At 39.9% G+C, this 218,792-nt stretch overlaps 2 protein-coding genes across 12 annotated transcripts; one reads left to right on the top strand and one right to left on the bottom strand.

Annotated features, from left to right (window-relative positions):
- The first annotated feature begins 9,295 nt into the window (after positions 1-9,295).
- Positions 9,296-17,416, top strand: rgmd (RGM domain family, member D). The gene is made up of 3 exons (XM_017407387.3): positions 9,296-11,054; positions 13,935-14,446; positions 15,755-17,416. The coding sequence occupies exons 1-3, from the start codon at positions 10,790-10,792 to the stop codon at positions 16,454-16,456; spliced, it is 1,479 nt and encodes a 492-aa protein (XP_017262876.1). The 5' UTR covers positions 9,296-10,789; the 3' UTR covers positions 16,457-17,416.
- A 2,894-nt stretch (positions 17,417-20,310) lies between these two features.
- celf5a (cugbp, Elav-like family member 5a) lies at positions 20,311-210,416 on the bottom strand. 11 transcript variants are annotated; one of them, XM_017407253.3, is made up of 12 exons: positions 209,993-210,416; positions 195,273-195,355; positions 105,494-105,542; positions 60,147-60,275; positions 57,571-57,650; positions 49,398-49,544; positions 41,253-41,418; positions 33,871-34,086; positions 33,559-33,651; positions 32,502-32,645; positions 30,059-30,222; positions 20,311-21,766 (listed from the first exon to the last, which is right to left on the bottom strand). In XM_017407253.3, exons 1-11 carry the CDS (start codon positions 210,342-210,344, stop codon positions 30,095-30,097), a joined length of 1,587 nt encoding a protein of 528 aa, XP_017262742.1. In that variant the 5' UTR covers positions 210,345-210,416; the 3' UTR covers positions 20,311-21,766; positions 30,059-30,094. The 11 variants fall into 11 exon arrangements, with proteins under 11 accessions (XP_017262742.1, XP_017262741.1, XP_017262747.1 ...); XM_017407252.3 differs by lacking the exon at positions 20,311-21,766 and adding an exon at positions 24,445-28,404; XM_017407258.3 differs by lacking the exon at positions 20,311-21,766 and adding an exon at positions 24,445-28,404 and having other exon boundaries at positions 41,274-41,418.
- Positions 210,417-218,792: the final 8,376 nt, after the last annotated feature.

The following is a 218,792-nucleotide window of genomic DNA, read 5'->3' as shown; positions in this document are numbered from 1 at the left end:
GGTGGGTGAAGGGGGGAAGGGGGGGGCTTCTCTAAAGTCTGACAAATTGCTGAAAATTGCCTTCACACAGTCATTCCTGTTTGGACACACTTGGCACATCTGGTTGTGATCTGGCAACAAAAGTGCTGTGGCGGAGGGCTCAGCTCTCAGAGTGGTGCCACATATTACCCTGCACCCCCTCCTCCACCCTCTTCTCCACCTCTTCCTTCTTTTTTCCTGGTTTGGTCTGCAAACATACTGATGATCACCACCCCCACCCTCTCTCTCTCTCTCTCTCTCTCTCTCTCTCTCTCTCTCTCGCTCGCTCTCTCTGTGGGCCACGAGGAACTAACGGTGCTGTGTAGTGATACTTGGCGGTTGTCCCACAGAAAGCAGCATTCCTGAGCACCTCTCTGACTTTAAGGGTGTCGGTGGGATGTAATTGAGGCGTCTGCTAAAATAATTGCAACGCGGGCCTTCAAAGGGGGAAGCAACTTTCAACACGACAAAAACCATCCTCCGCGTTGTAATGAGTTGGGTTTTTTTTTTTCCCCTCAATACTGGTTATATTTTTCATCCAAAAACCTCTTGTAAAATCTCACCTTGTCGTGCAGATCTTTGTGCAACATCTGCTGCGATGACAACATTTTTTCCTTGTTAGAAAATCTCCACAGGGAACCACGGGATATCACTAAGACATATGCTTCTCTTTTGACTCAAAACACTAACATTAAGCATTCAAAAGTCTAGCATTCCTTGAAGGAATCCTTTTATGCTAAGATTATAGACCAAAATCATCTTGAGTAAAGAAATGAAAAAGTTCTAGCTATTTTGGTCAAACCTTAAAATAACATTATGCACAATCTTGCATGATATTGCAATATTCCGCGGCATCTGTTTGCAGTATGTGTTTTGAATCACTGTCAGCTACTACCACACCAAATTTTAGCTCAATATCTTGCCGTGGTGGCCATCTTGAATCAGGTTGAGTTGTAGATGTCAACCTAATGATTACCTTCTGAAAGTTTCCTAAACACCTGTTCGGTGATTTATGAGCTATTCTGCAAACGGTACAGACAAACGAACACACACACATACAAACATTGGCACACAGAAACAAGCAAAAACATTATTTCTCAGGCTTTCAGGAACATTTGACACATTTAGTCCCACTTTTATGCAAACACAAAGACATCAGCTGAAAAGAATTGATATAAAAGCTTGTGCAGATTCACAATTCTTACTATTTTTACCACTTCAGTCAACTGGACTGAGAAGTAGAGGAGAGGTCATGGGTAAAATACTTGTCAGCTGTGCAGCTGTGGAGCCGGACGAGGCAAAGCGAGTGCACAGCTGCAGAATTTAGGCCTCAGCTTCTCAAATTGCCTCTCCGCCGCAGTTTCCTGCTCTTTTCAGTCAAAACCAGGCCCCTCATTAGACCCACCCCCACCTTAATAATCTGTGATGTCATCTCAGCTTTTTTCTTTTCTTATACTTTTCTTATTTTTATTTCTTCTTCTTTTCATCCCTACTGCTAACCCTGCTCTTTCTGCCAGGAGAATATTACCAAGAGCTGGAAGAGAGGAGGAGAACGAAGAGAAGTGGAACCCTTTCTGTTGACTTTCCTCGGCTCTTACCCTCCTGTCTGTCTGTGTGTCCATCTCCTGCTGTCCCCACATCTGCTTCGGTTTTGACTTCCCCTGGTTTGTTTGTCCATCTGTATTTGTCTCCCTCCCGCCCCTCTCAGTTCCATCAGTGGAAGGAGATTGAGGAATGATCAGTCTGGCTTTGAAGCTCCTGGCCCCTGCCCTGACTTTTCACAGTACGTGAGCCCCAGCAATTACAAAAGCCCTCCGAGCTGCTCACTATTACTCTGTAATGCTCAAGGACAGGGAGAAGAGAGATGAGGAGCAGGGAGAAGACAAAGAAGGTGAGGTGGGAGCCAGGGGAGATGAGGGAAAAGAACAAGGAAGGCGAGAAGATGGTTCAGTTTGACGGTGGATGCACAAACCGTAATAATTAGTTTTATTCAAGAGTCCACTTGACAATATTTGCAGAATTGTAAAATTGTGACATTGTAACAGCTTTCTGACTGAAGTTCTTTGGAGATGTTTGGATGCTGCAACACACATGTGGCGACCACAGGGAGGGGAAGGAGACCGGGGCAGGAAAAACGACGGTCTCTTTATTTCCAGCAACCATTAGACAAAACTCGAAAGGAAGTCAGAAATCTCAATATCATATGGTCCATACTTCCCGTCTTCTGAGACTTTAAAACTATTCAGCCCACAGCTGGTTAAAGCTTTTCATTCAGTGTGCATAATGGTCCGTCTGTCTGTCTGTCTCTGAGCCGTCCATTAAAAATAAACTTCATCTTTTTGGCAAAGGGTCAATTCAGCTCTGAAATGACCAAATGGTAGTGTTTGCCAAGAAAAATACACAGAAGGGCAAACGAATAAAAGAATAAACAAGCAGGGTGTTGTATTTTTCCTTATTGTTTGTTTTTATATTCAAAGATGTATGAAATAAACCACCACAACCACAATTTTATTTTTTAAGCCCCTTTTACATTGGATGACAATCTCACTATGACTTAAAAAATCAGCCAGAATGAGTCTTTATTGGTTCTTGGTGATAGATTTGAACATGGTAAGGGAGATTTAATTATTTGACCAATGATGACATGATTGCCAACAAGGTTGCATTTAGCCGCCTAAGATGCATTTAAGTTGCCAGTGATTTAGTTCTTAAATCTTTTCACAAGGTGCTGCACACTCAAGTTCTTCACAACCATAACTACATCCAAAAGTAAATGGAGGACTTTCTATTGACAGAAGTCCATGTTAATTACTCTTTGTGTATCTGTGTGCCTAATTTTATTATATGTTTGGTTCAGATATCATGTTATTGTTCCAAAATTTACTTTACTGTGTAGCATCTGTGTGTATCTACAAAGGCTTTTCGTCACCTGCCACCATAAAAGGTGGGCAATGTTACTTGTGTGAGTTTGTGCGTCTGAGCGTCTATACATGTCTTCATTTGGATTTTAATGAAACTTGCAGAAAGTAATCTTTGGCTGCGCATCTTCAACTGATTAACTTTTAAAGTCCAACCAATTCAAGATGGGAACCACAGCTAATCAACCTTAGCAATCACCAAAACAGCAACCAAACAAAAAAATGGCAGTAACTCAGTCAGTTTTACACATACTGAGCTAAGATTTAGTGTTGCTGGACATTTGGTGTACAAGGCAGTGTGGCGTGTGTAGTTTTATTTAAAAAGTAAATAAAACTTTAAAAAGTTGTTCATTTTGGTTTTGTGTTTAGTTTAATACATCTAATTTTGTTGGAATCTCACATGTATTCACATATTTCTATGTATTGTGCATTCAACATAACTCTAATGTAGTTTTTGTGCAATAAAACGTGCAAAACTTAAATAATAAATGGCAATTAACATCACCGTTGTCAGGAATAAAGGGCTGTATACAGAAATATCATTGACCTAAAATAGAAATTTTCAAATGAAATCATTCTTATTCTACTGAAGTTTGAGGTTTATATTCTACTGAATATAAACCTGAATTTGCTCTTCTAATTCACCAAAACTTAAAACATTAAAACTAAATTAAATCTTTTAGAACAGGACAATAATTTGGCTAATCCTCAATAGAAGATTTCAGAAAAAAAAAAAGTTTTCTTATGTCACTTTTTGTCATAAATACTGCTCATTTGCATTTGATTTTAATGTCAGGCTTAGTTTGTGATCAAATGTCCTTTCTCCTCTCCCTAACTCTGCCGAAGATCAAACTAAAAGGAAAATTTGTGCAATATTTGATGATGAGCACGAGAACAAATGAGGAGTTATTATGTTTGGCAAAAGGTGTCACTCCATTTTATTTAATAAATGCCAACCAACAGAAACCTGATCCACCACACGTGCCAAATCTAATTAAATCATATTCCCAAAATGCCTCTTCGCTCACACTGTGTTAGAAGCCAAAGTGTGTGTGTGTGGCTTAATCCCGGAAAATTCTCCAAAGCAATTCCAAAAGTTCACTCTCATTTGAAACAATAGTAAATCTGTTCCAAGGACCGCGCAGCACCCGGGGCAGCTTTGTCCAGCTCCACCTCACACCTGCTGCATGCTGTAAGAGCAGGGAACAACTGGAGACATGGGCGGCGTGTGTATTGTGCATATGTTTGGAAGATGGAAGCGCAGCTAGGGCATGTGAGCCCTTGTATGAATGCCTGTCTTTACGTGTGCGTGGACATATAAGAATGCATCAGTGCTCGTGGCACAAAGCGTGGCCTCAGCTCGATTTAACCCCCCTGCCGAATGCCACAGAGACGCCAGTCAGACTCTGTGTGGCCGCATACCTCCACTGAAGAAGATATGGAAAAAATCTGTGGACCAGTAAGTCTTGGAGATTACATGGCTCCTCTTGGCCCTGGCCTCAATAATGCCTCGAATCCAACGTTGCCATGTCGCTGCAATTTGGGGATTTTGTTTGCCGGAAAAAAAAAAAAAGTGGATCTCTATTCTGTCTCACATCACTGGTCACTAAGATTCCTGATGAGGCTGTTTGTGAGCATGTGCCTGAGAATGAGCTGGCATGCGGAGAACGAGCGCACGAGAGAGGGGATTATGTGTCGGAATAGCAATGGATAAACTAAAACACAACATTGGCTTGATTTTTTTTAATTGCCTCTCGGCTACAATGAATAGCCATCGCAGCTGTCTGCGGGAACAGCTGCCAGCCTAAAACGTCTGGACAGAGCGGAGAGTCAGGAAACAACAACACAGGAAGAATCGCATGCACCCAATCAGGCGTTTGTGCAAATGTGCAACTGAGAAAAATGCATGCAGGATTAGGAATCACTTATTGGAAAATCACATCTGTTTCCATGGAGGTTTTCCCAGGAAAGTCACAAAGATGTATTCAGCATGGAGAGTTCAATAAAACTAAAGCAGATCATGTTTTTTTCTCTCTCTCTTTGTTTTTCTCTCAGCTGTGTTTATGTGAGATTTGTGTTTACTTGCAGCAATTTACAAAAAAACAGGGCACCTGAAAGGTTTGATAAAGCAGTCTGCGTGGGTTTCCTGCAGAAAAGTAGAAAAAAAATTGTCAGACTTGAATTAAGTGCTGTTGTTTTGCTCACCCCCCTGTCTGCTTCAGCCCGAGGCCTTGTGGCTGACTACTCCACATCTATAAATCACTGGGAACGCATCCACACATCCCCAAAGCGAGCACGCTAAGTCAAGTCTGGGAAATCACATTCGCTTCTACCTCGGCCTGTTCGCAGGAGCCAACTGATAACCAAACACACTTTACGGGGCATGATCTCTCTTGTTTGCAAATTCTGCTCGTATCGAATTTTAGCGGCGCCGCCACATGAAAGAGGAAACGCTGCGTCTGCTTTCTGTTTTGTTGATTCAAGCTTAATCTGCAATTTCTCAGGTGTTTGGAAAAACAAAGCCAAAAAACTCGAGTTAGATTAGTGTCGTGTAGATGCGACTGATTTTATAGCAGATAATCAAGCGAGTTTAAAACGTAGAGCCAACGTTTGACTCTAGTCTGTGTCTATGATAGACCTCGGAGGATACAGAATGCTTGTTCGAGACATTGATACAGGCCTATAAATATCTCTAAATATGGCATTTTTAACTGTAAATCAGAATGGGCGTGTTTGCATGGGAGTGCAACATGTGATCGCGCTCCAGTCTTTTTTCCACTCGCTGCTTTCGCTTCTTTCCTCTTCTCAGAAGTGCCCTGCCCAGATATGTAGGAATTAGGCCCCATCACTCACTACCATCTTTCTCTAATCAAAGTGCCGAATCGTGGACCAGACAGCTGTTGTCATGTGCCTCGATCCCAATGGCTATCTGCCCCTCGTGTTGCCCGAGTTCTTAGTTGGCCGGCTGAGGTTGTAGGGGGCAGTGAGGCATTGACAGTGTCTGTGCTCCAGTTTGCATCACAGAATTCACCACAAGCCTACCCGAGGTAAGTTCCTCGTTTGTTGTGTGTGTGTGTGTGTGTGCTCCTCTCTGGCATGACTCATGACATTCCCAGATCCTCTCCCACCTGAGGCTGTTAATTAAGATTTCAAGATAATTCTATGTGATAAAATGATGATAAAATGCTTTATGAATTTGAAAAGACCATCTGCAGCCATAAATCTAACTCCTTTTGGAGCCCAACGGAGCGCTGATAGACCCTTCATTAACATAGCAGGTGATCCTGGGTTGTGTCTTGAATTTGCATGATTCCATAACACAATATATCTACTTTGAACGTGGGAAACATCTGCTGCAATGCAAGAAGGAGAAGACGAATAATAATAATAAAAAAAAAAAACAGCTATACTGATGTCCCAAATTTAAGGGTGGGCAGTTCAGTTTTCTTTCTTTCTTTTTGTGCTTTGAATCAAGATAAGAAGGGGGAATAAAACAAACAACTACAAAAACCTCGGTAAACCAGGTGTGGAAAATGAAAAGGCAGTAATTTTGCAGTTGTTGTAGTCGTTCTGTCTGTAACTGGTTCAGGACAGTTGTCTGAGGGGGAAGGGCAGGAACAACAGGCAGCCAACTGTTGCCGACTAAGTGAGGGCTTTGACACAGATGCCGAGCAAGCTTCAGATACAAAACCCAAAGGGTCGGAAGCACACAAAAAGTACTCTTTAACCAGCTTTAAAAATGTGCCACATCAAGGAAAAAACGCTTTGACAAGGAAGTGTACAACCTGGGCAAACCATTTCTGATGTGACATAAAATGCACTCAAGCCCTTGACTGTAAATTTCACCAATGTCAAAGGCAATAAAAACATTGCGAAAGTCAGCGCTTGGCATCTCTGACTGACTGTCCTGTCTTTGCAAAACAACCAGAGAACATTTACAATGCAAGACATTGATTGAGGTGCGTTTATTTTATTTATTTATTTATTTTTTACACCTCCATCTGATCTGACAGTCGGAGCGCGAGCGCCGCGCTGACGTGTGCAGAGGCGTGCAAGCATATTTTTGATTCTCTGAACGTGAGGAAAGCTGACGGGGAAAAAAAAAAAAAAGACGAGGCGTGTTCCAACAAAGTTGTGCTATTGGAATAAGCCTCATGGGGCTTTGCAGCAAACCTACTTGTTCAAAAAGAAAAGAAAAAGCAGAAAAATACTGAAGAACTTAAGACTGGAGAGAGGTTTAACTCCACAAACACACACAATCATGTGTGCGGGGTGTGGGTCAGAGGCCAAACAGCCCTGAACTCTCCCGCTCTCCCTTTAGACCGAGGACATCAGAGGTTCCTCTGTGTGCTGCTCTCCATTTATTTTACTCATCATCCCTCATCAGGCTGGGATGACCCCGTGACCCCAGAGCTAGGGTTACCTGTCGGTTGACTGTCCATTCTCTGTGTCAATATTTGTCCTGTGAAAAACGAATAGAAGACCTGATTATCACGTGTGGAACTATATTAGGGCAGATACAATCAGATAAAAAGGTCTAATCAGTTAAAGAATCTATCATTTTCTTGATTTAACTGAACTGTTTTTTTTTTTAGTAGTAATATCCAGGCTAGTGCCTTCTCTCCACAGATGACAAGCATGTGTGATTACTCCTGTTTACTCAAAGACAAAAGATCCAAAGGAGCGCAGTAAACAGATGCCTGTGTGAATACTTAGTGAGAGGCACCCAGAAAAAAACACTCCCAAAGCCTCCCAGTTTGTTCTGTCAGCTATCAATCAGGGCGCCGTAAGTGGGATCCTTGAGAGGAGATGCTATCAGCTTCGCCTCATATACACTCACACCACAGTTTCCCTTATCTCCCTGGAGATAACAGCTCCCCCCCCCTCTAACAGCAAGCGGCCTGTACCACTTTATTTCTACATCTCTGTCTCATTCCGGGCCCCAGCTGGGCCACGAGGCACTTCATTTCAGACGGAGGCACTAAAAAAAAAAAAAAAAAAACGAAGCAAAAACAAAAACAGTCAATTTGCTCCAGGTTCCTGTGCAAAATTCAATAAGCGTGTCTCTCCCATCGCATCCGCGTGGCGTTAGCAGAGGCCACAGAGGGCGCGTGTTGCTTCTGATTCCAATCTCTGATGTTATCAGCCTCCAGAAGAAACATGAGAGGCGTCGCAGCTGACGGATCTAGATGGGCATGAAATTCAACAAAATTCAGTGGCGTGAACCCTCATCCCATTCTTGCCCCTTTATGTTATTTTTTAATTATTTTTTTTTGGAAACAGCCCACTTCCAAAAGTAACTCCTATTGTGTCCGCTGGCAACAAAAGTGCCTGGCTAGTTCGACATTGTGTAATTAATGGGGTAAAAGAGGAGTGTAAGGCACAGCATGCGACTGAGATCAATACTTCCGCTCACTTGATTGGATCTGTTTGATGACAGTAGGTCGTGGAGCTGCTTCGGTACCAGCCTTGTTTTTTGGGCTTCCACTAGACCACAGCACGTTGAGCCTAATAACAAAAACAAGCATCCTGGTGTGGAGCTGGTCCCACAGTGTGAGGACCTTAATGAGGAACATGTGGAGCTGCCCAGACACACTGTCAGAGGAAACCCAATCCCTCATTCCCTCTTTTTTTTCTCCCTTTTTCTCCTCCCTTCCCCCCCTTATTCTTCTAGTCTCTCTTCCTCACTCCCCCCTTTGCTTTGCTCTACATTCTTTAAGTCCTGCTTTTTTAACAATGCAGTGTTACTTTTTGCCCCCCCCCCTCCTCCTGCCTTTTTCACTTCAAACATCGCCCAATATTTACCCAAGACTTTAAGTTCTCCTCTTATTTCTGAAAGTTTTAAGACTTGCTACCTTTTGTTTTTTCTTGGTTGTACTAAATCGGGTTCCCAACTTTTTAGCAGGTCACTTGCTTTTGCTTTTTGTCCGATGCGCCTCCATTTTATTTGTCGTCTTCATTCCTTCCTACTTGTTTTAGCCTTAATGGCGTGTACATATGTGCAGGGCCATGCAATGCAATACGCTCAGAAGGAAAGACAAGAAGAAAGAGCTCTTTCTCCACCCATCAAGCCTGACAGGCGGTCTCTGAGCTTCTTTCATGTGCTGAATTCATCCTTACCATCCACCTGGATCAATTCACTGTTTGCCTCAGTGGCCATCGGCACTGTGGGTCATTTAGCAAACAGCAGCTTATTGAGTATAAAACAAGAGCTTTGACTTTGTTGCTTTTATATAACACACTTTTTTTATCATTCTTACTAATTTATATAAACAAAAAAGTCATGTGAACCTGTCATTACATTAGGTAAATGATGTGTTTTGTTTCCCAGGAAATGACATTTCTTGCTCTTGGAGACACACGTTGCAACAGGTGAGGACATTTGTTTGCATTTGCCGCCAGATAAGCCAGTCAGTCACTAACCGCTCCTCCAGATCTGCGCCGCTGGCTGCTCTGCCACGGAGGAAGAAAATGGCGCGCGAGCCGTTGCGCGGATCCAAAATGTGACTGCGAGCCTCCGAATTTAGCCGAGCAAACGGGGTAAGGTCGATCCCTACTGGGACGGTGGGCTCGCCACAGTGGGTCCAGTGTGACGGAGGGGCCCAAAGCTGTGCCACTCAGGCTGAGCCGTTTTCATCCGTCCCACATCACCACAGCCTATGGGTACGGCACCAGACAAACGCTTGGAGACGTGCATACTATGTGTCCAAGTTTGTGACCAGTGCTGCATGTGTGCACATATCAGCCCCCACACAAACAGGGTCCCCCCGGTGAAGATCTTTCACGAGACTGACAGGCCACCTGAATCACACAATTGTTCAGCTGGAGGAGCCCGCAGAAAAACCAGTGATCCAGTAACTGTCTGGGTTCACTTCTCTCTCATAAAACCAGGAGGGAGGCGCAGGGAGAGAGACCCATAGCTACGACAACCCAAATGTTCCAGCTGCACCCAAACCAAGCCCCAACTTTTAACTCAATCATGGGGATCACACAAAACCTTAACCGTCGATTTGCTTAATATCAACGTTTCAGGCGGTAATTGCCCAGATTCCTCACTTTGCCCGGCACAAATAAACGCCCCACAACGTGTCCCGGGCAAAAGGCAGAAATCTGGTGGGTCTGTGTTGCCTTGCAGATGGCCCGGCCTCACAGCAGCTGTGCAAATGAAAGACAGAGTGCTGTTGAAGGAGCGAGAGGGATGGAAAGTTGGCTACAAAGGGGAAGGAGTAACACACGAGCTGCTAACCAACCGAAAATGTAATGGAAAATGTAACGGTGCAAGAGATCACCGGGGTGGAGAACGCTTCTTTTTTTAATATGAGAAGAGATAGAAGCAAATAGTGGCCTAGCATGAGTTGAACTATTTTTAAGCAGCTTGCAAGCCCACCTCAGAGAGCTTTGCTCGGCATTTTGCACTCCCAATTGTCAGTCAGGCCCAATTATTTTAGCACCGGGTCCTGCGTGTGAGAACAACAGGTGACACAATCCTGCTTGATGCTGAAGACTCGCATTTGTTCTTGAGGGGTGGGGGAATGGGGGACTCAAAATAGGGTGTTTGAGCCTGTTGGTGAAAAAAAAACAAACAAAAAAACAGCTTTAAATCTGTGATTCATATGTTAGCATGGACTTAGTTTTCACCATCAGACTGACTCCTGATTTAATTCTGGGGAAATGATAATTTCACACCTCTCTCACTCCTTCCCCACCGCCCCTGTCCTCCAGTAATTACATGAAAAAAAAAAATCAAGTGGTTGGAGAATAATTAGTCTTTCATTGGCCAGCAGGCACCTCTGGGGCCCCGTCTCCGCTCTCAGACCCCTCCCTCCTGAAGACAAGGGGGCCCCTCTCTTTGAATGACAGCGCTCTGCTTGGGGAAGGAAGACGAAGTTTGGTCTGATTCTTTTTGGTTGTTGTTGTTGTTGTTGTTATTCCCCCCCTCCTCCTCCTCCTCCCCTTGCCCCTCCAGCAGCCGCAGCGTCGATGAGAAGCAGTCGAGGAACTCCATTCTAACTGGATGGATTGGTATGGGGAGAAGCGGACCTCAAATCACGGCTAAGCGGCAGCTCTGGGACTGTTTGTCGTGGACGATGGTTTTACTTTCCCTGCTCTTTCGACCAGGTAAGCGGAGCTCTTCTCTTACCTAACTCCGCTCCATACAAAGCTGTATCCCCCACAATGGAGGTGGAGATTGGAAACTGTTTTTTAAAAGTCGTGTTGCTCATATAAACACTTAATATATATCGTTGTCGAGAGGGGTAAAGATGAAAAGTTTCCCGTCCGCTCCCGGGAACAAAAAGTGTCCGCAGCACTTTCTTCTACGGCTGCTAACCGAGCAGCACGAGTTTGACGCACTTCTCGGACAACAGCATCAACATTTCCCATTTTTATTATTATTATTTTATTATTATTTAGCACCGCCGCACAACATGTCGCCAGCTGCCCCTATCAATCCCCACTTACTTCCCTTTGGGAGCAGTTCCTGTGTTTCTGAACCTTTTTTTAGGTTAGCTTCCAGTTAGCATAGCTTCGCTAGCAACAGGCGTCCAGCTCCGGCAGGCAGTCCGAAGCGAAAAGTTTTTTTTCTTCTCTTCTTCTGTTTTTTTTCTTCTCTTCTTCTGTTCTTTTTAAACCACAAAAGTACCGCTGTTCGGTCGAATATATCACATATAACCGAGATACAACTTCCCCAAGAGGTTTCTTATCTTTTACTTGCCGCTGCAGCCCAGAAAGCCGCTTTGTTTTCTGTTTATTTTTCATTTATTACGTGTTAGCCATCACGCATTTAGGGTTCAACTTTTTGGCCTCTGCTCGCTCCTCAAACTCAGCCTGGGCTCGTAAAAACCTCTGTACCGCACTCAGGTTTCCGCTTTGTTTGGATTTGTTTGATTTCTATCGCATGCAGCACAACTTTGGTGATAATGCACGCTGAGGTTTTTCATCAGGAATTGAAATCCCAGTCAGAGAGCTGATCCTAAACGGGCTTTATCGATATGCTGAAGCCACCTAACGTGCATTGAGAAGAATAACCCGATTATTGTGTGGGTTTGTTCAGATAGGAGCTAATCTTAAATGCATTTACTAAAACATCAAATAATTATAAAGCTGGTAAACTTTGAAAACTAGTTTGGAAAAGTAACCTTTTGTGTGCTGTTATGTTATAATCTGAGTATTTGCTTGGTGGCTGGCTCATACTTTTTGATTATTCTTGGATTATAATGGCTAATTAATTGATTATTATAAAAAAAAGAAACTGGTGATTGTAATTGGGGTGTAAAATGTCAGGGTTCTTCTTGTTTTTGGACTTTGTTGAAGCTGACTCAAGTGTTGAAATGTGCTTGAAATGTGAGAAGGTGGATAGGATGATGCAGCTCTGTAGGTAAAAGTAACAAAAACTGTGCTTCTTTCCTAACTGTTTCCTGTATATGTGTTTTAGATTTTTTTAAAAATCAAGTGTTAAACCCGTCCAGGTGTTCTTAGCCCTGCTTTGCTGTCCCTCCAGCAGGACATGTGCCTGAGAAGAGAGGCGATCGTGGTGTTTTTGCAAATGAATCGAGTCGTTTTGGGCAGATTGAGATCAGGCGGTTACCTCACAGCACTGCTGATTGTTTACATGATGGGGCAAATCGATAAAAAAACCTGCGGAGACATCAGCTGCACTGAGGCTTCTGCGGAGCTGTGGCGTTATTTACTTTCGTCATTGATAGTTTATTTATCGCTAATTAGATTATTAGAGCAAACAGAAACAGGCAAAAGTGTTTAAACTCTGATAGATAAAAGGAGATATTGGCGTATCACCCATCGCTGTCTCGTCTCAGACTAATTATAACTAAGGTTTCCTCTCTTCTTTATCTAACTCAGATCTATTAACTCTGTTCTGTTTTTGTGATTTTGTGCTTCTCCTGCAAGCTTGTCACACTTGGTGGGTCTTTAAGTGCTGGGGCATAAAGACCCTTCAGGGAAATGCACATTTGTTGGTGGCAGTGATTGTCCAAAAGTGTCAATCGTGGGCGGACTCGAGTGACCCCACAACAAGCCTGGGATTCAGCTCTAATTTGACCTCCGATGCATCAGAGCTTGTTTTTTTTTTTTTTTAAGTGCACCGACTGGGAGATTCATTAATCATCTTTGCCGCCCTGTCAGGGCAACAGACGTGTGAACGTGGGGGTAAAGGAAAAACAACAACAACAACTGTGCAACAATGTTTATGTGCACCGGTGTGAAATCTCCATGTTTGCTTTGTCGTCTTTGTCCAAGCTGTAGGGAGGATTAGTCGGCACTGTGGAGTAAACACCAGATTATTTTGTTGCGGTACCCGGAGAGCACTCTGTCGCAGCTGCTGCCCCGGTTTTTGCAGTAAAAGCGCCGGCGATTCTGCTCGAGCCTTATCCAGTGTTTCCACCTTACAGGCGCAGTTGCCATGCCAGCCATTACAGACATCTCCTTCAAAAGTAGCTCGAAAACTGGAAACAGTGATTAAGCTGCACACTTGTTTGTTTCTCAAAGTAGCAGTTGGTTTCTTTGGATTTTTTTTTTTTTTTGAGAGCAAATAACTTACTTGTGAGCCATTACCTAAAGTGAAGCACAAAATCTTGAGTTTGCACCACTTAAACATAACAACTCCCTGCTTTCAGTGCCTCCCAGCTTCCTGTTGGGACTTTAAGTTGTTTTGCAAGCGTTGAGATTAGCAGCCCCAATATCTTGAGCCTTTCAGTGCCTTGTAGTGAGGTTTAATACATTTCAGTTGCTTTTACAGATGGCCAAACCATCTCAACACCTTCGGACAAACTAACATAGGTTAGATTCCCCCAGCAGCGAACGTTTGGGTTTTAATGGCTCTCCTGATTCAGCTAAACTTGATAGTGGAAAAGTTTAGTCTTTGCTGTCTCGGGCAGGGCTGAAGCAACGCTCAGATTAGTAGATGGTGGTCTGAAAAATAGCTGAGCAAATATTTTTAATGAAACTGTATCACAGATAGTTGTTTTTGTTTTGTTATTTCAGCTCATTGCCAGCAGTGTCGAATCCAGCGCTGTAATGCGGAGTACGTGGCGTCTACCTCACCAGCCAGTGGCCTCCAGGAGGACGCGGCTCTGGACGTGGACTACTGCACCGCCCTGCGGGCCTATGCCCTGTGCACCCGGAGGCAGGCGCGCAGCTGCAGGGGCGACCTGGTTTACCACTCGGCGGTCTTCCGCATCAAGGAGTTATTCTCGCAGCACAACTGCTCCAGTGACGGACCCACGTCCTCCGCCAAGGTCTCCAGCACATCCCGGCCGGCCGTGCCGGAGCTCTGCAACTACGAGAGCCGGGCCCTGGCGTCAGGCTCGGCCGGCCTGCAGAAGAAGTACGCCCACTGTGGATTATTCGGCGACCCGCACCTGCGGACTTTTCGCGACGAGTTTCAGACTTGCAAGGTGGAAGGGGCGTGGCCTCTGATTGATAACCGCTTCCTGTCGGTGCAGGTGACCAACGTCCCTGTTGTCCTGGGGTCCAGCGCGACAGCAACCAGCAAGGTAACGCTGAACCTGGAGCGTTAAAGTCTTTCCTCTCTGCTTTCTGACACTTTAAAGAATCGTCCTCAGTGCATGCATTAAATACATCTGTTCGTATTCTCGTAAGAAAAAGTCAAACATAAAAGCAGACTTGAATAAAACAATCAGTTGTTATATATGCTCATTTAATGTGCAATAGGTGGAAACCCTCTTTAGCTGTAGCCACATGTGAGCAGAAGCAGCCACTCACTTGACAGCATGTTTGAAACGAGTGCCCTACGTAAACAGACAGCCTCTCCAATGCTAGCTCGCTAGCTCAAACACCGCCATTAGTGCCACGAAGAATCAAACATGTGAATCGTGTTTCCGTGGTGCCTCTCTGGTCTCCAGCATTCCTCGTGTCTTGCAGCTCCTTCAGATCTGTGGGGGGTGGGGGGTGTCCTTCGCTGGTGTTGAATCACAGACATGCATGAGTGCTCTACCTTTAACACATGGGTGGTCATATGGTAGTGATTAACGCTCGCTCCAACATTTTCCCCCACCGCCACGGACTGGAATGTTTTTTCACCCCTCTGGTCAAATAATTAACTCGGTGCTTTTTGTGTAAATATGGAATCATTTGGAAAAATAAAGAAATAATTGGCCAGCGGCGAGGACTTTCTTTTTTTTTTTAGATTTTTGTTATTAAATAAGTTTCAGGCCAGTATTTTTGAGTCACCTTTGTGCTGAAAGTTGTGTAGAGGAAAACATGCATCTAACGATGAGTTCATTTCGCTCCTTTTGTTGACTCTTATAAACACGCTGATTTAAATTTTCCACATAAAACAACAGCTTGTCTTCTTAAATATATATTCATTAGGGATTTTAGACAAGTGTTAAAACCTGATGTCCCACGGTGCTTTTTTAACTTCACGTAAGCATACATTTAACCAAAGGTACTATTTTGTCAAGATATTTGGAAGTTTCCTCAAATTTTTAAAAGCTTTGCTCAGTAAGGAGTTGCCGGGAGCCACAGAGCAACAGGCAGCTCATCCAGCAGACTTAATGTTTTAATTGTTTTAAAAAGAAAATGAGAGGCGACAGATTATAGCTTTAATTTAACAATAAATCAAAGTAAGGAGCACTCATTTATTGTTTAAAGAAAATGTAAACAATGTGATACACCAGGGCAGCTGTCCCATCAGGAGAGTTTTTAGTTTTCTGCTGCCACTTAGTGGCTGTTTGTTGTATTGCGTAATTAGGAAGCCTTTTAACACTTTCTTTTGTCTTTTTATGATGTTTGACATAGGAAAAGTGTTAAATTTTAATATTTTTCTTCTCCTGTTTCAGATTACAGTGATCTTCAAGTCATATCATGGTTGTACCGAGCAAAAGGTTTACCAGGCCACCACTGAAGATCTGCCGCTGGCCTTTCTGGATGGGACTCGGAGTGGCGGCGAGAGCGGCAGCCTGACCATCGCCGAGCGCGGCGGCTCCGGCGTGGGCCGGCACGTGAAGATACAGGCCCGTTACATTGGCACCTCCATCATCGTCAGACGTGTGGGCAGCTACCTGACCTTCGCCATCCGCATGCCGGAAGACACGCTGGACTCCTCCGAGGACAGCGGTGGCCTGCAGCTGTGCCTGCACGGCTGCCCGCGCAACGAGCTCATCAGAGAGCACACGCTGAGCCGTCAGAGCCAGCAGCCGCACCCGCAGGGCACAAACACCGAGCTGGGGCCCCTGCGGCCCCCCCACCAGATCTACACGGTGGAGAGGGCCACAGCGAAGTGCAGAGAGACTCTGCAGGTGGAGGACGTGTACTTTCAATCCTGCGTGTTTGACTTGTTGACTACAGGAGATCCAGAGTTTTCTATGGCAGCCTACGGCGCTCTGGAGGACTTGAAGGCGCTGCCGCCCAGTAAACTGAAACAGAATTCCCCAAGTACTCCTAAGGTTTTTAACCGAGGCGCAACACAGACGCTGGCTGCAGCAGGAGCCAACAGCTCCCTGCTCTCGCTCCTCCTCCTCCTCATTCTGCTGCTGTTGTAAAAAAAATGTAAATAAGAAATGATTTTGAAACAATAGGACATGGACATAAGACGTGGAAGCATTACCAGCTTGACGAAAGAGTGACGAGAGCACCAACATTTTTATAGTAATATTTTTACTTTTCCATGTGGGGGAGACAAGATGATGACCTTTTTTTTCTTGTTTGAAGGATTTTCAGTTTAAAAAGTTAGGGAAGGTAATATTTCCCTATGTGGAGTTTTCTTTTTTTTTTTTTGGTTGAGTCATGCCTGCATTTCATAATTTAAAGAAAAAAAATGTGTGAAATTCACATTGTTAAAAATCCAGAACAAAATACCGATTTCATGTGGAAACTGTTGTTTGACTTACGGAAAGCTCTGATGAAAATTACACCTGGAGTTGTCTGAACTAACCTTTCTATTTTATTTGAAAATGTGCAAAATCACCAAAAAAAACACTCCGCAGCGAATGTCGCCCAGCACAACAGTGTGTACGCTTTTTAAATTTAGAGTAAAACGGCTTCTAGGTCCTGTCTAATCTGACGGCATCAATAGCACTTAACAGTTTTAGCGGCGTGTGTTGTGTATATAATGATCGTTTAGGTGTCATTTCAGAAATTGGCAGACTGAATACACAGGATCCAACAACTGTATGTAAAAACTACCTAAGCGTAATGAATAATGTGTCATCAGTTCTCATTGTTTTGTATGTGAAACACTCCCTCTTCAAGCTGTTTGGCTTCCAGTTTTAAACATAAAAAAACAAACAAAAAAAAAACTTTGATATAATAATATATTGAAAGAGTGTATATACGTGTTTTATATTGTGTACATTTGCCTGTGTATAGATGTTTTAACTGTAATGTGTTGTGCATTTGGTATGTTTAGTAGGCTATTTTGAGTCGATGTAAGAAAAGTCAACTAATATTATGTGTTGTGCTGTACCTTTAATTTTCTGTATTAAAGTGGTGGACACTCCATACTACAATCTTGACTGTTTCTTTGTCGTTTGATCACTTTGTGAATAGAAAATCTATCCTCATGGTAAATGTTTGTACAGGAGCTCATCTGTCAAACCTTTAGAGAACAGTTTGTTTTATACCATTTAGAGAGAAATGCATTCATTAAAGCGTCGTGCAGTTTTTCCCTCCGCCTTGGCTTTGCCTGCACTGTTAATGTAACTAAACCATCAACTTGTCACTTGCTGTGGGAAGCATACATTTTGCAGGTCGAAGGACTCATCAGATCACCTGTAAAGTGGGAGGTTGTTTCCCCATTAGCATTATTTATTTATCTTTTTTTGCGACAAAAGTTCCTGCAGTGCCTCTCGCGTCCTGCTGGTGTCCTCAGTCTACAAGGCCTGACAGCTCGTAGCAGGAAGACAGTTTTGACAAGCTGGCTGTGTAGCTGTAGGGTTCCACAGTATGTTCTCGGTCCCCTGTGTAAATGTTACTTTTGAGTGCTGAGCTGGCTGCTGGCTTTGCTTTTGTCTGCCAGAGCGCTGCATGGCTCCAAATAGGATTTGGTCGGCGGTTAACACCAGGTTGGAGTCAACAACATCAGCACTCAGAGATGAGATTTGAACTGTATATGAATGAGTGAGTGCTAAGATTGGAGCGAGAGAGAGGGAGAGGGCTGTGATCAGTTTTAATTTCCATTAAAAATGCAATTAAGAAAGCCTGAGCACACTCCCTATGAAGACATTAAGAATTAATGCGCCATAACCAGCAGACGTGGATGTAATTTATATCTTGGATTGAGTTAAAGGTAACCTGATTCTGATCGTTCTCTTGATTGACAACATGTTTCATCACACATGCGGTTCAGCCCTCCTGGTCCCAGTCAAATAAAGGCAACGTGACGGGGATGGCCGATGAAAGGTGCCATTTTTTACTCTTTCACACGTGAAGCGCGCTCCAGATGGCCTATATAAGGCCTCCCCGTCTCCTGGGTGACTCCATCACTTCACGAGGAGGAAGTGGGATCACGGTGGAAGGGAAGTGGAAACTGTCACAGCTCTTGTCTTGGGGATCCAGTGGTGAAATTAAGTACATTTACTTGATGTAATTAGGCACAACGCTAATATTTTAAACTCTTCCCGCGCATTACTACATTTTGCTCCTCTGCATTTTAGAGTTAACTATTATAGTACATTATACTACTTTTTTTATATTTGACTTTATTTGCCTCATTGCATGTGTCAAATCTGGATGAGAGAACAACAATTTAACAATATTAGAGGCTTGTGACAGGGCTGATAATTGTTTTTATTTAGTCAATATTTAATTATTTAGTCTGATAAGTTCACTTGCCTATCAATAATGTTGATATATATATATATTTTTTTTTGTTTGTTTGTTTGTTTTTCTTATGCAAAATGCCTAAAACCCAAAAGACATTTAGTTTAATGTTCCTATCCATTAGGTTCCTCATCCAAATTATGAACAAGTAACTAAATAGTTGTTTATTCTCGTCTCTCTCTTCTTTATTCTGATTAATCTTGAAGCCACTTGTGCCAATCTAGTCACTGAGATACAACTACAGAGCTAAACTCTATAAATACTGTATATCCACAATAGACTAAAACTGCAAAATGCTATTTGTTAACTAATGCACTGGTAGGAACAATCATCCAAATGTTTTCAAACTTCCAGCATGCATCAACTTTCTTCTATAAAGAGTTAATTGCTGCTTTCTTTTGTTATAATCTAAGCAGACGAAATGACGATGTTTTGATGTATGAGATGTATACAATGTGTAACGAGATCCAAGGTTAAATAAAATGTTAAAGCTGCTGCCAGTGGGTCATTAGGGTTACCATAGTAACCACACGCCCGTGTCTCTCACTCCCTGATACCGAGTTTTGACGTGCGCTCTTTGCACCCTGGGAGGATTTGAGAGGAATCCACAAGCCCAGTAGCAGTCAGAGACACACTGGGTGTAAGAAAACAAAAAAAAAAGTCCTACATTTTGATGTATAAACTGTATAAGACATGTGCAATTTGTGGCAGTGAAAAGAGTTCGTTTGCGAGCGTTTCCGAAAAAATTAAGCAGCTCAGAAGTTACAGTGTGGCATTAAGTTGAATATCAAAATTTTTCCACAAGTCATAAAACTCGAACTGCGGGTTGCGTAAAAAAACGGTTAGAGATATTAAAATGTCAGTTCAGTCATATAAAGTCCAACTTTTCTGTGTCCTGTTTAACCTTTAACTGATATTTCTGTGCTTGAACTATAAGAGCTCCAAAGACAGATGGTCTTTTTTTATTTTTATGTTTTTGCAGATTATATCTGCTCTAAAAAGTCATACTCTTCCCGATCAAGCAGTTTCATGGATTTAACCAAAGCTATGGAATATGGGGCGCCGTTTGTAAAGGAGCTTGTGCTAAAAATTCATGCCTAAATTTTGTCACATTTAGCTTCTGCTAAAAATTCATGCCTAAATTTTGTCACATTTAGCTTCTGCTAAAAATTCATGCCTAAATTTTGTCACATTTAGCTTCTGCTAAAAATTCATGCCTAAATTTTGTCACATTTAGCTTCTGCTAAAAATTCATGCCTAAATTTTGTCACATTTAGCTTCTGCTAAAAATTCATGCCTAAATTTTGTCACATTTAGCTTCAAACACTGTTTAAAAATGTAGTGTTGATTTTCTGATGTCACTTTTTACAACATTTAGATTTAACATTTAACATTTAGATTTAACATTTAGCATTTAGATTTATATTTAGTATGTAGCTGTAACAATTACATGTAACTAGCTAAATGTTGTAAAAAGTGACATCAGAAAATCAACACTACATTTTTAAACAGTGTTTGAAGCTAAATGTGACAAAATTTAGGCATGAATTTTTAGCAGAAGCTAAATGTGACAAAATTTAGGCATGAATTTTTAGCACAAGCTCCTTTACAAACGGCGCCCCATAATGGAAGGAGTAACAAATCAAAAATTGTGAAAGAAACAAAAGATTAGAAAAAGAATGGATAGCTAGTAATAATGGTGGTTTAAGGCTCCTGCACTCTTAATTAACCCTGTTTACAGTGTTTATTAGAGACATTTGACTATGTTGTTGATGTAAGCGTACAACTTGTCCTTAAAAACAGGAATTTAAATTCTGGACTCTTTCCCGCAACCAATTTTAGCGTTGTATGGGAGTTTTTCATTACAAATACTCTTCCATCTGACAGACTAATCTGAGCACATCGGTTTCTCTCGGAGTTTTTAATTTCAGCCTCTCAACAGCTTAACTGTAATGATGACAGTTAAGCGTTCCTTTTTATCCCCCCATTGGCTCTATCACTTTAAACAAAACGAAAACGCGTCAAGTTCCCGCTCATGATTCATCTCATCTGTTGAGATGCAGCCGTCTGACAGGATTGTCAGGCGGCAACGCTCGCACAATAAACCCGCTTGGAGAGCTCCGTCGGTCTGATGAAAGGCGGCGAGCTGTCTAACAACTTGGGAACGTTTCAAATCAAGGATCTTAGCTCATTCTGACTGTGAAAATGTTGATTTAAAAAGAAAACAAAACAAAAAATTAAGATAAAATAATAAAAGGCAAGTCTTCCATTTTGAAAAGCCTTTAAAGGGGAATCGAGCGGATGTCGCTTCAGGTTTGCTCAGAACTTATTCAAGCCTTTAAAGATGTGGAGTCCACCTTCTTTGAGCCTTCCTGTCTTGACTTTCCCCGTAAACAAGGACAATTACCAAGCTAATGAGTTAAGGGAGAGGAAAAAAAGTGGTGAGTGATTGATACTCTCAATGGGGAAATTAATTTGATATTAATAAAGCACTTGGCAAGATAAATAGATAGTGGTGTGTTAGCTTGCGCCATGATTGATAATAGATGGATTGATGGCTGTCTTAATGAAAGCTGTTCCTTGGACAGAAATGAGGTAGCCTTGATGGTGATGGTGATCATGAGATAATCAAACATATAAAGCATAAGGTGGCTGGAGTTAGATGGAGGTTTTCTGAAAAAAACAACAACACACCTTTAATGACAGATAACGGATGAACACCGGAGGTGGCATGTGTGGAAAACATCCTCCATGTGGTGTGCTGCAGCGGTTTTGACACATGCTGGATTTATCGATGCTAAATGATGCATGGGATGTTGGTTTCGCCAACGTTCGTCCGCTCTTGTGAGATTGTGTTTGCTCCTGAAATGATCCACCTTGCATCATTCCACGCGCTCTGCGATGACTCGTAACCCCAACCTTCCTCGGTTGCCGAAGTGTTTTGCTTAATGATGCGCTCGTAGCCCGACCGTTGCACCTAGCAGAGCTCGTCCGGCACACACACACGTTGCACCCTGTTACGTGGGTCGCCGCTGTGGAACAAAGAGCGAGAAGTTACTCATTTCTTAGGAAAGTTTTTACTTGGGTGTGTGTGGCAGCAATCATACAGCTATCTTATATTGCAGGCTCTCTCATACTTGACCAAATCAATCTTTCTGTGTCTCCTCAATAATCAGAGTGACAGTGAGCAACCAGACATATCTCACCCACTGGCTCACTGCAGAACTGACCTACATATCAAATCATACACTCCTGGCTCGTGTGATAGAGATGGAAGAGGAATGGGAGGGAGGGGGGAGGCTATGATTATGATTGACAGTGCTACTTCAGTAAACACATTGCATCCCACGGGTTTCTGCTTCTTCTTATGTAGTCTCTGTTCTAGATGAAACGCCACGTACTCCAGCTCGTACAGAGTTACTGTAATTCCAGCAGCGTTTCCGCAGGTACTGTAACACCTGCTTGTCTGAGTGTGTATTTTTATTAACGAGCCCGAGTCACCAAACTTTTAACAAATGGCCCCCCGGCACCCCGACGCCCTGAAAAACCCAGCTCGGAAATTAAGCATCTGCATCATAAATCTTGGAAAGTTACAATAATTTGCAATTCACTCCCTCATCAAAGGCAATATTACCCTAATTTATTATCTCCCGGCTCAGGGTGGGGTGCGCAAAGGCCGTGGAGATAAGAGTTTATCAGGAGGGGGATTGATTTTCATTAACTGATTGTAATAAAGATGAACTGCCTGCCGCTCACACTGACCAAGAGCCACACTTTATTGTAATTGGGACAATTTATTTCATGAGCCAGTGGCTCTCTGTACGTTTCCTTTTTTTTCTTTTTCGGTACAGCATATTTTTAAGCTTCCCTTCAAAATATGACTCTTGTGTCTCAGCTGCTGCTTTTGTTGCTCCTCCTCGTGGAAACAAAACGGCGATGGCAAGACGTACGAGGAGCGGCAGTTCAACTGTCAACAGATGTTGCGTCAAATTTAGCTCGTGGCACCCAGGCAGCAGTTGACAAATACTCGCTTGTCCTCCTTAAGAAACTTATTGCGCCCTGCTTTTCGAAGAACGGCGACAATGTTCCCCTTTTGGTTGAATCTTGCGGAGTTTCTGGATGGTTTCATGCCTGTTTTGGGTTCTGTTAACATCATATATGCTCCTACAGATGATCCAGATGTTTCCCTGCAGCAGTTCTTTTCAGTAAAATCGTCAATCTACACAGAAAATCAAAAATCTACTCATATAATTCATGACTGAGGGTTCCTGAGCATTAAATTGCTGCATTTTTTCCCCCACACTAAAGCTTTTATGATGCCTCGAAACAGCCAACTCTGATGTGAAAGCTGCAGAACATCCCTTACGTTTTATGTTTCCATCAAAAATCATAAAAATATAAAGCACTGAAAGATGACGCAGTCCAGTTGTCGTTTAAAGCACTAGTACACAAAGATGACAGCTTCGTTATTTAACATGGAAAAGGGTGTCAGTGACATGCTCAGAGGCAGTAAGCTGAAAAAAAGAAAAAGGAAAAAGGCTGCAGCGTCATCCTGTGAACTTTCAAGGTCTTTGGGATGCAGAGTGAGAGCGTTTCCTTGTGCAACAACTCCCCCTCTCTTTGCACCGGGGTTCAGCGCTTCATTCTGTGCACGGGAGCGGTGACAAAAACAAAAAAAGCGACCAGTTTGATTTTTTATTGTAAAATTGGAAAAAAAGAGGAGAGAACAAGAGAAAAGTCCCAAGAACCATTTCTTTTTTTTGACACGTTTCTTTAGCTTACCATAACCATAAAATAAGGTAAAATAAATAAAGAATTTCATAAATAAATAAATAAATTAAATGCATAAATAAATAAACATCAAGTTACATTAGGTAATTAATTATAAAATTATTAAATCATCAGTCATTAATATGAAGTAATCTATGCAGCAAGTTTTAAGAAATTTCAACAGGGGAAAAAAATTTGGTTTCTCAGGCTAATACAGAATACATTTTTTTAAATTATTAATGTCATTAATATTTTTTTTTTATAAAAAACATACTGCTTTCCCTGTCAGTTAATCCATGCTGTACTGATGCGGCCACAAAAACAGGTGGCGCTCTCTTTAAAAAAAACAAGAAGAAAAAGGAAAAAGGAAAAACAGCTCTACCTGTAAACTGCATTTTTTTCCCCACCCCTTTCAGGTTTCAAGAATAGTTCTGAGATTCCTCTTTTTGCGCCCTGTATTTCAATAAAGTCTCCTCGGAGACTCCGTTATACTGCCGTTTGGATGTTTTTGTACGCTTTTTGTGCTGAGAAACCAGAAAGTTCGCATCTTTATAAAGCGAAACCCAGCCCCACCCGCCTCCCCTGCCCTCCCCATCCCACTTCAAACCCCTAAAACCTATACAAAGAAAGGTCCTGTGCTGATTTTTCATAATATACAAGATTTCATATTTATAATAAGCTACTATCCTTAGCATTCAAACAATAGGTAAAGAATCATATTGTTAATACGAGCAATACCAGATTCATAACCTTTAACCCTCCTGGCTCCCCTCCTCATTGAGCATGCTCAGAGACTAAAAGGGCACCATGGTAGCATGATAAATATTAAAAGGAAAAAAAAAAAGATAATTATGGATGCAAGAGTGAAAACTTCAGCTCAGTAACATGCAACTTAATTATAAGAATACAAAAAGTGTTTGTGCCAGTTCCCAGTTTTTTCCAGCCACTCACAGATGTTTAACAGCCTCTCCTTTTCCCTGAAGCTTCTTTTTTTTTTACTGTTTTAATTGCATTTGGTCAAAAAGTATCCTTTTTTTTATTTGTTTCTCGGTTTGTGTTTTTTGACTGGGTGCAGAAATGAAGTTACATATTTTAAACATTTCAGCTACAGCTGTTGCCTTTAATTTGCTTCACTCAAGCTGTTATGATGGCAAAAAAATGTAATTTGATTTTAATAATTAAAGGGGGGGGGGATGCTCCTAAAGTCCCATGAGAAAAGATATTTTGACAGGGTTTATAAGGCCCTGTATGGCCTGGAGGAAGGAGGGCATATATCACAGCTTCCTAAAGCTGCTTCGCCCTGACAGCAGCACGGAAACTCACATTTACTCGCCGAGGGAAAGAAGCTGTCTCCTGGCAAATATATAAGAAATCTAACCTTTTCACTGGAAATCTATACTGTATATCATTACAGCTAGAGCTGACACTTTTTCCTGCAATGTTTCACAAAATCAACTATTTCATTCTCGCTAAAGAATTCCTGAAAGTTAGCATATTTCTAAGACTATAGGTTTTTTAAGAAAATCTGGCACATGTTTTAAAGTCTGATGAGGAACTGCAGTGGATATGATTGCATAATTTGGCAATTCGTGATGAGAAAAGGCATGTCTAAAAAAAAAACAAAAAAAAAAACGTCTTCTTACAGCATTTAAATGCTGCTTCAGCAGAGCAACGTATCATGGATAACACCGAGACCCGGAGCCGACAGAGATTTCTGCTCCCTCTTTCTAACACTGATCCAGTGAGCCGGTAATCACACAAGCAGAAAGAGCAACAGAGCCAAAGTAAAAATCAAAATGCATGGGTACAGTCATTAGGATCGAAGAAGAGCCGTTCTACAGGAAACATGTTGTACCAAAGCACAGAGGCATCGTGCTTTTTTTAAAAAAAAAAACAAAACCTCTCTGCTTCAGTGCGTGGGACAGGCGTCTGAAGCGTCGAAGTGTCTAAAATTTAGGAGAGAACGTCGAAGTCTTGATGAATCCTGAGAGGCAAGAGGCTTCAGAGAGCAAACAAATTCAAAAGATGGCATTTTAAATTAGAAATATACACCAGATTAAAACCTAGCTACAGGAAGTTGGGGGAGAAAATAAAAACAAAAAAACTACAACAAAAAAAAACAACAAAAAAAAAAAAACAAAACAGGCAAATCTGTAAAAACAAGCAAGTCATGAGCAAGATTTCATCTCGGATGTTTGGAACGTGTGTCTCAGAGCAGAAACCATCCCACACTGGTTCGGTTAATTAATCACATACAGTATAGCATGATGTGCCTTCAACCACACTGCACAGGAGCCATGTGTGACCAGCGCTAGTGGTGCGCTGTCCCGTCCAAGCAGCAGCCACACTCACAGGCCTGCTGCTGTCTAATTGATGGATCATTTTGCTCCTAATTTGACCTCCTAGGGTTTGTAATGCCAGGCTGCCTATCAGTGTGTACAAGCTCTTAGTGTGCTATTATACCCTTCAAAAAAATTATTAAAAAATACAGCTGCTCTTCACTGAAGAACTTGGACAATCTACTCTAAACTCTATATACAGACCTTGTTGCAGCGTCAGACATTTTAAGTGCCTTTAAAGAGGACACGGTGCCACTGTCAGATTCAGGAAGTAAAACGGGAGAGGAAAAGACTCCTGTCAAACCGGCGAGAGAATGATCAACTCTGTCGCTCAATCAGTTCGTTCAAAACGCCAATGTGTAATTGATTGTGCATCTCTTGCCCTGCGGTGCTGCTTTCCATCTGATCAATACTGTCATTATCGCAATTATGTTTAGCTTTGGGGCCCCTCCTGAACTCTGAGAGTTATGCTGGCACTTGGAGGTGAAAAATAACAACAAAAAAAAAAGGGAGTGGGGGTTTTGGCAGTGGGGAAGGGGCACAACTGGGCAGGAAATATCGGAGAGTTCTAGCTTGTTTGTATATTTTACAAAGCAGATCCAGTTGTTTCTCTGCTGTGTTTCCAGATCACTCAGGTTGCTCTTTAACCGCAATGCTTTATGGTCAGATTATCTGCAGACAGAGGCTTTCAAGCAGTGGTGTCCAGTCCTAATCCTGGAGGGCCACTATCCTGCATAGTTGAATTGTTTCCCTGCTCTTCAGCAAGATCAACTCAGTAATTTAAATCAGGTTTGTCAAAACAGAGAAATGACTAAAACATGCAGGACAGTGGCCCTCCAGAACCAGGATTGGACACCCCTGCTTCAAAGCAGTGGAAAAGATGTTTTGATTTAAAGTTCTGCGGAAAGGTTATGAAAAGAACAACTTACGCCTGTGTAGACGCTTCTGTGAGCGGCCTCGGTTTGGAGAAACTGGGTTTGACCAGACTGAACAGCTAGCCTGAGCCGGGGCAAAGCCAAATCTTTACAACTCCCAGTAATTTCACATTATGTAAATATTTTTAGAAGATTTGTGGTTGTTTGCAGGCAAAAGTGTCACAGCTGTCTGTGACAGTCATATTTCTTCTAGAATAACCACTTAATACAAAATTAACAAAGTTGTAAAGGTTTGACACTGGTGTTGTTTTAGGACAGCAGTAATCCAGTTTGGTCTTCTTGACCACCCTCAACCTTGCAGCTAGCACGTCAAACCAGTCAGTTTGAAACTCTTTTTCTCCAAACTGGTTCAAGAAGTTGTCTACCTGTAATGTAATAATTGTTTGTAACCTTTCAGCAGAGCCCCACTTCAAAAAGATCTGAACCATCTCTTTAACACTAACGTGCAACGATTTCCATTGATGATCAGTTCTGGAGCAGCAGCATGCTGAGAGGAACAGAGGGCACCATTTGGTTTGTATTTCTTTGATTTTTCTTCTGTTTCTTTTTTTTTTAATGCTTTTGCATCTCTGTTGGCACTGCAGGACTCTTTTCTTCTCCCTGCGATGCAATAACACAGACAGATCACACTTCCGAGATGAAATGCTGGGATGAAGTGGCAAAAAAATTACATATCTGAACATGCCCAAAACTAACCCATATGTTCTACGCTGCTAAAACAGTACAGCTTTACTTTTTATACATTTTCTGTTTCGTTTTAATATTCTCAAACCCAGTAGCTATAAAGGTAAAAGGAAAACAAGTCAAAATAAAAAAAAAACCTTGCTGTTTTATTTTTTTTCAACCTGAAGCTAGTATTTCTTCTTAAGTTTAACTTGTAATATTATTAGTAGTAGTTTGTAGTATTAGTATCATTAATACTATATATATTACTGTTCAGAAGAATAAAAATGTTTGGTCCTTTGGTCCCTTAGGGGTGAAAGAATTGCAGTTCTACAGTTGCTAATGGAAACCTCAGTGACCTCCAAGAGTCATAGTTCTGCGCTTGCTGAGAGACGGTGAGAGAATAAGAGAAAGAGGGAAAGAGAAAGAAAGTCTGTCAGTGGATGTATAGAATAGCTTCTTTGCTCCACTGTTTGTTTTTTTTTTATCTTCAAGTTTTAACCCTCATTTGTCCAGTAAAAGCCACAAGCGCCTCTTTCCTTAAATATATATGTGTGTATATAATATGTATATAGAAATCTATTTGCTGTTGCTGCTTTTTTTTTTGTTTGTTAGTTTGTTGCTTACTTAACAATTCAAGTCTTAACAAGTAGAAGTTCTGTTGTTCAGTCTCATCCCATCTCTTTCCGTGTCTCCCCCCCCCTCCTCCTCCTCCTCCTCCTCTTCCTCCTCGTCGCCGTTCCTGTAGTTTGTCGCTGTTGTGTCCCCCTCCCCCCGCCGAAGCGCCTCCTCTGCCTCCTCTAACCTACGTCTTCGTGTGTAAATGTTGATATGTCTCCAAAAAATTCCTTGCGTGTTGATTTGTAATTTTTTTTAAACATATTTTGCTCTCAAAGAAAAAAGAAAAAAAAAAAAAAAGAAAAGTTGAACTCCTTCGAGATATCTTTACGTGTCCTCTAAAACCTGTAAAACAGAAGGAAGGGGGGAGGGGGGAGGGCAATTTCAAATTTCACTGCTCATTAAACTGTCAATCCAACAATCTACTTCTTTAAACTTTAGATTTTTCAGTATGGCTCCATTATATCAGTGTAATGGTCTGGAGAGTGCTAACCTCCATTGGCAGACCAATCAGTCTTTGTCAATCACAACGACAACAGATTTTCCCACAATTAGAAGCATGCCCAATTTGCTGCAATACAAAATCAACTCCATGCAATTTCTACAATACTGCAGATACATCGTTGTTGCACAACCCTTCTGATTTTGGCCTTAATGTGTTCAGGAGCAAAGAAAATCTTAAGCGCGCCTTTTCAAAACACATGTCACTGTGAGTAGCTCCGCTAGTTATTCTGATCTCCAAAAGGCCTAAAGTTGAGAAGTTGAGACGACACATTTCTTTAATGTTCAAAGAAAAACTACCTCGTCTTTTCTTACAGTTTAAAAAGAAAGAATAAAAAAGAAAAAAGAAAAGGAAATTAATTTGACGCTGCAATTTAATCAGCCTGCCTTGTCTGCATTTAGATACATTCCCCTCTGGCGAGCATCGCAGCTTTTAAAGACCTTTTTGTAGCCAGCTTTGTTTCCACTCATTTTTCCTGCAGAGGTCTCCCAGAGATTATTATTCTTTTTTTTTAATCTGTCTGCATATGAACAGATAAAAATCAGGTTGGAGGGTGTGAGAGCTTGCCCTCTTGCAGTCCAATAAAGTTTTCTTACTTGAGTCACACAAGATGTGATATTTAATTTGAGAATTTGCTGCTCCCAGAATCAGTCAAACGTTTTCCATGCCACTGCCTGTCACGTGAGCTCAAAGCATGACTGATCCATAGTTGTGCTTAAGAGTCAGAGACCTGAGCTCAGTGCATCCAATCTTCAGTCCGGGGGACTCGTTTCCAAAATGCGTCAGGCTCCTTTAGAGGTTCGGTTTTAAATTGTCTCTGATTCTTCTTTGCAAGACGAGGTTTTCAACGTACAGTTCTCCAAGAAAGATTTTTTTTTCTTCTTTTTTTCCTTTGGGCCGTTCCAGACCTCTGCCATTCCTTCTAAGTGCCATTTTTTATTTACACTACAAACTGAGAAAATGAATACCTGAAAAGACGGCTTTCTTCTTATAGCCTTCTCCTGCTTTGTGAGCATCCATTATTTACATGTTCAGAGAGCTACAGGCAGCTGCTTAGAGGAGCCTATGGCTGCTGATTGTTGGGACGAGGTCTGAAGGGTCAGAGAATTTATAAGCCTTTGAATTTTGCTCCACTTGGTTTCAAACTATAACTCGGCAGGATTGAAGTATGACACACTGACAGTATTTCAGAGTGCCAAAACATATACATGTTGCACCTTCCTTTTCTAAAACTTTGCAAAACTATTAAAAAAAATTAAAAAATGCTTTTATTTAAAACAAATTTTTAATCTCTGACTTTAGGCTTTCTGGAGATCAGTTCATCTTCCAAACATATATAGTAAGTAATCTTAATTTTTACGTTTTGACTGACTTATTAGGTTATGAGAAGTGTTTCAATTTTACCATAATCATGCAACATGATTTAAAATGTCAAACATTGAAATATTACAGAAACACTGATTCTGAGCCAGCACCTTGGCACTTTCCAGGCCTCACCTGTGCTGCTGCAGTGAATACTGAAGGTAGGCTGTGTCAGTAAGGGCGGCTGGCGTCCTTCGGTCTCTTTAGTTGGACTTTCAACCTCTTCATCCCAATCTGAAAGCCGTTCATGGCCTGAATAGCTGCCTGTGCACTAGCAGGGTTGTCGAAGCTTACAAAACCTGTGAGTAAAAAAAAAAGACAAGTTCATGAAACCAAAACGAGTACACAAAGATTAAGCACTGTGTCATGATGCTTGTGCCCTGACAACTTTTGGCAAAGGCTACATGCCATTAGGGTACAGAGCACTTTCAGTCTGCAGTGCAATATCTGCCGTTTCTTTAATGGTGGGACATTTGTGCAACATATTGAGGGCAGTTACATCACTCTCTACATTATTATTATTTTAATATAATTTTTCTCTGGAAGAGATGCAATATTAAGCTGCTTTTGTGGTCCTCGTCCTGAATTTTTTCAGTAAAAACAAATGGAACAGCTTATTTTAGAGGGTCCAGTTAAATAATGTAACAGGGCAGCAAATCGCTTATTCTCTTTAAGTTTATGTAGTTATAATCAAGAACTTTGGGGATGAGCATCTTTGACTGCTGCATTTACCAAACCTAATTGAAGACAGAAAATTGATCATAACACTAAAATAGGTTTTGGTACATCTCATCGCACAAATAAAAAAGTTTGAGCAAAACAAAATGCAAACCTCAGGAAACAAGTTTGCTGCAGAGGCAAATCCATCGGTGCATTTCCCCAAGATAATCCCCCTCTTCAAGCCTACGCCGAACATCCTGTTTTCATCATGTATAAAAAGTAAGCCTTGAGATTTCAGTGAGCAGAAACTGCAGCGGAGTGTGTCTCCGCTTGATGTTCTCCCCTGTGTCTGTGGAGCCATTAGGTACAGTTAATGACCCATGAAAAACAACAGGGGCCCCTCCACATCCACGGCCACCTGGGAGACAGTGTGCCTGGCCTTCCTGAGTCTGGTTTGACCCGTTGGGGCTCAGTGACGAGGAGGAGGTCTGCATGAAGTGACGTATGAAAGTATAGAGATAGAAAAAGGAGGTGACCTGATAACCCACCATCAACTCAATATGTTTAGGTTGAAGGGGAAGAGAGTAGACACAAAAATGGACTAATGTTATACTTCCATCACAGATTACAGACACTTTTTTTCTGTTTTAGCACCTCCTTTGTCTCAGTTTATCCCCCTTTTTTTAGACTAAATAAACATCTGTGGATCCTCCTTCCTCAGGACAAACATTATGCTGCAAATGCACAGAGTACAATCAATACTGCAACCATGAATTAAAAAAAGTGCATGTTACTTGCACACACAGAGGGACTCAGCAGCGAGGCACTGATCCACAACTGTCCTGTTTCTCGGCCTCCCATCAACCATCACTGCCAGGCTTTCCTGCACCTGTGAGGTTCGCTTGTGGAGCTAACTGGGGGGCATGAAGTGTTGAGGCGTATGGATCAGCCTCAGCAGTAGAAAGTATTGACAGAAAAGAGAGTAACAGAACGGCGATGAGAATGCTGATGCAGCACCTCAGGGTTTCTGGGTCAAACATCTGCCAAGCAGAAACAAGGACACTCTGCCTGATCGACGACGCTGTACGGCTAGTTTGGCAACAATGGGCTCGGTGGGTGTTTTTCACTGCGCTCGTGCCAAAACACAGCAAGACGTCTAGATGCAAATTCAGGTCAGTTTATCTTGGGTAAGATCATTCAATCCTCTGCACCATCACATCTTCAAATAAATTTAATAAATTTGTCATTCAGGAAAAAATGTTTTCTTTTTTTTATTACATGCCTCCCAAAAAGATCTGAATATTCAGCAAAACTTTAGGCATTTACATTGTTTTATGAAGAAGTACACTGATGGGCATATATGCTGGATATATATCTAAAGCAAAACCGGTAAACAGTTCCTCCTTCCCTTCAGATTATTTCTTATCTATTTTTTTGTTTGTTTTTAAGAGCTATCTAAACACTTCTGCATACTTTGAGCTACTTTAATCATTCGTATATCAAAACATTCAGCTCATTCAGGAAATGGGTGTAAAGAGTTTTGGTAGTAGCTTCTATACTTTTCAAAACAAAGTTTTTTCATAAATATTATATATATATATATAATATTATGTTACATATGAAGAAATATATTAAGATCTCTTTAGTTCCCTTAAAAGCATTGTTATCTTTGAAATCTTTTAATTTCTGGATAGTTTTTTGCTTACTTTTAGCTTTTAGCTAGTGTTTGGCTAATTTTTGGCTTTTAGCTTGTGTTCTGTTTCTTTTAGCTTTAACAACTTACTTTCAGCTTTTTCCGCAAATTTCAGCGAAGTCATTCACCTCTTAGCATTTCCAGTGTGTATCTAGTTATTATTATATAACTGCACACTTTTGGCTGTTGTACTCCTTGTGTAGTTTGCAAAAATGAGTAACTCACCAAAACACTTGCTCTGGTTGGTTGCCCGGTCCATGAAGACCTTAGAAGAGATGACTGTACCAAAGGGCAAAAACATCTGCATGAGTTCATTGTCTCCAAACTCTTGTGGCAGGTGGTAGATGAACAAGTTACAGCCCTCAGGACCTGAATATATATATATGTATATATAAAAGAGGAAACACTTGTCAAAGTGTTATTGTATTTATTTTTTTGCAGTCTTACTAAAATATATAAGACTAAAACATCACTGTTCTTCGACACAAAAACATCTAACTAGCTAAGCAGAACAAATGCAAACGTTAATCTGCTCCGTTCTCTAAGATGTTGCCGATAAAATGCCGACCCAAAGGCCTTTGAAGTAACTTGTGATGACTTACAGATGAATATTACTCTCAGAACATCTGCCTCTCAAGGTGCCTTGCTATTGCTCCATGATTCATTTAAAAAGTATTGCTCTGTCAAACTTGTGTTGGTGCAAAGATCAGTCCTGGCATGTGCATGATGTGCTATTCTCAGTGTTCAACTGTTTCAGGCAATGTCTTTAGTAACACCATCATTCGTTCTGTCTGACACAGATTTTTTTTTCCCCTTCTTTTTGGCATGTAGCAGGTGTGAACGAAAACCACAACAATCCACTTCATTTTTTTCTTAAGAGGATGCCCCAGTTTTCTTGCGACTATCATTTCCACGAGGTCAGAGCTGTTGTCCACTTTAGCTGCAGCACCACATTTCTTACAGCTTTATCATAAAGGTTTGTTTATTTATTAAAAAGACTATAACGGAGCCTGTATGGGGTTTTACAGGGTATTTTAAAACATTTAAATTATGCTCCATGGGTTTAGTGTAACTTTATGGCCAATATAATGTACGAGTTAGCTCAGAATCGGTGTGAACTAAACCCTTCCACTCTGTTTACTCATTCTGCAGAACGGATGTGTGTACAGTCAGTGTAAAAAAAAATAAAAGCAATATTGGTCTCTCATGCTCATCTCTGCTTTTATATCCATTACAGCGGATATGGGATATGTGAAGTGTAAAAGTAATAATGTTCTCTCACCCTCACCTTCTCTCTGCTGCTGCTGCTGGATGACCTGGGGTGGTTGGGGCAGTGTTTGGCCAATGGGAGTCAGCGTGGTGGCTGGGTAGATGGCTGCAGAACGGGTGGAGGAATGAGGGAGAGAGGAGTGTAAAAACAAGGATCCTGCAGAGATTGGTGTCAAGGATGCTTAAGGTCGATCATACAGGCGTAACGCGAGGAATCAAAGGCTCTCTGATGTTGTGTTCTTAGGCGCTGCCCTACCCTATCTGAATACACGCGACAGTAAACACCCCGCGGTAATTATCTTGTAGCCCTTGTAGCATCTCTCACCTGTGTATTGTTGTACCCCGGTGAAGGCTTGCTGGAGGGTGTCAGCAGCGGTGGGGCTCTGGGTGGAGTAGGGCGGCAGGCCGTTGGTGTACACGGTCTCCACGGCAGGGTGTCCGTTGGGCTGATGAGGGATGCCGGTGAAGCCGTTGACAATGGGCGTGACGATGCTGGGGACAGCGGAGGTGGTGATGTTGGCTGGTGGAGAACTGAGGCCTGCTGGAAAGAAGGTTCACCGTTATTGCATCAGGAGCACGCCATCTGCGTGGACTTGTGTGACACACGCATACGCGCGCACAAAATGGTTTTAATGCACTAATCCACATGCAAGCACACACCAAGCGACACACATTCCACACACAACAAGATATACTGCATCCGCTCTCTAATGCAAGGACACGGGTGCGACGCGAGTCTGTCACATATCCTCCGTTTGTCGTGACACATCCTGCAGAATAGCTTGGAAGTCAACCTGTGAAAAATGAGCCTGTCTGTTGTGTTTGTGCGATACCCTGCTGGCTCCTATTGCTCAAGATGATGAAACCACTATGCAACTTCAGAGGGAAAAAAATGGGGAAAATAAGAAGAAGAAAAAAAAAAAAAAACGAGAGAGAAAATGATCTGGTCTAGATAGAAGCAGATTACAGAGGGAGATTTGCTTGAATGAGCAGGTGTAGCTTGTACTCAAAGAAGCCTCTTACTTTTATATATTATAAAACAACAACAAGGCAAAACAACAACAGTTGGCAGTTTGACAAATGGGTGGGTCATAACATATATGGTACACCCCTGACAGGCTGCTGCAGAGAGGTTCATGAGTGGAATCAAAATTGGATGCATCCCGTTCTCTGTCATTCAATGCATTTTAAAACATCCCCCGGTTAGGAAGTGCTTCCAATTATGCCGGGAATGTCGAAGTGCCCATTCGGAGCAGAATCTCACTTTGTGATGGCCTCTCTAAAGGATCTTCTCTGTGGCAAAGCCTCCGAGCTAGTTGAAGTACGGCTCCCCAGAGGACCACTTCTCAATCTGGAAAGCCTCACCCTGATTGGACAGGCAACCCAGGTTGTCACGGAAACCCGTCAGCATGTCATATCCCCACAATCTGGTACCTCTGTAAGGACCCTGCTGTGAATGGCAGTTCAGAGAGGCTAAACAATCACTTCCAATACAGACAAAACATATGCTGGGATGGAACTGTAAATAAGCTGTACAAAAACACACTCAAAGCTTGCATCAGTCTAAAGACTGTGTGGGGTTACTGTTCTTATTCTTTACACATGATTCCACTTATTCCTTCCTTTTCTCTGCTGCTTATCTTTCTTTTTCAGCATATAAGCCAAGAGGAGGCTGACAGTTGCTCAAACAACTGAGGTGACCAGGGGAATTGCCCCAGTCCAGCGAGAGCTGTTGTGTCTTTTGTGTCTTTTGCACAGGTTTTCTTCTTTTTCTTTTCTTTCTTTTTTTCTTTTTTTTTTTTAAGAAGACTCCCTGCGATTACTTGTTTCCTGCAAAGCTGTGATGAATTAGACTGCAGCTTCAGCCCATTCTCCTACCAGGACCCAAGAGACTGCCGCTCCTACTTTGAGGGCTCGAGGCAGCTAGTCTGCTCGGGCCACACGCACTCTACTGTACCGCCAGATAATGCATCCTCTCCATCATCAAGCAAATTCATTTTCAAAAGCTTCCAAAGCTTAGCAGTGCTGTGGGAGTTCACGTCTACGAATGGACAGCAGTTGAAGTCATAGTATCGGTAGTAGCTGCACAGTGTGGGCCTCTCGCATGTGCAACTACAGTTTCCAGGGTCAGCAGTTGAACCGGATTTTGGTAGTAAAGGAGAATAGTCCAGTTTCATCATCTTGTAGGAATAGTCACAGTATAGAATGAAGAAATTTTAACTAGGGAAAAGACTGTAATACATTCAAAGCCTAGTATTCAAAATGAGGCCTATCATCCTTGAACTTTTGAATACGCTTATATTATGATATTAATTGATTGAGGTATATCCATTTTGGTCAAAATTTGAAAGTAATATGTGGAATCTCATGTGATATTGCGAGATCCTACTACAGCTATTACAACAACAGACACACACACACACACATACAGACATGGGCAAAAACATTATCGTCCTTTTGCCATCAGTAGCAAGTGATAAATATGATAGGATACAATATTATACGACATGAAACAGTACAATACAACATTAAACAATACAGTACAATACAACACACTACCGTAAACTTTATTGTGCTCTTGCGGGTAATTTGTTTTGGACACTCTGCTGCCCCATTAACTGCCTTCACAATAAAACTCTATAAAACATTTGTATGTAATGTCTAAAATTAACCAAATGATAAAAGTCATTAATATACAATCCAGAAGCTGAGCAATTTGTTTATTGAGACATGAAATGAAAGACAATAACATCTTGACAGTAACCAATAAGACATTAAAACAATGATTACACTGGGATGTCATTTATGTGGCCTAGCCGACATCTTCCTCCTCACTGTCACTCACGTTTGACATCCAACATGAGCGGAGCTGGAAAACTTCTCTCCTCAGCTGAAACCAGGAATTATTTCCTACTGTCTCGAACTCGACAAAAATGAGACATTTTCATTTTATACCTCGGCGGACTTATAGCTCTGCCATGGTGGAAAATTGTATTCATAGCTTGTTTACAATCCACATGCAAAAAATGGGGCCTATATGCACGCAGCTGTCAGCTTGAGCATTGAGTATCGGCCTGTAATAATGACATGTTGCTCTACACTTGAGCATGGTCGAATACAAAACTATGGGACAGAAGATTATATATTCTATACAGCCAGAGCCTAACTATCAATCCTTTCCTCGTTATTACTGCTCAAAAGGGGCCTGCACTGCTTATCCAGTATGTATACGTCTGTGTCACATGCATTTATTTATGTTGTGAAGGCAAAATTACATTTATGTTATTGCAGGTTCTTCCGAGAAGTGGGAACCGTTGATTTGCCCTCCGCAATGATTGCCTCACAAAACAAGTCTTGGTATGTGACAGAAGTATTTATTATGCTAATTATGCATTCAAATCATCGAGGGATGCCATGCCTATACTGGAGAGTGCAGTCATTACCAGCACAAGGACTGTCTTTGCTGGAGCAAGTAATAAGCACTCAAAACAGATGCTTTCATCTAACTGATTTAAAATGTGACGCATTTACAGTCAAGGAGAAAATGTCTGTCTGGTGTGAATAATAAATCTGGGAATTGGAAGAGCAGCCTTTTCGAAGGCCGGTTGGCATATCGAGACTAACTGTGCGACTTTGAACACTGCCCTTTAGATAAGACATATATACATTTTTAAGGCAAATCAATTCGAAATCTTATCTATTAAAATGATAACAGCACATTTTATTGTCCCGTTTGAACAAAGATCAGTGAAGTGCACTCCATCTGATGTCTATAACTTTGGGAATTGCTGATTGTAGCATAGATGCCTAAATTACGTTTTTTGCTATTTATCATCCAGCTGAAAGCATTTTTGTTTATTTATTTGTTTGCTTCAAATGACAGTGGAAGCTATAGGTCTAGCCTCCTCTACATGAGCTACAGTTCCAGGGTCAGCAGATAAATATAAAACTTTACAGTCTGAGGTGAACTCAAAGCTGACAGATCTTGTCTGCTGCTTCATTTGGTTTTGAATTGATGCCTCACTGCAGGATTGGAATTCACAGTCTCAAGCCTTTTGGTTGTTAGTTATTTTTTCTCATCAACAACTGTAACTATAACAATGAAACTCTCAGCAAGTAATCACTGGATATACAGCTAAAGCTAAATAAATTCTGGAGTCACCCCAACTCAGGATGGCTATCACAGTTAATCAACATGAGCCAATACAAAAATGGCTATAATTCAATAAAGTTTCTACAAATATTCAGCTAAAACTTGGTCTGGTAGTAGCTGAAAGTCATCCTCAACATATGCTCTGATCACTACACGCTGAATGACATCTTTGCTTAAAACTTTGTCTGTTTGTAAATTATCTCATGAACTATTGAACAGATTTTAATGAAACTCCAAGCATTAACACATCTGTGTGGCAGCTATCTTGAATTAAAACTCTGCCATGAAAGGCAGTGGGTGATACGGATTCCTTCAGGGAATCCTAGGCCTTTAATATATCCTCAGCAATTGCTTGTTTTAGAAGTCGTCCTTAAACAACTGTGTCTTTATACCACACGGCCAGCAGCCATGGAGGACAGGTAGTATTAAGAAAGATCACCATGTCGAACAGCTCATTAGTTTTCTGGTGTTTGTCACCATGGAAGTGTTCTGCATCAGTGGTGTAACCATGTTTGAATCCAGCAGGGATGTTGCGGCACATCCAGCATGACTGTTAGTGGGCCATCCCTGGCTGTGCAGCGTCTGCGGTACATTTTGTGTTAAACTCACTTGTGCCTGTTAGTCTTCATTGTAGAACAGCACCGTGCAACAGAACATTAGAGTGACTTTGATTACACTCCTCTCTCATCCAAACAAAGCATCCTTGACACCGCGTGTTCCCCACCACATATACCCAGCGGGATACGCATCTCTCTTCATTTCTCTCTGCGTCTCCTCCCTTCGCCCTCTCCACCCCCCACCCATCTCCAGCTTTTCTCCTCTCTCTCTCTCTCCGTTCTTTTGTCTAACTTTTAATTCTTCTGCAGCGCTCAGGGAGCGGCACCTGGTGAACATTATTTTCAAAAAGCATCATCATGCATCATTGTAAGGATACATACTCTAATCAGCTGAGCCATCTGGCAAACGGCGCATGCACCATCAAGCCTAAATGCTCTGCATCTGTTGATCAAGTGGATGTGTCATTGTTCCCAGAGTAGCACCCTTAACCTCTGAGCCTCGTTGTAGTCCAACCTGCTGTCAGACACGATTTTTTTCCTGTTGCAGAGGTTAACCTGATCATTAGACTAAACGACTAAAATCGTACATTTATCCCAAAATGTCTTTTAATAAAGAATCATCAGAGCCTTACTCGAGACAGGCTTTAGTTTAGCTATTTGTAGACAAGAGCTCTCATGTTAAAGCATGATGGGCATTATTACCTTTCTGTCTTTTATACTTGTGTACACAGAGTAAATATCAAAGATAAAGTTATTTCAAACTCTGCCTTGATTGATGAGACAATTTAATGCATAAATTAGGCCTCTGTCAAAGCTCTCCAAAATAAGACTGGGATATTACGATGAATTATTCCGCTAAATCATGGCAGGCATCCTACAGTCTCTCAGTAGTGTCAGAATCTCTTGGCCTACTTATACAGACAGCTTTGCCAGAAATGTTATGTATTCCTTCAATGAACTCTAAATATGTCATAGTTGCAAGTGTGAAAAAGGGGAGAGGGGAACTAACTGTGCAAACCAAAACCAGCAAGTTGAGTCGAGCTGCCATTGCTGCAGTCGCTGCCAGCCACAGCCAAAAAAGTGAATCTGTATAAGAGAAATAATAGATTTAATATCTAAACTTTAAATAATCCTTTTTCCAAGTTTATTAAATATGTTATGACCCAAAACAAGAGGTAAAGACCCAGGATTCCTTGAAGAAATGCATATTAGCCAGATGAAAATTTAGCACAATATCTGTAAAATTAACTGAGTGATAATGATTGTTGTGTTTTCTAAGTTTGATTAGCAGCCATTTTGAATCACGATGACTCCAAAGATTAATCAGTTGTAGATATACATTCAATGATTACATTCTCAAAATTAAACTAAAAACTTTGGTAGTTTATTGAATATTTTGAGAATGGCACAGACAAACAAACACACACACACAAACAGAGACAAAGGCACAATAATCAGCCAACAGATGATTGTATAAAAGGCTAAAGCTCTCTTCTTATGAATCGTCTTTATCAGAGACATCATTATCTCTTGTCTAAGCCAAGTTTGGGGTTGATTCATCGTATGAAACCAAATCTTCCTTGTTCACAAGTAGTTAATTTAACTTTTACAGATAACAAAAGCAAAATCAGCTGAGTTTTGTTTGCAGAGAGCCACTCGTTTTGTTTTCAATCGACCACAGCTCGAGAGATGCACAACCTGCACAAACAATTCAAGCTGACTGGAGGACAAAACCGTTCGCACAAACTCACTCACTCACGGACACACACACACCAAGCTCCTTGCATTACAGTTACACTATCTTCAATCAGCCCCATTGTGTTGCAGAGTACAGGTACGCGTGCTGAACACAAAGGTCTGAATTGCAAGACTGTCATTGCTTTACCCGTCAAAATAAGAGCTTCTCAGCAAGACTGAGCTCTGCTTTTAATCACTGTCTCAGATTGATTGTGCCCGCCCAAAAGTGCACACTTTGCACTGAAAACATCAATGTGAATATTTGACAAATGGGTCTCCTCTCTAGATATATTGCTCGATGTTGAAGATGATATTGCGAGCGCCTACGGAATGCGCACTATCTCACTTTACGTTCGTGTTTTTGTTTGGCCTTCGGTGGAGACGCACAAGATTGAAATGACTCCTGTAGGCTCACCTGGATCACATGCTCTAGTTTTCTTGAAAATGTTATTTTAACCAAAGGCTGAAACTGTGTGAAGAAAAAGCAGTGCATCAAGTCTGAATAAGCCGGATTGCTGTGATGAGTTTAAAGAACATTTAAAACCTTTTCTTTTCTTTTTTTTTTTCTTTGTACCGGTGAAGTATGTCTCTCACATGAGGCTTAAAGTTTCCAAAGACATCACCTTAAAACTGGAACACTGCTGAGATGACAAAGTATGAGAGCAGAGCACAACAAAGACTTTCAGATACTGTATAATTTATTTAGGCTTGTGCTTTTGTTGAGGGAAAAATCTAGAAGTTTCTTCCTTCTAAAGGAATTGAAACACTGCTGAATAAGCAAATCATATGCAGTGGGTAGGTGTTTCAAAGTCCTTTCCTTCCTTCTGTAATGTATCTGCACGGGGGCTGTTTGTTATGGAAAACAAACCAAGTGCATGCAGACCATGCGCCAGCGCTTCAAAGCACAAGGTCAAAATACTACGGGGAAATTAATGCCTTATCTGTAAACTTAGTAATTGATATTCCTTACTCTTCTGCTGCTACAGTAACCTCACATCTTTTCAGCATTCACAAACAACATAAACATGCAAATCTCATCTTACTTTCTCCTTTCTCTCTGGAGGAATAAATTTGGATTACCAGTAAACAGGCACTCTTTCTTTTGGCCTTGCTGCAGCTCTATTTGTTTTTTTTGTTTGTTTTTTTACTTTGCTTACACATACACACACAGCCAGCAAAGACTTTACACGAGCAGAGCTTGCTGCGCGTTACAGAAACACTAAACACACAGAAGGAAAGGGAATGAAACTGAGTGCTCACCCAGGGCTTGATGAAACTCACCCGACACCGGGGTCATGGGGGTGGGCGGGAGGCTGTTGATGTTGAGCGCCCCCATCTGGTGGATCTGTGTGGCGGGGAAGGCCACGCTAGGCGTGAGATAACCTCCGTGGGTTGCTGCCATGATGGCTGCCTGCTGCTGCATGAGCTAAAGAAGATGGACACGGAGAGATGGGTGGAGGAGAGGGTGGTGGTTGGAAGGGATTTGGGAGAGAGAGCAGGAGGGCGATGGGACAGGGGGACGGGGAGGTGAGGGGAGGACAGATGGTGATGAAAAATAGAGTAAGTTGCAAAAGAGTCAGGAAAAGACGGAGGAAGGGGAGAAAGAGTGAAACGTAGCGAGGGCAGAGCGGAGGGAGGGATGGATGTTGAGGTTGATGGATGGATAGTGCATGGAAGTACAGAGAAAGTAGAGCGGAATAAAAGAAAGAGAAGAAAAAAGAAGCCTGTCAACCTATGTTTAGTGAATCTGCCTATCCTCCCAGCAGGAAGCCTGTCACCAGCTGCAGAAACAATTTAATAGCTGTCTGTTGGGCTCATACAAATCAAGGCATTGACATGTGCACATTATCTCTGTGTTCAGGGGACAAGCAAAGTTTGCAGAGTTACAATGCCTTTTCCTTAGAATTGTCAAACTTCACAATACTTTGTTTGGCTGCATAGAAATGCCACAATCGCCTCCCACTCTCATCTGATTTTCCTCTCGCTCGTCTTTAATTTTTCTCATCTATTTGTGATGATTACTGCTCACAGTTTGACATTCATCCAGAGCCTAAAATCTGCTTTGTTTTACAATTTAGTCGGACAGCATGCAGCATTTTGCATACAGAGTACATTTTGGGTTAAAACATTGCTGAACAGCTACAGTTTTTGCAGTTGCCAAATTGAGTTTTGCTAGCAACTCACATTCAGGACTGTGTTCGTAATACAGCATGTTTAGTCAGTACATGTCTATTTCCTCCCGCTGGACAATCCCGCAAAGAGATAAAATCGATCGCTTTTCTCTGCGTTTCTGCTTATGGAAGGAAGAGCTGAAACTATTTTCCATCAAATGCAGCCCATGGAGTGTTTATTCATATGCATAGGCCATGCTCACATGCACCGCTGCCTTGAACTGCACTCACACAGAAAGACACACACACGCACACAACCGCATGCATGAAGAGTGATCGAGACTATTCGAGCTTCCGCACTCTGCTCAAATTCTCCTGGTGCAAAACCACACTCAGAATGCCTTATTCGGAGAAAAAAAAAAATCCATCATTGTACAATGGCTTTTGCAACTTGTGAACCAGTGGGTTTATCTAGGGAATCAATAATCTTTCGCAGGCTGTGGAGCTGCCAATCAAGCATGCAAACCTGTGTGGTATAGGAATACAAACACGGCAGCACCAACCTCTTGCCCCCGTTTTTGCATCTGTTTAATACTGCACGGCTTGTATGTGTCAGGGGAGCTGCTGATGGCCGTGGCCCGGGACTGTCTCATACAGGCAGAAATCAAACTGCTCTGCCACTTGCATTGATGCTAGCGACGATAATGTGAAAACAGTGGAGGTAAAGAATGCCACTCTGCTTCTATTTGCATGTGGACCCAGCAATGGAAAAGCCAATTATTTTCCCTAAGTGCCCCTGTCAGGTAACCAGAACACGGCTGTCCTGCTGTAGAATGTCCCAACGCAGGCACTTCATCCGTTAGCCTCAAGCCTGAAGACTGCTATCTGTTAACGGCCTTTGCATAATTTTTTATCAACTTGACAAATGTGGATCTCCCATTTCCTTTCCAAATAAGATGAATTGAGCCTTTAAGCATGTATAGACGGAAAAAGGCAGAAGCAGAGCAACAGATGTAACAAAAGCTGAGGCAAGGAAACAAACAAAGAGGTCTGAAAGGTTCTGTGCTGTGACTACCACTCTGCTAGGATAATAGTAGGTTTAGACTGTTCAGACCTTTTGAAAGTAGGTTTGGTGGAAAGGTCTTGAATAACATATATCTCACCTGTTCTGGATAGCTCTTTGAACAAGCTCAAGTTGACCAAAAATAAATAAATTTGAATTTAATTCGGACAGGATTGACAAGCTGACAGCTAGTCTGAGTGTGGCCAAGGTGAAGCTGGATTGTTGCTGTCTTAAAATAACTCCATTTTCAAAACTTTTAAAGCAGTTTATGTAAACTACAACAATTTTGGCTCTGTTTAGATTAGTTGTTATCTCAAAAATCTCTTTTTTTTTATCCCCAACTGGTGTTGTTCAAATATCTATCTATGACAGGTAAGATAATAATTATTCATAACCTTTCCACGGAACCTGAATTTAAAAAAGATCTGAACAAATACTTAAAGGTTGGAGACTCCGGCCTGGTATAAACACTGCCACAAGGCTGAATGTTTTTGTCTTTCCTTGCTGCTTTCTTTGAGAATCACAGGACTTCGGGACAAATATAAGCTTGCATTTATTTTGTTGTCAGCCTTGTAACCTTTTTCTAACTACGGGCATGGATGGAGTGGGAGTAAATACTAGCAATTCAAGAACACCATCCTTTTTTTGCAATTCATGTCTCAGATAATGCAGTCCATAATGCCATCTGTCAGATTGTCATGGATAAAAACTTGCTTTAATTGATGCATTCTTCCAAATTAAAATCCAGCAAATTGGAAACTCAAGCATGTAATTAGGTTGGAATGCACTAGTTAATGCAATCTGACTTCAACGACAACAAAAAAAAATTTAAATAAATAAACCAAGAAGCAGGAAGCGGAGAGCTTATGTTGACAGAGAAAAACAAAGTCGCTCCGTTTTACTTTTCTTATGCTTATTTCTTCTCTTTCAGAAATCCAAAGGCTTTATATTCAAAAGCCATTCCCTTTCCTTTATTTATGCACTACCCAGCAGATAGCATATGTCTTTGGTGGAGAATGAGCAAAACTGAGTCTTCATCATCACAGACACAAGCTTTTCTTGCTGCCTTTTCTTCCCTCTTGGAAGAGCAAAGAGAAAGGCAGACTGAGACAAGAGGACAAAAGACAAGTGCGCGAGATGAAAAGGAGCAAAGAAAGTTGCCTGGGCTCCAGTAGCATTCATTTAGTGTCAGACATCTGCTTTTTTATTGCAACCTGATGGCATTACTCTCCCCTGGTGCTAGCAGGCAATCACCTCTTTATCACATGGCAATTATCTCTGTAGTGCTGCTCTGTGACTCGCTGACTCTTAGCGCTGTCACATGTGACCCCTTACAGCCAAACCAGCCAATGACGGAGGGATGAAATGGGGGGGCGGAAACAAAGAGGGGCAAAGAGGGAGAGACAGAGAGGGTGAAAGAGGTTGAAAAAATGAGAGAGAGGGGGAAACAATGGGTCAATGTGGTGAACTAAAGGACTGAGGACAAAGGCTCGAGGGCCGCGTTCATTTCCACCAAATCTGGCAGGCTTCGTTTTTTACGAGCAGATCTTCATGGTTTTTTTTTTTTGTTGTTGTTTGTTTTTTTCAGATGCACTTCGCAATGAGTGCGCACATGTGCAAGCAGGGTCTGTCTGAAGCAGGACCTCGCAAGTATAACAGCAAAATCAGGTCGCGCTCACACATGCTGGGGTGTGTGAGCGTGTGGGCAGCTTACAGCGCAGCCAAATGATGCCGTAATTTGTTGCCATCATTTCTCCTGCGTGCTGTGTGGCAAGCGGCTCAGTTTGAACGCGGATCCCTCCGACAGGGGGAGATGTTTCCTAATGTGAGTTTACAGACATCATCCTCCCTCTCATCCACCCACGCACTGTCACTGTTAGCACCAAGTTAAACCATCCTATCTCCTCTCGTTTATCTATCATACACTCATCTCTAATGTTTTTTTTTTTTTTACAGGAAGTGCACTGCTGGAGGTGCCTCGAAAATCTGAAGCTCCTCACTTTTTGTCCTCTGACACACTGTGTGTAGCTCTCCAAATCTAAGAGGCCAAGCAGAGTTAAAATGGTTCATCTTCAGAAGATGAGAGGAAGACAAGTGACTTGAACAAAATCTAACTGTGTACAAATATGATGTTTGTGTCTCAAAGGGAGAACACAAAAAGGTAATAAAAGCTGGTTTTATTACTCGCATTCAGCGATTCATGGGAGAGCTATTATCATCGAACAGCAACACCGGACTGGAACACGGGATCCCACTTCTCTTTCTATCCTCGGCTTTGTTTTATGAAATCTCTCTCTTTTTTTTTCTTCTTGCAAATAGGATGTCTCCTGTCAGTGCATGCCAGAGTCTGTGTTTGTCATAAAAAATGGCACATTTCTCATTTTTGGCATGTGTCGTCAGTGTTGTACCCCTCCAATTTGTGTTCCGAGTCCCCCCCCCTCCTGGTTTGACTAAAATCCAATTTACTGGCTGTCAGCTCAACTCTATAATCCTATCCACTGCTGTAGTGGAGAGGTAGCTCTTTGAATTTACCATTTACTGTATTCACTGGGTATAGCTATATATACCATCTCTCTTCGTGTCTGTGTCCCATACAGACCCACATCGTCTTTTCTTGGCCAGTGTATATGGAGAGTAGGCGAACATGTTGTGTGTCTTTGGAGATAAAGTCCTTTTTTTCTGTCACTGCAGTATTTTATTTTTTTTCATCTTGGGGGAATATGCGTAGTTTATCTTGCAGCGAAAGGAACGTTCATCGTATCACTTCAGCACACTCTAGGTGGCTACAGGGGAATCTAGACTGCACAGCATGCAGCCAGCACCAATGTAAACACAACCAATGCACAAGCTGAGCATCCAAGCTGAAGAAAAGGAACGTTTCCCTCTTATTCCACATGTTATATAAACAGAAAACCAGCGTTTGGATTCATTAAATATGTTCTGAGTGAGATATGATAACACAGACTTTACTGATAATCCATTGCCGGCTCTTGCGCAGTCATTACTTTATCAAAAGCGGGGGTGAGTTTATCTCCAAGGCTGCCTTGCCTCAAAGTTTCTGCAGCAACTTTCTGCGTTTTGATGAGTTCATTATATTCATAATCACAACACAAGGAGAGTTTCACCTTCGCTAACATCATTCTTGCTTCATAATTATTGTGTCGACAAACCACATACTTGCAATTTCTCTTTTAGATTTAATAGTAAGTGATTCTCTCTAATGCTGAAGTATCTGCCGTGCCCTTGTTTCTTTTACTCAGAACTTCATTTCCTACCGTCATTCTGCTCTTTGTCATATTATATGCTTATGTGAACGAGCAGAAGGAGGAGGAAGGGGGGGGGGGGAGAAAGAGCACTCTCGCTGTCTACTGTGCTTGAGTGTGTGTACACTCTTGTGTGCGTCTCCGTGAGCCGACACGGGTCTCTGCCACAGTAAATAAAAGTCATGGCCAACCAGAGTGGAGCACAATGGCCTCCCCGCAGACCGCCGCGGCCTCCACCACCCCTTAAACATTTGCATTTCTCCACATTTCCCGGGAAAGAGCTGCATTTCATGAATGGTAATGAAGGTGGGAGTTTTACTGGAGAGTGCACAAGAGATGGCCTCGCAATTACTCTGGGATGGTCAATTTGCACATTTCACAGTGGCTCCCATGGCTGTGATATGAAAATGAAGGAAATGGATAAGCCCCTAAGACCTGGCTAACATCAACAATTAATAATGGCATTTTCAAAAAAATAAGATAAAACCCTGCAAAAATGTACAACTTTTTAATGCAAAAGAATGCAGGAAAAGATGAATTTGTCCTTCTCCCTTTCTGAAAATGTATTCTCCGCAGATATATATTATGTGTATTTATGCAGCGTGTTGTGACAGAAGCCCAGGGTTTTATCTCAGTGCAGATGGAAAGCTTTTACTAAATTCATTTTAGTTGCCTTCAAGTAGGCAGGTATGTGCTAGGGTGTATGGGTGTGTATATGTGCTTTGCCTCAGCAGGGAAGAAGAAAGTTTGTGAGCAGATTAGTTGCCTGTGGAATATTCTGAGTCAACTGTGGCCCCTGAAGCATCTCACANGTGGGGTGGGGGGGACAGAGGGAGGGAGCGGTGTGATAGAGGGTAGAGAGGGCTGCATAGGCTGTCTGAACTCATCAAAGTGCTGAGGGTCTGCTGTATGCGTATGGTGCCATGCCCTGAGGGGGTGGGTGGGCTGATGCAGGGGTTGGAGGGTGAAAGCTAAATAAATGCGCATGTGGCTACATGCTGAAAGTACTGAAAGCCTTGCTATAATGGAATGGAGAAGCTGGTAAAACGGAGAAGAGCCGAGACTGGGCCTAATGTTGATGATCGTAGCTTGACTAATTTTCCTTAAAGGCAAAATCTTCAATGCACAAAAAAACAACCAAAGGGGGAAAAAAAAAGTAAAAAAAAAAATTAAAAAAAATAAATAAATGAATGTAGAATTTCACTGAGCATGGGTTACAAAATACCTGCATTCATAAGCAAAATGCCAGCAAATTACTGCTTTTTATGCATTTCAGTGTTGCTATTTTGAAAGATATATATAACAAATTAAGTAGCATCACATTAATGTATGCATGCTGCTGTCTTGCATGTAAAAGTAAAAAGAAACAAAAAAACCCTCAAATGATCTGTTTATTCTTAGATTATGTGTTGAGAACTAAGCGACTACCACAATAAATTTTAACTCAATATCTGTCAAACTGATTGAGTTATTGCTATCTTTGTGTGCCATCTTGAATCGCGATGACTTCAAAAGTTCATCTGTTGAAGATGTACATCCGATGATTACGTCTGAAGCATTTTATTAAAATCTGTCCGAAGGTTCATGAGATGTTTTACCAGCAGCCAGAGAAATGAACATGCACACACAAACGCACACACACATTATCACTCGTATTTCATGGCGAAGGGCCATAAATAAAGCAGAGAAGTCTGAGTGGTTCATATATAGAAGGAGAAACGGTTTAGTAAGTTTGGATCAGACTTCTTCACTGTCTGGGCGGTGCATATTTGTGGGACTAAACTGGTCCATAAATTTGGGGCAGACACAGAACAAGCCCAATCACCTTTCTGCTTTAATCTGAACACAAAAAAAAAAAAGAAACTGTCTGGTTGACTGTAGTTCTCTTAGTAGCCTTTGGATGGTAAGAGAATCGATTAATTAAGGAGTGACTATTTAAAACTTTAACAGGAAGCAATAAAATCATAAAATCAATCCGGAAACAGAGAGGGAGCCAGAGAAAAGACAGCCAGACTGAAATTAGGTGTTCAAGATGAGCAGTTTTGCTCTGAACAGTTTGTAAATGAAGCAGAAACAACTGATCTAGACCAATATACAGAGCATTATAATCTAGCTCATAATTAATATAAGTGTGAATAACTTTCTATGGGTCTTTGACAGGGGAAAAAAGAAAACTGCTTCACTTTTATTTTGTATTTCTTTGTTTTTGTTAATATGGTACTCACCTCATAACCTATTAGTTTTTTGTATCTATGAGTTTGTCCTCATAGATTATAAATTTATAGATCACAGGTGGGTGAATAGTCTCTTTTTTCCTTAAATGTTTTGCGACTGAATGAAACAAATGATGCAAAAGTATCAAAAGTGACAGAAATGACGATAGCCTGTCAAATTAAAAGCTTGAAAAATGATTTCTTATCTCCTTCAGGTCAGGAAACACTCGATAATTGGAAATGAGAGGGAAGCACATAATGCAGCAACAATTACAGCTTTATTATTTGTCCATCTTGAATAAATCTTAGTTCTGAATCGATAAATATGAAGGAACAGGAGCAGGAGCATGGGTTAACCATTCTTGATAGTTTAACCTTTTTGCTTCCCTTTTATATCTAGCAGGTTTTAATATTTTGCAAATTTAACACTAACCTTTCACCAGGCTTTGAGAATTACCAAAATTAATCTTGCATAAATGACTGAATGTTAATTCCTTGTGGGCTTGTCATGCTGTGCAGCAACTGGTACACAAGTGGACACGGTAAAAATGTATTGCCGTATATTATCAGTTTTAGCTCACGTCCTTATAATTTCATTGTGTGAGAAGAAAAATGTCAAAAACCACTGAGTTTTACAGATGCTTTTAAATGTAGATAATAAACGTGTCCATTACATAACATGCAGCAATCCGTTATAATGTACTTCGATTCGTCACAAGCCTTAAATCTGCTCCTATCTGTCTCTCCCAACTCACCGCATGTGCGTACGAGCTGTAGGTGCTGAAGGGAAGAGCGATGGCTGGATTAAAGATGCCAAACTGCCCCACCATCTGCTGCATGCGTCTGATGGTGCGCTCCTTGTCTGTGTCTGCAAACTTGACCACCAAGCTCGAAGAGGCACCCTGATCGACAGAGGAAACAAATTTAAGAGAAGAAGACAAAAAAAAGACAGGGATTCTTAAACATTAGACAAACAGAGTCTGTTTACAGTGCATCCCCAAAAGGCTCTTAATATTTGTGTGATTGTCAGGATTAACTACATTTTTTATAGACAGCTGACAGCAAAAGCCCTAAAAAGTCACATGAAACACATTAGGAATGCTGTTGGTGATTATTTTTGATATCTTAGTCTGAGATGTTTATTAGCAGTGACAGGTAATGTTAATGTGTTGTAAGCTGCTCTAATTTCACAATTTTTCTTCTTTTCTGTCTGTGAAAGCAGCAGTCTAGTTGCTGCTTTCACTGAAATCATTTCTATTTTGTCTGTGATACACATAAGCGTTGTGTATCACATTGTGCAACCTCAGAGGTACTTCTCAAAGTTGAAGTCAAACAATCTGAAAAGAACTTGCTTTTTTTTTTTTACCCCCTTCTGTCTTCTATTTTTAGCCTTATCTTCCTTACTGTGCTGCTGGCTATGCATTCATTAGCAATCTTCATCCTTCATTAGGAATCTCCGAATGATTGAGCGCTGCCGTTGACCTTTTGTAAGCTCCGCCTATTTCCTGCCCTCTGCGCCCCGAACCGGCCAATTGATCCACATAAAAGGTTATAATATTACTCTGTTCTGACAGTTTAGAAAGGTTGTGTGTCAAACGTGATAAGAAGCTCCATGAAATTGATGCAAGTTTGTCAATACCAGCTGTGACTGGTGATATTGCGGGATTAGAGGGTGGGTGAGGGTGGAAGAGGATGCTTGGGGTCGGGTGAAAGACAGAGGAAGCGGTGATGGACCACAGATAGGCTGTTTTGAACTGTATTCATAATGACAGGCATTCCTATGACATAATTCATTAGTTTTTTAATTTTACTGTCCGTGCTTTCTTGCCTCGCTGTAGTCTCCTGCTAATAAAGACATCTGGAGACAGCAAAAGCTACTCAAAGACAGGCACTGGACCTTTCGACTGGAGCTTATAGATTTTATGCTCCTCTCTTCCTTTTCTCCCCACTTTGCTCAATACTCCCCTCCTTTCCCTCTCCTCTGGGCTAGCCCGGTCGAATCACAGGCTTGAAAGACCATAGGTGAACAGTCAGTTGGTTAGTTGCTTTTCTGACTAAATGACTGATTGACTAGTTAGCTAAAGGATTTACTGACTAGTATACAATCTTGCCATTTGCACTAGAAGACATCCCCTGAAACAATAATGAGTCACTTCAATGTTAATTTGGCACAAATGTAGTTTTAAGGTTTGTCTGTTTCGTTCCGCCTTGTGAATCATCAACAGTATTCTGACACGGCTCTGCAGGACTGCACCCTAAAATCTAGCATGTTGTTTTAATTTCAAAACACGAGCAAAAGGGCAAATGAACAAAAAACCTAAAACGTATCTTGTACTAACATTAAAATGCATTGTTTTGTAAAGTTCTGTGTTTGCGTTGCTGATTTGGATTTACTCATTACATGATCTCCTTTGTGAAGTTGGTTGAACTTGCAAATCAGTTTCAGCTGACTGAAAATGGTCAATTTGTGAAGCTGAATTGAAGCTGATAGTGGGATAAACTAACTAGGGGAATTGTTAAATCTGCATAACTATTTTAGCTCAGGTGAACATGCTGATTCATGTGAACAAAATTCATCGACTGAACTAAAACAATTAGATTTTGACCTTAGATGTCTATTTCAGCAAAAAATATTGAGTGAATACAGTAACTTTGACATGGTGCAAAACAAAAGTACAAATTTGTATAATAATTAACTAATTTGTGACTAATGTGTGATTGAAATAAAAAACTCTTAACTCCTTACAAAACAAAGTAAAAACTTTTGCCAATAAAGTGAAAGATGTCCTCGTAGAAGTGTTGGAAATAATATGGAAGTCAAGAACGGCCATATTTCTTAATGTAAATTTTTATGTGATTTTCTCAAGATCACAAGTTTACTTTTTGTTTTCTTGAACTAACCAAGCTAGTTTTATCTAGTATTCAAAAACAAAGCTAATTTTTTTCAAGATATTGCCATTTTTTTAATGTTATTATACTGCAAAACTGAGGGGTTGTTGAGTTACACCCAGTTTCATCATTCAGTGTCGCTCTTATAGAAGATGATCTATAACAGTAATGCACCAATCACTAATAGATGTTCTTTGATGTGACACTTTCAGCCTAACACTGTTGCTAGCATGACTACCCTGATTTCAGAAAAAAAAAATACTGGTCTTATTTAACTGTGAGTTTAAAATAACTGGTCCAAATAACTAAATAAATTAACTCATCTTGAAAAAAAAAAGCTTTGTTATCTCGGGATAATGAGTTAAATATAAGAGAGAAAACAAAGTTTTTCAACTTGAAATATTAAAATAACTCATTTCCAGATAATGTCATGAAATTGAATTTCCAAACGTTCTCCTTTGGCTTCCGTAGAGGAGGAAACAGAAGCGACAGAGCACAAAAAACAGCGATGACGCAAACATTTTTACTCTTCAAATTCAAGTTATGGAATATGAACTGAATTTCTTTTGTAGTTAGGACTTTTTTATAACAAACATTCTTTTTTATTTCAAGCTGACCAATCATTTGTCAAACTGACATAGAAGAATATGGCTGAAACAGCAAAGAGGCAAAACACGTTTTACAGTGAGACGTAAAGAGGAGTTGTACAAGCGTGTTTTAAATATTTCAACTAGCTCACATTTAAGGAGAAATGGGCTTTTAGGATCCGGTTATATAAGAACATTGTGTCATTCTCTGTCCTAATCTTCAAAGCTTTTCATGAGGAGCTCAGTACATGGAGACAATACGCCCCCCACCCCCCACTGGCTCTCTTTAGGACACCTGGATCTTATGGCTTGTTGGCTGAGCATCCATTGCCCCATTTGTTTATCTCCGAGGTTTTCCCATTTAAGCCTGTCAGGATATCAGTGAGCGGAATCTCCATTGCTATAAAGAGAGCAGGATGAAGTGTGAAGTGAAAGTCTCATTAAATTTTTAAGCTGCCGAGTGTGAGCAGAATCCCCCTGCCGGGCGGCTCCCAGCTGCCTTGAGAGCCACTGAGGGAAGGGGAGTTAAACAGGGAGAATAAAAAGACACTACAGAGAGTTTGAACCAAAAAGGAACGTCTGCCTCTTTATGGCTTCATCTAACTGCCAAAAATAAGTGTTTTTTTGGTGAGCGTCCAAGCTGCACTTTCTTATTAGAACTACAACGCATATTTCAATATCTATATATTTTTTTCATAACAACCAAACAAATAAGGAAAAATAAAAAGAATGGCTGAAGAAGTTCCTATGAATTCACTTTTTTCTCCCCATATTAGCCTGCTGAAATAATAAACCACACTTTCAAACAAATTTTGTTTATTGCACATACTTTAAAATCTTTCAAGATGATATTAAGACTCATTTGAAGTTATTCCTTGGTGGATTTACAAGTGTGCTGAAGACCATTAACCTGTTTAAAGGTTCATTTCCGGTTCAGTTTCAACTTTCAGACCGATCAGTCTTACCTCATCTTCAAACGTCTTTTGGTTCAACACTTAATTCTTAGTTGAATCAGCTGCTTCGTACCTGAAACAGCAAATCAAACCCCTACATTTCCAGCGCCGTGTGCGGCACATCTATGAGGTTCTCTTGAAAAGCTGACTTTAATTTCTTACAGTGGTCAAACAACTCTTCTTTAATCAAATTATCACAGCCCATTATGTAAAAAAATAAAAAATAAAGTCACATTTATAAGACAGTGTTTATGATGAATGCTAAAAATACACAAAGGGCAACAGTGGTGACCACTGGAGAATAATCAGAAGCATTAAACTGTGTGAACGCACATCAACCTCCCCTAAGAAGTTACAGCCAAGAAATGTGGCCTTTGTGGATTAGCTTCAGCGTAATTACATGACTATATTTAACAACAAAGCGTCAATGGAAGAATGGGGACTAAAATCAAAGAAAAACAAAGATTTCTCAAAAAGTCATCATTTTTAATGAAATATATATATTTAGCACAATAAAGTGATGCAGTAATTGGGATTTTTTTAATGATTTTCTGAGAAAAGGTTCTGAACAGTTCATATCTTACCTGTTGTAGACAGCTCTTTGAATGACCTCAGTTTAGAGAAATAGAGACTAATTTTGAACGGCTTGACAAACTAGTTAAAGTGAGGCAAAAAGCACTTGTATAAATGTGCTACCCATATGACAGTATTACCCTGTAGTGGTTGAACTAAGTCACAGAAGCGTAAATACACATTCTGTTTGCACGGCCTATTTAAATAACGGCAGATTATATTCTAACAACCCAAAAAGTGCAATGTAAATTGCAAAGGCAAAAATATTACAGAGACAAACAGACCTGAAAGACCCTAAACAATATATTAAATTAATGTATTTTTAATCACTGGCAACACAGAGAATTGTGATCCTTGTGAAACATTGATATTGACACCTTGCATCTCCAAACTCACAGTGTGACTGTTTCCCAACTCAGACCAGTATTTATATACAGTTCATCTGTGTTTTTTATAGTTTCAGCTTTTAAGGGATTTAAACACTGGACTTGACATTAAAACAACCTGTCTCACACAGCACCAAATCCCGGTACTCGTGACACATAGGCGTGTTTTCTGTCTCAAGTGATACAGAAGATTCACTTGGTTTTTGGTTTTTAACCCTCCTTTTCGTCCTCTTCTCTCCCAGCCACCCAGTCCTCTCTTCTAAACAAGCCTTACCTTATTTGCTTTCTTTTGTTGTGAGCTTATCCTTCCATCATCCTGCCAGTGTTTCTATCTCAGTGTCTGTGTCAGCTGAAACGGCCTTAAACTCAGCTGATGTGGAGTGGAAAGAAAAAAAAAATCTGCGCCGGCTCTATAGACCTGACCCCCCCCTTCCTCACACACACACACACACACACACCCACCACTTCCCATACTGTCTCTATGTAATTCTGTCCTGGGATCTGCTTCTTACACGGTCCAGCAGAATCCCAGCAATTTGCTCTACAGCGCCAGTGTTTAAAAGTTTAATTGAGCCACTTGTACCCTGAACGGAGGGTACTATTAAAGATGACCAGGGGGTGGTTTGGATAGAGTTTAAACACATTTGTGTTTGAAATATGGTTAAAACATAGGTTCAAGTTTTCGAAGTTGGGTTCTGTGGAGGAGTTATGGACAGTCAGCATCTCACCTGCAGTAGAGAGCTCTGAAAGACAGATTAGTTCTGAGTGAATAGTGGAGCCAATGGCTTGTTAGAGTGGGTCCTAAACCAAAGCAAATTAGCCATTTATGTGATTGTTTGTTTATAAACCTTTTTATCGCGGTCAGGTTCTCATTACACAGTTATTTACATAGAAGTGTGTGATTATGTACAATGAAACAGCGCTGGTCTGCTGCTCATTAACACAAACATTTCATGTGAAACAGCGAATCTTACCTGCACTGGAAAACAGATGGAAAATTAGGATAGCATAGAAATCACTTAACATGTTCCATTTAGCAATATCTGTGCTCTAAGGAAAGTATTAATAACATTCTGCAGATTGTTGAACAGTGTACAGTGCAAATAGACATGAAATTCAAGGGAAATAACCATCTAATGCAGAAGTAAAGGTAGTGTGAATGTAAAACTGATGAGCTGTGAGCCTGAATGTTCAGTCTGAATTCAAAGAGCTGTCTAATGCAGGTAAGACACTGACTCCTGAAAACAAACACACCGTAGTGTAGATTTAACAAAGGCTCTATGATTTGGTTATTGTTTATATTTATCATAAAGCTATTAAGATGAATACATGTGAATATACAGTTTTGAACTTTCACTTATATATATGTATTCACTCAAGTATTTGTACTGAACATATGCACTGATTTTCATTCACAAACACACTCCTTATATGTACACACATGCATTGCAGATTTGCTCCATTCCTTCCAATACAGGCATACACTGAAATAAGACAAAGCAGCTACTTCTCTCCAAATGAATACAAATGTATTCTCCTCAAGTCCTCAGAGCTAGAAAGTAAGATCTGTCAGGGAGTCTTTGACCCTGGTCTGAATACAAGCCTGTGACTGTGAGCAGAGAAATATAGACTGAGAATGCGTGCAGACGAATACTTCACTCGCTTTTTGTACATATTTATGTATTCAGATGCACTGATTCATGTGTTTGTGTGCATGCTTATACACTCTTCGAAGTTCACGTCTTTCGAGATTGGCAGTGGATCTATAAAACTGCCATGTTTGGTTGCAGTGTTAGCATGCGATGCACTTTTCACACCTTGGCCAGTGCTGGGGGTCGGCTGTAGTTTTATTTAGTGTTTGACTCTGGCCATCAGCCATGGCCTTGGTGTGGCACCAAATGCAGAATGCACTTTCACACCCATGCATCTGCTGGCTCAGGTTTTTTCTTATATCATTTTTATTAAGCCTGGAGAGGCAGGAATGGAAACAGGCAGGAAACATTTAATATTGTGACTGACAAAAGGAGCTCTTAAGAAAGATGTTTTAGGTATCAATGACCTTTATTCCTTAACTAACTAAACTCAGCTACAATTGTGTGCTCATGAAAACTTACTTATTCGGTCGTTTAATTGTTTGGTTGTACATGAGAACCTTTTATTGTTGCAGCTGTGACTCAGCAGCCACCCATGGAGCTACACTAAACACACAGGATGTATAGTCCCTGGTTTTTCTCAGGATCTCTGCTGCACCAATGGACTTTTTTGCTCTGAATAGCACTGTCCTGCTGAGGCCTAATAGACCACCGTTGGTCCGTTAATCTCAGCGAGGCAGGCACACTGTGCCCTCTCCTCCTGCATCCACAGGATATGAGATGCTGATCAGATTTCTATAATCAATTTAGCAGAGCAGGAGGTATAAATCCTGTCCATTCACTCATTCTCCTTCTGCTTCTCTCTCCCTCTCTCTCTCAACTCCTCCTCCCCTCCCTTCAGCACCCTGCTTATAGTTAGATGAATAATTCAGCAGCCAATGTGGTGAAAGGTGGAGTAAACAAGTCTATTCCCTAATATCCCGAGAGGCTGCCAAAGAGAGACGAGCGAGGGCAGAGAGCTAGCAGAGATAGGGGGAAAGCTCAACACAGAAGGAGGATATCTGCGAAGAATGGACATTTAGAGGCTTTCCTCATGACCTGCAGTCATTTGCACTTAGATTGAGTCAAAAGTCGCACCAAGATGGCACAGCTGGCTTCTAGTGGTTCTCTCTGCTCCCCTCTCTTGAGCTCCACATTGGCAACCATTAATAATGAAATCATGCAGTGAAACACAACACCTGTGACATGAGGGCGAATAAGTTCAGGGTCTTTACTTCTCTGAGATGAGAGGTACCGAAACAAAATCCAGGATAAAAAGAAAGAGTGCTGTACTTCAGGATACTGTAGAACACAAGACGTGACTTTCTGTCCTCTTTCTAAATGTCACAGAGAGCAACTCCATTCAGGTCTGGAGTGCAGTGTAAGTAGCATTTATTTTGACACCATCAGGTATACAGGGAGTACGCCTAAACGTGAGCCACACACAAATGAGAACTATAGCTTTTTGTGCTCACGGAAAATCAAATGCAGAGAGAATTCAGAGGACACCAAGCGCTTACATAACGAGCAAATGCAATCTCACACTGGATTTATATTCACCGATTATGAGAGCAGAACTGCTGATTGATGACTCATCCGAAATTCAATTATCACCCTAAACAGTTTTATCAGGAAATTAGATTAAAGTTTCATTTATTTTTTTATTTTTTATTTTAAGCACCTTGTCATGTAAAGAAACAAAGCAGCATTTCTGATCACACTTGTTTTCAAAACTGGATTATTTATGAGGACGGCTGCATTTTTCTCTGAGTCAGTTAAAACCTTGAAGGTGGAGGCGAGTCTGCAGCCTGAGTCTACACCTAATTATTGTGAGCAGCAGGCTCGGTGGGCTTGAGGTGAACACTGCGTGGCATCTGTGTGTCTGTGCTTCGTGGAGAGCTGTACTCACCGGCATGGTCTGGCTGCCGTGCAGGGCACCAATTGCAGACTGAGCTTCAGTGTGTGTGGAGAACTTAACGAAGGCGCAACCTGGAAGAGAGAACAGATGCATAACACAAGCACACAAGCAGATGCGCGCAGTATATGCGCTAAGAGAATATTTCAAGTAATATTAATTGCAATGAATTATATTTGACAGTGCAGAAATCACTGTTCAGTCAGAGGTTCTTATTGCGCAGCAAGCTGCCCCACTCCAGGCATTAGGCAGGCGGACAAGCAGGCAGAAGCTGCAGGCTAAAGATTGCACTGATGAAGCAGAAAAGCTTGCTATTTAGCACCACATGCCTGTCTGTCCATATTAACTACCAGACTCGACTCAAATAGAAAACCATTTAGGAACAATCTATCATTCTTCTAACTGGATGTTTTGATCAATATTTGTAGAGGTGAAGAAGACCTTCTAAAGGCCAGAAACCACAGAACCAGTGCTCTTTGCTGTAATGTCTTAAAGACTATTAAGAGGACCTTAAAGTGAAAGCAAGTACAGTAGCTTTTGTGGGTACTAAAAGAACTGTCTAACATAATATTCCATTAATGTGTCTCCATGTTCCATCAAAACATACATAAAGGTCTAATTCTAAATCAGAAATGGATCATTATTTGGGTTTTTGAGAGGCCAGGGACCACTAAAAAATCAATTTCAGTGACGTATGTGCATATATTACAGCTTCCTCTCGGCTCCTCATGCATGTCTCTGGTGTAAAGAGGGACTAAGAACCCAAAAATACCAAAAATAACTCTTACATTTTTACAGACAGAAGCAGTGAATATATATCTGTTGAAGTGAAACAGCAGTCACAGATCCACCATGTCCTCCTATAATTATACCTTATTTCACCTAATTTTATTTCATATAAAGTTCCTTTCCTTTTATTTAATCTTTCATGCTTTATTCTTCTTATCTCCTGTCCCGCTTGACCCAGTCACCCTGCCATTCTTCCCGTGTTAATGGGCTCGCCCCGGTGGACAGCACCCGATCAAGATGTCCATTCAGCTGCCAAACCACTGCCCCCTGTTGAGATACGAGTGGGACGGAGCTGGAGCTCCTGATGACCTGTACAAGGTCTTTTCTACAATAGTACCATGTACCTCTGTAATTAGGCTTTCACATCTTAATATATTCTGAAAGTCATGCATTGCCTTCGCCTTGCTGGGGCAACTGTAGCTCAAAAGCTGCAGCGGTCAATTTTCACTAGGATTTTGCTGTTTCAAACCCCCTACATCTTCACTTTGTGTGCTGAAAGAGTTCCAAGAGAAGGTATCGGACCCAATATTGCCTCCAGAAATGTACTCGCTAATTACATTATACAGTTGTCACAGCTGAGCTGACACTAAAACCATAAACAGTGAAACTGTGGACAGTTAATACCTTCAGTCCTTGTAGGATAAATACTTGAGCTGCCTATAATTGGGAAAAGAGGAACTCAAGGGGTATCCTTGAAAACTGTTACAATCAACAAAATAGGCCTCACAATCAAGCTATTGTCAAATTTCTTCTATTTAGGTCGTTTTATATCAGATTTCTGCAAAATGAATGTAAGAGGTACAAAACAAACAAAAAAAACATTTTTTATAGAAAACTGGAATTTTGCAGGCATTAAGTGAGCAAAAATTGTCCAAATTAGATTTAAACACACTTTGTACAAAAATACTTGAATTAGTTTAGCTGGAAGTAAAATAAAAAAAAACAAAACATCAATGAAAATAGTACCAAAAGAGAAAATTACTGTAATGTTCAGAGGGTTATAATTTCTGGTGAGAAAGCTGACTCAGATAAGTACAAATATTACAGAACAACAAAGGGAACCTGATTGGCTCTTTCCATCCTCACAGTGGGGACACTTGAATTGTTTTTTGACAATAATGTTTCTCTTCGGCACCAAACCACTGCTGAATTGGAGCACTTTGGCTTCAATCCTTCCGAAATGTCATTTCACAACAATTTCTATAAGCACTGACCAGAGAAAAGACACGTAAAACCACTAGTGCATTCGCCATTTGTTGCATGTCACAGGGATTTGAGTGCTGCAAAAGCCTAGGTAATCGTTTCAGAAGATTTAAGCTACTTTTTAAAAAAAAAAACAGCTGCAACAATTTGCAAGAGGCCGCATGTAAATGCAGAGACCTCATTTTTGGTTTGGCCTCTAGCGCCAATTATCTACCTCAAAACATGCTATACATGCCCTATAAGCATCCAATGCATCTAATAAAATTTTAAGAATTTAGTGTTACTAAAAAGTACAAAACACTATAATTAAAATCCAAAGGAGAGGCAAAACAAAAAACAAACTGGTTCTGCTGTGTTAAATGTAACCTAAAGTGACAACAATTAATTTCAAAAATGTTCAAATATTTGTAATTAAGTGAACATGTTACTTGACCTATATTTGCTGCATATGTCATGCGTAATTTGCATAGCGTTGCTGATGTAGGCACACACACACACACACACACTAAAACGCACACACAGAGTTGATTGTCTGTCAGTGACCTAAATAATGCTGACAGCTGTATCATGGTTTCTACCTTTGCTGTTGCCGTCAGGACCTCTTAGGACCGTGCACTCCTCGATTACTCCATAGGGTTCAAAGAGACGGTAAACATCCTCCTCAGTCTGTTGTTTGTTCAGCATCCCAACAAACAACTTCCTGTCTTCTGAAACAAAAAAGAGAGAGACAAAAGGTTACATTATAGCTGACCTCAATTATGAAAGCAATTAGAGAGCGGGCTGATAGCGTGCAACATTTTCATTACAGTGGCAACAGTTAAAAATAAATCTATTTCTCCATGAAACAAGTATATTAAGTATTGCAGGTAACCATCTAGTTTATTTACTGAAGGTCGGCCTCGAGTCACATTGTTTTAGTTTTTCTTTTCCCCCAGCCCTGATCAATCTCTGGTATAAGTGAGTTCAGTCCCATATGAGCACATGTGCTGTAGCTGCAAGGAGTAAGTGTGGGGTCAGAGTGTGGAAAGAAGAAAGAAAAGAAAGGAGGAAAAAAAAATAGAGGAATAATGAAGACATTTCTCACAAGCACATACACACAGACCCAAGACAATGAGCGAGTCTTTGGTCGTTTAAAAGCAAGAGGGGCTCCAGGCGGCTCCAACCTCCTACACACCAAACCTCACCAGCTGAAAACTCAAGTTCTCTCCTTCTTTTTTTACTCGTTGCTTCTCTTCCATCTTTCTCTTATTCATCTATCTCTTCCCTCTTTTTTTCATGCCTTCCACTTCTTTTTTTTCCTCTCGCTGATCCTACATTTTTGCCCCCCATTCTTTTTCAACTGCTGCCCTCCCTCTTTTCCTCTCTTTATCTCTTTCTTACTCTACTAATTGCTGCTGATCCAGTGTTTTTTTGTGTGTAGCCAGAGAAATATTTCAGTGCGCTCTTCGGTGAACAATGGCGTGTCTCTTCAGCGTGCACCCGAGGCCTGGGAGACATGCCATGAATAACGCTGACTTTTCAATAGATTGCCTGTATGCTATTGAGTCCTGTTAAATGCTGTGGGATCTGATCTTTACCTTGACCTGACACACTGTGTTTACTGATGTACTCTGGCACCATATGATTAATGCTACAGTGCTGTGTTTCTGCAGGCAGCAGAAGCACTAAAACCTTCTCTTTATACAGATTGTTTCTCCAACTCTGACCCATGTAGTCACAGTGGGGAGACCGAATGAGGGACAGAACTAACAGCCACAGCAAGTGGAGAGGGAAAGCATAAATCGCTGCCCACGTGTCAGGATCACCTGCATGTTCACAGTGTGTTGTGTTGTTGTTGTTCCTTGACCAAAACACGATTCCTGCAGAGAGTGTACGTGGGCATGGCATCCAGGGTTTCACCACTCAGCACCATCAGTGATACACCTTTAAAATAATCACCCGTGTCAGAGCATTGTCTAGGGAGGAGCGTCCCTGGTGCTGCCTTCTTATTGTAAGTGGCAGGATCAGAGGCTATGTATCAAAATGGAAGTGATGCAATGTGACATCTGTCAGGGTGGATTGGAGAGCATTTATCTGCAAAGAAAAAAAAAAAAAAAGAAAGAAAGAAAAAAAAAGAAAGGGAAAAAAAAGGGAAAAACTGCCCTGAACTGGAAAATGAAAGGCCAAGATGGTCCTTCCTTTTGCTGGAGGGGGAATATAAATTCTGAGGTTGGATCAGGGAGATGAGTCAAGGATTGTGGGGGTGGGGGCAGAGCTGAGCTACAAAAATCTTCCAGGAATAACACCAGACCACATCACATATCCAGTGTACAAACAGAGAAGCACATGTAACCACAACTGCCTTTTGAGGGGTTTTTTATTTTTATTTTATTTTCTCTTCTTCAGCCGTAATACCCCTTTTCGAGTGGGTGTGATGAGTCCTGAGTTATTGCTTGACCTTTATCAATTTCATATGAGGTGCACTCTGAAAATCAAAATGTTAACAGCTTCCATGTGACACGTCTTAAAATATAACACTGTGTCCATTCTCCAGCTTAAAGATAGCTAACTGGCGAGTCACCCCTCAGCCAAGTGGAATAATATTTATAGGACTCCAGGTTTAAAATGACCATTGTCACTGTATATCACTAACATGTGTAATCCTGCTTCACAAAAGACCTCAAACAGTGGAATCATGTTCAGCCCGCTTTCATGCTATTTCTGAGAGATACCAATCTGAGGCACACGCAGGGAAGTGCCTGCAACATACGAAAGAAGTGACATGATGCAGATTTTAGTTTTGCATTGTTTAGTCGGATATCTGTGGCGGAGAGAAAGGTGGCTCGCATGCTGCTGCGCCACGTAAATCGGCTTTGAAAACAAGCGAACGGCGCATGAAAACAGATAATCTGGGAGATCTGTTCCACCGTCTAGGATTGCGCTCGGGCTGCTCTCAACTAAAATGCTCCTTTGGGAATTCAGGTCTTTTGTTCATCGCCAATAGAAACATTAACTCATTTATCTACAGCACTGCAGCACGAGCAATGTGCAAACAGACACAGGGAGAGGGCCAAAACAGCCTAAACCCATATGTGACAAGGAAATCAAAAATGACTAAATGATTGACAAAAGGAGTGGGAAAAAAACAACATTACAAGCAAAACCTCAGACACCTTGATACAAAGGATTAGAGATAACAACCCTCTCACCATGACCACACACATATATACACACCAGTGCATGCCCTTGTGTTAACTATCTTGTAACTACATTGTATTGACTTTTTCTCAAACATCTTCAAAACCCATGAGAGCACAGCTGACTGTTATTATTGCCATTCACCAATCACAGCTACACAACAGCACCCACAGCTTATATCTGATTTCTTTTACATTGCTGTTAATTGCTAAATGGCAACTAGCTGCAGCTGTATTTTCTGCTAATCCCTAGTTTAGTCACTGCCAGATTACAACCTGCAACACATTAGGAATAATCCCTCTTCAGATATTTGCTTTTTCTCTGCAGTGCAATGAGGAATATCTTTTGCACAATATTTGTTTTAAAGTAAAGGGAAAAAGAGCATAAAATAATGTTTTTTGACATGTTTCTGTGAATGCAAATCTGACAGAAACTGTCGTTCAGAAACTGTAGACTTGCTGGGCCAAGGTCATGTGACTTTTGTATTTACAGAATATCTATCATGCTTTCTTAATCTTTTTAATTTTTAAAAAAATGACAAGGTGGAATCTCTGGTTTGCTGAAATTGTAGAGCTTTTTTTTTTTAAGCTCTAAAATTTGAATAATTTTAGTGCTTGGTAAAGACTAGGTAATATATTTTATGTCCCGATAAGTCAAACCTCTTTCCCCATGACTTGCTTCATCTTGAAATAATGTTCTGATGTTTCTGATGTCAGGAAAGGTGAAAACATCAATTGCAACAAATGCTGCTTGGTATGGCTTCAGAAACAGGTGTTCACCCTGAGTAAATGACTTCTGTTGCAGGGATAAATAGGACAATAATACGTCATGGGGTGATTTTGTATCTGCTCATATCATAACACTGCCTAGTCAGCATGAATGCTAGAGCGACTCGGCTCTGCAGTATTTAAGATGAATTATTATCACTTAAACAATTCAGGGGTCCAATAACAACCAGCACATTAACTGCAGAAACTGTACAGCATGCTGACATTAAAATGCATTTACAGCTCACTGTGGTAGAACACTGTACACAACATCACTGGGACACACTGAAATCCCCAAAACTCCACTACCCGTTATGTTTAATTTCCTACACAGATGCTTGTTGGAAATAAAAACATTGGAAGTTAAACTCCAGAGAAAAAAACAGGCAAAGTAAGCTGCCTTGTTTCACATATTGAGAATGTCTATCTATTTAAAGCCCTTCCAGTTAATATAATTTTTAATATCAGCAACATTTTATATCTTAAAGCTGACTGTTGCAGCACATGCGTGACAAACAATACCACTGGAATTCTTCTCATGCTCATGAGCTCAGGATCTCTGCACAGCTCCAGCCAAAAACATGTTTTTTTCCACTGAAAGCGTGAAGGATTTTGAGCTGATATAGCACACATATGCGCTGGACTACAGCACAGTCCAGTATCCTGGAGACTTATTACACTACATTCCATGATTATACTGGAGGCTGCCGAGGATTTTGACAGTCAGCTGAATAGCAGTGGGGGCAGAGAAGTAGTTTTTTTGGAACAAGAGAACAGAGAGAGACGGAAAAATCAGGGTAGGCAGAGCGAAAGAATGAGCAAGAGTGAGGGGAGGAGAGATGGAGGAGAGACTGAATGTGTGGGGAGAGTGAGAGCGATGTGCCCATACAGTAAGTTGCTGGGCACACAGTCCTGCAGTCCTTGATAAGCCAGGATGTATGAAAGAGCTACGCCGCTGGAGCGGGTGAATCATTGCCATTGGTGGGGAAGATGAGGGAAGGGGCAGAACACTGAGAAGGAAAAGCATGGGGCTCGGGAGGTGGCGCAGGTTTGAAGGAAAGCATATCAACTACTTTGGGTGCTCTCTGGTTTTCAAATTCCTCTTCAGTGCCTGTCTCTTTCTCAGTCGCTGCAACAGAAAGGGAGCAAGGATGGAAGGGGGAGAGAGGGATATTGTGACAGAGGGTGCTATAGAGGAAAAAGTACTTGTCAGATGGATGGGAGGTTGCTATGACAACTACTTATACAGCGGGCTGTCAGTCATGTTTCATTGCAGTTTAGAGAAGAGGAGATGAATGAAGGTGGTGGGGGCAGAGTTGGAGAAGGGGTCATTTTTTCATCTGTCTGCTAAGGTGGAGTGTAAATTTGACTGTCAGGCTTTCAGATAAGGACAAATTATGAACAATATTAGCTGGCCAATAAAAGGGAACAATAATGAATGGATAAATATATTAAAACCAAATGAGATAGCATCCAGGCAGAAACAGGGGCCCCGAGAAGCCATCCAGTTTTTTTCTTTTTCATTTGGGGAGAAAGATAAGAACTGTGAAGAAGCATGTGAAGGAGGGGCAGATCCACTGTATTAGTTCTAGCTACTGGAGCATACTTCCTTGTATCAAGAAAGAAAGAAAGCACCAAAATCAGTTTATATTGGGAAACATTGCAACTTCCTCTCCCTCCTTCAGGAGCCCATTATACTTCTCCAATGAGCAGGATGCCACACAATAACAGTGTCAGCATGTGTTCAAGCATAAAAAACATGGACAGAATGGACTAAAATTAATTAACCCTACGAGATCACAGTGCTTAGCCAGTGGAATTTAATCCAATTTATTACATATAGTGATCTAACTAGAGTTGTGTTTGCATTAATGAGATGGAGTGTATCAATGTGCATGTGCACATGAATGGCTCACAGGAGTATCTGCGTGTCCTGTTGTGCATAGGTGCACTAAGGACATCCTTTTTCGTCAGCAACCGGAGTGGCAGAGACCAGCAATGAAGGGACTTTGAGGTTTGGCGTGGCCTTGGGGTGGGAAAACAACCCCAGCCAAATTAACTTCTGAATAATGAGGCTTTTATGTGCTGCATTATCACCAGAGAGAGGACGGCCGCATATTTTGTCATGACGCTGGAGCCACTTCTGGACGAACCTGGATTCTAGGTTCCACCAGCACACAAAGTGGGCGGATAGAATAGTGTGTTTACCAATTTCTGAACTAAATTAATGCTCCTGTGTGCATGCATTGTATCTGCGGATGTCTTTTGAAGTTTGCATCCTAACCCACAGAGTTGACAGCCCAAACCGTAAAGGCCTACCATGCACACGCCCTAATGAGGTAGCTTATTAGTGCCGTTTCCTTCACAACTTCAGAGATGTTGCTTAGAAACAGCCAGGGACAAAGAAACAACACTGTAGTCTTTACTGAAAAGTCATCAAATCTAGTGCTCCCTGATGTGCAATTTCCACGCTTCTATTAAAACCTATATGAACGAATAATGCATGGAAACCTGACTTATTATACACAGACGTTAAACATATATTGTATTTTATGATGATGCTTGTCTACATTGCTCACAACATCAACAACTTTATCTATCAGCCAATAATTCAATCCTGACATGTCCTCTTACACTGCAGATCTGCTTCTTTAGCTCACACAGCACCTACAGTGACATTGGCTTGATTTCATGTCATAGTTTCATCATTCTGATGTCAAGGCTGCCCCATGCTAGCTCAGCTGTAACCCATATGAGTCACCAGTAAAAATGCCATCTAGCAGAGGATGCAAGGACTTGATAGCAGTCCTGCAGAGAGAGTGCATCCCTCACTAACCATTTCTCTAGATGATTTCTGGGTTGGTGCTTGTACTTGTTGGTGCATACACTTGAGTACGCACAAATGCAGCTTGCACACAGTTCATAAAATCATTTACACAGATATCTAATAAATACACAAATCAGTCAATCGTTACACGCTACTAAACTCAAGCTCGGAAATGAGGATCCCTTCTGCTATATTTTTCAGTTAGAAAATCAGACTAAGATAACGTTAGCACTCAATTTTGGTGATCATTTCACACTCATTTTTGATCCCTACTGGTAACAAAGATATCCAAGAGTCATAAGAGTATAGCTACATGATGGTGAGTATGTTGATGATGTTGTGATACTGTTGGCCTGGAGAGATCTTGTCAAGACTGTATTTGCATTTTTGATTTTTTAATTTTTAAATTTAGTTGTGTTTTTTGAATCAATACTTGTTGGTGGTCTATATTTGTGTGTACACATGTGAGACAGGAAACATGCTGAAGACAGCCAAAAATACTGATAAACATGGCAGCATATCTTTGTTAAAATGCAAAGTGTGTAAAAATGTTGACATTTTGTGCAAAAGACATCAATGAAATAAAAAGAACTTTGCAGACTAATGAACAAGCTAACGTTAGCTTGTAAGGCTTAAATGTATTTTTAATTGAGGACAACAGCAAAAAGAAGTAATATAGCTGCTTGTATACTTTAGAACTTTAACTCTTATTTTTTGCATATTTTTGTTTACGTCTCACCTTTTCACCAATATCACATCTTTCAGAATTGCCCACTGGCTTACTCATGTTTTATCTGGCACAGATTTTCAATTTATTCATAATAATTATTATTATTAGATTCAAATTTCAACCTTAATTTTTAAAATTATCAATATGGATAAAAATGGGTTAAAAAAAGGTGTCATAAATACATTAAATATCTGATATTGTTTTTTAACAGTGATTGCCAACATTTACTTGTGTTTCTTCACTCTCTATGTGTTAAATTAAAAAAAACTGTAAACCAAAATGATCTCGTACCTACCCATTTCTATTTGCAAATATTAGCAACTACTTATACATTAAGAATGGTTTTTGGTGCCATTTAGCAAGAGGAAAAAAACAACAACGTGCAAACAAACATCACAGCAAAGAGTGGGAGGCTCTGGATGGTAACTGTTGCATCACAAGCCTCATGGCATGTTAATCAGGCCAAAGAGCTTAAGATCAAACTGTAACGTATTAATGAACATCTGGCTCACAGGAAAAATAAAGAGCTCCAAACACATACATATGCCCTCCTTGCACACACACACTGAGTCGATTCCATCTCAGAGGGGATCCTGGAGACCAATGTTCACGAGTTCACTACCTCTTCAGACACAATGATTTATATCATATATGACACCTAAAAGACTTACCCCCAGGTCTCTAGGCACTTACTTACATACACACGTATTTGTACGTAGACATAAAAAAAAAAATGCACATGCAGCACAACACAACCTCCTGTATGTCACTCAATCGTCTCTTGAGAACGTAGAAGATTTTATGCATTAGTGTGATCTAATGGCTGCTCTGTTCAATGCTGCTGGCTGGGGTGGGCTGAGGGTGGGGAGGTGCTCAGCGTCGCCTCCCTCCCCTCCCCTCCCCCCACCGCAGCCCTGCTGGAAGCCTTAAACATACAATTACAGGCCTGTGACGTGGTCCTGCCTTCTCTTAGCTGTAAAACCTCTCAGGTGTGTAAGGGTGTAAGTGTCGCCTTGCTTTCTTTTACAGTTAAAAGTCAGCTCGCCATCCTTCTGACAGCTCGCCTCGAACAGGGGAGCCGAACGAGAGAGAAAGGAGGGTGAAATTGCTTAAAATATTTTATCTGCGCCGTATACGTCTCAGCAAATTTACTCTCGATATGATAACAAATGTGAAATATTACTCACAGCTTTGTGTTGACTTCAGTGCATTACGGCTGCGGTCATAAATCCAGAAACTGCTGTGCAACATGCATACGTAGCTACTGTACATAAACATTTACAATATGACAGTGTTATTTATATTGTCTCCCTCCATAATGCCATCTGAAGGGCATTTTGACATCCATTATGTTTTGGATTTTCTCCCCCCTATACATTCTCCTTTCTCCCATTTATTACCATTCTTCTTTCCCATCTAGACTGTGTTTTCTTACAGTAGAATGGGCCTTTTACCTTTGGCAGTATTTAACAAAGCACTCGCCTGTTTCTTAATTATTTTCTCCTCACTCCATTGACACTGATTCATGAGGGTAAGGTTGGACACACCCCCTTAGCCAGCCCCTTCAACCAACCCCTTCCTCCCATCCTCTGCACAGTTTTTCTCTCTTGCATTTTCTTGATTTTAGTAGAATTACTCAGCTTTTTAATTCTTTTGAACTTTTTCCTTTTTTCACTTTTGTCCCACATCTGCATCTCCAACTATCTTTGTTCTCTCTGTGATTATCTTTGTGACTACTCTCATTGCTAATAGGCTGCCTTCATTGTAAGTCATTAACCTTCACCCTTGTTCTCAGTTAATTACTTTTTTTTTGGTGGTAACAAAATGGGTGTTCAAAACTTCCTCATGCAATAAAACAAACTCAGTCTTATCTGATATTATTTGGCATTACATCATATATTTTATCATAATCTTCAGTTTTTGATGAGAATTAAATCAAAACAATAATTGCCACAATTATAAACCATTGACAGCAAAACATTTGAAAAACTATAAAGAGCTGAAAAAAATCCTTGTTAGTTTGCTTGTAATCTTTTCAAGTGATCTTGGTCAATATTTCTCCAGGTTTTCAGAAGGTTCTTCAAAGTTTTGCTTTGGACTTTGGCTTCTTTTTTATTCATTTGGTAGCCTTTCTTCTGATATTCTTAAGAAGGCCATAGCCTGGCACAATATGCATCTTCAAATAACCAGTAGAAAGGCTTTGTACCTAAAATACCAATAAAGTTATTTCACAAGAGCTTTGACTGCTGTGTGGATCAATTTATTGCTGTTTTTCCCCCTATTTTATTTTTATTTTCTTACAAATAGGACTTTCAGAAAATGAGTGAAAAAGCAGCCAAGGTCCTTTCAAAGATCACTTTAAAAGATTATAAGAAAGTCGAGCTCCTTGGAGGCAAAGTATAAAGAAATTAAGGATGATTTAAAATGTCTGTACTGTACTGCATCTCCTGCAAAAACAGGACCCGAGTGGGATATAGAGTAGAAAATGGAGTGGAGGAGGTTTAGTAGATACGAAGCGAGGGGCCATGCCCAGCTCCGGCTCAGAGAGAGTGAAGATGTGCCAGAATAGTGGCTATCTCTCTGAAGCTTTGTCTGCAGGAGCAACTGAGCTGGCAGATGACTCTGCTGCACATGGACAAAAGAGGCTTACAGGCCACCCTGCATGTCAGCTCCCCTCCAGCCAGAAGTGTGAAGAGCTGTAGGGGAATATAGAGTGCACTCGAGCGCTCACCTGACTCAACCTTGGTTAAAGTGGATTCAGATTTGCTCTGTATGTATATGACATCAGCAAGCAGCTTTGGTTTGCATAAACTCCAGCTCAGTGCAAAGCATTTCTTTACTCTTAAAAAAAAAGGAAAAAAAAACTGCAGTGATAACAGTTCTGAGATGAGGGGATGGTGTATGAGGTGAAGCTGCAAATGCAAAAATAAATACATAAGCCCTGAAGCATGTCAGGGATGTACTTGTATATTTATCCATTTCCATATTAGTAGGTGCAACTGATTTTTGTTAGGAGGCAGAATGCTAAACTTAGAGCTCCTCCACTTTTTCTGCTATGTGCTTTTTGTATGCATAGCCTCTGTAGTGCTGATGTGACTGCAGGGGGAGAGTCTAACCCTGTCAGTCACACTGACAGCCAAGCTGTCTAATCTGCTCTCTACTGGTGATGGTGCACTTTAATTAGGCTAGAAGGTCAATCAGCATCTTTCAGAGGATGTTATTGCGCTGAAAGCATTTCATAATCCAGGACAACTAGGTTTTTAGGGGTCTAAAGTCCTTTTTTTTCTCTCTTTCTAAATTTTTGTTTGCTTGAAAACCTCTCATTCAGTATATTGCTGGTGTTTTCTACCAAGGTCCAGACTAAACTATTCCTAAACTGCTGCAAGTTTTCACTACACATCTTTTCAGTGTTCACTTGTGAGGAAGAATATAGATGATGACCAGACATCTTATAAAGGGCCATTGCTGAGAAGATATGCTTTGACTGGCTTGCTGATGAAAATAATAGTGTTAATTAGGTCTCTCATTAGCAACACGACAGTTACACTTCCACCAGCAGCACCAACATTTACAAGGCTAAGATGTTCTGTGATCTTCATCACTGAATGAGGGCGCACCACTAGTGCTTGGTTCTTGATGATCTTTTATGGCCCATTTGTAACAATAATTCACAGCAGAGGAAAAATAACAGGCACCTTTTTGCAATATGCCTAACAACGTCTTTGCTTTCCTCTTCTTCTTTTTTTTTGTTTGCTCTGTCCGGGTTAGATAAATGTATTTCGGTTTTGTTGTGCAAACTGTAATGAGAAGCTCCACCGCCAGACCAAACCAAATTAGCATCCCTGGCGATTGCATGCCGTAGCGAAGCAGAGATGTGGGAAGGCTTGCTGACTTTTCACTTTTTTATTTTCTTTGGGGGATGAGAAGGGTTTGGTGTTTACGTCAGGGTGGTTGTACGGATGATTTAATTCAAATTGAAACACGCATGATATGACGATGTATCTATAACAAATACATGTTCACATGTACAGACAGACAGAAGAATGTGCATATATGTTTTAGCACAAATAACCCCCAGCATTTCTATATCTTACAAAACATGGCCAGCTTTTCATGTCTTTCCTTTCTTTTGACTTCCAATTTTTTGACAGATGATTTGTGTTTATTTCTCTGATATTTAAATTGATGTATAATGAGCAGATCGTGAAGAAGAATAGAGCTACTTATTAGGAGTCAGTTAAAGTTTTCCATGGCTATTTAACTTCCCAAATCATAGTGAATCATCCAGTCTTCATTATATGTTAATGAAAACTTTAAAATATCAAAGACTGCTTGAAGGAATGCATACCCCCTGTTGCCTTTCATGCCAGAGCTTTATAGTAAGATCATTTTATGATTTTTCTGTTTGCTAAGGTTAATTAGCTGTGGCAGCCATGTTGAATTGGGTTGACTCCTAAAGTTAATCAGTTGTAGGCGTACGTTCAATGATTACTTTCTGAAAATTTCATTACAAAAATGTCCAGTGGTTGATGAGATGTTCTGTTAACAGACAGACATGACTGACATCAACAGTTAATGCAAAGTTTTAGGCAAACACATCAGTAGTCAGAGCATAGGTTTAGGAGGATGTTCAGATACTACCACACAATTTTATTTTATCTCAGTATTTGTAAAATTGACTGAGTTTGAGCTATTTTTGTGTTTCCTAAGGTCAGTTGGCTGTGGTGGCCATCATGGATTGGACTGACTCCAGGTAATTCATTGTAAAGGTGCATCTACAGATTCATTAAAAAAATGCATTAAAAGTGGTAAGCAGGCAGACAAGTGCACCACACACAGAGACATAGGCAAAAACGCTATCATCAACCTTTCACCTTTCGGTAGCAAGCAATAATTATAATAAAAAAATCTCACTTCCTTATTTTGCATGCAGAATTTCTAAAAATCATCTACAATGTGAAATATGAATGACATGAGTTAGTGCAGAAATTTGAACCTGTCAGGCTGTTACCTAATGACATTAAAGTGTAAAAACACTAATTTTGTTCTTTCATCAGTTCAGACTAAATACCAGGGCAGATGGCCTTTTTTCCTTCTATCTCTTCATAGCTCACAATCTCTCTTCCTGACAAACCTAACAGTATGCATTTTAATTCCCACTGACCTTTACTGATCTCACCCAGGGATTTCTTTTTGTTGCTTAGGGCCAAAACAGAATGAAATCTGAATTACAGTTCAGAATAATTTAAGACGATACTTCCTATACGCTGAGTTTGAATTATTTTGCAGTTTGGATGCTGCCAACCGACTAAACGGGCCATAAGAGCTCTCTCTCTCTCTCTCTCTCTCCTTCCCTTTCTTGCTCGCCTGTGGGACTGTGGGATCACATTTAGTCTGTGTGAGGAGGGGAAGAGCATGGCGAGCATGGCATCCTCAATATTCACATGTGTGCACACATGAGCACATGGAGCACACAAACGTGCTCCAGCTCTAGTACACTGAGCACCAGAGGGCTTTGTGTTCAAGGCTGAGAAATGCCATGTCAGCACGCACCACATGGAAGTTTAGAGGGGAGGGAAACGCTAAATAACATAAAAAAGGGAGCGTGTGATGAAAAATGCATGGAGGGGAGAGGGTGACAGTGGCTCCCTGTACACAGCTGTCGACTAGGAAGCTACAGATTCGTACGCTCCTTATCCAGTTGCCCCGAGTGACAGCGCCGCTTCCCTGACTGACCACACAAACACATGACAGCAAAACCATCCATACAAACCACACACACACGCACCGATGCTTGAAAGTTGGTGAACCCTGCGGAATTTGTGCATTTCTGTGTAAAAAAAAAAGTCCTAAAAATATCAGGTTTCCTCTCAAATCACACAACTACCTAAAGGAAACTTAACTAAAGAATAAGACAAGAAAAATATAGTAATGGGTCATAAAACAGGACAATGATCCAAAACAGCCAAGGCTTTAAAAACAAAAAATATATTGTGGAGGGGGTGAGGGGTTTATGTGAAGAAATCTACAAACATCCTAAAGTTGAAGCTGTTGTGTAGGGAGGAATTTACTGATTGTTTCCAAAACTGATAATTTCTCAAGCTAATTGGAATAAATTGATAAAATGCTTTTAAAGCTTGGTTTCCACCTACAGCACTTATACTTATTAAGAAAACAATAATGAAGTTAATTTTGGTATAGGCAACCAGTAAATAGTAGAGTATGTGAATCTGTGTTCTGTATAATGTAGTACACAGTCCTGCCCCAAAACAAGCGTGGAAGGCAAAGTTGAAGTACAAACAAAACGGTTTTCACCAAACCACACAAACCTAAGCAACATGAAAGAAAATGTGGACATTGTAAAGATAGAAAATGTGCAAATTTTACATATGCAATACTCTCGACAAAAATAGTTTTGTTGTTCTAGAAATTTAGGCAGTCGTTGTGGTTAATTACCAACGTCACTATCTTGCCTTGTTGTTTTTCTTTTACTCATTCAGACTAAACATTTGATTTTCAACAACAAAAATCTATGAAATAAGAGCTACATTAAAGTAAGAGCACAAACTCTTCTAACCAACATTGTCCATGTATACTAATTGTGTGTGAAGAATAAATTAATCATTATCTCTGTTCATTTTTGCATCTCAAAAGTTTGACTTCATTGTCAGTTTTCAGACATTGATGGATCCACGTCAGGATGATTTAGTCCAAAGTTTTTTTCGTTTTTTTCTTTTTTGATGAAAACAGAGTGTCGTCCTCTTCACTCTACGACTGTCTGACAGTGTTAATCTGCAGGAGACAACCATGTTGACAGAACACATTAAGGAGCTTTAGACAGGGAAAGGTTAAGTACCAACACTGGAACAGAATTTCAAATGGTATCGTAAACCTCTTAGGAGAAACGGACTTGTATGAGCAAAAGCTTACAGGACTCAAACCTGCTCCGTTGAAATGCACACGTTACACAGCCGGTGCGCACATGCAGACTGTTAAACGCCTTGTGTCATTTACTGAATGTTGTTGAAATGAGACTTGCTTGTCAGACAGCTTATAAGCCACGTTGAGCTAGAATCTGATTTTAATCTTCTTAATGTTCCATTGGCACTTCATCAATGGCATCAGCTCGTCTGGTGCGTCCTGTTATTCGGTGAATTGACAGTCAGAAGTCAAAGATGGGGAGTGTCTGCCTTTCAGATATCAATGATGGATGACAGTGTGGCCCGGAATATTGAAGGATTATCCAGAATTAGTTGGTATAATTCGTCATGTTAAGGGCAGCTGCTCTGCCTCTGATTAGTTATTGTACACAGTTGTCAATTAAGGGTCCCTTAAGAGTTTGTCCCAGGAGGACTGGAGCCAACAACAGACACGCAGGCAGGAAGAATTGAAAAATAAAAGTTAGTAAGAAAACAAGAGTGTTAGACAGAGAAGGGCGAGTAGCAAATTAATAGATTTAAAAAAAAAAGATTCAGTTTTTCTCTGAAAGACCTGATACATTGTACTTAAAATCATTAAAATGTAGGAAGTACATGTTTTCAGTAGATACAGCTCCTCAATAAATAATAATAAAAAAAAGTTATGAAACATATATTTATATTTGTGTGATGTTTACAGATTTGCTGAATAGGCTAAATTAATATATGAAGCTTTGCACAAAGAAGCCAAGCGAAGGCCTCCATGTTGACCCTTGTTTCGATTCCTATAATTACTGTCATTATAGCACCGAGTTCAGTCCTGATTTACAGTTTAATAAGTTGTTGTGTGTTGGATTTTATTTTCTCTCATGTTTCTATAGTTTTGTTTTGGTTATGTGTGAGCTGTGTTTTGTCCTTCCTCTGTTGTGTAGTCTGGCCCCTGTTCTCTTTGTGTCCCTGTCATCATTCACCTGTCCTCAGCCAGTTTCTAGTTTGCCTGCCACGCCCATCTTCACCTGCCCCAAGTCAGTAATCACTCACCTGTGTCCACTTACGAATCATCCTGTCCATATAACCTGTTCCCCAGCCTCCACTAATCACTGGTTCATTTTTGCTGGTCTGGTTACCCTCGTGTCTCACTCCTTGTGTTCCCTGCTTTCTGCTCTATATGTTTTTTGTATTTTTGGTTTTGTTGCCACGTCAGTCTTGTTGTTTTCCTTTTTCTTTTAAAATATATATATTTTTAATTACTTCTAAAATGAGTCTGCAAACTGAGTTCATTTCACTCCATCCTGACATAAACTGAGAAATCCTAATCAAACGCCTGAGACAAACAATGGATAAATGCATTCCGTATTTTACCAGTTTGTATTCTGCTTCTATCTCTGATATTATCTATGTCAAACAGAACACAGGACTGAAAGTGGCTTTCATTGATTTATGTATCATAAAATAAGTGCTCTCCGTAATCATCAGAGAATCATTTCCCCAGCAGCTTGTTTCATAACTCTACAGTGAGTGAAAAATCGGACTCAAAGTGTGAAGAAACATTCTTTTTAGTTTATTCAGCACTGAACAAGCGTTTTTCTGATCCCCCATAATTAATTTAAAAAATGCTTTTCTTGTTAATTCAGCAGCCCGTGGGGGAAGTCTGAGAGACAATGTGCCAATTCTTTTCAAAGATACACTGCGAACACATTGTTAATGGACAAAAACAGATAAAATACATTAAACTCATTTAAAAAAGTTAAAAAAAAGATTTATTTTTTTAAATTTTCGTTCATAATATTTTCTGGCAAATGCAATTCAATAGGGATGGAATATTGCAATCATACCCCCCCCTATCTTTGGTTTGAAGAGTTTGGTTTTTGAAAAAAAATGATTTTATTATAAACTCTTGAAAGTCTCTCTGAACAGTTTGCTCTGTCCAGTTCTGTGTGCACCATAAAAGCATGCTACATGTTTGCTATCATTGATTCTGTTCTTAAATCTTAAGTGTTATAACAAGTTTGTTTGTTGTGGTGCAGAAAAAAATAAACTTTATTTTTCCCCCCTAAGGTGTAGCTACTAATTTATTTCTTTACAGCACAAACATTAAGATAACATAGAAAAAAACTCAATGTTTTTTCAAAGACTTTTTACATTGATAACAATTCTGGCATTGCTAAAATCAATTATTAATTTTGACCCCCAAAAATTACAGGTTTGCACCTTTCATAGGTTGTAAATTATTTTCTGTTAAAGAGAAAACTAACTAACTTAACTACATACTCTGCAAGAACTGAGAAAACTTCTCCCTACCATGGAAGCGAGAACAACTCTGGTTTGGGAGTTCTTCCAACTTTTTCTTGACACATCATCAGAACGGTTTTTCGCATGCGATGTCTGACAACTATTTTGTGATTAGTCCGAAATTTGAAGAGGGCACACCAATTTTTAGCTCAATATTTGTAAAACTGACTGTTATATCCCTTTTGTGTTTGCTAAAGCCGACTTTTAAAGGTAATCAGTTGTAGATGCACATCCAGTTATTAATTTTTGAGAGTTTCACTAAAGTTTGTCCACTGGTTCATGGTTTTTTTTGCTAACAGACAGACAAACTCACACTTGCAGACAGATTTTCATGCAATGGTTAAAAGAACCCATGTCAAGTCGACTACCTAAAGTACCTTCTCTCATCTTCGTATCGTTCTAATATTTCAGCTCTTCTGTTCCTGAGAGTAATTCAACAATATTTGATCCAGTGTTCTTCAAGCAAAAGCAGAGCTGACCTCATCTGCTCACAGGGAGGGCAGATAGCAGAGACACGGAAAGGAGGGATTTCATAAACGTAAACCAAAGTGGTCTGTAAACCACCAGGGTGAAGGTATCTTTATTCGTTTGAAGAAAGTGTTATTGGAGAAGCTGGAGTCAGAGCACTTATTTAACCGTCTTCACAATAACTGCCCTTTAGTTTTAGTGCTGACTTCTGAAAACACAAAGGGGAGCGAGAAAAAAAAAAAAACAAATGCCAGAAAATGACATAATACAGTGTTTCTACAATTTCCAATTCAATTTCCTCTCGCTGACCTGCAGCTACAGGAGAAATCAATGCAGCTGGAAGTAAAACCCTCTGAACTGAGGGATGGCAACAGCCTCCTGTTTTTTTTTTGTTTTTTTTTTAGCAAAAGCAAAGAGCATTGTTGTTTTGGAAGAACACTGAGTGAAAAATGAATTACTCAGGTGTAAATCACTGGCATTTTGGCTGTCTGCAGGAGTAGGCACTGACCCAGACATGCGCACCCCCCAAAGTTGAACAAGTCTTGCAGAAACGGCATTGCAGCTTTTAACCTCCACCTCTGCCCAGCAATGTCTCCAGTCTACGCCGATTTGAAACTGTTTCCATGAAAGAAAGACAAGAGAACACTTGGCATATAAATACATATCATTTCTTCAGAAAAAAGCCAAAAACAAATTAACCTCAAGTGCCTCAATAGAAGACGGTTGCGGCGGAGGGAATTTGTGCAAATGTCAATAACTAGAACAGACTGTAATTTCCTTCTTTTTCTTGTCACACCTCGTGTGGAAAAAGGAGCAAAGTGAGAGATCTCTGCTCCCCCCCTCTCCCGCCTGAGGCGAAACCCATCCATCACTGGCATTGTCAACACAACAATTTGGCCTGTAGGACTGTAGAGTGTGCACCCTTTCCAGGTCTAAATTAAATCCCTGATCAGAGGTGTTACCTGAGATTAATTCAGGTCTCTCCATTGAAAACAGGAGGCTTAGAAAAGAAACCGGACTCAGAATTACAGCCCTAACTTTGCTCTATAGACATCAAAGGAGCAGGGATAATAGAGAAACTAGACAGAGAGAATGAGAACTGCAGACTTGTTTCAGTCGGCGAAGGAGGACTCATCATTTGAGGACGACAGAGAATCAAGTTTACTGTTCAAAAAGAGATAGCAGTAATTCACACACCTTCCCAATAACATGCTAAAATTACAGAGCTTACAATGTCCAAACAGATTTGAGAGTATTTTTGTTCTCAGCATCACTTTATATAACTTGTTGCATGTTAATGTGATCAGATTTAATCTCTTATTTTATTTAATCGTTTCAAGGTTTATGCACATCTTTTGTTACATGCCTCTGTTGTTTTCTGAAATTCCTTTCCGTAAACACGGTAAACAAAAGTGATGTGAGTTATTGCCTCAAAATGAAGTCGAATTTAATGTTATGAATGCTCATATCTGAGAACTCAAATTTTATTTTATTCCATAATCACCAAAGTAAATCTGTTTCATTTTCTGCATAAATATCCATTACCCACACAGCAACTGTGCTAACATTCAGCTTGTAGACGTTCTGATCAGAAAATGTCTAAATATAAATTTAGGAGAAGCAATAAAATATTAAAGGCCTAGCATCACTTGAAGGAATGCATATCACCTGCCAGAGCCTTAAACTAAAATCAGAGATGAAGCTCAGCTACTACCGTGTTTGTGTTTTCTAAGGCCAACATCTAATAAACAGAGCTGGTTTCAATACTTAATGGCAACCATTTTAAACACAGATCTCATGCAGTTAGTTAACACTCAAACTACAAGTTGAGGATCAGTCTCAGTTACAACTACACCAAATTTTAGCCCAATATCTGTTAAACCGACTGAGTTATAACCTGTTTTTTTGTGTGCAAAGATTGCTTTGCTGTGGCAGCCAGCTTGATTTGGATTGACTCCAAATGGGAATTAGTTGTAGATGTTCATCCAATGATTACTTTTTGAAATGTTCATTAACATTTCTGAAGTGATTCACAAGATATTTTGCTGATGGTACAAACAAATGAACAGATGCACACAAAGACAAGATTAAACACAATATCGCTCTATCTTTGTCTTCAGCGGCTAGCAATACTAGGAGTAAATAAAAAAAACTATGTAACTCTGTTATAGGTTTAGTTTGTTGTCTTGAAAAGATAAAATTGAAATATGAGGTGATCTGAAATGGTACAATCCACATTTTATTCAGAACTTGTTAATTCTTAGAAAATAGAAATATCTCAAACAATTTTCATTTGTTCCAAACAGGCTCGTTGTGTCAAATAAACTCAGCTACAATTGGCTCTTCTTTGAACTTTTTCAGCTCTTGAAGACTTTTCTTAGATGCAGCCCTATAAAAAACATTATTTGCAGACAAATGTCCCTCTGTCAAATTAGCATCAGTGACTTTAAATGCAGCGAAAAGGTACATCTGACAGGAGAAAAATTTATTTTTTTGTGCTCACAAAACATTCAGGGTAAACATAATAAAATGGTATAAGAGTTGTATAAAATCTATGATCTGACTGTAATGTACTGTGTACATTTTTTTCTATTAGAGATATTATAATTTGCAGAAAATATGAAATTTTGTTCTCATAAACTTAAAGGTGACTGACTGGTCAAAAAAAAAGGGGGAGGGGAGGGGTGGGGGGGGGGCTGACAGGCAAATAACTGTTGAAGCGTGAAAGTCTGAAAATTTTCTTTACCTTTTTTTTTGGGAAGCAAAAGAAAGCTTTCAAGGTCCAAAGATTGTGAAATGCTATTTTTCGTTTCCCTTTTCTGAGTCATAAGGAAACTTGAAAAGCCGCGGTTACAGCAGTTTAGTAACCATCCTATTTCAGAATTGAGGTCTTTTCAGATGTTGTGTGCCATTCAGACCTCCTGGGATTCTCTTCAGTATGCTTCATGAGTCCTACCATGTCTATAGACGGAATTAAATTGTGGGAAGCTTTTCTTTTTTTTTTACAGTATGCCATCATGCTTTCGCTTCTTCTACAGCTATTTAGCCCGGAGCCATGCAGAGTGGGTATCTTGCTCTGCTTGACATCGTCAAGTCCTCCATTCCATCACTCTTCTTCTCCTTCTTTCATCGTATTTTTAGACTTCAAACTTCAGCTGTATGCTGATATTCTGGATGTTATTCCTCCATGATAATCTTGTCTCTGATTTGTATTTTTATACAGTAACTCTCTTAAACTATGTGCGTTATGCCGCTTTGGTTTCTCATCTCAGAAACTTTGCGTTTGGGCTGCTTGATGCCTTATCTGTCAAGGAGCAGCGGCAACAACAACAAAACTAGACTGTCATGCAGATCAGAGCCTTTAAAACAGCACCAACACAAAGTGAAACAGCTGTGAAGCGGCATGATGTTATAAAGCAGTCACTTAATTTGCTCCGCAACTGTTTATTCCATCATATTAGAGCTGTTAAAGTCGAGTTATGCACCGAGATGTTGTATCTCCCTTTAAGAAAATAACAAACTCATCTTCTCATTAAACTAGCCTCCCAAGACAATTGTCTTCACTCATCAGTGGAGGAGCAATAAACCTTTTGTGCTCTACACATCCTTGATAGCCATCTTAAATAAACGCCTCTGGGATTACACCTGCCAGCAAGTGTGTGAAGTTTACATTATGGTAATGCAACAATCATAAAAAGCTACATATTTCTTGATTTTTACTTAACCCCGCTTCTTTCCTCAGCCATCTTCAACTCCGAGAGACAATTTAGACTTGTCCTTGGGTCAAAGGCAGCACTACTTAAAATGCCTTTAGATTTGCTGCACACAAACACACATCAAAGCGACCAAGAACTTATTTTCAAGTATTTTGCACCCTGAGGCTACAGGAGCTACTTCAGAGGCTGCTGTATTCACAATAAATAGCTTGATTTCTGTTCCACAGATCCCACCAAAGCACCATCTACCAGGCAGACAGCTGTGGGCAAGGGTCTTCATGCTCTCCTATCACAGATGATTGAGAGAGAGGAGGGGTGGGGGAGCAGGAATCACTGTGTAAAATAGTTTTGCTGATTGCTTTCCTAAGGTGTTGATCAGTAATGCCCACAACAGCTCAACTCAATCCAAGTCTGCTGGGGCTAAGGCATCCAGACATCTTGCCTTTGAAAGATCAAACTTCCAGTTGTGTGTTTGATGGTGCTGCCCTGTGATTTGCCACAGGTTTCTGTCTCTTTCATCCTGTACTCAGCTTGTGTGGACATCAACAGGAAGATGGAGTGTGAGGGATGGTGCAAAACAAGGATTTTACCACCTGATGATCTAATGTTACAGTTAAACCAGAGGAAAGAAACCCTACTTATCTCTGTTATAGTTTAAAACTTCTGAATATGTTTAAAATCACACAGCAATAAACTTAAAGGGATTGTTCAGATCAGGATCTCAGATCTCCAGAAAGTATCTTACCTGTTCTAAATAGCTTTTTGAATATCAGTTTGGAGAAATGGAGTTTAATTCTCACCAGATTGACAAGATAACAACTAGGACTACCACAATATTTATGTCAAAATGTCCATGTACTCCAAAATTAAAGTGCAAAGGTTTGTAAGATTCACACAAACCACTATCTTGGTTTTTTTTTTTTTTTTAGACTGAAGTTTTGGGATAACAGCAACCCACTTTGGTCTCGTCTCAACTTGGAGTAGCTTGTCAATCCAATCAGAGTTAAACTCTGTTTCTCCAAATGCTGCAGTGCTTCAAAGACTGATCTACAACAGGTAAGATTAGTTGTCCATAATCTTTCCACAGAGCCCCTTTTCCAAAGATCTAAACTATTGCTTTAACATGTATTGTGTCTTTCTGTTTTGTTAAAGAATCTCAGTAATCTGGTGAGATTCAGCTCAGCAACTGTGAGCTGCAGCAGAGTGAGTATACTGACTGGAAAGAACAATAATACAAATAAAAACAAGGCAAGAACTGAATGTTAGAAACTCTTCCTCCCCTCTCTCTTTCAAGTATTATCAGTCAGGTATCATCTTTACTTTGTAGTAAAAATATGCTGTTAAAGACAGGCGTTCCTCTCTGCTGCGTATGTTTCTTTGTGTCAGATCATCCCTTCTTTAGAGATGGCCTTCTTCTCTGTAATGACTGCTGTCTCAGAGTGAGAGGCATCATTCATAAGAAGGACTCTTGCTGTGATTAGCCCAATGCCTTAAACCATATGTGGAAATTAATTTTAAATGTCCTTTAAAACATATAAAACATCCTTTTGACTTGGGGCTGCCAAGCTGCAGGGGGCTGCTAATCAGCTGCCTCTATGGTTCATTTAGCCTCTGTGCTATTACAGATAATACAAATAAAATAACAGTTAGCATGAAGGGACTTTGAATCCTTTCTCTAAGAAAATAGAAAGCGAAATCTGCTTTCCTTACCAACTATCAATAATTTGCGCTGGAGATCTTTTTTTATGTATTTATTTCTGAGTTTTGCATGCTTGCAGAGCATTTGTGCTGAACAAATTCCAGTTAATTACAAGGCAAATGGTACAAAATGCGATATGTGACCATTACAATCTTGTTCGCCATGCTCAGCAAGGATGCATCTCTTATCACACCCACACAAGGCTTACACACAGCCAAATGAAGAAGACATACTGTATATGTAAGTATATACACTGCACACTTCAGTGCAGCACAGTTTTTTATCTCTCCCGATTAGACACTAAATTAGCTTCACACAGATGCAAAATCTCCACACTTTGCTCTACCCTCTCTTGACTTTGACCAATATTGTGAAATAGTGGTATTCCAGCAATAGAACTTTAATGAAAGGTTTTGAAATGAGGCATAGACGCTTGGTTGATCTAATGAGATCCCTAACTGTTTCTGCCATCTGCCAGACCCAAGTCATGACATTAACTATGCAGCCATGCTAAGCTTCAAACCCCTCTTTTAGATGGAGAAGCTCATCTGCTCCTGAGCTGCAAAACAAACAAATGAATACCTCTCATATAGCTCTTAAGTCTTTAGGTAAAGTGGTCAGTGTTTTGCACCTAGCAAAGGAAAACACTTTTTTTCCCCCTCGTATTGATGTGTCTATGAGGCCTTGCTTTGAGTCAAACTCATCTGCAGTTTTTGTGAGTGCCATTGTTCGCCTGGCTGGGGAGAGGTCACTGCAAGGGAGGAGAATAAATGAGGAGTGATTGACTGGTCTCTGCTGGAGAAATGAGTTCTCCATTCATTCTCAGGCTTCCAGAGGTTAAACGTCCTTCAGAAAAGTAAACACAATTTGACAGAGCCCTACGCATAGACACAGCATGGCACAATCCATCAGGACGGCACTTCTCTCGGCACTCCTCTCCTTCATCAAGCCCGTCTCTACAATAATCCACAAGGCATTAGGTATCATCGAGGAATCTGCACGCTTATTAGAATGAACTTTGCATACATATGCAGCGTTCACAGTTAAGCCCATCTCTTCCTCCGAAATAAAAATGTGGAGCGTGAATCCAGAGCGATAATTCATCTAAAGATGCAGCTCTCTGTAGGCAACCAACCCAGGTCTGACCAGATCCCAGATCCCTCCTAGAAAGCAAATTAAAAACTGAAGTACTCATCAGAGACCAGATTAGACTGTTTCCCCCGCCATGCTTAAATTGCATTAATCTCAAATGCAGATCACATCTGCAACTAATTGATGGATTTGCAAGAAGATGTGAGACCGGTTTGGCTCGACTGTGAGCCCCTGTTTATTATTTTTTTAGAGTGCAAATGCCTTAACCCTTTCGTAGCCACTCGGAGAACCCTGAAGTGAGTAAAATAATGTCATCAGCTGTGACACAACTGTCCAAAGGCCAAGCCTAATATTCACCCACAAACATACCCTGCCTAATTAGAGAGAAAAATGTGCCTGAGTTTCTGTTGTGCATGAATAATTCAAGGCACCGTGTTGTTCTTCCTGCCCCCTCTTGCTATTCGTGGTACAGTAGAAACTCTGGGACTGTAAGGGAGCCTGCCATCCACTTACGAAAATATACTTACAGGCTGTGCGGTTAGCAGCTCATCACAGCATTGTCACACAGATTTGTGTACACCAGAGCCATGAAAGTCTAACTCAGTGCTACCAGCTTGTGAAGGCCAAAAATGTCAGTTGTCAGAACTCCTCTTTTGTTGCGTGCACCGACAAAGAAAAGTCTATTTTCTCCACAGATGGGCACACAGAGGAACTCAACGGGGCTTTTAAGAAATAAGATTACAACTAGCTTTTGCTTAGCATGTAAGAAAGACAAATATGTATCTACATGGATAGACAGAGACTGTAAACAGGTTTGCCTATGTAATGGTATTTCTGTACGTAATTGCTATAAAAGAACTCACACATGGGCATTGTATGTGTTTGGAGATGCACTGTGTGTTGTGATTGTGGCAAGCAGTGATCTATTCTTTCCCATTACCGTACTGCATACGTCTGGTTCATTTACATTCATGGTTATCCAGATAATGAAGCTTTCAATCCGGGGGATCCTGCGGTGAGAACAATGAACCCAATTACCTCCTGCCGCCTGTGAGATGGGATGGCAGACTCTGAGACAGATGGGAGAGGCTGCACTCGGCCGGCAATCCAATCACATTCATCTCGCTTGCTTCCCGTTTCCCCTGTTCATGTGCTCCGCAGCAACTTATCAACAGGCAGGGGCCAAAGAACCTGGGATCGGTACATCGCACACAACAATTCTGCAAACACACACAAGCACACTTGTGCACAAACTAATTCCCGGAAGTCCACTCAAACTCCTACAGTCTTCCCCCTCTTCTGTTCCCCACCGCTGTCAGGTTTCTCTCATCCTTCACACACAAAACGTCTCACAATGATCTTATGAGCTTGCCCACTTCACCTGCTGGAGGACGAGAAGGAGGTAAGGAAAAGGTTTCGTGGGCGAGGTAATATATCTACCTCAATCTCGATCTCCTTATCAGTGATTCAGGGTCTGAGCAGAAACCGTTCTGATGAATTATGCAAGATCCTCAAGTTTCTCTTTTCTAGCCTAATAACAGTTATAGGCTCTGACTGAGATTGTTCAATGATATGGCCAGGGAAGTTACGGTCTGCATTATCAGCCTCTATGGGCATGTGCTTCTTGAGGAAAGAGAGTTGTGGAGAAGTGAAGTTTTTAAAAGTTTGATACAAACCTATAATACTGAACCTATGAAGTTGGTTGTAGAGTAAGTTTATTCACTAGAGTTTATGTATATAACCTGAAATGGTTTTAAGCTTTTCCTAAAAAAAATAAATAAAAAAATAACATTGCTCAATGGCAAACTCAAAACACAACCCCCCCAAAAGAACTTCAAACTAAAAAGACACCTGAGCACAAAAGTTTCAAGACATAGTTCAGATCCTTAAAGTGAGGTTATGTGATTCAGACAGAATTTTGTCAACCTTTCCACAAAATCCAGTTTTCAAAGAACTGTCACTTTATTTTTGTCTCGTATGTCGTTTCTCCAGTTACAGTTTGTATTACTGCCTTTCCTCAGCCATCTGTGCAGCAACAGGACTAGATTTCTTTTAAATCTCCTGGAAGGTTTAAAAGTAAGAGAAAGTTTGCTTCTGCTTCTCTACAGGAATTGACTTTCAACATTAGCCCCATAGAATCTGTTTGGACTTAGACGGCGCTTGAGGGGAAAGTATGCAGCTAGATAATTAGCTGGTGATTGCGTGGAAGGTGATACTGATTTTGCATAATGCTCCAATAATTTTTTGCATGTTTCATGCAGAATATACCCTTATCTCATATCTTCACCCACCTTACAGCCTCTAACTTTGACACTGTGATCAATACTAATTGACTTAGTGATCGATGTATCTCTTGAAGTTTTCCATCTGTACTGCCACCAGTTAGGTCCATACTGCAGGGCAGTGTATATGTTGCTGGTGGGGATCTGCATGTTAAGGCTGCTAGCAGCTCCCCTGGGGGCCATATAGGTGTTTTTAATGCTAATGAATGTCACAAGAGAACTTCTTGTTGGTCATCCCTACACACAGGTGTGTACGTGTACAGACTTGTCCAGCCAAACAAGCTCACTCTTTCCCTCACACATTCACACTAATTCACACATGCAGACAGAGTCTGCACACCCACTCAACCCTTGGATGCATTATTGATAAGCTACTAATTACGCTTGTTGCAATTTCAGCTGACCTTTCCCGGGAACATCCTGGATCATTATAAGCTGAATTCTCCTTTCAAACTGCAAAGGTAATCTACAGTCCAGCATCTCTGTTCTGCTCCTAGCCAAAATTCTGCCATCCTGCCACATGTTATTCACTGGGGGAGAGGGAGTCTTCTGGCTTCTAAAGTAGCACGCAAAAATGATTAGAAAAATATATGCAAAAACTGAATGTAGGAAAAAAATGCAAAGAAATAAGATTACAACAAAGTTTTAATTAGATTTTTTTTTTTTTTTTACATTTTAGTAAACCATTTTGAGTCCTTGATTTGATCATTGTGGCATTATTTATGTGGTGGTTGAGTCATTAGCATAATTTAAAACCAATATTGGTATATAAAACATACTTAATGACATAGACTAAAAGAGAGGTAAAGAAACCACAGTGCTCAACAGTGTGTCAGATAACACGAAGTCTGGCTTTAATAATAAACTAAGAAACAAAGAGCACCAATCAAAACTGAAGAGTAGAGCTTCTAGCAGGGTGTTTTCTGATTCTGTCATTTAAAAAAGAAGAAAACGCACAACATATCTTTGATAATTTATCTGAAAAGTCTTTGAACTTCATAAAATATGAAATATGCAGGAGAATGTTAGCCTCTTTAATAGCTTAGCTTTTACAGAAAACTGAAAAGACCATGCCTGCATGTAAAAATCTATTTGTATGATATTTTCAACCAAATACAAAGATTTTAACAGCAGGCCTGTGCTCGCTGCTGTAGTTGAAGATCAATGAGGAGCATTTCAACGGACATAACTCCACCAAACTTCCTTCCAAAAGTGGGCGTGCAGTAAAATGTCAATATCAACTGAGTGAAACTTTCCTGATCTTTGCTCCAGGAGTTTAATCTTTTGAGTCTTTGAAATTTGTCTGTGGGAGGCTTTTTCACTTACTTCTATTATGAATTTTAACTTATTTGTCCTGGATCACAGGAATTGTAAAACTGGATTTTTCCCTGGCAAACTGTTTTCTCAAACCACTGAGCAGCTGAAAACTTCAGTGGCACTGAAGAAGTTGTTTGTAGTGTTTGATTTCCACTCAAAAAGAATTGAAGATTGTATGGAAAACATAATGATAGATCTCCGCTTAAGTTTCTTTCTTGCTTACTTTTTTTGGTTCATAAAAACTTTTTCTTTTCCCAAAATACTTATCCACACAGAAACATTTTTTTTTTTGCCAAAATCTGCAATTCTGCGTGTCTTTCTTTCTTTTTTCTTTTATTCTATTTTTTTACTTCAATAGTTATTTTACTCTCCTGCTGCAATGAGAGTTTGTTTGTGATGAGAGCTGAATCGGAACGAGAATAAATAGAGGGACTGGGGAAAAGGGCTGGGAACAGCAGTTTGGTGGCGACGCCGTGAACCAGGTGAGCCAGAGCAGGAAGGGACGACACCAGCCGAAGGATTAATGGTCTCAGGGGAAGCCAAGGTAAGCCCGCTGCTCCTGCTTGACATCTTTGTACTTGTAAGAGCACAAAAATTAGCCAGGCAGTGCGGTGAGTAATGGACAGGGTGCTTCCATCAGTCCCATTTAACAATGCATGCAAAGCCAACAGAGGAAAATGCAGGGAGAGAGGGGGGGGAGTAAGTGCTCTCTCTTGGGCACACAAGTGCAGAGTTCCATGGAGCAGATTATTACTTAAGGTCTATAGTGTGAATTAAACTGAAACATTACACACATTACACAGAATAGGCCTTAACGTCTGCTGGCTGCTGCTGCCAACAGCAGAATGTACACAGCAAAAATAAACAATTATGCAGCATCAGTTTTATTTAGTGATTAAAATAAAGATAGGCTCAACTTGTGACGCTGCGTTTACACATTAATGTACTATTTAGGAATGTTTTTTTTTTCTTTTTGAGCACTTTAAGCCCTCTCGCACTGGATGATGACACATTAAAACATTAGCTAAAATGTGGGTGGTTTTCAGGGTTTTATTAGGAATGCAGTGGATTCCCCTTTACACATGAGAGACCATGATAGGTCCATGGGGATCTTGAGAAACTTCCATAGCAAGGTTGTAGTGTTTTATCATTGTAGAGCGTGGAGGAGCATGAGACCAGTGTATCCTCTATGTGTGGCTTGGCTGTCAAGAATTTCAAGCAGAACTGGCTTTTTGCTTTGGGTACAATTGTGACATTATTGATCATCATACCGGGAGCATGATATGCTGCACCCTGACACAGTCCACAACTCATACCAGTGTGGGTGTGTAGAGCGTTGTGAGGATGAAAGAGATGCAGAAAATCGCAGCGAAAAACCTATATAGCAAGTACTAAGAGCGTAGCAGCATCATAACTGCTTTCATGCTGAAGGTGGTTTTCCAAATTTGCTGTGATCGAGCAAAATTCTAACAGGTTGTGAAGATTGTAGCAGGGTCATTATCCAGTGTGAAGGGGGCTTTATGAAGAAATTGTCTAGCCATTCATGTACTTTGGCCTCCAGTACCTTTTGGAGAAACCTTAGAGTCATTTTTGACTTTTAACAGACAAAAAGCAAATTTATAGGGCCTCCATTTTTCACCTGCACAGTATTTACAAAATAAGGAGCATCCTTTTTTGGAGTCATGCGGAAAAACTAGCACATGCATTCCTTCATTTTAGCTATTCTCTCCAAACTATTTACAATTTGAATAGTATTTTCTTCTTAAAAGTTGTTATTTTAAAAAAAGGCACTGCTCATTGGCATGCAAGTGGATCTTTCAAAGTGTGGTTTCTTTTATATTCAATGCCTATATTGTATTTATATGACCTCTTATAAATCTCTACAGTGCTCCTCATGCAGCCTACTTTCCACCTTATTCATAAGCAGTGATGAGGAACTATGTTTTATGCATGTTCTGTCAGAGGCAATAATAAAAAGCAGGCACAAAATATCATAAGCGCTGACAGCGGTTCAGGGCTACATGATGCCTGGGCCCGTCCAGATGTTCCAGTACTGTATCATAGCGACACAGGCATGCTCTCTCCACTCTGCTCAGCAGAGACTTATGCCTCGGCACACACCAAATGTCAGTGACTCATAAGTCAGATGGCACGGCAACATGCTCAGAACACACTAACACACACACATGATAGCTCAAAAATAAGATGCTAAATATACATATTTTCATCAGACTCTTTTATTTTTCTTGTATCTTCAGGACACATCATTGTATTCAGAGTTACTTGACAAAGAGGCCACTCAGAAGTGTGTGCGAAAACATGTTGGATGTAAAACATTTGCATGATTTTAAGAGTGCTTGCACCAATTCTTGTGAAGTTAAATTGTAACATATTTTTTGTGCAAAACAGAAAGAATGAGCCTCAGAATGCACATTGTTAATAAATTGTAAACTCTAGATAAAAATGAAGGAGTCGGTCACTACAAGACAGGAAGCTGTTAGGTGATAAGTACAATGGCACAAGCTCTTTTAACTACATAACTATAATATAATAATTGTCTATAAAATGAGTCTCGTTGCTCATTCCTCTCAATGTTGGGACTTTTATTTTCAATATATATGTCAACATTTTAACAGGATTCAACCCTGTTAATCTGCAATTTGACAGTTTACAAAAACTAATGCAGAAAATATATTTTTTTAATTATGTTGTTTTTTTTTTCTTTTGAACGCACATACCCTGCAAACTGTTTTTCTTTGGAGGTTTCAAGCTTGCAAGTTAAGTAAGTTTTTGTTAATCTTCAGTGCGAGCCTTCAAGGTTGTGAACACGTGATCCTTCCTGGCAGGAATGGGTGCACACATAGATGAAGGAATGAAGGGATAAGGGTTGATGGAGTTCTCCCAGCATGTTTAAGACTTATAGGTTTGCCCCGGCGCACTGGTTCTCACTAATGACCAGAGGCTCGAATACCCCCCACCTTTCTGAAGCTCCCCAGGGACAACAGCAGCTGCCATCCCGAGCTTCTCCACAGGCATTAAAGGGAACAGTAGTTGAGCTGGCGATGCTCCTGCCAAGCAGAGCAGCAACTCGGGATGGGGACAGGGAGGCTTGTTGTGCCAGCAGGGTGGCTAAGCCTGCTGAAACCCTGGCCAGCCAATTACTCCCTCCGAATGCCAAGCTAGCTATCTAATAGAGAAACCAGGGACCACACACTGTTAGGTCCCCTCACACGTTTACAGGTAGGCATTTTTCTGTCTATTCTGACAGTTGGGATAAATGGGGGGGAAAAAAGACTTCAGTTTGATTCTATCTGAACCAATTTGTTTAAAATGACAAATTTCTTCTAGAGCTCTTGTTTCTCACTTCTATCCACTCACACATAGCCCATGGTCAAGCTTACCCTTTAGACTGCTTGCAGAGAGAGAAACTGCTTTAAAGAAAAGTTGTGAAAATAGCCGAGCTAAGAGAAGGTGGACCCCTATAGTTAAGGTACCTAATCATTCTGTCCACGTTCCTACTGTTGAGATAAGCAGCACAGTGCCTCCAGTGAGCCTTCCCTCCATCGACGGCATACATACATTTTAACACAGCTAATTTGTGCAGATTGTGCAGCAGTTGCACACCATTTAGAGATACACTTTGAATTTCACTGGAGAATCAGTGGACCATATGGCAGGATGGAGGTCAAAATAAATAGAGCTGCTACAACCCAGGAGAAATGAACTTAAAATACATATTGTTTCAGAAAGCAATGTTCTTTGTCAAAGCTGTTGAAGTAGCAATCAACAGAGGCGATACTGCAAATGTTACGTGGCAGCTTACACTGTGAAATGAAAGTTGTCTCACTTTGCCACACAATCCCCAAAAGATTACATGTAATTAAGTCTTTTCATTTACGTTTTTAAAGAAATGCGTGGATTTGTAAAACATTTAGTCCAGATGACAAACTGCATCAGAAAGAATTATAGCTGAGAACATTTACTTTAGCACGTGTGACAGCTTCTTTTTGGCTCCTGTTTCCTTTGTGTTTACAAAACAATTTGTGAAGGTCCACCGAACCAACTTTGCTCTAACAATGTGTTATCAGACAGTGAAAAACAAGAGAGAATCAATAGGAGCTGTGCACATGTATAATTTGCAGGGCCAGCACCTGGCTGCTAACAAATAAAGATTTTTTTTCTTCCTTTCTTTCCTTTCTTCATGTTGCACTCGAGGATATTGGACAATTTTGTTGGAGGTAGGCAACTATTTTCACCAAATCCTGGCTTCAGGTCAGCCAAAATGATTGAATCAGAGTAAGCTCTGTGGGTGTACATCGTACTGTTCCTGTGTAAATGTGTGTGGGGGGGCGGGGGATCTGAATGTGTGCTTCACACTTTTTAGCGTGATGTGTTTATGTCTATGCTCAAGCACAGCTGGGGCACATGGACAAACTGCAACTTGCAGAAATCAGAACCAAACCACATTCGTGGTAAAAAAAAAAATCCTATTAATTGCAAACAGAGAGCTGTGTTTCTTGACACAAAGTGATTGCATTTGTGTGTGCGCATGTGTGTGTGTTTGTGTCAGGCTGGTTGGCAGCATGTGAGACTGCCTTGACTTGAGCTCTTCGCCATGAACCAGCTGGGCCCTCCTGCCTCCCCCCCAAAGCAGTCAGTACAGACCACATGGTCTCACCCCATTCTGAAAGGTGCCATTCAGCCTCACGCAGCTAGACACACTCTCACACACACACAAACACACACAGCCTAAGCCTTCACACAGCCATATTCCAAGGAATACCTTCTGCTGTTTACACAAAACAACCTAACCTGTTCGCTTTGGATATTAACTCACATATATTCAATGTAAATATGAGAAGTCAGCAAAAACATGAGCATGACAGCACATACAAGAGGAACTCTTAGTTATAAGCTACACATAATTGGTATTAAAAGTAAATTAGTTGTGCCATGTTCATTGAATATATCACTGCAAGGGAACAACTTACATTTAATTTGTTTCCCAATATTTAAAGCATCCTTCTGGTAAAAAGATAATCTTTGCTGATAATTATTATATAATTAAAAACCTTTTTTCATTTTTTTTTTTGAACATATCTTCTGTGGTTTTGACTTGACATTGGTAATTACTTTGTTCATGTCTCTCGTATTTTGGTGTCTATGAGAAGAAAATAGAGATCAGTAAAACTGAGGCTCTGCTTTAATCATTCAGCTTGGTTTTTAATTTGTAAAAAAAATGTCACTTTGAGCTAATGCGTTTTTTTCCTTTAGCTGCAGTCAGGTGGGCCAGGCTGGGTAGACAGAGATAGTTGGATGGGTGCTTAAAACACAAATGGAATGACATCGAGACAAGTGAGCTGAAGAGAGAATATTGTATTGAATCCTAATGTCAGACCAGAGCTGAGCTGAACACTGAGGAAATCTCTCTTGCCAGCAGTGTACAAATATGCATCTGTATCAAGGGTAAAATATTGTGATCTTTGATTATTCCCTCTTTCACCTTTCATTAATGTCATCCAGATAGAAGGAAAGGCAGCTTGACATGCCCACACGAGCGAAGAAAGAATTTCACAGACAACACTAGTGAGATAGCGCAGGATTTTGACAGAACCCTTTGTTTCCCCTGTCTCGTTGCTGTACATTGCCTCTCTGCTGTTGTAGGTCACATTCATTTCATACTGAGATGCAGCTCTCTGTTGTCTGTTTTCAGCTTTTTATGTTCTGATGGTGGGCCAATGTGATAAGAATGGAAATAGCCATAAAAATTGGATGGGCATTAGGAAGTAAACTACAAAAAAAAAAAAATAAAAAATAAGAAATCACTTGGTCTCTTAAACAGCAACATATGTGTAAAAGTTCAATACAAAAGTGTAACCTTGCATGTTTCTGTGTGCTCCTTTAAGTCTTCAATTTGACCAAGAAATTGTGCAGCTTAATGATAAATGGATAAAATTGCATTATTTGTACTGTAAGTCCATGTGTGGCAAATTCTTATCAGTAGGATCACTTTGTTTACTTTAATGAGACGAAAAGCTACAAATAAAGTCCTGTTTCTCAGTCATGCAGAGATCCCATTTCTCAAGATAAATAATTCAGATTGTACACGCTGGCAGGCCGAGAATAGATTCCTAAAATAACAAGAGAGAGGGGGGTAAGAGGGTAGTAGGAAAGTGTGAGGTAACTATCCGAAGGGGCCGACAGGCAGCAAGGCAGGGACTTCGGTATCCCAAAGCATCTCAACCTCCAATTTCTCCTTGTCCTTCTCTTGATGTTATTGCTGTACAATAGCCATTATTACTCCTGCTGTGCACCTTAAAGTTGATGCCCTCCAGTCTTACGTCTTGATTAAACACGTCTCTCCTGTCTTCCACTGATTCCCTCACTGTCGGATTTGAGCCGCCGTGAATGAAAAGACCATTTCACAATAAGATGCCACATCACCAGAAGCACATTTTCCTGCAGCAGTCAAAGTAAGACGGTTGCATCAGCGCTTCAGGGTTTCACTTTAACATTCAAGAATCAATCCCTGCTTCCAATCCAGCGTATTAGGTTGACGTGTGCCAGCAGTCCAGCCAGGCAGCTGTCCAGGGCTCTACCTTTCCCCGAAGCACACTGCGGCTACAACAGCTCCCTGATTCCCTGATAGCATTAATGCTAGGCAGATGTCCCTGAACTAGCCCAGACATTTTCTTAATATCAGAGTTGTGGACTGGCCACTTTTCTCAGCCCCTGTTGAATTTCTTGAAAATCCCCTGCGGCTTTTAAGAGCAACATAATATTGACCCACAATATCTTCCACATCAACAACCGCCAAGCCATTCCCGTCCCTAATGGTAGGAAAATCAATAGGTAACGAATGGGTTTATTTATATTTCAACCAACGGTGTGTCATGTTTTGGCTTTTTTGACAAGTTTATTGCTGTGGGGCATACGGCGCATGAGAGAAAGAAGATGTGAGATATAATAATAGAAAAACCACATATCTGTAGATTTCTATCAGTTGTTGCCATTCTACTACAAATAACATCTGTTCCAGATGGGGATCTCCTCCTTATCACACCAGTGCTCGACCTCTGTCATTAGTCTAAGTCAAAGTCAGAAGCTAATCTCACATGGAAAGATAGTTTGGCTCCTGGATCTAGTCAAATAATTCTCTCCATTATCAAAGTGATGTTTGAAGTTCATGTTCCCTAAGAAATGAGTGGTTCCAGTGTCAGGTCAAAGTGTCTACAGCCAAAGGTGCAGCTGTCACACACAAAGGCTTGTTCTTCTCTTTGCTTATTCTTCAATGCAACCTCAACTATTGATTCTTTAGGGGTTTTTCCTGAGTCTTTTATAAAGAGGCAATGGGATGGTCAGTTCTTGGATCTGGCCCCAAGCTCTGGAGACTTGAAATGTCTGGGCTTTTACTTAAGACGTTTTTTTGTACCAAGCCCCATTTGCCAGCCAACCTTGATAATGTCAATCTATCTGAAAGACTCATTAAAGTAAATAGTTTAGATCTTTTGAAATGAAGTTACTGTTATTATTTTACCTGCTGTAGATACCTCTTTGAACTACCTCAGTTTGAAGAAATATAGTTTAACTCTTGTTTCTGTGTGGCCAAGACCACAATGAACTGCTACCATTTTAACCCTCTGATGTTCAGGTCATAAACTTGGTAGAGCACATTGTGAGTCCCTATATCATACTGAAGCATGTACTAAATTATACTGAAAGGGCTGTTTGAATAAAAGAAATGAATAAAACTGGAAAAAAAGAAAGAAAAAACATTACTTGGTTTCTTAATGTTGACATTAAAAAAGGTAAAATTGAACTTCAATCTCAAATGTATAAATGGTTCTTGCAAATGTTTTTTAAAGCCTTTACATTATCTTCAGTTTCATATTACACAGTTATTCTGGCGGAAATATTATGATGTTCCTGCTGGAAGTGCCCCATAGAATACACTGGAAATGATGCAGCTCACTCCTGCTGCTACTTTTTGATTTGAAAAGAGTCAAAGAATTCTACTTAAGTAATAATGTAATGCAAAATTGATGAATATTTAGATAATATATTGTATGTAACCTTGCCATAAAAGCCCTCTTCAAAAGATCTTATCCTATGCTTTTCGGACTTGGGGGCCAGAGAATGATTCTGTTAGGATTTGGGTTTTTGTATTCAGTTGTTTCTTCGTGTTTCAGTTTAAGTTTATTGTTTAACTAAGTCAGTTATCTTGTTAGTTGGGTTTTTGTTCTGTGTGTCTTGTTCCCTGTTCTCCAGCCATCATTCACTTCTCCTCAGTCTCTCTTGTCTGTCTGCCACGCCCATCTACACCTGCCCCAAACCTTGATTATTCACTCACCTATGCCCACTTTCCATAATTACCCTCTGCCTTTAAAACCTGGTCATTTTCTCCACTTCCACGCTGGTTCATTGTCATACTTGTGCCTCCTAGATCTGCTGCCCTTTTTGTCGTTCATGTCTCGTCGTTCCCCATGCTATGTTTGGTTGTCATCTGGTCTCAGGTCAGTTCATGTTTTATTTAAGTTACTTAATGTTGTTGAGTTTAGGTTTTGTTTGCTGCTACGTCAGCTCTTTGTTTTTGTATTTTGATTTAGTTTTGTTAAGATGAGTCTGCGCTCAGGGCTCGCCTCCTTCTGCCCTGTTCATGACAGATTCAATAGAGTACAGAAGAAAAATTAGGAATAAAAAAGTTAAATAAAGCACCTAGTGGGAGATTATAAACTTAATAAAAATATCAACACCAAATCTAAAGGTTCTAGTTTCAAGTTGAGAAATAATGTAAGTAAAAATTCAGCGTTGTACATTGAGTTACCATGAGCAGTATTAAGGCCAGGCCGGTCAGAACAAGGCTTCACCAACATTCATACAGTAATTTGGCAGAAGAAATGTGATAATGAGGCAGTCAAAGGTATCGGTAATTGACAGTGTTAAACCTTCTTCCTTCATGCTCCAAAGCAAAGGTTACCTCAGTCATTGTCTCAGCTGCAGCAGTTTTACAACCCCAGAATGACTGCTCTTCTCTCCATTACGTTCACATTCGTTTGATTGGCAGATGGGAGGAAATAGGGCGGATGGAGAGTGGGCGGGTAGGTAATCATAGAACTGTGTGCCACAGTGTCTGTACATTTTTACCATTATTTGTAGTTTCATCAGGTGAGATTAAAAAAGGCAGGTGAGACGTGACCGGGAAACATCAAAGGCATTCCCTAATGGTGCATCACAACCACGTCATTCCTTGACTTGCCATATTTTCAGTTAACTTGTCTATTTTCAATTGTATAAAACTGCCAAAGCTTTGGTCAATGCAGACAGGAGAAGTGTTATAAACATGAGAAGCATTCACACAATTTTTTACTAAATACTTCATTTTTTATCTTGCAAGAGTGCTAATCTCTCTTTAATCCACTGCTTCCATATCTGTGCTTGAATCATTTGGCTGGAACAGGTGTCCTTTCCAGTCCACTGGTGCAGTGATTTAAGAGCAGTGACTGACAGTGAGAGAGACAGAGGGTGATATGAGAGGCTAATGGAGTTAATATACTGAGATAGAGAGATAAAGGAAAGGAGTGATTGGAAGGAAAGACATTGAGTGCCAGCTGAGTTACCGGAACTGTAATGAATAGAGATCTAATTTTACAGCTGATTGTTTTCTAAATAACCTTTTTGTTTGTTTGTTTTTGGTATGTTTTTTCTAACTTTCTGCTCCTGTGTGATGTTTGCACTTACAGAGCATAAATGTCCTCTAAAATATGTTACCGCCATTATATGTGCATCTAATGTGGAAAAAATTGTATTTTAAAATTCAAAAATGTTCAAATCTATGAGCTGACATAATCATTTAAATGGAAGTGACACTGTAATATTCAATTTTCCCAAGCAAAAATACCTCTGACATTTTTAGGAGAAAAGTTGTGATAGACCATTAGAGAATTGCAAATATTTTGAGTTTTGTTTTTTTTTAATGGAAAGATATTTTCTCTCCTATTAAATTCTTATGTGTGTTTTACTTGTGTATTTTTCTTTTATCATTTCATCATTATCTAAAATATTGTACCATTTTCTGTGATGCTCTTTAATGGCTTAAAATGATTGTCTTATAACAATAACCACTGAAATCATAACATGTTATATGTATATATAAAGTCAACACACTAAAAATGTGTTGAATAAGTTAACAATTCAGATGCAATTTTTTAACAACTATGACCTACAATATGGTTTGTTTTAATAATGGCACAGATAACTATACACTTTGTTGCTCATTCAAAAATTATTTTTTGTCTATTGTTTTACTCAAAAAAGTCAGTTTGAAGATGAGATGCCATTGTGTTACCCCTAGCCCTTCATTTTAAGCGCAACATTTGCCTTTAATTTTCTCAGAGGACGTTTTGAGTGGTAATGGTGAAAATATCAAGAGATGGGACAATCCTTCAAGAGGATGATAGGTCATCAACTGTTGCAGATAATCTTTTATGGAAAAAGGTGTGTTGTGTTTTAGTGACATTCCAATATGCTGTGTAACTAGTTATCTTCTGTTACAGACATGGGATATTATCTATTACAATAATGACATTTGACCAACTTGTTAAAGAAGGTCAACAACAATACCAGTAGTATTACATCAAACTAGGCATTACAATAGATGTAACAATGAAATGTTTTGTAATAAAGAATTTTTTTTAGATTCTTAATTAGCTCAGCACGTAATTTGTTTGAAGTGCGCCCCTGAAATCTTTCTGCTTGGACAATAGCCCCATGCTGTTGCTTTATGCCCTACAGTACAAAAATAACTGGGACACCTATACCCTTTGGTGTGATCATGCAACAAATAGTGATGGTGCAAAGTGTTAGTAAAAAGAGGTGAAATGGGATTCAACCTTAGCCTTTAGCTTTTTTTCAGCGAATAAACAGGACATTTTCTCTCCACATGGAGTGTAAGAAGCAAAGGTCTCACAAAATTGGGACACAAAATTCAGGACTGGGAGAATACCAGACAGTGAAGAATGGAGGGCATACTCTAAAATTTGGTTTTGTCCAATAGACGAACAAACCCTCTAGAGTATATCTCCTCTACTTTATATGTAACCAGTTGTTGCTCTGTTAACTTCTGTCTTTAAGTAGCTTTGTACAATATATTATTATGGAAAAGTATAACTCAAGCTGAAGTGGACATCAGCTCTTGCATTTATTAGTTATGAGTGTTACATTTATGTGAGTGTGTACACAATTTCCTGAGTCCATGTGTCTCCAGTCTGCCTTAATCTCTTCCCATCTGCTGGTGGACGTTCTTTCCCTGTTTGGAGGCCTGCAGAGCCCCGCCTGATCTGCCAAGCCTGACCTCAGTGTGTGAGTCGAAGAGTGTGCGTGCCTGTGTAGGGTTTGTGTGTGTGTGTGTGTGTGTGTGGGNGGGGGGTGCTTGATGAGCCTCGTTCCTCATGAAGTGGTGTCATTAAAGCAGAAAGAAGAAGCAAACGGGTGATTGCAGTGATTTGGCAAAGGTTGCGAAGAATTTGTCCTCCAATCAGAGCCTTTGCCTGGCCCTCTTCAGCTCCACTGCAATCACAGAGCACCAAGTCTGAGGAGAGTGTGCACACACTTACACACACACGCTCACGCACACGTACACAAACAAATCCATGCACAAGTTTAGTAGCCTCAGGTATGGGTTTGGCATTTTCTGCTATGCTAGAAGATTTCACATCACGTAAATTATTTTGTCAATTAAAATGATTCACACAAAAAAGTGCAATCATTATTGTAATAAACTGAACAATTCACAAACTGACTGAATCCTAAAATATAACACACACACGCAAACACACCCCCACACACATATATACACACTGAAGAATAATTGTTTGCTGTAAAACACACCATGCTCCCACTGAAATCGCATTTCTCCTAATGCACACAGGTTCTTTTAAGTGGGTGAAAATGAAACAGTCAATAAAATGAAATAGTTCCTAGAAGTAGGACTAAATAAATAAATACAGAAAACTTGAAAGTTTTCTGTTCACTGTATGTCTCAGCATTGAAGGTCTTGTTTCTCTTGCTTGCACTCTAAAGAAAACTACAGCAAAGTGTAATGAAAGAGAATCACTTTGTTTTTTTTATAGTCCAAATTTCAAAATGCATTTGCACTGTAGGGTATAAAGCAAAGAAATAATCACATTTAAACCCAACTTGCTAAACAATTACTGTACTTTTTTGTATCTAAAGAACATTTAATAACAGATTGCACTACAATCATTTAGGTCATGTTGCAGTAATTTGCAGTTTCCCTATTGTTTCATTCACAACAAAGAGAGAACATTACAGCTACTATGTACAATGGCTCAAATAATCATGGACAATAGACTATCATCATCTATTGTGTGAGCTTAGGTGAGTTCAAATAGAACTGAGAACAAGGAAGAGAAAAAAAAGAAAAGAAGTAAAAAGGATTATAAAGGGTAGAAAACTGAACACTAAAGTAAGCTGCAGTTAGTCTTTCCCCGAAGAGGTGGGGTCAGTGCAATGAGAGCGGCATCACAGATGCATACAAGGGCCACCTCTTCCCCGTCTCCATCCCTCTCTCAAAGAAGACAAGTTTGTTTCTCAAGGTGATTGTTGCAGTGATAAGAGAGAGGCTGTTATTAAGGGTGACAGCGAAGGGGCTGAGAGGCAGCGGCTGACTGGATAACCTTGTCCCCATCCCCGCCTCGCTTCCTTCTGCATGATCTCCACCACTGGCCTGCCCTGCCTGCTTGCTTGTCTGAACACAATCTGCTGGCTGGAATTACCTCGCAGCCCCAGGAAAACTAAACATGATTTCTGACCTTTCCTTTCTGTGTTCAACAATAACCTTTGCTGATCCGCCTACGCCACAAAACCACTGCAACGAGCAAGGGACGGGGCAGAGAAGATGTGTGTGTGTGTTTTTTTTTAAATTATATTGAGTGTTTAGCTGATGTATGTATGCATATAGGCAAGTATGGAGTCACAATATTGTAATCCTCTGTACAGTCAACACCCACAATAAGTACTGCATTTGAGAAAGATTTGAAGTTCAGTTTTTATCGGATTCAGAAGCTTTTGGTTTAATAAATAGTGATTGTTTCCCCTGACAGACATGTTCAAGATGTGCTTTATAAACTTTTATCAAACTTTGATTAAATTTATGTTTTACTTTCCTTTGTACTTTCTTCCCTAATTCACTATATATTTTGGTTTGTGCAACACAGCTACTAGGTTAACATAATGGATTCAAATTGAGCTCAGATGATGACAAATTTTAACTTTACATGCACTTCTTAACAGGAGCAAAGTTGCTCACAACCATATCCATCTGGTAACATTCTTATGAATGGTTTTATAGTTAGTTTAATTTAGTTTGTTTGCTGTGTGTAGTTCCAATTTCCACAATTGTGCAATAAAATACACTTTTCAGAAAATTTTCAACTTTTCAGAGCAGAAAAGCCTTATAACAACTTCCTTCATTTTATGAAAATCTGCACATTTGTACAATTTCCTGCCATGCATGACTATAATTTATCACAAAACTAAATTAAATGCTTAAAAGGAAACTAATGGACTAACCGGTACAAAATCTATTACAGTAGCTCCTGCCATGCTCTGAAGATAAAGCATTTTGTCTTTAATTTTTTTTATTAATATTGTTGCAATTCAAGACAATGAGGACTTTCACAACCTTTTAGTCATAATACATCATATCAAGCCCTTGTGACCACACACACACACAAGCAAAAGTTGCCATGTTGATTAAGTCTGTTGGGGGTTAGTGATTAGGATTAAAGTTTAGCCTTTGTCTTCTTTCTTCTGATATATATGCTGACTGCAGCACAGAAGTTGCCATAATATATTTGCTTGGAAAAAAAAAGAGTATGAAATGGTATGTTTGTTGAAATGCTTCATTTTCCAGTTAGCTAAACTCATTACATCATCACATTCCCATTTGTTGCCTTGTCAGCATGTTTGGCGTTATCATTAGTAGTTTCTTAGATAAGGTTAATTGATCTCCACCTACTCTGTGTATTAGTGAAATATTGCGATCTTCCACTGACGCTGCACAACTCCTACAGCCTCAGCAAATTTTGACCCTCAGGAGCAAAGCGCATCCCTAAAGAAATTATTTTATCATCTCTTACTGCTTGTCTTTCATCCATAGACCTCATTTGCCCTCCCCCACCCCATCTTAAAAAAAAAAACTAGCTCATGCTGATGCGAGAGTAAATGTACAAGCTTACAGGCAGAGTGACCTGAACATCCAGCTCAGTGGAATTAGGTGACTGAACTCTTGGTGAGCAAAGCATAGTTTGTGTAAGACTGCTACTCTGAGGGATTTGGACAAGAAGTAGGAGCTCTAAATGTAGGAGACCCAGAACTGGCCTCAGTATTGGATTAGTTCACCCTGATCCCCGTAACCTCTGAACATGCTCCCCACTATTTCAAGATCTCTCCATTTACGCCCAGCCCAGTGCATTGGGAACAGTAATCTATAGTTTTCTTCCATCCAACAAGAGAAGAAAACATTGCCGTCCCTTCCTCTTACTGGTTTATCCTCACTTTTCTCTGTTTATTTTGCACTTGCTCTTTCTTCCCCCATCTCCCCTCCATTTTTTAGTGCCTCACAACAAATTCCTTTCTCTCACCTCTCTACTCTTGCCATTTGTCTTCTCATTCCTCTCCCTCTAACTACCCCTCTCTCTCTCCTTCATTCCTCCTGACTTTTCTAAAGGGGATCAGTGGAGCTTAGAGGCCTTCCTGCCTGGTTCATTACTGAGCTGCTCTGACACAAGAAGCTTGTTTTTGTAGTTTAAAAAAGGGAAGAAGAAGAACACTACTGATGTTTAATGCATGGACCACTCTGTTGTCTTTTATACCAGATATGTTCATCATAAAACTAACTACATAACAGCAGCAGTGCGTGTAGCTCTGCTCTCTCAACCATTTATTTTCTTGTCCTCACAATCCATTTAACCTATTGTCTCTTTTTTTCATTGTTCTGTCACATCTCAGTGATCTAAAAGCAAACCTTTCCATTGTCCTTCAGCTGGTTAAACATACGAACACAACACAGCACTAAACACAGTTTAAAACTAGCCCAAGCCATTTAGGAATATCGTGTCTGCATGTGAATATGTGGACACATGGTTAAAAACTAGACGTGTTCCTTTATCATGTGCCTGCAACCTACCATTGGGTGTGTGTCAGCAAGAGAGAAAGCAAGTGTTTGTGTGTGTCAGAGCCAAATGTACTGTGTGTTTGTCTGTTTGTCCTCTCTGTGTGGGTGTGTGCGTGGGCGGCAGGCCTGCCTTGAAAATGCCAGAGCCTGTTTCTAATCCAGGCCTCCTCAGTGGGTTGCCGCTCTAGCTGTGCCAGGCAGGCCTGCTGCAACACCAACAGAGCCCCAGCTGACAGCTAGTCTGCTCCTGTTTCTGCTTTCTGAACAATCTCTGAGCTAAAAACCTTAACAACGGGTTAAGCTGGAAAATGAGAGGAGCCAAGGAACACGAACATGCAGCAATTGCACCAAATAAGCATTGAGTTTGTCAGCAGGATGTGTCTTGAACTAAGAGAAGATGACAGACCCTGAAAATTATACGCAATGACAGCTTATGAAAAAAAAAAGGAAACAAAAGAGACCAGGTAGTAATGGAGCAGCGCTAAGGGATGGATGTTTTTAGTAGCAGGTTTAGGATGAAATTAGAGTTCAATCTGATTCATCCTTTTTTTAAAGAAGCCAAGCTCTGAGGAGGCACTGAACAGGCCTTCAAAAATAAAATATCAGCAGCTGTCAGTGCCAGTCATCAGTGCCATGTGTGCTGGAAAATCAGTGTACATTATATCAGAGATCTGTGACAAGAAAATGAGAAAGGTAGGTGCCTGCTGTCTCCTTGCTGTGTCTCTTTACCCCCCGCCTCCCAAAAAAACAAACCAAAAAACCCCCAACAAACCCAGAAACATGCTCTGCGTCATCAGTGACGGAGACATTCACCGTGCTGGTGGCTCAATGTGTAACGGCTGCTGTTCTGCTAGATTAGGTAGGTGATTGGCCATTAATATTCATTTCACAGTGTGTCTTTGTTAGACAGCAGCGAGGGCTGACAGAGTGTTTGGATAGACTTACTCTACCGTGTATATTTCCTTTAATTTCTACAGGAAAGAAAATTGTTTCTTCCAAGATCCTATGAAGTTTTCCAGTGGTTGAATTGTTCTTACTGTCTAGATCTGTATGCTCAGTTTTGGTCACATGTCCAAAAGTCCTGTGATAGGTTTTACTGTCTTTCTGTTTGATGGCTGGATAGATTTGGGTTTTTACAGCAACAATAGCCAGTTATACACTGATCCCATCTGGCCCTGTCTGGTCTTAATAACAGCAGACAGCTCCTCCAGGAGAAGTGTAGGTCTAGCAGGCATAAAACCACAGTAACAGGTCTTTTCCTAATGGACAGCAGCCTGGCACAGGTGATCTGAACTGCCTGTGCCATAATGAGATTAAGGGACTAATTAGTCTGATCGTGTGTTGTGGTGTGACCGGATTCGCTCAGGAATAATCGCCCCCTATCGGACTAGCAGTGTGGCCCCTGAGAGACTGAGGATGTCTCTAATGCCCTTTCCTCCACTGCAATGAAAGACTAATTAATATATATTTTTCTTTTTTTAGCACTCACATTTCCAGCCTCTATACTCCGTGCTAAATTTTTAGTCTTGCAGGCAAATAAGTATCAGAAAAGCAAAAATTTAATCGAGGCAGTTTTGACAGTTAATTATCACAATGATTATTGGACAAAGAAGAATTACAGCAAATAAGCAGCTAAAGCTTGCAAAAAGTAGGCCATGGAGGAGCATCAGCATCACAGTCTATGTGCCAAAGACAGACGCAGATATGAGAAGCTAAATTATCTTACCCAGTGATTATGAACGCAGGAATTCAGTCTGGCAGATTAGAAGCAATATGAGAACAGGAGATTTGAAAATGACAATCAGATTCATCTACTTTTCGCACACTCCCTGCATCAACCTTTTACTTCTGCCTCCTAACCTGTTAAAGTCATGTTTGATTGCCCCTTAGTGGCATTCTGACCTGTTCATTTAAGATGATGTGCAACTCTCTGGTCTGTTCCAACACTCATTTGTTCCTCAGTGAGGTCCCAGCTGCTGGCCGGTGAGAGGACCCCACACTGACCATCGCGCCCTGGGAGCTTTAAAACCGGCCACTCACAGCCAAGTAAAGAGACAGCTGAGTGTCGTTGTTAATGTGGACACACCGCACCACAATGGCAAAATCAATGGAGCTATAGGGGGCATCAATCTTGACAGCGCAAGACCCTTTTTCCTTGTCTCGATGCTCCTCTAAAGCTCCAAATGAATGGCTGGAGGAACGAAAGGAATGAAAGAAGGAGTAGGAGCAAGAAAGAAAGAAAGAAAAAGAAAGGAAAAAGACAAACACGGGGCACTGACAGTGATCTTTTATTGGCCTTTCCTCCGTTCATCCCAGGGGGTTATGCTGTCCTTTGAAGATTGTGCATCTGACAGCCGGCCAAGTGGCCAGCCATCCTAATTCACCCAAAACAGGCAGAGGTTTTGAGGTAAAGCCTCTGAAGTGCTGCACGGCAGCTGTACGCATTTGGCATCATTTTTGCATTTTCCCTTCCTCTGTTTTCTACTTCCAGATTTGTAATTTGGCCTCTTTTAAATGACAAAAAAGCCTCTTGCTTTGTTACCGAGTGACACATGAAATGTGTACTGAAAAATAACAGTAAGGTTCATTGTCTCTGTTGCTGACTTGAAGGATGCCTTCTCAGTACATTAACATATATGCAGATAGGCTGCAAGTAAATGAAAGCCTCCAAAAACGGGAGAGATCAAAGACGACAGAATTAAGGCCAAGTAATGAGGATCTTGGCAAAAGCTCTGCAAATTTATTGATTGTTTGGCAGGCTTTACGTGCTGCTGCTCCATTTTCTCTGTGTCTATACAGTTTACTACAGATCAAGCAGTGTGGGCTTTAACAAGGCTGTAGTGTGGATATGATTGTAGGAGAAAGCCTAATCACTATCTAATTTACAATGAAATAATAATGTACTTGGAATAAGAAACAAGAGGAGAGAGATGGGCAGTCAGAAAGCCAATCACAGCCCTAGATCCCTTCAATAGCACATTCTTTAATCAATTACAGGCTTAAAAACACAGGCAGCCTGAGACTACAAGGGATTAATCTACAAACCACGAGGATTTGAACCAGTAACAAATGAAAAATGATGAAGATTACAGATAAGCACTTGAATCTAGATGCCATCAAATCTGCTTGCATTTGATGTCACATTTATTATACATACCAGACACAATTTGGCTTGTCTGTACCGATCAAGTTGCTTCCATTATACATATAATTGGAACAAAATAAGAGTTAAACTGAGAACCCCCCCCCNTTTCATAAACTAATATTTTAGTTGCAATGAAACGTAGTAAACAAATTTTGCAGCTAAGAAATTGTACCAGTTTTGGAGAAAAAAAAAAGATAATTTAAAGCCTTGGAACAGGTGAGCTCAAAGAGAAAGGCTCACTTGGTATAGGGTGGAAGACAGGAGGGACCTATAAAATGATGAAGAAAAGAAGACAACTACCTCCACGACTCTCGCTGTCAGCCGGTTTCACCTGAATGGGGCGAGTCATCTGGAGGAGACAAAAAAACAGAGCAACGAAGAGATTAGTGATGGCGATTTAAGCTGTAGTTGCAGCAACAAGAAGCCACAAACCAAATGCAGCAATGCCGTCTCACTCAAATAACAGTAGTTCTGCAATACTGATCAAAGCTTCTTTGCATGAAATAAAAAAAAGCACATTATGATGCAGAAATGCTGATTTGGTGCTGAAAGGTACAACATTTTAATGATGTAAAATTTCTGTGTGTGTGTGTGTGTAGTCTCTATATGTCTATTTTGGAGGTTTGCACAGCAGCTGAAAGAGAGGTAGCAGGGATACATACTATGTGTGTAAGTGAAAAAGGCCAAGACAGTCCTAATAAAAGTGAATCCAGCCACAGGAGAAGAGAGATCAATGCAGGCCTATTGATCCGGGCCCTTGGGCTGTGGAGAGTGTCTGGCTGGGGAAGAATTCTCTGGTTAGGAGGCTCACTCTAATCCACTGGACCCTGATAAGAATGGCATTGCCTGGATTAGATGCCTCTGTCATCACAGTCTTTGTGTCACGCTCTCCTCCTCCCCCAATATAACCTCCTTCTTTTTTCATTATTGTTGTTCAAGCTGAACTGTTTCACCATACTTGGGGCCCAATTTATTTCAGGGGAAAAGTTTGAGTCAGGAATTTGTTTTTGACAAGAGGCTGCTGCATCTTTTAAAATTATGCCTCCTACTTATAGTTTTTTTTTCTGTTTTTACACTTGAAAACATATGTGAGGTACTGTATGTGTGTGCACTGCAGCATAATATACAATATGATCACAGATCTGATGTATGCACTAAAGCTGTACATCACTAAATTCAAAACCAAGTGATTCAACAATAAAATTCAGCAAGATTTCAACAAAATGTGCCTGAAAGTGTCCCGAATTTTCAACACAGTTACTGAAATACAAGACAAACCCTTCACTTCACTCACTTCTTTTTGCCGTAAACCGTTTTAGAGGCTATTAAGATCAGTTTATTGCCTGAAACCTTCTGCCTTTTCTAAGCATCCCAGTCAAACCAGTAAAAGCTATCAGACGTGGTATTTTTGTACCCACATATGTATGTTTTGACCCTTCTTCCTGTCTTGTATCTTTTTTTCCTGTCCAATTCCAGAACAGGGATGAAAAGGTCAGATTTAAAGAGAGGGCAATCCAATAAAAGCATGACATGTTCAAGGAGAAACATTATAATGGGATTTTAAAATGTCTTAATAACATGGTGATGTATGGGAGAAAGGCCCAGGCCCAATTCATTAAGTGCTAAATGTATCAATTTTCACCTTGAGGAACTGAGTAACCTTCCTTAGCTGGAATTATTCCATAAATTTACCCACAGTAAATAATAACTAGCAGCAGCTAAGTCTTTGTGGGAAAAAGGATGATCCTCTTGTGAAGGTTGAGGTTTCAGCTTCTTGTTTCTTGAGTGGCTCCCTGTCTACAAGTGCTTTCTTTTAAATGCACAACGTGAGCTATGTAATTTTACAGTATGAAAATGCCAAGCCACAGGGCGCACCGCTCCGCTCAGCTTGTATGGCCAGATTACAGAATCCACTGTGATACGACTGCACAAGTGCTCAAAGCAGCCTGTAAGACTGAAACCTGTTCAAGTAGGAAGAAAAAAAAAGGATCCATGAGACAAGTTCACATTTAACTTTACAACCTTGTGTTCACTCACAGGAACACAGAATATTTCCTGTATACTGTATATTTCAAACAGACTAAAGAAGCTTCTACACTGCAAACTGATTTAAGTTCTGATGCATGATGGAGGAGTCCAAATCCATGGCTATGGCTCCTCCACCATCTCCGCCGTCTCCGCAGGGAGCTTGTGTGTGGGAGGAAACTCTCTCCAAAGCTAGTTACTGTTCAGCCTACAACATGCCAGCTTAATGGTCTATTTATTTGCCCGAGAGCAATGCATTATGGTCACGAACAGTCACAGCTGATGGCTCTCGGTTTGTTAAATTTCCCTTGAACACAGAATGAAAATTAAATGAATATTGTCCATTTACAGATGCATTCTTGCACATGCACAACCAAGGTGAATCTAAGTTGTATATTTTAAGAGCCTTTGCAAAGAAAAACATTCATTGACATGGATAATGTAGGGCTTATTTTTTTACAGGGTAGAGCTCCATCAAAGAACTGACTGAAACTACAAGTAATGCTCTTTTCCAAAATAACTAATGCTGATTGGAAGAGTTTTTCTTGTGGTAATTATGAAAAGGAGTGGCCATGTGAGGAGGTGGAATCAAATGAGAGAAAAAAATAAAAGAAAGGTTTGGTTAAAAAAATAAATAAATAAATAATAATAATACGAAAAGACAAAGAATAAGGTATAAACGTGCTTTAAACTCTTAGATTAGCTGGCTTCTGTGCGGAATGATGCCATAGTCCACTTTCATGCCTTTCACTTTTAAATACAGAGTGAAAAAGTGAAACACCTGCTCTCTACAAACACTGTATATTTACAGTACAAATGAACCACCTGCCTCCCTGCAGCACATTCTGCTAAAATGTACTGTTTGCATTTTGTGAGACATCAATTAAAAATTGGCCAAATGATGAAAATGTGCTCTGAACAAATATCAAGTAAATGACTTTTTATTTGATAGCCATAATATTCTGTAATATTCTGTTGCTGTAATATTCTGTTGCCCTGCCATGTACTGGTCTCCTGTGATTTCAGTGCCTAGATTTAAGCGAAAAGCATTTTTTAAAGGATGGTTTTCTTGCTTTTTATATAATTATGCTTTGATTTAATTTAGATTGTAAGTGCTTAGGGTTTTACAAAACCGCCCAAAAAACTGTCTTATCTTAATTATCATTTGTGTCTGAATGAGTTCAGTGGTTAAATATATGATGAAAACAAATATTGTGTAGCTAAAACAAACAAACAAACAAAAAAAACACGGTACTGTGACATTTGTCTTTCTGTGCAGGTTTCCTGAGATATTTTGACATTATTTAAATCTGTGAAACTATTTATTAATTTCCATGCATGTGAAACACTATGGGTGTAAAGTGGTACAAATTAAATGAAATAAACTCATAATATAAAAATATATTGTATAAAAAATATGCTATAATTAAAAAGCAACATTACTTGAAGCAATGCATAGCACGATGTGGAACACATGCCTTTAGAAAAAGGATGGGTTTTTTTTGCATGAACTGGAAATACTTCAGCACATAAAACTAGCTCTTTTGAATATTGGAGACCATAAATAGGTAAATGTTAAAGTGAGTTGATTTTGTTCGACTCATCTAAACAAACAGGTTCCTCTGAATTCACAACCTTCAAACTGATATATCTTAATCCTAAAAAATAAAATTTTTGTTTTCTTGGTATGCGTCTCCGTCTTTCTCCATTTCCCTCTCCACAAGCTGTTGCTGCTCGGAGGGCTTTGACAAATCTAGAGTTCCATATGCTTTTATTGAGCTGCCTCATTTGCCCTGTTAAGCCCCGAGTCAGTTGAATTAAAGCTCTTAGCACTACCATGCTGCTTTTTCATATGGAGGGTCAGATAGAAACCCTAAGGCCTACAGTACATAATGTAGTGTGCAATAGGCCTGGAATATCCAGCTGCTTTGTCTCTGTTCATTAATCTTTAAGATGTTGGCTGTTCTGTTACTTGAGCTACCCATGGTTGATTTGATACATCTAGATTGGATCAGTACTTGACTAGCATAGGAATATTAGACATGTTTAAGTTTTTTTAGAAATTAATTGCACGTTGGCATCCTAGTAGTGTCCCTGAAATTCACAGTTTAAAAGAATTTGTCAAAGTTCCAAGCTATACAATCTGAAAACCCCAATAAAGCTGGTAAGAAAGTAGCAATAGTGCTTTCAAAGCCTAAGTACTTTTCCATTCCAGGTCAAACTTCTCTGGTCTTCAATTTGATCTTTTGTATTATTTAAACAAGGCACCCAGTAGCTAGATTGAAATGCCATAAATCTTGTTCTGGTTCTTAAGAATCTTGTTACTTAGAAAAGGAAGTTCTTTAAAAACAGTTAGGCAACAGCACTTACTTACGGCGCTGCAACTAAATACCTCTAATAGCCATACAATATGTGTGATGTCTTCTGGCTTTCATTCAGGTTTAATATAGAGTAATGTTTGTCCTGGGATCATTAATACACATTAGTTGGCCATCAAAGCTCATATTGCTCCACGGCTCGGTAACAGGAGCATAAACACCCCCCCATCTGACTGGGCCATTTCAGCTGATATAATTAATATTTCCAATTATTGATCTGAGGGAGTGCTGAGTGGTGACTGTCCGGGGGCCCCGGCTCCATCTAATAAATCTACACTGTGTATACAGACAGAAGATGGCAGAGTAAAGAGAGCAAGAGCGACAGTGAGAGGGGGGAGAGCCTTAATGGTTCACAATTATGAGGAGCTTTGTCGGAATCAAAATAATAGCTCATTAACAATAAAATTACAAATGAACATCCCATTTACAATACTTCCTCAAAACTGGTTGTTGAGTATTTCTTAATACTCTAAATTAATTGGACAATCTCAGCACTTTCACACAAATATGTGACGGTATAATAGTTTGGTTTTACAATAAGTATCATCATGATTCGTTTGTTCAACTTGGCGACACACCTACAATAAATAGTCAGCATACCATAAATCAAACTAAAAGAGCTTTTCTCACTAAGATGTGATCAACCTATACTTTAGTTTTTACTCTGCTTACGAATAAATGCACAGAATATATGTGCTTGAATGTTCATCTTTGTGCTTGAACGCGTATGAGGGAATGTTTGTGCAGATGATTTATAATTTACCCATATGTGGAAATGTGCTGGCGGCAGCGGTGTGGTGGTCCTGATAAGAAGCATCAGTCAGTGCTTGGGAGATGGCAGCCACTATAAGCTTTGGGATTCCTATCAGAACCAACAGGATTTAGAGCTTGAGGCACTGACATGGACTAAAAGACACCTGCAGACCTCAGCTAGTCACTATCAGATAGGTGACTACACAAAGTTCCACTTTATAAAACATTACCAGAACTTTTGTTCTGATTTTTCTAAAGCACAGCATCAAACGTATAAAGGATGCACTCTGTAGAGGTTTTCTCAGTTACAGTACATGCTCTGCCTTAAAATGTGGCACTTTTATTTCTTTCTTTTGGACAAGTGTTACTTTTTCACAAAGGCTGAATAGGTCTTTTTTGGAACAAAACTGTTGACGTCCATCTGTTACACTAAATGTTTCTTGTAATACACCAATTACCAATGGTGCCACAGCTAGCTCATGAACATGTGCAATGTGTAGCACCACTACAACATCTCTGATTAAGACCATTAGACCTTCTGCTGTCTAATGCCGTCCAAGTTTCTGTTTATCTCTTCCCCCAAAGCACAAACTGCCTCCCAGAAACAGCCTGAAGTCCATCTACTGAATGGTTTCTAAAAGACTTTCCAACCCTCTCTATTATTATGGTTTTACTCATTGAAGTGGTTGGCCAGCTGTCTGACTGCCACAGACCTCATTATGGAAACAGAACTCAGCTCACATCAAGATTTCTTCAAGGTGAATGTCACACATCAAAACCAACTCATTTGTGGTGCCCCATGACTCAGCAGCGAGATTTAGGTAGCTTGAGTATATTGGTTCTCTTCAAACTCTTCATTTCTTATTTGTAGAGACTGATTAACTGAGAATATCATTTTAAAATCATGCTAATCTACTTTTGAGCTGACTTATCACTATCCAAAGTCTTTGCATGGACTTTGTCATTCTCTCACAGGGACGATCTCGTTGGTCTAGTTGATTATGTCTTCCAGTTTTTTGAATGTTAGCTCTCAAGTAATTGTAGAAGAGAATCTAAGTCCAACATGACTTGTGCAGTGGACTAGTGGGGGTGATAGAAACAGTGTGCAATCATCAGGAGGAAGATAGGGGGATTGAGCTCATGTCTAAATCCTGTCCAACTGAGCTTGTAGCGGGGTGTCTGAGAGATAAAGAGAAACAGAAGTGAAGAAGTTAGAGAGAGTGATGGAAAGAAAGGAAAAGGAAAGAGATAGAAGAGGGAAAACTTAAAAGGAGACGGTGGAGAAGATGTAGAGATTGTCAGAGAAACAAAAGGAAACATTTCACCATCTCAAACACCCACCCCCCCTTCCACTTTTTTCTTACTTACGAGCCACACTTTGGTTATCAGGAGAAGGACATCGCTCCCAGACATCTTTGGCATTGCTGCTTTTCAAGCCCAGAGAGCTATTGACATGGCGTGTTACTGTAATGCGTGAAGCAGTGGGAGACTCATTGTAAATCTGTGTCAACAAATGCTGGAGCAGCAGCGAGCTCAATCTCACTCCCCTCTCTGTGTGCCTCTCTCTTGCATTTACCGACCTATCTAATGAATCTTATCTGCACAGCACACTGGAGGCTTAAGCTTTTGGTGGGCTCACATCTCTCTCCCACACATGCATGCACACACACACAAACAGACACACTGTTTCTTTCTTATTCTGCTTGCTGTTTCATGTAGTTTACGCTCTTCGGTTCATTTTGAGGAACTGTCCTTAGAAAGATAAGACTGAGCCAATAGACCAAACCCAGTGGCTTCAGAAGGGCAACACCATGCCGTTTCCCAGCATGCGTGACCCACAGGGTTCGGATGGAGCAGGAAGTAACAAAATCGCAGAGGATATGTTCCATGACAGAATAACAGATCTAGACTTGTGGGCGACTTTAATACCTAAAGGTGCCTTCATGTACCCACACCAAGATTTCTATCTGGTTTTGATATTTGCTTTGAACACTGTGGCCTGTCTAACCATCAGAGAGTTGCATGGTGATGATGTCCAACACCACATTCACAAACAGGAGCTTGTACCCGAGGCAAGGTGATATGAGTTCATTTTCATATCACAAAAATTAGTTATTAATATTTGTAAGATTGTTATCTATTTATCTGCTCAAACAGGCAGTGCAGAAAAATACAAAACCCAGTATAGCCTTTGTAAGAGATCAGTAGTATGGAATCATAAGCATGTAGGTGAAGCATCTCCAATAATGCTCAAACAGAAATTTAAAAACACCAAAATCTCTAAAAACCTATATTATCCATGCAATATCTTCTCTATGTACAACATATCAAAATATATATATGTAAAAGTGGTTTACCATTCAATACCAGATAGACCAATATGCTTTTATGGGGCCAATTGGGTCAAGAGTATCTTTTAATATATATATATATATATATATATATATATATATATATATATATATATGTATATATGTATGTATATGTATATGTGTGTGTGTATATGTATATGTTGCCCTGTTAATTTTTGGGAGGGCAGATACTTGGAAAGCACTGAGTGCAAAACAAATTTCTCCAAAGGAACAATATAGTATGTTGTATTTTACTGTATGATATTGTATTGTGTCACATTGTTCTGTATCATATGATATTGTGACAACAAGTTACATGGTTGTGTTGCATCTCGGCTTTAGAAAACTACCAGTTTTTCTCTAAATATTGCAACTGTGTTCTGAGTCTGACAGCATTTTTTTCTGTCATGAGTCAGGTTGCCTCATGTTAAGTAGTGCCCACACTTATGATTTGGCATATTCATATATATATATATATATATATATTTGGTACAGCTCATATCTATTGGCACCACCATTTTCTCCAACATGCAAGTTTTTTTTTTCTTCTGTAATCAAGTTAAGCTGTGCATCAGTGATTAATAAAATATCTTAAAACTCCTGGGTTGTAACAGACTTTGTTTCCACACTTTTGATTACACCCACATAAATGATACAAGCAAAGTGATTAGCTGTTTGCATTTAGGATTAGAGTGATTCACTGTTGTACTTTCAGGCACATTAAAGAGATACTCTTCCTTTGACAACTTGCCTGATAGAATCTATTTATAAAACATACAAATATTAGAGAAAATAAGCAATTGAAGTTAATAAATGATAAAAAGTTTTGGACTTATTGTGTGAACCTAATTGTGCTCGGCTAAATATAAAGAAATTTATAGTACACATGGAAACACACACACATTTGGCTCCATGTTTTACCCTTTGTGTTGAGCCCAGAATGCTACTGCTGCTGTCACAGCAAGTCCAGGATTGTGACAGATTATGGCCCGCTGCCCTGACCAATAGGAGCCAAGAACAGTTTCCTGCCCACTGACTCATAATTCTTGGCATACCTTTGCCGAGTTGACATATCCTTAATAGTCCCTGGACCTCCAGAAGGAATCCTTGTCCTGTATGGTATGATTGCCTATTAGAATTTCACCGGCACTTGCATTTTTCCCTCCACTATGTATGCCACCGCTTGCGAAAGAAAGAGAAGCCCAGAGCAGGATAGAGATAGATGCAAAAGAGGAACAGACCCAAGCATGTTGGCTCTGGTTTGAAGGAAGATGGGGTGTCGGAAAAAAGACATAAAAAGAAGAAATAATAGAAACCTATGTTAGAAATGATAGAGTAGCTAAATTTTCTACAATAAAGTACAAAAATAATGTTCTTCCCTTACTTGTTTTTATCCTTTACAATTTTTTTTCATTGCTAAAATCCTACCATTTATTCTGGTGGTATGGAAAATGTCCTTTGTCCTAATAACCATTCTTATCAGTGTCAGAGATAGATCGAATGACAAATTTGTTATTAATGGCAGAATGATCAATGTTGTCTTTTATGATTAGATTCAAGTTGGGAAAATCTGGGTTTGACACAGTCACCTAGGATGTGTTTGTATTTGCCTATCAAAGGCAGGATTATGAGCCAGATCTCACAGGATCAACATGGAACCAGCTTGCTCTGGCCATCTGTTCCAAGCTCCATTCCCAGTATATCAATACCCCATGTTTCATACACAGCACACATACATCGTGTCCTCTGCAACTATTCCTGGATTCAGTACTCTCCTACTTCTGCAGCTCTCAGCTGGAAAGTTTCCTTGTCTTTCATCCTGATACTTTGAGAAAATCCAGCCTCTATTTGAGCACATTCAAATCCACAGAAAAAGGGACAGACCTGTCTTTTAGCCTGTCTTGTAAACACAAAATGCTTGCTGTGTCTGACTCAACCTTGAGCCGCACAGAACCTGAGGGCCAGACAAGCAGCACACTGGCCTGACCTCTGCCATTTTTCCAAATCTGCAGCAAACACACTCTGACGAAGTGAGAACAAGAAGCACTGGAGCGGAAAACCCATTGGAAGTGTCTCCGCCAACTCCCACTCCTCACTGCATCCTCAGGCCTTGTGTGGCTTATTCCATTGGTAAGGTTTGGAGAGGGTGAGTGAATGTGGTTTGGGGCAGTGTTGTGTGCTTGTGTCTAAAACCGGTCAACATTTTGAGCGCAGAGGGAATAACAGAAATTTTGTCGTGTACCGTATGTTTTTTCAGAGGGGGAAAAAATTGACCTGTTTGAGGAGAAGAAGATGCTGCAGGGTGCACTTACTCTGCAGTGAGCTATGGTTTGGGACATAATATGAGAGGGATTCTGTCTGCAGCACAGACGGCAAAATGTTCTGTAGAAACAGTGGGAAACGGTGATGTCAACGACATCCACAAGTACTGGTCATTTATGACAGCCAAAACTCACACAGTAAAAGCCAGGCATTAGTATGCTCAGGCCTGGCTGATGACAGTTAGTTATTAAAAAAAATTACAATAATAGTCAAAACAGTCAATTGGTCTAATTTTAATTTTAAGTCACAGAAAACACGACATGCAGTCACTGGGTTATATCAGCGTTAATAGTATTTTCAGAGCAGCATCTGTCTGTCAATGTTTGATGAGGTGTAGTAAAAAATACTACAAACTTGTCTACACCACCATTCTTACCACTAACATGGAGGTGTATCCTCCTCCATTTGTTTTTATCAGCGGCAATTTTGACAGTCCTGCAACCTCACTTGCTTCCCGTGCCTCCCACCTTCCAGAGACATTTGTATGCATGCATGTATTCATGAGCAGGTATTAAGTTTAAATATGTTTTTTATAGCGAAAAGTCACAGATACACAGCTAATGCAGACCAAGCAGAGAGGGAGGAAGAAAGGAGGAAGTGGGGGGGGGGCATTCAATGCACTCTGAATGAACTCTCGCTAAATCATACTCAGAGGCCTCCTACACTTGTTCTCCTCTACTTTTATAATATATTAATTCATACATTTCAATGATGTTCATCTGAGCACATTTGTCTGACAGTTTTGAAGATTTAGCATCATCCAGTATGCGACACTAAATCCTGCTGAAATTACATTTGGATTTTGCTCAATGCTCTTTCTTTCTTTTAACTCATCCCTGGAGTTGTGAGAAGGAAGTTGTTTTTGTCATGTAGTGAGGTGACGACAGGCAGCCTGAGAGCTTTAATGACTGCTTTATACACCCAGCTTTGCATTTTTTTCCCAAACTGTAAATACCAAGGGGCTGTGTCACTCAGAGTGCAACCTAAAGCTCTTATGAGTCTAACCTCAAATACTCATGCATGGACAGAAACATGCATATAAAGACACTAATACATAAAGCACACATACACACCAAGACTTTAATAACAAGACTCATGGGAGAGGGGGTCAAACAGCGGACACTTTATTTGCTCTCAGACTTTACCACCCACAAACCTCAGCCAATAAAGTGCAAAGTACTTATTCTAAATCAAAGACAGCAAAGAAAACAAGTGAAATAAGAGAGGAGTGTAAAGAAAATGAAAAGAGCCAAAGAAAGTGATTTTGCCTCATAGTTCATCTTCATCTGGGTGTCCTGTCCCAGCCCCCAGTTCATGAAATAAGTCCTGCTGAAAATCAATGGCAGTCGGAGCTGTGTAAAGGTCAGCCATTCAGCACAGCTGGCCTTGGTGGACCAGTCGTGCCCAGGCTTGTACTGTGAAGCTCAGCTAAGTAGAATTAATGGGGGGATCGATTATTCTGCACACAGCTTAAATTGAACTAAGCAGAGAATCATTTTAAGGCAGGAACCGTACCATGATGTAGAATGAGATGCATTTGCCACATAGCCAACCCCAGAACTCATTTAGCAGGCACAAAGCAAAAGGTTGGGAATAAAAAAAGAGAGAGATTTTTAAATAAAAGATTTCACACTCTCCCTTCGCCTACTCCCTGTGACTCCTGCTCTGCCCCCTTCTTTTTGAGTTCAGCCTCAGTACAGTAACCTCCTGATAAAACCCTGGAACCACCAGGGATTCAACTCATAGATTTGATCCTCAGAACCACTTTTCCTCTTTTCTCTCCCCTTATTCCCTTTTTTCTTTACTTCTTTTCTTTTTTTCTTTTTTTTCTTTCTATGTCACCTCCGGCACCTCATTCTTCTTGTGTTTTTCCCTTGTTTAAAACAAAATCAATATGGAACCGGAGGAGACAAATCAACGTATGGTGGCACTGCAGGAGGAGGCCCAGCGGGGCTCCCACCTCTCAGGTCACATGTTTAACACTCATGGTATATGTGGGGGAAGTGTGGAATCCGTAAAAAAATAAAATAAAATAAAAGGAAGGGCAGATGTGTGGAAGTAACGGTTTGACTTAGAGAGGGATGGGATGATAAGAGACCAAAGGGCTGAATGGAGGATGAAAGGGAGCTGAGGAGCGATGAAACAGTGCTCCAATGGGAGGGCACATGGAAGGAGAAATAAACGGATTGAGAAACAAGCGAAGACGGAGGAGAGGAGTGGGCAGCAGCAGGGGTGGCAATGGTGGGGGTGCGTATCATGGAAAATTCTGCTCCAGTGACTTGAGTGCAGAACGGGGAGCCCTCATCTATAATGAATATCATGGATCTGGGAGAGATTTTCATACATATAAAATGGAGCAGCACCAGGAAGTGTCTCACTGCCACTGTACGGACAAAAACCACCGTGGGGGCAATTTCAATGTTCTGTCCTGTTTGTACTTTCGCTCTGTTAATTTATATACATATCCCTGTGTTCTTCAGCAAAGCATTGCAATGTGGGAGGCAAAAAGGATTAAAAGACCTCATGAGTTTCTGTAAACACATTTTATTCAAGATTATTCTCACCACACATTTAAAGAAAACATACTCCGCTTGCAGCTAAAAACAGCACCAAAAAAGTTGAGACATAATTTTGAAATGCATTATAAAATTTAAGAATAATCTTTAGAGCTTATATATCTATCAGAAGCCCTCGTCTGTCCCTGTGGTGTTGCGTTTCTTTCTAAACAGTTTGGACAGCAAACACAGGCATCATGTGTGTATCTGGAAAAATGAAATAAATAAACATGACAAGTGGCCACTTAGCCACAGCCTGCCTCATTGAAACCTGATGAGGGCCGTGTCTCTGCTAACTTCAACAAACGCTAAGTGACATGCTTAAGTGGGTTCAGGTTGCGCATCCGGGGTAATTCAGTAAAAATACAAATGAGGCTGGCTGGGAAAACAGATCACCAGCCACTCATCGAAAATAGAAAGATAGAGCAAGCCACAAAAAAAAGAAAGACTTTCATTTCTTTTCTCTGTCCTTCAGAAGATTCTCTCAGCATCCACTGCCTTATACACACACACACACACACAGTAGCCCCTTGCCGAACCATAAACAGCATTATATAGACCCGTTGATTCCCCTTTTTGGGAATCAATAACAAATAACCTTACTTTTCAGTGCCCATTATGGTCAGTGCCTACCATACCCAGTGGTCTTTATCTGCACACCAATGTCATGCCTGACCTTGAGCTCCCAGGCCTCTCTGCTCTCTTCGCTCCTTAGGTAGATTTCAAGCAAAGGGTTCAGTTCTGGTTTTTAGAAAGGTTCAAATTGAGCCCTATGGGAGTGAAGAGTGGGGAGCAGCCATCTCCCATGACAGATCAATGGTAGGTCTCACCACAGGGCAGGGGGCCAGCGCCTCGTGCAACCTGCTAATAGAATCCCAATGTCACTGCTGACACTACATCATGGGACCTGCTAGAGGTTATCGTGAGCTAGGACAGCAGGACAGGTGATATAAAATGCATTTTAGGGCTCTGTGTTTTGCATTACTTGTGCATAAGTTTGTGTACATGTATATGAAAAAAAAATTGTTCATTTTGAGCATACTATGTCTAATTTTGCATAATAAAAGTAGTATATAATTAGAAAATTATTCATTTGTTAGAAATAGTCTGTGCAACTTTTCATTTTAACTTTATCTAACTTATGTTCAAGCTCTTTGCATCTTTACAATCTAGCTCTCCCTCTGAAACTTGATTAAAGCTAATGCTTTCCCTCTTTTTGCATTTTTAAAAATCTTCTTCTTCTCCCTTTTAGTTCAAAGATACAGTTGAAATTTAAAGCCTTCATTAAGATCACACACACCCCGGCACAGTGCATAGCAGTGAAGCCCATGACTCATTTCACAAATCATTCTATGTGCTCCACTTAAAGTACAGGCTGCAGCGTTTGTTAAGCTTCATACATTCACACACGTGTACATGCAGATGCACGAGTGAGCAGTGCGTGGAGGGGAACTCTTAGTCACCAGAGGCAATATGTCAGAGAGAGTCTTAAGAGCTCCTGATGAAAATGAAGCAAGTTCGTAGACCTTTGCATATGTTAGTTCTACTTTTTTTCTCTTGGTTAACTGTGTGCTGCACACATCCAGTGCAGGATTTCAGAGCTGTGCCTGCGACAAGTTCTTTCCTTGATTTTCTGTTAAAACCCAAACTAAAACATTCAGCTCCAGACTTAAACTTCAGAAACTTAGTGCTGGGGCTAAAACTCTAAATTTTACATCAATATCACATCTGTCATGCAGACATTCATTACAGGCCCTTGCCCACAGTGTGACAGGCAATACTGTCAGGCAAATAATATGAAAATGTACAAACTGTGTCAACAGTTAACATGCAGTTCATTTTTACTACCAACTTTAATTACTCATCGACCCACTGATGCTCAGCTTCTTTCCCCTGTCAGCGGGAGTCATGACATTTGCCATTTACTAGCATGTCCGCCTGCCGGGGGGCAGCCTGGAGACCTCCAGCAAACAGCTACTGTATGTTAATTAATTAATTACCATGAAATAGGATCTTTTCAAGTGACTGCCTCCATTACACTCTGCCCCTCATTTTTCCATGACCAAATCCATGAACTACTACAGTATCATGGTACAACAAGAACTAATGTGTTTACTGTCACTTGGGACAAAAGATGTGGGCAGTAATAGGCAGTTAAAGGGATAGTTTGGTTTTTGTTTCGTTTTTTTCAATGGGGTTTTGTGAAGACGTTTTTAGAAGTCAGTGTCTATCCTGCGGCACACAACAGTCATAGCAATATCGGTTTGGCTACTCAATGAGCAATGATCATGAAAGAATCAAACTAACAGCTAGTCAAAGGAATTTAGAAGCAAATTTCTTCCATCTAAAACAATTAAATCTTTGGGGCCTTGTCTGCAGCAATGAGGTTGTTGCACTGGTATATCATAGTGCAGAGGGAGCTGATCTGAAAGGCAAAATTCTGTCAAAGTTTCAACCTTCACCTATAGTCATGAGGCATGGATCATGACCAAAAATGACAGATATCAGATAGCAGCCATAGAGATAAGGTGAGGAGCTCTGTTATCCAGTAGGAGCTTGGAGTAAAGCTGCTGCTCCTCCATATTGAAAGGAGACAATCAAGGTGGCTCAGGCATTTAAAAAGGATGCTCCCTGGTCTTCTTCCTCTAGAGGTTTTCAATACACCCACTGGGAGTAGACCCTGGGGTCGATCCTGAACTCCTTGAAGGTATTATATGTCCTCTCTTTGATTGTGGTTTTACTTTTACTGATGATTTGCAAATTTTTAACTCTGTCAGCATAAAAATATCACAACTTTGTCATAGCTGTGTTTTTTGTGTTGAGTTTATTGTTTACTTAATTCTGTTATTTGGTTCATGTATTTTGCTTTGTCAGTTGGTTCTTTGCTCTCTGTGCTCTTGTCATACTCTCTTCTCCTCAGTCAATCGTTTGTTACCCTGCTACGCCCATCTACACCTGCCCTGAGTTTGTAATCACTCACCTGTGCCCACTTATCCTAATTTCCTGCAGCTTTTAAAACCTGATCATTTCCCCACTTGTCACTGGTTCATTGTGTTTCTCTCTTGAGCTTCCTGGTTTCTTGTCATGTCTCACCCATCATGGTTTTGGAATCCTGTTTTGTTATTTAGTTTAGTTGCTGCCTCATCAGCCCTTTGTTTTCCTTTTGTAAATAAATTTGTTTACGTTTGAGTTCCACCTTGTCTGTCTGCATTTTGGGTCCGATCGACTCTCCACGTATCGGGACAGGCTGCAGCAAAGCTCAGTGAACTGTGTGGTCCATTTTTAGACATTTGACATTGTATTTAACACAGCAAGTAACAAAATAAAGATTGTCAGGTGTTGAATGAAAATAAAACTTATACATCTCTAACAGGCACAAAGTCTTAGCAGCATCTATTAATAGTTACACAGTCAGCAAGTGCATGAGCTCCCCTCTGGAGTGATCCTGTGTAGACTAACATCCATCTTAATAAGTGATTTCAGATGGGTTTGGATGGGTGACTAATTTCAGTCCTCACTGATGTAAACAAATTTGAACATAAACTAAGGCACTCGCATGTATCCATCGACAAACTAACACAGTGACACTCGTTTCCAGAGCAGGCAAGCAGAGAGGAGTTGCTGGTGTTTCTGCCTGCATTAATACTGTTAATGATCACAGTGGGTCAGCCTGCCTGTGATCCCTGTCCTGCCATTGCACAAATAAAAACAACACTGATTACCAGGATGTTCATTGGATACATCAATCTCAAGTAATTAGAGAGAGGTGTCTTTACTCTTCCCCTTTCTTTTCCTCCTTTCTTTCTTTTCCCCTTGCTTATACCTAAGTCAGGCGGCAGCGGACTCCTTTTAATGAACTAATAAGGGCATGTGGTTGGTTAGCCAAGAATGAGACAAGGGAGAGACAAATAGGTAGAGAAAAAGGCTGCTTTACCAGCTAAATAATACTGCTACAGCACTAGCTTTGCTGCCTTCCCCTGGGAGGGTTCATCACTCTCTTTTTAAGAATTGAGGGAAATAGTGGTGCGTTCTGTGCAGAGATATTCAGTGTGTGACAGCGTGAGTGAGCTGCTGCCTGGAAAAGGACACAGCTGTCACATTAAGATCACGCAGGCCTGTAGCACTAATCTGTCATGTAAAACCTCGAGATCTAGAGTTCTGTGGTACTCGGACAAGTGTTCATGCATGTGTGGGAACATGTGAGCGGCTGCACGTGTAAGGAAGGAGTGAGATGAAGATGCTAATAGGACATATGGCTCGGAATTCACGTCCAGATGCTCACGCTAACTCATGGCATGGGAATGTGATGTGGGAAGAAAACACAAGTGAGCAAGAGAAGCTTGGACGAAGAACAAATTGAAAACCACTTTTTATTACCAAGAAACAGGTCAGAAAATAACAAATATAATAGAAGAAACAAAAAAAAAGTGGATAAAGGAGCAAGGCACAGGTGCAACATCTGACACAAGTCTGTGTTTTTAGCAGACTTGTTCCAGGAGCAGTGCTGCAATGTGTGATGTCGGATGGTAAAACTGAATGTGCAAAGTTTGTGTGCTGTAGTAACCTGTCTTTGTTGTTCTTCGTGTTGCTGCTTTGGCACACTGTGATATACTGGCTATGTTGTTTCTTTGCTGCACTGTCCTGGGTGGTGACAGCCTCAGCCACTGGCAGGTCCTTTAAATTCAACACTGCCAATTAGAGTCACTCCTGGTGGTGGGTTGTGGAAGAAGCAGGGGAAAGAGAGAGAAAAATAACTGCTGGGACGATGGTTGCAGGCCTGACAGGCCTGATGTGGAGATGGAAATGCGGTAATTTGGAGTAATTCGGCAACTCGCTGGCGCTTGCCTTGCCTGCCCGTCTGTCTGTCCGCTAAAATAAATGGGGTCAGCAGCGTGTGATCGGCAACTTTCATTTATATGTAAATGACCCCATCGTTGCTGCAGCAGCTGCGTGGAAGCTGCTGCTAAGTCTGTATGCACAGTCAAATGCTGGACGAAAGAGAGAGAGAGAACTCAGCAGCCTGACTGACTCCTGTCTCAGCTTCTGCCTTCTTTTAGCTCCACATATTCTTTTTTTTCTCTCACTCAGTCTTTGTTCCTTTCTTTTCCCGTCAATCTGCTCATGACACAGTCACAGTAACCAACACATATGCTAATGTAGGAATACTTTTTGAACTATCCTTTTCTCCCAACTTTGATGAACTAACATTAGTTTTCGCCACAGAAACTAGCTCAACAAACAAATCCCCCCTGCTGCAAGTATGTTAAGTTTTATAGTCTGAGCGCTTAATCACTTGTTGTGCATTATGGAGAGAAGCATTTATTGTAATTGGTCTTATTTGCTATGACAACATATAGATGACAAATGGATGCGGCGTGCCTTTCATGAGCTATTGGAGTAAAGAGAAGAACGGAGCAAAAGCTAGGCTGCAAACTGTGAAGCAGATCAGATAGTGTATTGTAAAGCCTGAGGTGTGTTCGCTTCATTACCTAGCAAGCCATTGTGCTGATGCAGAACCGGGGTCCTGTAAATTCCTGCCTGCTTGTGACACCATAGATAATTACACCTCCATAAATAATGGAGTGTGCCTTGCCCACTTCCTATGGAACTCTTCTAATGAGATTAATATACAGAGAGCTGCTGAAATGCACGCCAGATAAATATTAAATCTTTTCTTTTCTTTTGGTAAAAGAAATAATCAATCTTGGAAAAATAAATAAAAGAAAAGAAGCTGCCAAGCACCACTACTAGTGGTGTATTATAAATATGTGAGGTAATTCTAATGCAATCCTTTTATTTCCAGCTGGATTATGTAATGACATGACAAAGAGGCTAGGCTATTTGCATTGCTTCATAGTAAAACTTTAACAAGCAATGCACAGAGCTGGTAATAGACAACAATTTGAGTTTAAGTAGCTCAAGCATAAAGTTAATACGGCATCTATTGTAACCTAATCTCCCATGTTTCTCCTAAGGCATCTTCAGAGACATTCACCCGCATCCCACTTTATGTAGCATACTTCATTTATTCCTATGAAAAATTGACACTGGAGCACCATGCTGATAAGTGCTTCAACACAGTTACAGTTATAGGAAAAGTTTCCTTTTTGACATTAGTCAGAACGTTAGAGTTGAGGGTCAATCTAACTGTAAACTGAGACTGAGAAATTGGCACTTCAATCTGTATCACTGCAGCATCTGAACTGTGATGTGCCCATGTCTTACTGCGGGACATGGTATGTAAAGAAGGAGGTATTAACATTGGGCAACAATGTCCTTCTGCATGGTGCAAAAAAAAGGGTTGCTCTCACCATTTGCACCAGAAATCTCCTCAGATAGATTTCAATAAACATTTAAAACCAAATATCTAGAATGACTTTCTGAGGGTTACAAGGACTGTTACTCCCACTATGTACCAGTTAATATGGTATACATTTGCTGTTGCAGAAGAATAAGGAATAAGAGGAGCCAAGACTCGTACTACAAATCAGTCCACTTTGTTCTGCACACATTCGAAGAACAGCACGGCATAGTAGACAACAAGAACAGTTAAGTAGCTTCTACTTCAGCAACACAAATGTGGTTTTGATCGTGTGGGTGCTGGAAGAACATTCAATTTGCTCTGCCAATCAAGGTACATTTATTTACAAACCAATCACATCTTCTCATGTCACTTAGCAATCCATATTGAGCCAAGAAAGTGCCTACTCTGAAACATGAGCTAAAAAAGATCTGTTAAATGTAGCTATAGGACTATGAACAGCTACAGTACTGAGTGTGAAAAAAAAATAAAATTGAACGAACTGTGAAGTGGTTCCCTGTGGTTTGATACCACCTTATAGAAAAGTACAAAATCAGCGACATTGAGTTTGCTTTGAATGATTAGCTTAGAGGGAATAATCTAGGCTTCTCTGTGCTGTCAGAACTTTCAAACTCCAGAAAGGCCACCAAAAGATTCAAACCTGCAACCTTCTTGTTGTTAGGCAACATTGTGCTGTGCCACCATGCACCCTGGATTATATATGTTAAATAATAATACCAACAAAAATAACATGCAAGTACTATTTTTAACAATATCATGCCACTGTTAGGGATATCTATTTGTCAGCAACACAATATGATTACAAGTTGTTTTTTTGTTTTTTTTTCAGATAGTATTATTGATTGATTTCACTGTCATGATCAGTCTTTTTGTTTTAATGTAAAAAATACATACAAAAAAAGTTTCTTTGAACTAGATTTCACCAACCACACATACTGTATGTTGCCTCCCTCCTTCAAACCTCAAAATTTACTTATCTGTCTAACTAGCAGTCCAGGGCATGTAAAAGTGAGCATTTACATTTCTTCGCTGCTCTAATATTTCTTTAATGCCAGTGAGTCATGTTTATTTGTCATTAATCATTTATGAAAGAGAAGCTGTTGATGATGCACTGATTTCTTTATCAAAAATCTTTAAGTTAACTTTCATCTAGTTTGTGCATTTTTTTATTTACATCTAGTCTTGAACGCTATATGCAGAAAGATCTAATTTGGTTCTCTGGACTGTTATGAATTAAAGCTGGATAAATAATTCATGTGTTCAAATGGTTCCGTCTGAACTACATGTGGAATGTGGCAAGGATACAAGGGAGAGTCTTCCATTTCTGTTGTGAAAATGAAATACTCTTTTAATGAACTTCTTTCTTCCCGTGCCTTTCATGTTTGAGATCTTACCGAGATCCAAAGTCTGAACCAAGATCTGTTCAAGGTGTAAGGATAATCTCATAGAAGACATTAAAAAAAAAAAAAATCTTTATCTGTCTCTGCCAGATCTACGTTGCAACACCCATGAGAATGTGTGTGTGAGTGTGGAAACTTATTGATAAAGATGCTGTCATAACTTTGTGAGTCACAGAATGGGAATTGTACTGATGGTGTGCTCTCCTTCATTCCTACTCTGTTTACAATAAGTCTGTGATGTAAGTAAACAACACTCCTATTTTGACATTTAGTACTATCTCATAGAATATTCTAGCAGCTCAATTTTAAGTCCCATGAAAAGAAAAGGTACACGATAGCAGCTCACTCAAAGTAGTTTTACAATTGTTTGAGTAGATTAATCTAGAATATGTTTTACTTAAAAATGACAAATTATACTGAGACCTTTTAAATTACCATGAGATATTTAAAACAATTTTGAATAAATATGTTCCCATAAATCTATGTAATAAAAAGTCATTAGCCTAAATGTGTCAATGTCATCAGGAGTTTATGAATAATAGATCCATCTTCTTAACTCATTTTTTCCTGTTCAGAGTCACAGAGATTTGATGCCTATCTTAAGCTGTCTTTGGGCGAGAGGCAGGGGACAAACTGGACATCACATGGACACAAATTAGACAAATTAGAAAGATAACCATTCACACTCTTTTTTCACATTTAGGGACAATTTAGAGTTGCCTGTAAAACCAAAAGCATGTTTTTGGTCTGTAGGAGAAAACTGGGGTAAGAAAACCCACACACGCACGAGAACGTGCAAACTCCACGCAGACTAGCCCCAGCCAGGAGGTGAACCTGCGACTGAAGCTGTGAGGCAGCAACGCTAACCATCTGTTCTAAGCAAAAACACAAAATCCAAACCCACGTTTCAAAACATACATAACCTGGAAGAAAAAATCCATGAAAATGCTGCAGCAGTGGTCCAGATACTCTTGCCACTAAAAACATAAATAAACTAGAAGCACTTGGACCACATACCTCTTCCGAGGTCATAACTTTATAGTCCAGTCTGCATTGTGATCTGGATCACCACCGCAATTTATTCAATTGCTTCTTCTGACAACCCCAACATTTCCTGAAATTTTCATCAAAGTCTGTTCATTAGTTTTTAAGTAATCTTGCTTCCTAACACTACCAAAACCATAACCTTCTTAGTGGAGTTAATAAAAAAAATACTCTGTGATATACATCAGGCAGCAACTCAAACAAGGAAATGACAACTGCAAGTGCATCTATATGATTCACTGTGCTGTTAGATCCCTTTCCATTTGCCAGGGTTATAAAATTCATCACAGTGAAACAGTAACAAAAACAAAAAAGCTTAATTGTTTAACAAAATACACAACAACAGTATGAGATGTTAGCGTTTAAAAATGTGTAAATTTGATGTTCATTGTGAAAAACTTTGTGTGCTATTTCAATTTACAGTACAATTATCACTCACTTAAATAAAGTACCAATTGCACTCAAACATTATTACTAAAAACAGGATCATGGATAGAAAATAAAAAAGTAAAAAAAAAATAAAAAGTTCAAACAAATTAAATGCAAGTGTTTAAAGAAGTGATTCGTATTACATCATAAATTCTACAATATCTCAGACTTTCTTACAAAGTATGATGAATATTTTTTTGCACAGAAAAATATATAATTTAATTTCAGATTTTTAATTTTATTGTTCTGATAGGATTATTCTAGAAAAAAAAAGAAAAGAAATGCACCCTACAAACAAATTTAAAGGAGCTGTGGGGGAGGGGTTCTTAAATGAAAGAAAAAAATGTTTGTGAAAATATTTTTTAATGCCTTTTTCAGGGCACTTGATACCATTAGACTTGTACTTGAACGTCAAATTTCACTACACCTAAATATCCACTTTTAAACATATTCATTTTTAATATGTAAAGCTCCGTAAAGACACCACACAGTAAGACAATAAAGTCGAACTGATTCAGGGTGGGGGTTGGGTGGGTGTTATAATAAGCTGTGGGAGTAAGGGAGCTTCTTTTAAACTTCCAGCCACAGCTCCCCAGTATCACATTACGGGTTTGGTTTAAACTCAGGGACAAAATAGTTCCAGTGATCGTCTGGAACTATAATGTCTGGATGTCTGGATGTGGAACAGGGGGGTAAAGGGAGAGGGGCTAATTAAANTTCCCCCCCCCCCCACCCACCCACCCCAAAGTGTCCTCATGTTTGGATTGAGACACACTCACCTTGATTTCTTCATTTATTAACCTTGACAGAAGTGAATCTGCATCCTTGCTCACAGTGCCACAAAGCGTGGATAATTTGAAGAGCGTGCAAACATACAGTAAATGTGATGCCTCACACACACACATTTCTACACACACACACACGTACTGTAGACTTATTCATGCACCTGCACACATGCATATATACACACCCCGTGGGCCCAGACAAGGCCGTCCTTTAATGAACAGCTTAATGAGCAAAGGAAGATACAACAAAGCCGTCTGGGAGGACTGTTTGTAGTGAAGTGATCAAATACTCTCAGAAATGATATCCTTAGCTGAACACTTCTAATGATAGGCATGCAAGAATGTGAATTCAGGTTCATTTTCACAAAATTGAGGCATCATTTTGCCACCAGGGCACCTTTCAGTGACAGGCAGATCAAGTGCGAAACTCATTCTTCCTAATTTATCTGTTCTAAAACGCACAGTTGTTGCATTATTTTAGTGTCACTTAGCATTTAGATTACATTTTGTGCTTGATTGCCATTTTACAGCTTTTCTGTCTATACATAGCAAATGAGAGCTGAGACAACAAGAATTATGCAAAAAAGCATGAGTCTCTATATGTTCATGCGTGTACCAGCGAATGGTGTCTGTGGCGCTCCCCCAAGAGTTGCTAAATTGAGGGCCGCATCTCCATTTGGCCTGCCGGATGGTGACCTTGCCACCCTGTCTCTCTCTCTGTGTGCTCCGTGACTGCGTAATGAAGACTTCAGGGCCAGGCAAACAAATTGTAATAAATTGTTGTGCAGTGACTGAAAAGTAGGTGTTTTCGTCCCCCACACACCCATTCGCACACATGTCCAAACTACAAAAATACACACATAAAAGATATCTATTCATGCACACACAAAGGCATGCAGACACATTCATTGAATATTAGACAGTGCATTAATTCTTATCAGCTCGGGAGCGAAAGTGGTTGTGACAGTGTGTCCTGTGAATGCCTCCTGTTTCAGAGCTGCTTCCCTCTCACAGAACAAGCTCCTTTAATAAAAACATCAGAGTCGATATTCGATGTCCCCGAGTGAAACCTTTAAGAAAACACCCCCGCCCAAAGGCAAACATTTAGTCAATCTCGCATGAGAGAGAAAAAGGGAGAAAAAAGAAATCTTTAGAAAGATTGCAGAGGAAGGACAGACAACAAAAGAGTGTGAGGGTATAATGCTAGTTTGAGTTTGTAGCGGCGTGTTTGTTTTTCAGCACAGTGTGGGACTGAGTGTGTGTGTTTTGTCACCACAGAGATGTCTGACCTTCAACAGTGTTCTAAAGTTAGGTGAAGTTGTCTTTCTTCTTCACCTAAATTGTAGTGACATTTAATAGTCCCCACAGGTCGAAGAGGGTAACAAACACCAAATAAATGCTGTCAGATGCCTAAAAAAGGACAAATCTCACTCTGTATGCCTGATTGAATGAGTTTGGACACATATGTTGTAGTCACCCATTTAAATAATAGCTTTGACCTTGCTTGAATTTTCCAGACTCTGCCCTATCAGATCTGCTCTATCTTTTGTGGACCCTTAGACTGCTCCACTGCAACCTATTTTCTTCAAGGTCCATCTTAGCTATAGAGAGGTTGGAAGGTGGAGGGGTACGGCCAAGGACTGATGGCTCAAAGTGTGCCATGCACTCCAACACAGAAACCGCATCGCTATTGGCCATTGTAACAGATCCCTGTCTCTGGAGTTTTAAATGATTTAAACATTTGCCCTTCGCTGTTCCTGTGGTGGGCAGAGATGTTTCTGGTCTACCCACCCTGCCTCCCCTCCCCTTCCCTCCCTGCATGTCTTCTCCTCATTGTCACTTAGCTTCTTGAGTCCATTAGCTGTCACTGCCACACTTCTCAATTCAAGGAAGCCATAAACTCATGCAACTACAAACTCTGCCCAAGAAAGTCACTAGTATTATTTTTTTCTCTCATTCTGAGCTTTTGTATTTATCCTCCTAAGACTTGTGCTTTGGTTTTGTTTGTTCTTTGGACCAGAAGTATGCTGGTGTAGGTTCATCCAGGGCATGGTAATCCTAGCAAGTTAAATCAAAGGCAGCTGGACTTCTTTTTGATTCTTGAACTTGTTTTGCTTCTCATCCGGCAAGTTTTTGTGATTCTAAACAGAAAAGTGCAGGGTACCGACCTTGTAATTGTTTGATGCTCCTCACCTTTTTTTAAAGAATAAACAGAGATAGTTCTGGGGTCCTGATATGAAGAAGAAGGGTCAACATTTTTTTAAGATAATGCACTATTAATGATGTAACAATGTTTAACACAGATTAAGCTACTGTTTTAACATGACTTTGACAATATTAAATTATAAATAATGTAACTCATCACAAAAGCATTCATTTCTCCATTGGTCACATTAGGTCCAGGTAAAATCTAGACAGCTCCATCCCCAGCAACACTCTTTCAGCTCCTCCAAGAGGACCCCAAGGCTTACCCAGACTGAAACAGATATAAAGTCTCTCCTCTGAACTTTCGGTCCACCCCCGGGGACTCGCCCCTGAGAAAAGATTTTCTCAATTTTGCCTATACTTTTTGAACTGTGAACAAACTGTCACTTGTTGTGCAGATTTGTAAAGCAATGTACAATTGTACAAAAGCAATGTGTCAATTTGGGTGTGAGGCAAGTAAGGCATTAAATAGATGATCAAAAATTAAATGTTTTTTTTTTATTTTTTATTTAATAAAGAATGTTTGTGCAAACAGCAGTGGCTTTCATCAAACCTGTGTTGTAGAGCACGGAGAGCTTACTCTTGGCATTTATGAGACATATTTTCTTTCTAAAACTGAACTCAATAAGCATCAAACAAATATTTCACTTCAAACTTTTCAGTACATTTAGACAATGTCATATGGTATATGTCCTGGAAACCTATTATATCATAAAAAAATTAAAAATATGTAATACTTCATGAAATATTTATAATTATTACTGTATATAAATAATTTAATCTTAAATCTTACAGATGTGTTTCAGTATTTTTATTTACTAAAGTTGCAATGGCCTAAATTGCTACTTTTCGGTGAGCAGTGTACTGACTTGTAAATAAGAGTAAGTTTTCATCCTAAAACTTGATGAGGTTTCACCCAGAACCACTACTTTTGTCAATTTGGGGTAAACGATCGGTACTGTTTTTTTTTTTAAATGTCAGTGTATTGTGGTTTTGCTACCACTAGATGGTGCAGGAAAGTGTACACTAATGAGGACAATAGTTAATTAGGGTACTTAATTTACTAAAATAATATACACCATACTCAAAATATATTAGGGATGCTGGGTCCCAGGAGGTTATTTCTGTCTAAGATTTTCAGTATTGTTGCAAAAAGGTGAGGTGTGTTTAAATTATAGCAATAAACTTTATTAATCATGGCTTTCGTCCAGATTTTTAAAAAAAAGGGTTTTGTCAGGTTTTGTTTTCCTGCTTCTTTTTGTTTTTCTTTGTCTACAGAAATAATTAAACCCATGGCTCTTGTTTGTGTTGGAAGTTCATTCTAATATGCGTCCATCTTTCAGCACATGTATTTCTAATGCCATCATCGTGGACAAAAGCTTATTAAATGCTTAAGGCAACATGAATTGTACAAAGGGAATACTGGCTAGAGACAATGGGAGATCATAACAACAAAAACCTAATAAACATTGAATAATAAAAGCCCAAATCTCAACCACAAACCCGGAGCAAAGAGAGATGTGTTTGGATGCAGACAGACACTTTCCTCTGCACTTGGCAGGGTTAGTTGTAGAGTGTGCTGCGTTCGGCTGACAGTGCTCCAGAGAAAACCAAGCATCAGAGGTGAGCAGAAAAGGGGCAACCAATGAGGGGCAAACAGCAACACAAAAAAAGCAAAACAATCCCAAAGCCCTAATAACCAGGAGATGCTCGCAGTGAATACATTAATTACTCAAACCAAGGTCAAGCAAAGCTGAACTGAGGCTGAGCTGAGCCGAGCTAAGCCAGTTCGAGTTGCATCCTGCAAAACCGAGTTTAGGCTTCTGTTCAGGGCCAGTGGAGGATGCTGGGTCTCTGAAGAGCAGGCTTTTGCTATCCCCAGGCCTCATTAGAGATGCAGAGAGGTTCTGACTCCCATCACCTGTGAGCTTTTTATATCTAGCATAATCTCTTAGTAGATATTTCTTACATCCAATAATGAGCAAGTTATTACGCTGTGCAACAGAGAGTAGGAGCAGAGAAGGGTGCAGGGAGGAAATGGAGAAAATAGGAAAGGAAGCAAAGATGTAAAATGAGATTGTAAATCTTTTCAAATGGAAAAAAAAACAATAGATAATTTTTTTGGGGGGAGGGAGTTTACTACATTACTATCCACAGCTGCATAGATAGCTCTGACAATTTTGGCCTCTGAATAATGGAAGGGGTGGCAGTGCTGACAAATAAATACATACAGTAAATAAGTTCATAAATAAACACAGCCTCAGACTGACATGGCAGAGGCAGCACCTTAAGCACTAAAAAACAAGTTATACGTCTCTTCTCTCTTCTTCTTCTCTCTGCCGCCTGCACTGATTGATGTGAGAGAGGAGGATCAAACGCTGGTGAACGCTTGTACTCTGGAATATGAAGCGATAGATAGGGAAGGAGGGAAGAGATTGGAGGTGATGGAGGAATGGAGGTTGGAGGGGTAAAGTGTTAACAGATCAAGAAGTTCAGGCCCTCGCTGTCTGTCAGTCAGCTCCATGAAATGACCCTCTAACTACAGAGCTGAGTCAGACATCAGGGCCTCCAGAGTCAAAGAGGATTCACTCATTTTCATCCCCACCCTCTTCATCTCCTTTTCCATTCAGGTCTCTCCTGCAATCTTTTCTCCCACTCTGCCCCTTTATCTTTTCCCCTCCGTGTCTCATCCCGAAGAGGAGGAGAAGGGCCAAGCACCATTAATCTTCCATCTAATAACACTGGTAATGTTACACATTATTGGAAAGAGATGGGCAAAATGAACCAATAAGTTATCTGATATGGGTCTCCCCCACTCCATGCACACGCCAATCCCAAGGACATTTAGGCAAAGGAAAAGACACAGATGTGGTGACAGAACAAGACAGAGAGAGGAAGAGGTGGGAAAGAAGGAGAATTAGCAATGGAGGGGGAAAAAAAGGTGGACAATGTGAAATATTTCCTGTTATCGACTTCTTTGCCGGGGACATGCATAGATTTCTGTATGTGGAAGATAAGTGTCTTTGATAAAGTAGGTTAGCACTGATTAATCCATGAAATCTGGTGCTGTGGACTTGAACTTAATGAGTAAGGTTTTCTATTTTCTCGGCAATCTTTAACGACAAACATTTTTTGCAAGGCCAGGGGGACCCTATGCTCCTAGCCCCCCCTTTTTCTTCTTGAGTTTAGATGCCTGTTATTTTGGGCAAAGATGACAAATCAATAAAGTTGACATTTGTTACAATGAAGGATTCACAATGCAATCATGGAATAAGAGCTGTAAGTGCCTGCTAGGTGCATATAGAGAGGGTGAAAAGGTCACAGCTAATCTAGAGGGAACAGGAGTTATTTATCCATACACACCAGAATAAAAAGAAGATGAAAGACACAATCTATATATACAGCCCCTGTGGGGTTATGAAGGCATTGCACACACACACGTACACACACGCACAAACAAAGCATGCTACATCTGCTGCAAAAGTAATTTCCCTCCTATTCCAATTGGTAATAAATGCTGCGCGTCAAGTGACCCATCTTGCAGCCCATAACTGAGTTTTGTAGCAGCATTCACCAACTCAAGGATGAGAAAACTCGAACACGCCATTACACAGTCACCCCCGTGCGAGGTTAGGCTGGAGACGGCGCCGTTTCAAACGTCCACTCGCATCATTTGAGCGGCGTGCTCATGTGCCACATTTAATACGGTGTGACAGCCTTTTTGCATGCAGCTGCAGTGAAGGAAAGCAAAGCAAACAGCGTGCCGGCTGTACACATCAGTCACATTTAGAACAACCTTGAAACAAATAGCGCCGTGGATGCATCCTCAGGCACAGAGCGCTGGGAGAAAGAAATCAAGGGAAACAGACAGTCAGGCTCTGCAGGCGAGCAAACAGGCAGCTTTCTCTTTCTTTCTCTCTTACTGACTGTACATCAACACGTCTGTAGCGCACACACACACTCTTTCACATTCTGGTCTCTCCTTCCTCTCACTCACATTAATCCATCTCTCTCTCTCTGCTCTAAATCATCCCTCTCTTCCTCCACCTCAGCAGCAGCAGCTGTGCGGAGGAGGTAGAGTGGATGTCAAAATATTTGGCAGCCATCTCTAGTGCCAGTGTAGCATTTTAACCTCCGTGGTTATTACACATATACAGGTTTGTCTGACATCCCCCCAGGCATTAGCCTTGAAATCCCTCTCTCTATTCTCCCAACTCTTTCCCTCTCTCCATTCATCACATCATTATCCTTACAGCAAGGATACACAAACAACAGGCTCACCCCACCCTCGTTGCTCAGCGCTTTGTGAATGGCTGAAGCTTCACTCCGAATATGCCCCTAATCCACCCGAGTGAAAACCGGAGCAAAGATCACCTTTTCACCTTTTTTCTGCAACCGCTCAAGTGAAGATTGACATGCAGAAATGCACTGCACTGCATATATGTATGTACAAACACATGCACATAAATAAACATGCCTCTCTCACTCCCTCTCTCACTCAGACTCACACACACAGATGTTTTAGTAGCTAATTATCTAATATCTTCCCTCAGCATCGACTTGTGCATAAATCACGGGAGCTGAAAGAACTCTCTGCCCTGGGCTCTGTGTCCACCACGATAAGACGTACAGTACACAGTCAGTGCATTTTCACCCTCGTGTCTCCATTTTCTTTTCCTTTTTTTTTTCACAGGAGGTGCAGGTTATTCCAGGAAGAGGGGACAGTCCCATGGGGATCTTGACAGGCTGTGTAAATCAGATGTCATGGAAAGATCTAATTGTGCAGCGCGGACTTGATATACGATGTTGCTGCGCGCTGACAGATGCACAACTGTGTTCAAAAACACACAAATGTAGACACAAACACGCATTTTAGAGAAGCAGTATCTCTGTAGCCAGATGTTACTTCCTGAATTTGAAGGCAAGTGGCAGGATTTGTGTTGGCTGATCCACAAATGATTATCATTGGCTATCAATTTAAAATAATTTCAATTTTTTTTATGGCATTTTTAAAAATTACTTACATTTATACAAAGCCTAGAAAATGCTAAAAAAAAATAAATAAAACTTGGCATGAACATCCGTTAAGTTGCATATCTGTTGGCTATTCTTGATGCCCCAACTCACAGTAAAGACATATAGTCATTTAAGTATAGCTGATGGGACAGACTGGCACAAACATAAACAGTGTTTACACATAATTGCTTTAGCAGGGTCACTTTTTAAAGCTGGGTTTATTTTGTATAATTTTCTTATCTAACAAAAAAAAAGCAGTAAAACCAATAGGTCACTAGAATGCATTTTTTCTTACTGTTTCCTAAGTATTTGAAAACACATAAATCTAAAGAAAAGAGAGAAAGAACTAAAAATACTACCCCCACCCTTAAATCTGTGTTTTTGTTTTATTCTGGTGGATTAAAGAAGGTGCATGAAAACTGTTGCCATTGTTCTGGCTACAATACACACAAAAAAAAAAATCAAAACTCCTTTCTGCCCCATTAAAATCTGTTTCCCTCTGCTGTGGCCTGTTATCACAGATCCTTTCCTGTGTACCATCAAAGAATTTCCCCTGCAGTGCATAATACACTTAACTATCCACAGAAACTACTTGTTAGCATGCTTCTTAGGATGCTGTGACTTTACCACAACACACCAGCAATATAGTTGTTGCTCAGTTAAGAAATAAAAGGCTCATTTTGTTGCCTGACTTTGAAGTGGAGGAAAGTCCATAAATTAGTTTGGCTACATGTATGCATTTCTACACGAGCAGCCTAAAAGAATAACAACACAATTTTGTGTTGTTTTCTGTAGAATTACAGTAGCTACAGTAGCTTTATTATTGCCCGCCGCCAAAGGCAAAGACGATAATGGTTTTCCCTGTGTGTGTCTGTTACCAAAATATGTCACAAACCAGTGCACAGATTAAAAATAAATAAATAAGAAAGTAATCACACAATGCACATCTAAAACTGATTAACCGTTGGAGTCAACCTTATTCAAAATACCTGTCTCAGCTAACCAACTTTAAATAACACAAAACGCCTATATCTCTATATTTTCTTGAATAGTCAGCTAAAATTTGGTATGTTTGTAGTGGAGAGTTATCCCTAACATGTAATCTGAGCACTAACTGATTGTGTGAGATCATTATTTTAAACAACTGTGTTATTAACTATTTCAGTCAACTCTGCCTTGTTTTTAGCTAAATATGTTATGAACTACTGCATGGATATAAATGAAAGTTTCAGAAAGTAATTTTTGGATGTACACCTACAACTGATTTACATTTGGAGTCAATTCAATTCAAGGTAGCAATAACAGCTAATCAAGATTAGCCAACACAAAAAAGCTGCAATTTTACAGATATTGAACTCATCTAGTAATATTGCATAAGAATGAGCATAACAGTATTTTCAAGGTTTGACCAAAACACCCACAACTCTGTCATTTCTTAATGAGAATAAGATGGTCTTATTCTGAAACTCTTTCATAAAAGGCAGCATCCATTCAGGGAATGCGAGGCCAGTGTGATTTATCTTTCTTTTGACATCTTATTCAAACACATGAGAGGTACACATGATGATGAAAGGTAAATGACGGGCGTCTTCTATGACAATGATGATGACAGCTTAGGCTAAAGGTAGGCAGGATCTGTGAGATTCCTCAGATTTTTTTTTTTTTTAAGTTTAGGACTGCATGCCTGTAGCTGACTGAGTTAAATGTATAATTTCTCCATCTGCCTTATGCATACTTATGCACACCATGCTTCAGTCTGACAACTGATTTGACAGAGAAACCAAGCACAGAACATGATGTCCTGTAGGCTCACCACCCAGGGCATAAATATGTATAAGAAAGCCAGGAGGCCAAGGAGAGTCATTATAACCTTGTGTAGACCAAAGTACAGCATCCCTGAATCAGAAGCCTTATTTCTGTATGTCATCAGAATGTTTAAATAAAAAAAAGGAGCAAACAGAATGAAAGGAATTATTGTGTGGCATTAAAAAACAGAAGCAAAGGCTGAGAAAGAAGTACAAACTGAGCGGGGAGCTATGAATTGTTTGGGGCGAGGTGGGTGAGTATGGATGATAATGAAGAATGAGTCCATGGCTTTGGTCTGAGAGACAGAGCTGGATGCAGAAAGCAGCTTACTCACACTGGTGGTGAATCACTGCGCTCTGCCCGATAAGCTCTGACTCACAGAGAGAAGTGGAAAACAGAGGGGAACAGGCGTGGAGTGTAGGTGGAAGACAAGCTGAACGTGTGTATGCATGTATGTGCCCATGTGTCCACCGCATGGAATCTGGACTACCCTCTGCATGGAGTGCACATATGTGTGTATGTGCTACAGTGCTGACAGCGAAGGTCAGTAGCGTGGGTGTGTCCCAGGCCTGCTAGCTGTGGCCCAGGGCGACGGAGCCATCACTGTCACATCTCTTGTCTCGCTGCTGTGTGCTGCCAGCCCTGCAGAGTGGCGCCACACAGCACTGACTCACAATTACGCACACAGCCCTTTGGCTCAGACACACACGTACAAAAACACACTGGCAGACAGAACATATATAACTAACCTCAGGAGACAAAGCACATGGAGATTCATGAATACAGTGTGCAGAAATGCACGCAAAGCCACACACCACTAAAACAATTCCTCCAATAGAAAAGATACATCTTCATCTTTATTCTCTAATACCTAAACTGCATGACCTTGTCCACACTTATTCAATCACCAGTGGAAAAAAGCACAGTAATCCAGCAGTCTTTGCTGTATCATCTTAGCCCTCGCTGTGCTGTATTCAGCAAATATGTGCAAAGAGTCTTGTCTGAAGGTTTTGTGCTTTTATAAGCACAAAGCTGAGCACACTGAAGACTTTGAGGTGAACCTTCAACATAATTCCTCCATCTTCTGATTTGTGTCTTTGCTGCTTTTCATGTCAGGATAGTATATTTTTTCATTATTTTAAAAGCCAAACTGCAGTAGTTCAGATCTTTTAAAGTGAAGTTCTGTGGTTTTCAAGACTTGTGGTGGTTGAAGTAAACAAACGTTACTAAAAAGCCATTTAACAAAGACCTTTATCAACTGTTTCTGCAAATAATGCTGCATTATACATGACTGTTTCTCATCCATTTATGACCCCTGCTTTCTATTTTTTTAATGTTTTCTATTTTCATATTTTAAAATTTTTTTCTAAGTATGCTATCGTCAAAGATTTTCTGACATTAATCGGATTCCCGTTGACTTTCACAAGACATTTCATTTTGACATTTTGGCATTTCATGACTCATACTGAGGTCCTGACCCCAGCTTTGGAAACCACTGCTCTTTTTCAACTCTTACATTACTGTAAGTTTCAAATTACATTGTTATTTTGGCAGAAATATTACGGTATTCCTGTTGGAAGTGCTACCGCTAGCTGCTGCCACTTGTGCCTGCAAATAACCATAGAATTATACGTAAATACTTCTGTAATGCAAAATTCATGGCAATGCAAAGTTTTTAAATTAGTATTTGCATATACCAGTATGAAAGTTTTGAGACTGGAGTTGTTTCAAAATGGCATCAATCTACCTTGATCTTGGCCCTGAGTTGTTAGCCCATCAATCTGGTCCAAAAAACAGTTCTATTTTTCCAAACCTAACTTCTTTAAATAACTATCTACAACAAGTAAGATATTAATTGTTCATAACCTTTTCACAGATTCCCACATCTAAAGATCCAGTCTTCAGATTTGTCTGTGTCCACTGTATTGGTTAGAAATGTAATAACAGAAACAAAACAGCGCATTGACAATATCACTGAAACTAGACAGTAAATTAAACTCATATAGAAGTGGCAGTGAAAGGTCAGCAGCCATTTGGCATGACTGCCTCTTTTTATTAGCCCTGACACAAAAATAAAGCTCAGTCTTTTATACTCTTCTCCAAAAAAGAAATATGTGCAACCTCTGGCCATCCTGTAGCCATGAAATGGTTTGGTGCTAAAGCACATCTCTCGCGCCTCTCTCTCTCAGCCATCTTCACACTGGCCTCTTTATGGCCAAATGCATGGCACATAAAAAGGAGAGCACATTGCACAATTACAGCCTAATTAACTGGTTGATATTTTATGTGGTTGGTGAGTCTGCAGACAGACTGCAGATCATTTGCCAGTTTGTCGAGCATGTGTGTCTTACTGGACCATTCTCTGGCTGATGTACTGACCTCCACCACTAATTAATGTGTTTCTTTGTGTGTGTTTTTCTTGAATCAGAAGAAAGCACATATTGTAAGGTTTTGGAAGGAGGGGGTTATTTGTTTGATTCCTCTGAGTCATGGTTTATCTCGCACACGGCTCCCCATTCTCTTCCTCCTCCTCTTTTCCTCCCTCCGTCCCAGCCTCCCTCAGCCCTTAACAGCAGCAGGTTTGCATTGGGATTTGAGGTGTAATTAAATTCAATAAATAGGCGAAGGTGAAGAAATAAATCAAGCGGAAACTGATGAACAATAGGAGATTAAATGCCACTGAGCCGTGCAAACAAATATTTCAATAGAATTTTCAACAGAGGGCACTCAGGGGGGCCTCCTGCAAACCTGGAAAACTTTCTCAAACTGAAAGTTAGCTCGAAAGCTATTACTGGGTTTGACGCCATTGTCCTTTCTGACATCATAACACTGCATCTAATGAGGAAATAAATAACTATTCCAAGGATATAGATTGTGGGAGACGACAGGCCATGTTCCTCGCCCTCTGTCTCTCACATACCTCATTGTGCTTCTGCATCATCGCTTGTTCAGAGGGCAGTCAGCCCTTTATTAACGACTACTGAAGAAGCAATTAATGCTGCATTATACATGAACTACAGCTGTGCAAATCTGAATAAAGTCGTATTAGGTGCTAAAGAGGATAGGCGAAATGCCGCTGGTGAATATTAAGACTACCATTTTAGAGAGGGGAGGGGTCAATGGGGACGATCCTACTAAAATTAAAGGCCTGGTATTCCCTAAAGATGAATTTCACCCAACCAACGACTTTCAAGCCAGAGTTTTAAAATAGGATCATTTTATGTTTGGAAATGAAAGATTTTTAGCTGTGTTGGACAAACATTGTGGCATTATGTGTGATCTTGAGCAATATTGCAAAATCTTGTGTGACCTGTTAGTAACTGAAGCAGTGGTGCCCAAGAATGGTCCTGGAGGGCCACTACCCTGCATGTTTTAGGTGTTGCTCTGCTTTGAAACACCTGACTTGAATGAATGAGTGATAAACAGGCTTCTGCAGAACTTAAAGACCTGCTGAAGAGCAGGGAAACATCTAAAGCATACAGGAGAGTGGCTCTCAAGGACTAGGATGGGGCACCACTGACTTAGAGTATGTGTTGTGAGTGACTGTCAGCTACTACCACACAAAATCTAGCTCAATATCTGTAAAATGGACTGACTTATACCAATTTTTGTGTTTGTTAATATATATTTTGCAAACAGGTAAACAGATCAATTCTAATAGTTAATTCCAACATTTTAAGCAAAGATGTAGCACATTGTGTAGTATATAGAGTATGTGCTGGGAATGACTCTCAGCTATATTCATGCCAAGTTTTAGCTCAATATCTGTAAAACCGACTGAGTTAGAGTCATTTCTCTCTTGGCTCATGTTTATTAGCTGTGGTGGCCATACTAAATTTAGGTGACTCCAGAAGTTAATCAGTTGTAGATGTGCATCCAATGATTAATTTCTGAAAGTTTCATTAAAATCTGTTCATTGGTTCACAAGATATTTTGCTAACGGTACAGACAAATGAACACATGCATGCACACACACAGACAAAGGCAGAAACATTATCACTCAGCCTTTGCCTTTGGCAGCGGTAGATAATAAATCAGTTGTACACTAACAACTGATCTGAAAAGTCACCTAGCAAGTCAGTAGCAGAGATTATAGTAACTCAAAGTGAGGCCAGAGAAGCCATGCTCCTGTCCAGTTTTAAACAATGTGAGTCAAAGTGGCTCCACTCACCTATTTGCTTTCTTTACCTCTTTAGCTCCACACTGCCCTCCTGGGAATTAACAAGCCTAAGAGCTTAAAGTCCCCAAAATGGAAAAGAGGTCTTTTTTTTTCCTTTTTTTTTTTTTTTAAATCATCACTCAAGGCCACAACTGGTGCGCTGAAAGCAATCAGGTGCACTCTCTGTGAATTAACAATAGTTCCCAACAACAGGGAGTTGAGCCTCTGACCCTGCCAACTCACTCACAGAGCTCCAACAAACCTGTAAAACGTACAGTATCTGCCTCCATGTGGGGGCGCAGATTTAGCTTTGTGTGCATGGGGAGGCCAGCTGCTCATAATTTTGCCATTATCGAAACTAAAGTACGCTGTCTAACTCTAAAATAACATGACAAAAAAAGTAAATCTTTTGGAAATAGTCACTTGTGTCATTTTTCTCTCTCTCTCTTTCTGTTTTTGTTCATGTGCAACTCAAAAAATTGTTAATTCCTACAAATACACTCTTCAATTATCCTCCAATACCCCACTTATTCTCCTGCTCCTTCCTTCCTGTTTTGTCCTCCCCTCCTTGTCCTCTTTTGAACAGCTGCACAGTCTTTATTATGTTTGACTCTCTCTGTCTCTCTGCCTGTCTGGCCTTTTCCTCTAATCCTCCAATGGCCTTTCACATGCACAATATTTCCCCGCTGAGCCCCCATTCCTCTGACAGGCTTTCACACAGAGTATTAGATTAGGCTTAGCTACGATTATTTATTTATTTTAAAGTCAAGGCTATTGTCTGAAACTTTTTTTTCGCAACCTAATTGTCCCAGCATCTAAAGAAAAAAGGAGAAATAAAGAAGGAAAGGTGAGTGTTTGAGTTTTTAACTTTTCCAGCAGCAACATTTGATTGCATACCAGTCTGGCTCTGTTCTCCTGTTAGAGTCATTTTTCCTAGATTGTGCTTGGGCAGTGAACATGGCATCAGCAATATACTGATTTAGAACAGGGTGTCTAATGGAACCTTGCAGCATTTTGTGCTTTCATATTATATATTGGTAAAAGAAATTAAAAAAGAATACACATTGAAAATGGGATAAGCTTTCGCCCATTAAGCTGGCTACCAGCAACTCAGTCTAATTGTGGTAATGAAGTCCAGCCAGACCCTATAATGCAAGGGTAATGTTTCCTGTCTGTTTAATGCTTTTATAAACCTGACCTGAGTTCTGACCCTCTTTTTGATAGTCCACTGAAGCAAAATACAGCAGCACTGAAGAACAAAGGGCATGAGAAGAAAAAATGAACAAAAGTGAAGAATAGATAAAAAACTGAGGCAGTGATATGTAGGGCAAAGAAAAGACTATCTATAAAGAATTGTAATCATGAGTAATCTCCTTCCATAACAATGCAGAACTAACCGTAACCCTGTTTCTGAAAAGCTCTATGCTGGCCTGCCCCTTACCCTTCAGCCTTCCTTTTTTTTGGCAACCCTGCAGCCACACTTCCATCTATTTCCCCATCTCTCTAACCTCCCTAGTGAGCAAGGCCCAATCAGGAATCAATAGCCATGTCACAGGGAACCAATGCTGCTTTGACACCAGTGGATGTGACAAAAAAAAGTCTATTACACGGCAGTTTTCTCCATTACTGCTGAGCAACCAGGTACAGAGAAGACACAAAGCGGAGGATGGTAGGCAGACCCGAGCGGTAAGAACGATGGGTGTGACAGGCTGTGAAACTCTAAATTAGAGCAGCGTTTCTGATTAACCTGCATCTGTCCTTTGAGGTTTGATGTGTGTGTGACAGGCAGAAGGCCAAACGTAGAAACACACATACTTGTAAATTGATAAACACCATGGATAATATTCACCACCTGTAAATGCTTTGTGAAAATATAGCATCGTCTACTGTATACACAGTTTCTTGCCTTTCTCCTTACACACATTTAATTAAAAATAAATTTGTGTTGTTAGAGTAAATCGTACCCTCTTCCAGCCAGCATCCTGAAATCCAATCTAAAGGATGTTAATAATGTGCAAATCAAACTTTTGCAACCATAATAAAAACATAAATTCATTGGCAACAGGTAGAGATGCTGCACAGCCACTAGGGGTCACTTGTCAGAAAAAAATAAACACTGATCAGTGGTTGATGGTTTCAAAATGCACTGGAGCCCTGTAGACAAAAACAGAGAGGAGATCTATGAGACAGGAACCATAAAGTAGTGTGACACTGTTCATTTGCTTTCACCTTGCCCCCATACCCTTGATCAGTCAAGGCATCAGTCACTGTTTAATTGCTGAAATGTTATGTGCAGGATGTGAGTCCGATGAATTTGTATATTCCCAAGGAGGGATGGGGGTTTTACTCTGTGATTTCACCACAATGCCTTCAGCTTGCTTTATGGCACTCATTTGCCTGATTAGCTAAACAAATGCCACCTCACTCACTTCTACAATCACACATCCGTGGACCTTCCGTTTCTGTTCACTGCCCGTGGGCTCTAGGCTCACACACAAACACCGATTTAGTTTAAACAATTTCTCTGTGCGGCGCCTCACAATGGACAAAGTATATGCTGAGAATTATCAGCTGTAAAAGTGCTCATAAATCAGGGAAAGGTCTGAATCAGCAAACAGTGGCATAAATCACTGGCTTTTGCCGAGAAACTGTACAATTAATGCAATCTATTTATCTTCATTTAACATATGGGTGCTAAACATACAGTGCAAGCTCCATGTTTTATAATGTATTACAGTTTCAGAAGGAAACAAAAAGCATCTTGCGATGTCTTCTCCAGCATTTTGTGTGCACAGCCAGCATGCAAAGGGTATGCAAATGACCATTTAGACTGTCCCATTATTGAAGAATCAAGACATAACATTTATTTGAAACAAAATACTGCCTTTGATGAGCAGAGCTACGGCGGTAATGAAAGCAATAGTTCTCTGCGAGTGGAGATTGCCTTTCCAGAGCTTCATTTTACAGCCTTGTGTTGAATACACTCCTCTGGCAACTCCTCTTGAATGTTTCATCACAGACCAGATCCCTGGGGTTGATACAACCCCCTCATCACACATACACACTCACAACGAGAAACCTTCACATCATGCATGTGGTGGATATGAGAGTCAACTGGATGCCATTTCATCTGCTAGGGGAGCGATTTGATTGCATATTCAATGTGGTGGGATACAAACATGATAGAATGTCAAGACAGGCGGCGATGGTAGCTATAGTCACACTGGTGTGTCGAAAAAGCTTTTAGCGGTGTCAAATCATCCCTTATGGTGGGAAGCTTCAAACACAGTTTTCACTCAGCCACACATTCATGCCAATATAACAGTGTAACAGCAATTCCAGTCCTGGCTTAAAGGCTTTGGGTTCATTATCCTGTTTTTCCTCTTTGACTCGTAACTCATTTTGTTAGAATTCTTTCAGTGCATTGCAAGCAAGATAGCAAACTATAAACACAAGATAAGATCAAAAAGATTATGCATTTGCAACAGCCACTTATAAATTCCGTATTTTAGCCACAGCCGTGCCAGATGTCTAATTGAGGAATTGTGATTGACACATCTAAATACAAAAACAGGGATTTTTGTTCTCCCTGTAGTTCAGCTTCTTTTTTTTCAGACAGAAAAGACAGCAATAAAACAAACCTAGTGGAGCCTGGACTTTGAAGGATGCTGAGCTGTGTGTAGATGTAACCCAACTACAAGGGAGGGAAGCCTGTGTGTGTCTATGTATGTGTCTGTCCACATGCTTTGAAGCTTTTGAATTAGTGACTGTGTGTGAGCTGTTCTGATGCGTGTTTTGCATTAATTCCTTCTTAAAAGCATGCGTGCATAGATGTTGAGAATAGAGGATTTACTGTAGTGAGTTAGAAGCCTGCCTGCTGTTGCTTCTAAACAGGGAGCACTGAGCAACAACTGTGACTCAATAATGTGTGACTGGAACTTCTTTACTTACAAACACACATGCACAGGTACATACAGACACCCAGAAAGGAAAAGCTCTATGATTACATTAGTTATTTTAAAAAAAGGTCCTAATGAAGGCATGATAGGTGGTCTGAAGTGGTCTACTATCATTACAAAGATGTTAGTATGATTAAGATGTTAAAGCAATTTTAGACCTAGATATTACCTGTTGTAGACAGACCTTTGAGTAAATTCAGATCTGAGAAACAGGGTTTAATTCTGCCTGATTTGACGAGCTAATGGTTAGTTCAAATGGGACAAAAATTGAAAGGGGATTAATCTCCACTTCATAGCAATTCACGCAAACACTACTTTATAAACCTATACAGTTTCAATAATATTCTACAGTGATTTGCAAGCTCAAATAGCAGTAGCTAGCAGGTTTGGGACATTTCTTGCAGGAATCTCATACCATTATTTGTTAAAATAATTATGTAATGAAAAACTTGCACCAGAAAAAAATATCATTTGCATGAACTGCACAGAATTTTTTGAAATTGGAGTTGTTTTAAGATGGCAACAATTTGAGTTGGCCTTGGCCTGCTTGGACAAGCCTTTAGCTTGTCAATTCATTTAGAAATAAACAATTTTCTCAAACTGATGCAGTTAAAAGAGCAGATGAAATATAAATTGTTCCTAATCTTTCCAGGGAACACCACTTTAAAAGATCTGAACTATTGCTTTAATGCCTTATAACCCTCTGCTTTATAAAAACAAGTGTTTAACACATTGAAAAAATGTTTTATTGTATTTTATTTTTACAGAAACTATTTTTATACTATGTAGAACATTTTGATGTTTGCAGAATGTGAGGGAATGTTATGCCTGCACTGAGATCGTCTCCTAAAACACATGACACGTACACAAGATAAGAACAGACTCAGGTGTGTTGGTAGCATACACTGTATATACAGTAAAATATATGTAAATATGTTCAGACCTTATTAAATGAGAAGTAAAAGAATAAAGAAAGAAATGTCTGATGCTTCAAACACGAGCATACAATATGGTCCAGAGCATTCAGTTTTTAATTAACATTAGCCATATCAGCGTGGAGTAATTTGAAATTGTCTTTGGGACTTCAGAAAGAAAGAGTGAGAGACAGAGACTTTAAACCATTAAGCTCAGCTGATAAACCAGTCGCACCGGTGGAGTCTCTATCACTTGCTATAATTTGATCTCTTTCATTTTGTATTTTGCTTCTTTTTTTAGAAACACATGGTGCTTCCCTTCCTCCTCTCCTCTCTTCTTCCCCTCATCCCTTTGATCCAGCCTCCTTTTCTTTCCAGACTTCCATTCCTTCAAGTTCCATCTCCCCCCCCTTCATTCGCTTTTCCCCATGTTCTTTATTTCTTCTTGCTCTCAGCTTTCCTCTTGCTTTTATCTCCACTTCATACGGAATAGCTGTGCAGCTTGCTGGGTATAATGAGGCTGTTCCTCTACAACTTCAAACCTTCCCTTCACCCGTTTGCCAGGGTTCTAAAACAATGCCGGAACAAATATTTTGACATTCAGACACAGGGGAAGATGGGCGCAAAGATTTCATGAATTCTGATTCATCTTCTAAAAAATTGAAACAAAAAAAAAAAGTTAAAGTGAGAAAAACCTTGTTGAAATATTGTATTGTAAAAGCAAAAGGGGCTCATCAAAATTATAATTTCATTCATTTCATTATTTATTTCCTCTAGGTAATTTTTTTAGTTTTAGTAATCTCTTTGACCTAGATAATAGCTGTCCACTGTGAATTAGTTACTGGTATATTGGGGATTAGTTAGCATAAGAGCAATTAAAGTCAAGACCAGCTCTATATGTTATCCTGTAAACGATGGAGCAAGCCAGCAACGTGCCACCATCATGGATCACTCTAAATTGGCCAGAGCAGCTTATTGTGCAGATTCACACTCACTGCAGCGTGTTTATAACAGTAATTGCAATGAATGAAACACCCATGGTACCGCATAGCACGCCACTCACAATAAACTTTATTATTATGGTAATTGTATAAGTATAAAACATTTAACTTGAGTGCCTAGATCTATCATCACAATTGCTGTTAAGTGCATTTACAGGGCTGGGAATTGGGTCTCTGACTATTGAAAGGCCAAACTGCTGAGTTGATGGGAGTTTTGCTAAATTAGGCATCTGCCTATTGAAAAAAAGGTAGCTTTCTTAGATTTTTCATCATAATAACTAGTTTATATTTGCTATTGATTTAGCAGAGGATGTACTGATAGGTTTTTTTATCTCATAAGACCAGTGAGGAAAAGAAGTGGTTAAAGCAGGATGGAACGATAGCAACATGGTGGGGTAAGGGGGTGGAGAAGGAGGGTCAGTGATGAGTCTTGAGCCGCCCTGAGCAGTAATGAGGAAGCAGTAAAAATGAGATGGCATTGTGTTGTACTTTAAGGTAGTTCATCTTTAAAATGAATAGTCCCTGAAGGGGCAGGTAGTTAGTGCCATTTATTAATAGACAGACAGGACCAGCAGTTTGGCTGAGGCCCTCTGAGAGCCCTTAGTTAGGATGGAGAGAGAGAGACTCTGAGTGACTACAATAAAAAAGGAGGGGGGTGGAGTTGGGAGTTGAAACTGAGCAAATAAAGGACAGAAAAGATGGATAGGGACAATGCCAAGCTTGCCAGCTGATTGTAAGGATAAGCTACAGAGGAGTTTCAATGTTTTTCAGTGTCAGCGTAGAAAAATTGGACTAAATAGAAGACAGTATTTCAAATACAAGGATTTCTCTATTGCCAGCTAATCATGAATACGAATCTTCAGCTGTGTCTCATATTGCATAATTTGGTACAGTTGTTTTTTTTTTTGTCTGCACAGTTAGGTTTAAAATGGCTCAATAGGGCACTCGTGAAAGCTGAGCTTGGAATGCCATACAGTTTAGCCTCAATCACCGATGGGGCACCAATCAATGTTCAGCTAGAGGGAAGAGGATACATTGTCAGCATAGACACCAACACTAGCTCGCTAGCAAACATGACTAAAATAAATGTTTGAAATTTGTGTAATAAAATATAATTTTGACTGTCACACAAGATGCCTAATTAGATCAAGCTTGATGAGGCATAAGCCTCTTTCACACAACACTTTCAAGCCAGGATTGAGATGCCCTTTCCTGCATCGATGTCAAGTGTGAAATGACTGAGATGGAATGGGGTGTTGGAGCTGATTTACCACTGTGATGTTTCAGAGCTGGCAATGAATGTAGTCACAGGTTTGAGTTGGCAAGTAAGTGTGAAGTCAGGGACAGTGCATGCAGCACTTTGTACAAACCAAAGGTGCTGCATGCACTGTGATGGTTCCATAGTGCCAGACTAATGTTGCTTAACACACAAACTTGGATCAACAACGAGTGAACAACCAAAAATGGCTGAAAGAGGGTCTCATCTTCACAGCCATATCTTTGAACCATTTTGTGAAAGTGGCCATCAAATACTCATAAAATGTGGCAACTAGTTTACAACTGGCCAATGAACACAGCCAAGCCCTGGCAGGTCTACACAATACACAGTTTTCTACATTTACAATTTGCAATAACACTGCCTTGTCAAAGTTGTGCATCATGCAAGTATTTACTGTCTATGCTGTGTACTTCATTAAGTGTACTAATACAGGTCTTGATTCTTGACTTGTTTAGGAAAACATTCATTGAAAAAAAATGTCAGTGAGAAAATGTCAGGAGGTAACAGGTCACACAATGATTTTGACATACCACCTTTAACATGCAAAAAGAAATGCAGGAGTTGTATCGCACTATTCCCATTCCCATGATACATCTCTGATATGGGTTCATTGTAAAGAATAACAAGAGTGGTGCATCCGTCCATCAGCCCTGAAACAAGAAACGAAGAGCAGCCCAAGTCTGGTCCTGAGCCCACAGTGACCTGGCCTACTAATGAACAAACAGCCATTACCTCCCTGTTAGCCCGCTTTGCGCCCCACCATTTGTCATAAACTGGGGGGAGCTGTCACAGGAGTGCTGAGTGCTGCGGGGAGCCACACCACACATCAGGGGCGGCAGACCAGCAGCCCTGACTCTAGCACTGAGCTGTTTTCACCATGAACCAGAGCATCTTTTGTTCCCTCCCAGAACGCCACATAGTGACAGCTCTTGCCAAATAGCTTTCATTACATGGGAAGTATCAGTCTTGATAAAAGATCCAAACAAAGGAGAGGAGGTGGATTTATTGTGCTACTCCACCCAGGCTCTGATAATATTGTTGGTGTCTGGAGTAAAAGAAATATATATACTTCTGCCATTTGCACACATCTAAATCTATGACTGTAGAAGGCATTGGTGTGAGACTAGCTATGGGCCATATTAGTATTGATTGGTGGAATGATAAAACAATTTCTTACCTGATGTTGGAGATGCACCACAGGCAATGGCATAGGGGAGAGAAAGAGAGAATTTGATTAGTTGTGGCCTTGTACTGTATACAGTGCATGGTCAATATGGACGTACTAAGGGAGCAGAGTACACTCCATTATTACACCATTGCAATCAAAGTCTGCAAAGTCCTTTGTGGTTCTTCTATATTAAGGATTTAAACCACCTTGATTGCAAATTGGCACATTTATTATTAGATTCTAAAGAGGTATTTTACTTTTTCCAAATTAAGAGCACTTATTTTACATGCCACACTCTACATACTACTTACAACGGTGACTTCACAAGAAAAAAAAAGTGACTTTTGGTAACATTTGACAGTATTACCTAGATTTAAAAATCAAACAAACAAAAACTTCTTGTTATACGTCTGTCTTTTTTGTAAATATTTCCAAAATAAAAGGAACAGCCTGGTCCCATTCACATAATATATGTATTGTGCATTTGTGCTGAAGTTCCAGTGATAAAGATAAAAGCACTCTAAGCTATAAGCCAGATGAATAGGAATCCTCATCCTCCTTAAGCCAATGCCCTTTATAGCCCCCCTGATACTCACTTAGGCTCCGAGTCAAACTCTTGTTTTCAAATCCACGGGAGCCTCCCACCACAAATGTGCTTTAAACACATAAATATGTATTGGCTTTGCACATAAACCCCTACCCATACGCCAGCGAAAGTAGCCATCTGCATGAACAGGACTCAAGCTGTGAGCTCGGCTCCATCCACCAACCTTCTTCATATAGTTATCAGTGGGAGCTGAGGCAATGCCAAGTCCTAGCACCCAGTTCCATAGCAACCTACACTTGGCAGGTGAGATGGTGAAAAGTGCAGCTCGACTATTGATGGTGCAGCGGACTTGTGCCATATATAGATGCTCCACATGGTCTTAGCTTGCAGTGTTTGGTGGGCGAGTGTTACTTTTATGTTAGTTTTTCAAATGCCTCCACATAAAGATGTTTTGTAAGTGCAAAGTGGTTGTGTGCTTTTCCTATTGTTTGTGATACGAAAAAGACAAACCACCTCGCATTAAGTGTAACTTCCTTTGTTGAGTTGCTTTGCTTGCTTCACCTCATGCTGGATCAACAGAGGGGGCTCTGTGACTGCTCTCCTAATATATTGTTTACTGAAACAACTGAATCCTGTGTCAGAGTCAGCATTCTCAACACACCAGTAAACAGTGTGAGTATCAAAATGCAGTCGAGGACCAGTATCCCACTTCACACACACACAACAATGCTTGGAAATCATGCAGTTTTTCAAGTAAAACTGAGCAACAAAGAAACCTAACCTCAGATCTGCCTTAAGTAAGAATCATTCTCCTTTGTTTTTTGCCTTTGTCACTTGGAAAACATTCATCTAATAGAGTCCCCTTAAAGATAAAGCTTGTTGATCTACACATGCCACTGGAAAGCTGTCTTTTATCTGATATTTTACAATACAGCTAGTTTAAATAGACAAAGAGGCTCACACCCACAATATGATCACTATCTTGGCTCGTTTTTATTAAAGAATACGCCGATGTGCAATGAAGAGGTTAAATTTACTGAGCCCTGGCTTCGTGTTCCTCCGCACTGGTGGACTTTTGTGTGCAATTATTTAAAGGCCCTGTATTAGAGTCTGTGAGCTGAGAGAAAAGGGATGGGTGGATGGATGGATAGAAGGATGAGGCTCCTGCTGTGAGAGAGTAAAGCCTTTCAAGTTAGTCCTGTACAGAAAGCGGTGTTACCTTCATGTTGCCATGCTGTGAGGCGGCTATAGAGTCTGCAGCCAACAGCTGTCTTCAGGGATCAGCCATGGGCACGAACCAACTCCGTGTGAAATCAGAAATAGACCACTGCGCACGCATGCGTACACAAGCGCATATACATTTGTGCTAGTCAGGCTGCTGAATCTGATGCAACAACCTGGAGCAAGAATGCTCCAATGATGATAAACAAACAACATTTTGGATGGGGAGGGACAGACGGAGGGGCCGGATTGAATGAGGGAGGGAGAGAAAGTGTGGCAGGGCTGGGCAAATAGGACTCGAGAGGAGGGGGGGGGCTTTTTCTTTCCCATTTTTTTTCCCTAACATGAGATGATTTTGGTTCTTTTAAATGTATGTTTGAAGTTGGGGTTGAGCTGAACACAAGCTGTTTGAAAGTGCATGATGCAAGAGAGGAGCAGGAGATGAGAGAGGGGCCGAGAGAAAAAGAAAGAGATGGATGGTGGGGGAGAGAAAAGGATCCACGTGAAAAACATGCACAGTGAGATAAATAGATGGAAAGAACATGAGGTTTTATTGCAATACAAGAAAACAGATGCAAGAAAGAGACACGGAAAGGAGGCCTCCAGTGGGACAAAGTAGTTGTTGCCACAGAGATTTAAAACAATTCAAAGGAAATTAGATGAAAATTAATGAAGACACACAAGGCTAAATAGGAAAGTCTGAGTTGGTTTCTTCAAAGAGAGACATTATTACTATTATTATTATTATTATTTTAAAAAAGCCATCAAAGACAGAATGGAGAGAATATATTCCACTGAGATAGAATCTGATTCAGAAGACTTTGCCTTGATTTTACTCTTGTGAAGGAAGATTCTCAAGTGGGAAGGTCAAAAATAACAAAGATTTCTTTATTCTTTCTTCTAACATACCATTCAAAGACTTTCTGCTGTCCAGGACTTACACACATGCATGACAAAGACACACACAATCACACATTTCTGTGACACTTTAATCAGAGCGTGGCGTGCTCTCAGTCCAGACAAAGCCCAATCAGGGCGGTGATAATTTGGCCTCTACTTCAATCAGCAGCAACGTAATTGCATCAGTCACAATCTCCATTTCATCTTTCATCTCTGTGTCAGGGTGGTGGACAGGAGGCAGAAGAACACTCAGCAGCTCAGACCTATCATTAAAATAGACAAGCAGCAAATCCATGGAAACAGCTAAGGAGAACAATACAACAAATTCTTGTCATAAAAGAAAAATCTCTCACATACAGTACTCCTTAGCATAGATGCTGGTGGGTAATAATTTCGTTTCTTCTTCCTCTTTTGTCCATGTCAATAACATTTGTATCTGATTAATGTGTCTTGGGAAATACAATAAATACCTCAGAAATAACATTTTTTTAAAGATGTAAAAAGTAAATTAAAAAGTATTTACAAAAACTATCATGATGATATTCAAATAAACATAAAATACTTAATAGAACTTGAAGTGATAGTTTGAAATTAGAGTACTAAAACAAAATCAAATTTACAAACTTAGTGTGTTAAGCTAAAATATGATGAAAAAGAGTTATAGCCATTTTGGTCAAACCTTGCAAATGACGTTATGCAAAATATTGTGAGATCTTTCTAAATGTTTTAGTGCTCAAAGAATGTGTTGAGAAATACTTTCAGTTGCTACTACATCAAAGTTTAGCTCAATATCTATAGATCTGACTGAGTTAAAGCCATTTATATGTTTGCTAGGGTTGCTTTCTTGGCTGTGGTGGCTATTAATGTGGTTGACTCCATACATTAATCAGTTGGAGATGTGAATCCTACTTTCTGAGTTTCATTAAAATATGTCCCGTGATTCGTATATTTTTTTCCCCAACATGACAAAACAAATGAACACACACTCAGACATGGGCAAAAACATTATCTCCATTTTGCCTTTACTGGTGGATAGTAAAAATGAGAGTGAATTAAATATATGTAATAGTACAGAATGACATGACAGTGCTACTTTACCCAGCACTTCTTTACTTTCATTTTAAAAATAAGAATATAGCAGCATCAAAACACATTTAACTGAATAACTTGGTAATACATGTTTTTTTTAAATTATAATAAAATTAGATTTGGCAATAAAAAATTTGCATAAGACCAAAAGCAAACTGAATATGATTCTGATATACTATGTGAAGAGGAGGGTAGGAAGAAAATGGAAAGAAGAGCAAGTGATAGGTGACACTTTTTAAAACCTCTGCTATCTTTTATTTAAATTAGTCAAATATATGTTTTTAATGTACCATAATGCATGTGTCATGTAAGTGAAATTAGCCAGTGAATGATTAATGAGACCTTTGAAATTTTTATAGGGAACACGGGGCACAGAAAGAAGAATCAATTATCTGAATATTGAAGATCATGCCAGACCAGTGGATGAGCACTCACACAAACTCCTACATCTCTTACCACATAACATAAACATTCATTTATTGTGAATTAGCTAGAAATGCACTTTACACGTGGTAGTAAGTTAAAGGAAGTAAAACACCTTCCTGATAGGAGGATCTTGTATGGAGCAGAAAATCAAAGAATATAACCTTCACTGATCGATTGTTACTACCCTGGTTGTGTTCATGCCAAACACCTAAATACATCTGTTCTCTCATGTCCAAATGTAACCAAACCCTTGTAGGGCTTGTCTCTCACTCCAAACTAATGGGTCCGTGCTGGGTGGTGTAGATAGAAGAAGACAGAGAGATCAATTTAGATGATCTATGAAAGTTATTAGTAATGACATTTATGAATTTTTTATGGAAGGTAGGGAATGTCATCATAAATTTTTATATAGGAAAATGAGGCAGGAATATAAAACAAACAGCATTAAAGATTGAGCGTGNNCCCCCCCCCCCCCCCCCTTGTCAAAAGGATTGTGTCCAGAATAATAGGTAGGTTAACAAGATAAAGGAGGGAGAGTAAAAAAAAAACGACGACAGGTGGTTATCTTGGATTTTTCTGCTTCGCTGTATAGATAGAAAGGTCAAACCTGTGTGCCAAACGACCATTACAGAGCAGGCTATAGGGAGCGGCATGTTGGAATGCTGTCAGGGTATTCAGAGGTTCCTCAAAGATTAAGAGCAATCAACATTTATTTGCTTATTGATCGGATCTGTCTCCAACAGTTGTGTTGCTCCTCCTAATGTGCTGTGTTCAAAATAAAAGCCAGCACAATATTTTATGTTCAGTATGTCCTCTCTTGGCATTATCATTCATTTGCAAGAATTTTACAAGCCTGGCAGGAGAGAGGAGCCAGACGGGATGCTGCGTCTCAAACAGCTACCTCATAGAGGAAAAGGACACCTGATCTGCCACTTCAGGATACACCACACTGACTCTGCATATTATCGTCTTGTCAATCAGCTGCTGAATTGCATAATGTTTTACATAAATGCTCTATCAGTTGTGTTAGAAAAGTCTGTCATATTCTGCCTGGGGCGTTCCAGATTACTATTGTCTTATTCTTGTCTTGAGCTCACCTTTTTCCTCCAAATTTACACAATAGTGAGTGGACCAGTGTGTATTCTCCCTGTCATATTAGGTGAGGCATATAAAAAGGCTCCTGGAAAGCTAATCGCAGAAAGCAGAATAAATGTAGAAATAAAGAGATATTGCTCATTTTCCTTGGGATGGCACTCCGGCAAAGATGGCAAAATGCACCGTAAATACAGGTATAGGAGCTGACATTTTTACTCCAGACCATAGTCACCATATAGCAGTTGAGGTAGCACATACTGATGTCCTTGCCTCTGTTCGTGTATATCACTTTAAAGAGGCTATATTTTGCCATTTAAGGCTGACGCGAGCAGATTTTGTTGGGACAGGAGAGGCAAGGAACATCTGGACAGTATTTAGGCTGTTTATAAAGACAGGAAGTCCTCTCTGACCTGTTTTTCACACTTCATTTGATGCCATGGATTGATGTCAAAACCACACATGTGTCTGCAGGCTCATGTGCACACATTGCCATGAGTAGGAAGGGCTGCTGTGACATAATTCACACGTAAGCCCACATGTGCACACATCCCCAATGTGCATGTTTAACAAAAGCTCCATATTTTAACTACATTTGACATCCCACAACTTCCCGTCTCTGGGCAGCATAATTACTGTCCACATGCATGCGCCTGTGAAGGACTGTGCAGCTTTGGAGTCTCTTTCCTTCTGCCAGTGACAGTTGGGTTTGTCAGAGGCCAAGCAGAAGAATAGCGTGTGGCCAAGGGGAGGGGATTAGCATTCACATGGCACCTGTTGCCAGCCAGTGTGCCCATGCAGGCTAAAGATAATTACAGTGATTTTGTGGAGGAGTTGAGTGCAGGGGTAATTGTAGTTTTGGCGACGCAAAGGGAGAGGACAAAAAAAAGGAGAACAACGATTTCACTATCTCACAACCACAGAGCTGTTGACGCCTCCCGGTGTGCATGTGCAAGCCCATCTATAAAGACCCATACAATACTGACTGAAGCTGCCATCACACACACATATATATGAAAACCATAATCAAGACTTGTTTGCCATGGTACCATCTTGTTTGACAAATAATTTGAGCGATGGCAATTATTTAAAAGAACACTGAGTGGACTTGATGATACTGTTGTAAGATCTGCCAAGACTTTCATACGTAGATCTGCCATAACAAAACGGCAGATCTGCCATAAAGCAGTTCCCTCTGCTTACTCACTTAGCAGGCCTGTTGTGCCATCACTTCAGCCATTACAAATTATGTTATTTAGTAAACGTCTGCCTTGGCACCCGAGGGATAGCAGCGAGTGTGGGAGTTAGTGGGGTTGGGGGGGGATGAAAGGAACATATAATATTACATTGAGCGTTAGCACGGTGTACAGCTTCAATGATTGGTGTTAAGGTTTTCATTACACAAAATGAGTAATTGCTTGTCATTTGGAGCTGGCATATCCCACAATCATCCTCACTTCTGTGCCATCAATCAAGCGTTTAAGTGCTGATGACTCCGCTCACATTTAAAGCAGGGCAACCGAGCCACAATGCACTGGGGAAACTCATTGTTTGCTTCGTTACTCCTCAGAGCTCAGCTACTGTGTTTGTGTGTACATGTTCTTGTACTTGTGAGCGTGCCTTGTATCTGTGTGTGTAGTTAGGCATGCTAATGTGTGTAGGAGAGAAACAAAACTGGGGTGCAGTCTTGCTTCTCTAACTAGCACTTCATTCTTCAGTCCATGACATGTCAGGAAGTGCTGAGAGAAAGCTTTCTGCGCATCAATGTGGACAATTACAGCAAACTCTACTGTGAACTCACAGAGCAGCGTTGATATCGCTGCATGTATGAGCAGATTTGCTGTATGTGTGTAGTCTTTACTAAAATGAAAATATACATTTTTACAACAATAACTGTAATATATTTTTCAATAACATCCAGTCTAATAAAATTGGTCAATTTGTTAGTTTTTCTTAACAAGAATAAAGTAATTAGTGTCATACGCTGAAGTCTTTTGCAAGCTAGCTAGTTACGCAAGTGTATGTGAAAAAAACAATTGGTGACAATTTACGGGGTACTGGATTTTTGAAGGGGTATCCCATTTTGTAGTGGCGTACTTTAATCACTAATCAGAAACACCAAAATAAGCATCAAGAGGTAGGGGCAGGAGTAACACTAGAAACTCAAATTTGGCCTTAGTTGAACTAGCAATATGTATTTCAGGGGAAAGTACTGTTTGAATTTGCTAGGAATTACTCAAATGTTATTTTAATTTTAGATACCTTTTCTCCAACCATTCAGTTCCTCATAAAATACACATATAGAAAACAATAAAGTGCACGTTTTTAACATGTTTTTATTTTGCCCTTTTATTTATACAAAGCTAAGTAATTTAGATAAGAAGTGTTAGCGAAACAATTTGGTTCTTAAATTGCAAAAAAATATCTGATGTGACCTAAATGAACATGGAACGATTTCTTAGGATAGACTCAAGTTCACTTTAAGGTTTTTCTGGTTTGTGTGTGTGTGTACGTGTTAAAAAAGCACCTTTGTCGTGAAAATTATAGTGGTGGTTGACAACTTGGTTCAATACCATCACCTTGTGGTCATTCTGACAGAATGTTCCTACTTGTTCCAGAGGAAAAAAGAGATGATTATCAAAATGACACTTTCTGAATTTGTATAATTTTTTGACTGTTTAAATAGTTAGACATCATTACCATTCCTAATTCAAGCCTCTTCCACACACAAGCTGGGACATTCACAAACACACCTGGTTTAGAATGGAGATTGAGACTGGAAATTTGTCCTATACAGTCCAGTTGTAAAGAATGATCATAACCTATATTTCTGCTTTTGACCAGCAGGGCACTGGGTAAACAAACACTCATATCCTCAGCCACACACAGCCTCTTCTGTGGAAGAGAATGGCTGAGGGCAGAGTGGGACAGCAGATGAGGAAAAGGATGGTGACTGGAGAGATAGAGGCGCACCATGCCAGTCAACCAAATGATTTACTCAGTAAAGTAAAACTCAAGTGGAACAACAGCTAAGTCTCCAGTCGAGCCTGAGCCATCATCTCTATCTCTCCCCTCCCTTCTCATCTCTCTCCCTCATCCCCTCTTTGCTCCCGATTCCTACCAAATCTCAAGCTTGGTTTGACAGCAATAAAGTGTGTTGCTCAGGCAGGGAGAGCTAGTAATATACCTTTTTCATACAGATGATTTTTGCCAGAAGGCAGATGAAAAATATAGTGCACAAAACGATGGCAAGGAATGAGTCTCAAACTACAAATAAAGACAAAGATATATGGACACAACAACATGTTGAATATTTTAAAACGGCATTAGTAAAGGGTTAGAAGCTTGAATATTTGATTTAGTAGTCTGGACTTTTGGGGATAAATGATCATCATTCTGATCACATATTCTTGTTTTGTCAGAACTGTAGCTATTTTGCTGCAACCAGCTGTCAGCATCTTAGCTTTGTTGTGGTATGTGCAAGCTGCTTCTCTTTGTTTATCCACTGCGAGCTAACCCCATGTTGAGAAATGTGTGAAAAGTTATCCTTCCACTGTAAAAACCAACAAAGAGATGGGCAGACGGACAGCCAGCAAGAAACTGAGCCAGAGCCCAGAGCCAGGGCCAAAGTAAAGAGGTATTCATAGCTAACACAGGGCCAAAGCCGGCGTGGAGAGAGATCAATAGCTTAATGGAATTAGCCTGCCTTTGAAACATGGCTGCCAATCATATTTACTGAAGGCTGTTTATGTTTGCTGTGAAGCCTCACTCAATATTCAGAAGCTATGTGAAGAAATACAGACGACAACAAGATGAACAAAACCTCCACTGGTGCTTTCACACAGCAGTAGCTGTCTGCAGTTATACAGTCCTGTGGGAATAACTATACAACATGAGGCCACAGTAAGTCCACACACAGACTGTCTAATGCCTTCTTTTTAGTACCAACAAAGAGTTTTACATTAAATTACATTTAAACCTCTATGACACTGATGTTTTTATACCAGGATTTATCCATAATCATAAGAATGATGAAACATACCAGCCTATCTGTGCACTCATGTGTTTATAAGCAAATCTCTGTCAACAACCACACCATTCCTATTCTCTTCTCACTGCATTTATTTTTTTAGCATTGCTCTTCATTGAGCAATGTACTAATCCACATCTGCATGTTGAATATCACTTAAGAGCAAGCAAGCAAAACACTGACCCAAAATAAAACATTATTGTTTGTAGCTGTTAGTTGCTACCTACATGCTTAACGGGGATGGGTGAAACAAAAATGTTAGGTTGGTTGCAATCTGCAACAATATTAACATAAAGAACAGAAATTTCTCAGATAATAGCATCACAGGCCTCAAACCTTTGTGAATACACTTATTGTGTTTTATTTATATCTACTTCACACTATGGTATGTCCAGAGAGTAAATCCTTTTTACCCCTAACTGAGATCAGCAGAGAGGTAACAAACTAAGATACATACAGTTTTAAGGTATAAATACATCCTTCCACACTTGCACATTTAGCTACACAGAAAGAGCCAAGCTCACTGCAGGGATGGCGAGTGCAGCAAAAGATTAAGGGCATGGAACAGATGCCCACCTGCTCACCCTGAACCTGGCCATGCCTCAGCCATGCCGTGGTGCCCTGGGTTGCCCCTGGGTGCCTTAATACACCATTTCCATCTGTTGCGTGGAAAGTGAAGGGCAGAGATGACCAAGTGAATGGGTTGTTGCTTTTTTTGTCTGGCCTCCTCCTCCGAGCCTGCCATCCACGTTGCATCCACCTACCAATCTGCCATAATTGGAAAATAGTACATTATTGGAATAACACAATGTCTGACTCTTTCTTTCAAGCCCTAAAACCAACAAAGCAGAGTCTCCAGCTTTCAGCTGACAGACCAGCTCTGTACATTTAGCATAATGATGGCTGTGAGCGAAGAGATGAAGAATGCTGCCCAGCATGTCTCCTTTGATTTAGCTCAATCTCATCCACTTATCAAAGAAAGGCCTGTATTTGCACACAGAACAAAACAGCAGCAAGATGAAAAAAGGGTCAGCTCCTGTTGAGAGTGCAGTATGTTTGCAGATAGGACAAAACATTAATAAATACATAGAGCCGAACTGCCTGTCAGTCAAATAATACTGATTCTGGATTTTCTTTATTTTAATTTTCTTTGCTGCAGGATTAAATGATTATTATCAGAACAAAGCCTGCCTTTATTCTAATTACCTTGTAAATAAACTTGCTTGTCATTACTTTTCAAACCAATTACAGGCTGCCTAATGGAAGTGCTTAATTAGTAGACACTCTACCAGAAAAAGAGAAACAGGCAGAAGGAGAGAAAGTGAATGAATAGAAACAAAAGCAAAAATGCTGCTGGGGGAGGGACTGCATTCACTATGTAATTATATAGTCATCAGATGTTTTTCTTTTTTGTCCCCTTTGCTGTTTTGCAATGGCACCACAATAGAGATTGAACCTATCTCTCCCCTCTCTGTCGGTTAAGCGGGCAGCTGACAATGAAGAGCTCGGCAGGCGGTGACCCAGACCCCCTAATAGTGGTGTGGCAGCCGCGAACATCACAGCTGGAGGACAGGAAACGGCAGCGTACAGCATGATGGCAGGCCCACCCGTTCCCAACAAACACCCCGCACAACAGGCACCTACATAACACACCCACCTCGGCAACCCATCATCAGCCTTTTTCTCACTATGCAATCCACAGAACTAGAAACATCTTCTTCCTGCATTTGACTTTGTTTTACTATGACCCTATTTTTTATATATTTATCAATTAATCGCTTTAGGTTTGGGGTTTTACTTAAAGCATTTTCTCCTCAGAGAAACTTTAAGAACTGCTAAATAACACTGAAGTGTATCAAAATAAAGCCAGTTTGTTCTGGAACACTGATATTGCCATGTCTTGGATAATGGCAGGCCTCTCTATTGACTGTCAGGGTTAGTCACCATAACAATTAAAGCCCATTTTCCTTGACAGGGAGCTTTGGGAATGGGGAAATGCACCTTTGTCATTTGCAGAAAGTCTTCCAGCCCTAGTAAGTGCCACCAGAACCTGTTCAGCATTTCCTTTGTCTAATGAATATGGGAACAGGAGAATATTCAGTAAATATGGTGGATACAAAATGAAATATGGCACCACATTCCATTTTATTGGTGCATTAGGATATGGAAGACACAAAATCATGAGTGTGCCTGTTAACAGTGACATGTATTCCCCCATTACAAACATGCTCAGTGTAAGTGTGAAACACATTAGGGAAAAAAGACGAAAACAGCTGTAACCATCTCCAAGCTGACAGGAGTGCAGGCCTATTCCATAGAGAGGGAGTGAAAAAAAAAAGTTTTTCAGCGGTGATGCTATCAGCCACAGTTCATCTGACTTGGGTAGGAGGGAGGAGGAGAGGGTACAGCTGTGAGAGAAAAACAGGGAGGGGGCGGTGGTGAGGGGAGCGATTACAGCCATGTTAAGACTTGAGAGAGAGATCTGTACCCCCTGAGATTAGACACTCGTCATTCACAGTAAAGTAGGGATGGAAGGATCGAGGGGCGATGGGTGGAGGAGTTGCAGCGAAGGTGGCAGCAGTGTTATGCTGGTGTTCTGGGTTTAATATGAGAATTCTGCCAGGATAATTGCATTTCGGCCCTTATCCTCTGCTGCATCAGGCCTTGTTTGGCGACAGTTTCGGGTGCTTTATCTGCTGCCATTCTCTCCCTATCTGAACCCAATCAAATTTGCTGCGGCTAGCTAGGGACAGAGGAGGGAAAACAGCAATGATAAGGGTGGGGACTTGTATTTTTTATGTGTGGGAGGATTTTTTTTATAATTTGAAATGAACAGTTTGCTTGGCATGTTTATCTTGCTTTCATTAGTGGGCTGTCATACTGTGAAGGCAGCCACAGAGTAAGGCAGGAGTGAAACAAGCAGACAGGCTGTTAGAGTAGTAGGGAGTCATGCAGGTGAGAAAGGAAAAGGGGAAAGAGAGGCAGAGAAGAGGTACGAGCAGAAATGGAGATAGAACTACAGCCAAGATAATCCTGGACCAATAACACATGATGAACAAAAGCTTTTTAACAAGAAAATGTCAAGAACAGCTCACTAATTGAAGGGAACTAATGAAGGCTTAGATGGCTCTGCAGGAAAGTGACAGCAATGAACTTCTTTAAATATAAAATCCAATATGGGTCTTATTTTCATGACTTGGGCCATCACTTCCATTTTAATGATAACACTGAAAGTAACTTTTGAGATATGGAGACACACAGTGTTGCTCCAAGAGTCCATGAACACAAATAATTACTGTAGACCTCAGGAGAAGCATAAGTCAGCAATAAACTATTACTGAGAAGGAACACAATTACAGCGTTAAACCAGGGAGTCAATCAGAAAAGTGTGATTGCTACTTCTCAACAGACTGTTTGGGTAATTATTTTTGTGTTCACCTTCATTTTCTTTCCGTCAACCTTTCCTTACTTTGTGGTAACCCAGGAAATGGTCGAGAAGCTTGTTTCAGGAGAGAAAACTGGACTGTCAAACATGTTTATTGTTGTCACAGGGTGTGTACTAACTCAAACGAGAAGATTTTTCATTCATTATTTTATATTGACCTTAAGAGAGGGCATATTTGAATATATTTGAAGCTATTTGAATGACCTAACTTTGGAGAAACATCAATTATTTCTGACGGCATTGATGAGCTACTGGCTAGTTACAGCATAGCCAAGACCAAACCAGAATACAGCGATCTTAAAAGAATTCTAGTCTCAAAAATGTCATGTCATATTTCGTAAGCCTTTGCACTGCCATCAGTTTGGTATAACATGATTATTCTAGCAGAAATGTTATAAAATTCCTGCCGGAATTGCCCCAAGCTGCACCATAAATGTTATGGCAAGCTCCTTTGCCACTATTTGAGCTGGCAAATAACCAGAAAATTCTATGTAAATAACTGTGAAATGCAAAATTGACTGCAATGTTCAGGTTTATAAAATGATGTTTGCACAAACTGTGATAAATTCTTGGAGATTGGAGTCATTTTACGATGGGAGCAACTCACTTTGGTCTCCGCCTCGCTTGAACCGGCCGTTACTTTGTCTGTCTTGTCAGAATTAAACTCTTTTTCTTCAAACTGAGATTGTTCAAAGCGCTATCTACAACAGGTGAGATAAAAAGAGCTCATAACCTTTTCAAAGAATCACACTTCAAAAGATCTGAACTATCCTTTTAAATTATAACACAAATAGATTGGCAGATCAAATAGAAAGAATAAAAAAAGAAAAACGTAACAGAAACAAAATATGATTTTTTGTTTTTATCTGCACTTAAGTTTGGGTTTAATTTGTCTAGCAGACCTCTAAACTTAAAATGTTCATTTTGACAGCCAACACACCGATGTGGATCTTTGTCCTGCAGTTTAAAAAGTAAGACAAATCTGGTGCCCAGAGTGTTAAAGTGAACTCCAGCAGCTCCTGGCCAGCAGTCGGTATGTGACAGGTTGAAAGCGAGAGAGAATGTATTGCTTTCTTCACTCATTTTACATCCGTTGTGCTTATGTCACTCTTACTTACAGCACCCAGGACATACAATATCAGAAATAACATACATTTAGTAGAGTAGTTTCAGGAGGTTGAAGCTGTATTAAATCACAGTGATGCCTGTTGTCCATTAGCAGATATAATATGATGTATCAGCCACCTACTGTGGGCCTAGAGCAGCACATGCAGCCACAAAGCGCACATACACACAAGTACACATAACAGTGCTATTGTGTAGGAGGTCCGTGAACAGCCTGTGCAGTTTCCACTTGAAAATGTATTCCTCCTTGGACCATAAAAAATTGTCTCCTCCATGCTCAAAATATTCCTGCCATTTTCCTAGCATTAGTCACGGCACTGTCTAAAAGAAAGATGCGAGGAGACTGCATAGGGTGGCAATGTAAAGGCTGCATGCACGTACCGCACGACTACGCATGTTTACAAATATTCAAAGCGATATGCCCGACTCACTTATGTGCACGCATCTACATACATGTGCCACGTTGCTCGAGTACATATAAGTATTTCTGTGCTCAATGTTTGCTCAAATAATTATTTTTGAAAACGTGAAAGAAAAAAAAAGGTCTTGAGTTGGAAAATTAAATGAGCACACACTGATAAATTTTGAGGTTAGGGAGAAACCCTCAGGGCATAGAGATGGATTTGAATTTTAAGGTTAATTTGTGCAAAAGGAATATAAAAATGCAGAAACACTGGCCTTGAAGGAGCACTGTGCTCTGCAACACATGTCAACATAGCTCAGGAATAAAACTGGATCCCAACCGCTCTGCTGGTTTTAAATAAAACCTTCTATCTGCACCAAAAAGCTACTTTTGAATGAGTCTAACACAAAAGATATGCAGCACAGCCATACTATATTACACTATAGCACAGAGAACAACTCACATTTTAAAAAGACTGCATTACTTTTAATGTTACATGCAGAAACATTATTTGCATTCCACTTTATAGTGCCACATACAATACCGTGGATGTCTTTTTTTAAGGGTTGTCTATAGTTGCTGTAATTGTTAAAAGACTGTTTCATTTCAGTTCTCTAAGTGAAACTATGTGCAAGTTGATGCAAGATGTGTCACACAATTAAGCGAGCAAAAAAAAGAAATGTGCATGGCATGTTATCAAGAAAGTGTCAGAGGCCAAATGTAGTGTGGATTACGGAATGAATTAAAATGAGCAGAAGTGAGCATGAAGTACATTTTTGTTTGTAGCCTGCAGTTTGTCTATATTTGGGCACGAGAACATTTAATAATGCAATCACGTTACGCAGTTGCACTTCAAAGTATTTACTGAATCATCGCCTGGGGTTAGGATTTAAATTCTGAATAAATGTGTTTATGGATGAGGCAGGTAGCGACGGATTTAATCTGACAGATTGGAACAGAAGAGGCGAGTGTATGCTCAGTCCAGGTGAAGGTTAGCATCGCCCCGCAAAGCATCAATCTCCAAGACGGAACGCGACAGACAGATGGAAAGCAAGTGAGAGCCAGGACGAAGAGAGTAACTAAAGACAGACTGATGGGGAGGGGGGGAGTGAGAGCAAAGTGAGAGTGAAGGCGAATGTAAAAGGAGATGAGGGCTGGCTAGATCAATAGGAAAGTGTTGCTATGGCAACAGGTCATTGAGAGCCATCATTGTCATTTTTTTTTTATTCTTGGCAAACCCTCTTTAAAACATATTGTAAAAAAACAAACCATAAATGAGATGTGTCATTTCAAAAAAAGGGAAAATGGATGCTGTAATAAAGATACTTTGAATTTGTATGACCTGAACGGCTGAAGAAACATCACAAACCTCTATTTAGGTATGCCTGATTGAAGCACCAGAAACCGTTTTCTGGTAACAATTTGTTGAGGCTTAACGTGCAATTGCTGTTGGTAAATGAAAAGGTGGATGGATTAGGGTGAACAATGTCCAATCAGACTAAAGAGGCCTCGATCGCAGGTTTAAAGGGAAATTTGTATGCGGTAATCACAGCTCAGAGACAGACTGCCACATCACATATAAGCCTGTGTAAACATAAAACTGCATCGTCTTAAAAAAAAAGGAAAAAAGATCCAAAAATGCTTTCAAGACATTCTATTGCACTGTAAATAACTGTTTTGTTATTGGCCGTGGGTAAAAATTACCCACCAATAACTACTGTAGTTATTAACTGGTAGAATTCCTTCTGAGATTAGGTCCTTTACAGCGGATGCTCTAATCGCCCTGGATCTATGCAATCCATTTTTCAGCTAGAGAGAAGCTGCTGTCTTCCCTAAGCCCAGATGGTGTCATTACTCTGGTAAGGCTGAGTGATTATACTCTGCTCACACTGGGAGAAACAAGAGTTGAGAATTCTGTAGGCATCTCCCTTGACATACTCCTTTTTTTTTTACTTTTCTCACTGTTTTCTGTCTATTATTAGCTTTCTTATTCCATTTTTCAAACATTAAACTATGCAATCCGACAATTACTTCTGATGACTGGGGCTTATTTGTGTATTTTCGCATGTGCTTGCCCACACACACATGTCCACTCACAGCCCTATCTAAAGACTGTGGCAGTTTGCGATAGGGGCAGCTGAGTGGAAGTCAGCAGGGTGGCATGGTCACAGCGCATCAACGGGAGCTTTTGTTGCCAGGCAATCCTGTCAGTCCCGGCCGGTTGGCAGAGAGAACCGTGAGAGAAGTAATTTCTGAGACAAAGGTCGACAAGTTGAAAGAGTGATGGAGAGCCGTGACACACCTGTCACACCTCTGACAAACCAAGAGTCAATGTGGAGGGGATGAGAGGAAAAGAGGACGGCAGTGAAGGCTGTGAAGGAAAACATCGCCAAGTCTAGAATTCTCATTCCTTCAAATGAATAAATGTATAGAAATTGATCAATAAGAGTATATAAAAAGGGTATATGCTGCCATAGATTCTTAAGCCCTATCCACATGGGAATGATTTTTGTTAATACCTTAAAGTTCTTTGTTGTTTCAGCCTTGCATCCACGTGAAAAATGCAACATTTTGAAAATTAGAATGTCATAGACCCACTTTTGACCTGACCTAGTGTGACAGATGCAGCAGCAGTACCAATAATGGCAGATTACATGCTTGTGCTTGTCCTGCAGATGCTAGATTCTTAATACAGCAAAACTTTCATATCCTGTATAACTTCAATGAGCAGACAAGGCTGATGAACAATAACATTGCCTTGAATAGAGCAGAGCAAAACCCCCTTATTATGACAACAGAAAATCTAAGGCTAAAAAGCTTTATTTCACTTGACTGAACATTCTCTATTGGCAATACAAAAAAAAAAATATATATATATATATATATATATATATATATATATATATATATATATATATTCTGTACTGTATGAAAACTGTATATATATTGAAACAGAACAATAGATAAAGGAAAGCAATGGGAGTCAGTGGTTTGAAACACAAAGGAATGGAGTGAAGATTGAGCCAGAGTTGCATTCTTTTATCCGCTGAGAATTGAGGAGTGGGAAACGGAGGAGAGACGGAGGGGAGTCAGATTTTGTTATTTTTCTTTTTCACGGTCTATTTGGTTTGCGAGACCATGCTGCTTAAATACCCTCCTTCTTTCCCCTGAACGGCAGCATTGAAAATGTACTTTAGAGCTTGAAACACAAACACACATGAACGAAGTTTCAAATACATGCATACATGCATATAATATGCATGACAGCTTCAGATGAGGACATTTGCTGCTTTGGGGTATCACACAATATCTACATTATTAATATTACAAGAGTATATGTAGCACGTTGTGAGTGGTTTGGAATTTATTTTCACAAAAGGTTACACTAACATAATCAAACATACACACAGCAAATTGGAATGTGTGCAGATACATTCCCAGTATTCTCCATAAGCAGTGTAATCCCTAATCAACCCCCTCACTTTTATGGACTTTCTGTTGTAGTTCTAATAGTTTCTTTACTTGTTTTTGTCAGAGACGCAGTGCTCGCTCCTTTATACCATTTCTGGCTCCTTTGAAAGCCACACAGGAGCTTCTAGTTTGTCTCTCCAGACCACCTCCCACCCATTTATATTCCCTCTCTCAAGTTTTTTAAAAACGCATCTTCTCACAATATTTTTGTCTGTATTATTTTTTACAACTTGTTTATCTCCCTTCTCATTCTTGTCTCCTCTTTCTGGTGACAGAGAGCATTCCTTGTCTTGAGCTCAGTTCCCTAGCAGCAGCATCTGCTTATGTAACTCAGTTAGCTTGTGTATTTCAGAGGCTGGTTTGCTCCCAGTATCCCTCATTTCTCTCCTTTGTTGTTTCTTTGTGTCATATCTCCTGCTCTCAGTTGTTCTCGTCTGCTGTATGCTTGCATTTCTTTTGCACACATTCTCATTTAGGTGTCATTTTGTTTTATGTTCAACTGTCTTTGTCTCTTTCTGTCCACCTCGAGTCTCTTCTTCAATCCCTCACTATCCTCCCTCCACCCATTTACTGCCTGTGCTCATTTTCATTCTTTCTTGTTTGTTGCTCACCTCCTTGTCACTACCACCCCTTTTCTTTTCTTTTCTTTTCTTTTCATTTCTTTTCTTTTTCTTTTTCTTTCTGTCTTTCTCACCCCTCCATTTGCTCACATGTTATGCTCTCTCACACTTCTTTCGGCACATTGAGATGAGAATCCCAAAATGCCAGTGAAGAGGGGAAGGGGGGGAGGGGGTAGGAGTGCCATCTCTACATAGTATTCACACTTCCACACACTGGTGAGGATTGAGGATGTGCGAGTGCAATGTTTAGAGGGAAGAAAATATGTGGCAATATTTGACACATGTGTAGCCACACAACCGGAGGTTACTCGGTGCCACTGGTCGACGGTGATGCAACTCCTACACAATTTATGTGGATTGAATTCAAGTGAGCTCAGGATATTTGTAAACCTATTTACAGCCTAACAACCAAAGTTTCACTCACAAAGACACACTCTAAACGCTCGACAAAGCAACCAAAGCTGTAATTTGGTGCCATCCAGGACAAAGTACTGCTGAGAAGACAGTACCCGAATGTGGCAAAGTGCCTAGACTTCTCATAAGGATGTGAGTAGTGTGGAACAGTGTGGGGAGGTGGGGGTTGGAGAAAGAGGAGAGAGCGATAGAGAATTGGTAATGCTCTCCCCCAGCATACAGTGAGCCGCATGGAGGAGCCAGATAAGACACCCTGGCCCCTGCTCTGACTGCTGGAGTAAAGCCTCTCCACCAATGCGAGCGATGACTGCAAGGCTTTGGCCGACACTTCACTCCATCCATCTATAGCCCAGTGATGCCTCTATTACAATGGCTGCCCCACAGCTACGTGGGCCCACGCCAGCTGCACAGGATTATAATTAGAGGAACCATGAAGTGCCCTGGACACTGGCAATTGATCTGACTGACAGCCCAATATTTCCACCAGGGAAATAAACCTTGGTTTGCCACTGAGGCAAAAGTAGGAATGGGGGTTGAGAGTGGGAGGGTTATGGGTGCGGGGTGAACAGGAGAAAATAAAATGGGAAAGAACTCCAGGGGCTTCGGAGAGAAACTTTTCTCACTGTGGTGTATGCATTTCACATTCTTTTTAGATTTCAGGAGAAGCGTTGATTAATTTGAGCTTTCTTGTTTCTTTAACCACAGTGCCAATGTTGATGTGCAAACACACTTTATTGCTTTATGATTAGGACTCACTGCTCTCCATTTTAAATTCAACCAGCACCTCCCTTTCTCTTTATTTTTGTTTGTTGTAGCCAGTTATCCTTGCTTGTAATTACGTCTCATTGACAAGGGTCTTTGAGCAGATATGCGTGCAAGCACAGCTGCATCTGTGGAAGGAAACTACACTTAACAATGTCGAACCCATCTGCTCTCATATCTCTCAAAAAAGCTAATGTGTTATATAGTGACAGTTCTCGACGGTGAGACTGAGTGCCGTTTTAAGCAAATCCAGGTCAGCCTGACAAATACACAGGTTTGTGTCGACATTTGGGGGTTGATCTAATGTTTCCTTATGTTGTTTCCTCTGAAGCTCAGGGGAGGCTTTCAGTTTGACAGCATCACTACAGTTCCCACAAGTCTGCAGCTAGGTCACATGCCCAGAGAGAGAGAGAGACAGAGAAAGACAGCTGGAGAGGGAAATCAGAGTGAAAAGAGCAGCAAGTCGGAACAAAAATGGAGGGTGATAATAACTTGTTATGGGAACACATAACACACACTTGCTTTATTTGTGTAGAACTCCTCTTTCTATTTCTATTTTAGTATGCCCCCACAGAGGCATCTGGTCCCTCAGAGTTCACACATCCCTTTTTACATATTTGACATTTTACTTCTGTCAGTCCAAATTTTATTGTGAGAGGTAAAATATAACAAAAAGAAACCTCTTGTATTAGAAAACACTGAGGTCTGGATTATTTTCGGTTGTGAACTAAGCTATTGCATGTTTAATTCTCAATGCTCTCGTAAAGAGAGAAGTGTGCCTCAAATTGCACTGCTAACCTATTTAAATGTAAGCAGTTTGCCCACATTTATATGATGTTTAATGCATGCATTTAGAGCACCTGTATATTCAAAGATGTGGCTGTGTTTGTGACCCACACTTAGCGTGAAAGTTTTACTGTTTCCTGAAAGCTTGTGCTGTCTGCTGCCCTGCTGGCTTCACAAAAAGTGGGCAGGCATGTCAGGAAATATAGAATTCATCATTTGCTCCAGTGATGAGTGTGGGATGTTACAAATAAATTATCAAAAAAAGCATAAAAATGTTATTATTTTAATTCAGAACACAAAATATTATAAATATAGAACTTTTCAGCAGATAGTGCTTCACATCCAGAGGTTAACAAGCAAACCAAAGTAATTATTTCACAGGATAATTATCACAGGATCCCTTTGTGCCCTCAAACTGAAGTCAAGGGGGGATCCAGCCCTCCATGCAGAGAGAGAGGGAACAGTGAGCAACACCTGGTTTGGGATAGAAACCACAAACCTATTTTTTTTAATTTTCTAAATGAAAATAAGAGGTTGCAAAGATGAAGTAAGCACAAGATGTTGCCTATTGATTTAGAATTGTGATTCCTTCTTGATTCAGTGAGAATCATGCTGTTCATGCAGTATCAAGGACTGACTCTGTAGTTTATCCATGAAGACTTGACTCTGTCACTTTTGTGTTAGATTTAGATTGTGTAGTGATTACAGCTGTGATCCAATGCAAACCAGTGCAAACTGTTCACACCTGCTTAACTTGATGGGGAGTGATTGTGCTACCACACAAGGACTACTAGCTGCTCCATGCTGAGTAGGAGTTCATTGTATTGGTCAAATGATGAGCAAAAATTGTACCTTCATGGCTTGATGTTTAATGAGAAGTAATTTACAGGTAGCAGTTAAAAAAATAATAATAATTCTGACAAATTGCCTAAGACCTGAAAAGGACATAACAGATCTACCGTTACTGCCCGTAATTATGAGCCTCGTTTGGTTTCTATCACTCTTCCAGATTTAAGACTGAAGCAAAATTCATATTTCTAAACTGATTTTTTTTTTCATTAACTCCCTGTAGGAACCTTTGGATCATACTTAACAGATTAGGAGCATTGTAAATTTCCATACATCTATTTCATGGTTTTCTACATTAACTGCTACATTGTTATCCTTTTCTTATTAGTGATTCGTCTTTGCTCCTTAAAAGGTCATTTAATAAAACCTAATTCCTCCTTTTTACCATCTAAACTAGCCTCCTCCTTCTCTCCTTTCCACCCCCCTCCTCTCTTTAACATTAGGGCTATTCAAAGCAGGCACCCAGAGAGCTTCATGTGTCATCTGCCAGGGTGACAGTAATGCACTATTTCTTTTCATCTTCAAGCGATGCCTGCATTATCAGTGTATAAGATGAATGGCAAGACAATATTAATAGCCTCTTTCTCCCGAGCGAAATGAAAGAGGCTTCAGCAAAACAAACAATCTGCTCTTTCTTCTCAAGGCAACTGAGCAGGTATATCAAAGGAGAGAGGGAAAAAAAAATGACCATAATGTGCGCTGTTTGTCTGTGCAGGGTCAAGAGAGGGATGGTTTTCTACACTGCGAGTGCACAGTCTGTTCAGATCCTCAGCTTTACTTAACACAAGCAGGATGCACTGTTTGAATTGTGGCTGTGCTGCATGGAGCCATGAATGAGTGCTGACACTCCATAAGATGATAAAGCTCAGTTCGAATGCTTAGCAAATATCAAAATGCTCAAGCGAAGTAGTACGTGGCGCTGACGAGGCAGAATATTAATAACATAAGTAATAAAATCAATTGAATTCTAAGATTTTGTATTGCTGTGCATTGAATCATCATACAGTATACAACCAGCGTCAGCATAATGCTTTTCCCCCTTCAGTCAGAATCCATATCCAGTCAGGGTAAGTCTCTGAAATAAGAGGAATCTGAACTTAATAAAGGCACTGACTACAAAAGTTGTGCGTGTAGCGATTGCCTACAGAAGGGTTCAAGGTCCTTTTTTCAAGAATCAGAAAATAATGTAAAGGACAGAGCCGTCTCTCTGCATTACAACAAAATGTACAATGACAAGGGCTTTCCACACGAATGAGTGGTCACAAAATGATTGAATTTTCATGTCATGGTTTGAGTGAACAAAGGGTCTCAGAAGCCAAATAAAAAGAGATTAACCTGAACTGTTATTAATGTATGTGGCCTATAGTGGTTAATTGGGGCTGTGGTAGCTCGGTGGTCAGTGCTACGGTCTTGCAATCCTGAGGCTGCAGGTTCGAGCTCAGGTTGCATCAAGAAGGTCATCCAGCATAAAACAATTGCCAAATCTTACTTACGAGATTGCTCACTGTGGCAACCACTGCAGAGGGGAGCAGCAGAAAGAAAAACAACCTACAGTGGTTAATTATGAACCATAGTCTGTAAATAAAACATTTATTTTATATCCATCAACCATGGATGTGTTTTATTATCTTCCCTTTCTGTTTGATATGGATTTTAATAAACCTCTCTCCTAAAAATATTATGCACAAAGAGCAAGCTGTCTGTTGGAGAAAAGGTTAGTAAAAGTGCATTAATAAATTAACCTTTCTGTCTGCATTCATTCATGTCAAAATCTATTTCATTTTTGCTGAATCTGTGCTATCATTCCAGCTAGAATTAAAAGTCTAAATGGGACAGGGCTGCAGATTAAATCCCTTTCTATTTTTTATGTGTTGATGTTTTAACAATAACAGGTTATTGGGAAGCCAAGACTGTATTTGGCTGCTGATGGTCTAAAAATCCCTTGCAATGTATGGAAGATTTTTCTGCTGCCGAGGAGATCCAGTATATTACAGCAGAAGATACTTCCCAACAAGTTATTAAAAACACTAAACCATTAGCTGGGGCTCATTCCTCCTTCACTCTCCTGATCTCCTCACTGCTCTCCTCTCCCGAGAGCCTAAAATTAGATGGAACATCCCTGATACACACAGACACATAGCAACACACTCTCCTGCATGCACACACACAACTATTTATAGCACCTTAACATAACAGTGACCTATTTGTTTGGTTCTAAACTGTCTGGACTACACATTTTGCACAGTGCATGCAGAACATTCAATTAAAATAGACATTGCATTAAGAAGGGCATGTCAGTCAGGGGAATTTGACTTTACAACCTCAAGGATTAAAAAAAACTGTTATGCAAATGGCTGTATAACAAACTACTACATTAGCATGAGTCACCGAGTCATATGGAATCCAGATATTGGATGACTGTGCTTTATTTAAGAGGGACTAATACAAAGGAGTCCTGTCTGCTCTTAGACAGTGTTTGTAGGCTACGTTCTGGCTCCAGGGAACCCTGCGGCGTTCTAGCACCAACCGTCTCAAGAGGAGTGCCACCACCGCTGAGAGGGGAGAAAAATGGCTGAGACACAGAGATGGAAACATGGAGGAAAGAGCTATGAAAAGAATGAGAAAGAAAAGGTGAGGTAGAATTAGAGTGGGAGCAGGGCACAAACATGACACAGAGATGGGAACTCAGGTGTGCCTCTGCAATATTTTCATTGTAAATGGAAAGAAAACATGAGAGACAAAAGAATATCCATTTTGATTTATGGTGGGAAATAAATTTAATGCGCCCATTATTACAACATCCATTAATTAGTCCAACAAAAAAACAAGCAAAAACCAAAACAACAATGCAGACTGAAATTATTTCATCTGTCAACAGCTCAGGGAGAGCTGAAAAATACCATTACAGCCAGGCCCACATGGGTCCAGGTAATTCAAAGGAGTTCGGCAGCATGACAAAAGACATAAATCAAAGGTATGCATTTTGGTTTAAACAAAGGCTGAGCTAAAATTACAGGTCAGAAAAGCAATTACTCTCTTCTGAGGCTGTCAAATCGAATAAGAAATGTGTTTTAGACAAAAGACGGAAAGCAGTCTGCCAGATGGGTGTCATAACACGTTGCAATTTTGCCTTGAGGTGGTAAGAATTGTTTTGCCTTGCAAAAAGTATTTTCTGTAATGCAAATTTTTCACAGCAAACAGTATACAACTGCTCTCACATTTCATTCAGGTCACATACAAAGAGAAGTGGACCACTCCAGTGCTGGTAGGCATAGTTTTTGTCTGATACATACTGGGATGAAAGGCTGTCAAGTTAATAAAGAATAAAACATATTTAATATTTAAACTGAAGAAAAACTGAGACATATGTAGGCTGATCACTGGGTACTTTAAGGGATACTATAGATCTTTTTAACAAGGCTTCTAAGATTATGAACAATTATTTCTATTGTTTAATGGTAGATAATTATGGATAGCTCTTTGAGCAACATTAGTTTGCAAAAAAAAATAAAATTTTGCCATTATTCTGGCAGAAATATTTTATTCCTACTGGATGTGTATCAAGCTGCACTAAAAGTGCTACTGCTTGCTGCTGCTGCCTCTTTTCTGCTTGTAAACAAAAGCAATAAATCTGATATAGTACAATGCAAAATTTAAATTTAACCTAAAGAAAAGTTTTATGAATCAGCATTCACATGAACTGTTGTAAAATGTTGGAGATTATAGTTGTTTTGAGATGGCAGGAATCCACTTTGGTTTTGGCAAAGTTCAAACTGGCCATTAGCTTATCAATCCAATTAGAATTAAATTATTTTTCCAAAGTGAGCTCATTTGAAGAGCCACTTACAACAGATAAGATATTAATTGTTTCAAACTGTACCACAGAACACCACTTCAAAACATGTAAACTACTCTGTTATCACGACTAATATTTCAGCACCTCGGAGAGCACCACAAACAGCAGACTTCAACACTTTTTTATTCTTTTTTCAAATCAAACCATGAAGTATAACACTTTGTCTAAGGTGGGATGTTTGTGTCAAGCCTAAACCTGCCAAAATTCTTATCCTGATCAGATGTGACATAAAAACAGCACCGACCCGTAAAATATTATGTCAGATGTCACAGATATTTGATGGGTGTATGACAACATAATTGAAACTCTGCTACCGTCTCCGCACTCTGTGATTATCCTGCCGGAGAACAACGCGTGAGCAAACAAACAAACAAGCAAGCAAACAAATTAACATAGGAGGCTACAAAAGCATGTAGCCCTGGAAGCCAACGCTCCAGTTAAAAACCTCCATCTGTTGAAATGCATTCCCGAGGTGCTCCTAGAAACTGTGAACACCTACGCACAGAAAACTCTGCCAGGAGAACAAAGACAAACATTTCAGAACCCTCGTGCACCTCTCGCACCACAGCGCATGGTGAAGAAATCACACGTTCTCCCCCCCCTGCTAAATATATGGGTTTGACGTGGGAGCGTGTGGGCTGGCAAAATCTGAAGATGCATTGCTTTACTTCAACCCAGCACTGCAATAAGAAGACAAGCATTTCTCTCATCATTTTTCCTTATGCTCCGCAGCACATTCCCAAAATACGTAGCCTAGTTTAGAAGGAGACATTTGCTTCATAATATTTTGAGAGGAACACTGAGAAGTACGTTTTAATGAATGATATCATTAATTTTCTAATAGCGTTCTAAAGAGATTTCTGTACACTGAACTCTGTGATTCTGTGTACTTGAATTTTCTGGTGCTCAGTGTTCCCCTGCTGTCTATGCTCTTCTCCGTAAACATTCACAAACCACTCCGGAAAACAGATTCCTATACAACCACAGCCCCCAGTCCATTCATATTTATAGTCAACATCAAAGGGAAGAAGAAACTCATAAGAGCCAATTTTGGCTCAAGGGGAGAAGCCATTTCCACAATTACTCATCAGCCGAGTTAAACTGCCGTCATCCCATAACCCATGGCGATCCTAACCAACCCCCACTCTGCGTTCAGCAGTCAGAGAAAGACAATTCATTTGTGGGAATGATGTTAATTTGACTGTCTGACCTAACAGTACACAAATAAAATGAAGAAAAGCCTTAAGGTTGAATTCTTCGGGCTCTGAGGCAGAAGTTACACAAATAAGAGCCACATATTTTTTAACTTTGCCACTATGATTGTGCTACAAATTTATGCATGCTTAAATTTGAACACCCATACCCACTTTATATTCGGCACACATTCTCCAGGGTTAATAAATAAAATTTACACCAAGTTAGTGTGTGTTTAAAATTGTCAAACCTTTAATGGAAGTGTTCTGAACTTGGTTTTGTGTAACTTTTATGGCTTTTGTGTTCAGAGTTGTCATGTCTTGTGCTTTTGTTGGTTAAGTTCTCCATGTTTTGAAGAGTTTTGCCTTGGTTCCAAAATATTTGTTTCCTAATGATTTTTTTTTTTGTATCACTGTTGAAAAACAGGTTCTCCTTTTTATGTTTTGCAATTTAACTCCGCAATTCACTCAACAATATAATCAAGTTAACATGTTATATGTAAAGAAAAAGGTAGACATCTAGATTTCCATTTATTACTCAGTTTTATCAGCTAGACAGTTATTCTGACACATGACAACACACAAACATACATCGTGATGAAGATCAGCAGGATAAAGATCAGCAGGATCCTCAGAGAGGAGAATGTGGCTCCATAAAGTCTCAACCTCATGGACTGAGATTACATAAAAAAGCAAGAACAAGTTAAATAACCTATGTCCTTAAGTTAACAACCTACTTGTGAAAGACCCTTTAAAAGTTTGCTAACTGAGAAATGGTAAACCCAAATGAACTCACAAAAATATATGTCTTTAATAAAGTTTCTTGATAAACAACTGTTTTTTATATTATGTTTCTAAAACACTTATACTTGACTTTACTGCCTAAGTTTATCCAAATACTGTATTTTAGTTTGCCTAATTTCCTTGCCATTTTAGTGTTTTTGTGCAATCAGTAGGCAAGTTATTAGGTATTCGATCTAAAATCATGAAATTACAAAATGAATTATTGAAATTACAGTACTCCTATTTAAAATAAACTCAACAATAAGGTTGATAAATTCAATTTTAAAACAAGCATCAATTTTGTTTTTCTTAGTTGTTTTTTTTATGATTTGTCTAAATGATATTTGTTGGACCAGCACAACAATAAAGCTCAAAAACAACTAAAAAAACAAACAAACAAAACAAAAAAACTTCTTTTTAACCTCTGTCCATCCATCACTTAAAAAGCATGGGGCCATCCATTTTGCTCACTGTGTTTGCAATTCACATGGTGACACTAAGAGATCCCATCCACTTCTCTGTCAGAAGAAATCCATTAGTCAAACCAAACACTGACACTTAGAATGTCAAACACACAGGTAGCATATAATTTGTTTCACAACAGTGTGATGGCTCCAAATGGCGGCTGCAGAATAATGTCTGAGTAGTGTAGAAAAATTCACCATTTGCAAGCGTGGAGAAGAAGGAGGGGAGGGAGTATAAAAATGTTTGTGTTATTTAAAATCTTGGGAACAGTTTATGCCTTTGGTGATGATTATTGTGTACATCATTCACTTTGGGTTAGTGTGAGTAAGACTGCAGCAACTAAACATAATCTTGTTTTATTCAGACAGCAAGGATTTTCGAAAAGTAAAAAGAAATACAATCTACACTTTATATTTGTGACGGCTAAACTGTTCTGACAACACACTAGTGCACATGAAAACTATAAATGTGCTTCGTTTTCAGATGTTTGAAATTGGTTTTGAATGCTCTGGTTTCTGAGTCACTCAGATAAACATTCTGCCTCTTTATGTCTTCAAGGCAATAAGAGACGACGCCTTTGTTGTTCCTGACTAATGTGAGCTGATCTGGATGCTGTCACATCAAACACAGGGACATCTTAGGTGTTATGTAGATAACATTAATAGAAACTTAGCCCCATGTGGTCCCTGCGGGGCCCCCTCCATTGCCTTTTTGTTAGGCCACCTTCAAAGCCCTCAGTGTCTCTGTGTATCGACCATGCTCCTCTGCAGCCCAAGAGGCTTCCTATTAGAAAGGATTTGTCTTACAAGCTCTTTGTGCTGCCACTTTGAAATAAATAAAAATGAAAAAAGGGCTTGTTATTAGCTGAGTTACTTTGCTGCTATTCCTGTCTTTCAGACACTTTGATCTCTTTCCTAATTTCACTCCGACCTTTAACAGGTTCTCCACATCTAAAGACATGCCTGACGTAGCCAGGTATCACTTCATAGCAGTACCAAATCAACATATCAAACACATGCTATCATAGATTCTCTAACGCATTAACCTAGACCATGAATTTTGCCCCTGCAGAATTTTTTCCTCTATTTCAAAAAACTTTCTCCATTCAGCCGGAAGGAAAGAAAATCCAACAAATACCCATATCCACGATGTGGAGGCGATAACGTCAACATTAATGAAGCAACAAAAAGAAAAAAAGCTGGTCTGTGTGGCTCCATTGTTGTTGTAGTTTCAAATATACAGGGCAATAATGGCCATGCACAAAGCAGACTGCTAAGTCATCACTGCTCAGAATCTCTATTTGTCAAGTGTACATAACTACACAAGTTCAAAATTGTCTTTTTGGAAAACATTTGTAAAATGAATTTTTTTCTTACCAATTACACTTGCAAACACAGCAGAAAAATGTTGTTTTGCAAAATATATTTTTTTAGTCTAGGGCTGAAGACTCTTTTTGCCTATTTGGTTTGCAGAAAATAAAAGTTTGAATGAAAACTTAATGCTTGGTTTAGATAAAGCACATTGATTTGGGTCTCCGTGCTAATCCATTGCCATGTATTCCACCTCTACATATTTCTGTAAGCTATAGCCAGCCAACTATCAGTTACCCTCCACAGGAAAGCAGGAGGGTGGGAAAGGTTGTAGGATGGGGGCACATTGGATCATAGGTGAAAAAACTAGCAGGGTTGATGTTTGGGAGAAAAAAAGCGTAGGATTGAGAGAAAAAGCAAGAGACTGAAAATAGAAAGAAAAGGCTTTTATTTTCTCCTCTCTGCAACAAACTGAAATATACTTAAGCATTACAACTATACTGGCCAAGCTATACCCCCGGGGGCTCTCTCTGTGTACGGACAGTACAATAAATCTGGTATTATCAGATCCCGTTCATTCAGCAGAAGCAGCCTAAGTGCTTTTAGATGTGTCAGAGGACATGACGGACTCTCGCTGCCCCGCTGATGACTTCCCATTCATCATGTGGAAAGTTACTTAACAGTTCCCAGCAGAGCTTTAAATGTTCACAATCATTGTTTTGTTTATATACAGCATTCTTCACCATCCATGTGGCCTAACAAGCCCACTGGATGCACTTTATGCAACAACTGAACAGCTTTTTCTATTTACAGAAGCCTCAAATCTTTGCATTTTATTGTCCTTTAGTGGCGTATTATGCCTCATTATCAACCTCAATTCTTCATTGTTCTGCACCTAATTATTGCACTGTAAACTATGCCAGCTAGCAGGACAAGAGTGCCTTGCATCAGACACAGCTTATAGAAGCATTTATTAAACAGAATTTTAAAAGAAAAAACACAAAATACACATAAAATTTCCATTATTGTGGTAAAAAGTACCTCCACATTCACTGTGCAGCTTCTTTTTGGTGTGTTGTTTTTTATTTTTACTTATTTATTTTCACTCACTTTTTGGTTGGGTTTAGGCAACGAAAAAGACTTTTTAAGTCAAGATGGGGTTATACGCTTAGCTTGTGTACTTCTTGTAAAGAAAATACTCTGTTTCCACTTTGCAAGAAATAAGGAAAGCAGACATATAGTGAAGTCCAGCACTGATTGAAATACAATCTGATTTTGACTAACATGCAAAAGGTAGTATCTCACTGGGGTTGTGAATATTGAAGAGTAGTTGTTGGCACAAACTTGACTTAATGTTGTGAGAAAGTATGCAAAATATAAATTTCTGTCACTGAATTTTGAGAATTTGCAACTAAGTGGCTACCAAGCCATGCAGTTGCAAAACCAAAGCCAAGTTTTGAACGGTCTTGCACGATTTGCAAGACAGTATTCTACGCTGTGCACATTATCTGACTGCCCACCTCCATCCACATTGTACCCTTCTTAGTCCACTTTGTTTCCACCTTTTCATCCACTTCCATGTTTACAAATGGATCTACTAAAGTACACTTTAGAAATTAAAAAGGTCTTTTATTATTATTATTATTGGCAAGAATTTTGAACCTGGAAATGTCTTCTGTCAGAAGACAGCTCCCCTGCAGGTACAGCTCAGAGCTTTTGAGATGGGTTGAAAATGCCTGCAACAAAATTGGGAAAAGTTTTAGAGTTTGAGAAAGTTCAAAACTCTGAGCTTATTGATTCACAATTTTTTTAAATTTATTCAAATTCAAGCAACGAGACTGTGAGCCTCTGTGACTCATGAAAGAAAATTAAAAACCCCCATGAGCATTCTGAGACACTCTGGAGACTCTCTCGCAAATGCTGCTCACCAACGACTCACCAACGAGTTGCAGCCCAATGAGATACTACCTTAAACACCATCACTACAATGCTCCTATAATACTTTATTTTCTTTACATCAGAAAAACTTATGTTCTATGTTGTCTGGATGGTAAATTCACTGCAGAATCTGGTGTTGTTCAGACGTAACAATAGTAACTTATTTGTGGGTGTTTGGGTCTGTCAATCTTGAAAGCTCAGATGTAAAAGTGCAAAGAAAAAAAATCCTTACCTCAAATATAAAAGAAAAGATGAAGAAACTGGACAACATGCTTTGCCCAGTCTTGACAGAGTGGCACTTATATGTAGCATTTCAGTAATATATTAATAACACTGCAGTAAAAGCACGCCCATCAGGCAAGTGGGAACAAGTTGAATCTATCAAATTAATCTGAGATAAATTTGCAAACCTTTAATATAATTGAAAATGTTTTATAAAGATGGAATACAAACTATCAAACAATGAAAGGAACCTGACTGACAAAGATGTGTCATGGAAAAAGATGAGAGGCAGAAAAAAAGAAAGCATAAAGAATGAAATGATGAATCCACTTGCAAGGATCATACACTGGGTTTTGACTGATCCAAACAAGCTGGTAAAAATAAAACACCAGTAGATAAGTGTTCTCCTCTTTAGTGCTTCATACTTGTGCACATCTTTGCTTCATTTCATGTTTATTTGTGGCTGTTTAAGTGTGTTTTGGGGCGTTAAGCAGACTGCCAGCCCACGCTGCCGTCAGATATTTTCCTTAAATCTCACATACATGTATTTGCCATATTTTTGGTATACTGTATGCAAAGGAATGTGTGAAGTCATCTGTGCTGCCCTGAATAGTCTCCGATTTCCTCTGTATCCCCAAGCACAAAGGGAAAGAAAAAGCTCACCAAACTTCCCTCAGTGTGCACGCAGCGGCCACTCTACCGTGTGAGAATCAAACTGGCTTTTAGTAAGAAAGTGCTGCAAATTTCACCTCAGGTCAGTATGAGGTAAAGGGTGGAAGTCAAGTCAAGCCATGGCACATTACATAATGGAAAAGGGCAAGCCATATCTTTTGCGTATATTCCATGCATGCCTTGAGTTTAGGGGTTTGCTTGCCAACATCTTTTAAAGCTGCGGCCTGTCAGTCTGACGGAATTTTGCAGATACTGCGCACTTTAATTTAGTAACAGCTTGTCAATCACAGCCTAGTCCCGTCCCAATACATATATTTTTTTTTTTTTTTTTACCTAAATGTTTTTACCATAACTGCTAATGAGAAGTGAAACTACGAACTAAAACTGTCATCTGAATTAAAACTATACATTTTATTTTCGACAGAATGCAGGTTTAAAGAAATAGTTTGGAGGTTTTAAAGTGGCGAGGTGATGAGCAGCCAGTATCTTACTTGCAGTAGCTCTTGAGTTTGGAAAAACTAAAATTAGTTTTCTCCTGGCAGTAGAGCTAAAAGCTAGGTCCAAGACCAAAGCAGATTAGTTCAGTCTTGTAAATGTAACTATTTAAACCTTTATCTCATCATCACTTTTGAATGCATGTTTATTTACATAAAAATCTGTTTATTTACATTGAAGTCTATACTGCAAATGTGGTCTGTGGTCTGTTTCCAAAAAATGCTCTTTTTAAAACATATGTTGCATAACAAACTGTATTAAGTGAAACCAAGCAAATAAATGATTCAGTGCTAAAGTAATACACTGTAAAAGACAAAACATTTACAGTAGTTTATGCAATACACTTGTATTGATTTTTACACTATGTCAGATAGTTTTCACATCAAATGATTACTCTAGACAAGTACATTTAACACATTCTGTTTTGCAGCAGGCTTCACATGGAACATTATTGATAATGGAGAACAGACGCAGTCTTCAGTGTGAATAACCAAGAAAAACATGGAACGTGATGGTGTTGTAAGAGTTTAATAAATAGTGTCTGCATAAAATGCTAAGAGATTGGAATTGTTTTAGGATGGCAGTCATTTGCTTTGTCCTAGGTTTGACTAGACATTAGTCCTACTGTTCAATCAGAACTAACTTCTGTTTTCTACAAACTGAGGTTGTTGAAAAAGGTTTTTTCTAGCAGGGAAAATATTGGCTGCTCATAACCTCTATAAAGAACTCCACTTCAAAGAAATTCAAACTTTCTTTTCAAGACATGTTTGAAACAAGGGAATGTGTCTATTTTTAAGGCAGTATTTTAAAATGATATGTTAGGTTTGGTTGAATTTGGACAGCTCAGATAGTTAAACTGTTTAATAACAGCATATAATATAGTCAATGTTATTGTGTGATCTGTTTGCCAAAGCCGGTACGTGCACCAGTATGAGCACAACTTATGTGATTCAATATCCTAGCAATAAAATGACAGAGCATATACAGAATCCCAAAGAGTATATGTGACTAAATGACAGAAATCCAAATTACTACTGGTTAGTAATGCAGTCCACATTGACAGTACAGAGATAGATGAGAAAGGTGCACTGCCTTGTTTTTTTTTTCCTGGGAGAGTGGCTGGGAGAGATTTTACGAGCACTGTCAATATCACATATTAAAATATTGACAAAGCAAAGCAAACGGTGGGCTATCATATGGATTATCAATGGAGATGTGCAGAGATCTAAGCTGCATGTTTGCTTTGGCACTGAAGTGCTTTGTTCATTTTGGTTCTCCTGACTTTTCTTGTTGTTTTTTTTTCTTCATTCAACCAATCCATACTTGATGAATATGGATAATCTGAGGGCAAGCGCATATTCAGTAGCATGACACTGTCAGACTAATGATTGCCTCTGGGATGCTTCCGGACTTCACCATGGGAATCAACGCAGGAATACATCTGTGCTGCTTTCTGGTTGATTTGCACCATGTTAAAACAGGGAGTTTTGGTCAGGCGGCAAGGCCCTTCATCAACACCTCTCACTCTTCATTGGCGTCTATCTCACACCCTTAATCTTATTTTCTAATCTTTACAGCTCATTGTTTTGCATATTGTTCTCCAGTCTCATTACAATTCTCCCGCTCTTGTTTTCAACCACGTTTCCTTCTCCCTAGTATGTTTTTCCTGCTCTCTTTCCACGTGACTTTTCAGGGGCCACTTCTTGTCTTAAAACTGGCAGAAAACAGAAAATTAAAGCACGCACACTGGCTGAACCTGCAGAGCAGCGTCTCTGCATAGCATCTTCTGAAAACGTGCCTCGTGCATGTGTGCCACAGCTGTGCAGGGAGGCCTGACAATAGTGAAGTGCCACTCAGCGAATCATGCACGCAAAACTCACTGTCTCTCAGTCACTCGTGCAAAGACATACACATGAAAACTGCAAAGCTCTTTCCTGTGCCAACAAACTCTTCAAACAACAACGCTAACCAGTGATGTGTGCTTCCCTACAAGCTTTTCACAGGTTTCTGATACAGCCTTGTTCTAGTTTTTTGGGGTTGTTTTGGAAATGAGGGAATTTAGTGTTTCATCTAAATGTGAGCGTGCAGCCTGCAGGACATTGACGATACTGCTTTACTCTAAATTATTAAAAGCTGTCTCTTATTGGAGCTGGGACTGAAATAGTTCAGAGGCCACAGAATATAGCTGCTGGCACGAAACTATATAATTTATATTCCCTGCTATTCTGCTGCCATCAAGCTTATTGTTAGCTGCTATATGAAAGGCTTCAAGGCTGCCATGACAGACAAAACAGAACCATTTAAAATGAATGTCAGGTAAAACCCAAGTTTGATGAAAGTGAAACAAACAAAAAAAGCTCTTCCCTAAATGCTTGCAGAAAGAACAGAAAGATGTGTCGAATGTGCCGACGTGCTTGATCTTGTCGGTGCTAGCTCAGCGTCCGGGTGTTCTGTGAGGTAGACGACAGAAGCCTTCACCGTCAGCGATCACCCTGACGCTGGCTCCCTGAGCGAGCCCTACTGCCAGCCCTCTTCTGCAATGCAAATACCCCTTCCACATGAGCAGACCCATCACTAGCACTCCCCATACACTTGTATTCTGTGTCATTACCCCTGGGGACCCGCACACATGCTGCTCCTCTTCTCTACCCTATGCCTCACGCTGCTGCCCTTAAGTGGGACAGGATATTTGGTAGGGGGTGGGGTTGTGTGAGGCCTTAAACAAATCAGTTTGGCTGCCTGATGCATTTGCAGCAATGGTGGAGCACTGCTACGGGCTGTTTCCACTCACACCTCCTGTCAGTCACACTCCTCTCCTTGCCCTCTAGCCATGTGCACTGTATTTCATTAGTCCTGATTTTTGCTGACAAATGCTGGCTGCCATGCTGTGCAGCCCTCTTACCCTCTCCGTGGACACTACACCAAAGCACGTCCAGATCTGCCTTACAAATGAGCTTTCGTTGCTTCCTCCACATGCCTGATTGCTGTCTGAGTCAAGCACAGATACACGGCACATGCTGCGTGCATATGTGAACAGTGCAAGCAGCAATCAAAGAGCTGCAAACAAAACAGTGTTTTGTTTGTCCAGTTGATCTGATAAAAGTTGTTAAAGGTGTCAGAAGATCATCCAGCACATAGGGCGGGCGAAGTGATCTGCTGCTTTGAGCAGATCTATGTGGCTCCTTTGGTCTGTGATGTCTTTATACCAGCCTGCATCGGCTGTCTCTATGGTGCTGATGTACTGGCCTGTGTCTGCCAGTAATGCTCCAACTGAGATGCAGATTGAGGGAGCTGAATTTCTGTCTCATTACTTCCTTCCTTCTCATTGTTAAACTCAGAGATGTGCCACAAATCCAGAACCCTCAGGTTATGCAGCAAGGCTCACTAATTCTCTGTCTGCTTAAAAGCCTATCAGCCAGTCCAGTTGTACTGCAGATTTTGAGACATTATATATAGATCCAGATTTTAGTCAAACAAAAACATAGCAATCCCTATCTTTGTGTTGCATGTCTTATTATCCAAGGAGTGGACATTGATGAGAAAAAGTTATAGCAGAGGGGGTCTGTGTAAGTTAGCAGTTCCTTTTAAAGTTTGTTTAAGGCATATTATAATATTCAGCAACTACTGGTTGTATCTATATAGAATTTGAGGCCTGCAATTATTAGTTTTTATGTGATTTTTTGTTAGATCTTAAGCTGACTATTCTGTTGTCTTGAGATAAGTGTGCTAGTTTTATCTCAATATCTGAAAAAAATATATTTTTAGAGATATGCATTTTCTCTGATCATGAGATGATTATGGTGCAAAAATGAGTGGGTCTTCTGATAAACTGAATTTAAAGTACTGCTGTGGTGACATTTCAGGATGATTTATAACAGGAGGACAGGAAGTTGAAGATATTCAACTGGTATTAATTGCTAACTGACTGGATAAATAAGGAACCTTTTTTTGTTTTACGGCAATACTAAAACATTGTCTTGTTATCGCAAGAAAACAAAGTAGCTCAAAATCAATACATATAATCACTACATAAAAAGCATAATCACTGCAAAATTTGCCTTGTTTTAATGAGCTAATGAAACAAATAACTCATCATCAAAAGATAACTTTATGTAAATACATTTAAAAGCACAGCTTCTCTCAGTTTCCATTTGTTTGAGCATAAACTGACAAAACTTGGAGATCAAAGAAAAAGTAGCCATTAGGTCTTTGTGCAACATTATTTTTTAACTCAGACATGCGCAGTCATGCACGCTTGCACACATAGGTTAGATATTCGATGTTTTAGCTCTGATCATATTACTTAAAGCTGTCAACAGGACCCCACGCCTCCCTCCCCTTCCTCCCCTCTGATCCCAGTCTTATACTGTCACTTCGCCCCCTCTAATCTCCTTCACGCTCCCTACTCATCCTCCTCTTCCTCTGACTGGACAGATCGAGACCTGTGTTTTAACTTTGTCCTTCATTATTAGGTTAATAGCATGTTTTCGGCCAACACTTGCCTTTGCTTTCTAAACTGCCGCTCTGCTTGGATATCTATTTTTTTGCAAGTTAATCTTTTCTCCCTGCATCAACATGTGCAAGGGCACACAGACAGTCAAACACACTCTGTACTGGAGGCCATATAGTTTATCATCCGTGCAGACGCCCCCTTTTCTGCTCTCGCTTTTTCTTTGTGTTTGCAGTAAGTGACACACCTGTACAAGCTTGTACAAGGACCAACACATGGATTATCACTTAGTTTCCGGGCCTTTCTTTTGTGCTCAGTGTTGCACAGCCATACCAGCCAGCCTGAGATAAAACCAGACTCCTCTGGTTTGACTCCACCGTAGTACGTGTAACACACAGCACAGCCAAGTGTACATTAGATCACCCGAGCTGCACAGGATCAAAACATACCAAACTGACACATGTCAATCTGTTAGGTCCACAGCGACATTCTAAAGCAAACCTACCTACACACACACACACACATATAGAGCATTTTCCCCCATCACACACCAAACTCAGCTCTATAACCCAGATCACAGTTGTGTCACATGACTGTATCTCACAGACTGGCGGGCGAGCAGTCTCCAGCCACAACCAGAAATAGGTTAAACAGGCTAAAAATATCAAAAACATTAATAATTCAGCTTTTTTGCAAACCTGCACCTCAGGAAAAGAGAAAAAAAAGCGAGAAAAATAGCACACTTCTCACTGTGAAGTGGCTTAATGGGCGGAGTGTGCAGTGGATTATTTTCCTATTTCATGGAGCGTCTCCCCTGAAGAGCAAGATGTATCCTGAGCAGCAGAGGGGGGAGGTGGGGGGGGGGCAACATTATAATGTCATCAGCGTTAATGTCACAGATGGGGGTCACAAAGCAGTCATCTGGTACTCCAGGCAAGTTCGTGAACTTTTGAAAAGTTGCCAAGCGATTTTTATCACACGCAATGACAACAGATAAAATGAAAAAGGAGTTGCTTTTTTAATATCCTGAAGACATTATCGCCCGCCTCCAAAGGCAATGGTGAAGCAATCATGTTTTGGCCCATGTTTCTGTGTGTGTATTCTATTGCATCAGATTGTACATACTGTGATTTTCAAGGTTTGATCAAAACAGCTACATCTCCATTCAAAAAATGTTAAAAAAGAAAAACAAACAACTGGACTCGTTGTTCTTTTTTTAAGTACAGAATAGAAGCCCAGTTGTTTTGTTTTTTTACCATGTCCTGGATATCAGAGAATCTACACCAGCATCCCCACATCTCCTTCATTTCTCAACATAAGATGATATTAATCTAAAACTCTGGCATGAAAGGTAGTGAGCGGTAAGCAGTCTTTCATTGAATACAAGGCCTTGAATTAGTACTCTCTGGAATTAAATGAACTTTCATGATGACAGTTATTTTCACCGTTTCAGTGGGTGCTGTTTGATTCTCCGAAAACAGGTGCAAACCACAGATTCTGCACCCTCCAACTTTCCTCACCTCACTTGTTTTTTTTGTCCCCCCTCCACACAAAATACCCTTGAAAGTCAGCCCCCTGAGGAGAGCGAGGCCTCTCTAAATATGTTGCTTCTGCACGGCACAGAAAACCCAGCTGAACAAAGCAGAGGTCTGCATCTGTTTGTGTGTTTGTGTTAAAGAGGCACCAGAGGACCAGAACTGAGAAGGAAGGTGAGAAAAGGCAGAAGGTGGAAAACAAGCAACTGCGTGACAGTCACTCTGTGTGTGTGTTTTAGACTATATCTAACACACCTGTTTAAGTGGCATGTATGTTTATGGGTGTGTGTGTGTGTGTGTGTGTGTGTGTGTGTGTGTGTGTGTGTGTGCGTGTGTGTTTTTAATGACGCGTGCAGGCTGTTCCCTTAGGAGCACTCCAGCATAAAAGCTCTTTACTTTGCGTACATGACAAAATATACCAATACAGAATGCACATAAATACATGCACACACTCAATGGTAAAGGCAGCATGATAAAAACCTGGCGTGTGGAAGTATACAACAGTGCAGCACATAATAACTACAATAAGTACAATAAAAATGCTTTCTTACCTGGTGAAAACAGACTGTTCATGATACCACTCACTTCTTTTCATCATTAGTGCCCACTGCCATGAAAGGAGAGCAATAATAGAGATGCATGTGCCTCTGTAGGTGTGAATGCTTGTTTGTCTGTCTGTTAGCAAACTATTTCATGAACCACTGGACAAATTTTAATGAAACTTTCAGAAAGTAGTGATTAGATGTACATCTACAACTGATTAGCTTTTAAAGTCAATCCAGTTCAAATTGGCTGCCACAGCTAATCAATGTTATCAAATACAAAAATGGTTTTACCTCTGTCAATTATGCAGAGATTGGGCTAAAATTTGGTGTGGTAGTAGCTGAGAGACATCCCCAATACAGATATTGAGTGTTAAAAAATCACTAAAGTTTCTTCTTTAAAATTTGATATTAACTGTTGGAGTCAACCCGGTCTGTCTGCTGGCAAAATATCTCATGAACCAATGAATAGATATGAATGAAACTCCTTAAAATGTACTCATTGGACATACATCCAAAACTAATTAACTTTTGGAATCACCTTAATTCAAAATGGCCACCACATCTAATCACCCCTGCAGACACTATAACCTAGTGAATTATAAAAATATTGAGCTAAAATTAGGTCTGGTAGACGCTGAAAGTCATTCTCATCTTAAACACTGATCACAAGAAATCTTTGTTTAATGCTACTTAAATTATCAGCTGGTTTTAGACAAGTGAAAAATTACTCTTTTTTTATTCAAATGTGCATGTTTTTATATATTTTTCCAAATTAAAAAAAAAGTTAAGAAAACCTTTTGTGCCCATATTTTTACACATACTTTTAATTATGATTTTTTTTTTTTTTCTCTGCAAAGATGCAAAAAAAAAAAAAAACAGACGTGTTGTGACCCAGCGGCTAAATTCTAACGAATCCCCTCTTCCTGACCTCAAGGCCTCCGATCCTGCCAGTACCGATTGGCTTCATGCTGACCGCTCCTGCCCCCCATTCAACGCATACAGTACACACACACAATCACGCAGCACACAACATTAGTACCCTGCCAACCTTCACAGAGTGTAGCATTGAATTATTCAGCCTTTGAAGCAGCCTGGCCAGCACACAAGGAAGCCTAGCTGCAGATGACAAAAAGGTGGGTCGCGTGCACTTAGAGGTATATTTGACATCTGCATCCATGTAGGCCCACAACCCAGGGAAAAAAGAGCAGGGTGGTTTAATGCATGTCAAGGAATAGTCCCAGCTTGTTATGGTTCAGCTGAGGCACAAACATGCACTCAAATAAATGCAAAATGTCATCTGCACATGTATAAAAACATCCAGGCATTCACATGCAATCACACAAAAGACTAACATGCAGGTATGTGCAACAAAAGAAGTCACGGTGCAACAGTGAGAGAGGGAGAGACAAAGGAAAACAGAGGCAATCAACAGGGAAAAACATCTACTTCAAGTGTTGACTTTGCAGGAGCCCACATGTGTGTGCTGGAGCATAATCTCTTTCTGTTCCCATTGGGGTTTTAATGTGGGCGCTATTACCATAAACCTGCCTCCTGAATCCCTGCCAGCCGCTTACACCCCCGCCCCCAGGTCGAGAAGGACTAATACTAGAAGTGAATGCGTGCAGCAGACACCATTTCCACCAATACCTCTCTGAAACAATCACTGTTGTACACAATAATAGCGCGGCTAAAAAGAGGAGGGCGGCATGTTTTTTTCCGGTTTACAGCACATATACAGACTCACTGCAGTGCCAGAGATTATTTCTTGGATGTGGCGGATTTGAGGAGAGGACAGAGAGTTTCAGGAGAGTGGAAGGGGGGGATGTGGGTGCGGGGGATAGTGTGAAGGAAGTGGAATTTTGTCATGATGCTAAGCTGGGTGGAGTAAATCTCCTGCGGACTTGTGTAGAGAGCTGTGACACTCGCGTGCAACACCAGCTGCTGCAGGAGGAGCCACTGTGGGCCCTCCATTTCACAAAGGGGCTCTCTAAAAATGTTGCTTGGTTTGAGAAAGACACTGATATATAAAACTTAGCACACGCTCATGCTCAAACATACAGCAGCACTGATATGGTTACATAATATAAAACAGTTGCAGCTCTAGAACCAAGCAGCGCACAAAGAATATATTCAGAGCTCAATGTCGTGGGCGGCCTGTGATCACGACAAGCTGCCGTGTGCACATGTTGTTTGTCCCACCTTTAGCCATTACTATTTGTATCTATATGGAGTTGGCTGCTTATAGCACACACACACACACACACACACACAGATACACAAACACACTAATAAAGCCAAGCAGCACGCACCTGGTAAACTGTCAGAGCCTTTCCCTTTCTGAGGCCAAACTCATGTCAGGCAATGTGTCCCCAAGGTTCCCATCACACTTCACTGCAGGAATCTATATTACAGTTCAGTACACTTCCATTAGGCCATACTGTTCCTTTCAGCTGCTAATGTGTAACAAGGGGACGTGGATTATGATGTCCAAGAACACTAGCACCTCATCCTAATGGCACTGTGCAGCTGTGAGTGTTTGCATGTGGGTAGCAATAAGTGTGCCCCTATCAGAATCAGGACTGACACAGACGTTCAAAAGACAAAATCATTTTCATGCTAATTTCTAATATTTGTCAGAAACATTGTGGCCCAAGTTGACCATCACTTTGCTATCATTTTATTCTGTCACAAAGTGATAGTCCACATAGGTTTCAGCATTCAGATAGTCTTTAAATGAATCTATCATACCGATTGACTAAACACTGCACTCATCTATGCCAGTTGTGCTGTAATTAATCTTCTTTAAATTTTGTACCTGATGTGGTTTTGAGCTGCTGCACCAAGGACACACTGGTGTTAATCAAGAAGAAAAATGTTTTGTTTTTAATCTTGTAGATCTTCTACACACACACACACACACACACACACACACACCTATATATATATATATATACACACATAAATGCTATTTTTAACACGGTAAAATGGACACACGTGCTTAGCTATTGTTGCTTTTTACAAAATTGTTTTGTTTTATTGGACAAATTAAAAACAGTGACATGACATTTCCAATAGATACGTGTGGATTTGTACCGTTTTTAAAGTTGTCAGTGGCACACAACAAGTCAAGTGTATTTCAAAATATAAATTAGCAACATAAAAGAGTGGTTTAGAAGGAGTCGTGTTTCTAGAAAGGTAAATTGCCAAGTTTATACTCTCGCCATCAATTTGTGAAGATTGTAGTTGCTACAGTGCATTGTTTACAGCAAGTTTGATTATGATTTCTGTTTTCACTGTTTAAATGATTAGCCCAGTAATAAATTCACATAAACGTTTTCTACACAGTGTAGGTAATAGGGATGTAAGTCCACATGTATTGGTCCCAATTTGTCATAGATGAGTACAAGCAATCAGACAAAGAATATGTCACAAAACAGTTCTGCAGAATGGCTGCAAAAATTTAGGCTACCACTGGCCATTTATACATCACCAATCAAGCCGGCCACATCCCGCGACAATGTGAGTTGGCATTGTGGAGCCTTAGGAGAATAGACTGTTAACACAACATCCCACTCTTGAGCCACAATGTCAGCTTACTGCCTTATTTATCAACAATTCCAGCTCCCTCCCTGAGCGGCTCAGAGGAGTAACAGTGTCAGGTTAACTTCAACCCCTACATGCCACCTTGGTCCTTTCAGACGTCACACCAATACATAGAGCTCAAGCTTGGTTTGAAAATGTTTTGTGAAAGGGGCTTTTGAACTGTTAACTACCAGCCAAAAAAAAGCAAGACTCAAAGTCGCTCATTGAAGGTATCTGCATTTTAATACTTTTTTTCATTATAATATATATTGAATAAGAATCTGCTCTTACTTTTCTTTGTATTTTTTATTGTTCTTAAGAAGTAAAGTTTTTATTTTTACAATTCAAAGTGTTTATTTATGAATAAACACTTGGAAACTCAACATAAATGCATTAACACTACAGAGATCAGTGCATGTAAATATCTTGCAAAATGTTTCACAGAAAATTTGATGATGAACGAAGGATGATCAATATTCAGAAGCTCCAACCTTGTGGTAAGCTCCATTGCTTCCTGCAGTGCACTGAAGCCTAACTGTGTTCAAGTTTATTCCCATCATTTCTGCCCTTGAGATCATCACTATACTCTAAAACCTTGATCTGACTTGTAACTAAAGATCTAAAAAATAAACTGTAATCAAAATTGGTAGGCTGTAGATTTTACAATTGTCATGCTGAAACAGAAAACCAAGCAAGAAGACAGAGAATCAGAAATGTGGTGCTTTGCTCAAGGACATGACAGTAAACACGAGGTTTGAATTCACAACCTCCAAATGAAAACTGCCTTAGTTATACAGAAATCTCTATCTCATGAAATTCAAGTTTCTGCAGGCTTATGTCCAAGTTTGTGCTCTCATTTGTGTATGTGGAGGTGCTTGTTTGTGAGCTCCGCATAAGAATCAGAAAATTCTCAGGTAGAACAATTTTTATGTATGGTTTCAAGTATTTGCAATAAGTATTGAGTCCAGCAGGGTTTTAATGGTTTGACATGAATAGGATTCAGGCCTTAGATGTTAGCTATGGATGAGTAACAACCCTGATGAAAGCTCCCAATAAAACAGTTGAATTGTGGGGGTTTATGACAAAATGCAGATGTTAATAACTCAAATAACATCACTGGAGAATTCCTAGTTTACATTAATTAAACCATAGCCCCTGGCAAAGTGCATAGCAAGCAGGATTTGCAAACAAACAAGTGGCAAAACTACTTACCGTCAAGCCGTGAAGCAACAGGGGTCATATTGCAAAAATATTAAGAGCACAGAGGTTCAAGAGAAGAAGACATGAGGAGCTATGGGAGACAGCCAAACAGACTAACACAAGATGGACCATTTATTTTCTTTCTATTTTAGCTTGCTAATGTCCTCCTTCCTCTCTGGACATGTAAAATAGGCCTATAGGATTTTTAGTGCCACTGGCATGCTACAAAACTTTTTTTTTCTTTCTGTGTGACTGTAGCCTGAAGCGTTTGTGCTTGTGTGTGTGTGTGAGTAAAGTTGAAGGGAAGGGAACAGCAGAGCAGCCTCAGCCTGACACTCATCAACGTCTGGCTGTTACATTTCTGTGACACGCTGGGTCTCAGGAAGAGCAGCAACAGTGGCGCAGAAAGAGCAGAGGGAGGACAGGAGGACAGGGGGACAGAATGGACAGGACAGAATGGGGTACTTAAAACTGAAAGGTAGAAGTTAACTTTCTTTCTTATGAGGGATGCATGGCAACTTTCACTTTTAATGAATACACATCGGTACATACAGGTATCATCATATCATACTTTTTGCTAACATTTGTTTAAACCTTTCACTCAGAGTAATGACTGGATGTCTGTTCTTCTAGAACAAACCAATTTTAGCACAAAACTCTGGGAGAAGAATCAAGTTCAACTTATCTAAGAGAATTGTCTGAACCTATGTAGCACAAGATAGATGATGGCTTGAAAAAAAAAGTGAATGTATCCACCTATCAGTTTACAAACTACCCATCTGAAGACTCAATTGCAATCAATACCATGCTGCTTTAAATAAACCTGGATGTTACTATATATTTAAACAGAGGTTTAACATCTAATTATTGCCCAACACCACAGTAATGTTTTTTTTCTTATGTCTGCATGCAGTGATTAATTTTTGGGCCAATCCAATTCAAGATAGCTGTCACAAGTAAGTGATTATAGAAAACAAAAAGTGTCTATAACTCAGTCAATTTTACAGATTCTGTGTAGCTGAGAGTTGTTTATAGCACATACTCTGAGTGCTATCACATCATGCAACACCTTGCAATATTATGTTATGTCACACATAATGTTATTTTCAAGGATTGACCAAAATGACTATGACTATATTTTCTCAACACAATGGCAAGAAAGGTGGCGTGCAATGTGCATTCCTTAAACTAATGTCAGACCTTCAATGAACTCTGAAATTATTTTCAATAAGACCCCCAGGACCCTTACCAGAATGAGTGAAATGAGCTAATGAGATAATAATGACATGTAGTAAAAAATGTTTTGTTTTTTTACATTAAAGGTTTTTTGTTATGTTTTGTTTTTTAAGTGGGAAGCTGTAAGTGCTCTCAAACTAAACCCTACCTGTCACTCTTTATCGGTTAAAGACTGAAAGTCTCCCAGGAAGAAAATATACCTTTAAGGGATTTTTGTTTGCCTGTAGTTTCGTAGCAGATAGAAACACTAAAGTGACCTTATGGTCAATGGTACAAAAGTAAAACCTCATGTCCTCTGTTACACTGACGTTCAAAAAAACCTGAGGCTTTACTGGGGGTTCATTTCCCTGGATTTTGTTTAGGTTTTCAGGAGCTATAATTACAAGCTTTTTAGTTTTCACCAATGTTTACAAGTTATTTTTGTTGCTGTTTGGTTTTAGTAGTTGAGAGTTATAGTGTTGATCTTGTACATAAGGCCTAGTTACTGTACAGTCTTGTCAGAAATGATTTACCCTCATGTTGTACCAAAAGCTAAAAAGAGGCAGTTTTATGAACAATCAGCTGCAGTTCTTGCAGAGTGAACAAAAAAAAAAAAGAAGACAAAGTTCCGGAGCTCATTTCCTCACTTCTGGAAATACTCCAGTTGGTTTGAACAAGGGCAAATGCCTAAGGAGAACGAGCCGCAAAGGGTTTCATCCCTGGTTCTAATTTATGCTTGGATACTGGCTGGGTTTCAATTTTTAGTCCAATCAAACAAGTTCAAACATTCACATTCAGAAAAGAGGAAAGTTTCCATTCTCCCTTTCCCACTGTCTTTCGTCTAATTAATCAAATGCAGTGCATAAAAGCAAAGAAATGCCCTCTAGCCTCATGCTAGGCTAATTTGCAGGATACATGAAACAACTAGAAAATTGTCAAAAGTTGGTAGTTAAATTTGCCTTTTTAATCTGAAACAAGTGCCTCTTGGCTGAGATTGCCAGGGTCTAACGCTTCCATCTTAAGTGATGTTGTGGATGGTGGGGTATATAAATCTTTACGGATACAGCTTGGTCTGACCACATTAAGCCATGCTGCCTCTGTGGAGTTGTTACCCACTCACCTTCCCTCTGTTTATTGCTGTCAAAGCCTTCATCACTATTAGAATCTCAAAGAGCTTCAGGATGTCCAAACAGCAAATTGCAAAAATAGAACATATAGCTAGATAGATGTTAGGTCAAAGGTTGAACTCTGTTTTTCCCTGTTCGGTTTAACAGAAATGCAGGGCTTTCTATTTCTATGTCATCTTCTGCTGTTGGTTAAAAGGTACGAGGCAGAGAAGGTCCGATCAATGCGTCAGAAAATCCCCTCGAGAACAGACACATGAAAAAGTTGAAACCTGGCCTTCAAAGGGCTGCGCTATTGATTGAAAAGCTTTCCAAAGTGTTTTTTCATCTCTGGGACCATAAGAAGCAAAATGTCGGCCGGTGCGCAGCAGATGGCATGGCTGACCACCACAGAGGGGAAAGAGGAAGAGTCAAAAGAGGAGGGAAAACAGACACACACTTACCCCTGGCAGTGTTTTCTGTTCATGAAGGGCGTTCTGGGCCTTGATGGCTGACTCACGGGCGCAGTAGGTAAGAAAAGCACAGCCTGAAACAGAGGTATGACACATATAATCTAATTAGAATAACAGATGCTTTAAAAAAAAAGAAGTAGCAAAAAAGAGGAGGGGATACTGTGGAGTTCCAAACTGCCTTTTGTATTTTTTTCTATCAAGTGCACAAGATAATACTTTATATGCACAATATATTTTTCTTTTGAGCTCAAGATAAATTTCACATACCAGCAATCCAGGAACTTTTTTAATATAAAAGTCATAACCATAAAAAGAAAGGTAACCTCATGCTCTAAACATCTTCACTAGTGTATGAAATTAATGACTTATTTCAAATTGTGTTGTGTGCATAAGATTAAAAAAAAAAACTATACAAATGCCACTTCAGGGACTCTGTGAAAAAACACAAAAATATCAGTTTTAGAAACTGAGAATCTTGCAAACATTTTTAGAAAAAAACAGCAAGTTTATGTGTGGTCTTTGGAGCCTGGACAGTATCCTCACCCTGAATGGTTGTGACAGCAGAGGAGGTAAACAAAAAAACAAGAGTGTGGGACGATATTGATGAGGGGCAGAGAAGAAGGAACGCCAATCAGCCGAGGGTAGGAGAAAAACAGAAAGATACTACTGAGAGAGCAGAAGGCACATTATGTCTGACTGTGATACGTCAATTATTCTGCCGTGTTCATGCACACAATTTGGATGTGTGTCATTTTGAATTAAAAAAAAAAAAGCTTTTAAAGTCAAAACTTCCTGAGATAACATCTTGGCTCAAGTTGTAAATCAGAACATAAGTTTGACTGTACAAACAAATAAGCAGAGTTGCTTTGCTCTGTTATAATGATCATCCAATAAAAGTTTTCTGCAAGACCAGGCAAAAGAAAACATCTACATTTTTACCTTAAGAAAAAAAAAAAGCTGTGATTCTTAACAAAGGCTTTCTATCTTTCACTGGTGCCTGAAACATTTGCTTTTATGATTTTGATGCTTTACATGATGCAAAAGTAACTTTGTTTAAAAGGCAAAGAAATATGTTGGGTTTAACTTTACGCTTTTAGGAAATCAGGTCAAGTTTCATTTGCTTAGTTGTTTCCAGTGAATGAAGAGATGAGAAGAGGCCAGAGAAGCAATAAGATGGGAAACCAGACTATGTATTGAGGCAATCATTTTCCCCCTGACTATCTGGATAAATAGATTTGCTTGTGTTCTATTAATGAGGTTCATACGGGTTAGCATGCATCATATTTCTGCCACTCTGAAGATGGTTTATTAGCAGCCCTTGCATTCTGGATCTCATTTCATCAGCCAAATGTATTCAGTGGGTGGTGATGTATTAAGTGTCTTTACACGGACAATATTCCAATCCATTTATCTTTTTCTTGTACAATATCACTTTTTATTCATCCATGAACCATATTTTTCCGTGCCTTAACACACTACGCATGTGTCTCCACTTGACAGAGCTGCATCAAAGAGTCGTTGATTCATTGGATGTCTTAGAATATGTTTTGCTCAAAGTGGAAAAAATAAAAACTTGTGCTTAGGCGCTTACATGATCACATTTTAGAACTATGGTTTAAAACATGTTTACTTGTTTTCATTGTCTGAATGCCATCTTGTATTAAGGTATATGAAAGACAGACAATAATGGAGTCTGTCAAGGGTCAGGACCTTTGAGGTCACTGACTGTGACACTGATGTCATCATGCAGCCCTCCACAAAGCCTCCTGTGTCCAAGCACCCCTAACCTAATGATTTTCAATTGCCACCACCGAGTAAATCACTCAATTACTCATAGGGCTGTCAAATGTACTGTCTCTCCTCTGTGTCAACTTGAAAACAGGCTGCAAAATGCTCCGAGTTTGGGTTTATTTGTTTGTTTCTTTAATGGGCGAGGGTAATAGGATGGAATGGCTTCATTTTGGATGTTGTTTTTTACCATGTTTTAATCATTCTCTCTGGGCTTGTTGTTGTTGTTTGGTTTACTTGACAAATGCTGCCCCTATCTCTGAATAAGAAACAAGTATTTTGCAGTACAATCACAAAGACGATTTATTTGTTAATGTATAATGCATCGGGCTTTGAGAATAAATTAATAACAACCACAACACTGGGAAACAAAAGAGAAACATGAACTCCATCTAAATGTGATTCTGTGCTCTTTAATGTATGGCTTAATAAGAATTTGCAGGCCACGGGCAAAAAAGCTTTAACAACTCCATAATTGGAATCCAAACACGTACAAATTGCTACTGCTGCATTGCATACCAAGTGCAAAAGTGTGTGTGTGTGTGGTGGGGGGGAGCATGATGAAATTGTTTGAAACACAACAAAAAGCCACTGTAATCAAAGCCTGCTGACACAGCAACGGGGAAGCCTTCCCACTGTGAAGAGATGATCCTCTGCATCATCTGACAGAAACCGAACACAGCTTTATCTCACACATTGATTTCAGCTCCAAAGAGAAGAAACTCTGTGGCTTTTTTTGCAATTCTTCTCTCCTTTCTCTTTTCCAAACTTGCCACTTATCACCAGTCAAAACTCCAGGCGTCACAAGCCATGCCATGACATTTATAGAAGTATAGTTAATTTAAAAGTGATTATAATGTCTAAAGTTTTACTACAGATATTATATTTCTTCTTTTTATCTTTACTACATGCTTCAGTTTCAACAACAACTGTATGGCAGTAGCAGAAATAGAGTTTAGCAAGCAAAGCTTACATAACAAACTGTATTTCACACTTCATTTAAATAGCAGGCATTACCAATTAAAAAATCTGGTTTGACTAATAAGGAACCTGCCTTCCAGAAGACCTTTATGTCTAACACCCCTGTTCTGAAACCTCTAGATAATTATTAGCTGATTATAAGTCATTTAATAACCTTTATAGATTTTTTTTCCCACTTTCCACAAAGGTGTTTTTGTTTGTCTAATATGGCTAATATAAGATGTCAGCAAGAACACAACACAATGTAATTTTGACTTTGACCTTATTTGTACTTTGTTGTCCATCTAGCATGCAAATATTTTTCATATATATATTATAATCAAAAATTTCACTACCTCAGCAACTGATTAAAAATTAGCAGTAACATTTACATCCATCACTATGGTAATTAGACTGAGGCTGTGGCATGAACTGCACTAGCTTAATGTGAACGTCACCCATAAATGAACAACTCCACATCTGTCAAAAGTAAATGCAAGTACCAGAGGACTGGTCCAGTTTTAAACCCAAGCTCTCTTCAGGCTGCAGTTGATATTTTCTTTGCTACCTTTTTCTCCAGCTCTTTGTCCCAAAGTAGTAATTTTCCTCAATAAATAACAAAAAAATATGAACTTTACTTTTTCTCACTGTGGCATTTTCGTTGGCCCAAAAATCTGGTTGTAGCACAACCCAAGCTAGTCCTGGCATTCATCTTGCCTGCTGCCTAACACAATATTTGAACTTTTTGGAAAATGCTATCTCTCTTGATAGATTACATGCTGATGTCAAATATTGCTAAGTGGCACTCTAACAGTGAAAACAGAAGCTGAAACACTCATATTATCCATAACAGGACAATGTAATGATGACTTGAATCCCTGCCAGTGAGGAGGCAGGTGGTCAGTGGTGCCGATTGACCCATGCGACGGGAAATCATTCTGGTCCTGAATATAACTCTGACCCATTTATTTAGTTCCAAGCTTTAAAAACACCTTTTTATTCTCTTTATATATTCAAAACAGAATGCCACTTTTCAGTGTTATAAAGGACAAAAAAGTTTAATAAAAAGGAAAAGCTGAAGTTGGCAAGAACTTCACACATTTTTCTCAGTCGTTGCTTCAGGAACAATATTTTCCCTGCCCTGGCCAAATGGGCCTGTAATGATGGTATAATAAAAGCTGGAGCCTGGCAGAACTTGTAAACCTTAATTAAACCAGACAGTCGTCTTAAAGGAAGCCAGCAACTGTGCTCAATCAACATCTGCTGACCATGAATTCAAGCACCAGTCTTCCATCTCTCCTTCATCACTTACCCCATCCCTTCATCTGCTGCATCAAGCTCCAAAACCTCTTCCATTTCTCTTTGCAGTACAGTACCCCATCCCATTATCCCATCACCTTGAGCAATAAGCTGCAGGACGATGAATGCTGCAGAGCGACGAGGAGCATCAACGTATATCATGAGGGCAAGAAATGGTTCCCTCGCCCTCCCTGGTATCCTCTCTGACCCCTAAGCAGGAGACCTCATCCATTGATTTGTTTCTACTTGCTCACATAGACTACACTATCCTCCAAGAATCAGTCAAACAGATCCATAGGCAGCAGCTCTTCCCAAAGGACAGCCTGTGTGTCTATTTGCAGAACATACAGTATTATATATGAACATGTTTTAGCATGTACTGCTTAATGACTCTGACAAATAGGAGAACTGTACATGTTTCAGGATCAATGCAGTAGCAAAACAGTCATTATATTCATGCATGTAGATAAGCTTTGACTTGTCACACTTATGAGCTATTGCATGGTTTTGAGTTCAATGGTCCTCACAGGGCACAAATGGTACTTCACATATAATCAACGTCTAGACAGAACATTTCTCTCAAGAGCTGACACATGTACTTATATACAGTCCTCAAAAAATGCTGCTAGGCTGCTAATGCAGTTTATACAGGTGACATTGCATTTTGTCATGAACTTTCCAAGTCAAACAAAACTCCTTTAGTATGTAGTTTGATAACACTGCAGCCCTTTGGCGTCTTCCACTATTCTGTAGCCATGTGCTATTAAAGCAATTGCCTGATCTATAAAGACATCCAGAGCCCTGGATCCTGGATGAGCAGGCTAATTGACACTGTTAATGGATGGAGTTTCTCAGGGCTGTAAATAATGTGTAGGCTCACACTTACTGCCTCCTGCTGTGTTACTTCTGGGAGGTCAACGAGAGTTTACCTGCCAAGTGCCGCCTCTTCAGCCCGTCGTTCCTCCTTCCCTCCAAGTCTGCCCCAGCCATGGGGATTTACAGAAATCAATAAAACTTTCACTAAGCCCTTGCCTGATTCAAAGTCAGAAAACTGAATCTCCTCTTCTTTATGAACTGTAACAACCACTTACAAAAACAAACAGGATTACAAGATTGGAAAAATAAAAACACTATGCTTCTCACTTTTTGTCTCTTGCTGTTCACAATATAGAGTAATTCAGGACAGAATGGAGAACTGATGCAAAGTCTTTAAGTAATGCTTCTGATTATTGTATTAGATGCAATATATCAAACAAACCCTGTCCTATTTCAAAAGGTGAAACGCATTCCAGCTTTTGAGACAGATCAATAGATCATCACAAATCCACAATCATAAATGACTGGCAGCTGCAAAATGACTGAAGACTAAGACAAGGATCAGATTCTCAGCCTCTTTGATTGTACAAATTGAAAATTACCTTTAAAGACACTGCCTCAAAGGCACAGAGGTTGCTTGGATAGAGGTGTTGAAATAGAGATGAGGAGAAAAGACACATGTCTCTTCTCATTTGTTGTACAGTATGTCTGTCGTCTCCTCCTCGTCAGTGTTCATCTTTTAGCCAGTTTTAAGAAATGCCTAACTCATAACCATGACCATAAATACATGGAGGTTTATGCAAACGAAATATTTTATAAACATTTACACCTTTGTCAGTTTTGCATTACATGATTTTGCCAGCAGAAGTATTATGATATTCCTGCTGGGAGTGAACCAGGCTGCAGCAAATGTGCTGCTGCCATTATTTGTGCTTGCAAATAACTACAACATTCAACATAAATACCTGTGCAGTTCAAATTTACCAGTGATGTAAAGGTTTGTAAAATAGCATTTGCAGGAACCCCCAAAGCATATTTGAGATTGGAGTTAGGATGACAACAATGCACTTTGTTCTTGGCCCCACTCGGACTAGGTTCTATCTTGTTAATCTAGTCACAATTAGGCTCTATTTCTCCAAACTAAGGTTGTTCAATAAGCTAATAGCAACAATAAAGATAGTATTTGTTTATAAACTTTTCACTAAAGCCACTACAAAGATATGAATTATCATTTTACAAGGAAACAACAATTTAGCAGAGACTTATATGTAAAAAAAAAAAAAAAAAAACTTGCAATAAATTCTGTGCATTCAATGCTCTCTGTTAGGCTGAGGATTTTTGCCTTGTTTATCTGTTACTATCATTTGCTAGATCTATATCTTTGTATAGAGATAACAGGTGTAGGGGCTCCTATTGGCAGCCTGTTTCTGGCAGCAAGCCAGTATAAGGTAAAACTTCTCCCAGAAACTAAGTCAGTGTAAATGGCCTGATCAGCAAAGCAGGGTAGGTTGGAAATAAACCAGCCATGTAGGTAAAAGAAAAGCTCCACATAACTGCCAGAAGAAAAAACAAACTTATCTCCAGTTGTTATTAGGGCAGCCTTCACATGCAGCATGTACGGCTGTGTCACTGTGACAACCCGAGAGCGCTGGGTGCTCCTGATTAAAGCCTAAAGGTGCGTCTCTGTTAATAAAAAATGTCCTTTTCACTCTGAATTTAAAACTACATGCCGTATTCCAAACACGTCAATTCAGCTTTAACACCCGCATACCAAAAATATAACTGGTGTGCATGTCCCAGCTTTCTGACTATATTTATTTATCTCATGTCATCAGTGGAGCTGAAAAAGACTAATGATTACCTCTAATGGTGTGACTAACAAGCAGGCACTAGGATGGTAATTGCATTGACTTATATTTCCTAGTAACCACATTCAACCCAGAAATACAGTTCTGCTAATAAATATGAGATAGATAGATAGATAGACAGACAGACAGACAGACAGACAGACAGACAGACAGACAGACAGACAGATAGATAGATAGATAGATAGATAGATAGATAGATAGATAGATAGATAGATAGATAGATAGATAGATAGATAGATAGATAGATAGATAGATAGATAGATAGATAGATAGATGAACCCATCACCCTTTAATTACTTTGAGCAGTCTTATTTAATTAAATCAGATTTATCATTGAACAGCGAACCACAGATCAGGTGCCATGTTGGAGCTCGATTAAAGTCCATGTATACTGCTCATTAAGCCAAATTAATATTGGATCATCAAAAAAGAGACAAATTCCATCTCTCGTCTCTCGCCTCCGCACTATCTGGCAAATAGTTTTGCTCTCATCACATAAAGTGAGATGCGAGAAACACAAGTGAAAAATGCAAATGCAACACATCTCCAGTACAAAGCCTCTAACCGGTTTGTGGCAATAAACCACAGAGGCTGTTGGCCCACAGTGTTGGTCCTAGATGGAGGATGTGATGAACGGTTGGATGGAATGATGGAAAGGATGTGATTAGGTACTGGGTGCTGGAAATGACTGGGACAGGGCTCCGCCGTCGTCCACAGATGCTCCCTCTGTGTCTCCCCCTCATTCTGAGCAGAGTGTGGGAGCAGTTTGTTGGGGGAGGCTGGCGCTCAGTCAGTGATGTCATGCCAGCAGTGCAGCCATGCCAGCTTAACCTATTTTACCACAGAAATATCACAGAATTTCTATTTATAACTGTGCTGAGCAGCATGCGTCTTCACACATCCATCAAGGATGAGTTCCTTACATTCAGAGGTTTGTGAAATATATATATACAGAAAGAAGCTGATATTGCTATTGAGCTGGAAAAGTAGAGCACTACTTGTATTAGGAATATACAAATTTTTAATGACTTACAATTGTTGCTTAGTAACAATACCAACCTACAATAAAATTGTAAATAATCTCAGTGTCGGTGCAGTTGGCACTTGTAGTATTTGAATTATGTATTGCTAAAGGGATTTTCTAATTTTAACAATTTTCTAGTGATAATTGTATCCGCCAAACCCGGTCTCTGCCTCTCCCCCTCCTCCCATCCCGACCTCTCGTGCCAAAATGCCACTCGGCCTGTCAGACTCATCTGCCACGTTCCAAGCTGAACCATCACTCTACTCTCCCAATGCCTTGGGATAAACACTGCCATTTGTTTCTGCATCTCTGACAAACACTTCATCTTTTTTTCCCCTCCACTTATCCATCTGTCCATATATCCATTGTTCTGTGCCATGTGTTTGTCTGTCTTTTGCCTCGTGGGCTCTGCTGCATGCAAGTGCCATCCACCCCGTCCTATTCCTCTCTGTCACACTGGGCTGTATGACAGAGAAGGATTGGGTGACAGTGGTGAGGCATATCCGCAAAGTGTTGTGTTTACATGCACTCTCAGGCAGATACATGTTCGGCATTTATGCATCGTTCATTCGCGCCAACATCAAGGGCTCAACTGTTTGGCAATCAGAGAGATGTGACAGCTTGACTAATCGGTGATTGTTTTTTTGGCCAAAACATGGGGGTTAGCAAGCCCTCCAAGGGCAAAGCACTATAAGGCAAGACAAATAACTTATTATTTTCTAGGCTTGTACAAGGCTTTATCGCATGAGTTCTCCTGAACCGTTCCAGAATGGAGAGGGATTATCACAAAAAAACATAGCATTAAAATCTCCTGCCTCCCTTCTCCCTTGTTATTTTATTTTCCTTCAAAAAATGAATCTGTGCCCAGCAAGGCTAAAACACAACATTAAAGAGCTTGCACTGAAATTCAGACACCACCAACCCCTCCTGCCTCTCTCTCTCTCTTTTTTTTTTTTTCCTCTGTGCTTTAAAAAAAAAACCCTCATAAGAGAAGTACACTCTGTTCTGTTGGCAGCAGCACTCTATGCAAACAAAACAGACAGTCTTGTATCTCTCTATTTAGACTTTGAGAAAAATAGTTCCAACATTTGTGCAGGAGCGAGAAAGCAGCTTTTGCCAACCTTCAGAAAAAAATGGGTGGCCTGCAAAACCACCAAAAATAATTCAGCTGTCACACATATGGTTATTAGAAGTCTTACAAGCATTTTTTTAACAATTCAAGTTCAAGTCCCATGTTTTATTGCTTACATCAACAAACCAACTGACACTAAGAGCTTGTCTAAAAGAAAAAAACTAAGAAAAAAATTGCAAGTGGAAAAAATTAAAACGTTAAAATGCAGGAATAACAGAAATTTGGGTTGTCTGTTTGTAAACAGTGTCAAAGAGAATTTACTTTCCATATTTCATGCACTAGCCTCTTGGACAAAGTTTTTTCTTTTTTTTTCTTCTAGCACATGTCTGCCCCTGCTTTAGGCACCCATTAAGAGCAAGCATATTCCACAAAGGTCACAGAATAACTGCACTTACAACAGACCGAAAGAAATATATACTGCAAGCTATAATAAATGTTGCATTGGAGCAGGAAATCAATCCAGCTGAAGGCTCTCTCAGGCAGGGATTAAGGGAGAAAGAAAGACGTGGAGAGAGAATAAAAGTCAGGTGAGTCTGGTGCGCTAACGCTAACTTCCACTGTAGCGCTTCCTTCCTCAGCATCCATGATTGCCAATCTCCTTGGGAAACCAACAAAAAAACAAGCAGGGGAGAGGGCGAGGCAGCGCTCCTCATGCTGAAGTCAGGACCCACAGTGCCTGTCAGTACCCGTTGAGCTGCTGCATCTTTTATGAGGAAAGCCCTGTTGCTTATTACAATATTTACAGACATTTAAAGATTGTTTCTACTGCACAGCTCGGTGGCTTTTCCCTCACTTGCCCTTGACAGAGGTTTTTACTCCATATTTGTTAAATTAAATCACTACTTAAAACTGCTAGGAGAGTAAATATAGCTTTTCTCTGACTTTCTTTTTGCATATTTTGATGAAATTCTTCTCAAAACCCTTAAATGGTTTAATTTTGGTATCAAGCAATGACAAGCAATGTTATATATGGGCAATTATATGAATGAAAAAAAATGATGATTTCATAAATAAGCTTTTATGTAGCAGTAGCTTCTCTCAGTTGTACAGTTACATATATTTGTGAGGAAAGTACACTGATATTCAAATCTTATTTAACAGAGAACACTTAACTAGGACACTTTATGTTAACATAAGTTTGCTGACTTTAGCTAATGTTAGCTAACTGACTAGCTGGTAGTTCTTACCATATGCAAAAAACAGATCATCCCGTTGTTCAAAACTGAAGCTGGAAACGTGCAGTTTATGAGTTCTGCTATGTTGTAATTTTGTAACCAGAGTCTGTGCAGTTGGGATGTGGGGATGTAAGCCTTGTGTATTCCCACACACACAATCATGGTGCTTTTTGAGCTAATTACAACTCAACTGATTATTATTATTTTTATTTTTTTTTTTTTTCATGAAGCAGCAAGGTAAGAACTATCTGAATCAACAGAAGTTAACATCTGGAAAAAAAAATCAGAGGCATGTTTGTATTTTTTAGTCGCAGTCATTTACATAAACTGCAACCAGCCTACAGGGGGCACTCTTGTCTTCCCTGATTCTTAGGTCATGAGGGCCTTGCTAGGATTTTATTTGTGTGTGTGTGTGTGTGGGGGGGGGGTGATCTTGCCAGCTGGACCCACATATCTGTGAAAGTGAATTCTCAGACAGAAAACGTGTACGAATTTGCAAAACTTAACCGACAGCATCAAAATAATCATTTGCAATGAGCTGGGGGTGTGGATGGTGCTGTAGCACCCCTGAAGAATGAGAGAGGACATGCATGTCCACCGTATAGAAACTATATTGGATAATTTACTGTATTAATTTACATTCCAGTGATATTTCAATGTTAATGACTGGTTAGTATATTAGGTAATCATGTTCATAATTTCTGTCATCTCACAGTTCTTTTCACAGAAACAACAGAGAGCTAAATGTTCGCCCATTTGTGAGGAAATAGCAGTACCCAAGGGACCAAACTGTGCACTTTTTTTAAACATGAGGGCAATTTTCACAGATAGAAACTGCTAATTGAACATGTTTCCATATTCGTACAAGATACAAAGCCCTGCCAATGTTCATTTCATGTATAATTATATTATTGTCTGTATGGGTGTTTAAGATTGTCCAACTTTTCTCACCCAAACTCACATAAGCTCTCGCCGCCTCGCAGTGAAACATGTTCCCGCAGCTACACCAAGGGTAATACTCTATAATTAAATCTATATTCTTAACGCAGCATCTTGTGTATGTACCATCCATGCCACATCTACAGCTTTGTCTATGATCTGTGAGTTTAGCCCATCTGTTTCCTCATGGGGGATGCTGTCCTACAGCAGTGCCATGATCTTTGACACTTACCATAAGGCACACACATTATGGGGACGTGTAGATGAACTCACAATTGCAATTAAAGAAGTGTGAAAAAAAAACATGCTTTCAAAAAACCCTAAGCTTAATTTAATTGATGTCACAACCTTTACACTACAACCTTGTTTGAGAAAACTGCAGCTCCAAAATACCACATTATTTGTCTTTTTGTGCATATGTTGTGTATTTTGTCTCTGGTTCTTTTCCCTAGGCTCAGCTTTAGTGGGAGGACAACTCACAGAGAAACCCTATCCATCAGACTAGCTCGGCGAGAGAGGGGGAAAAAAAAAATAAAAACTTGAATAAATATTTCATCAGATTATTCTGTGATTTAATGTGCCTCTGCTTGGCTGTGGTCTACGGCAATATCTCCATTTTTAAATGCATTAACGGAATGATAGCCAACACAAGCTTAATATTGATATCAGGGTTGCCTTGGCCAGCAGATTGGAGCAGCGTTGGGACTGTTTGCCTGTCTGTCTGCTGAGCTGAATCACAAATGCTTGCTCTCTCTGATTTGATTGCATGTTACTTAACTGCATGAGGGCAACTCACAGGGTATAATCTGTCCAGAGACATTTGCTTTCCATAAATGCCTGCACTTTTTTCAAGACAGAGATGATAATTTGGTCAAATAAACAAAATAGATGCAAAAAAAAAAAAAACAGTTCTTAGTTCTGCATTTATGCATGTGCATAAATGTCTAAAAGTGTTTTTTTTGCATGTGCTATAAACTAATTAGAGCCAGAGGGAGAAGTTTCCACTGTCATGATAAATTCAACATCAAGAAATCCTCTACCTATTAATACCAGTTGGGCGACAATAATTGGCAGGCCATCGACAGCGTGGGCAGAATTAATCATTTGAAGAGGCAGACTAGACTGAATTTTTAATTGGGAGAGGCAGCCACTGTTTAGGGAGGCAACCAACTGATCACCCGAGAGACTGCTGCTTCAGACAATGCGCATTTGCTAATCCTCTCGAGTCAAGTTATTATGGCCATGCATTATTATCACGCTTTACAAACTAATTCCGTGTTCTCCCCCGTGGATTACCAAGGGGAAAAACAGTTGCATAAGAAAAAGGGGAGGTATTAAACGCGGAGAGAGTGGCGTGGATGAAGTGAAGAGCAAAACGCTCAAAACGGTGCATGTGAACGCCACGGTTCATCTGAGCGCTTGTCAGAGTAAATGTGCCTCTTAGAGGGAGCTGCACCCAGCCTTTCCATCAGGATGCATGCTCCATAATCCCATTCTGTTTAATAGCATGATTAAATATAAAAGATCATGGACATGTGAGCGTTTGATTATGTATTGTTAATTGTGCAGCCAGGCATCATTTCATTCTAGGAGATTTAATTTGACTGAACTCTACTTATCTAGAACTAATTTGCTCTTTCTGAGTTAATGAGTGAGGGTAAACATTCACTTGGAGGAGTGTGTTTGGAAAAAGGGTTTGCATAGTTTTTTGCTTTAATATCAGAGAAATGACCCCCATGCAGCTGCATTCAAACATTTATCTGGGGATATTGTAACCCTTATATCAGTTTAGCTTATGTATAAATAAAACCACACCAGACTTTTTTTCCTTTCAGGTTTCAAACAAAGGGATTTGGAACTGACAGCTAGTGGGACCTAGATCAGATCATACAGGCTCTCGTGGAGGGCAAACATGCGTGTGTAAAACTACAGAAATAAAAAGTACACGTTTACAACCCTATAATGGTATGAAAGCAGAAGAAGAAGAAGAAAGAGCAGAAGCAGAGGCATAACTTTTTTCAGTGAAACAACCAGCAAACTATTCACTAAAAACTGAAATATGACGACAAGCACCGAGTCACTGGGATTGTTATTGGACCTTATTTCACTTAAATTGCATAAACCTTTAACAATGATCTGATTTATGTATGTCGAATGGAAATATTTTTAGATATATGTCTAGGAGCCTAAATATATAATATATTTTTTTCCAAACAAAGTATACTCAGCAGCCAAATAGTGCAATCATCACGCAACTTTGGGCAATGATATTGTCGTAAATGCACAAAATATCCCAAAACTCATGATGCCAGGTAAATGTTATGCTTGCGTTTTCAAACTGATTTCTCAAGTTTCAACCTCTTGGGAAAAACAGAAGCAAACTGAAGCTATAATATATAGATAATCAGACCTTTTCAAACGCTTGGCAGCTATAAAAGGCACTCAGTATGATGGTTTTGTGGCAGCTATGGACGGCCTCTCGAAGAGCAGCACATTCCTCCTAATATCCCTGAAATGCAACTTAGTGGACAGCGTGCAACATGTTTCCAAATGGCATTTAGATTACTGTCATATGTCATTCCTAAATGTCACCGCAACAAAGGCTTATATCTGCTGTGCAAACAGTCCTTTTGTGGCAAGGAGTTCAAGAGGAAGATCCAATGAGGGGCCGGGAATATAATTTTTAAAAACATGGCTTGATAAAAATTTTAAAAGAATGATGTCAGCTCCATACTTCTGGTCTCTGACCTAAGAAGTCAGAGATTAAAAAGTCGTATTTACCCAAAAAGGTTTGGGAAAATTAGAACACCTTTCCTTTTATAGCGCCAAAAAGTGTTACAAAATTCGTTAAGAGCACTTTGTGTTAAAATTGTAATTACAGAGGAAGTAACACAACAAGCGCAAATGTCACCGACTTGCTCAGATGTGTGCTTTTTTTGTTTGTTTTTGCAGAACCTGGGTGGATGCAAGTGAAAAAAAAATAAAGTTGGCTGAAACTGTTGATGGATGATGATGATGATGATGATGATGATGATGATGGTGATGATGATGATGACGTCTACTGTGCGTGGGATTGGGGTGGAAATGCTGGGGGGGAGGGATTCTGGTTTTCAAACACGAACACGGTGTATCCTTTGCTACAACCAACTTTCCTCGGCCTAGAAGATGGAAGTTGTCGCTGTAGCCTAAGTATAAGGAGGGAGGGAGGTCTGAGTGAACTCCCTCAGCCTTCCATTTCAGCAGCAGGTAAACGCAGCATCACCGTCTCCGTCCGTCATCTTGTGACAGCTCGCGCGCCCCCCTTTTTTTTTTTTGGATAGACACATCGCGCGGCTAGAAATGAGCAGATTTAAAAATAAAGCTGTACATAAATGAATAAATGATGCCACTTCTTTCTGCAAAGAAGAAGAAGAAATAGGAAGGCTGTTTAAAAATGCATCTTATCCGATCGCCTTTGCCCCACGTCTAGATCTCTGATTACAGTGAAGAAATCCTCTTCTAAAATATTNCAAATGAATCCACTTGTGTGTTGTTGTTGTTTTTATTTGGACAAACAGAAGCCGAGTTACGAATTGAAATCGTGAGCAATGATTAGGATAAAACGCGACAAAATCAATGAAAAGCCTTAAAATTTCTGTTAAAATTTTACACTTGACAGAGTAATTATTAGGCTCCTGCTCCCTGCGGCCATGGGAGGGACGACACGTTACCTTTGTGCATGCCGGTGTAGCGGTCCTTGAGAACTGTCAGTTCGTGGATTTTCCCAAACTGTTCAAACAGGGGCTTCAGGTCTTTTTCCTCCAGGTTCCGCGGAATCTGCCCGATAAACAGCTTAATGGCATCTTGGTCTTTCATGTTGCCGCTCTCCGGATGAATGGAAATGGGTTCTGACCCGTTCATGGGTTTCGGGAGTGTGATCTGGGGGTACTGGTGCTGATGTGGGAGGAGTAGGAATGGGTGGTAGGTCGGTGGTGCCCCCGGTCCGGTGAAAACCAGGCTGGAGTGAGCGGGCTGCTGTGGATGGTGCTGCCTTCTTGTTTCAGTCTGAGTGAATCTGGCCATTCTGAGCTGGGAGCAGAGTGGATAATAATGACAACACACACACTCACATTCACACTCTCTCTCTCTCTCTCTCTCTCTCTCTCTCTCTCTCTCTCTCTCACNNGGTTGGGTGGGGGTGGGGTGGGGGATACGGGCTGAACGAGCGCACTGAAGCGTTATCAGACGCTCTGGAGCGACACCCAGTGGTCATTTGGAGCAACGTCAACCCAGGACAAAACAGGCGCGCAAGCCTCACACTGGCTATGCGTGTGCACGTGTCTGTGTCCACGTGCGTGTGTGTTCGTTCGTCTGTCTGTTAGCAAAGTATCTCATGAGCAACTGGGCGGATTTTAATGAACCGTTTAGGAAGGTGCATCTGCAGCTGGTTGCCTGTTGAAGTCAACTCCATTCAAGATGGCCACCACAGCCAGCTGACATTAGAGAATTTAAAGATGGCTGTAAGTCGGCCATTGCATCCTCTGAGCATTACACGCCTGGAAAGAACTTTGCTTTAAACTTTTGCATGAACCCAGTTTGTCTGTTAGCAAAATAACTCCCGAGCCACCGAAGTGTTATGAATGAAACTCTCTAAAAGTGATCATTGGATGCACATCTACAACTGATTAACTTCATATTTTAGAATCATTCATGTTTGCGGATTTTTTTATATAACACTTGTGAAATATTGTTTCACTTTGACAGCAACAAAATGGAATCTATTCCACATCAGGCTCGTTAACTGGTAGGAAAAACACCTTTTTTTCCCAATAATTCAATCAGTGCAAGTCTCCGAATATAGTGTGGCAACATCAGTGCACAACTAACACACAAGGAAATGTCAACAAATTTAAAGGCTAACTACAAATAAGTTTATTTTAGTTTTAAAAAAATACTTCTAAATTTATGTGAAAATAAAAACTGACTAAAAGGAGGATGGATTGCAGGCATAGTTTGTCTCCTCAGAGGATGGTGTCGCTGCAAATCAAGTCTGGACTGTTGATGTTTTTTACATCTAATTGAGAAAGAAATCAGTCCACATGGGGTGTTGAGAGGATCAATAAGCCTTTCAAGGCCTTAACTGTAAACTTCAAGTATAGTTTTAATGAGCAGGGATGGTTAAAAAGAACCAAACCCCATCCCTCAGCAGACAGATTTGAGTTAAATAAATGAAAAGTGAACCTGGAAGGTTTAATATAAATGAGCATTGCAATATTTCACAACCAATTTATGCTACAAAGACTGATTTTCTAAAAAATCTTTACCCCTGGAATGTTTGTAAAACAATTATTATTAAGTTAAAGTTATTTCTTTATGACTTAAAGGAGCAAACACAAAAGAAAAGTTTATTTTACAAAATATCCACCCTCGTAGGTATATTTATCTCGTCCCAATTCTGACATCAATTCATGCTGTTTACTATATCTCAAAAGCAGAAAGTGCTAATTGTTTTACTATTGACTGCACGTCCTCATTAGGAGTTCTGTATTTCACTCTGCTACAGAAAAACATGAGCTAATAATGCTGTTACAGTGCTTTATCTATATTTTTTTTTTTTTTCTAACTTGTAAATTAGATTTACTACTGCTCTTTATTTCAGGAAGAGAGAAGCTTTTCAATAAGTACCATTCAATCCACTAAAAAAAAATCTATAAGATAACAAAGCTAAACATTATTATTAGATAAAAATTAATAAAAGTAAAACATGTTATTGTTTGAAACTGTCACAACTTGTCTCTTTATTGCCAAAACACATGTAAAAAGTTAAGAATAAATTGGTAGTCTGAGTCAGTTTTTCGATGACAAATGCATGCAGGACAGTGTAGGTTTTCTTCAAAGGTTGTTTTCTTTGGTGCTGCTTATTACTATTAAGTTTTGTCTCTGTTGCAAAGGCAATTGCTTTACCATATAATAATGTAGTCATGTCATGTTTAGCTGTCCAGTCACTTTCAAGATATACTAAAAATATTCAAGTTGTGCTCAGTGCATAATACTTCACCAACTATAATGCTGCCTCAGAGGAACTCAGCTGAACTTTGCTATTTTCTATCTAAGTTTGTGACTCACGTGAGCCTTTTTCTGCTCTGACATGAGCAAATGCTTGTTATGGAAAAAGTCCCGTCAATCATCAGCTTGTCAAGGGACCAACAAACATTAACCATAATTAACAGACCTGTACTGTAAATATTTTCCAAGCAGCTTGCAGGCTAATCCCCCAAGAGAGTGTTTATTTGCATCATTTGCCTTCTCTTTGCAGACACTGTCGATAGCACTCCGACTAAAATACTTGGTTGGGGGGGGGTAATAAACAAATAAATAAATAAATAAACTACTGGAAAAAAGAAATACTCCAGTAAAATTAAAGCAATACAGTCCAGGCACATTTCCAGCTCTGCCACAAAGCACCCTTTAAATAAAACACATCTGCCGGACAGATTTCTAATTACAGCCTATTTAACAGTGGATTAAATGAAGTGATATACTGTCTGTGACAGCAGGATCAGGGCTGCGAGGTGAATCAATACCGCTGCCTGCTGCTGCTGCTTCTCTCACCATGAAGGAAGAGCACCACAGGGGTGCCCTCCCCAGAACTTTGACTTCCCAGCAACTGCATTACGATGTGAAAGAAAGTGCCTTCAGCTGCCTGTGCCGCTCCCGGTCAGGCACAGGACAGCCAAAGAGAGAGGGCAGCATCGCTTCCAACGGGTCCTGTGTGTAGCACTGGTCAACCAAGTTTGGCAAATTTGGGAAAATGAAATAAAAAGAAATGCATGAACTAAAATTGCAAAACGCCCGTTTCATTTAGGAGGAACGAACAGATCTATAGAACTCTGCTCATACCGTTTCTCCTCTTAAGCACAATAAGTGCAGAAGGGGGAAGGCTGGAGTGCACATTGACATTGGCAGTCAATAAAACAGTAGGTGGCAGATTCATAGACACAATGCATATTTTTCTTTGTAAACTTAGTCTTTTGTATAGGGAACGTAACTCCTTTGAAGCAGCAGCAGCAGGCACCAAAGCGCCCTCTAAGTTCCAGCAGCATTAAAATGCTGTTTGTTTTCAGTGTTACTCTGCGCGCCGTTCATTCTGCTAGAAATGTATTGATTAAAAGAGGCAGGGTTCTCGCTGAATGTGGTGGGCCATCTGAATGGGAGCGGGCAGGGACTGGAGTCGAAGCGATTGGCGGATGGCTCAGCATGTTAGCTCACTTAGATTTGTAGTTTAAAAAAACAAAAAGAAAGTGAAGGGGTGTAGTGCAGCTCATATTGTATCAGAGAAGTGAGCTGTCATGCTACTGGCTCAGCAGCCTCTCAGGGAGGTGCAGCAGCTATTTTTAGGGATGTGGTCAACGTATGGTAGGGGTATTGAGAACTTCCAGTTCATGTTTTTTCTTTTTTTTTATTATTGACCAAAGCCATTAGTGTTTCAACAAGCTGAAGGCAGAGACAAGAAATCTATAAAGGTCACACAGTTAGTGCAAACTAAAAAGTTACATACAATTTAACTTGCTGCCGTTTATTCTCCAGCTTGTTAACCAGTCTGGATCCTTGCAGAGAGGCGGCTCGGTTTGATCTGTTCAGCTTGGGAAGCTTTTAAGGGCCAGAGGGAGACTCAAACACACTATGGGAATCATTTTTGCATTCTTTGTGTTGTTATCAATGTGTATGTCAGACTAGAGAGGCATACAAACTCCCACACAGTTTGGAATGATTTGAAATAAATCATTCGTTTCCAGTTGCATGAGTAGCACGCAAACAATGCAAATAATAATGCATGCAAGCCTGGTTTAAAATGGCAGATATTGTCTCGTAATGAGCTGAGCACAGTGAATGAATCAGGAGATTTTTTTTTTTTTTTCTGCCAACATCTGAACACTTTGCTCCCAGGAGAAAGCTTCATTCTGCTTGGGCGGGCATGGTGCCGTTCTAAAAATGTAGTTGTGGGTTAATAGGCAGTATGAGTTTGAGGTGTCCCTTGGTACATAATACACCATTGCACTCTGGTTGTGCATTGCAAAGCATGTTTATTCAACTGTAAGGTGTTGTAAAAAAAAATAATAATAAAAGGGGGAGGTCGATGTGATGATGGCGTAACACACTAGAGACAGTTTCATGGACCAGTGACTGAGCAGACAGATGTGATGTGATGTGATGTGATGAGACCAGGCTGTGTCACACCTTTGCTCGACAAGTCTTGGGTCTCTGGACTAAAAGTAGCACAACAGTCTTTGATATTGATCTTGTATGTAAAGAAAAAGCAAGTCGACGTGCGTTTTCTGATGTTTACCTGCCTTAAAAGGTCAACATTATTCTTATCGCCCCCTACCTTTCTGAGTCTTTTTTTTTTTTTTACTGTTAGCAAATGTCTCATGGATTTTAATGAAACTTTATGGAAGTAGTCATTATATGCATCTATAACTAATTAAAAAATACAACATGGCTACCACAGCTAAATGGCTGTAGCAAATACAAAAACGGCTTTAACTCAATTTTTTTAAAGATATTCATCTAAACTTTGGTGTGGTGGGAGCTGACATTCACCATCATCTCATACTTCAAAGGCTAATAGGTCATGCAGCAGCTTTGGTTAAAGCTTTTACATGAAAGACAATGAGAGTAACTAAGTGAAGCAAGGTTTGAGTAATCCTGCTGAGTGTGTGCCCCAGCTATATGTACATAATGTATCCATCTCATGAAAACTCATACTGCTCTTGCAGGGGAGTGTTTTGAAAAAAAAGGAATTGTAAGGACTGATTTTATTTATTTATTTATTTATTTTTGCTGAACTCATTCAAAACCTATTAAAACCAACATTGCAATGAAATTTCAACAACTATAATTATTCAGGCCAACTTTTTCTGTGAACGTCTAACATCACAATGAGCAGCTGTCTTTGAGCAGTTGTGAATGACAATGTCAGTCACTTTAATTATAAACCAAATATTCGTGTTCACTAAACTAAAGCCCGGATGCAAACACTGAAGAAGGGTTTTCGTAACTGAACAAGAGGACATCTCTGATCAGGATGATTCTGTGCAATAAAAACGCACACCAGGATTAACTAAACCTGACTGTTAGCCTGGTCTGGACTAGGCCAGCTGCACAAAATAAACCTTCTTTGAAGACAGATTAGGCCAAGATAATCTTAAAATCCTGATTTAATTTATTTAGGTTTTCTGAAACAGTTTTGTGGTGTCAAACAGTCAGCTCTCGGTTGAGTAAAAATATGACCTCGGCATTGTCTACTGATGTTCTCGCAACACATTTAGCTGCCTACACCATGTTTCTGAAAGTAGAGAGCACAATTAAACAAATGCTAATTTATGGTAAAACAAATTAAAAAGATGATTAAAGATTAAAAAGATACAAAACCAAGTGTGTGCATGTGATAGGAACACGCAGAGTTTATTCATGTGTGGAAAACTGTTTATGATTATGAAGCATTTCTGCACAATCAGCGCAAAACAGTCTTCTTGAGCAGGGTGTTTAACACACAGAGTGTGTACACATGATTCACTTAGATTTTTATTACACTTTTCTAAACGTGGACTGAGTCTGGTGTTCATTTTCTTCCTTTTTATTTTTGAGTGAAATGTTTTACCCGCCAATCCAGTTAAGTTGACAAAGAACCATTCCTACCAACTTGTCAGTGAACTGTGATGGTAGTCATTTAATATATATATATATATATATATATATATATATACATATATGTGTGTGTGGGGGGGGGTTGCAGGGGTAGGCAATCCCGGTCCCGGTCCAGGGCCACTATCCTGCATGTTTTACTTGTTTCCCTGCTCCAACGCACCTGATTCAGTGGTTAAATTACCTTGTTGTGTTCTGCAGAAGCCTGTTAATGACACACTGATTCAAATCAGGGGTGTTGGAGCAGAGCAACAAGTAAAACATGCAGGATAGTGGCCCTCGAGGACCAGGGTTGCCTACCCCTGGTATATTGTGTTACAATATAACTGTTACTTTAAAATAACAGGTTGTTTCATTTGTATTGCAGTAAAGTTTGACATATTTCAATAAAATGTGAACTATTGAGCTTTACAGTGGACAGCTGAGAGGCAGTCGTAGAAGCTGCAATCTTTCAAATGAGCCAAGCACGCAGAACTTGAGTAAAAACAGCCGATTTTACAGCAGCTCAGATGAAACGCAATGAAAGAACCTGAGTTTGTTTTAACTGAAACCCTGTTTGTTCAAGTTAAAGTTATCAGTCTATATATTTAGATACAATGTCATCACTTTACAGTTGTGACAATACTTTCCTAAAATATTACACTATAATCAAAGGAGGCAAGGTGATTGTTGGCAGTTTAGTCATTTTTGCCAAACTGTTTTTTCTATTAGTGCTTTAAATTCGCTTTTCATCGATTTCAATTGCACGAAAAAAACATTAAGTTTGTATCCATCATTGATTTGGCTAATAGGTTGTTTGCAACAAGTATTAAACTCTATTTGCTTATAAATCTGACAATACCATCCAGTCAGATCTCAGAAAATCACGACCTGAATAAATCTAAAGGATGGATGGCAGGATGTGTTTAAATTTGTGCTTACTCCATCTAACCACCAGATGGAAGCCACATTCCACTGGAACCATCTTTTCTGTTTTTTGGTGGATTTTTCACATCCGAGTCTGAATAAAAGTTTTTTACAGGAAAACACACATATAGGAATTCCAGCCATTAAAATTAAGGCTCAGTACTGATCTAAGTCTGCCTTGTCTTAGTATTTTGATAAATTTAGATAAGAAGGGTCCTGAAAAGCAGCTGTTTGGGGGGACAAAAGATCAGTGTCATTAGCTATTTCATTCATGTACCTGTCATTACATTAAAGAACATTTAATTTCCTGTAAAAGCAGAAATATCTCTGGATGTCTTGTCTCCTTGTGGCTGATGATACCTTATCTGCCCCTATATGCTGAAAAAAAGATATTTTTTCCTGCCTTCAAAGTCACCAGGGACACTGTAAATTAATAGTAAAAGAGGATCCACAGATGTCCTGGTGTTAAATAAAGCTATATTTGCAAATTTTCTCTTTGTGGCTTTTCAGTTTGATGTACTACATATAAAACAGTAAATTATCAGTCAGTGTTTATTGATGTTTTAACTAATATTAAATAAGTTGCTTCCCTTTAACACTATCTTCCGTCTTTCATTGATGTGTAATCAAATGTTTATTTTCTGTTTTAAAATATTCAGCCACACACACTATTGAAAACTATACTAAATGTGTACAGAAACACTTTTGAATAGAAAAAAAATAGTTTTCAGCGAATTAGGTGTTGCTCCTGCAAACAACTTCAGTAAAACAGTAAAAAAGCCTTTTTTCCATCCAGTTGTCTTCCCTGTTTTCCTGCCTTGGCCCATAGGGGTCAGTAGTCTATCACTTGATAAATTAGGCCACACAGACTAAAGGAAACAATATATTTCACAATCATGATGAAATTCTTATTCCAGAGTCACCTATAACCCATATTCTTTATGCCTGTGGAATGACACACCCAGAGGAAATGGCTTAACAAGCTTTTTATTCAATGCATTTATTCATAATAACCAAATTATGTACTCATTATCCTCTTTAATCTGTAAATTATTAAAGCCTCAATAAAAAAATTAAGACTTTTACTTTTTTTTTCTCTTGCATTAAAATCGAAATAATAAGAAAGTCAGTTTAATTAAAATTTTGTTCATTGTCTTCAAACTGAGGCCCTTTTCTTAGGCGTCTGCGTCATTTATAATGAACTTTCTGTCCGTTTGTTCATTGTTTATGAAACCATAGAGGAGAAACTTTTTATGTCAGTTGTTTTTTGGTCTTGTTTTCTGAAGAGTACAGATCCTCTGACAACAGAGGTGTTTTAGACATCACACAGAGCATCGATCAGAATTATTCATGCAGCCTTCAGGTCGACCCATGAGTCACAGCAGAGAATCGATGGAAAAGAAGGAATTCTCACGCTGCTGGTCTGATTAAGCTAATAGTCTCAAAGTCAGACCTCAAGTGTTACTTTGTTTGTTTGAAAGATGCATCAACAGACACTCCTAATGTCTCTTGTTTAATATGTTTACTACCTGACCACATACTGAGCTTAAAGATCTACGAGTCTTTTAAATTTCAGACTTTACGAGACAAAAACATGAGTTTCAATGCGGAAACCCATAATCTTAATTGTTAAACATGTACCAGTGAATATTCACAATATTCATGAATGCACAACACTTCCACCAAACGTCCCATCTGTCAGCCAAGCTTTTGTTTCACATCACTAAATAAAACTTTATTAATGCTTTTCGAATGTTTACTTCACATTCTGCTTGTCAGCTGGGAAGTCTTCCAGCGTGACGGTATTTATTTATTTACTCATTTATTGTCAGTCTGGCATTTGCTGCACTGATTGGCATTTCAGCATCAGTAAATCTCAGAACAATGTTGTTTTCACGGGCTTATTGTCATATCCCCCCC

This window comes from Kryptolebias marmoratus, linkage group LG24 (assembly GCF_001649575.2).
Source record: "Kryptolebias marmoratus isolate JLee-2015 linkage group LG24, ASM164957v2, whole genome shotgun sequence".
Classification (NCBI taxonomy): Eukaryota; Metazoa; Chordata; class Actinopteri; order Cyprinodontiformes; family Rivulidae; genus Kryptolebias; species Kryptolebias marmoratus.
The sequence above is the reverse complement of the archived record's forward strand: the minus strand, read 5'-3'. Positions and strand labels throughout refer to the sequence as shown.

Coding starts and splice junctions, on each gene's coding strand:
- rgmd (XM_017407387.3), top strand. CDS start 10,790: ATGACAGCGCTCTGCTTGGGGAAGGAAGACGAAGTTTGGTCTGATTCT. Junction 11,055..13,934: donor TTCCCTGCTCTTTCGACCAG/GTAAGCGGAGCT, acceptor TTGTTATTTCAG/CTCATTGCCAGCAGTGTCGA. Junction 14,447..15,754: donor GCGCGACAGCAACCAGCAAG/GTAACGCTGAAC, acceptor CTCCTGTTTCAG/ATTACAGTGATCTTCAAGTC.
- celf5a (XM_017407253.3), bottom strand. CDS start 210,344: ATGGCCAGATTCACTCAGACTGAAACAAGAAGGCAGCACCATCCACAG. Junction 105,543..195,272: donor AACAGAAAACACTGCCAGGG/GTAAGTGTGTGT, acceptor TGTCTCCTCCAG/ATGACTCGCCCCATTCAGGT. Junction 41,419..49,397: donor ACAGCTCGTACGCACATGCG/GTGAGTTGGGAG, acceptor CATCTTCTTTAG/CTCATGCAGCAGCAGGCAGC.